The sequence below is a fragment of the Dermacentor silvarum genome, chromosome 1, assembly GCF_013339745.2.
Source record: "Dermacentor silvarum isolate Dsil-2018 chromosome 1, BIME_Dsil_1.4, whole genome shotgun sequence".
Classification (NCBI taxonomy): domain Eukaryota; kingdom Metazoa; phylum Arthropoda; class Arachnida; order Ixodida; family Ixodidae; genus Dermacentor; species Dermacentor silvarum.
In genome coordinates, this window is record NC_051154.1 from 26,145,806 (window position 1) to 26,394,112 (window position 248,307).

Here is a 248,307-nt window from a genome sequence, read left to right on the forward strand (position 1 = left end):
CCGTACATCACGAAGTGCCGGTGACACGTTCGGACAGTTGCAGCAGCGGTCCGCGAACTTGGCCACACAGATTCATTCTATTCCTTAACATATTTTTGCAGCCAACTACTGCACACGTCTTCAATCCACATGATTCAATCTAACGTGATTGTATCACAGTGTGTTAGCGAAAACTCAGTTGCATTTCCGACAGCTGATCGCACAAAAGCATGGTAGATCGCACAGAAGCAAGGTTTCGTATTCGTGCGCGGTCGCTGAGGAGAGGTACAGCGCGCCACCGTGAGCGCCATCTCGTTTCTCTAAAACAAACTGCTCCGCGATAAGGGTCAATAGCTGTCCACTAGTGTGCTATCGCAATCGATGCTTCGCCTTTCGGGCGAAAGTGCGATATTTTTTTCTTGCATGATAGAAAGTCTGCACTTTTACTACACCGCGTACTGCCTGAGAGCCGCTAGATGAACAGAAAATGCAGACATGAGAACGACGCCACGTAGATCGTGCCTCCATAGTTTGCACATCACGCCATATCCGCCGCCTGCCCCGATCGTCCGCCATCGCTAGGCACCTCGCTACTAGCCGCTGGCCCGCTGCCTTTGTGTTCGGCGTTCGCTTCTACTTGTCAGCGCCGCATGTTTGCTGTCGTGAAAGCCATGCGATGGCAAAAATCAGGAGCCCTGAATTTTGCCCTTCCTACATGGACGAGCTTGTAGGGCCGACGCGGACTCGCTACAAAGAAAAGGTCGGAATGTGCGACGGCGTGGACCCATACTAGCTGCTCGTTGGCGTGGATACCTGTTCAGACTTCGAGGTGCTCCCGGCCATGACGTACGTGGATATTATTAATTATCTTGTCCCGTCCACGAGCTACGTCACGCTAAATGAAATAAAGGCTTACAAATCGCTGAAGGCGCACAATTACTTCACGAGCGGTTGGGTGAGGAAGGTTGCAGCGAAGCGCCTGTCGTCGGGTTTAACCATCGTCTTTCTCGAGGTGAGTCAATGAAAACATATGTTCCTTGGCGTGCGGCAGAGAAAACTATCTCAGTATTTTTTGTGCTGCTCCATTCAGGAACAGCTTTCTTGTCACATAGGTTCACCTATATGCACTTTTCCTCAAGCTTCAAAACGTGTGTTCGCTTCTTTCTGCGAGGTTTGGTTTACAGTTCGGTGCATGTCCGTGCATGTGAATTTTGTTGCGTTAAATAGAAGTAGCCCATTATATTGAAAGCATGCAGACAGTCAAATATTGCTTAGCATATCGCTAAGCGAAGCACACGTACCAAGAAATGACGATGCAACGCATTTTGCAGGCCGTTAAAAAACAAAATTGGGGTTTCCCGCGCTAAAATCACGATCTAATTATGAAACACGTGGCAGTGGAGGCAGGCGCGGATCCAGGGGGGATGTCCGGATGTCCTGACCCCCCTCAGATTTCTGCATTGCCCCCTCGCTGACAGAGGGATGGCCCTGTCGCAAAAAAATATGGCCACCAGCATTTTTCAAAAGTATTTTTCGCGAGTACCAGTGATATCAGCCATGTAGAAGTAAAGCTAGCTCGCTCACAAAAACTTAGTTGTATTCCGTTGGGGTGTGGTGTCGCGAAGTTGCCGTAGTTATTTTTTCTCATGAACACCTTGGACATCCTGGCGCCGGCGATGCCTTACTCGTCCCGTCGGTGGCGTCGAATGAACGAGGGGACGTCCCTTTTGCCAAGCACGCCGATGTCCGCGCGAGTGCCTTCGCGCCTGATCAACTTAGTTGCCTCTTGGGGTGTCATCGGTTGCCTCATTGGCTGTCATCGGTTCCGCGACCAACCTGCTTAATGAAAGAGATCATTTGCTGAAGTGTTCATATACAGGGTTTGTCCGAAAATCAATGTCAGTGATTATATTGAGAAGCGACTATACGTCGCAGTGCGCTAAGACCCGTTTGGATTCGTGGAGGGGGAAGTTAGCTTACGCACGCGCTGTCGCTCAGTCGTCTGCGACCATCTGGAGAGTAAGGACAAGGTTTTTCGTCAACTCATTTTCATTTACGGTGCAAGTCGTAATGCAGTGCTCGTTGGAACAAAGGGTTGCCATCGAGTTTTGTGTGAAACTCGGCAAGTCTGCAGTGGAAACTTTTCCTATGATAAAAACAGCTTTTGGTGATAATTGTTTGTCGGATCATCAGGTTTACCGGGGGCACAAGGTATTTTAGAAGGTTGTGAAGAGGTCAGCGATGAAGCCCGCGCTGTACTGCCGTCAACGACCATCACCGACGAAAATGTGACGCGCGCGAGAAATCTTTTGTACTCAGACCCTCGTTTGAGTGTCCGTTTAGTGGCACAGAGAGTAAACATTCCAAAAAGTACCGTTCACGAGATTTTGACGAATAATTTTCAGATGCGAAAAGTGTGCGCGAAGATCTTGCGCAAAATGTTAATGGACGACCTACAATCGAGCCGAGTTGAAACGTGCCAGGAGGTTTGGGACTTGTGCGAAAGTGACCCCCACGTTTTGGACAATGTCATCACAGGTGACCAGACTTGGGTGTTTGAATACGACCCCGAAACAAAAAGGCAAAGTGCCAAGTGGCACAGCTCGGCGTCCCCTCGCCCCAAGAAGGCCAGAATTAGCAAGCCAAAGGTCAAGACCATGCTGATTGTGTTCTTTGACATCAGTAGCCTTGTCCACCATGAGTTTGTACCCCATGGCACAACCGTGAATGCCAAATTCTACGTGAAAGTGCTCAAGCGACTCAAACGAAGGATTCATCGCACCCGGCCTGATATCGGGGGCGATTTGAAACTTCACCATGACAACGCACCATGCAGCCTGCACCGCCTTCCTCGTGACCCACTTCCTGGCCGATTGAAAGATGCCTACGGTTCCCCAGCCGCCCTACAGTCCTGACGTGACTCTCTCAGGCTTCTTTTTCTGCACTTGAAAATTGCCATGAAAGGACATCATTTCGCGACAGTTGGCAAAGTCTAAGAGGCTTGCAACAAGGCTCTAAAGTACATTCCTAAGGAGGCCACCGTGACGCCTTCGATGGTTGGAAATCTCGCTAGAAGCAATGTAACGACGCAGGAGGAGCCTATTTTGAAACATTTTATTGTGTTGTACCGATCTCATCAATAATTTCTTTTTGATCAACTCACTGACATTACTTTTCGGACAAACCCTGTATAAATAATAACAACTAACAGCTAAACTAAGAACTACGCATGGGTAACTTTTTTTAACTGTAGCACTCATTGTGATCACAGTTACACGTTGACAATATCCAGTACGAGCACCGTTCGTACGCTACAAGTTTTTCATTGTAACTTCGCAGTTTTGTTGCCGTACATTAAGCATAGTAGGGTCAAAGCCGCTGGATCCGTTTATCTGAGTGGGCGTTCTCGTGGAGCAGGGCGAAGTCTCGAGCAGCGGCTGCGAAGTGGGGGAGCGTGACGTCAGCGGCCAACGCCAGCGCGTGGGCCAAGGATGGCGTCGAGTGGTTAGAGAAACGGAAGCAGATGCGCGCATTGTGTAAAAGGATGGCGTCGCGTGGGAAACAAAACATGAAGACGCTGGCTCGCGCTCTCGGCTACTACACCACATCGTTCTTCTTGTAGGTGGCGTCGTGAGTCTTCTACGCGGTGATTCGCATATCGTAAACAACCAGCGTAGTGGTTGCCGCATTGGAGCTCCAAAGCAAACTAAGGTGTCTCAGCCGAACACACAGAATCTCCTTAAGGAAAACAAGGTGTCCCAACAGAACTCCAAAGACGGACCCATGCTTGCGCATTTATAACGAACCTGCAGCAGATCATCCCAAATTTTATTTTAAGAAACGATACAGGCTAGATATACCGGGTGTTCAAGATTAAGCATTATGATTTTCTTAAAATTAGGCACTGGGAGGCACGTGAAGACCACCTGCGCAAATAAGTTATGTGGCCAGGGGGACACAAAGTGAGATGATAATTATCGCTGTCAGCAGCCGAATTGACTAAAATTTAATAATTAACTTTGTATTGACTGCATTAAGAAACACGACTGCCTCTAAGTTTTCAATACAAACATACCCACTTACTGCAGTTGACAAAAAATAATTGTTGAAATTGATTTAATTAGGCTGCTCACAGCGTTTATCATCATCTCACTTTGTGCCCTCCTGTCTACATAACTTATGTGCAAAGGTGGTCTTCGCGTGCCTCCCAGTGCCTAATTTTAAGAAAAGCATAAAGCTTAGTTTTGAACACCCTGTATTATCAGGCACAGCCGCCAAGCACATGACTGTATTGGGTAACGTCGTTTTCCTATAAGCTGGGAGAAACCGATATCTGGCTTCGCTACAGGTCTTCTTCCTCTTTCTGGGGTTTTACGTGCCAAAACCCGTTCTGATTATGAGGCACGCCGTAGTGGAAGGCTCCGGATTAATTTTGACCACGTGGGGTTCTTTAACGTGCACTACAGCGCAAGCACATGGGCGTCTTTACATTCCGCCTCCATCGAAATGCGGCCGCCGCGGCCGGGATTCGATCCCGCGATCTCGTGCTCAGCAGCGCAAAGCCTGAGCTGACTGAACCACCACGGTGGGCTACAGATGTTGCTCTAGAGGTATAAAACGCAGGTTTATCGTGAGCAGAAACGGTGAATTTCGGTAAATATCAAAGGCTAATACCATCATCATCATCACTCATCATCATCACTGAGTAGCAGGGCTGTCCATTGCCCTTGATCTTTTATTTGGCGGCCCTCGAATGGTTCTACCTGGAGACATGCCCACAAGATGTGTCGCAGGTCCGCTCTATCATTATATATTTTACATAATTCTGTATAATTTCCGGGATAAAACCGGCTGCCGGACACTGGGCTTGGATACATGTTGGTCTGGAGGAGCCTCCACACAACTGCCTGTTTCTTAGTTAATTTAGGGTGAGCCGGGGGATACCGGGCCCGGCCCAGCCGATAGTGATCGGTAATTTCTTTATATGTGACCATTCGATCTCCTCTGGACCCTGGCGGGGCTGGCTCACTTGCTCGGCGAGTAAGTCCTCGAGCTACTGTGTGAGCCGCCTCATTATCAGGAAGCGAGCAGTGCGCGGGTGCCCAAATTACATGGATCGTCCCGCGCCGTCGCTGGTCACTATGATTTTAAAATTTTGAGCGCCTCCATGGAGATGCGGCCCCTGGCGAAGTTGAAGACATCGATCTTTGAGTCACTGATAATGAATTTTGATTTTGTCGATGCAATCGCCAATGCGATCGCTGCCTCCTCTGCTGTTTCAGGGTTGTCTGTGGTGACGGTCCCGCTGACGAGGGGCTCCCCTTCCGTGTCTACCACCACCACAGACATACCCACCTGATTCCTATATTCTGCGGCGTCCACATAGACCACGTCCTCCACGGCCCGATACTTGTGCTCAACATAACGAGCCCTAGCCTCCCGGCGCTCTCTGTGATACTCCGGGTTCATGTTTTTTTGGTATTGGGGGGATACGGAGATGCTTCCTTACTTGCTTAGGGATGTCTTTTTTAGTTCCGTGCTGTCTTCATAGTGTATGTGTAGTTTGCTAAGTATGTGTCGTCCCGTTGTACTTAGTGTCAGCCTGTTATATTGAGATATTGTGTGCGCCTCTATTAATTCGTCTAAAGTGTTATGTATACCTAGCTCTAACAGTTTATCAGTTGGTGTAGTGAGGGGCACGCCGATCGCTTGCTTGTATGCCCTCCTACTGAGGGTTTCAAGCCTCTTCTTTTCTGCGGCTCCAAATGTTAGGTAAGGTGCCACATAGACGATACGGCTAATGACGAAGGCCTGCACCAGGCGAACCAGGTTGGCCTCCCTCATGCCATACCGTCTATTGGCTATTCTCTTAATTAATCGTATTGTTTGGTGTGTGCTGATCTCTAGAGTTTTGAGGGTCTCCGTATTCCTCCCCTCCGCATGCACCCGGAGTCTGAGTACTTTGAGTTGCTCCACTACGGGTATAGGGCCTAGAGCACTGCACGGGCCGATTTTTGCGGCCCGTCCGCGCCCGATCAAAACCTTTATGGCGAGACCCGGGCCCGGCCCGGGCCTGGAAATAATCTACGTTACCCGCCCGGCCCAGCCCGCCACCCCTTTACCTTAGGCCCGAGCCCGGCCCGAGACCGAAAAAAATATGTTTTTCAGAGTTGAGACGCCCGAGAATAACTCGCTCCACGTTACATGCACACCACCAGAAAGCCCGAGCCCGGCCCGGGCAGGGCCCGGGTCACAAAGCACACGCCGTGCCCGAGCCCGGCCCGAGCCCGAGCTCATACAGTGCTCTAATCGGGCCCCCGTTCGCCGTGAGTGTTATGTTGGGTTGTCCTCCGTACTGTTTTTTTGTGGTGGGGTACACCAGCAGTAGCTCAGACTTCTGCGGCGAGTAGTTAAGTCCCTTCTCTGTAGCATAGCTCTCGACTGCCCTCACTGCGTGTTGTAATGTGTCCTCAATCTCCGCCTCACTGCCGCCCGTCACCCAAAGAGTGACGTCGTCGGCATAGAGAGCGTGACTGAGGCCCCTGATCTTACTTAGAATTTTTGGCAAGCCGATCATTGCTAAGTTAAACACAAAAGGGGACAAGACCGAGTACTGTGGTGTACCCCTACTTCCCAACTCTATATTTTCTGATCGAAGATCCCCGAGGGTGATTTTGGCAGTGCGCTTAGAGAGAAAGTCCCGAATGTAGGTGTAGGCCTTGTGGCCCACCCCCAAATCCCGGAGATTCTCTAGAATCGCACTGTGTTTTATGTTATCAAAGGCTTTCGTGAGGTCCAAGCCCAAGATGGCTTTAAGTCCTGTACCCCGGCCCCTAGCGTCGAGGATCTGATGCTTAATTTGGAGCAGGACGTCCTGCGTTGAGAGGTGCGGTATGAACCCAATCATAGAGAGAGGGTACCCGCGGTCTTCCATGTAATTTTGGAGACGCGTAAGGATTACGTGCTCCATCAGCTTCTCGACACACGATGTTAAATAGGCCGGAGATTTTCAATTTGGAGTTTCTTGCCAGGTTTCGGGATCATCACCACGTGTGCAGTTTTCCACTGCTGCGGTATTGATCCCTCTGCCCAGCACTTATTCATATATTTAGTGATGATCGTGATCGATTCATCATTCAAATTTCGTAGAATTTTGTTCGTGATACCACCTGGCCCTGGCGCCGATTTCGTGCGTAACTGCATAATTTCCGCCCTCACTTCAGCCTCTGTAATGTCCTCATCTAAAGAGGGGTTCGCCTTACCTATGTAGTCTTTCTGGGTCTCTTTCTGTGTATTGCCAATATATCGATTTTTAATTTCATTTAATATTTCCCCGGTGGTCCCTGGGTACCCATGTATGATTTTGGTAAGGTTTTGTCTCTGCACTGTGTGAGTGTTGTCCGGGTCTAAGAGACATCGAAGGAGATTCCACGTCTTACTCAGCCCCAGCTGGCCCTCCATGCTGCTGCAAGTGGATTCCCACTGTTGCCGGGATAATCGATTGGTGTGGTCCTCGATGTCCCTATCGGGCCTCGCAATTCGCCGTCTCCAATTGCGGTTATGCCGTGGCTTCTTCCACCGTTCCTGTAGGCTGCTGCGCGCTTCCCACAGATGGAGGAGTTTGCTGTCAGCTGCCTCTAGACCGGCTTCCTCGGGGATCTCCTTAGTGGCTTCCCTGACGGCGCTATGTAATTTTGAGGTCCACTCATCAATGTCGATGATGGTGAACTCTGTGTCAGTGTCATCGTGTTGTATCTGCCTGAAAGTGTCCCATTCTACCATGGCAAGCTTTAGCCCCTGCTTTTTAGTTGGCCCTGTGTGTAGTGTTGTGGATATGATAAAATGATCACTGCTCAAATTTTCTTATGTGTTAACCCACTGGGGTTCGTGTGTATTCTTTGTGAATGTGAGGTCGGGTGTTGTGTCCACGCACACGCTGTTACCCGTGCGCGTGGGCTGTTGGGGGTCGGTCATTAAAGTGAGACCCATCTGCTGCGCATCCGCCCACAGACTTCGCCCCTTAAAGGTGTCTTTACGATAACCCCATGTCGGATGCGGAGCATTGAAATCGCCAGCAACGATGGTGGTGTTATGCTTCGTTATGTCTAATGTTTTGCGCAACAGGGGCCCGAACCGTTGTCGCTCTCTCGGCGAACTGTATATGTTTAGGACAAAGAGGCTGCGCTCACTTTTCTTGGTTGGTATAATTTCAATGAGGACGTGTTCCGTGTTAGACGCCGCGACATCATGTACAACAACGGTTAAGTTGCGCTTCACCAGGGTCATAACACGAGAGTCGGCGCCACTAGAGGCAAATTATTTATACCCCATTCATTTTGCCGGTCCGCCGGTCTCTTGCAAGGCAATGACGTCGGGTGAGTCTTCTTTTTCAGAATTCTGCCAATATTCGAGGAACTGCTGCAGATTCCCCCGTTTCCGGCGAAACCCACTTCGGATCAACAACGCGTCAGCGCGCGCAGCCTGCACCAGCACGCTTCCGCAGGCGCGCAGGTGCCTAAAGATGACGGACAGGCTGGCGGACCCGTGCGGAAGTGACGCACGTGCAAACTATGGGACCATGATCCCGGACGTCCGTCCGGCGAGGTAGTGGGGGCGAGCTCCACCACGGGAAAAGCTGGCGCCACCGTGGACATGACGTGGTATGTGGGATCACGTGGACACTGCGGCCGCGTCGTCTGCTTCGGAGGCGCCGAAGAGAGCTGAAAACGAAAGTTTTGTCCCACCTGCGCTAGGGTTCTGATTAAGTGGGGATCTTTTTTCACTTCGGGTGTCTGCTTGACAACACTTCGAAGCACTATAATAGACAGTGGCTGCCTTTGAAGGCGTCCGACATGGTAGGTTATTGCTCGGTACCGCAGTGCCATACGCGTACACAACGGAGCCTGGTGTCAGCCTTCACACGCACCCGCAGGCCAAGAAGCTGCGTGTAGCTTGAAATGCGAAACTTAGAACCGGCAAGCAGTCATCGGCTACAACTCGGGTGTGTAGCAAGCACTTCTGCGAGGAAGATTTCTGCTACGGCTTTGGGGCTGCGATGTTCGGCGAGTAGCAGAAAGCGTGCACTGAGAAACTCGCCCGCGCGCGCTGCCCGGTTAATGTCATGAAGATTTGGTCTATGAACTTGTTTATGCTAGATACTGGCAAGTTCACCAGAATGGAAAGGGAACGCTAAGCACATTCAAAAAAGGCATGGCATATGCTCATGTTTGTGTTAGCACCAAACAATGAATGTACTGGATTAACAAAATGCAGAAGCGGGAAATTCCTTGCCGAGAAGAACGATAAACATATAGTGCGACGCAACTTGATAAATCGTCCAAGAATTTGGAACAAATGAAAAAAAAATCGAATCGTCGCGATGGCATATCACGAGTCGCCGTATAGCATCGAAGTCCTTAGTAATAACGAAATTATTTTTGAACAGCTGTGATAGCACACAAGCAATCATTGTGGCGTGGACGCTGTCAAATGTTCATCATATGTTGCGGCCTAAAGCTCACGGCACGGTGCGAAAACACGCTCGCAACGAAAGCGAAACATTGTGCGCGGACATGCATGCAGACGCGCAGTCGGTTGCTGCGAACCCGTGCGATCGCGGCATTGAGGCTTCATTCTGTTATGCTCCATTTGGTTATACAAACAGCACACTATAAAGACAGATTTCACGTAGTCTGCTCTCAGCGAGTGCCCACCTTTCACGCAAGAAGTTGGTTCGGGGGACTATGTCACGGCGACCGCGCGCAATGGGCGTTCACTGTACGTATTCGGTAAAGAGATAGCGCCTGCAAACTATTCTGCGCTTTCTGTTTGCCCAAGATTAATATTTGGACAGTAAGAAACGTCCCTCGTTTGGAGAGTACTTACAGAAATGGCCAGGACGACTTGTGCATGGTTTTTTTATTGCGCATCGACAGCCAAACCTACGACGACCGCACCGCGTTATCCCTCATACTGCGCATGCGAGGCGCTTCCGACAGATGGCGACTCCGTAAGTCCTCGCCCCCAATAGTTTGGGAAACAGGCGCATGGGCAAAAAAAAAAAAAAAAAAAAAATTAATTACGGGGTTTTGCGTGCCAAAACCATGATCTGATTATGAAACCGTAGTGGGGGACTCCGGATATTTGGACCACCTGGGGTTCTTTAACGTGCACCTAAATCTAAGTACACGGGTGTTTTCGAAATGCGAAATGCGGCCGCCGTGGCCGGGATTCGATCCCGCGACCTCGTGCTCAGCAGCCCAACACCATAGCCACTGAGAAACCACGGCGGGTGCACATGGGCGACGAATGTGGACGTAACAATGCAACGTGGGCTTTCAATGTAGCGAAACAAGTTTTAGAGCGCAGCTCTAGGGCGCCCGTTTCTGCGGCGAGCGTCGGTCGTCGGCGTAACCGAGCGAACGATGAAAGCGACGGCGATAGCGAAGAGAGCGCGAGGAGGAAGGCGGAGAAGGAGGGTGCAGCGTAACCACGAGGCCGAAAGCAGAGGAGGAGGGTATGGGGAAAGCATGAGATGAAGAGACGTAGTGCCGCGCATGACGGGCTCTGCGGCGACGATGACTAAGAGATGGCACCAGAGTGGCGCGCGTCGTCTGTTCACCCATGACGCCAACGATACCATATATGGAAACAAAGCGCTGCATGGGCGGAGGTCCGTTTACGGCGGCTGCTGTGAATCGCACCCACGCGCTGCCTCTCGCGATCTCCCGATTAGCAAGGCAGTCGCGCCACTCTTCGCTCCGTTTGCACCGTGCCGCACGAGACAGATTGTCCGCACCAGCCAATATATCGCGAAATGAAAACACGTATAGAGCTGCGCTCAAATTTCGGATTAGGGAGTATTGTAATCGCCGGTGAATTTTTTAGACCGCAGCGCGCCCGTTCCTGCGGCGAGCGTCGGCGTAATCAAGCGAACGAGCACAACAGCAAAGGATCAAAGATCAACAGGGAACGAACGGCGGCGACAGCGAAGAGAGCGCGAACAGGAGGGTATGGCGAAAGTGTGAGAAGAAAAGCGTAGTGCCGCGCAAGGCGTATTTTGCGACGATCGCTACGAGATGGCGCCAGAGTACCGGAGCAACGGGGAACGCAGTGGTACACTGTAGCAGTGGGGAATAAAAGGCGGCGATACCGAAGAGAGCGCGAATAGGAGGGTATGGCGAAAGCGTGAGAAAAGCGTAGTGCCGCGCAAGAGGTGTTCTGCGACGATCGCTACGAGATGGCGCCAGAGCACCGCGCTTCGTTTGTTCACTTTATCTTTCTTCGGTCACCGGCTAACAAATGCTAAATTAGCCCAGGCGTTGCGCTGCTGAGCACGAGATCGAAACCCGGCCGCATTTCGATGGAGACGAAATGCAAAAACGCCCGTGTGCTTGCGTTGTAGTGCACATTAAAGAACCCCCAGGTGGTCAAAATATACAGGAGCCCTCCACTACGGCGTGCCTCATAATCAGAACTGGTTTTGGCACGTAAATCCCCAGAAAGAAGACAAATGTTAAACGTTATCCTTCGATGCACGACGTGCCTGTATGTATCAGAAGTTTCTCGAATGTTGTTGATAGTTCTATCCGTTGGCTGTTGTCACCAAAGATTGTATGCGCGAAGCGAATTTTGTGGTACTTTCTGGAAGCCACGCGGATCCCAGCGATTACATATTCTTGGTTTAAGTGCGAAAGAACACGGACGAACACAGAAGACAGGACAAGTGCTAACTCTCAACTAAATCTTTACTGGAAAGAACATATGCGACTACACTGCTGGAACCTTCGACGAGTAGTGTATAAAAGCTGACACGCTTGACCCGCAGATCAGATTTCCGACGATCACCGACTCTGCTCGCTGCTATCGTTGTGCTTGAGTGGTACTTGTTTTGCTGGGGACAATTTCGCCCAATAAAGAGTTATATTTGTAACTCAGTTTCGACACTGTGTCGTTCTTCACTGTCACTACCATGTTACAATATAATCATAATACAAAATAGTGTCAGCCAGTTCTTTCTGAACGAGTGATGCAACCGGTGCAAGTCCTTGGTCTGCCGCAACTGCTAAATGAGCTGCCCAAGCAGAGGCTCAGCACTGCCGCCGAGAAGACCCTGTCGTTCAGAGTAAAATTATTTGCCACAATATATCGCGAATTCAAAACACCTAAACAGCTGCGCTCAAAATTCGCATTACGGAGTATCGTAGTCATCGGTGAATTTGTTTTAAGGCTTGAAACCGTTAAGGCTGATTCACACTACGCCGACACGATTTTGGTCTGCTGACTGATGACCGCAGTTTACAGGACGGAAAACGCTGTCGCCAACAGTCGGCAGACCAAAATCGATGCCGTGTCGGCCTAGTGTGAATGAGCCTTTACGCAGTCGTCTTCAGTCTCATCCTCAGCTAGCTCCACCCATTCATCTTATTGTGAAGAAAGACTTTACCCACCACTGCCACTTGGAATTCTAACTCATGCGGCAACAATGTTCTGTGCATCGCCAAGTTATCATAGAGCTGCGGTATATCTGCCACTGCGCAAGTCAGCTGCTGTCGTATTGATTTTAGAGCAGGAGGAATTGTCGGTTGATTTTGGTGAAATTTTTCTACGTATATCAGAGATCGAGTGGCGGCTGTGGATGGCAAAGATTGGCTACGAAAAGACCCACAAAAGGGGTGAAACGGGAGAGGTGGATTAGAAAACAACCCAAGAGTTAAGTGCATAAACGACACCGTGTGAGGGGTAGAGATTAATTCGGAAGATAGAACGCTCGGAAAGGGTTTCGAGAGTGGGTTGTTTAATGTTCACCTCGCACTCCACCGCTTATAGTGCAGTCTGTCGGAGTAAAAAGTGCCCGTGATTTAGGCACTGTTGAATTGCACGGAGTCTCTAGCCAGGCTTTTGCTTCGGACGAAGGAAAATTGTCTAGTACTGTGCCCCAGATCAATGACGTTCTATCACTTCGATGACTGTTTCTCTTACAATAACCAACGACAGCTCAAGCTGGCTGTACAATACAAGTTACGCTCAGCAGGCAATATTGGCCAGAAGGTGAAGGTTCCAGAACTGTTACAAAGCTTTTGGTGGTGACGAATCTATTGATCGTTACGCGCTTGCTTGCGCTCTGGCCTGCAGACGATGGTTTTACCTTTTGGGTTGTATGCTTACTATTGCAAAGAACTGCATTTCAAAGCGATGAAGGCTTCTGGGCGACTCGAGAACAATCACCTATTAACGCTGACCCATTCAAAAGCCAGTTCAGGCCAGCTATTAACACCGCGATTCACGAGGTGCTGTCGTTTAAGCGCGTTCTGTCCAGGCTGGGAAATGAGACACGACACACCAGACGGGCAAGGTACGGTGACCAGCCACTGTGTATTTGACCACATACTGGATATGTGAAACATGAAGCATACAGCATAAGAATCCCCCCCCCCCCCCCCTCCCTCCCCACAAGTTTGCTGCTGTCAAGAAACAAAACAGCCAGATGGTAAACAGATGGTAAACGAGCAACATGACTTAAAACGACAAGTTCTCTCACGGGGTATACATAGTATAATATATACTTCATCGCACACGCACACACAGCACTGTGCTGAGAGGAGTGCCACGACCCTTAAATAGTGGGGCAAGCACGCCGTTATCACAACGTAATATCTTTTCAGACCAATGAGCAGATTCATTACACTCCAACCAATACGCAATGAGCAAATGTGCACTGGGAATGAAAGGTGCCACACACAACGAGCGCAGCTCTTCAGGTTGCCTTGAACCCTGGGTGACCAGAGGACTTGCTGCCACTTCGAGAATTCGTGTCACTGCACTAGCCACACCAGTGAGAGAAAATGAAAGACAAGTCTGCGTACACTGCGTATTTACGGTTCCCTATAAAAGGCGATACGTGTGGCATCCTACAGATTGCAGTTCTAACCTCCCGCCGGCGTGAAATAGCTCTAACTCGCCACGTCTTGCCTCGTTCAAAATCTCGTTCAAGCAGAACGCAATTTGTACTCAATTTTGAGACACTGGCTGGCATGTTATATATACGACGTATGTGCTCCATGTCTCCATTTCACGTGTACCTCATTAGTGAAGACCTAACGTAAAAGTAGTTTTGAGAAAGATGGCAGCGACGGTAAAAAATAAAAATAAATAAGAGCCCAATCTTGTGAGGTTTTACTTCTGCTGCTCTCTCGCACAACTGTCGAATGCCATAGCATTGACACACAAGAAGCCAGACTAAGCGCTCGGTCCTGCAGAATGCCTTGCATATCGGTCACCAGAAGACAAAAGAAAGCGTCATCAAATTGCATGGAAAACTGAAGTAATAAGTGCGAACCTTTCATAAATGAGTAATCTTAAAAACGGCAGGCTTCTAAATTTACGTCCAGTGCATTATTTAAGCTAAATTATCCACGTGACGGTAACAAAGAAATAAGCCAGTAATCTAGGACAAAACAGAACACACATGACAAATCACGTTAGCCATGGTTACCATTGCACACAGTCATGTCCTCTGGTGAACGCTAGGGAGGGTGTAAACATCAGTTACAATGTAGTAAAATAGCATGTTGCATCACCCCAGTGCACCATCTTTTCTCGATTCAGAGGGTTACAAAGTGAGAGGCTGGAGATATGGCAAGTTTCTGTAACTTTAGGGCAGATAAAATATTACATGCCACATGGTGATCTGCAGCTCGGGCCTGGCGCGCCACAGGTCAAGGCAACATGAAGTGCATTGAAGTACGGCAACCGTAAAACGAGCGGACTACATATCGCCGCAATGAACACAACAAATTTGTTTGCCCAGGGGTGCCTCCCAAGCATGGAAATCCATGTCGGCCCCACAGACTGTTTGACAGCCTTGCCCACGGGACCGAAGCATTCACTTTTTGAGCATTTCTTTTTTTTCTTCTCCCAGAACGACCATATTCCTTTTGTGAGCGGCTTAAAAGGTCGCCGCAAGTACACTGGCTTAACGCTTCAGGGCACAACAAGCACTACAAGCCCGCGGACATCAAGAGGGCTCAACGAGGACACCGCAACTCGTTACAAGCGCTCTACATCCTAAGCACAAGAATACAGGTTTTAGGCGCTCGCACGAAACGGTATCTCAATAACAGCAGTGTGTAGGAAACTCAATGGACAACACTTTTCATACATGTCTGTTTACAGCAGGGTAGGCTAAGGTGTAGGCTACAAATCCTTGACGTATAGTCGCATGGCAAACGAGACGGATTTCTCGTACACCATGGTCTCCCAGCAACCAGAGGTATTTTAGGCCACCCTAGAGTGTCACGGACAGATTTATCTAGCCCAGCCAGGCATGCTCATGTATGAGCAAATGTACAAGGTCGACCACATATCATACTAGAACACGAGATTTGTCATCAACGGCACTAAGGAGAAATTAAATGGCAGCCAGCTGCAAAATGTCTCACTACAGCTATGCGATGAACTGCACCACCAAAGGGCCCGTGTTCTAGAAAAATATGGTCAACATTATACATGGCAAACACCCAGCTTTTCTCGAACGAACACCCATCCACAAAGCCACACCAGGTGCAAATGTGTGACAGCGCATAATGCCTTGGAAATCCAGCACAAAAGGTAATTGAATCTCACGTAAACGTTGCGCCCTATTTGATACTTGGTCACATTTGCCACAAATGTCCTGCATCCTGCGGAGGAGGACAATTAGAACTGCTTGTGCCACAGATTTGACAAGAAGCCGGAGTTTTACAGGGTCTAGAATACAACCCCAGAATTTGCATTTCCAGTTACAACAGATTGGAATAATGGTACTGGTACAGACTCGGCGCCAGAGCCCATGTGCAGAGAAGTGAATGCGGCTGGCGACTGCACAGAGTCTTTCAATGGTCTTTAAGTTTGCACCAGTGGCAGCTGCAGCTTCCCATTCTGCCTGCCTCTTGATCCATACAGCTGTTCTGCGCCTATACTGCCAGTGCCTTCGTGCCACAACAGGTCCCATGCTATCCTGAAAATTGGTTGCCGTGCCCATGTGACGGGGTGTCAACCAGGAAGAGAGAGAGAAAAAAAAAGGCTATTTGAATTCTGAAACGAAGGAGGTTACCATAGAAGCTGTGAGCTTTGTTAATTTCTTTGATGTCAATGCGGCCATTGCTCCTGATGGAGGCATGCAGAGTTGTCAAACTGGTAATTGAAAGTGAAGTTTAGCCACGAGAAGCTCACACATGTAGGAAATATTTATAAAATCGGTATGACGCATCCGAGCATTGATGCATGAGCAAAGGGAGCATATATGCTGGAATATTCTGCCTGAAGCAATGCCAATCCAAGCAAGTGTGTGTCGACACGGCTCAAAAGATGCTGATTTCTCTGCAACAGAATGGTGGTGTTGTCACCGCATAATGTGTTTCGCTCTAGCGGTGACAAATAGCGCCACCATTCCAATGCAGTGACATCATAAACTGCCCGTGTGAAACCACAGGCTCGATATTGAGAATTAATCTCAAGATGACCGCCAAGATAACTCCCAACTTTGCTGCCGAGGTGAAAGTACAACAGAATTCACTTCCCATGAAGGGGGTGAATGGATTAGAAATGGCTACCCATTCAACCTGAAGCAGGTAGGCCAGATGCCGTCATGTCAGGCAATGATGTCATTTCCGTTGTATTTGTGCAATGGAGGTCTGCAGGAGACTAACAAAAACCAGGACTAGATACAAAGCGGATGTCGCACAGCACAGGTGCCCACAATGCGTCTAATGCGGCACGAAGGCAGTGACAATAGCCAATGGAAGCGGTCTGTCCAAGGCAGGCATAAAAATGAACATGGAGGAAAACGACAGGCAGAGCTGTGTGTAGAAATCGGCTGGTTCTTTATGAATGAGCTCTTGTGAGTGCGTCACGTTACACTGGACGGTCGGCGAAATGCATATGCAGGACAACTTTCACCAACAGCACCTCAATATAAAAGTAAACAAGAAAAAAAAAAGCATTACAAATATGGCCTTAGTAAAAAGAAATGAAATTAATATTTAATATGTTCATTAAAAGGGCCACTTGGGCCTGTTTCAGGAGGGTGCAATAGAAATGGCACTCTACATGTCCCGGTAGATAGCTAGATTATCCTACACTCCTTTCAGACTCAGATATGCGAAATATTGTCATATGCATCTGTTCTGGGACGGACTGGTAGCAGTGCTTGGCGGCATCAGTGCAGACATTTCATAATGAACAGCTTGTATGCGGAAGCTGACCATTGAGTGCATTGCATTCAGGAACAAAAACTACCATAACAGCCATGTTCTTTTTCCCAAAGTGTTTGAACGCACCTGCCATATGGTTGAAATTGTTATAGAGGTGCACACAAATGCACTTCAAATTGCTGGAAATAATGCGGCATTAAGGACTCGGAATGAGGACAAGACGGGACATTTCTGAGCAAGCTTTTGCGAATGTGTTTTTGTTTGTAAACATAGTAACTTGGCACGAGGCCATTTTTAACTATGTATTTACAGAAGCAGGTTTACTGCTGTGCCTCCAATCATAATAATTGATAATAAAATTATATTCACTGAAACTTGTTCCAACCTGCAATCTGCTGTTCGCACTCAATGGTCAATTCCATTATGAACTTTCGCAAGTTGTGCTCTATGGCAGGTGTTAAAAAGATTAATGCATTACTGCAACAAGTTTTATGTTCATGAAAAAATAGCACCATTTGCCACACTTTGGAAGTGATAGAGCATTATCACCGGATATGCCCCTTACGAATTTTTGATTTGAGCTGAATACATGCAGAGTCACAATCGCCAAATAATTTTTTTTTCTTTCAGTTAAACTTAGAGTCGTATGCCTAAATTAAGCTAGCCAAACAAGACAGAAGTTCACAGAAAAATGAGACGAAGTGATAACAGTGGTTGAACAAGGGACGTCACTGGAGCCAACACTTAGATGAAGGGACTTGTCAAGATGTTGCCTCCAGCGATGTCCCTTGTTCAACCACTGCTTCTGGGGTTTTACATGCAAAACCATGATTTGATTATTAGGCACGCTGTAGTGAGGGATTCCGGATTAATTTTGACCACCAGGGGATCATTAACTCGCCCCCAATGACAACCACTGTTAAGTAAGCTAGAAGAGATTTACACTCCTTACAGAACCACATATCCAATTGCAGAATCCAGACATGACAAACCAAATTCAAGAAAAATGGTAAAATAATTCGACATTCAATAATGTGAAGACACTGACTCAAGGCTGATTTGAAACCTCCTCCACTCAACTCTCACAAGTGAAGAGGCTAGAACTGGTAGACCAAGATGGCATGGGTGTCGCTTTTGTGCACGAAGATGTTGCAACAGGCAATACTTTTAATTCTTGTGCTAAAACCAACTTCTTGTGATTATAGGAGGCTGTTTGCTGTACCAAATATAAGGCTTGTGCATTTCAATTTGGTGCACAATGCACTTGTTCGCACTCCCTTGCTTGTGATTGTGTCTGCTTTTGCACATCTTCTATTCTTTCAGAAATCTTGCATGCACATACTAGCCCAAAAACAACTCCACTTTCTCACTACTGCTCCGCTGCTTGACAAACAATGCAATGTATCTGGGTTTGACAAAACAGGTTCGGATGTGCACCATATTAATGCTATGTTATGCATCCTGCAATTCTAAGCCCCTCCTCCATTTCTTGACAACAGTACTCCAAGAAAAAAAGTACATTACTGAATGTAAAAACAACCTTGTTCTAATTAGTTCGAGAGCAAGATTTGGAGACGAGAGTGCTTAAATTCTAGCTAACCCATTTCTTTTCTCTAGCAGCAGCTTACACGTCCACTGCACTCCAGCATTGCGAAAGAGTGCCGTTTCATGCTGCAAAACCTTTGAATGTCTGGTTTTTTCTAGTCCAGCTTGTAACTATGAATGGCATACTCCCCAAGCGAGCAATTGAATGGGTGTTCGATCGAGAGCGACGCCACTAGCAAATACACTCACGTTGCTTTGCTCAAGAAGCGACAAGTAGGCCCCTAGGCTCCATAGACTGAATATATCAGATGAAAAATGGCAATGAGCAGAATTTGCAATGCGCATACACACGCATGTGCAAAGAAAACCCAAAAAATTGCACGGACGGCACAGAGACATTGGAAAAAGAAACCCAGCCCCATATAAACAATTCGATCGATTTGCTCTCCAAGGGCAGATTGGCAAGCGAGCTTCTATGGTGGGGACGGTCGTGCACTCATATAGAAAATCACTCGGGCTGATGACGCCAACAGGGTGTGTACTGCTACTCCTACAAACCAACTGCATATATGCTTCACTGACCAGATAAACTTAAATATGGTGGAGCTTCATTAAGAAAAACTAATGCAAGGAACAAGGAGAGAGCACTCTGGTGTTGAAGACTCTCAATGCACCAACTTGGTTGTTTGCTTGTTGCTGCAAGCCCTGTATATCAAACTGCCATTTCAAAGAAAAAAAAAAAGAATAAGGTAACCTGAGCACACAAAGCAAGAGATTCGAGCAAAAAAAGATGCAAGAGAACTGCCAGTTGCATCAAGAATGATCATCAAATACTGAATTAAGAAATTGTGCGACCAAACTGATATAAGATTTAGTGCATCATTCCTCAGAACAAGATGTTCTTAACACAGCAACGAAACTTAAATGCAATATCAACAGGTTACCCTTCCCACATTCAAGTGCACTGTGTGGGTTAAGTTTCTGCTATGTCCTTGCAGTGGATGTTTGAACTGCAATAAAAACTCTGCAGAATAATGCAAACTGTATGTCTAGTGGCTGCCACACTGCTGTATGGTTTTTTTTACTTTGTTCAAATTTCTTATCTCCCTATGCTATTAATTACATAATCATGTGGGGCTGCTTATATACTCTTCTACTTCACATACTTTGTAACTTCAAAAAATGAGACATCACATAGCTAACCACTGGCACTGACATTGCTACTAAATGTGCCTCTGAACTCGTGGTTATCCATATGAGAGTGAAATGTTAGCAAGTTTCAGCCATTATTGCAGGTTTCTTTGCTCATCTGACCATTTTTGAGTACAGCAAGAATTTGAGCAAGCACCGCCCTCACCAGTGACAGATATCTGATATAACATAATATCATTATTATATATTTAAAATTTCCATGCTATTATCAGGACTGAGAGTGGACCCGAGCAATGGTTCCTCTATAATTTGCCCCTGATTTTCTTCATGTCAAAAGGGGTGCTTCCTCTGAAATTCATGGTATTCCAATCTTCCATTCAGAAAATCATCAGAAAAAGCTGCAGAAACAGCCTCAAATCCAGACTTAAGCACCAAAGACTTAGATGTGAGGGGAAAACACACAAAAAAAAACTTAAGACATGCGGTTTGCACCAACACCCTACACAGAATCGCCTGCATGTCAGAAAAGACAGCAGAAGGCTTTTTTTTTTTCTTTTTCCTTGTGCTCAGTCCTGACTGAAACAGCAATGGTTCATAAACTTCTGGCTCACTCATGAGAACAAGCATAGAGTAAGTGGGACGCACACAAAGCTGGTAACTGTCACACATTTGTTGCCCTGCAGTTAGCCGCAACTGATGTCTTCTGCATGAAGCAAACACACATCGAATCACCCCAGACATCCCACAACATTAAGAGAAGTAAGGGGTGGTTTGTCAGCTTGTGCTAACAACACAAACACATGCTCACACATCAAAACACACTCAAAACACAATCACACAAATGCACACACATTGGCGAGCCTCGGCAGTCCTTAAATAAGTTACCTCTTTAAAAATGTTTTCAGTGGGCAATCAACAAGACCACGATGACACTCATAAAAACTGTTTCGAGTTCAGTGGACGAGCTGTCTCTGCTTCTCTGTTTGCCCCGTCTGGTTGGCAGGAATGAAAAAAGCGCTCCAGGGATAAACCTGTCAACGTTTCAACAAAGTGACCCAAGGGCGTGACTATTGTGGTGCCGACGCCCAGGTGGTGGAGACTGGGTGGCTATGGGGACGTCCTATCACAGCTAACATCGCAGTTTGGCCGCTGCCTTGATCACAGACATGGGGAGATTGTAAGTCTCTGGACTAAGTTTGCAACCAGGAACTGTAAATATAGAGGCCTCTGTGGGAAGAAGAATGGGAGGGGGGGAAAATGCTGTGTTAGTAACAAAGCAGCCTCTTTCCACATAAGACTACACACTGCAAAAGACATTGCAAGGACCTCTTACAAAAAAGTACTCCACATAGTGTTCAAACAAACGTTTTGAAAAGCTGTGATGCTTGTGGTGGGTGTCACTGCAAGATCATAGCTTACTAGTTGAAATTATTAAAAACTTTCTAACTCTTAGTACACTTACATCAAGAACATCATTTGAGCCAATGAAGGCCCATAAGGGTTTCAAAGCACCATCTTAAGCCGATGCTGGAGGCCAGCACCTAGCTAAAACCAGAAAAAATTTCCAGTTCCTAAAAGAAATTTTTGTTAAACTTTCTTGAGCAGTATGTGACTAGAGACAAGACGTGTTCATAGCTTTCGAGTTGAAAGTACAGTCCCACTAAAGCGAATGAAATCACCCCTGATACCAACTTCCAAAGAAAGTTTTGTCTGTTTTGGCAACACGTAAAGTGATGGTCACTGTTAATTAAGATTTGGGATGGCACCAGAGCAGAGCATAATTGAATCGAGATGCTGTAGAGACAGCTTCCATCTATTCCCACTGGGTTTTCTGTACTTTCCTACCCTCCAGACCTCACACAATTGAACTTCTATATTCCTCAAGGCAAAAATAATTTGGTGGACACTTTTACAATGCTTCATGCAACATCTCAGCACCCAAGACGTGATGATCCAACTCCACGAACTGGTCGTCAAGCAGGCAACGTGGCACGCGCGGCGCGGGATACTCGCCCTCGATCTGAAAGGAGCGTTTGACAACGTGTCCCACGCGAGCGTGTTGCAAAATCTGAACAAGACCAGGTGTGGCCAAAAGACATTCGGCTACATAAAAGATTTTTTTGTAAAACCGAACGGCGAGCATCAGGATAGGCGAGGAGAAGTTGGATCCTGTCGAGCTCGGCGATAGGGGCACCCCTGAGGGATCGGTCTTGTCGCCCCTGCTCTTCAATCTGGCCCTCCTGCCCCTGCCCGATCTACTCAAGCAAATCAAAGGCGTGGACCACGCGTTCTACGCCGACGACATTACGGTGTGGACGGCCCGAGCCGGGTTCGATGCCTGGATGGAGGAAGCCTTGCAGCGGGCGCAACAACCGTGCACGAATACGTCAAGTCGGGCGGACTGAGCTGCGCTCCCCAGAAATCGGAGCTGCTCATGATCCAACCAGGAAAACCAAAGGAGCTTCCGCCGAACATGATCATCACCATCGACGGAATGGCCATCAAGCCAACACAGCAGATTGGGATTTTTGGCCTACTGCTTCAGAGCGACGGGAAGGCACACGCCGCCATCACAAAGATCAAAACTACAACCGAACAGGTACTTAGTATGCTTCGGAGGGTGTCTAACAGAAACCGAGGCCTTAAAGAGGACGATGCCATGCGCTTGGTACGCGCGTTCGTCGTGCCACGGGTTACCTACTCCGCCCCGTATCTCCAGCTGACGAAGGCGAATAGGGACACTCTAAACACGATGCTTCGTAAGGCAACGAAGCAAGCACTGGGCATGCCCATATACTCGTCCACACAAAGACTGCTAGACATGGGCGCCCACAACACGATGGAGCTCATCGAAGCCCAACTGTCTAATCAGAGAATCCAGCTCAGTCACACGGAACACGGACGAGCCGTCCTACGCAAGATAGGATGGCAGATCGAGCCAGTACCCATCAAGGCGGCCCTTCCGGAAGACTGGAAGATGACCATTCAGACCAAACCTCTTCCTCGGAACACGACGCCAGGCAAGGACGACGAGAGGCGCACCGCGCGGGCCAAAGCCATGGCCCGGAAGCTGGAAGAGAACCCCAGGGTCCTCTACGCGGACGCCTCGCTCCGAAAACACAGTGACCGAGCAGCAGTGGTGGTTACGTCAAAAGACAGGCTAATCGTCAGCGCGTCCCTGAAGACAACAGACCCCGCAGTTGCCGAAGAAGTGGCCATGGCCCTCGCACTCGCACAGCCGAGCGTGGACACAGTGCTCACCGACTCAAAGACAGCCTACAGAAGCTTCCGCAGGGGGGTAATCTCTTCCGCGGCCCGAGCCATTCTATTCAAGTGCAAGCCTCCAGGAAGATCCATAGAGCTTATGTGGGTCCCGGCTCACTCGCAGGTAGCATGCAACATCATCGCCGACTACCATGCCCGAGAAATGTCAATCCGGGCAGAGCACGAGCCGGAAGAGCTACCGCACCCGGTCACCAGCTTTTGGGACATTACCCGGATGTACCGAGAGGAAAGGTGTAAACTGCCAGAACCGCACCCCAAACTCACCAGGCAACAACAGACCATCCTGCGTCGAGCGCAGGCGGGGATCGCTTGCGCATCCCGTACTGATGAACCGCATGTACCCCGCGGAACATGATACGTTCTGTCCTTTTTGCAAAAGGAAAAAGGGCACCCTGCCTCACATCTTGGCCGAGTGCACAGAACTCAAGACCCCCCCCTCCTCCCCTTCCCGCCAACACCCCGATCCCCAACCCCTTGAGCGATGGGAGACCTTGTCATCCAGCCCCGCCCTACCGATTCAGCTCGCACTGACGGACAGGGGCCAGGAGCTGCTGGAAATATATGGGTCCCGTAACTAGGAAACCACCCCGTCTGGTGCCTGTGGGCACCACCAATATATTTTGGGCCCAATAAAAGTTTATTCATCATCATTTACAATGCTTATGATATCAGTGACATTATAACCTTTCTTTGGGACATTAGGATTATTTTTTTTATAGGCATTCAATCATTGAAGCATCATAGGCTGTGCTAAGTTTGAGGGTTTCACTGAACTCTCTGGTTCCTTGAGGTGCTTTTTGTGTTCATCACAGTGTTTGTTTTGTGTTTTGTGCATGCCCCTCTCCCACATTTCCCCTTCCTCGTTCATATCTACTTTGTTCCACAAAGTGACTACATTGCAATTGGTTACAAGCATTTTTGCTACTGTAGCCAATTTGTATTGATTGAACATTTACTAAGAGATTACCCAGATGCACAGGATATTCTTTAGCACTGTCAAAACAGCTGGTGGGGCTCCCAGAGGCAAACAAGTTTGGGAGTTCTTGTGTTACATAAGTAGAAGAGATTATGTCAAAAATAACATGGGCACATTTACTGCCGCCACTTGCTTCTGAATCAGACCAAGAACTCAACTCTTGGGACAGCCCTCGTAATGCTTTGCAGCATGTGCATTTACACCATCTACTATACTGACCCTCTTTATACAGTCTAAGCACAAACATTATGCACCAAAATAAGCCTGCAATATGTGACAGCAAGACATAGTACTTACGGTCAGGGAGATCGTACACCTTGGGGGGCATGTCTGCAAAATAGCTGTGCCGCATAGCATCCACAGCTGAGATCCTGTTCTGTGGCTGAAGCTGAAATCACAGGAAAATATTAATAATGACAGGTGTGATTAAACACTGAGAAAGGCACTAGCACAGCAGCACTGATCTGTAGCAATCCTCTAGTCTGTGACTTCGAGTGCTTAGTATAGGCAAACCTCAATTATAATATCCTGTGCCTCGTGTGTACACAAGCTATGGCAAGAGAACTCATGCTTTCTATGTGCCGGATAATTTGAATAATTTGAAGGATAGCGAGATCTCCAGGATCCTTTATACAAATAAAATCATTCCCAAGGTCATGGTGATGTGAAATGCCCAGATTTGTTTTAAACTTTTTCTTAAGAAATTTCTAAGCATGTACACAGATGACAGAGCGCTTTCATATGCTATGTACAGTTTTTCCAATAGTTACTAATCGGAAACTTGTGACTACACTGATTGTGAAGTCATCTTTGCTGTCAATGTCTTTCTTTGCAATCTACCTTGTACACATGTTTATTTATTTTTACATACTCCAGCCCTATTTAAAACTATGGCAGGATATACATGCACATATGCGTGCACATATGTGCATGCATATCGAATATCACAGTAACCAATCTCTTATTATGTTCCAATATTATCTTATTTCTATTATTATTTTTTGGTATTTATCCATTGTGTACAAGCATTCGTACTACCTACTGACTGCCCAGCTTTGTACACAAGCAATGTTGCTATGTGGGCTGGATATGTAACTGATGTGCATTGCATGTAATAAAGTATTATTATTATTAAGTTATACATCCAGTTGAAAAACTTCACGAACTTACAATTTCATCAAAGCAAAATTTCTGCAACCTGGTAGAATTCTACAGGCTCACAGAACAATTTCGGCAGCTAGAGCCTCATTTGCATCTATGCTAAAGTGCTACAACAAACTCGGGAAACAATTATGCAATTAAGCTCGCCAGCTTGGCATTTTGCATGTTATTAGTGTAGTGAGCAATAGTGGACAGGTATACATATGCAGGAGAGAGCAAAGCTACATGCAACTATAGCGCTCAAACCTGATTCAGGATGATGCAGCGCGCATCATCTCTTTTCAGAATCAGAATCATTTTTATTATGCATAGGATATGTTATATGTACATGGTACACAACGTTTTAGCAAAATCTAGCATCTATTACACTCAGGTAGAAACACGTGAGGTTACAATCTACAGTGCAGTGACTCCAAGCAGCATGAAGAAAAGGAACAGGCTCTTTCTTCACAATATGTATCAAATTTGTTGGCAGATAGGGAGTTCAATAATGACACATAACACTCCAATACATCTACACAAGGACTTGAAGGGGATATATTTCTACTGTTCGATACATATAAGGCTTATGAATTCAAAATATTCTGGTTCAAAGTAAGCAGGCTTGACTGCCTATTGTTTTCTGATGTAAATAGACAAACAGACAATGAGAAGAAAGTGATAGACAACTACAAAGCTGGTTCCCTCATTCTGAAGTGGCAACATTTCAACTTCTGTTTCCCCTAATTACACCAAAAGATCCAGCTTTATAAAAGCAAATCGCTGAAAGAAAATGAGTAGTACCTGGAGGAATCTGTTGGCAATTTCGTCAGCCTGCGGTATCTCCGATAGTTTAGGGAAGGCTTGTTTTAGGGGCTGGCCTGGGTACATGCCAAATTTATCTGGAACAGAAAGGGCAATCGCAAAACTGTGTTCCAGTGAATACAACAGGCAAGAAAGCAGAACTTACGAAGTTTGTAGTTCTTATAACGAGAAACACCTTCCCACGTTTCCTCAGTAGGAGTCCCCAGGATCTGGAATTTAGGAGCCCCAAATTGTCATTATAACATTAGACACACTGCGACACCAATGACAAAAAGAGCAATGGTGTATTGCTTAGAATAGAAATATTTTGCACGTAGTTAAACCCCTTTTCAGCCACCATATCACTTTGTGCAAGCACTACAGAATTATAATGGATGCTAACTAAAAAAAGTGCACGGAAAACAAGGAAATGAATAACGGCATAAAAGAATGCAGCTACTGACAATGCTGTCAGTAAAAAAAAAAAAAGTAAAATTCAAAGCATATGTACACTTACTAGATACTAGTGCAAAATTATACAATGCGAAAAGAAAGACAGGACCCCGTCCGCCGTCCCACGCAGTCTGCGTCCTGTCTTTTTTACGCATTGTGTAATTTTGTGTAAATGGGAGCAGCTGGAGAGATAAAATGAACTGCTAATGACCAAGAATATAAGTCTGTTAGGAACACCATTCACCTATAACATTCTCATTTGGTATAAAGTGCTTAATGCAAGTCTCCTGCAATGCGAGTCCTACATGGCAACCCATCAACAGCTTAACATGAAGTACACTTGAAGTGAATGAAGACGGCAGACATTAACATTAGCTTATCTGCATAAATCTATGCATATTGTTAAACAACAGCAGCAACAACAGAGCTTTGTTCATCTGAGGAAAACAGTGTATTTGGATATTAAGATAATTTTATGCATTGTTCTAGAAGTGCAGTAAAGCCAGTCAAAGAATACAAAAATGCCCGGAGCTGTTCATATTCCATTAAAATAATGTATGCAAGAGCATACATGACTTCAACACTATGCTTAATTCAAGGAATGCATAGACATCAAGGTGCGCCAAAATTTACTGAAACTTCTCTGTATAAACATAAGGTGCATTAAGCACACGGCTAAAACCTTACCCTCCAGATTTTATCCAGCTGATCAGTTGTGTCCTTGACACCAGGGAATGCGGCTGCACCGGTGATCATCTCAATGAATATGCAGCCCACTCCCCTGCACAATGAAAAAAGAAAATTGGAGCTAGTTTTAGCAAATCCACACATTTTCAAAAATGACGTTCACAATCCCGAGTAAAATCTTCAAAACCATGGGCTTGAGAAAAAAAAATTTCTCCCAGCCCTACACATACAGCCTGAAATTGAGTGGTCAATGTAGTGGCCAGTCTTGATACTAGTAGGCTACACAACTGTGGCAGATTTTTTTTTTTTTTTTTTTTGCAGTGCTGCGATCTCAAAAAGCTTTTGCTTGTGATGGTTGCCCTGGATGTTTCAGTTTAGTACCATACAATACTTTTCAAACAGTGTGCTCTACACAGGCAAATCTGATTCAGCTGAGTCAGCTTTGGTATGCAGGGGTACTTTTTTTGTTCTGTTTACTACAACAACCACATTAATCTCTCAAAGCACTGACATTTTGGGCCTAGGTTTTAAAGGCGTAGATTGCCTCATGAAAAATAATTTTAGAACGCTACCTCCAGAGTAATTCATATTTGAAAATGACATATCATTAAGCAAAAATAAAATGTCACATGCATGCTTTTGGTACACTGTGAATGTGGCACCACACACTGCTCTATTAAACAACACAACATTAATTGGCTTAGCGGCAGTGGCTCTTATGGTAACTGCTGCTGTAGAGCAATGGTGCTAGTCAAAATAGCATTGGCTCTAACAACATAGTTATCGCTGCACTGCTGGAATTTACTCCTGCATTGCTTCTATTGCTCACTGAACAATTAAGCTATAAGCTGATGTATCACAATGCAGGATGCACATTATATTTCCTGAAATCAATAGACAACATGCTCCTACCAAAATTGGCGTATTTGTTACTGCACATTTCTCGCTGAAAAAAAATTGTACACCTCAGCTGGAACGACTGCATTTTAAATAACTCTGTTATTGTGGCTTCAACACATGCTGGCACCATTTCACCTTATGAAGATATAGGCATGGCTGACTGTTGAAGCAGATGCAATTCAGTTCACCAGCAAACTTACTTGATAGCAGCACACCGCACAGTCTCTAAACTTATCTTCTAATGTGTGTGCTTTTAGGGTACGTGGTAATGTAGCACTACACAACATCTACCCCCCCCCCCCCCCCCCCAAACTTTCTTTTTCTGTCTTTCTTTTCCTGACCTCTTTCCTCACACAGTAGCATGTAGGAGGCTGCATAAATGCCAGCAGAATTCTCCGCATTTTATTACAGAGCTTTCTCTTTCTCTACACTATAGCTGGAAGGCAGCAGATGTGCATCCACTTTTCATTAAGACATATGTTCTAAGGGGAGACTATACTAACACTTACCTACAAGTAATCTTAAATGCAACCAAACATTTTTGAAATGCTGCAGCTTAACAAAACCCCACGCCTTGAATTGACAAGAAAGTTCCACAGCGAAGAGATCCATAAACTACAGAGTCATGAAAACTGGCTGTGGCTACTGTTGAATACTAAGTCTGGTAATTATATAGGACTACACCTCGAGCTGACCAAGGAGTTAGCAAGCATTACAATGCCAAAAGAGAGAAAAAAAGAACAAAGACAACTTTCAATTGAAAACAATGAAAGAACAACTAACTGAACTTTGATATAAGCACACTGCACAATAGCAATCAGCGACTTCAAACATGGTTTATTAAAAAGTAGTCACACACCACATGTCCAGTGATGTTGAGTAGTCTGTTGATCCAAGCAACACATCAGGTGGCCGGTACCACAAAGTGACCACTTCATGTGAGTAAGTACGACTAGGCACAGACTTGGCTCTGGCAAGACCTGCAGTAAAGTATGCATTCTTTGTTACCAGTTTTATAGAGTTGGAAGGAGCTAAGGAGCGAGGAGGATTTCAGGTTATCAGACATTCCACAATTTATTTTCTTCACCAAGGAACTCGCTAAGTGCATCGGATTGAGTTTTATTTTCTTACTAGGTCAACTTGTTGCAAAATACCTGGGTTCTAAAATCAAAGCTCCTCTTTTCTTAGGCTAAGCAGTGAGCCTATGCCACCTACCAAAATCTGCAAGTTTCAGCTCTCCCTGTTCACTGATGAGAAGGTTCTGAGGTTTCAGATCTCTGGAAACAAGATGAACAGACAACAGAATAAGAGACAAGATAATAACTACATGTATAATATCTTTCAGAACTGCATGGCAGCAGTAAGCAATGTTTCTATCTCCAGGGCTTTGGAATGACATTACTAACAGGTGGTTCAGGTTGGCCAAACATGGGATGTATTGAATTCATGGGTGATAACAATAAAACAATATGCGAAGTGTACAATGTTATAAATGTGCATTCTCAGAAAGTAAATATCCTTAGGAATCAGCATTTATACGTTTACTACTATAAAAATTTGGACCATCATGTGGTACGTTTCAAAAATGTGATGTGCAACAGCAAGGTGTATCGAATGAAGCTGAAGTGACCACACTGCAAAAGACTAGAACAGCCCTACTTTATCCTGGAGAAAAATTTGTTTCCAAGACAGTTGAAGAAAGTGCAAAGGAAGGCACAATTGTGAGGCTGCTCTTAACACATGCTTTCTGGAGCACTGATAGTCATGCTCATGACAAGTGCCTCAATGAAATCACAGGCAGTGCTTGTCTTGTGGTGCCTATTTCGGCACATATCAAATCTCTCTTGTCAAACAATTCCGGCACCATTGTGCTGCCCTTACTGAAAATATACTGACAATGCTCTTTACCATTCTGTCGCTCCCCGTGCCCAAAATGACCAGAACAGCGATTGTGCCAAGTAACTGAAGCTGCACAACATAGATGACAGGCTTGCCTGAACTCTTACATCCAACTGACAAATTAACAAATATGCGTGTTACAGTGCCATGTGTTCTAAGAAAATTGAAGCACATCCGCAAACAAAGAACTGCAGAAGAGAACAGTTTTCATATAAATAAATACAATATTCATAAAAATTTTTATTGTGCACTAGTTTCTAAATTAAAACTCATTATAAATGAAAATTTTAAAACACGTGTGTACGTAAGCTCTTTCACATTCAGAAAAGCTCAATGCTAAAAGACTTTTGATACTTCTAACAAAAAGAGTCCTTTTATGATTGAACATAAACAAGTAGAAAGCTGTGTATACCTGTGAAGAATGACTCGTTCATGACAGTAGGACAGACCACGCAAGAGCTGGAATAGGAAAAGCTGAAAGAAAATGTCATTATCTGTGAGAAACAGCTAGGCGGAAACACAGCAACATGCCCTTTGCAAAGCTACCGATAGCTTCGGGCACAGAAGAAACTTTCCACAGCCACCATTAAGAAGGAAATTAAGCAACAGTTAGGTGCAGCTTGGCATCTTATAGTTGCCAGTCATGAGAGTGACCACCACGCATGTGATCACTTTTAGCAGCAGCAACAAGCTACTGCTTATTGTATGCCCAGATGACGGGCTGCAAAACTAATTTAGCCCATGAACCAAGTGCCGCATCACCTTGTATTTTCAGGTTGCGAGCCCTGCAACAGGTCCACGGCAAATCTATGCATTATACAGGTGAGAAATACAGATGTCTTTAGTGTATTTATTCCCCCCCCCCCCCTTTGTTGTGTTTGCATGTGTGTCTGGGGGGTAGGGGCAGAGAGTTTTCAGAGTAACTGTAGCCACTCATTGTGGCAATAAGCCAAGTTCTTCTCTCTCAGACAGTGAATGATCACTTATTTCCATGCACAGGCCTGTTGCCCAATCAGTCATGCAGCACCCTCAAATTCTTGCTCTGTCCAGTTGTCAGCTCTTTGCCACTGCGTTGATGTCTATGCCAGCCCAATCACGAGTGGTCTGTTCATTACATGCCTGGAAGGACTTCCTCATTCCCAGATCACTGACCGACATCTAGATACATACAGCATGAGCAGCTATACACGAACCTTCCTTCAAAGGCCGCGGAATGTTGGGAAAGGAAGCTGACTTGGAGATATTCTATGTATAGGGCTCTTTATTTTCAGGTTTCATATGATTACTTCTGGAGGCAAGGAGGAAAGGTCATATTTGTTGAGTCAAGAATCCCCAAGGGGTGTTTTTGGCCTTTATTTTTGTGCCACTCCTGAATCTGGTTTGTTATAAAAATGACAAAAGTGATTCTTCTTTTGATGGACACATAGAAAACAATTTTATCTCCACTAAGAAAGCATTTTCCAATTTGCATCTTTTTCTCTCCAGTTTATTTGTCACAAACTGTAGCCAGTGTTATATATACCAGCTGTCCTAACTAAATGGCATCATTGATTAAATGACAGAGGGTTTTACGTGAACAGAACCTACCATAGGCTGATGGACGTTGTTCACGCTAATGATGAGTATTTTTTATCATGGAAAAATTAATTAGTTAATTTGCTTACTTTTAATTAACATAATTGATAAGGTTTCAATGCAATAGTTGTGCAGGATGCTGACAAATCATTGATAGCAGTGTTTAAAGCAACCTACGTCTCTCGTGGTCTTTTCCTGACGTAAAAAGAAAGCCTGCAACATTAAAAAAATGTAAAGTGTGACAATGCTTCTGTGCACCAGCGATATACCAGGTGTTATTTTTTACACAACAGAATTTTCAAAAATCGCCTGTGGCGGGCAGCACAATTCTAATCCTTGAGCTGCATTTCTGTAAGAGACGGGTGTTAGCTGCATGAGAAATCAAAATGCATAACAGGTTAATTACTAAAGTTAAGTTTTTAACGAATTACTTTATGGCCCATATTAAAATTTCGAAACTGCAGCTGGGGAGTTTGCAAGGCATATACACTTGGAATAAATTCCGAGGATGTTACGGACTTACGATATGTGCTGTCAAAGATGCTTTAAAAATGCACTGTGGTAATAAGGTAATTTTGTGGTGAGAGTTGCCACTTTACAACAAGGTTATATAAAAGACAGTATAAAGACATTCTTTAAAGACTTCATTATACTCTATAAAAATGTCTTTATGGGCGGAAAGTGGGTTTAATCCTATTTTTACACAACCAGGTAAAAGTTGAAGTCGGGTTGACCAGAAAATGAAGGGCCTTAACTATATTACAATATAGAACAACTATTAAGGGAGTACTACCTTGACGTTCTTGGGGTTGAGCCCACCGGGGTGCTTCTCAAGGTACTGGCTAAGGTCTGTGTGCTAAAGGAAAAAGGAGTGACAAGAAAAGCTAAAGTTAGTAATGTTAAAGAGTACACATAACTACAGTTGACTGAAAAGAAATAAAACTGCCACACTTACCACATATTCAAATACAAATGTGAGTGTGTCTTTAGTGTGAATGATGTCATGAAGTGTCACTATATTAGCATGCTTTAGACCCCGCAACAATGATGCTGAAAAGAAAACATTCATTGGCATAAGGAAAGGAGTAAACAGACAATTCAATCTGCATGGACCTACAGGCCATTGATCTGGTACAAGCGGCTGCTACAATTGGACAAAATGTTAAGTAAAAAAAAAAAAGTCTCACCTTCTCTGATTGCTGTGAAAGGTGTGCCTTCTTCAGGCTGCAGCCTGATTTCCTTCAGTGCGACTACTTTGCCCATGAGACTGAAAGCAAAAACAAATTCTAAAATTTATGTATGAAAAATAATGAATATGGCTCATGAAATCAAATACCAAAAGCATTTTTCTGTATAAAAGTAGTGAAAACTATTTTTAAATATTTTTGTTCCTTACCTACATTGCATCTGCAGCTTTAGGTAAATGTATTGGCACAATGTAATGCTATTGTTGTGGTTATGCTCCTACATTATTAGGAGCATAACCATGACAATTGTGAAGACAGGTAGAAGCTCTAACCATATAGACTATAGTATTAAGTTTTGGTACACAGGTTTTGCCAACATGAAAATGCTTGGCTGTTAATAGTATAAACATTATCCGACTGTTTTGCATGTTGGTGCCATGCTAACACAGTGGACTTCTTACGTCTGTGCAACTACACATTGTTTTGAAAGCACCAGAACATAGCTAACTGGCTATCTGTTCAACATCCTTTAATCTTTCAGTATTTTTACCATACTACTGTCACTTTAAAAGTTGCCTTTTTCAGCTTCACAGGGAATTCCTTGATGCAGTGCATTTAAGTTACAATGTACCCAATGAGTTCTCTTGAAATCTGAAAGGTGGTGGTAGATTAATGGAAAGAAAAAGTTGCCATCAATGAATTGTAACGTGGCTAGTGCTCTGCAGTAATCTGTTGTTGCTGCTTTTAGTGTATGCAATCTACAATATTCAAAAACATTCAAATAATACTTATGCAGCGATGCCATTTAGAATCCATGTTCAGAAACTAGCACACTACATGCAAAGTAAAAGAAAACATCTTACAAAAACTTTTTTGTCATGCACTGTGCAGTAATATTTAAGGCAATACTGAAGCAACTGAAGTAGTATGCCTGTGTTGGAGAGGGTACTTACTTGCTGTAACCCCTGTACACGGTAGCATAAGAACCTTCTCCTAGTTGTTCTAGTCGTACATAGGCTTCGATCCTACCAAAGGTCATGTTTCCCTATGTATTGGAATGACATGGATAATAAGGCAAGTGCACTCATGAGGAAGTCCCACATATGACAATTTGTGCATCACATGCAGTATGGGAGCTTATACTATCATCAGTAAAGATAAACGAATTGCAAAAAAAAAAAAAGCACCAAGCATAGTTTTTACAATTAATCCTCACTGTATTTTACTAGAGTATAACAATATTTTCTGACAATAGACTATGATATTATGATATATAACATCAATTTTGATAACACAGCCTGCAGTCGAACTTCCATACTTCATACAGTTGCATCACAAAGCTAACACAGAGCTAAACAGAGGCTGTAGTGGAGGGCTGCTTGAGATTGTACAGAAGGCCTCCTCAACCACCAGTGAATGCAATTAAGCAACAAAATACTGTTCATTTATTATTATTCATGTTGAGTAGCTAAAACTAAAATACTAACAGTTTATGACTTCAGGTGAAGTTGATCAGTACTACTACTACTACTTGTAGTTAATGGCTTGTACATGTATATTTGCTTTTGTTGAAGCCCCTCAAACACACTAAATCACTGCTGTTAATAAGTAGTCAGCTTTACATAAATATGACAGCAGCACATAATATTCCCTAATGTACCATTTTAAGAGAACACTCAAGCTGAAGCCCCATACCAAATCTCATAGTCAAATACAAATGAGACAGCAATGTTTGAAATAGGCAAGTGATGAGCCAGTTCAAACAAAATTTGTTGCATTGAATAGAAAAATCATATTGACTTTTAGTTTGCCCCCTAATATTTCTCAAATTAAAATTCACTATACTGAAAAACTTTAAGCTAATTGAAGCCGCAAGTTTACAACACTATCTAGAGAACAAAAACAAATACTATCACTTTCACAAGGTATCAGCCACACATGACACAGAATGTAGACAGACAAAATAAACATGTTATATTGGTCTTCTTATAAGACTATGCCTTTTATACAATCTGTGGAAAAGTCCTATTGACAAGATGGTAGCATATTCTAGAGCCACATGTCAATTTTGACTGCTTTAGCCACTATATCCGGTACAGATTCAGAACTGCGCTATATTTTGTTGCGAAGTTACACAGCTGTAAACTGGACACTTCAATATATTTAAATTTTGTATATTTGTTGGACATTTTGGAAATAATTTGGGTGTCTAAATCAAAACTATGATTCCATCAGAGAATATATTTTGACTTTATCCTTTAAGCACAACAAGTTCTTTCAAATCACATCAGCAGTTACTTAAGGAGAGCATTTGTACATTTGAAGTGCACTTGAATGTGAAAATAAGAGACTTAAGCATGAACTAATGCTTCATCTTAATATGATGTGCCACCACTGCTTAAACGTGGCATATCAAGTTTCACGAGGTAGGTTTGACATCTCATGTCACACATGTCAAACACCAGCGGTTCCTGCCAAACGAGCATTGGACTTGGCACACACCAGCCATTTGAATTTCGCTCCCCCTCCTTTGATGCAATGTGCTAGCTACTAAATGAGCACTTAATCTGTCACTGTATGGTACATTAGTGCAATGCATATTTTGAGGACAGGATTCCCATGTACATAATTCAAATGAATGATGTGCTAGAAATGTGATGCTGTGCATTACTGTCCCAATTATGGTACAGCGAGAGATGTGACATGAGTAACAACACATATTTGTTGAGCATAAGTGCATTTTTAAGTGATTGACAAACACACATCTGATGATGCTGAACTTATCATGGGCTGTAGTAACATCCTGCTTACTCTTGGCGTCTAGATTCAAGGTGTCCATAGTGACAATAAACAGTGCGGAAAAAAAAAAAAAAAAAAAACGGGACGAAACGAAACCAGATAAGACAATTTTTGTCTTATTTTTTTTCCCATGCTGTTTACTGTCAATATGAATCACCAACTAGCTATAGGCAGTAAGTGTCCATAGTATTCAACGAAGTGTCCATAGTATTCAAGCAGTGCTTTACAACATAGCTACCCCATTCATCAGATTGCACTCTTGAATCCCTGCGGTAGTTTCATCAAAATGGAGCCGGGATATTTGCCATTTTATTTAGTGGTTAACTCAACACTGGTAAACATGCATTTTGACTCAAAGGCATTCTTTTACTCTGCCAAATGAACGGCAGCACCGCCTCCGACTGAAGATGTTACTGCACTTCAATAACCTCCTCACCAATTTCTGAGCTGAAATTTCATGGCCAGTCACTGTCATTGCCGATTCAAAGGCAATAGAAAGGAGAGGATTTTCTCAGAAAATCATTATTAGAGGAATTTCCAGAGTGTTACTGAAATGCAATACCTACATTAGTCCAGGGGAGGCATTGCACTATACTCACACAGCTGAAAGGTGGAAAGTGTATGAGCTTTGTGCTGTCTGCTATCACCACATTTTGAAGAGAATTTACTGCCACCATCATTAAACTTGTATGCCAGTAATATTGTAAATATTGATTAATTAAGCCCTGTGCTGCTATTTGCCAGCCTCATGGTTAGCAACAGAGCTAGAAAGACATTGATCCAAGGTTTGATCCCTAGGCCAGAAAAAAAATTTCTTCAAGTGAAACTGCCTTTCTAAGAAACGTTTTCGAGTTTCCAATGTACCTTCATGCTACTATCAGATAAATGACAAAATTACCTTTGATGTTCTACCTACATAAAGGCTGTGGCCCAGCTTTTTTTCAATGATTGACAAAGCTTCTTGCTTAGACTCCTATTCTTTCACAAGATTCAGAGAATGTGTACCGGAAGCACTGTACAAAATTTCTACTATTTACTACTGTTAAAAAATAATTGGAGTGCAGAGCACGTTCTTGATATTGGCATGTTAATTCACTAAAAGACTCGGAAAAGAGGTAGCTGGTGATCACTAACCTCGAACGTCATGGAAGGGCACCGGGGTGTTTTGGATCCCTTCTCTTGAGAGAAGAAAATTTCAGATTTGGGCCGTGCAGGTTTTCGGGCAGCTGCCATGTGCTGGTACTCCATGGAGGTGCACTCGTCGAAGCTGCTGCTGTGTGGTGCCGGCCGGGGCCAGTGGCCTCCGCCTTTGCCTGACAAAGATACAACAGTGCTCATCATTGATGTAAGAGTGACAGTAGCTGCAACAGGTTGTCTTTGTTTCTTTTGCATTGGCTGCATTCTGTACGGTTAGCAGAAGCATTTGATGATAGAGCATGAACTAAAATCAGGCAGAGGATTATTGCTAGCATGAGCATGTCATCACCCACTACTGATGAAAATTGACATTTTGCTACTGAGCATCAGGAGATTTCTAGAACAGCACAAGCATTATGTTGCCACTTATTTTTGTCAAGCAAGCTGAACTGGTGCTCCATCCAAATACTGTAAACCATGGCACTTAATGTGCAAACACTGTCAAAAGCCAGTGCTACCCATGCACAAGAAGCAGAAATTTGATTATATACAATGAGTGGAATTAACCCTATGAAACTAGCTTCTTGCATCTGGCAGATATATAGTAAAATTTCTTCCATGCGAGTTGCGGGCAACAATAGAAAAATGACAAAACTAAGTAGCAAATGGTTTACGCAATTAGGCTGCATTTTAAAAGAAATTGTGACCTAAAATGGCAAAAGCTAATATGGCATGTGCATGGCATATCAAAGGCTATGACTGCTATGGTGCAGTTATGAATCTGTGACAAGTGTCACCCCCCAAGAAAGCCCCCCAAGAAAGGAAGAATGTGTGAAATCATATACAACAACTAAACTCACAACCATGCAAACGGCACTTCTATACTGTTTGCCATGTTCCAATACAAGACAAAAAAATGCAATCAACAGTGCCTGAGCATGTCACACCTGCCTTGTCACTCAACAACCCTTCTAGAGGGTGTGATAGAGACCAATTTCCGCCACATACCTTCTGTTCGAGCAGCCATTTTGCAGACTTTGTTGAGGTAGCTGTGCGAAGAAGAGGTTCGAGGTGGTGGCAAGGGTGCCGGAGGCTCAGAGTGAAGCTTGTCCTCACACACAGGGCTCAAGTTGCCATTGGGCTCTCGCCCGGCTACATTGCTGTTAGGTGTTGAGCTGCGTGCATTGTCCAGAGCCCCATCCTCCACACTCTCACTCTTCTCGAAGCCGTTCATTGTCACTCGTGTCACAGCCACATTCTGCAATAAAACACGTTTGACAAAATATAAGCCCCTAGAAGCTAACTAAAACAAAAGCACAAGGCATGCCTTTCCAAAGACAGAAAGTGCCACAGAAGAGGAAAAGTTTTCAGCTCTCTTTCTCAGCACAAGTGGATGACAAGAAATTATTCATAATGAATGCATGGTCAGTTTATTTTCCAGAAAATTAGAACAGAAAAGATGGATTGTCAGAAACAAAATCATGAGTAAAATTCTGCAGAAGTTGCCTATTTAAAAAATCATCACCCACAAATGTTGGCAAAGCACTGAACGTTGCAGATAATGAATTTTGTACAGATATAAAAACATGAACTGACTGATATCAGCACAGCTATGACTTGAATCAAGAATGAAACTAAGGGTGCAGAAATATTGAATGTTTCAACAAATGCAAGTTGAATATTTGTCATTCAGTACGTATTAAAATCTGAAATCTTCATACCAAGCATTTCTTTAAAATTCACATTCTGTTGAGCATGAACATTTATGGAACAAAGAGCTCTGCAAATAAGGGCTTTCTGCTGGTCTCTTCAAGTGCCTGTCAACCTGCTCAGTGCTCAGCTACTTGCACTGTCTCTTCTAAGTAAAAGTATTTTATCCCGTGGAAAATTTCTTTAGTGCACAATGACAAGTGAGTAAAAATGAAAAGAAACTGTCCTATTTGATTAACAACTTGCTGTCTCTTAAATGAGGATACTTAATTTTTGAGCCAGTGGCGAGTTTTCTTCACTTATGCAATGTTCATTTCTGCTGCTTTCCCAAAACTAAAAAAAGGACGATCACAAGTGTTACCTGCAGTGTTAAGTTACATTAAGTTCCTTGCTTGCATGATGTTTGTATTCATCTTAAATCACATATCAATACTAACAACCATATTCCCTACACACATCTACTCCCATTCAATTTCTTTGCTGCATTATTGCTATTCGGATGATGAAATTGTGGTGACCGTTTGCTTTTTCTTGCTTAATAACATGCCCAGTTTGAGTGAACATTGGCATTTCTGCTGCTTTCCCAAAACTAAAAAAAGGACGATCACAAGTGTTACCTGCAGTGTGAAGTTATATTAAGTTCCTTGCATGATGTTTGTATTCATCTTAAATCACATATCAATACTAACAACCATATTCCCTACACACATCTACTCCCATTCAATTTCTTTGCTGCATTATTGCTATTCGGATGATGAAATTGTGGTGACCGTTTGCTTTTTCTTGCTTAATAACATGCCCAGTTTGAGTGAACATTGGCATTTCTGCTGCTTTCCCAAAACTAAAAAAAGGACGATCACAAGTGTTACCTGCAGTGTGAAGTTATATTAAGTTCCTTGCATGATGTTTGTATTCATCTTAAATCACATATCAATACTAACAACCATATTCCCTACACACATCTACTCCCATTCAATTTCTTTGCTGCATTATTGCTATTCGGATGATGAAATTGTGGTGACCGTTTGCTTTTTCTTGCTTAATAACATGCCCAGTTTGAGTGAACATTGGCATTTCTGCTGCTTTCCCACAACTAAAAAAAGGACGATCACAAGTGTTACCTGCAGTGTTAAGTTATATATTAAGTTCCTTGCTTGCATGATGTTTGTATTCATCTTAAATCACATATCAAAACTAACAACCATATTCCCTACACACATCTACTCCCATTCAATTTCTTTGCTGCATTATTGCTATTCGGATGATGAAATTGTGGTGACCGTTTGCTTTTTCTTGCTTAATAACATGCCCAGTTTTGAGTGAACATCGGCTTCCACCCACTTGTACGCGCAATTACCTCTTTTTAAGGTTATATGTCTGCTTTGTTCACCCTTTGCACAGTTTTGTTAGTCTTTTTCTATGTTTTCAGAAATAAAAGGGTATTCTGTATTCAAAGGCAGTTCTCTTAGCATGGTCATACTTTATTCAGAGATTTCACAACTCGTGCACGCCTAGTTTTACATTACTTCATTATTATTTATGCTTTTTCACCCTGACAACCCCAATTAAAACCAGAAATAAAATTTTTTATTTTTTTTTATTGCAGCTTGCATACATGTCCAGCAATTGTAACACCTGTGTTATCTGTACTTTCCAAGCCTAAATTTAAAATGTTTTCACAAGACAAAGTTATAGTATTACTCTCATGGACCAGTAGTTGTCCCTACTATGTTTCTAGTTCTCTTAAATATATGTAAGCAAATGTGCAAATAAAAATGCAACTTCAAAATGCAGCTAAGACGTTTTGTAAGCAATAAGTATGTAATAGGTAATAAAGATGAATGCAATAGAAGAAAGTCAAATACAGGTGGGTGGTTAGAGAACAGCAAGGTCTTACTTTCAAGCAGAAAAATGCTGCTAATAAGCAAGAGATCTAAGCAAGTGGTGTGCAGCAGCTCATATGAATGAATATAGGGCATGTTTATGGACATACAGATCACCAAAATGATACCCTACTTTGTATTCAATGCTGGTATGTGCCATGAATGTGTGTGTACCACTTGGTAGTGCAATTCCAATAACATATTTGACTCAATCACTGCCAAGACACTAATCTTTGCATGGCATAGAACATGAATTTATATCAAATTAATAAGCAGAGGCTTGAGAAGGAAAATAAAGTATGCTTAGCAAGGCATGCACACAAGGTGAGCTGTAGAGCTCACTACATGGAAGTGTTGGAGCTACATATTTCCATAAGATAATATTACTGGTCGAAAACCAGGAGTGTATCACATAATGCATCACATAAGCGTACATATGCTGGCATTTAACTCTGGTTGGATTATGTTCTCAGTGGATTCAAGCGACAACGCACGTTGGTTATTTTTAAAATGCTACGTTGCCTTCCCTCGCACCGCTGCATTTTTCACCAAACATGCAAACGTTTTTTTCTTTTGTGCGACGAAGCGCGAAATCTCAAAGACAATGAATGAGCGAGTCTGTGCACTTCCGAAAACAACTACGTCGACCCCACTTGCTCCTCCGCTAGTGAATCCTAAACGAGCGTCCTCCCCACGTCGCATGCCGCCATGCTATTCCTGTAACTTCACCACAGCGCCTAGGCTACGAGGGCCGAATCGTTCGTGCGTGCCTCGGAACGCGCTTGTTAGCGTCGACAAGAAAGAGAAAAGCGCGCAGAAGCGGCAGCAGCGTCTCCGCTGGCGCAGGGCGAAACGCGGAGCTCGCGAGAATCAAGCACGCAGATCGATAGCGTGTCGTCGTGCGCGCGCGCCACCGAGTACAACAGGCATGCACTGCTGTGACGACGCGCAGCGTCGCCGTGACAAACGGGACTCGCGCTCTCTTGATCGGCCCCGTGACCGCGGGTTAGCATGGGTGCTCGGCTTCAAGGAAGCATGCATTCCGCACACGAGGGAGACGGCAGTAGATTAAGACAGAAGTCACGGCAGGTTTCCTAGGCCCGGCAGCCTCCGAGGACCGGCCACGCCGAAGCCCCCTCAGGGGGTCACTGAGACCTTGGCACAGGTGTGCCCTCAAAGATTTTCAAGTGCGTTAGCACTGCAAGCGCCACAGAACATTACGTGCCAGAACCACGATCGGATGATGAGGCAAGCCGTAGTGGAGGACTCCGGATCAATTTTTGACCTCCTGGGGTTCTTTAACGTGCGCCTAAATCTAAGCACACGGGCGTCTTTGCATTTTACCTCCATCGAAATGCGGCCGCCGCGACCTCCGGCTGAGCAGCGCAACACCTGCGGCGAGTAGCTCAGGACAAGTACCGGTACATGTTATGAGCTGAGCATGGTGAGCGCGCTTGAACGCTGTGTACGTACAGTCACGAGTGTGGAAAATCCGGTGGCGGCGCCGTAGCAGGCGTTGGCGTCCCGTGAGCGAAAATTGCCGTATATATTCTATACAGCACTAAAGTTCTATCACTTAAGTTGCTCATACCTTGTCTTACATTCTTTACAAAGTTATTCCTCGGAATTCTGAGAATGACAGCCATCAGACACATGTCCTGAAACAAAACACCGACAGCGCATGCCTTTTATGTTTAAATCTTCTCAGACTGAAATGTAAACATCTTCTCAGACTGAAATATTAAAAGTGCGAAACAATAACAGAAGATCGGCCCACGCAAGAGACCGCGTTTCTACCAGAAAGCTCGCTTTCGTGCATAGCATTCGCCGCGAGCGTTTACCGGTAAACATTACCATTAGATAAGCTGCATTTGCCAGGAAGCGTGAGAAGCAGTCATGAAGGGATCATTGAATGCTATCGCGTTCCACTGCGAAGCTTAACCGTCCTCCAATTTTTATACCTAATGACGCCAAGAAACCGAGCCTGATGCCACCAACGCTTAAGCTTAAGCGTCCTCCAATTTTTTGAAGTGGTACAGCTGCGTCTGCGTGTTCGACCAATCCATGAGGCATTTAACATTTTTTTTTTTTTTGTCCTGATGTTATGGCTCCCTGCTCCCAAAGACACGTCACCCCTCGGCAACCGTATACATGATGCCGCATTCACGAGCTCGCATGCCAACTCAGTTTAGAAGGGAATCGAACAGCGCAACACGCGGGACGTAGTGAAGACGACAGACACAGCGCTGACTAACAACCAGTATTTCATCATCAGCCTATATTTTTATGTCCACTGCGGGACGAAGGCCTCTCCCTGCGATCTCCAATTGCCCCTGTCTTGCGCTAGCTGATTCCAACTTGCGCCTGCAAATTTCCTAGCTTCATAACCCCATCTAGTTTTTCTGCCGTCCTCGACTGCGCTTCCCTTCTCTTGGTACCCATTCTGTAACTCGCGCAGAGTTTACAAAAACACCAATTCATAACCAGCCACTGTTGTCTGCAGGCGTTCACGCATTCGATTTCGATAAGTAGCATACTTCACTACAAGGCAGAGATATAGAAGGCACGCTAACACAAGAATCACCGTGATGGTACGTGTGAAAAGCTTCGCTAATCTCACGGGCACGCGTGCTAAGAACGTGCAGTTTTCAAGAATTTGTTCACAACCGCATTTTTACAATGTTCTACCATTAAGCCTTTAAGCGAGTACGCATGCTACCGTAGACGACCATTAATAGATCGGCTTGTTTGGCCGATGTAACAGCTCCCGCATGAGAACGTTATCTTACAGCACGTGTAGCACCTAACGTTATCCAATTACAATTACAAAACCTACGGTGTTATTTAGATAGCAGTCCAGAGCTAAAGCTTCCTCTTAAACCATAGAATGCCGTAACTCTTACGCGCGCACTCTACAAGCAGAGCCGCTATACCTGATCATCTTACTACTCGATCGCGACAAAGGCAACAACTAACCTAAACGTGCGAGCGCGGAGAAAAGGCCTACCGGCCTACCGCTCGCTTCCGACCGCTTCCGACGCTGGCTACACGCTGGTTGGTGCGCTTTACACTTTCGCGAGTGCACGCTTAGTTGTATGCAGTTATACAAAATAGCAGTGGAATATTTACTTTTGACCATTTTTCAGTCCTCGAACTTCCAGACTACCGGGCACAATGATAGTCGCCGCTAACTTCAACCACCGCGTATGAAGGAGAAAAAAAAAAAAAAACTTGCTACAGCCACATCGTAGCATGACTAAATTGAGCTATAGCCAGACAGAAGACGCGCTTGCCTGTAACGGAAACCGAAACTACGCCAAGTGCCCTTATTAGACAGTTTTAGCTTAGCGTTAGCGTAATAGCGGGGTTACGGGAAATAGCATTACCGTTCCGCAAACGAACTTTGCAGAAGACAGTTTTAGTTTAGCGTGGTTACCGGAATAGCGGGCGTACCGGAATAGCGGGATCGAAGTGCGCATGCGCAGAACGCTAACCGACCCATACCGTTTATGGTGCGCACGCTATTTCTCAGAGTTAACGTTACCGTGTTAGCGTGGTGTACGTAGTGTACATAAAACATGGCGGCGGTCCCGGTCGCCCGCTTCCAGCGTTGTTTTTAGAGAATTCACTTCGTTCGTAGCAAATGACTGCGTAAACGGCTTTTGCTTAGTCTCATGCCGCTTCGCCGAGAGAGTGTGATGGCTAATCTTGAGAAATTTTTGAGATCGCTTCTCGTTTCGAACGCGCCTAAGCCTAACGAGAGAAATTGTTCTGAGATGCGAGCGCCATCTGTCGCTAAAGTCGGGAGATAGGCGCGACGACGGCATATGGCCTCTGAGATGGGAGGATTTCGGAGGCTATGGTAGACAGCTTGTACTGCTTGTCTGTTTCGTTGCAGATCGACGGACATGTGAAGTAAAAATACAACGTGCTCCTGGGTTCCATTGCGCTGCCTATCGCACTTTCCGGACGCACACACACATAGAATTAGGTACCCTGTGTATGCGAAATTCAAAGCGTAATGGAATAGCGTCCCGCACGTAAACTACGCTATCACGCTATACTAAAACTCTCTTTCTGCAAAGTTCGTTTGCGGAACGGTAACGCTATTTCCCGTAACCCCGCTATTACGCTAACGCTAAACTAAAGCGGTCTATTAGAGAGGTTTAGAATAGGGGCCCCAAAAGTTTGGGGCCCCAAAGAGCTTTGCGGGTGTTAGCGTTGGGGCATCCAAGAGCGATGAGTTTTAGAATAGGGCTTTGCGTTTGCGAATACCGTCTTGCGCTTGCAGCGCCACTACGGTGTCAAAGAAAAAGCTATTATAAATATTACAATAAACTATACTAATTTAAGGTAGGAAGAGTAATTTTGACTTTCGTGGTTTTGCGTTTAATTGCAATTAAGGTGTTATTCTATTAGCAGCAAGCGATTTATTGCGCCTAATTTTGAGTAACCAACTTGACGTGCCTTCACCAGCCAAGCTAATCCACGTTAGGCCTACGAGCCATGAAATCGACAATCGAATTCAGAATCAGCGGCGTCTAATGAATCAATCTTCATTACACACGTTAGTTGAGAGAAAGCGATAACCGCAGTCACTTCTCCTAGCTTACTAACTTCACGCGTTACCACGAATCAAGCCGAGTTTGGTACTCGGAGAGCCGCCGCTTCGATGGGTGCCGCCATGTTTGTTGACGCAAAACTTTTGGGGCTGCTTTTGGGGCTCCCGCTAAATCGGCGAAATAGCGTGCCCAACGCAAAACCCAAACGCAGTTAGCGTCTCGCGCATGCGCAGTGGTGTCGACGCTATTTCTTTGGGGCCCCAAAACGTTTGGGGCCCCTATTAACACTCTCTATAACTCTATAACTATAACTCTCTGTTAACAGCGGACAGTGGCGTAGCCAAGGGGGGGGGGGGGTTGGGGGGGTTCAAACCCCCCCCGAAATTTTTTGCACCCCCCCCCCCCCCCACTAACCCACCCTTTGCTATCGTCGCTTTGCGCTGACATATTTCAAGAAACCGGTGCTACTTTCACACTTTCATTCCTGGGCGCTTCCGTTTGGGTTGGTAATTTACAGCTAATCTTGTCTGCATATGGAAAAAAACTGTCACGGTGTTTGTCAAGGCCTTGACACTCTGTGAGGTTTTGGGCGCGAATGTGGCGGCCGCATTCTGAAACAACAAATGCGCAACAAATGAAGCAACAAGTGCGGCAGCCACATTTTAGATGAAGGCGAAAATGCTCGAGGCCCGTTTACTTAGATTTAGGTGCACGTTAAAGTCCCCAGGTGGTCAAAATTTCTGGTATACATTTCCGCCGCTTCCCTTCAGGTGCCGGTTAGGCCGCGTTCGCGTAGGAACTTGGTCTCGAAGCTGGCGGAAGCGGCAAAATCTTGCAAAAATCCGCCCGCCTAGGCGGCAAAACAGGCAGAAAAACAGGCGGCGAGCTAAATTGGTCTCGGACCGATTTTTTCGCCATGGCGAAGCGGAAACGTGGCGGAAAGTCGTTCTGCTCAACCGGAAGCTACACTAGCATGTAAACTTCCGGTCGTAACATTGAACATGGCACCAAAAGTGTAGGCTGCAATGCTGATCGACGCGATCAAGAACCACCCCTTGCTCTATACGACAAGAGAAGTACTAAAACGTACTGTCAGCAATACTCGCGATAGTATTCAACGTCGCGCGACCGGAGGCGCGGCAACGAAGCCAACAGTCGCGTGACCCAACTTCTCGCGCTTTTGCAAAGCCAGGCGAACCCACCACCGCCGTTTCCGAGGTTTTCTTGTCTTCCGTTTATTCATTGTCCATTTCTAGAAAACAAGTAGGTAGAAGTACAAAAGCCATTTCTTCTTCCACTTCCATGACAGACAATAGTTAGGCAGATTCCTCGTTGGCGCTCCATAATTCTCCTCGCACGTGCACGGTATGTTGCAGAAGTCGCGGGGTGCTTTTCTCGTCGCGACGATAGATTGGGAGCGTAGGTCTCACGTAGGACGCGCAGGCTTCGGCGAGCCTCAACACAAAGGGCCAGCCCGGGTTTTAGCTTTGGTGTTCCCGTTGCCACTTTCGTGTCCTGGAGCCGCCGAAGATAATACGAAATGTTGAAATGTTATTACAACTTGTAAATAAAAGCTATTAAAGAAATATAATCACGCCTAGGCAGCAACCTGTGACACAGCGCTACCGCGCCCGTGTGAGGAGAATTACAGAACGCCAACGAGGAATTTACCGAAGGTCGCAGATGACACGCGAAATTGCGCAAGATGATCACTTTTGATGACGGGTGGGTCAGTGAATGAACATACCGCTCGAAATAATGCGATAATGAGCGCCACCACGCCGACAAACGTACGCAGACTAGATGGATGTGGACGAAAGCGGCAGCGGCGGCCGCGGTGGTAGCAAAACAAATGTGAACTTGGACATGCGCGGAAAAGATTTTCCGGCCGCTTTGGCCTTTCCGGTCGCTTTGGCCTCCCCACCCGCTTGCCGCTTCCCAAGTGTGAACGAAGCCATAGTCTGCAGCGCAAAACGTCTCGTTTGCGATTGCGCCCCTACGGAAGGCTGGTAGTTACTGTTGTGTTGCTGAATCCCAAACCAGCAATTACGAAAGGCTGGTAGTTGCTGTTGTGTTGTGGAATCCCAAACCAGCAATGTACACACCAAAGGGTTGATGCCAACAGTGAAATTCCACCGACTCGCAACAGAATGCACGAAACAGACAGCCGACAAGCATGGATTACATGTGCGCAGTACAGCGTAAGTAAACTCTTGCTGCAGGCGCTGACAGTTCTCGTCGGAGTTGACGCGTCCTGAGAAATTGATTATGTGCACTATGCACTGAACAAGACCGGAGTTCATTCCTGCATCACTAGTACACCAATCAGTCGAGATTCTGTGAGGTACAAGGCCGCTTCCTGTTTGCACCGGCCTAAGTGAAGCAGAAACGACTCGCACGCACTACTTAAAATGCGTACACATGCCATAACTATTCAGTGCGGTGAAATATTCTGTACAATTCTGAATCTGTTGACGCAAAGGCAAATGACGGCTGCACGCTCGCACACAGCGGAAGACACAGCGGCCCATGCACTTGCCGCAGGAAATGCAAGGCGACGAAAGCTTCGTAAAAAAATCATTACTCGTTTTTGCGCGTATTTCAGTTTTCTAGCGCAAAGACGCAGCGAACAAGCTATTGCTATGGGAGTAGGTATATATAGCCTGCATGGTCACGCGTGCATTTTCACGTGTATAGCCGTCCTTGACTTGTGAAACGCACTTCGCCCCGACGAGGACGACGCCATCTACGCTTAACGGAGATTAACAATTAATGTTGTCTTCTCCGATCGGGCGGGTCGTCTCAATGATGCGTTTTCGAAGACTGGTCCATTCAGTGGCGCGATGAGAGACAGTTGCTCCAAACGCCCACTGTACCTGTCGTACTTACTGTATTTTACTGAGCTTACATTACTTTTTACTTAATTTCTTCACAAGCACACACTAGAGCACTGCACGGGCCGATTTTTTCAGCCCGGGCCCGGCCCGGGCCCGTTGTTACGTTGGGTGGCCCGCCCGAGCCCGATCAAAACTTTTATGGCGAGACCGGGGCCCGGCCCGGGCCCGTAAATAATCTACGTTACCCGCCCGGCCCGGCCCGCCACCCCTTTACCTTAGGCCCAGCCCGAGCCCGACTCTAAACCGGCCCGAACCTGGCCCGAGACCGAAAAATAATGTTTTTCAGAGTTGAGTCGCCCGAGAATAACTCACTGCACGTTACATGCACACCACCAGAAAGCCCGAGCCCGGCCCGGGCCCGGGTCAAAAAGCACACGCCGTGCCCGAGCCCAGCCCGAGCCCGTGAAAAAACAGTTCTACCCGGCTCGGCCCGGCCCACGGGCCCGGGCTTTCGGGTAAGCCCGAGCCCGTGCAGTGCTCTAGCACACACACACGCGAGGGGGGAGGGGGGGTCCCATGTCTTTGATATACATACATAGAGGGTGCTTAAACTACCGAAATTTAGTATAGATCACGGCACGTAGAGGAAAGCAGGCGCTTCCCCCCCCCCCCCCCCGGTCGGGCCGATGAACCCCCCCGAAAAAAATTTCTGGCTACGCCCCTGACAGCGGAGCTGTTAGTCGACCCTTCGTCGTCCGTGTAGTCCGTCACGTGAAAGTAGAGGATGAGAGCCACACAGAGAGAAGGCGCGGCCCCCTCCCCACCCTCTCCACGGAGTTTTCCGGTCCGGCGGGAGCGTGCGGCCGCAGTAAAGCACGGTTACGCACCAGGCTGCGCAACTGGCTATGCAAGAAGAGTCCAGGGGCCGTATTCTGAAACGTTCGCCTAGGCGAAATTTCGCCTAGGCGAAATCAGCATGCGCGCTGATTGGCTGGTTGAGCAAATTGAATGACGTCGGGCTCAACCACCCAATCAGCTCATCCAATTTTGCTAAAACAGCCAATCGGCGCACGCCTGAAAGCGGAAAAAGAAATTTCGCCTAGGCGAACGTTTCAGAATACGGCCCCAGGTGCGCAAGTTATCGCTTTTTAAGGCTCCGAAAGATGAACACCAAAGGCTTCCTCATATTGGCAAAGCCTTTAGCGCAATTCACAAAAACAGGGACGTGACAGAGACAAAGGATAGCGCTGTCCTGTGTCTCTGTCACGTCCCTGCCTTTTTTTAATTGCGCTAAGGCTTTGCCAATATGACGAAACCGTACCAACTAGCCCAAGAATCAGCCTTGTTGAACCAAAAGCTTGTTTGGCAGCAAAATCTCCACAGGCTTGACAAGCCGCTAGACCCTGATTGAGCTGTAATTGTGAACTACACTTCGAGCCGCATTTTATCTTGACGCATTATGTCCACATGAACAATGAAACTGAAGTTACAATTCCGACGCTTGCTCCTAACGCTTGATCCACTTTTATATTAAAGGGTAAACAAGTCTCACTCGCCGTGGTTCCTTAGTGGTTACGGGGTTGGGCTGTTGAGCACGAGCTCGCGGGATCGAATCCCTCACTCGCCGTGGTTCCTTAGTGGTTACGGGGTTGGGCTGCTGAGCACGAGGTCGCGGGATCGAATCCCGGCCACGGCGACCGCATTTCGATGGGGGCGAAATGCAGAAAACACCCGTGTACTTGGATTTAGGTGCACGTTTAAGAACCCCAGGTGGTCCAAATTAATCTGGATTCGTATCCCACTACGGCGTGTCTCATAATCAGATGGTCGTTTTGGCACGTATAGCCCCATATACTATTACTAGTAAACAAGTCTCGTGATGCAGCGCGGAGAAAGTCGCACGAACACTTGAAGCTTAGTCGCGTATGAGGGTAATTATACCAAGCCGTTGGACAGTGGTCGACTGAAAAGCGAGTATATTGTGTAAATAAAAGTGCATTGGTGTGCTATATCACAACTTTGTTGCTTATTAATTGTTCATAACTCTACCAGCAAATACACACGCAAAGTGCCTCGAGCGGCCAGTCGCGTGGCAATTTTGCGTGTGTTCGCGGGCTTCTATCACCCTCGAAAAAACACATTCATGTAGCACGTATTGAGTAAAAGAAACCTGTCTCGGGAGTTTTTCATGTTGCTCTTCAATTTTCTCATTGGCACTTTTCATATCTCATTGTAATATTTGAGAAGTTGAACAATTAAGACTAATTATGTAAGTAGGTGGAATGCAAAAAAAATAATCTGGGTATCTCCAGGCGACGGCAAACATTACATTGGTTCTGTCCCGCTACGTGGCATCTGCATATATTTAAATCTTGGTGCATCATAGTTCGGACACCCTGCATATTGCAGTCGGCTATCCAGCTCAGCCGCTCTAGAAAATAGCGTTAAGCGTTCGCAAAGACTCATTTTACGCTTTAAGTAAGTAAGTAAGTATTTTATTTACAGTAAGCAATATACAAAGCTCACTGCAGGGGCAGGGGCTAAAGGCATTCAAGCCTGTCTTGCACGTTAGTATATATAAAACAGTGTCGATAATAATCCAGAGAAACTGCAACGAATACCACTGCGAAATGCGAAGTATTGCGGCTGTGTCTCTATATACCAGACGATTCCACAACCACAACACGTACAGGCAAGTGACAGTATTTGAATTTTTCCATATGCATAACGAAGCTGCAAAGAATAAAAACCAGAAGCAAAAACATTTGTCCCTCGCTAGTCGTGCATTACTTCGTGGCGGTGAACTTCAACCGCCGAAAACGCCGGACGAAGTGGTTGTCCTAACAGCGCGACGGCCCGAAAGCTGACGCGCTTTCAAGTGCGGCCGACTACAGCGCCGCCGCATCTTTCTCCCCCTCGAGGCCCTCTCCAGCGGAGGCGGTCGCGCCACTAGAAGACATTCTAGTTCACTATACCAGTACCCCGTCAACACGCTCCCCCGTCGCATGCTTTCACTCGCCGGCGATTTTATCGCTCGTGGACTTCATACGGAACCTCACGGCAAAGCACCAAGAAACAGTCTACCATAACGAAGACAACCACAGCTCCGCTGTTTTGACAGATTTCACTTCGTGGAACTGGCTTTAGTTTTTTTGAAGTAAAATTTCCTGTATGGCGCCCTGCGGCGCCGGGTTTTATTTTTGGCTCAATTGGCGGGCGATGGAACAGGATGGCGCAGGAATTCCACCCCTGCGCATGTACACAGGCAATAAATGATTGCCGTGCTAGAACGAGGACTGTTTCGATAATTTTTATAATTTCTTATATCATTTTGCCGTCTGATGTTTGATAATAGCGGTTGCGCCCTCGAAGTCAGCAGTTCGATCGGAAAAACGGCTTGCTGCAGCCTTTGCACTTGGTATAGGAAACTACTTGTCACCTAATGATGGCATGACTAGGTTTAATTAACCCTGTCATGCCATCATTTAACCCTGTCATGCCATCATCAGGTGACAAGTAGTGTAACCCTGCCGCCCTAAGGCAGGACGGGGCGATGCTTCGTTTTACTAGTTAAGACCATGCCACGGTTGCGCAAGCCTTTCCCGTGGTGGCCCATCTCCCAGAGAAGAGAAAATGCTCTCTTAACGAAGTGGCACGCAACACTTCAGCGGCACTTGGCCGTCGACCAAGCATCGGCTGATCCTGCAAGAATTAACTGGGGGTCCAATTCATTTACTTTCATCGCCCGAAGGCTTTTACAGAAAGGAGTGCTTTTAAACATAAAACAAAACATGTAAAGGAACTGTGTGGGTTACAAACTGTGCTACGCACTGCTGTTTTGAAGTTTTAGGTGTCCGGAATGGTTGCGATGACAAGGGATTCCATTCACTTTCACGCGCAAAGTGAGCCCTGTACACTAGAGGCGACAGTGTACCGCAACGCGGAAGGATTTTCTCGCCTTTATGGAAAACCAGTCGGCCCCTAAAGAGGATAAAAACCTTTGGTTCAATGTTTCAGCCGAAGCTACACCGCACGAGGGACAAAAAGTAGCTTATGCTTTATCCCGCAAAACACATTTGCCCCGCTGCAAGACACTGTAGTTAAACCATATAGTAGATAGAGAAAGAATGGCTCCGCAAATGCGCGCACACGTGTCCACTTCGTCTTGGAGTCGGTGCGCGCCAGACAGTGGAAAAGGCGACGGTCAGTCACGCGCTTCTTGCACGCAGCTTGACAGCCGGCCGGCCTCTCATGCAGGTCCGCTCATTTACCATAATCCACGAAATGCGATTGATCGGCGCACACCAAGCTGCTCAGACGCGTCCGACTGCGAGACGGTTCAGCGTGCTTTCCGTGTCCCATGCGGTTACGCTGGAAGACAGCGGCCAGGCCGAATGTCAACCGCTGGAACGATATAACGCACGAAGCTTTGCGGCCTCACAACATGACAGCCATGACAAAACCGCTCTCGGTGAATTTGCTGTAGGATCCCGCTTTCCAATAATGTTCTCAATTTCAAGCAGCACGCTAATCTAGTTCACTGTATATGCTGTCCCACTAGAGACGGAAATTTTCGGAAATATTGAAGGCAAAAAAAAAAAAGAAAAAAGCCAAATTTTTGATCCACAAACATCGGATATTGTTGGGAAGATGCCCTGACACATAATGAAAGGAACCACAGGCAACGGTTCCTGCAAGTAGATGTCACCACTCGTACGGCAAACGCCAACATTATAAATGTGTTTATATCAGCATTTTCATTCGCTCATTCACTTAGTGGCTTTTTGAATTCCCATCTGCCGACCACAAAAGGTGCTCTTGTACTCTTTCGGAGGGAGGGGCAGGCGCACTCGCAACACAGATTTTCGGGGCAGTCTGTGCGGACGATTGCTGTGCCGACGATATCAAGAAGATTCGCCATGGTGAGACCGAGGTGGACTGGCACAGCAAAGTTCTACTAAATGGTGGCAAAGGACCATATTCCATTCTGCCACTCGCTAGCGGTTGCACGCTGTAAGATTTCGAAAGAAGCATTATTCTTCAAAATCTAGCGCGTGCAATTATGTGCAACAAGGGAGCCCCCCGCCACCGGAAAACGACAGCATGAAGACCTCCAGAGAAAGTGACAGTCAAGGGCAGGAAGAAGTTACCTGTGGGGACTTTCGTTGATACATTAAGACCAATGCAAAGTTAAGCTCGATGAGGCTTTCACACAAGCGATGTTGGCAGTACGCCACGCACTGGCACGCAGTACGCCTTTGTCTCTTAACAGGAACAACCAACTAACGAAGATTTTTTTTTTTTTTCCCTACTCAGCTCGCCTTTGTGCCACACGGTAATTTAGAATGGAACTGTAGGATGACACGCTTGTTTCGACACTTAAATAGGCGTAATTATTGGACAATGCTGCACATTTTTGACAGTCTTCCAGTTCACATGTGCTTTCGAACTCGGTGAAATCAAAAGCTAATAATGTTCTAAGGGCCGGCCAGAACGTCCATATATATATAGACGAGGCAGGACGTCTGACTAGGCTTCCGAAGCCAGTTATTGCTGAGTCTCGGTGAATGAGCGCATTCTGGGACTGTTCTTCCTGCCGATTTTCATCTACAGAAGGTCAGATCATACGTCTTCCACGACAATTGATTGGTGTCGAGCTTGACGTACAGAGGAAGGTACTTACAAATATTGCCCACCACTTGACATCAAAAGTAATAAACCAAACGATTGTTAGCATAAATGCTTATACCCATAAAGTGACATTAACGCCCCTTGCAGGCGATTTACCTCAATCAGCCTTATTATTATACTATGCTTCTTTTTCCGTGCTTTTTATGCCCTGAATTTTTTTAAATATAGTTTTCAAAAATAAAAACTGTTATCGTCCGAGCCCTGGCATCTCTATTGCTTGCACCAAGGCAAACGCGCAACCAACGCTTCGCAAAGAGCCACCCGATCGCTCCCTTTTGTACGCACAGGCCAGTTCCTTTGTAAAACAGCAAAAAAATATGTTGTGAATGCGGGGCTTCGCATGGAAGACGAGGATCGGCAGGAAGCCGACACCGTTCGGCACACGACGAGCCACGCTGGCGCTCGTAAAGAAACGGAGGCCGTACGTCGACGTGGCTCACTCCTTGGCCATCTCCCACGCATCGTATATACACGCTCGTGTTCATAAAGGTATGGCTTCTCACGAAAACCATCACACTCTCTCCCCCTACATTTTGTTCGGCACTCGTAATAACGCGCCGCTTCGTCGCAGACGACGAGTGAAAGAAATGGGGCGCAAGGGAAGCCCCAGCCGATCAATGGGAGAGCACGCGCAAGAAATTCTAAGAAGAAGAAAAAAGTTTTCTCCCGCCTGAGAAGCTGCTCGCTTCGAAAACAAGTGAGAAGAAGCCCGAACGGCAAGGTCCGTAAACAACCTTCGGGGCGGGCAACCCACGTGACGAAATGACTGTGCGTGGAAGTGAAACCAAACGCGGTGTAGACGCATTCGCTGCCGAAGGCGACGGCACCGATTCTATTCCGGCCACGGTGCAAGAATTTTCTTGCACCGCGATTCCGGCTAACAGTCGACGCAAAATAAATTTGTTGTGCTTTTCAACGTGAACTTTATAGATACCGTGTTTACCATAACGTTAGCCAAGCTGTTCAAAGAGAAAAAAAAAAAAATAGATTTAGAAAACGCCAGTGCAAGATACAATTATACCGAAGGTCTTAAAATCGTATCTTGCACAGTGTTTCTTAAACGTTTTCTCTTTAAACAGTTTGGCTGATGTTAGCTGGGACACCATATATACATAACGCGCACGCTCTATGATTGCACACGGCCCAAAAGTAGCAGCCCGTCGCTCCCCAGAATTTTCTAGTAAATGGTTGTTTATTAAAATAAATAGAATAAAATAAAGGAAGGGAACTACACTGCTGACCGCACTGTAACTGTCTGAAGCAGTCTGCTGTCCAGTGGATTCTGGTGTCAAGCAGGAAGCGGAAGCCACTGGAGCCCTGGACTGAGGGTACCACCCACGCACCTGCTCATTCTGCACTCCTTCACTTCAATAAAGTTTTCAATATAAATGACACCCGAACGGAGGTCAGAAGAGGAGAGCAAAGGGACAGGGAGAAGAGACAATAAAGAAGGAAGCGGTTTACATAACTACAACAGAGTGACTATATAGGTAAAGGTTTAACAGATGCTATTCCCAAACGGGGGGTAGGCGCGGCGGAAAGTCCGAGTGACGGCACGGTATACGCGCGCGAGGACTGTATAACAGCCAGACCAGACGCCTTCTCCTGGATTCCGTTGGAACGTTTTCACGCATTTACACTACGCATGAATCGATGCGATGCAACGCAATACCGAGTCAAGGTATTCGTACGCGCACTCCCTACTCTTCCCTGCTCCCTAGTCGCACTCTTCCATGACATATATGTTCGCTCGTGCACTTCGACACACTGAAGCATTTTCCGCCATGGAAGACGCGTGCTGCGTGACGGTAAAGAACGAGCATGCGTTGGTATGACGTGGCGATAAATGATGATTGACAGCCAAGCCAGTATTGAGAGTGTGAAGTGAGGAAAAGAAAGTTTCCGACGATCCCCACATCAGCCACGCCACGAACTGATTGACAATCATGTAACTAAAAAGGGGCACACCAACGTTCTTCTCCAGCTATCAAGAAAACAACGCGCCCATATACACAGGAATTCGCAGCATGTTCAGATTTATTCGAAAAATATACATAATAAATACATATACAGAGGGGAGGTAATTCATAGCAGGCCGTTGCATTTGATGCTTCCTCTCCGCTAATACACGCGGCGCACTGCGACCTACAGAATCCCAGTGACGACACAAACAGTTTACGAGTTTCACCGCGCGCGACCAATCGAGGAAAGAGTGGCAGAGAGCGCGAAATATTAATAAGCCGCGCGCGAGTCTAACCAGAGATATTATCAAATAATGTGAATTCCGTTCGTCGAAACTGTATACTGTTATCGGTTATCTCGGATCTGACCAAGCACTCGTGTGCACATGCTCTGTGACGTCACTGAGGAAAAGGGATAAAAAGCGGCTGTCTAATAAACACGGGGCTTTTTGGGTACGTGGCTACATCGGAGTGGCGTCAGTCTTTCGCCCGCATCAACGCTACGGCAGCGGACGCGACATGGTGTCAGAAGTCACCCCTTGATGTGCTTCCCCCTAGAATACAAAGATTCCGATTGAGGCTCATGCGATATCGCTTTTCAGTCTCCTATGTCCCTGGAAAGCAGATTGGCACCGCCGACGCCCTTTCTCGTGCACCTTGCACGGAAGCGGATTTAGAGATGGGGGAGCTAGATTGCAATGAAGTATCGAGCCATGCACAAGGCTGTATCAGCGAACTGAAATTTTCAGCCCATTGGAACAAAATCAAGTTCGCGCAAGAAAAAGACCAAACCTGCCAACAGCTTCGGTTGTATTGTAGGCAGGGCTGGCCACGTCGTGCCCTTACTGGTCGGAGAGAGCAAACCTTACAATATGTGACCGCGTGCTTCTGCATGGGTCTCGTCTCGTGGTGCCTCAGAATCTAAGAAGTGAAATACTTTGTTCATTGCATGTTGGTCACCAGGGCATTGTGAAATGTCGTGCAAGGGCCCGCGAATCGGTGTGGTGGCCCGGTCTCAGCGCCGAGCTAGGAGCTCTGGTAAACAGTTGTCGAGACTGCACGAGACTGCGCGTTCAAAAAGCCGAGCCCATGATGCCGTCAGAGTCTCCCAGCTTGCCTTGGCTGAAGGTAGGAGCTGACCTTTTCCATTTGCACGGGAGATCCTACCTTGTAGTCGTAGACTATTTTTCGCGCTATCCAGAGCTTGCCCTTTTATCTTCCACGAGCTCAGCGGCGGTGATTGCGCAAATCATGAGTATATTTGCTAGGCACGGGATTCCAGAACTTGTCGTAACGGACAACGGTCCTCAATTCGCTTCTGAAGAATTTGCATTGTTTGCGACAAGTTATGACTTCCATCACGTGACGTCCAGCCCCAGGTACCCGCATTCAAATGGAGCGGCCGAACGTACAGTGCAGACAGTGAAACGGATGTTGGAAAAATCTGTTGACCCTTACCTGGCCCTCCTAGCTTATAGGGACTCCCCAGGTCCGTTGGGTACAAGCCCAGCCCAGCTATTGATGGGCAGACGGTTGCGCTCTACGCTTCCCGTGCACCCGAAAAAGCTAGTACCGTCAATGACGAGTGGTCTCAGGAGCCTCCGACACAAAGACAAGAAAGTGCGGAATAAGCAAAAACTCGACTACGACCGTCGCCATGCGGTAACGCAGCTACCGCTACTCGCCCCAGGAAACCGGGTATGGATAAAAGACAGCAAAATTCCAGCGAAAGTGTTGAGTCCAGCCATGCGGCCTCGGTCTTATCGGGTGCGGACAGACGACGGGGTTGAACTAGAGAGAAACAGACGCGCGTTGGTCCGGCACAGTGAGCGAACCGGCGCGCATGACCCATCCTATGACTTCCCTGCGACTCCAGACGCTGCAGGCCAATCCGAGGAACACCAGGCCTCGGTAGAGCCTTCTGCGCTTAATCTAACGCCGGCTGCTGCCTCATATGAGGACGAGAGACCCGGTGGTTATATGACACGTTACGGTCGAGAAATAAGGCCGCCGCAGCGATATGGCTACAGTTGAAACCTGCATACTGCAGTTCGGTGCTCATGCGATTCATACTGATTTTATTTGTATGATTCATACTGTTTGGTTGTTTTGTGATTCATTTGTTTTCTATGTGTTGTCAAAAAAAAAAAAAAAAGGAAGATGTAGTGTTATCGGTTATCTGACCAAGCACTCGTGTGCACATGCTCTGTGATGTCACTGAGGAAAAGGGATAAAAAGCGGCTGTCTAATAAACACGGGGCTTTTTGGGTACGTGGCTACATCGGAGTGGCGTCAGTCTTTCGCCCGCATCAACGCTACGGCAGCGGACGCGACAGAAACCAACAAACGCTTCGTCTCACGAGTTGGTTAGTGCTATAGGCTAGAGTTTGTGACTGTTCGTTCTGAAATGAGCCATTTGAGAACAACCTGGCCGTTTCGAGACACGCTGTTTAACCAAGCTGAAAGCAGTCTTTTCACTTGAGGGCCAGTGGAACTTTATAGTTTCATCGGAACTCGGTTTTCCTCCGTGAGAACGACCACCAAATTTTGATGATTTCCACATACTTCTATACATCAAATATTTGCAACAGGCGTAATTTATGCATGATGTGCGGCTAGGCGAGCAAATTTATTTTCAAGGAAAATTCCTGCTTCCTTTGAAGCGGTATTGGTTGTTCGTGAAAAACAATACTTTCCCACAGAACATGAGATTACACGAAGCTCGCGGCCTCTCGGTGCACTGGTCATTGATGTCCCGAACTCATGGGCTCGTTGCTCCAGAATGCGGGTCACAGGACAGGCAACCCGAAAACTCAAAAGAAATGAGCCCTTCTCACAGAAAACAATCAGTACTACAGTAAGACATTACAAGCTAAAGGTCACATGAGTTATTTTCTATTGCTGGCAGGTCACAAGAGCTAGAGAAACCGCTACGGCTTCGAAGATCTGAAATGATACTATATAGTTATCAAACTGGGTAATTTGATGGCAAGCTTGATCAAGGTAATAAAAAGGAAATAAAAATAATATTCCCCAGCCCGCAAGTACCAAGAGGACAGTGAGAGACACTGTATTATCCATACGAATATATGTCCTCCTGTAATAGAGGCTATAAAGCCATCAAACGCCAACACGACTAATAAGAGCCGAGAACTATACTATATAACTTGGACGAAATAATACACGAGCGCGCAATAGAATACAGTAATCCGACGATTTCCTACAAACAACTCGTGAGAAAAACTGGAGACCGCACCGTCGATGCCACATAATTGAGTACGTCCGTTCAATCAAATCTTGCAATGAGACATCTGGGTTGAAGCACGCAGGCCGAAGCGACTGGCGCTGCGGTTTCGGATTAAGATGTAGACGCAGATCTAAGCGGCCGCTACCGGAATGGCCTCCGGGTCTCGACCGTGCCCTAGTTGCCCTCTCCGCCACGTGCGCAGAGCGACAGGCAAAACGACAATGCGGGCGGGACGCGGCGGCGCCGCCTGTCAAGCGTCTCGGGCGACCGCGCCTTGTCTCGATGGCCGTAGCGAAGACGTGACACCCTCGACGCCATACAAGAGAGCCCGCATTGTGCCCCAAATCACTTCGAGTCGCGGCTTTCCAGAGGCAAGGAAGCAGGTATAAAAGAATCGCGCGAACGATATCCACCGAGCGCGCGCTTTGTTCGAAGGAGTAGCAGCAGACTTGGGTCACGCAAAGCGCATCTTTATCGGGGAACAAAACAATCTCATCTGCCTTTTGTGCTGCCCCAGAAGGATGCCGTAGTCAGCCGCGTCGTAGATGCGATTGCCCTGCCCTGGCAGCTTCGCAGCGACCTTGTCACTCAGCGCGTGCAGGCACGATTCTGCAAGAGGACGGCCCGATGTGGGGCCTTTCACGTGCTCGCAATATCGGTCATGGCTCTCAATGTACTGCTGCGCCGGAGCCGAAGCTACGTTTATGCGACCACGGAACGCGCGAAAGCATGGGTCCCTATTTCGGCAACCACCGAGTAAATGTTTTACGAATGCTATATGCGCCAGGATGAGCAGTGAAATCGTGCATGAGATAGATAAAGACGCGGAAGAATAACTGCCGACAAAAATATTAAAAAACAAACAGAAAAGAGCAATACATAAAAGCCCTTTATCGTCCCGTTCGCACACGAAAACGAGGAACATAACACAACCGATGTTTATTCTTTATTTGACACAATATTTATTAATGACGTCGGCGCGTAATTAACATCGATACCATTACAATTTTTCAGAACACGCACAAAGATAATTTTCGTTGATCTTGATAGCTGTTTATCTGTGTTTATGTCATCTTCTCGATCCAGTTTAGATAAACGGTACTTCAATAAAGCGAACAATAAAATATGGTGAATTTCAACTTTAAAAAACACTGATTTTTCGCGAATTTCACTAGTTTTCTTCTTTTCTCTCCAAAAACATAACCCAGCAAGCAGACGTTCATGACTTGTCTGTTTTGATTTTTTTGTGATGACTGAATAGGGTCCCGCTTTTATATTGTAATTTGTTCGATCAGCTATAAGTTGCAACAACGTAGAGGCTTCGGCTAGTCAGTGTCGGCTGTCGAGCTATAAGTTGACTTGCGGGTATTCCGTAATCTTCACCGTTTGAGCAGTGGTTATACCCTAGGTTCATGTACTTGTTCGTCATTCATGGGGGTGCACATGTGGCGTTCATGTGACATGCCCACAACCAACCAAACATTTCCAGAAAATTGAACGGGAGCTCTATTACACCGTCACGAAGCGTTTTGAAACTTTCTGCTGCTGCCGATAGAACTATAATAAAAGTTGGGACGCCTGGAGCTTCCTCCGTTCAAAGTTAAAAAAAAAAGTCCTATAATAATGTGTTATTTGATAAGTGATTCAGGATGTATGACTAAATCTTGACGACTGGTCGAATTTAAGCACAACAGTGAACTGATTTTTTTGGTACGTTCTATTATAGTATACTATGCTAAGCTTTCGCAGGGAGAATAGCGCTAAAAAATCGATAATATACGTGGGCCAGTGTATAGGTAAACGTCGTGCAACGGCAGAACAAAATTTTCATGACTTGCGTGATCAGAACTAGCCGTCACATCGATCGTCGCGGCGTCGACTACCGGTACAACGCTGCAGTTTTTAATGCATGACACTGGTTCTCAGAGATCTGAACGATTAGCTGCACTCGATGAACAATCAAGACTCGCAGCTACCACTTGGCGAAAGTTGTTGCTCTTTTCATTTTCACGCTTTATCGCCCCTCCAAATTCAGACACGAGAACCCTTTCCACTGTAAAGTGCACGTCGTACACGCTCTTGCGGGACACATGTACCGAAACTCAAATAGATTTTGCATACTATGCAGGTGTAAGAGTACGTGAACAAAACTGCCGGCAACGTGAGAACAGGTCTAACTCAGGCGAGACATCACTCGGAGTGGGTAAAGAGGGCACAATGAAGATGGAGGGGCTAGGAGCACACAACTTTCTCGGCGCGTGCACGGAGACGCACCAGGAGAAGGGCCATCGTTGGAGAGCAAAAGGCACCCCAACCCATGTCGAATTTCGCGTGCTGCGATCGATGCAAGAACACTCGCGTTCGGAATTGATGATCTTGCTCCGGAGGGGGACCAGCCTCGGACGGAGCAGTTTCTCCTGATAAGGTCCTGACATGCCGATCGACCGCAATCGTTACGGACCGCGTGACGCTCTCCCGAGCCGCCCCGAGAGGGACGATCGTTGTCGCGGGCCCTCGCGTTGACGCTGCGGTGCCATTCTGCGAGGCGCACACTGGCGGGGACGGAGCCAACGTGGCACGGTTATACCAGGACTGCCGCGGCAGCCGGCGTTGCTTATGGATGAAGTTGCACGCGCGCCCGCTTGCGCGACCACCACGACTCAATAATTCAGCCGCGGTGGCGCACATTACGGTCAGCCTCGGACCGCGCGACAGCAAGACGAGACGGGTTCCCGAGAGGCGCACGCGCGCATACCAGGAGCGCGAGCGGGCGCTGAATAATGGAAGGCATCCGGGATGGACGACACTCTCGAGGCGCGGCCACACGTCCTGATCTGCTGCCGGGAACTCGAGCGAGAACACCACGCGCCAGGCCCGAAGTGCCGCGGCATCCGAAGTGCACAACAGTGCATGCTCTCGCGTTCCTATACACACGTACGGCGGCTCGTAGCTGCACCAATGAGCAGGCGACAAAAAGGGCGTCTCGGCGAAGGCGGACCGCGAACGACCGTTCGTTGCGATTACTGTTCACAATGCTCCTGTTCCCCGCTGCGCTAAGCTAATACGATTGGGTCTAGTCCCTGCAGTACACATGCGTCAGCAAATAATTTTGCCTGTAATTATTGCTGCGTGTTTTCGGCCTCTTCTGCATAGGCTCAAGCACACACTGATCACGCTTGCGCATAACGCACACATCACGCAACACCGATAGTGAAAAGAGATATGGAGACGCATTGGCGGTGTCGAGGTTGACGTTCGCGCTTACGCGCACCTGTTCCATGGGAAAACAGTGACGCTGGGAGAGGAACCCATGAACCAGCGTCCGAGTGCACTTCGCCTCATCCAAGTGTCGCTTCCGCTGGCACCGATGGCGAAGACGAACCACGTAACGCAGTATAAGGTCTCAGAAACTTGCGAAATAGAATACAGTTACACAGTAAAAAGCCTTCTAGAAGGCCCTTCCGACAAAAGAGGACGTTAATGGAGGCTTTACTACTATCCGCGAATGCTCCAAGAACTTATTTTGCGAATGCGTTGTTATCAGTCCAGAGCTCATAACACATTTCGTTACGGATGGTTCATTCTCAAACGGAAGAACACACAGTAGTGCTTAGTATTCCGCCGTAGGTTACATCTGCGATGGGACATGCATGTCCGTAGACGATCTCTGTATAGACGTTTATCTAATGCGTCACATGAGCACTCGCTCAAAAGGACACTTTATATATATATATATATATATATATATATATATATATATATATATATATATATATATATGGCGCCCCTGTAAATGACTCGTGTGCTCCATAGGTGTGCATGGGTAGGTGCAAGATTAATAATAGAATGAATGTAGGGAAAATGGCCAAGTTATTTTAGTTCTTCAGCTTCTCAAGATTATTCTCGCTCACTATACATACCGATAAGGCCAGTACACAAACACGCAAGAAAGTGGACGGCGGGACAGCCGTCACCGCAGCCAGGGTTATGCGTAAGTCGTGGCTTGGGCTCCCAACGGCGCCAGCGTTTTCTCGCAGTTTCTTTCCATTTATTAGCTTATCACACGTTTAACCCTCCTTCCACGATTCTCCCGAGTCTAACGAAGAAACGGCTCATTGTCCCTATGCTTTCCTTGGCTTCACTGCGTGATTTCATAGACGACGTATGTTCATTTAGGTTAAGCCACAATGAAACACTGAGCGTCACACACAGTTGCAGTCGCCGCTGCGCACTAGACCGCACTTTCGCCAGGGCTTGCGTATATGCCAGGCGCGGCAGCCCAACGGCGGGCGCAGCGGATGAGGGAGGAGCGGTCATCCTCCATCCGGCACGACAGACGCGCCGATGATGGGCCGCACGCGCCGGCGATCGCGAAGGCTGCTCACCCTACACAATCGCCAGCGCTCACTAATGGGGCGCTTTTATGGCGTGCACGTGCCGCGTTGACCACTGTCGTCGTCAACCTCGCGTGCACTTTCAGTGAAGTGGTGCCTTTTCCGCAAAGAACCACACGGAAGAAGAAGCAAAAAGCAAATAAATAAACTAATTACGCAAAGGGGACGTGAGGCAGTTTGAAGTGTGCGTTGAGAATGCACAAATTATCGCATGCCTCGCGGCGAAAATTAGACCACCTGCGTCGTATACCACGAGTGACGCGAGTGTATAAGCAAGTATGACAGCCCGACTGTCATGCCCGGTCAGCATTTCAAGCAGCATTCCCCCACAGAAAGTCGCCGTGGCTGCATCAGTTTCTCGCCAGTAGCCGCATGCAGCATGCAGCTAGTGAAAACACGGTACGGAGACGTGGCAGGACACGGGATGGCGGGAGAATAACCAAAAAGTCGCAGTTCCGCCCGGAAGGCGAAGCATCGATTGCGATAGCTAACTTGCAGGCAACTATACGAAGGATAGTAGTTTTATCGGCCGTATAAACATGTAAACATAGGCAGACTAACTAAATTAACAAGCATGGTGTCACGTGCAACATGAACGCATCTCGCTCGATGACCGCGGAAACTCCCTGTCAAAACGCTGTAGTGAGTAAGCGCGGCAGCAGCAGCGAGCGAATTGACCTTCCCGCCGCTCGCATCAACGCGAACTAAGCCGCGAAAACACAGCGCAGGGAGGACGGACTCTGCCCTTGACGCAGATGGCTTTCTAGATACAGCCGCCCGGGCGGGAGCGCGCGGCTGTATCTAGAAAGCCAAATGTCGGTACAATACCTACACAAAAGGTTCTGCCTCGTGCGTTATGACTCGACTGGCATCTCAGCTTTCATGTACTGTTTTTTTTTTTTTTACTGCCGCACTTTGCATTTGTTGTGCGTCAAAGTAACTGAGTCGATTTTCAACAAATAGAAGCAAGCGTTACAAAACATCACAGCAGCGAGCGTTACTATAGAGAGCTCATATATATGTTTCCCATCATTTCGGCCATAAAGAGATAATGAACACCCACTAAAAGGCCCACGTATTAAAGCACAGCCTTCCTAACGGTCTCTGAAGAAATTAAAACTTAAAAAGGAAATAGTTTTCATAGCCGGATACAAGACAGTAATCAGGCTGTGAAAAGCATGTCTTTTTGTTTTTACTTCTGCAAAAATTTCGAGTTGATTACGTTGTACCTATTCCTCAAGAACACGAAAGCCTAAGCGCAATTAAAACTTGTTTTATTTTCTTTTTAAACGTCGAAAACTGAGATAGCCGAGAGGCACATCCGATGCATGGAATAAGCACCGTCGCATACTACGCCCCAGTTTCAACTCAAAGTTTCAATTTTATGCAGTTGAAGTGGCAGGCAACGACAAAGAAAAACACGAACGTGCTTTCCCTGAGTCCCAACGATCATCGTCATAAAATTATGTGCGAGAGTAAATCCAGGAGTGTGGCGTATATTGCCTGCACGACAGGCTGCAAATAAAACGGTTAACTAAAGCTGCTGCTTTCTTGTTTTTCCTAAGAAATAAATCTCATGTTATTTCTTTTTGCAAAGAGCGCACACTGGGGAGTTTTAGAGATAGGTGACCCAAAGTTAGGGGACGCACTATCGGCCAGCCGTACAGAAGAACGAAAAGAGTACGAAAGGATGCGAAAAGAGCGTACCAAAGAGTTCGGGCTTTTGGTACGCAAAGCCGCTTGAGCACGCTATTTCTAAATAAAGCTCCCTATTGGCGTATGGCAGCATAGTCAAAATTAGTACAGCCTGGTTACCGACAGAGCCGTTAGATTCGACGGTCAAAAGAAACGAAAAAATCGATAGTGTAGGTATTTGCCGAGAGTGAACGATTCTACTATCTTTGCGATAAAGGAGAAAGAGGTTAGAGGTGAGGCAACTGTATACGGCACTCATGATTGACAACGCAAACAGGAATAGACGATGAGGAAAGGAGATAGGACTAGCGCTTATCTCCTTTGGCCTGTTGCTCTTTACGCCAATTCCCTGCCCTGCAACTGTACCGAGAGAATAATAAAAAAAAAAAAAACGCCGACAACGCGTTTCATTGACAATTAAGCGCCATCAAATACCGCGAATCGTAACAATCGGGCGGCACACCGTCCGCGCACTCCACGAGAAGTGCCCCATTGTTCGCGGACAAAACAAAATCGCTCTCTGCCGATAGCAGCACTGCTGGCTTATCAGGCGCCCAACCACAACATAGGAAACAGCACGGTCAGCGCTAGCGACGTGGAAAGTCGCGGGAACAGCCAGCACGTGATGCGCATGTAGAGCTACAAGCTGACTGAGCTGGATCGGTATTATCGATGCCCGCGCACTTGGAAGACTGCAGCACCAGGAGCGGTTCTGCCCTCGCCCAACGCCAAGGCTGGCACCAAGGGAAGCTGCTTTCTCGCTGCACTCATGGAGTGTCCCGTGGGCGTTGCGCGCAATTTGCGAGGCGGAAAGGCAAATCCGAATGGAGGGACGCGTCCTCTGTGTTCGCTGCTCTCGCGGCCTACAATCCGAGAGCGGAGGCTCGCTTTTCGGCCGTGTTTCGATCGAGGCCAAAACACAAAAATGACACTGCTCCTAAAGCCTCGCATCAAGGTCGGTCCGAGAGAAGCCGCCTGGCAGATTAATAAGCGCCGGCTCGGTTTCTTCCAGAACGCACTCAAACAAAACAACCAGTGCGATTTGAAATGTCGCTTTTTACGACACACGCGCACAGCTTTCCCATCGGAAGTCACGCCCTTAATTTAAAAGTTAGGAAGTTGATTGATTAATCTTCTGTAATTAGCCGTGTAATTAGTACACAAACGTGATCCTCGAACGAATATTCACGAGGGATCACTTTCTGAGGTACAATCACAATTTCGCGTGACTCGATCGGCACCCGACGTGTCGACGTGAACGACTGAAAGCGTTCCTCACTGCAGCCACCCGTAGACGACGCCGGGTCAGGCGCCGAGTGAAGAGAAATCTCGCATAAGTGATTGTATCTCCGAAAATGATCGTTCGAGAATATAGCCACAGGGTAAGACTACCGCCTCTTCGACCTCCGCTGAAATGCGAAGGATATCAAACTGATTCCGTAGAAGGCAAGCTGACATGCCCCAACGTGCCTGCACAGAGCGCGACGAACACCAAGAGGGATTTAGAAACAGCGTACCTTAGAAATAGCCTACCCAAGCGACTTGGCGTACCCAAAAATTGCGTCAGCAGCACTGCAAACGCGCAGAACCAAAACTCCGCTTGTGTTCTGGTTCCGCGTTCTTGCTGCACGTTCAGCCAACAGTGTCAGTGTCACCAAACTCTGGGTCCCCCATTTCTAAGAACTCCCTAATGACGCATAAATGCAATACACTTGAAAATACGGCGCGCGTTATGGAAACCAGACAACAGAACTGCCACAGTGTGACAATCAGGACTATACTCGTACAACGGCCACATGCCGAAATCCCCACCTTCCCAATGGAAGGTACAGCATCTCGTGAAAGCACGTTGTAATTGTCCGATACATAATTTCACTCCAGGGACAGCTCGCCCGAATCATTAAGCACGCGCGTAAATGGGTTTATAAATAATCAGCAGGCAAGTGACAGTAAGTTATGGTGTAGAAAGCAGCAAAATGATGCGAAGTAACAACAAGATTCCCGTCTTGTCGTTACTTCACATTACAAGTCATTTTACACCACAAACTATCAACAAACTATAGCCCAGCAACAAGTAATCATATACGACAAGTCGCCGCACAGAAAGCTGTCGAGTGGCAAAGCACACTTGCGCGAAACTTTCTTACGTCTTCGGACACCTTAAGGTCAGTTGCGTGCAGCTTTTCTAACCATGTTTGAGTTCACCTTTACGCGAAAAATGCTTCCTACAAGACTCCAAGGCTGTCAAACAAGCTCCTGGACAGTATTCGCATTAATTGTGCTCACGTTCACCCCGAGAGAATTACTCGCCATGCATTGCGAAAAAGGGGGAAAAAAAAACTGATTTGGAAAACTTACAGGAGCCGTATTTTCGGACGATTTATTTAATTTGTTCAATTATATTCGCCTTCCGTCATTGACCCGGGTACCTCACCGCTCCGCCGTTATCGGCCACTCGGCGCTATATGCGCGACAAGAAATGAAGGTCAGAAAATACCGCGCCTATAACTTAACCTATCGCAAAAGACTGAAATAGGCTGGTGAGGTCAGGCGCTTGGCGACGGAGCTCGTGGCAACAACCACGCCGCGTATTATGACGCGGTGTGTGCGCCGTCGATAATGGCGGCGCGGAGTATACGGGCCAAAGACGAAGAGCGAAATGAACGGAAATGAAATGAAAGGTGAGAAGATACGGCCATGTGGTACGGCTCGGATGCTCCACTCCACTCACAAAACAGACAACTTCAGGAAATAAAGTCACGACTGACAGAGCAAGCAAACTTTATCACAGGCGGCATACCGAGACAGGGCATCAACATAAAAAGCAAACGGCAGAGAATATCGGTGCGTCATTCTCGTACACTTAAAGCATGCAGGGCCGGTATTTTGTAGCGATGCCTTTAATGTAATAATGCCTTTTCGCGTTTATCGCGCTTTGTCAGTGGTCAGAGCGACGGTCCGCTCACGATATCAACGTTGATAACGCGAGCGGACCGTCGCTCCGACCACTGACAAAGCGCGATAAGCGCGAAAAGGCATTATGACATTAAAGGCATCGCTACAAAATACCGGCCCTGGGGCGGGATAACGTAACGATTCTGTTCCAATGATATTTCCTTTCGCATTTCGTTAGCGGTCCAAGCGATGCTCCACCCACGTTATCACCGGAACCGGCCGGTCGTGAACGGTGGACGATAAGAGAGGAATAGAATCGAACGAAAGGAATCCTTACTTTATATACCGGCCTTGTACACAAACAGGCAAGCCCCACTGACGGCTAAGCTATGGAGAGAGAGAGAGAGAGAGAGAGGTGGGGGGGAGAGAAACACGCCACAAAAAAAAAAAAAAAAATAGTTAACCGAGATCGTGCATGAGTGCTATGGCAACACGTGAGCCCGCGCTACGCCACAACTTCGCCACGACGAGCCCCGGCAGTACGGAGCGCGCCAGTAGCCGCCGATGGCAGACTCGCTCTGTTGACAACAGCCACGCGCGCGCCCCGATAGGTGATCGAAGCGCGCGGGTGGAACAGACTGGCCGGCAGTTTCCGCGTCTTCTACGCAGCGCACAAGGCCCTGAACCTTGCCCTGGCTGATTGGGCGTGCGCGCCGAGAACAATTAAGAGAGGGGCGGTGGAAACTCGGGGAGGCCGCAATCGCCCGCACAACGCCCAGAACCCGGATCAATTCGAGACGGAACTACGCACAGGGAGCATTCTACACACGTGGCTAACCTCAATGTGATGTACGCGCAACACCAACTGAACGCGACTGTACATACACTCTCCGACAGGGGCGCATCCACGGGAGGGGGGTGCTCATCACAAGAAATATAAAACCAGGGCGCCTGTGCATACGCCAGTGCTCTCCATGGCGGCAGACCTAGAGGTAACAAGATTCTGCGACTTACGGAAAAGCAATACAAGGTCAAAGGTTGTGTTAGTATTGGGGTTCAGCGGGAGCGAAACAGGTTGACAGCGTCAAAGTGCAGCATTGTTTCAATCAGATAACAATAACATTAGCGCGCTCGAATTGAACGCAGGCAACACAGAAAAGGCGCCGTGTTTGAGGTGCATCTGCATTCAAATCAGACACAATGTGCCATCGGTGTCTGAAACACTAGACATCTTGCACAATTCACAGCTGCAGTTTACGAAGAGTAATTATGTGCGACAGTCTGAAGGCGCAAGACGTTTGGTAGTTTGGTGAGCAACGAAATTAAATTTCAATTACAAACTGCGCGGGTCAGCCACGGTGTACCATTAGAAAAGCGGTTGACTACTGAAAGCCCGAAAGTTAAAAAAAAATAAATAACAACAACAATATGAATAATAAAAAATCGAAACTTGCGCACGCAGGAAACATGCACGGCGGAGGTCGCGGACACGCGAGTATATATCCATTCGTACATTTTCTTTCTTCTTTTTTTCCCCTGTATATTGCTTCAAAGACTCCTCCCTATTATATAATGTGCGAGAACTCATGCTGCCGCTATGGGCTACAAAACAAGCGCGCACTGGCCACGTTGAACTAAAATAAAGCTTTCATTCGCTGCAGCATCCGACAATACTATGTTTCTTCGGGGCCTAAGAGGCCGCGCTTAATGTCGGCGTGAAAACTGCGTAAAATCAGCTAATCATTACGTTCACGGCGTTGGAGGTACAATAAAGCAGACATGTAATGACTAACACGTGTTTCTAAAGTATCACAGTAAATGCATTACAGAAGTTCAGATAGACTGCAACACTATGCGAAAGACTCGGTCTCTAATGACGCGATTGAGCGGCTGTACCTTAATGAATATGGAAGTCGACCAGGTCGGTGAAAAGACCTAACTAAGCAAGTAAAAAAGTTCACACACAAAGCAGGTCATGGTGGCGTTTCGGGAAGCGAATCTCAATGTATTCGTTATTTTACTCGTTTCCAATGGTCAGTGATTCTAACGCGATCGAATCATCAAGCGAAAAACGCAGCAGTATTGATCGCCGCAAGATCCACCAAGGTCAATTTTGTCGCGGACAAAACACTGGGGTCTTATCAGGCACACTACAAATTCCACTCGGTGAAACGGGGAAAACCTTTTCCACAATGATTAGCACTATTTTAGTGAACACGACATATCGAACACTCAATACAAAACACCGAAAAAGAACGAGAAAAAAAAACTATGTATGCACGTCAATTTGTTCTCTAAATGGAACTGCCGTAGTAGGCAAGTCAGTACAAGATGGGAAACATTTGCCACGACGACACGCTGAAAATATGACACCGGCATAAGACTCCACACCCATTGCCCCCGCTATTTATCCTTCGACAGAAATGTTTTAAAACCTACGTCAACATAACAAGCAAACTGTCGTAAATCACGATACTCCCAGTCCACAACAACCATCGATAACAAGGTCATAAGGCACGAAGAGTTAAGGTGTCTCGGACAACCTTCTTCCACGTCTGCCGGAAAGTGGGGCGGAAAAGGGGCTCAAGGGCCGCCAGGCCACGGCGCTTTGCAAATCACGCAACTGTATTTGCGCAGCCGAATCGCAGCGCACCATGTTACTGGTTCACAACACTCGGAGCATAGCGCTGTCTCGGGCGTAGTCTAAAACAGAACTATAGAGACCCGTTTTAGTGTAGTATGTACAACGAACGCAGCCGCATGCTGCCACGTACGTCGACTAAGAAGAGCAGAGATGGCAGGTCTTCGTCATAAAACGGAGGATATCAAGTTCAAGTGCACTTTGAAAGAAGCTTCAAGATGCTTTGTTTCTCCATAAGAGCAGCGTCCTGCGCGGAAAATGACTCGCTGTATATGCGTGAGCCCAAGTTTTCATAAGACGCGCATTACGTCCACCGAGATCCGACGACGGGCTAGGCGTACGTAGTCTCCACGGTCACTGCAGCTGCCAAGAAGAGCGTGTACAGGGCAAGCAAGGAAGCCCCATGAATGCGACTCGACTGGTACCGGCAGAACAGCGTGGCGTACAGCGACAGCAACAGCGAAGCAACAAGGCCTCCATAGAGGGTTGACACGAGCGGCGTGAGCTCCAGCGGAAGCCGGGCGCCGAAGCCCACTGGCGCCAGTTTGACCGTGTACGGAAGACCGACGCCCATGAGCAGGTTGAGAAGCGGCCCGCCAAAGCACGCAGCCATGGCCATGCTCGGATATCCCTGACGCGCCACGGCAACGTTGGTCACAAAGTCTCCGAGACTATTGCCCCACGCGAGCACAGTAAGTCCTAAGATGGCGTCACTGATGCCCGCTACCAGGCCCAAGGTGCGCAAGAGGTCCAGCAGTTCGTTGGCCACGCCGTAGATCCACAGCACGGACAGAATAAAACCCGCGTAGCCGAAAGCAAAATGGTAGCGCGGTGCGCTCTCGAAGCTAGAGCTGAACCACACAAGCAGCGCAGCGATGCCGCCAATGAGGAGGGCCAGCGCCCAGCAAGGAAGTTTGCCGGCGATGTAGTCGTCGGCGCGGCCGAGAACGACTACCACGAAGAAAGGCGCAGTCACGCAATGTAAGGCGTTAAGCGGACGACACCAGTTGTTCTTGGCGTTCTCGTAGTCCACAACAGGCACTGTCAGCACGAGAACGAACCGCACAGGAAACGTGACGACGTCGTATATCTTTCCAGCGTTACCGCGTTCGGCCCACTCCTCAGGGTCCCAAGGCACCAGCTGGGACAGGAACTCGGCCCAAGGTCCCGGGTCCTGGACGACCACGGAGGGGGTCCGGGTAGTGCCCAGGAGCGGCGTCTTCTCGCTCACCACGATGGGCTCGAGTGGCGGTTGCGAGCATTGGGATATACGGCGCTCCATCGATGCCTCGTGCGAGGCCTGCATGAAGGCCGCGATGGCGTGCTCGTGGTGCCGGTGGAGGCTGCCAGTGGAACTTCGCCGCCGCCGTGCCACGCCGGTGCTGCTGTTGCTCGCCACGCTACTGACTGAAGACCTCCGTTCCTGTACCCAGTCGGGCGTCGCCGGCGGTACGAGGAGGTGACTATGGACCGGAGGCTCTGCGGGCACATCCACCACCACCTTGACGGGGCTGTCCGGAAGTGCGGGAAGTTCCTCTGGGTGCGCCTGCTTCCAGAAGTGGCCGACAAGCACGACCACAATGTAGACGCAGTACAGGCCAAGGTAGCCGACGGCATGACCCAGCGTCACGCCACCGGCGTGGAAGAGATAGAAGGTCCAAAAGGATGCGGCCAAGTAGAAGACTGTGTCGCGCAGAAACGAGTCCGGTTCCAGCTCGAAGCGGCACAGCAAGAATACGGTGCCAGCCACCACGGCGGTGACGAACGTGCCGGCGCCGAGCAACTCCCCGATGACGAGCGCGGGTCGCGACTGCTCGATGCCGGCGAGCGAGGAGATTATGTCGGGCGCGCCGTTGCCGAAGGCGAGCAGCGTGACGCCGGCCACACTCTCCGAGAGGCGTAGTGTGCGCGACATGACCACGAGCGCTGGGCACAGGAAGTCGTCAGCAGTCATGCCCAGCACGAGGAAAAGCAGAGCGATCCCGAGCACCTCGGCGCCGATCGGAAGGTAGGGCGCTAGTGGACCGCAGTAGGCGAACGTGGTGTACTCGAGCCACGACTCGTCCACATGACAGTCGGCAGTGTCCCGAACGAAAGCGCACTGCAGCGCCGTGGTGTTGAGATCGTGGACCCTCTCGCAGGCGACCATGGCTTCGGCTCGCCGTGTGCTATGGCGCGTTCGAGCAGAGGGCGTCTGCCGCCGCAGCCGTCGGCGCGAGCCTGCTTTATCGGAGGGACCGCTGCGGCCGATTACCCGGGAGACCGGCCGTCAGCTCGCGTGAACGAAGGAAAACGCGCGCGCGCACTGGTTCCGCCACAGCTGGCCGCCGGGCGCGCACGCCGCCTGGAGAATCGAGGGGGCGAAGCGGAATCCCGCCACGGCTGAAACCTCTGGCAGCACGGTTCTTGTTGCGCTGCCACGAGACAGGCGACCCCTTCCTGAGGCCACGGCCCAATGCTGCTACGAGACCTCGAAGCAGCCCTCCAGAAGATACGGTGATATCGCACAACACCGGGAACAACAGTTGAGAAGGAAGCGCTAGATAACTGCACACTCGAAGAGATACTGCTGCCAGCGGACGTATACACACACACATAGACACACACAATACACACACAATACACACACACGCCAAATGGACGCCACTAAACGAGTACGATAACTGGGGTATATACAGGACCAATGCGTAAACATGCGGAAGGAAACTTTTGTAGGCTGACATCAGAAAGGGCGGAAATTAGTAATGTATAGTTACTCTATAAACTAAAGGTGCTGACTCAGCCACACAGATAGAATAACGCAGATATAGGGAAAGTATGCATGAAGCATGGACCAAGCAGAAAGCTGAAAATGCGGATGACTTCTTTTAACGATGTATCACGGGTACATAGTATAGCACTTCTAAACGCTAAACACTCATGCGGCACTGAGAACCTCGAATGATTAAGGATATACACCCATACGAATGCCTGAAAAGCAGAATTTGTACACAGATACTCTGCTTTTCACGACTCGCGTGATAAAAATTTAAAAAAAATTAAAAGCTAAAGAAAGGAAAATAGTACATGTGCCTCGCGTTCGCGATGGATGGACGGACGAGAGCGCCGGCAGCAGGCAAATAACAAATACGAAAGAAGGATCCACAGACGCCCTTTCCTGACCACCATCAATATTTCATACGGAGTTGTACAAGCCTGTCCTCGTTTTCTGCTCTATCATATCAACCAATGAACTAGCACCAATAGGCCCAATTTTCTGTTGTTAACCTACGCAGCTGTAAAACCTTAGTTAAAGGACATTTGTCCCAACGAGCGTGAGAAAGTACTATATGACTTGGCAGCATGTACGGTCTCGATTTGTATCGCCAGCGCTGCGAACCTTTGGGGAGTGAGGACAAAGGTCCTGCCAACTTTCTACTAACTCTTGATGCAGTGGGAGCACTTGCAGCGCAGTCGGACATTGTCTCACACTGAATCCCGTATATACGTTTACGACCAAGGCTGTGTGATTCCGACTTGAACAAATGTTTCACGACAGCGTGAAAGTTACGTGAAGAGAAACGAAAAAAAAAAAAAAAAACCCTATAGGGTGGCACGAGACGACACTCAGGCAGCAGAGTACCGGATACGCCTCCGTCCAGGCCTCCCCCGCATCGCACCTACCATGTAAAGCGATCGCACATGTGCAACACAGACTGGCAAAAAAAAAAAAAAAAAATAAAAATCTAGCTGTTCCAACGGAAGTAAGCCCAGCTTACTGTGATGCGCGTCAGAAAGAGCAGCAAAATATGGAACATAAACGAAGCGCTCAGTCAACACCCAACAAAACGCCGTGAAATAGAGTAGCATTTACACAGGATGTAACATGTTGTGCACACCGCAGCGCCTACTAGCTACGCAGAACTGGTATTCTTGATCGATCGTTTCCGTAAGAGCTATAGCACGCTATACAAAATGAACGGTGGTGGGCACGATAGACATGTGGGTATTAAAAAAAAAAAAGTCACTTCGCCATCACGCGGTTAAAAAATAAAAACGCGATGCGCGGCTGGACAAAGGTCTACCTTTGTTGCATTGGTTCTCGTTCTTGTTACACGACATGCAGTGCCTGGATTACACCGACATATGTCTCCGAATTGAAAAAAAAAAAAAAAAATCATCGATATTCAAGCAGAGTCGCGCAAAAGTTATTTCTCCCATGAGGGCAGCGTTCCAATGGTGCCCGACATCACAGTCCGGCCCACTGAACAATAAAACACGTCCAGGCATACGACGAATGAGCGTTTAGTTGCTTTCATGCTTGTTTTATCACTTCTTGTCGCGACGCCTCAAACAGAGAAGAGAGACAGACAGAGAGATGAAGGCAGCACAGCCCGCCTGCCTAAGCGAAGGAAAGAATGTACGGCACGGCTGCGGCTAAGCTTAAACGAAAGATGCGGTCCGAGGAGCCGCATATACCGCCAGTTCCTGCATACCACTGCCTGAATGGCCTTCGTTGTATTCCAAGGTTGAGGAGCTTATTTCCGCTCGGGAGAGATGCGAAAAAAAAAAAAATGACAGTCCCCAAAAGCGCAATAGCACGAGAAGAATGAAGACGACGCATTAAATGGAGGACTTCCATTGGGAACGGAAGTTCGCGCCAGCTAGCTGTGACTGCTAAAAAGGATGCTCCTCGCCATCAAAAAGCCATTCGACGACAATGAATTCGTCTGACTTAAAGCGCACGCACGCACGCACACAAAGTTAGACACCCTCTGTCACACACAAAAGCAACGTCCTATAGTTGTTGCCTCCCACGCAGTAGCACCCGAGTTAACACACTCACTCTGTACAGAACACACACACGCACCATAAGAAAAATTTCCAATCAATTTGGGCGCAGAGTTTTTGAGCGAAAGTTGATATTTCGCCGAGAAAGCTCATATAGCGGCGACAAAGCGCGCGCTAGAACTAAACAACAACCGATCCCGTAATATGAGACTTCTCAAGGTCCAGAAACGCAGTGACAGGTTTGTCTGTGCGTGGCATGTATTCTATACAGGAGACTCGCATCAAGTGCGCTGCAGGAATATTACCGCCGACGTGTGTCGACAAGACTCGGTGACACAACAGCTAATGAACAAAGTTGCTTGAAGGCACGTCTGTGTTGCGGGAGAGCGTACTTTACCGAGCTGCGCTGCTCGAAAGTCATGCGGTTAAACAGAATGCCATGGTAACTTCGCCACACCGCATATTAAAAAACGACAGCACGGGTAACTTGCTTTCTCGCTCCTAATCAATGTCACTTGCCCACTACAGTAGAAAACAATGAAGTAAGAGGTAAAAAACGTAATGAATTATTAAAAAAAAAACAGAAGGAAACCAATATCTCGAGAAGCGCCGCTACCATTTCTGTATACGCTTTTTGCCGCCGTGGGTCCTTATCACCTTTCTTTGTTATCTAGAAGTATACCCTTTGCGCAACAGGTCCCATAAGAACGCAATCTTTTTTCTCTCTCTCCTGAGGCAGGGTGATTATTATTAGTATTAATACGAAGCATTCTTGGTCTCATACCAAGCACTTTGCGCAAGGTAGGCTCCTGTCTTGCACCCTCTTCGGGCTCCTAAAAAACTAGATCCTTTTCGACGGTGGAATCGCACCTCGGTCTCCTAGAACAGCCCGATGCTCTAACCATTATGCCCTAACAGTTTTTTTTTTCTTTATTGCCTTGTTGTCGTTTGCATCAACACAAGATACAGCACACAAATATTCGGCCATTTATACAGGTTAATAAAAGGACTAAAATACGTTCAAAAGAACCAAATCGACTACATAACTGACCCACCCAGATGCTTCGCCGGAAGAGCGCGCGGTAAAGTTCTCTCGCATTTGCGCATTTTCGATAAAGCTCATTCGAACGGATCGCACATCTGTATCTGCGTGCCGTGCCTGCATCAGTGTTTTCCACAAATTGTGAGCATTCTGTGATACGCTTGAGAGGGGAGGCCTGCGCCTGAATTCACGTCGAAACCCTCGTGAGCCCAGTACACAATCATAACTAGGGCACTCCACCCGCATTTTCAAAAGGCAGGAAACGAATTCCATAGGAATCAATGGGCATGGGTCGGCTGGATAAGCGCATAATCACTCACCAATATATGCTTGCAGGCTATGTACTCACTCGCATTCATAGTCTCACACTTTGCGGTGCACCCACTCGTATACTCGCGTCCACCCAAACCCACTGGCAATCACTCCTGTTCATACTCACACACTGTCACGGTGCACTCGCTCACTAACGCTCTATCTCACGCCTGTGAACCGAGTGGGTGTGGAGCGAGAGTCGGCGTACTCGTGAGTATGCCCACCTGTATCAATGGGTGACTCTGTAAGATGTTCCAGTGGAATATCGGGTCTCAATGTCTATAAATACTCCTTAGGCTCCAGTCGCACGCATACTTAGCTCTTTTTGATATACGGCCACGTCGCATAGCACGCGGGAAAGCCCGTCAGCGCGAAAGCGTGCCAGTTTCTTTCATTCTTTGTGGCAACCAGCGCTTTTACAAGCTGTGTTAGACTGAACCACCTTCGGGAGCGGTCCACATTTACCAGTCTTTTTCATGTAGGGCTACATAGACGCTGCGCGACATTGTGCAACCTTCGCGATCGGCCCAGGTCGTAACGGAACGGCTGTAACGTTTGTCTGTCGGAGGACAAAAAAGTTGTCGCCATGCCATCGACGTCGTCTTGCTACAGACGTCACACACACGCTCGCGTCACACACACAGTAGCTCGGCTTACATAAACAAGTTAAATTAAAATTCTGTCAATTTACGAGCCAAAACCACGACATGATTATGAGGCACGCCGTAGTGGGGGACTCCGGATTAATTTGAACCACGTGTGTTAACGTGCACCCAATGTACGGTACACGGGCGTTACTGCATTTCAGCCTCCACAGAAATGCGGCCGCCGCGGTAGGGATTTGATCCCTCGGCTTAGGGCTTAGCAGCGACAGCCAAAGCCACCACGGCTGGTTTACACAAACACGTTAATTGGTCCATCTCGTAACGCTTTGCCGAACCCAACGATGTCGGAAAGCCAGCTACGAGCAAAATGCTTCGCATAGCATCAATTCCCATAGCGCGTGGGGTTTGCATTGTTTCCCCCATATTAGCTGGTGGCTGATATTACATTCAACGCCATATACGTAAATTTGGTCCAGGGAACAACTCATAACAGCTAGAAATATTAACATAAAAAGAAAAACGATGCGATGTACATGCAGTCACTGGCGTTTATACCTATAAGTAAAGGAATATTTGCGAAGAGAGAAGAAACAGCAAAAGAAATGTTAGAACGGTATACTCTGGGCAGTTGGCGAATGATCTGCCCAGAACTCTCGCGTCCGTTAGAGCTGCCGTTTGCTAGTGCCACAAAGGGACAGTTGCGGAATACGCAGTCCCGCGCCATACGGATCGTATATATATATATATATATATATATATATATATATATATATATATATATATACTGAAGACTCCGTGCACGGTGCACACAACCACTTGGCGGAACAGCGCGAGGACGCGCTGGGACACTCGGCTGTTTCGCGGGTCGGCGTTGACACGAAAGACGCGCTCCGCAGGAGGCCACGCGAGCATTCCACGGAGAAGAGTCACCCAGCACGCCACCGAGTTCCTGGGCGCCTGGGATTTTTTATTCTCTCAAGAGCGGCCAAAGAAGGCCTCGCTAGCCCTGGAACGAGCGGGCCTCGGCCTCGTCGACGCCGTTCCGCGCGGCGACAAAAATACCAAAGAGCAGCGGGAGGAGGACGCGATGCGACGAAAAAACGGGGCCTTTGCCACGTGGCTTATTTCAGGACGCGACGACGAGTCGTCGGCGCACGCTGCGCCAGGGAAGAACGCGCCGTTTCGTCAAGGGTCGCGCGAGCAATCGGCGTCGACGCACGAGACGAGGACCGCGAGGTCGCCCGCCGCCGGCTCGTGCGCCCCGACGGAGATCGCTGCGCGGCGAATCGAAAAGGAAAGATAAAAAGCGATGCTGATGGCGCACACAAGCTGAGTTGGTGGCAAAGCAAAGGTTGGCGCGTTGGCACAACTTGAAAAAATGCTCGAGAACTCGCCACGAAGACTGTTCATCGTTACTCAAAACTTATGTTTGTACCAAGACACCGTGTAATGGAAGCGATGCTGCGGAATTAAAACTGGTTTTCTGCGAGACAAGATGCGAGAAAATCGATTGCCGACCTGTCACTGTCAGTTTCTTAAGTACAGTCGTCATCAATATGAAAGGGAACATTTTTTTTTTTTTTTTTTTACGAACAAGGATAATTCAGGATGCATACGTTCCAATCTCGGAACTTGATATATTACAACAACCTTCCCTGCTGAACCTTTAGTATCATTACGGGCGTTTAAAAAAATTAGATATTGATGACTATATGTGCATCCCAAACAACTTTCTGGCGCGTGTGGACAGAGTTGAATCGGAGTATAAATAGCGAACGGTTCCCATGCATGCACCCCTCGCTCCCAGTCAATGGTTGCTACGCCGACAAGAAGACATTTAAATACAAGGGTTCCGCATGAATGGGGGGGTGGGGGGGGGGGGGGGGTACTCCAATCAAAATGTGCGCACCTTTTACCCGCGGCACCATAATGCGACATATTTACCTTGAATGGTGGTCCGATTTCGAGGGCGCCGAGAAATTTACGTATGCACTAGGCGTTAAAGAGGCGTAAGCACGAGCAAAGACAGCCAATCACCCAGCGATCGAGACATACCAGATGACATGGCCGGGCCCAAGGTCTTGCACGACGCGGACACCGAACCTCCAACCCATTTCCATTACGAGCTTTGGTCGAGCAGCGGGCGTCGTCCCTGGGCTTGACCAGCGCATGAACACAAGCACCTGCCGCCTGATGAGCAGGCGCGAAGCGGCCGCACGCACACCACGCAGAAAAACGCCCAACTAAGAGCCCCCCCTCGTCGTCTCCAGCATTATCCGTGCCCATCCATCAAAGAACGGGTAATGCTCCACACAACGGCTCATTCACGCGTGCAAGGAAAATGCGGTCGCCCCTTCCCCGCACACACTCACGCACACCCTCCGAAAGTATACCCGCTGCCAAGGGCAGTGCGGCCTGCGCTGCCAGCGCATTGTCGCAACCAGGACGGCGGCCAGCCGTTTAGAGGCACAGTCCAGTGAAGAGCAGTCACCGACCGCTGCACATACCACATTTTTACGAAATATTGCAGAAGAGCGAATCACCCGAGGTGAGCAGAATAACCTGCCTGCTCCTTTGCACTTTCTCTGCAGTCGAAGTTTCGCGACATCATCTCTGAGCACTCACACACTACGTACAAGGACTGAATTACCCGCGTCAACCTGCGGGTTCGGCTCTCACCGACGGCAAGTTGTCCATTCTTCCACTTTCAATGGCACCTTCACTGGTTAAGAATATTAAGCTTACAGCTAAATTTATTAGTCAATAAAAAGCATTTACCGCGCCTACGCGCTTCTTGCCTTCATCAGAATCATATCAACACCCTCGGATTCTTCTCGCTCACCGCGTCTCGCTTGCGACAGCTTGCGCTAACACATGCACTCTACTGCGCTTGCACAAAATTACGGCAGTACCACAGTCGGTGGTATTTCTCTATCTCTCACGAAAACCGCAACGAGAGGGGAGAGAGAGAGAGAGTCCGAGCAGAAAACCACACGTTTGTGGTGTTCCCGTATCGTTGCTGAAATGCCGAAAAAGTTTTGTCGTGCACTTTTGTCGTTTGCACATTTTGTCGTGCACAAAAAACAACTGTCAGCCCTTCCACTGAGGTGGAGATGGAAGACCAGCGAAGCTGTACTACGGTGGGAATTATGTATTTCCAATTATGGCTATTAAGATGTGATTGTCTAATTGGTTATTTGAATTATTAAAGAATGAGAAATATATAAGATCCGGTGGTTTTCATGGTTTTCATTTATTTAGCGACCCCAGGGACCATGGCCTTATGGTCGCTACGGTACACCGCCATATGGTGTACGGCAAAGTTGGCACGTTCTGCATAAACACGTCACCAACGCCGCGCGCGTTCGATGCGAACGCGGGCAAAACGCCGTCGCCGTCGACAACAGTTCTGCGCGTTGTTTGTGTGACCGCACATAACCGCTGTCAAAACGCTGGCTTGAGCAAGCAAGCGCGCGAGCAGCAGCGAGCGAAGGTTCATGCGGTCTATCGCTTCAACGGAAAGTGAGCGGCGAAAGCACAGCGCATACAAAGGTAGGAGCCGTGTTGCAGAACGCTTTCACGATACGGTGCGCACGACCGCCCGGCGCCGCGCAAAGTACAAGTTGCTAGCAGAGCAGAAGCCGCAACCCCTCCCTCCCACGCTGCCTTCCCGCTGTCCTCCTTTGGCGTGGGAGATTGAGTCGCCAGTTCCCCTTGCACCCGGTCGCAAGATAAGCATTTGGTACCGCAGCTAAACGTCGCCTCCCCTCCCGTCCCCCCACGGCCTTTCGCGCGACGGAAGAAGTGGCGTTTGCTCTCCGCTGTGCAATTCGCTCCCCGTGAAAGCGCGCGTCCCTCGCGCGCTTTCACTCGCACATAGAGCATACGGCCAATAAGTTTTTTTCTCCATCCGGACGCGACCATCGAAGAATCAGCCCTTAACAGCCTCGCTGTAATAATTCTAATGGGGACAAGTGGGGCCATAATTTGTAAGTGTTCCATTCCTACGGTTCTTTTGTTATCGTTTACGCTGAATGGGCAATCCCAGCGATAACAGGGACACGGCTACGTGCGAGTCAATGACAAATGGAGAAAAGGATGTAAAATGTAAAGTATCATTGCAAAATACGGCCCCCGATCCTCGAACATGTCACATAATTCAAGAGGGTCTAATAAGAAAACCCGTAGCCAATGCTCTACTTCAATCGTCGCTGACGTTGCTCAGCTCCCGTTTGCTGGAGTGCTTTGAGGCCGCTTCAACCTTAACGGTGCAACTCTGAAGACGCGGATGGTTAGCGAAGGAAAGCAAATTACCTAGACGTGCACCGGCGTTGTCTTTAAAAGATAGCTCTTACCGCGTGAGCAATTTACCAGCCTCGCACCGTTAAAAAAAAAAAAAAAACGATACGATGAATACGAGAAGGTAGGTGGGTACACGCGCCAAACAAAAAAGCGCAGTTTCCCTTGGTCTATTCCGCTCTTGGTGCCTTCTGGCACCGTTCAACCCTAGCCACGCCACATTTCCATGCGGCATTACCCTATGGTGCATTACCCTACGGTAAGTCTGCGGACGATTACCGTGTTATTCGTACGGATGTGACGGAAACACGACACGGCTATAGGACATCACGGTGAGAACATCAGCCGCGTTGCGCGCGCCCAGATGAGTGTGCGCACTCGTGCAGCTCGCTCACCTCGTTCTCCGTGTCGTAGTCGGGCAGGATCACCTCCTTGGACAGCGCTGCAACAAAACGGAGCCACTGGTGAGACACACCGCGGGGCAGAGGCCGCGAAGCTCGCTCGCTATGCGCGCCGCACACAGGAGCACCTCGCGCACACCAGCGGCAGAAGCCACTACCTGCAGGCACCTCCACAGTCGTGACAGGGGAGGGGGGGGGGCACAAAAATGGCGGAACGACGTCAAGAGAAACCGGGGCTTCCTCTACCAGGCCCTGCATCGGCTGTGCTTCCGCCCAGACGCATCCGCTCCTCGCGCAAAACGCGTAGCGGTAGCGAAGAGGACGCACTTTATTTTATTTATTTGATTTTTCCCCCCTCTCGTGCGGGGCACCAAAAGACTGCACACAGCTACAACGTGCGGTATATGAGCTGGCTCTGAACAGCACACGCAAGCCGGCAGTCACATAGCCTTCACTGAAGTAAAATTAACCGGAAAACGGTATAGTTCATTAAATTCTGGGGCTTTACGTGCCAAAACCGCGATATGATTATGAGGCACGCCGTAGTGGGGGACTCCGGATTAATTTTGACCACCTGGGGCTCTAACGTACACCCAATGCACGGTACACGGGCGTTCTTGCATTTTGCCCCCATAGAAAAGCAGCCGCCGCGGCCTGGATTTGATCCCGCGACCTCGGGCTTAAGCAGCGCAACACCAAAGCCACTACGCCACCACGGCGGGTGGAAAACAGTATAGTTGACGCGGAAAGTTAATCTTCTTGAACTACTATATTGACGCGACAAAAAAAAAAAAAAAATCAAAGAGAGACAACAGAATGCGACAGTCTGAGAGGCTTACACCTACGGCAGGAACCAATTGAAAACATGCATGCACGCGAAAAAGCACTGTCCCTACGTCTATATAGATAGATTTGGCAATCAGAAATACATAAAAAAGCACTAAAATCTACTTGCATCGAGTATACTAATAAACGTGGTGTGAAACAACGCAATGAAACGAAGAGCAGCTGCGTCTTGAAACAAACAAGCACTTCCACTCATGGCGTCTGGCATAGCCTCTTGTCAGAAGTGAACCAGCCAGACACGTTAGGTTCACAGAAAACGCTGCCGCGAAGCCTCGCACACACGCCAATTTGCGTGAGATAATGGTATGCAGAAATGAAAAAAAAAAAAAGAATACGTACGAGGAACGACGTCAGACCTCCACGTCACATGTCAGACAAGATATACCTAAGGTATGTATTATTTTAGAATAAGAAGTTTTTGTACTGCTATATTTATTACCGAATGAACTAACTAATGAATGAATTGTCCACATTCATTCATTTGGTGAATAATTGTTGGGAAATGACCTCGATGTGCTGAATGCGCTCGGTGTGCACGGGGAGCGCCAACGGCCCGGACAAACAACCATTTGTAAGTAAAGCTAAACTCTCGCTTCCCAAGCAGTTGCCTCAAAGTGCGACGCCAAATGGAGCACTACCACGACATCTCGCACGTCATTACTTCTGGAATAAGTTTGTGCTGTAGAATAAAGTAACCTAGAGAACTGAACCGTTAACGGCTGAGAAGAATAGACAGCACAAGCGCTTACGAAAAAAAAAAAATGCATTGAACAAACTATGTAAAGAGCAAGCCTAGGTCTGCAGAGGTTTGGTGTGTGTATCGGGTCTAGAGATCGCGAGTTTTCTGTGCGATATTTAGTTGAGTAAATTTAATTCGGTTCCAATAAAATAACCTGAACGACGTGCACAGACGCATATTCCGAAGCATAGATGATTACCTTGTTTTCATCGATAAAATACACATGGAAGATGCCTTCTCGACATTTTAAGAGTTTTTAGGGAAGGGGGTTCGGGCCTTTCTTTTACTTTTGAGCTCCCTAAAAATAACCGCCTGCAATTTTAGGACTTGGAATTAACGCTCTCGACTGGCCACACGCGTTGCATGTTCTGCCCCAGATTACTCAAACCCACTCTTGAATTACGGATCAGCACATTCAAAAACAGTAAAAAAATGGGATAGCATTGTCTTGTGTCCGGTCTGCTCTTACAAAATCTTGTTAGGATCTTCTTCCCAGAAGCTTTATCCTTGAATTAGGCTCCTGGTTTTCCGTGGCATATATCCTGAGCGCTGAATGCTTCTGAAGCAAATGCCAAAAGTTGGGTTTGTGTCACAACGAAAGGATCAAACTAGAAAAAGAACCATCGCCGTCATCCCATACGTTCAGGCGCGTAGCCAGGGGGGGGGCTGATGGGGCTTCAGCCCCCCCCGAAATTTTTTCGTGCTGTCATGCACCGCCGACCAAAACAACCACCGGCGCCGGAAATTATTGTGGATTTTGTCTACAATGTCTTTTTGACACTCGAAAGGACATTTCGGCGCGAAAATTGCGAACTCGGGCTGGATTTCGTGCAAACGCCCATACAACTAGAGTCACATAACGTAAGGAGCCTCAGCCGAGCACAAAGTTTCAAGGGATTTTCGATAGCGAGCGGGCGCGTCGCGGCATCTCGCAGCGGCACCGGAATCTACGGAGCGCATGGATTTCAATTCCGAAACTTCATGAGTATAAAGTTCTGATACATTTTTGACGCGAAAGTGCACTGACATTTCCAAAGGCGTGCTTCTGATTTTTAATTCTGGAACTTTCTGGGTTTAATGTTTTTATAAACTTGGGCCAACATGCACGCACTCGAACGCGCGTGTCTAAGCCGTTCCAGAAATGGAAGCACGTGCTCGCAATCTTCCACGCAGAGGAAAATATTAAATATCACCGCGACTGTCAGCTGGCATCTGATAATTTTCTCCAAACATTTTCAGAAAGCGCGTCCAATGTGATCGATAAGCTGGACCAGGGCGGGCAAAGTAAAATAAGAGAAAACAGAAGAAACTCAACGGCCTATTTAATTTGAGACAGTTCTTTTTTGCGGGCGGCAAGGTCTTGCTCTCCGTGGCGATAGGGACACTGGTCCTATGGATTTAAGTAAAGCCCCCGCTGAAATTACTGGTATTTCCAGAACGCTTCTTCGCATGCAAGCTGATTGTGGAGATACACATCTGAAGAACCATTTGTAAGGTTGCCCCAGTAATGCCTCGTATTTAAACCAGATGTACCAATCCAAATTATAGAAATTTGTGGTGAAATTACCAAAGAAAGCCTAGATGCAAAAGTGAACGCTGCAGGCTGCTTCTCCGTACTTGCTGACGAAACGACGGATATTGCTGGAATCGAACAGCTTACTGTTTGTGCAAGGTACGTAAACAAGGATGTCAACGATATCGAATGAAGAAAGGAAGGAAAATAAGAGGTGAAAGGCAAAGAGGTTAATCAGGTTAAGTGTCCGATTGGCTACTTTGCACAGGGGGATGGGGTAAGGGCAGAAAATATTAGAAAACAAAAGAAGATTAAAAAGAAAACTAAAAGAAACGTATCAGTCCGCACATTCTATAGTTTGTCACTAAGTCCTGTTTCTTTTAAAAAGCGTAATAGCGCTTTTAAAGCAGTTCGTTCCGACGTCGGCTGGGACCAGGGACCAAGAATTGTGGCTTCCGTAAGAGGACGGCTGTCTACCTTGTCGAGCGTGGTGCTGAGGAAACGATATCGAAGTGTTTTTAGGTTTCAGCACAGGAATAGATGCCCTCTCTCATGGAGACTGCAGGGTATATGTACATGTGTACAAACTAGAGCACTGCACGGGCTCGGGCTTACCCGAAAGCCCGGGCCGGGCCGGGTAGAGCAGTTTTTTCACGGGCTCGGGCCGGGTAAGGGCCGGGCTCGGGCCGGGCTCGGGAACGGCGTGTGCTTTTTGACCCGGGCCCGGGCCGGGCTTTCTCGTGGTGTGCATGTAACGTGCAGCGAGTTATTCTCGGGCGTCTGAACTCTGACAAACATGTATTTTTCGGTATCGGGCCGGGTTCGGGCCTGAGGTAAAGGGGTGGCGGGCCGGGCCAGGCGGGTAACGTAGATTATTTCCGGGCCCGGGCCGGGCCCGGGTCTCGCCATGAAAGTTTTGTTCGGGCTCGGGCGGGCAGCCCAACGTAAAAACGGGCCCGGGCCGGGTCCGGGCTGAAAAAATCGGCCCGTGCAGTGCTCTAGTACAAACTGCTGCATATTCTAGTCGCCCTTCCAGTGCCACTGCCAGCGCAGAGAGATTTTCAAACATGAGATTACTAAAAAAACAACTTGCGCTTTACAATGAGGAACGCATGGTTATGCTGGCGCTTCTATACGCCGACAGAGACGTCGCCATCAACGTGTCGGAAGTTACTGAACGCTTCACTAAACCTCCCCGCCGAGTAAAGTTTATCGTTTAGATAGCGAAGCCGCAAAAATCAATGCCTGTAAAAATATGTGTTCCTTCACGTTCCTATATAAGCTCGTAATTATGAAAACGTATGACTGTTCATTAGCTTTTAAAACCACAGAAATTTTCACCGTTTGTTGTAACAGTTAGCATGATAATCAAAATTATCCTGGGAATACAAAAACTACGGGGACATCAATAACCAATTTTGACAAACCTTGCTCATTGAAAGCCCGGCACACGCGGCGTTTCCCCAAAACGCACTCGGATGTTGGGTAAATCAACTTGCCACATCATCTGTGGCTTTCGTTTGCCTTTTCTTTCCTTTTTAGCTACATGGATTTACTTCTTTTTTTAAACGAAGCAATAGCCTTGTTTGACTTGGGGTGCAGAATAATTGTTGCCGCTGTGCAGGCAGTTAAAATACGCATTTTCATATTGATTTCTGCATTCTTTTTCTCTTATTCTAGCCACATGGTGCTGTCGCGATCGCAGCATGGCCCAAATGCATATCACAATTTCTGAGATCATAGTTTTGTTCTTGTCTGGATCAGAATCAGAATCAGAGTTTGATTATTAAAGGTTGGGATCGTCTGTCTTTATACTCGTATGCGTGAAGTTTACTGTCTGTGACTGCGCAACATGTTTATTTGTCTTGTTTGACGCATTATATACAATACGTTTCCTTAGATACGTAGATTTATTGCAGACTTATACGTACATTTAAATATCTTGTTGCGAGGTTTTGTGTATACAAGCAGTGAACTTGGTTTCACGCGACACTTTCTTGCCATTTGTATATTCCATTCTATCTTCGCATTTCTAATGTATATTTTGCGGAACTTCTGCTTTTTATATGTACTCGTTGTTGCAACTATAATTTCGGTGCAATTACAATATACGTGGGGTAACATCTGCTGCTGCGCAATCCGTTGCAACGAAGGACAGCGTCATTGAGGTTTTTCCCTGACCGTTGCATATGTACAAAAATGTAAACGAGGTTGTTAAATGACAAAGATTCATCAAAATATTTGTCAACTTGTTCATTTTATGGCCTTTACGTTTTTCATACCAGCTGCATGCACTGCTTTGCTGGTTTCGAACTGATATAGTTCTAAAGTTCACGTGATATTTTCTTTGCTTATTAGATAGACCAGAAAAAAAAAAAAAAAAAAAAACGCGGAAGCACTGATATCAGCTATTACTGCCACAATTTTTGGGACATACGAAGCTATTCTTTTACGAAACAAACACATAATTTACTTGTCTTGACTGTGCGTAGCGTTAAATAACTCGTTTTCAGCGCCTAATATACAATGGCATTGGCAATGGCAATGCAGTTATTATTGATGTATTTGATGCCTCGACAACTTTTATAAGGAGGAGGCCGCGTTGCAACTTGAGCCCCCCCCCGAAAAAAATTTCTGGCTACGCCACTGCATACGTTGACAAATGTCCCATGGTTTATTTAAATAATGTAGGTTCTCGTTTCGGCGTATAAGTGGTCTACAGTGCACCCAACAAACTTGGTTAACAAACTTGGTGCACAGTGCAAGTCCTGTACTTGTTTGGCTTTGTTCAACAAGACAAATGTTTTGTATAGACACAAGGATCCTTTTGCAAGCGAAATAATGGAAACGGTTTTCAATCAGAAAGCTGGTGAAGCTTGCATTAAGTGTGCCTCCCGGGGTGATACATTTTCTAGAAGCGTGATGACCCCTGCCTTGAGTGACCTGGTTTTCAGTTGCATCATTTTGGCGCCTGCTCCGTCATGTTGTGTTTCTCTTTGATTTCGGTCTCTTTCTTAATTTTCGCCCGTGAAACGTGGCTTTCGCTCAGCTGTGGCGACTGCGCAGTTGGTACCGCTTGCTTCTAAATACTTGTTTGTTCGAATAAACATTACGTGCGAATAGGCGCTTGTGGTGTCTATTCTGAGTGCTTGTCTTTTCGCGCTACCTTCATTTTACCATCAATGTCAACCTTGCTGGAGTACTGAACAAGATGTGGTTCTTTCAGACTTCGTGCACTTTAACACAAAGACTGAACACGCCGAGCAAAATATGCACCCCGGAAATCAAGGATTTGTTCGTTAGACAGTGGCAGTTTTTCCCTGAACACAGAAAATATGCCTGTTTCCTGAGGTAACTACTATTTCAGAATCGCATAGTATATAGCACAATCGAAAGCTGGGCGGGTTGGCAGAGAATCATGACGTGAAGGCCCAGAAGACACGGGAAGAAGAGAACAAATGACTGCGCACTCCCAACTCAACTAACTTTATTGAAAAAAGCGGAACGTATATGCAAGGTGACATCAACAACCGAACTTTGCAGGAAGAAAGTTTGGAAGAAAGAACCAGAAACAGGGGGAATTAATGTAGACTAATCCAGACAGCCCATATGGCCTCCTCGACTTTAAAGAGATACGGACACAAAAGTTGGCGGTGGTTTTTTGCGTTGGAACAAAAGTTGAACTGTCGAAAATGACGAATACAACAAGCTGCTTTGAAAACAAGAACGCGAAACATTTTTTTATTTTTTTGCGATTTTCTGTTGCGCCTTGCCTCCAAGCGTCCGCCGGCAGCCGCTGAAATTTTGACGTCATAACACCCACGCGTGGCCAAGGTCGGCCACAGCCATCGCAGTCTTTCGGGGGTGTCGGTCCCTTGCAGCGTTTATCCCTGTCGGCGATCTTCGCACATGGTCCGTCTGAAACATCCCCGTCGGCGCTCCACGCAGGTGGTGTGCCTTACATGTGTCTACCCGCGTTCGTCGCGGCGGAAGGAAATGCCCAGACATTGCTGTGCCCAAGACTGTTATAACAACGTCATCGGTCGTGACACGCGGTCGCACACGTTTCCTAGAGATGAGAAGGTGCGTAAACTTTGGAGACGTGCCTGTCAGCCATCACGGCCAGCCTGGAGACCTCTAAAAAATGACTATTTGCGCGGACCACTTCGTCGACGATGATTATGTGACCAGCCCGGTTGGGCTGAAACACTTCGGCAACGCCTAAAGCCTAACGCTGTGCCCTCGGTCTTCTCACGAAAACGCAAGGCAGAAAGTATCAGCCGCGCATTTGAAAAGCGGAGGCGACAAGAGGTCGGTACTGTTGTCGCTCACTTGCAGCCTTCTTGTGCAGTTGCTCACGCCGACGGCATAAACTACTATTCAATCATCCACGCAGTGTTGAAGTACCCCGCAGCTGCCTCGCCTGCGTGCACTCTTGAAAAACAAGTGTAGAGTGGAAATGACAAATAATTCTTGCACAACTGTCTGGCGCAGAGCGAAATCGCGCGACGGTTCGCGAAAACCTGACCGTGGCACGTCCACGGCCGCATGCTCTTCTTCGTCGCTTGACGCGGAAGGCTCGTAACCGTAAGCGGTTATATTTCTTGCCAAGTTGGAATGGTCCTCGTCTTCAGACGTGTACTTATCGCTGGTAGAGGCACCAGAACTCGAATCCATACTCGCAATGGCGGCGTCGGCGTGCTTCGAATGACCGCGGCCGGACGGCTGGCTATCCGACGAGGGTGTCGTGACGTCACGCCTTCCAACTTGCGCTGGTCGGGCGGCGTGGCGCGCGCTCACGAAAACGCCAAAAATAAAGCCATCGGATGAAAATTCAGCTAAGTGACCACTTCTTTTCGGTGTAATCGCACACTGATTCAGTTTCAGCATTTTCGTAAAATTTTCTGATTTTGTGTCCGTATCCCTTTAAGATTTCTCAAGATTCATCTACGACGTAGCGTCACCGCGCACCCTCTGTCAATGCAAGGAGTCGTTATGAAAATATGAACCAAACAGCCGCATGAACAGCAAAACGAAGAGTTACAAGATCACGCAAGCGAAAATCCAACGACAAGTGAAAGGCACGAGAGAGACATATCTAGAGCGCACGTCGCCCGTTGAAAGAAGCTAAGAGGTGGCGATATTGCGGCCACACAGGAATGTTCCCGCCAATAGATTGACCATGAAACACTTCACTGAAATCTTCCGGAGCAACCCGCTGGCCGGGAAGTGCCTGCGACGCGTTCACACATGTGGATGCACCGCACAAACCGACATGACTGTACACTGGTAGGGAGGACAGTGTTCATCGACGATCGTGTCCAGAAAAGACGGGTACGCAATGTATCCTATACTCGTCCGCGTGCAAAAGAAATTGACTACAATAAGTCGTATGGTCCCCATCTTAAATCCGACTACACTCTGCGGCAAAACGCGCTCCGTTCGAACCGCGGAAGCTTTCACAGGAAAGGGGCTAACACATCGTAGGAACTTTAGCGCACGACCCATTCAGTCAACAACACTCTGCATCCAAGACACCCTAAATGCCAAGGCCAATGCGCACGGGCCCTGGTGCATCACCCAGCAGTTGTGTTGTGCACTAGTGGAGCGCGGGACCAAATTACTCCAGTGAACGAGTTGCTAGAAAACAAGGGTAGAATGTATCCGCCGTAAACAGTATACGTTAAAAGTGAGTGCAGTCACGGCCTAAGCCAATCACGAATCGGGGAAATCCTAATAATCGGCATCACATCCCTCGGCCGTGAGAAGATTTCGGAGGTGAAGACTCCACCACTGCCTCCATGCACATTGTTACGTGGAAAGGCGGGCGCGACCGGAAAGTTTGACCCCACGCTGATAGGGAGGAGGGCACGCATACATAGAGCGAGACGTCCAAAGGTGCGCCTCAAGAGTGCCTGTAAAGCGAAGCCGGACAAGCAGAGAGGGACCGACCTGTGGCCGCCGAGCGTCGTGGCGTTGCTGCGGTCAGAAGGTGGCAATGTGTGGCCAGGTGCGCGCGCGCGAGCAGCGCTGCTGCACAAGGCGGGGGAGAGGAGAGCCCTCGAGAGCCGCCACTCCAATCTGGCAAATGCGCCGGACAGAGTGGCGCCACGGCCAGACGGCGCCGACCGCGGATCGATGGGACTCACCTGGCCACGCACGCCACTGCCGCACACACGTGTACGCCACAGTCGCCGGCTGGCCGGCACATGGGCCAGAGACCAGCCAGGACTGCCCGTTCGAGCGGTTCGGAACTGTTCGGCGTCAGCAAAGTTCTCGACGCGTTAAATGGCCGTCTGCTATGTTCTCTGGGCAGAGATATATATGCGAATAATTTCAATGGCACCTTTACTGCTCCCCATTCGAATGCTCCTGCTCCGAATTTACTCTCAGGACGCTCGCCGGGGGACGACAGCGCCAGACGCCAGGAAAGTAGACAGTCGGCAGTGCTTCCACGATCACCCCTCGCAGGCTCTGCACCGACGTTCCTCGACCACCCTGAACGGAAGGTGCACCGTTTTCTGCACTCAGCCGCGCCTAACGCTAACACACGTCCCTAGTGCAAGTGACGTTCAAAAGTACTGGAACTCTTAAGCGAATGATAACATCCAAGTTCACTGCATTTCCTAGTTCGCCGTCGACGTAAATGAGCGAATGCACGACAACCAAATGGAAAAAGCATGACCCAGCTGCGTTTATACTGTTTTCATGGCTCTCACGGTAGCGAAAGGTCATCGCTGAAGACACCGACTAAACACAATGAAGGAAGAAAGAAAGAAAAGTGACAACGACGAAGAGTAGAACACTGGAAGTTATCATGAACCACAATTCACGCAGATATTCATTTCAATGATTTAGCTTCTCCTCTCAAGTGGTAACATCACCGCCTCTATAGACATAGTACACACACATGACCAGCAAAAAGCAGGAAAAGGTGTCTTGCAGAATAGATTGCGGCCTACATTCTGCGTATAACGACATGTCGGTTGAAGGTAACATTTATTTGACATAGCTGCATGCACACAATCAGCGAAGGCAGAGTGTACGTTCACGCACTTAGTTCACCAAGCAGGGCGACTCTATCGACACATGTTCCAGCACAATTCCAGGTAGCAAGTCATATTGTAACATTTCGTTGAAGCGAGATATGTAAGAAGCGATCAGCTGGGCGAACAGTAGGTTAAAACGTACTAAGGCATCAGATACCGCAAGAATCTGCATGGCCTCCAAAATGGCACTTGAGACTCCCAAGGTTGAACGTCGGCCGCAAAAAGAGGGTTCCACTCATACACAGTCCAAAAGGCGCTTCGGCTCACAGTCGAAGCAAAAAAGGTGTGCAGAAACCATCGACGATGATTTCAATGCAAGCTGTATTAGAAAAGAAGCTGGCCATATGGTCCTTTTTTTATGAATTTACCAGACCCGACGACATACGAACCCTCGACTAATTAATGTAAGCTGAAAGCTATGTGCATTTATTAAAGGAATGAAGGAGTACATTTTTAAGGATGTTTAGCTATAGCGTTTGTTTCATTGCGCAATTCCGTAGAGAAGAGAGTCGTTAATTAACCAGCACGCCTGATTAAAGTTTGCACCTTTTTTAGCTTATCTTACAATAATCGTCAACTACCTTGCACGCGTCTCCCGCTGCGGGCCCGGTATACTACCAGGGCACGCACGGCATGCGCGTTCTCAACGTGACAAAGCATTCTTGACAGGAAAGTGGCGAGAGCAGGCGCTTTCAAGAAAGAAATGCAAGCAAGGCAGACGACGATTATTGTTCGGGGGCAAGATACGCCCCAAAGCGCGTAAGCTTTTTGTAGAATGTATAAGCCGATTCGTCACAAAGAAAGGATCAAACTATAGGAAAAGAAACATCGCCGTCATCCCATACATCGTGGTTGTGGTTATCTATTCAGTGTCGCATGGTTTAAAAAATGTAGGCTCTCGTTTCGGCATACAAGTGGTCCTCAGTGCACAAAAAAAAAGAGAAGAAAAAGTCGCCTTCAACGCCGGCGTTGAAGGCGACTGCCATCGTCTCCCACAGACGCGACAAAGGAAGAGGGCGGCGGTAGAAGAGCAGCAGCCTACCAAAGCCCCCGCTCCACCACAGCATGCAACTTCAGATGCCCAACAACTCTCGCCCGAAAGCCCGAGCGCCTCAAAGAGCTAGAATAGTCTTCGTTCGGCGACGAATACGTTCCGCAACTAGCGCGTGCTTCCCGCGCAACTCGGTTGCGCGAGAGCCCGCGCCCTTTGCATCAGCGCCTTTGTGCCGGCGGCGAGAATCCGACCACGCGAGCCAGATAAAAGACATTCGCCTTGCGAGACGCGGTTATAAGCTTTCGAACGTTCAGCGCGACCGTAGCGGTGAGCACGCCGGGAATGCTCCGTCGCTGCTGCCGCGGCCCCGTCACGCGAACGAAACTACAAGCACACTGAGCACACAGTGGCGGTGACGTGGCGGCTGAAAGGGCGCGCAACACCGCGTCGATCGAAGGGGCCGGTGGCGTAAGCCCGTGGCTGCCATTTAAACTCATCGGGCGGCGACAGTGCCCCCAAACAAACAAGTGGGCAGCCACGTTCGATCGGCCTCGCAAGTGGCGGCGGCCGTCGCCAGAGCCGGTGAGGCGCCGTGCGACGGCGAAGAGGCAGCGAGTACGCCGGTGGCGTCAACCTCAGGCCGGCGGAAGCTATACGTGCGTATATATACTCTGACTGCGAACTGGAATGATTGTCGTTGCGGCGTGGACAGTTGGCACGTTGTCGGACGTAGGCCCGATGTGTCGTCGGAGTTGTTCGCATTGTCGGACTTCTTGTGGAACGAGGAAAGACGAGTCAACGAGATGGCAAAAATCACACCCACAAGAAAGGCTGCCTAGGTCCGATCGTCTCCTGGAAACACCAAGAGGACGCCATAGCCAAGATACCTTAGAAGGGTAAACTCTTATGCGAAGAGATCGGAATCACGGAAGGGAACGAAACACCAAACGCGGGCTGCAACCATAAGTGCAGGAGCGCACAACTCCTGCTATAGAAGTTCTCACAGATTACACACACGAAGGCAACGGAGATCGGTTTTCGGACTGGCAGCCGCGTGTGGCAGGCAGTTCAACCAGCGCACAGTCCCGTGGCGAACATGGTGCCGGTCATTGACCTTTTCCTGAAAACGTGCGCACTGCATGCTCAGTAAGTGGGGCCACATTGTTCGCCTGTCTGCACCCCGTGGAGCCAGCAGGAGAAACATTTTAATAATCAAATTTCCCGTGCTTACGCAAGAAGCGACGCAGCAGATCAATGTGTGCGACTAATCAGTGAACCATGTAGAGACACGGCGAAAAATATCCGTTGATTTTGGAACAGAACCAGCCAACTACGGAACTTTGGAAGATCTTCGTACGATTCAACACGATTACACAGACCAAGCCCACAGATCAATGTAAAAATGATAACAAGAGACGCTGGCTGGAGGTATCCTGAATTTATGGACTTGGCAGGCGGCGCTGGCAACAATGACCCGGCCAAAATTCAGCTTCGGCTGCCCGAATCTATCGACCTGCGTTCGTCACAATTAATTCCGTCCGACGCAGTTCTAGTGGCATGCCCGGATGCTTTACCCCTAAACTGCAATGGTTAACAGCTTCCGTTGTGGCATTCGCGAGGCTACTAATAGCGTTTTGGCCACTTGTAAGCGTCGCGTCGTACTATAGTGCAAGATAGCAGAAGCCAATTGACATGGAAACCAATTGCCAGAAAAAAAGTCACTTCAGAGCTCATTGAGTAGTGCGCAGTGCTGATATCAATGAAACCCGGTGCTTTCCAACAGAACCCCGGCACCAAACCAGCTACGAAGGCGGTGTTATATATCTATAACCTCCTCCAGCGACTCGACTTCATGATTCCCCACCTGGTCTTTTAACGATTTTAAATAAATTCGTTTCAATCTTGTTTATTTTCAAGGTGAAAGAAAATATGGCCCCCAGGGATCACGATCTGAAGTGTTGTCCACTCGGAGATGAAAGTCGCAAAGGTACAAAAAAAAAAAAAAAAAAACGCAAGCACGCTAAACGTGTACGGCTGAGGAGCTCACGCTGACGCAGTCATTCCGTGGTGTTTAGAGGGCAGACTTTAGTCAGGCGCGCACCTATAGTGACCAAAGATGGTCTACCGGAACGAACCAACAACGCACGCCAAGTGTCCGACAGAAGCAACGGAAATGGGCGCGACGCGACGAACAAGGACCAGCCACTATCCACTCGGGAACACGGCCTCAAAAGTTGAGTGTGCCCCACACTATGGCAGCGCCTACGAAGACCGCGGCGAATGGGCATCGGGAGCTTTGGCGCCGCGGAGGGCGCGGCTGAAACGACAGAGGTCGTGGCTCGCCTTCCGGACCACGAGTCCATATATCGATTCCCAAGACGGGTAAGTGGCAGCGAAACGACGTGGCATCTGCGCGATGCGAGCACGCGAGGGCAACCAACAAGAACTGGATCGAGTTGGTGAGCCCCCTGCTCGCTCTCCAGGGAGAGGCGCGTCGTCGGCGCCGATCCGATTACCACGCTGGCCACACGAAAGCCCGCGCAACGGTCACGTTTCGGACGCAGCCGAGCGAGAAGGCGACGACCACACCAGCCACGAGTGACAGGGGAGCCTTCATGCAGGGCTTTGGGAACGCCACTACGCGGCATCTGCGCGGGTAGAACTTCATCCAAGCAAGATAGAAATGTTACGTCAGAAACAGAGAGACAGGGCGAGAAAGAACTCGATGCGTGTGTTCGTATGCGATTTCGAACGCATAAACATAAAAACATGTATTGCGATCGATAAAAGAACAGCCTAAGACATCCTGTCGAAGACGACTCGGCGTGTGAAGCGGTGTGGTGTAACTATGCGTACGATGGTATATTTAAGCGTGCACAATGTGGCACATGGCGCGGTCACGTTCCATGAATGGGTTCTACAGGCGGTGACAACATAAGAACGGTGCGGCAAATACCCCGCTCTACAAATCAAAGAGGGTTTGTATAGATGCACCAGCCAATTACTTTCGCTCATTACTGTAACGTCAATGCGAAGGAAAACTTTTCCCGATATCAGCGTCTCTGGGGGACTATACGTTTTGGGGCGCGGGGACACAGAGGGCCGGTGCAGTGCTGCTATCTGGGCGGAGCTGGTACTGAATTCTTAGCTTTATCGAATGTACTGCGTCCAATGGAACCTGATTTCATAAAACCAGACAAATTAAGGGGATGGTAATGCTGCCCCTGTCCATACAGAAACAACGAAGCACAGGAATGTAAAGTATTAAAAGCAGTGGACGACAATATTTTCAGAGGAGTTTCCCGTTAGAACTTTACAATGATAGAGATATTACTGCAAAATAAGAGTTCGACCAGAAGTCGCACACAAGCTTACTCAGAAAACGCTAGATAGAAGAGAACAGCGCTCGTCCTTGTCCTCCGAAATAATATTGACCACAGCAACGCGCTCAGTGCACGAGTTCCGTCCCATCGCAGTGCGGCTGCCAAACCAGCGACCTTGCACTCAGCATCACCGTCATAACCACCGCATCAGGACCGGTAATTTTCATAAATTTGGTTAGCTATGCATGACTGACGGTTATCTGCATGTATTTAAGGACGTACTGCAAGGAGAATTAACGCAGAACGTCCCAAGATCCATGGCTTCGAGAGTCTTTACACTACTGTCAACTTCAGTAGCATAGTTTTTTTTTTTTTTTCTGTTCTGCTACTAACACTCACAAAATACGAATTTAAATGTTACTTTTGGGCGCATAGCCTTTACTGGCCAATCGACAAAGTCCTGTCGGGGACATCTCAAAGAGAAACGGAGCGAGACAACCAAAGGACACCGAGAGTTCCCGAAAATTCGATCCGCGCATCTTTCTACTGTTCCATGTGGGAAGCCTCTACAGAGCATGCCTTACTAAAGGTCGCTAATAGGGGTCGACGCGCCTCCACACACACGCCGGAAGAAACGTCTCGCGCGGACACTGAGCAATATGCTGCCACGTACACAAAGAGCGAACCCACTGCACTTTTTCCCAAACGAACGCTCGAATTAAGCACTTAAAACTGAAGCACTAAAACTTCGATATCATTGAGCAACTTGAGATGTAGAAAGAGATGATCGCCTATTGTGCAGCATAGAAAGGTAAGGTGCAAACGCGGGCCGATTACAGCGTAGATTCTTCGGAGGGCACAAGGAAGTGCGCATTGCTGAGAGGGCACACAGCGGAGGTCAGCGCTGGTGCTGTGTGCTCTCTCACGGCCCCAGGCTTTCCGCCATAAATTTAGGGGCGAAACGGGTCACACATTCCCTGAAAATTAATGCGGGTCGCTTGATCGAACTTGCATGCTGAAAATGTATACTGCGAGCACGCGGACAAGCAAACAACGCAGGAGAGAACGCTGTGCTACTGGTAACATGCTTGCCAAAATGCAACCTCATCCGTGGACAGGAAGGGCGCTCTTGCTCTTCTTACCCGGTGTTACATCTCAAGTGGTCAACGAGGAACGTTCTTGTTCAGTAGACCACAAAAACAAGGAAGCGCTTATACAGCGCTGCAACCTTGCTACAGTTGCCGCCACAAATAAATGAGCAAGATTTCGAAGGTTGAGCCACTGGCAAAGCTTCGTGTCCCAAAGCAACGCCCTGGCTATGAGAGAACGCGTAGTGGAGAGTTCCGCATTGATTACCGCTCTTTGGGACTCGTTGACAAAATTTTAAAATTAAACTATAGGGTTTTACGTGCCAAAACCACGATCTGATTATGAGGCACGCCGTAGTGGGGGACTCCGGAAATTTGGACCACCTGGGGTTCTTTAACGTGCACCTAAATCTAAGTACACGGGTGTTTTCGCATTTCGCCCCCATCGAAATGCGGCCGCCGTGGCCGGGATTCGATCCCGCGACCTCGTGCTCAGCAACCCAACACCATAGCCACTGAGCAACCACGGCGGGTGGGACTCGTTGACGTCGATCTACATTAGGATGTTGAAGAGTGAGGCGCAGGCATAGTGGTAGAAGAACATGCGTTGGAGCATGGCGCCAAGAACCGCGCAATACCTCCGTCATTTTCGCATTAGACTAAATATGTATAGACCCTTTTCGCGGAGCAGTTTGCTCTAAAGAAACGAGATGGCGTTTTCGGCGGCGCGCCGCACGTAGCCCCTGAGCCAAAGCGCACGTATACGAAACCATTACCGCTCCTGCCCTGCTTCTGTGCGATCATCTGTCAGAAATGCAACTGGGTTTCACTAACGTACTCAGCCCCATTCATTCTGCAAAATGTGGAGCGGTGGAGTGAAGACGTGCGCAGTATAGTTGGCTGCAAAAATAGTGACTGGCATATTAAGGAATCAAATGAATCTGCCCGTCCAAGTTCAAGGCATGCTGCTACATAAGGACTGCCCTTCGCGATGCACGGCTGTCCTCGAGGATAAAAAAAAAAGTTCCCTCATCCGTCAGCGTTGTATCCCTAACCTCCAAATAAATGACTTCAACCACAGAACGTCGGCAAGAGTAAGTACCGTTCTTTACACAGTGCTAACGGGAGTAGCGCCGCTTCCTGGCATAGTAAGTTTCTCGCATCATTATCTACACACATACACTCCAACTCACACGCAAACTTGCGCCCGCTCTATCGCCAACGTATCAAGTTAACTGTCGCACACTTGAATCAATGCGCCGAAGCGTGAGTCGACGGCGACTGCACCGACAGCACACGCATGTTCGGAGCTGTAGGTTTGCCTCAAGTTATTACAAAGCATAGAACATCTACGTTACAAGCTTTGTGCTCAGCAAGTACAAATTTTTCGCGACTGAGCACACCCGCGAGCGATTAGGCAGAAAATAAACAATCGGATAGTGACCGCATCTTTACCGAGTCAGAAACGTGACAAGCCGCTGCTTGAATGTGTTAGCCAAATAAAGAACGATGATGATGAATAAACTTCATTGTACGAAGACTGGTTTGGTTAATCACGGGTGGAGCCCTCTTGTAGAGCCCCACTGGCCGCGGCGGCTCACCGGGCCCGGTCCAGGGTCGCCAGTTGGCTTCCCAGTGCCAGCTCGGAAAGCCGTGCCTCACAAGACCACGTTGTGAGTGTCTGTGATGAGCTCACCAGCCTGGATACAGCCTGGGCTGGGCGCTCCGTACACTGGTAAGTAATGTGTGTCAGTGTGGCGGTGTGGTCGTTCCACCAGGGGCATACACTGGTTGTGTATACCTCTGGAAACTTCGCGTGCAATCTTGATATGTGCGGGCATGTGTTGGTTTGAAGGCGGCGCCAGTCCCTGGCTTGTTGGCTGCTAAACTTGGGATGTGGAGGAGCGCACTTCCGTCTGGTCAGGCGTTGGTCCTCCAAAACCTGCCTGCTGGTGGTGGGATCTTAATGGTGGTTTGTGAGGGGCCTCGAAGAGTGTTCTGCGGCTCGGCCAGCAAGTCCGCGAGCTACGCAGTCGGCCTCCTCGTTGCCTTCCAGGCCTGTGTGCCCTGGGCACCAGACGACCCCGTGGTCTTCAGAAAAAAACACAAATATCCTGATTTAATTCATAAGCGGAAACTTTGGACAGCTTGGAATAAATTTTTAGCCCCACTTTTAGTACAAGCCCGTATGGAGCTCCTGCGTTTCCCAGGGGGCGCTGCGAAAATGGTGCTAAAAAGCGCCCTCAATCCGAAACTGGGTAGTACCAAGCTCGGTCGTCTGCTTCGGAAAGCACGTTTACAATATGGACCCGCCACTTTCGGTTGTGTTGTACCACGGCTTGCAGCGAATATCGAGCGCCGAAGATTTTTTCAGGGGTGGCACGCTGCGTAAAGGCAAGAAATTATGCAACACCGTATATGTGTACGCCGTTCAAGAAATAAGCGGCGAAGTTTTAGCGCGGTGTCAATCGCAAGTGAAGCGAGTCGCGTGCGAAGTTGAACTTCAGGTAAGGTTTGCACGCTGCTATATTCAGGCGCACAAACGCGATGAAATGCTTGCCTATAAATGAAGTCACATCAGCGATAAGCAGACATCACGTGTACGGAATAGCTCGAGCGCACGACGGTACGCGCCCGCCGCGACGGCAGCGGTCTTTCAGCATGCCGCAATGTACGAACTGCTCGAGCGCACGATCGTATACGCGCCGCGACGGCAGCGGTCTTTCAGCATGCCGCGAAACGGCGGGACTCCTGCAATCTTTGTTGATTGCATGCCGCTAGACAAGTAGTTATGCCTGCGCTGTAGTAGCGGCCGTCTGTCCCTTTAGCAACTGATAAATAACTGATGCAATGCATATGAGCTCGCAGTAACGTACGTACGTGCGAATCGCGCGCTGCAGCGCGAGCTCGTGCGCTGCTCGCTTGATGTAGCTCTTAATGACAGCGCTCGAACATCGATGTGCAGTAACAAATACTGCCTTGGTGCGCTACGTTAACGTATTGGCTTGAGGTCAAAGATGATCACATTTAACTCTCGAACCTGTGTTGTTCGTAGTGGGGATATAGTGAAGTTATCCAGCGCGCCCGACGCTCCGCTGCGTGAGGCCTTGAAGGAAAACGGTAGAATCTGATGTTGGGATTCAGGCCTTCTTGTTCATGGCAGCCCACGACGCAGCAGTAACGACGGTGACGCTTTTTCGAGGCTGAGCTAGGTCTCTCCGGATAGGTGTCGCCGATGTCTTCTGCTTCCAGCATTAGACAGTTTTAGTTTAGCGTGGTTACCGGAATAGCGGGCGTACCGGAATAGCGGGATCGAAGTGCGCATGCGCAGAACGCTAACCGACCCATACCGTTTACCGTGCGCACGCTATTTCTCAGAGTTAACGTTACCGTGTTAGCGTGGTGTACGTAGTGTACGTAAAACATGGCGGCGGTCCCGGTCGCCCGCTTCGAACTGAATTTGGCGTTGTTTTTGTAGAATTCACTTCGTAGCAAATGACTGCGTAAACGGCTTTTGCTTAGTCTCATGCCGCTTCGCCGAGAGAGTGTTATGGCTAATCTTGAGGAATTTTCGAGATCGCTTCTCGTTTCGAACGCGCCTAAGCCTAACGAGAGAATTTTTTTTCTGAGATGCGAGCGCCATCTGTCGCTAAAGTCGGAAGATAGGCGCGACGACGGCATATGGCCTCTGAGATGGGAGGATGTCGGAGGCTATGGTAGACAGCTTGTACTGCTTGTCTGTTTCGTTGCAGATAGACGGACATGTGAAGTAAAAATACAACGCGCTCCTGGCTTCCATTGCGCTGCCTATCGTACTTTCCGGACGCACACACACATAGAATTAGGTGCCCTGTGTATGCGAAATTCAAAGCGTAACTGGAATAGCGTCCCGCACGGAAACTACGCTATCACGCTATACTAAAACTCTCTTTCTGCAAAGTTCGTTTGCGGAACGGTAACGCTATTTCCCGTAACCCCGCTATTACGCTAACGCTAAACTAAAACTGTCTATTACGTCCCACGGCACACGTAGAGGCCGTTTTCGTTAAACTATAGGCTGCGGCCAGCTCGCAACGTGGTCGGAGTGGTCTGTGAGAAGTGATGAGCCTTTTCGCACTCGAAACAGGGCAGAAAAAAGTGCGAATCGACGCAAAACTCGGGCTCGAAACGTGCTTCGCCACAGCCACGGCTCAGTACTACCCAAGCTGGTACTACCCAGATGACGTTTTTCGCCGCCACCAGGCGCCGCTACTATACCTCAAACTCCAGCTCAAGACGCCCATACGCTGCTCGCGCCGTTGGGACAAAGCGTAATGAGCTCCGAAAGCGCTTACATGTCTTCTGAAGCTGTGGCCAAAGCTTCGTGTCTTCCACCCAGTCACGGTCTTCGATATCCGCCGAAACACAGGTATGCAGAGCCGCAGCGGCGTCACGCACAGCCATTGTAAACAAGGAGGAAACGGAGGCAGTTGAGGCAAGCGATGGACGCGTCACCACGTGATCAAACATGTCAGCGCCCACGGGATCGCCGTGAAACGGGTCAATAAGTCGGTGCTTCTCATCTATGTGAAACAAAATATCTTTATTGCAGCACTTGTCTACGTAACGCATCACGTTCCTTTAAAATCCTTTAAAAAATCCTAGAGTTGTTCATAAAGAAACTAGTTTCTCCTACAGCAATACACAACAATAATTTCATCAAAAATAGCTTAGCCCTTCTATAGTAATTCATATTTAATTGTAGCATTGAACACATACGAGGTGGTATCAAAAAGTTTTAAAAAATGCATTATTTATGTTCATTCAAACACTGTCATCTTCGAAATAGCGTCTTTGTGCAGCAATACAGCGCTTTCAAGGTTCCTGCCACTTTCGAAATAACTACTGGAAGTATTCTTTCCTGTACGAGTAAAGCACCTTCTGCGATTCGGTATTGAATTCAGCAATCGTGTCAAAACGACGACCTTTGAGCTGGGTTTGTAATTTTGGGAAGAGAGCGAAATAAAAGCGCGAGCCAAATCTGACGAGTATAGGGTGAATGTGGAAGAGAAACCATATATTGTCTCCGGCGAGAAACTCGCGTTTTGCTCTCTGACAGGATGCATCCATCCAGCCCAGATCCATCCTGCAGCATCCATTTAGCCCGAAATGGTCCCAGATCGGGCCGTTTTCGCGGAACGTCCTTTCTCAGAAGCCCTACAATTTGGCAGTAAGGCTCACTGTTCAGTCTGGCTACTCGGGACGAATGACTCATGAACAATACCGGGAATGTCGAATAAGACGATGAACATGCACTCTGTTGAGCCCAGCCTTTTTTTTTTTTTTTCCGGTAGTGGAGACGACGTCTCAAGGTCGTACCCATACACCTCAGTTTCGACCCTAGTGATGATCCTCGGCGTGAAAGACAGGTCATTCGTCAGGTTTCAGTCGCACTTATTCCGCTCTCTTCCCAAATTCGCCGCTCAAAGGTCGCCGCTTACCGAATTGCTGAAATCAAGAACGAACGGCAAAAGGTGCTTGACTCGTACAGGAAATACTTCCAGTAAATATTTGGAAAGTGACAGGAACGTTGAAAGCTCTGTATTGCTGCGCAAGGGGACTACTTCAAAGGTGGCAGTGTACCATATGCACATAAATAAATTAATTTCTTCAAAACGGAGCCAGTCTCAAAACTTTTTGATACCACCTCGCACTGCCATTCAACCTTCACCTCAGTTAAATTGCGGGGTTACAAAGCTGCACAGTGGCATATAAGGGATGCTGTAGCACTCCGGTTTAATTTTAACCACCTGTGGTTTCTTACCGCGCACCCAAAGCACGGTAAATTCAATGCGCCTCCTGTTAGCTGAGACATGTTCTACGACTGACGATGCTCATACCTCAGCAAGGCGTTCTAAGCTGAATTTGAAGCTCAATACAAATGAGAAAAGCGGAATCCGATAAGATTTTGAATCATTCCTTCTACCTAATGCTTGCATCGTATTTTGGAAGTCACCCGCCGGGGTTGCTCAGTCAGCTAAGGCGTTGTGCTGCTGAGCACGAGGTCGCGAGATCGAATCGCGGCCGCGGCGGCCGCATTTCGATGGAGGCGAAATGCGAAAACGCCCGTGTGCTTGCGTTGTAGTGCACGTTAAAGAACCCCAGGTGGTCAAAATTTATCCGGAGCCTTCCACTACGGCGTGCCTGATAATCAGAACTGGTTTTGGCACGTAAAACCCCAGAAAGAAGAAAGAAGTATATCGGAAGTCAGTAAAAAGCAGTAGTTCCTTCGAGACGGGTAATAAGAGAACTCCTTTAATGCTAATCCGGCGCCAAACATACCATGTGCATAGATTTCAAAAATTATATTCCGTGGTTTTACGGGCCAAAACAACGATTCGATGAAAACCTAACAAAAACGCAACGTGGCTAACTTAAGGTGCACAACGTTTTCTGGGGCTCAAGTTTCAGGCAGGCGAACCTTCCACTAACTTTCCAGGCAGACTGCTCAGCCGCCATCTTGATCGAACAGAAAAGTGGCCTGCAACGTTTAAAAAAAAATTAAATTATAGGGTTTTACGTGCCAAAACCAGTTCTGATTATGAGGCACGCCGTAGTGGGGGACTCCGGAAATTTGGACCACCTGGGGTTCTTTAACGTGCACCTAAATCTAAGTACACGGGTGTTTTCGCATTTCGCCCCCATCGATATGCGGCCGCCGTGGCCGGGATTCGATCCCGCGACCTCGTGCTCAGCAGCCCAACACCATAGCCACTGAGCAACCACGGCGGGTCTGCAACGTTTTTGAATTCGACGCCGTCCTCATGAAGCTGTATTCCTTGCCGACTTTCGTCAGAATAGGAACGAGATTTTAATTTGACGCTGTAAGCTTTGCTGTATATTTAGCCGTCTATATGGCGAGCACAGCAACACATCCAATGACATGATCGAGCGTCTGCCAAGATACCACGTACGGCGTTGCCTGTTCTGTCAATCGCGTTATCCATTGAATAGCACGCTTTTATTGTATGCGTCTAGATGTGGCGACGGAGTAAAATATCCATCTAGATATAATTTTTTCTCTTAATTTTCTCTTTTCGTTATGTGCGCTATGCTGCATATATTACACAGCCCGAATGTGGAGCACGAGAACTATTTCTCTCAGCGTTCAAATCGCTAGAAGGTGGGGAACCCGAAAGCACTTCGTGGATTATAAGATAAAAAGCATTCAAGAATTTAATAAACTTGGACATACACTGTTAAACGGGATTCGATCCCGAGGTCCCGGGATCAAATCCCGGCCGCGGCGGCCGCATTTCGATGGAGGCGAAAGGCAAAAACGCCCGTGTGCTTGCGTTGTAGTGCACGTTAAAGAACCCCAGGTGGTCAAAATTAATCCGGAGCCCTCCACTACGGCGTGCCTCATAATCAGAACTGGTTTTGGCACGTAAAACTCCAGAAAGAAGGGAACTATCTTGGCCGCTCTAGTTCCAAGCATTGAACCATCAAAACAACGGCAGGCCGTCATTTTGTAAGGCGTACACCACGACGTACTACACACGGCAGCCAATCGAAGCGCGTTATTGTCACGAGCAATTTTTTTTTTTTTTTTTATGCGGTATTCGTGCCTCTCTCCTTGTTCACGGCGATAGAAGCGTCTTGACGGAATGACACCGACGGCTTGTTAAAAATTATAAAAAAACATGACCTTTAAAGTGACCGCTGGTTACAGTGTGCACTGTCGAAACTGAGGCCACGCTGGCATGGTGTCACTTGGGCCGCTACCTTTTCTCCACGACAGAAACCTCCCAGTGCACCAACTGACATTTCTGCGTCTGTGCTAGGATGAGATGGTGCGCAGCAGTAGTACAGCACACCATCAGGTCCCGTTTCGGTACGCTACGAGGCATTGGTGCTTTCGCTCAAGCGCACTGTATACGACCGGATTCCCGGCGCGCTCGGGTGGCATTCGCAGCTGCGGTTCGCGCTATCTGCATGTGCACAGCAAGGTTTCAAACCGGTTCTGCGCATCCGCGGCAGTGTAGAGCTAGTATCGAGACTGTCAGAACCAGATTTATAGCCACGGCCACGGATGACCGGTCCCGGCACCAGGCACGATATAAAGCGTCCGCATCACTGCGCATGTATCATGACGCCCAGCAGCACGGGGCTCCGAACAGCAAAATCTAATAACTACATTGCCAACGAAGCTCTGACCCTACATTACGGTCCGTCCAGAAAGCACGAGTCGGACGTGCCGGCGCTACAGCGAACGTATTTCGATGTTAAGCATAAGCACATCGAACAAGCCCCGCGCGACGCATGGTTGCCACGTGTAGACATGTTCGCTTCGGCAAGGTTAGGTTGAACACCGGTGAATGGTTATGCGTCGGCTCTGAGGCGCTTCCTGAACGGTACCATACAAGCCAGTCGGTGAAAAGGAGGCACGGATGTAATGGACACGCTGACGCACAAAAGATATCGACTGCCAAGAGCCATGGATACGGCACGCAAACAAAAGACGCAATCCGACCGTGGGAGAAAACGGGGACCTGCATACGAAAAATAAATCAATAACTGAAACGGCCTTGCAGCAGGAGGAAACAAACGAATTCTAATCAAGAGTCCGCGCGCGCATCAGTGCGATCAACGGTGCCCCGTTCATCAGATAAGACACAAACCCTGAGTCACGCGTGTACTATACATGGCTGTCACAGTCGCCACTGCGACGTTTGGATCCATGTGGTGTTTTCATGAACGACTCGCATAAATAGAGGTGAGGCGAGGGTCGTGTGTTACACCTCCTGGCGAACCGACTTCGCTGCGGAGCAAGCCGTTCACATGGCGTCAACATATACCGGTTTGGAGCCAGCAAGGTTTTACCTGCCCGAACTGTACGCTTGACAACTTATAATTATTTTTTCTTTCTCGCCCGTGCGTTCACAAGAGCATAGAAACAGAGAACCAGGGATCAAGGGGCACACTTTATTATTTCTACTGTACATTGCGCGTGCGCGTGCATGCGTGCCTGCGACCTACCGTGGCGGGTAAAAATGTTCACGGACAGAGTAAACCAAGAGTTCTCAGGGAGTGACACAAACGTTGTCCTTTGCATCCTGTACACATGGGTTGCAGAAGGAAATGTTCCTTGCCAAAATAAAGCTAGTGAAGAGCTTAGAAGCATCTAAAATTCGTGACGAGCGTTCTATCACACAATGTCAATACGTCATAGCATACAACCACACCCAGCAACTGGGCACCCAACAATCGGGGCAACACATCGAAGGTCAATGAGCGAAGCTAGATAGAACGCATTACGCGACAGTTCTAAGGCGAGCGATAGCGTCTCGACATGGCGAATAGGCTCGCTTAAGTCTTCTAAAAGCACGAGATTCTTGCGAAATACCTTTGGAGAGCCTGACCACATAAAGTCAACAGACAATGAAGCCAAGGAAAGCATCGGGGAAATTAGGTGTGGTTGAAATTGGAATGTAGAAAATCATGAAGAAAAGGGAGATTAAAGTGGACTAAAATATAACTTGTCACCGGCGGGAGCCGAACCCGCAACCTCCGCATTACGCGTGCGTTGCACTAACAATTGTGCTACGGCGGCGGCCATCAATCCGTCCACTAACTTGGGTATTTATGTTTACTAATGTTTACTTGCTCTAGGCCTAGGAGTGTTAGCCAGCGCCACTCAGAACCATGGTGGGCGGACTACGGATATTATTCAGAAACGCCTGCAGGATAACTGTACGTTAGACGAACTTATCTGTCGATGACATAGTTCTGCTTAGGTTCTGCTTGAAGTAAACATATTTCACGTTTGTCCGAACCATATATCACCAGGTAGAAGGCGTCCCGATGGGCAGTCCTGTTTCTGTAATTGTGTTGCAAGCTGCGCCATGCAGCGCGCAGTGACGGCCGTAAGTCCGAGACGCGCGAAAAGAAATTATCATCATCATGAGTAATAAAATGAAAAGATCGCGCGCACTTCCGGAAAATGCTGGGCTACGATCGCCCAGCTTCGCTGTTTCAAGCGTTGCACGGCCGAGTGCAAGGTTAAGCGTTTTTTTTTTTTTTTTTTTTTTTTTCTGATGAGTAAAGCCAGTGATAAAAAAAAACGTGTAAGTATGAGTTGCCCTGGCTTTTGGAAAAAGTTTTTCAAAGGAAACGGTAGAATCACATTTAGTAATAACTAATTAGTACGGTAATTAATTAGTAATTGCTTTACTGGACTGTCCACAACTGAAAACTTCCACCAGCAAAACAAAACGCTAACATTGGGTTTCCAGCGCTTAAAATCAGAGTTTTTAGGCATAAAATTCACCGTATCAAAAAGACACGTTCGGCTTGTGTCATTGACACACGCAAGCCTGTTTCGATAGCTGTAAACATGTCTACAGCGACTGTACTCGCAGAGTCCTTTGTTTTTGACAGCATGTGACGAGAACTGGCCGTCCCATAATTCTTGCCCACAGGGACCGCTCACTATCAGGAAACGCACAATGTTACCAAAAGGTCACATGCCCGCACGATGCAGACCTCCTAAGGGCTAAGGGAAACCTGATGAAGAGCCACGACTCGATCCTAACTTGGACTGCAGCTGGAGGCCACGCCAGCGCGTGCCGAAATGAGAAAGCAAGTTGCGCTCATGCATTTCGCTTTCCCCACCACGCCGCCCGAGCGGACCTGGCAAAAAAAAAGATAATAATAATAATAATAATAATAATAATAATAATAACTGCACCTCTTGCCCAGAACCACATGCGCATTACCGGGAAGGCCGGAATTGGGACGCAGGAGCGACGTAAAGGGGATATTTCGGCAGTGCCAACGTGCACGCAAAATTGCACAGCACTTACAAATCTCTCTGCAGCGAAATACATTACAAGATTTTGTAGACTGACGTCTCACGGAGAAGAAATGACGACTCAGCAGTCCGACGGTGAAATAAGGGCTACAAACAATGGCAGGAACGAAATTAGGCGTCGTTCATTACACTGTCGTCGGCGAATGCAGCCATGACTTTATGTGGTGGGTTTCCGTATTTTTCACAAAACTGTGCCAGTGGTCAACAGCCTCCGTCTGAGGCGTCGCATCGGCAGGCGCGCGAAGATCAAGCACGAAGCGATGCCGAGGGGAATGTATAGGCTTCACGAAGCCGTCCAAAGAAATGGGTGCATCGGTACTGCGAACAGCACGACTATAACGAAGACGGCGACTAATGACGGCATTGTTATGAATGCGATGGCTTGAGATTCCAGTAGCTATATGCGATTTAGCTGGCAACAAGGTTAAGTGTCGAAGCCACGAAGGCAGCCGCAGTTTGTGTCAAAGAGGAGAGTAGGGGGTGGAAGGGGGGGGGGGGGGTTAAAGGGGGGCGAACACAAGCGCCCGTCTCCGTGTTCGTGCGTTTATGACGCGCTGTTTTCCCACTCCTCGAGGAGGAACAAAAGTTTATTTCGGGGGCACTCGAACACCGACAGAAAACAAATGAGGACGCAGCGTGCGCCAAACTCAGAAACGAAAAAGAAAAGAGAAAAAGGCACCAGCCTTTTCCGTCACTCACAAAGTCGTCCGAAGCTGCAGCTGAGTCGCCGCCGAAGCCGCTGGATCCGACTGAGCCCAGAACTCCGGTCCTTGAGAGCGCCGCCGTCTGCGACAGAAGAAGAGATACGCACGGCGTTGAACGAGGGCGGCGCGCCATCAAACCAACGAAGTACGCGCGCGCGCGTCGGGGAACGAGGGTGCACACACACACACACACGCTCGCCTTCAGCAGCATGCAAACGCCACACTGCATAATGCAGAGGCGACGTTTCGCCACTTACGGACTAAATCTGCTCTTCGCCAAAGACGCGTGCGCGCGCGCATACAAACCCAGAGAGATCTCGCAGGGAAGCGCGCGCGAACGCGTATACCCCACAGTGGTGCACGTGCCCAAAACTCAGCGAAGTTCCGCGCAGCGCTGTGGCGAGGCCGTGCACTGCGCACGACAGAGCGGAGAGAGCTCGGAAAGCGTATCACTCCGCTGGCTGCGCATTCCAATATACGCTCAGCCTCAGCAGCGAAATCAAGTGCGACTGAGGTCTGTCAACCTGTCAGGCACAGTGCACAGATAGAGTAACAATGTGGAATAATACGATAAATAACAGTGGAAAGGAGAGAACGCGCCGAACAGCAGCAGCGGACATGCTAAATTTTAATAAAAGGATAAACAGAATAGGAAAAAAAAAGTGGCACCCAAACAAGCGCACGTTTGCTGCTGTCGCTGTCAAACTGTCGCGGGACAATGCTACAGGTGTCACCCCGGCTTTGAGCTCCAGTTTCCGTACTGCGCGGCCATCAGTAACAGTAGCGGCGCGCTGTTTTCGCTTCGAAAGTTAAAAGAATTTACAGGGCACAGCCAAGCTCACAACTGTTCTGCGTTCGTGTAAATATTAAGGTAAGAGCGTATCAGTAGGTGCTTTTATAATGATATTCAAAAAAAGGCGCACACATATTGCCAAACGTATTCAAACGTGCACAAAATGAATTTTTTCACTACACCAAAAACACGCTGTACATCTTCAAAGGCACTAACTACCGCACATGTTTAAACTGGAAGTTGAGTCAAGCCAGACGCACTACTTTTTGAGGTTTCGAGCTCGCCATACACAACCCTTGCTCACAATGGGAGCGGCTCCACGGAGTAAACTTGTTCAACTTATGAACGTATCTTTAAATTTTCTGTGGAATATTTGATTACGATTTTTTTTTTTTATGTACCGCAATGTCTCTCCAGCCGTTACTTGATATTACACGAAACGTTCGTGCATTCAGCACCCAGTACTTAGTTATAAGAAGCAATTGAAACTAAGTTAGCCCAAGCCTTCCCTCATCCGCACCTCGGCGCACTCAAATTGGCTTATCCGAGAATCGAATAGCCGGATTCCAGTAAAGAGGTGTATCAACGCTATAGGACTTCTCTTCACCACACAGCTCTCCTCGGAGACCCGGATCAAGCAGAGTAGGCAAGAAACGATGTATCCAAGGCACCTACGGCGCAGCGCTGTCCCGAAACTACACAGAGAGAAAGAGGCGGCACGCGCACGAGCACGCGTAACCCGATTAGGCGCGCGTCACACGGGCAACGCCGCACGCGCAACCTAATTATTCAATGAACTAAGTGCGGCGCCGCACCTCTTCGCAGTAATGGCGGCTGCCGTCGCTCGAGAGACGGCTGCGCAAAGGCAGAAAAGCAAAATCAACAGGGCGCATTGTGGTGCGCAAGGCACGAGCTCGTTTCGACATTACCTCGCCTTAGACAATCGGGCCACTGCGAGAAATGGGCGCGCACCCGGAACTGAACTCACTGTGGAAGCGCGACGAACTCGAAAGAACAGTGAAACGCAAGTCAAGGGTAAAGTGGGAGTCCATTCCGTTTTATTACTTTCCTTTTTTTTGTACGGGCCCTGCATTAATTACTGATGCCGAATACGCACACACAAAGCGAAAAGAACGAGCGCGGACTCCAAAGGAGGAGTCAGTCTTGGCAGACTTAACTCTATAGGTGCGTGGAAGGTTGCCTATCCTACTTTCTATAGTCCGTTCGAATTAAAAGTACGCAGGAACGCAGTCCAGTCAAGGGTCGACATAAGCAAGTTCGTATTTCCCGTACTTGTACTCTCATTTTCTACTGCCCTTGCAAAAGTCGTCCAGTGACCCCCGACGGTTCAAAACACAGCTGCGGTATCAAGGTCATAAAAACAGAGAGAGAGAAGGAGGGGGGCAGTGGCAGACGGCCGAGGATGAGCACGAATACCGATCACGTGTGTGGCGTTGTACCGCGTGATTGCTGTTTAATGTATTCTTACTTATCGCTGCTAGCCACATTTCATTGCTCTATTGTTTCAATATGTATCGTTTCGAACTCATGTACCGCGTCCAATTGCAGCGCTGCTTATCGCCGCTGGTCTGTTTTGAAAACACACTAAGAAAACACCTGTCGTGCTGTGTACTCTCGGAAAGGTCGAAAAGGACGAGAAGCGCAAGGCCAGGGGCACGGGAACTATATTACCGCCTGCGAAAACGGTATACGCTTTCAGTCACCCCGCCGCAACAACGCCAGGCAGCGCGACCGTGAAGGCCCCAGAGAGAGAGATAAATGAGATGAGAAAGGCAGGGAGGTTAACCGGAAGGTAAACATCCAGTTTGCTACCCTACACTGGGGAAGGGGAGACAGAAAGATAAAAAAATGCACACACCTAGAGAGGGAGATGAAAAAAAAGAAAACACACACACACACACACACACACACACACACACACACACACACACACACACACACACAGCACACAGGAACTCAGGAGCGTCACAGTCGTTCAAACAGGTCGCTTGACCGGAGGAAATTCAGTAGCGCCCTCGTCGCCTTCTGCTGTGAAGACCGTATCAGTCGGCATTCTAAAATCGTCTGCTCAGAAAGCGGCCGGTCGTCGAGGCGTGCCAACTCCGTTACGAGCGACTGTCTCTGGGAGCTGTAGCGGGGACAATGACACAGGATATGTTGGAGTGTTTCCTCGCTGCCGCAAGTATCACAGGCAGCACTGTCGGCCATTCCGATGCTACAAGCAAAAGCATTCGTAAAGGATACTCCAAGCCACAGTCGGCAGAGAGCAGTTGTCTCGATTCGAGGAAGTCCAGATGGAATGCGTAGTCGGAGGGATGGGTCCAGGCGGTGCAGTCGAGTATGTTGGAAACCAGGTGTGTTCCACATGGCTCGTGTGAAATCACGCGCGATTAAGCGAAGTTTTGTTACTGCATCGGCTCTTGATAGCGGGATGGGTTCCTTCACAGCATTTTCGTGAGCCCTCCTCGCAGCTTCATCGGCCTGTTCGTTGCCCATGATGCCTGCAGTGGCCTGGGAGCCACTGAAAAGTGATGTCATGTCCTTTCTCTGCCAGTTGGTGACAAAGGTGCCTTATTTCCAGCACAAGTTGGTCTTGTGTCCACGACGTAGAGCGGATAGCAGACAATGCAGGGCGGCCTTTGAATCTGTAAATATGCTCCATCTTCGTGGTAAGTCTTCGTGAATCATGTGAAGTGCGCAGCGAAGTGCAGCAAGCTCCGCCGCAGTCGACGTTGTCCGGTGAGAAGTTTGAAACTGAAGGGTCACAGCTTTTGCGGGGAAGATCACAGCCCCTGTAGATCCGTCAAGAGTTGTCGAGCCATCAGTGTAAATGTGAAAATGGTCCTTGTATGTCTCGTGCAGCATGAAGAGAGATAGCTGCTTGAGAGCTGGGGACGAGAGTCCTGCTTTCGTTCGAATCCCTGGTACCGAGAGTCGAACTTGTGGACGAGCCAAACACCAAGGAGGTGATAGCAGTCTCTCGGCAGGCGTATAATCTCGAGGGAGGCAGTCACGGTACGCCGATATCGCCTGGCAAAAGGAGGCATTGGGTCGGTCATTCGGCAGAGTGGCGAGGTGATGGAAAGGGGAGCGGGCAATGTGCCTGATGTGTGCTCTGAGCACTTCCAATGTCATATGAGTTGTCACTGGGTAATCTTGAGCTATTGCAATTGTTTCCGCTGTCGATGTGCATCGTGGCAATCCAAGACAAACCCTTAGTGCCTGCGCCTGAGCACTTTCGATTGTGCGGATGTTGCTTCTGCAGGTATTGCTCAGTACAGGTAAGCTGTATCTCAGATATCCGAGAAACAGTGCCCTGTATAGAAGGCCCCAAGTATGCGTATAAATCAGGAGAAAGTGTTACGTCGCGCCATATTTCAGTACATGTGTGAAACACAAATTCTCTCACTCGGTAATGGATGAAGAAATGATCTCAATGAAATGTGTTGCATTAAGACGAAAATGTTAAGTTACAGTGACTGTTGAAAAATTTTACATAGATAGTTCGAAGATACGGCGTCAGATCATTATTGAGACTTGATTCTTCCAAAAAACATTGCCACGAATTAAATACAAAATGTACGACGACCGTCGCACATTTTTCGAGTGATAGAGCTTCTCTCTCAACTATTTGTGGGGTCTTTTTAAGCATGAGCAGTTATCTTCAATCGTTTATATATGTGTTTTCGTATTTTGTCCAACTCCCAGCAGTCATCACTCTGCACGTACGTCATAAGCGTTATTTGTTGCATGGAGATTCGTATATTGAAATACGGTAGTGTTCCGTATATCCTCCTAAGACCCCTTGTACAATACATTGCACGTCGCCTTCAACAATTTTGAGAAATTCACTCGGAAGTGACTACGCAAAATATTTATTCTGGGTATGAAGTGCGGTGCATGTGTACCTGTAAAGAAGTAGTTTACTCATATTCTTGTCGTCCGCTTTCGAGAAATTTCACACGGAATTGATCTATACATCTGTGTCGTCCCTGACGGCCGAAAGCAAGCTTTAGGCGTGCTTCGAAATCACTGAGATTGCGTGAAAATACCGGACGCGGCAGCAATATGGCAATGTACAGACGTGAGCAGCCTTGTCTAGAACGCGGGAACGGCGGCTTCCGGGGCTCTCCGGAGCCAGCCAGCGACGTCTAACGGTAGTTGCTGGGCCCAAACGTACGCAGCAGCTATAGCGTTAGACGTCGCTGGCGGGCTCCGGAGAGCCCCGGAAGCCGCCGTTACCGCGTTCTAGACAAGGCTGCTCACGTCTCTACTACATGTAGTTCCATCTTCACCTCTGCGTTTAAGCAATGAAATGCAGTTTTTACCATAGCGAAGATGGGGAGACGGTGGAGACACGGAGACGCAGCTTTTGGCATCTAACCGTAGTATTTAAAACTTTAAAATTGTTTTTTCAAGTTCATCACATAAGGTACACAATAAAAACCACCTTGAAGAGCGATTATCTCCCATACTTATGTTCAGGTCTCAGGAAGATATCGCGCAAATTGCAAGCAAAGCGCTATTGTATTAAATATCGAGAAAAAAAAAACGCTAATGCATTCAGGCCATCCCTTGGCGTCATGTTCGTGTAATGGCGGTATAAGAAAAAAAAAAAAAGGTACTTGTCACAGGGTGCATATTTATCCCTTCAAAACAATGGTGTACGATATACGCGTATATATCAGTTAATAAGTTTTTAACAAATTTAAGCATATATATTACAAAGAATTATAATTATTTGCTAACCTTAGGTGAAAAAAAATCACAATTCGTTTCGGTAAACAATAAGCGAAAGAATATCTCCCGCTCCTTCGCCGCAGATTGACCCATAAATCGGCCCTTGGGAATCGGAATAATTTCGCCCACCTGGGGATTTTTAACGTGCCCCCGAAGCATGCACACGAGCGTTGTTGGGCTCCCATCGCAAGCAGCAGCCGCTGCCGGGAGTCAATCGATTGATTCTGCGGGAGGACTGGTTGTTGGGCTAGTTGCTGTTTGCTTAGCGACAAAGACACGCAGACACAAACGCACGTCAGAGGCGTCACGTCGCGAGCGCGCCTGTGACGTGTCTGCTTTTTTGTGACTGTGCCTTCGCGCTACAATATGTCGTTAACATAGATTGATTCGCGCAAATGGGCTCATAGGCGCCGTGCAGCGAATTAAGGCTCAAAACGAATTTTACCCCAAATCAAACAAACTACACCAGCATTTTCCCAATAGAAACACGGTGGCCATGGCCAGGAATTGAAATCGCGCCCTCGCGGTCAACAGAGAGAACACCGCTGCCACCGCGGCGGGTATTTGAATCTGAAGCAAGTACAAGCTGCAATTCAACCAGTGAAAGGACGCGACTACACAAAGACAGCAGCTAAGACAGCTTCCGGAACAATAAAACCAAACCCGCAGAATACCGAATTATCTACAAATCATTTAATGTACAAAAAAATTCGTAAAGCTGCAAGCGCTAATTTAAATATACATTAAAGAGGAAAACTAAGCTGGGTGGTAAGCTGGATTGGTACCATCACGCTCAGCAAATGAGCTACAACGCGAAAGCGAGAGACAAAGCGGTCGCGCGTTGTAGCTCATACTAAGTGATATAGCACACTACACTTGGCAATTTGGAAAAGATGTAACAACGAAAAGCGTGCTTGAAATGCCCGCGCTAGCTCCACGGTGACGTCATGAAATTTGAACAGCATCTCTAGGGGCAAGTTTATCAGTAAACAAATGTCGTATATTTGGAAGACCTAACCTATTGAAATTTGAGAACTTTTTCACAACAAAAATGGCCCAAACCTGCGAAAATCCTCTAAAACTGACATCATACTAATGAACCGGCGCTGATGTTCGGACGCGAAATTCATGAAGCGAAACTGTTTCATCATTTTCACCGCTAATAACCAACCTTTGCCGGCCAATTGAATGCAAATCGAGTCAATTGGAAAATATATACATATATGATTCACCAGACCAAACTTTAGTGTGCAGCGTGCTGCATTTGTAGGCTAGCTGGCAAGACACGCACCGAAAACAGGGCTTCCTCACTCAACCCGTCTTCACCGCGGATGTTTTTGACATTAACAGACGATCCAGGGAAGGTAAGCAGCATCACAGAACGCACGAAAACAGGACTAACCAAAAAGCGTCCTTAGTTTCCGCACGTTTTCGTCGCCCCGTCGATGGGGCTCACTGTTATACCGAGCAGCATCACAGAACGCACGAAAACAGGACTAACCAAAATGCGTCCTTAGTTTCCGCACGTTTTCGTCGCCCCGTCGATGGGGCTCACTGTTATACCGAGCAGCATCACAGAACGCACGAAAACAGGACTAACCAAAATGCGTCCTTAGTTTCCGCACGTTTTCGTCGCCCCGTCGATGGGGCTCACTGTTATACCGAGCTCAGGAGAGTGACAGCCAATGATGATGATGATGATGATTTAATGTCATTCCCTTTGAAACGGGGCAGTAATAAATAGTCACCTAGCCTGCCTGATTTAATCAGGTATGCTATACATGTTTTATCTAGCATTTTTGTATACATCTCATTAATCATTTTCTAATCCTCATTAATCCTTTCACGCAGTTTTAAAAACGCCTAAATTCCCCCTCAAAATCTACCTTGTACCGCTACCTATGACTGCAGGAGATCAGGCCGTATCAATCTCTTCCCTGCTTTTTTCCCGCGAATACCCTAAACGTCTCTTGCTTATCTCGACTGCTGATCGGTTGATGCTTCCGTCCACTTTAGAGCCAAGCGATTGTGGAAAGCAGTACTTTACCTGCGGTTATCACTGGGTGAATCCCTTGGCATTCCATTAGGATGAGCTGAGTGGTGGTCTCCGGATCTTTGAACTATATTACCGCCACGGTGAGCAGCGTGGTGTCCCGGTAAATAAGAAGGCCCAGCTTCGGTTCGTGCTGACCGGGCGTACGAGAACCGAGCCGCATCACTTATGCATTTCCCTTATATGCGGAGGCGGCAACCCGAACCTGCTCTGACGCACTGCTTCCTCTTGCGCGCGTCCACATGAATGGTCCGCGTCGCCTGAGGCAAAAGCCAGATGAGACGGCTACTGCACAGGAAGTGCGGTAAAGAAACGCAGCATTTCCGATGCCGCACCGGGAACTGCGTTCGAAATTCGAGATGGGTGCTCCGTTCCTTTCCTGTCGCCCACGGCGGTATTGTGCGTTGCCCCGGTACACTTGCACTCGGATAAAGAGAGAGAGAGAGATCTCCCCACCAACTTCCCGTGAATTCTCCCCCGCGGCGGACCCATACGATGTCTGGTTTGGCTCTCCATTGACTTCATACGCGCCAGAGAAGCACTCTCTTCTTTCCAGCATGCACCAGCACGCCTTGGGCGCCAGCGGGACGCCAGGCCTGTCTCTGACAGCGCGCCGACCAGCTCCGACAGCCACGAGCTCGGAGTTTCAGCCGGTGGGAACCGCAAACCCTGTTCGCATCCGAGCCACGCGACGCGCACGGCGTTCCGCCCCTTTCCATTGACATACGTCTCCGCATGCCTAAACAATTACAGGAATATTACAACAATCACAACTACGATTACTACACGACTATGACAGCTGACGAGCAGTCTCGGAGTGCCTACATATCACTTCAAGCAAACTGACCAAGGTTGTCTACAGCTGCCCATACATTTCACAGCTTCAGGGGTGGGTCACGCGCCAGCATGCAGGCGGGCTGAAAAAAAAGAAAAGCTGTAAGAGACCCACCCAGTGTGAAAAAACATAGCTGCCCAATTCAGACTTTTTTGAGTCCTTCGTAAGCAGACGGCGTCCGCATACGGGTCTCGAAAAAGATCCGAGGACAGGTTCTCGAATTACTATACTAAATATTCTTCTGTGCCATAAAAGACTCAAACGAACTACAAATTAGGTTCCCACTGAAAAAGAAGAGAGACAGAGAGCTATTGCTGTCTGTTTCACAGCGGCAAAAGGATAAGTTAGCGTATACTCCTCGTGAGGACTACGAGCGGTAGATGGCATAACTAACGGACGAGAAAATTAAACCGCAGGACCGACACTTGGTTTTACGGACCAAAACCACGATATGATTAGAGGCACGCCGTAGTGAGGAACTGCGTTTTTTTTTAACTTCGCCCCCATCGAAATGGATCTCATTCGCGACGTTGAGCTTAGCAGCGCTACGCCATAGCCATTAAGCTACCTCGGCGGGTCCGCATGACGGAAACTGAGGTGAGACACGCAGTTTCACGGACTGCGTGTGGCCTCGAATTTACGCAGGTCCGCTCTGGAAGCACGACTGTCGTTCCAGGGTTCCTCCTGGCAGCTTTCTGACCCCGCATACTGTGGGTACGTCATTAGTCGTGGCCGCTGTATTAAAAATCTTCAGTGAAAACGTATCAGGAAGTGTCACCAACGCATTCGGCCCACCTTCCTCCAGTGGTGAACCACGTTGGTGCTCTGTTTCTCCATGCAAAACACGCAAAGCCGAAGCACCAGTAAGAAGGTGTTTCCCTTTACCAGATTTCTTTGCCGCATAATTTCAGACAGGCTCGCCGCAGATAGTCACGGCTGTCTGCACAAAGAACAAACAAACGGCCACGCCGCCGACCAACAAATGGGAGCTCACGCAGACTAAGTGAATTCCGATCCCCAGCGTCAAGCCATTGCGCGGATTATTCTTTTCCCGGGAACGCGGAGTCACAGTTCGGAAACACGCGTTCGATACGCGAGTAGTGCTGTCGGCCCCCGATATGGAGTATGCCACACACTCGTCGTAGAGTGAGCAGGAGGAGAACTTAGCTGGGCACGCGCAGAAGAGCAGCTTGCCCGCTTAGTGGCCGTGAGACCCGTCTCTCTCTCTCTCTCACAGACGCACAAGGGGTCCAACCCAAGGGTGCGGGCTCCGGACACGGGGGCTTATCGCGACCGGCCAGGCAGCCGCCGTTAACGCCATCGATCATGGGATCGAAGACGAATCGGTCGATAGCCCGCCGCCCTGCGCACACACACACACAACAGCGGGTGTGCCGAGGCATTAAGCATGCGGAGCTCGGCAGGGATGGACAAACATTACCGCCGTTAACGCCATCGATCATGGGATCGAATACGAATCGGTCGATAGCCCGCCGCCCTGCGCACACACACACACACAACAGCGGGTGTGCCGAGGCATTAAGCATGCGGAGCTCGGCAGGGATGGACAAACATTACCGCGAGCGGAGAGAAACTGGACGGCACCAATCAATCAGAGCGCGTCGGATACGACAGCTTTTTGAGGCAAGGAACGCAGCATGGGCCACAAAATAAACACGCCCGATAGCCGCCTTTCCCGCGCACGGAAGGAAGGAAAGAGTGGAGAAGGAAAGGCAGGGAGGTTAACCAGTTTAGCACAACCGATTTGCTACCCTACACATGGGAGCGGGATGGAGGGGGGGATGAAAGATGGGGAGGAGAGAGAGCACATCGCACAGCGCACACATCGTCAGTTACAGTCTGTCACTCTTGCGTGGTAAGTGACGTCACTGTCACAGCCGCTTGTCCAAGCGTGACTGCCGGCGTTCGGCACGCTTTGGCATGGCCAGCGCGGCAACAGCGCATGTCCTATTTTACGCCGGAGCCGCCAGACCAAACTGCATCGCGCGCTACCTTGAATGACCGGTAGCATGCTGGCCTACAGGTCCGAAGCACTGAAGAGATGGCGTCAAGTTTGCGCCTTTGCCAAGCAAAAAAGCGCAAGCTCGCTGCGCACTTGTGCGCATGCGCTGAGGCAACAGCTGATCGCCGCGCTGTTGCGGGCCACGTTCAGCGCCGAACTATACAGGGTGCAAATTTTCGGCGATCCTGGCACGTTGGAAACGCCGGATTATATCCGCACATTAGGCGCTCGCACGCACCAGCGCGCCAAGCGTTTCGGAGGCCGCGCGCAGCCTTCGCGGCGAATGCGCAAGATGGCGTCGAGCGTTCTTAGAGAAGCGCGAACGAGGAGTCGCGCTGCAGTAGACGCCTCACAACTCGCTTCGACAGTCGCAATACGTTCTGCCGCTATATCGATTCAATGCCAAACGCATTACCGTGACCAGTCATCGTGAGATGGGTTCTGCCGAATTTCTTGTCATAGTAGAGCGGTGCATACCCAGTGACATATCATTAGTGGCCCAAGTTGACGTCAGAAAGGTTCATTGAAGAGCGGCACGTACCCAGTGACCCAAGTTGGTCCGACGGCTGGTTTCGAACCCGGTTCCCTCAGCACAGCAGCCCGATGTTCTAGCCATTAGACCATGGCAACTTACCAGAGCAGACGATTGTCTGCTCCAGACCACGGCCAGTTGCACTTCGCTCCTTGAATAGGCAGGACGTGTGTCAAGTGAGTTCCTGAACAACAATTTGCAATGTGGTGAACGCGCTTTAAATCATGGATCTGGGACCTCGCACGGGTGCGACGTAATGGCAACGCACTTATCTCGCATTTACTGCTAAATCGACACTGAATTTTTTAAAGCGAAAGCTTTAATAACCTAGTCGAGCTGAGTTTCGCCGTCACCAGCAATTTGACCTTCATTTGACCGCAGCTGCGCCGTAGCCTTGGCAACGCATCACTTGACTCGCCGCGCCGAGCTCCGCCGGCGTCTGACCCCGCGGATAGGGCCCGGCGAGCTGCTTCACTGGAGAGGGTCCGGAATGCCAAGCGCGCGAAGCTAGCTTCGAAGACTGAGGAAGAGAAAACGCTTGGACTTGTCGGCTTATCATTTATACCTGGCTTAACGATGAGTGTATACCTAAGTATAATAATTAAAGCTAAATCAAAGGTTAACTAAATGTAACAAAGCTTTCGCTTTGCATATCCAGGGTTAGCTGAGCTAAGCCGCAGCCATTTTTATAGAAGAGGTCGGGGAAAACGATTATATACCCAGATGGTCGCAAAACAAGACTGCGTGAAGTAGCCCAAGAATGCTAATCGCAATAAAACAATCTGGGAACACAAAAGCCGCACCCAACGGATTCAAAAGTGTAGCATGAACGAAGTTCTACCCGGGTTCGTACAGAACATTTCACTCAAAATTCAAGGACTGAGAAATAAACCTTATTCGCACACGCGCACTAAATAGTGAAATCACCTTAGCTGCAATTTCTTGCAGCTAAGCAGCTGCTGAGTTGGACCCACGCTTCAAGCTCTTCAGGTCACTTTTCTAAGTTGACTTTCCCATCGTAATGATGTCAATCGCCTTCTGGCACGATGGTCAGTAGTTTGCGATATCAGCCAGATACACATCATGCTAATCCCAAATGGCTGAAACTCATTCCGCCAGGCGATTTCTAGAGCCTAGGGCTAGAAAATGGAGCCACGATGGCTGCGGCGTGAATTAACCAGCAAAACAACAAAGTGGTGGCACAGCTTGGTCGCTTGATCTGGCTTTGTCTAGCGCCACGATGGCAACGGCGATTTAACAAGAGTGTGGTTGGTGGCCGTGGACACGTCACATTGCAATTGTTAAGCGACACTCTCAGAATAAAATACTAGGATTGCATCCCGGTAGACAGTGTCCATGGCGTAGCCTTTGGGGGATGCGGGGTGTCTTTGAATGTTCAAAGTAGCTCCCAACTCCAGTTTTCAAGGAAACTTTCAAAGAAGTTTTAGGGCCCTTGCATCTTTTTTTCTAAATTCAAGGGCTTTCAGGGATTTCAAGGACGTGTACGAATCGTGCTAGACACACTTGCCCTTCTGGACTCGGCCATTAAGAGAGCTTGTAGCGTCCAGATTCTCCGCGGACCGGCAGCGCGCGCGCAGGTAAAAGACGAATGGTGGCGCGCCACAAGCGCGAGCGCCGCAGATAAACGAGCCTCGGGGAACAAATGCCGGGTCAGCGCCGCGCGAGAGCCGCTCGGCGCACCGGGCATTCATCACGGGCGTCGCACACTCCGAGCGTCCGGCAGGATTGGAAGAGAAATAACGGCGGCTCGACTACGACCGCGCATCGTTCTTCGGCGGCCTCCAAACCGACAGCCGAAATAAAGGCGTGAGCGATGAAGGCCAGACTGCCCGCCGCCATATCCGCCCGAAATGCGACTAAAAATTGTCGATTCCACTGCGCACCGTGAAGCGCTAGCACGCCATAGGCAGTGCGACACGGAGCGTCGTGCGCACACACGAAAAAGTCAGTGCGAGCACCATCTTGACTATTGCAGAGGCCGCATTCTCTAACGATTCCTTTCAAATTTTTTTTTTTCTTTTTTGGTCCTTCGTTATTGTCTCGGACGCTGCAGCGCCGCCGTTATTGCTCGGATCAACCACTATAGTAGTTCGGCGCGACGCATGATAACAGAATGCAAGTTGAAATAAAACGTTAGAAAGTATCAGCCCTATAAGTATTGTTTTTTCGACAGGCATTTGCGAAAGACAAAGGATTCGAACACAACCTAACCAGAGCGGAAAAGTTCGGTTCCTCAAAATGAAAGGCACAACGATATTATCTAAAAAACGAAGTAAGAAACAAAAAGCAAAAATGTTCCGCCCAAACCAATCTGACGATGAATGTCGTCAAGCAATATAGCGACACACCGTATATTGCTGAAGGCATCTTTCCAACGCGCACCCTTTGAAACGCACCGTGTTCCGGTAGGGTATCAAGAATAACGTCGATGCATTCGCGTTCTGACTGTCTCTTCTGTTGGAGGACGGCTTCGTGGTTTGTTGCGATGCGTTGTCGCTTCTGCTCTAGTATGTTCGTGCTGCATAAAAGTGTTTTTTCCGAGCGTGAAAGAAGCCCGCGAATACACGCGAAGTGCCTCGAGCGGCCAGTCGCGCGGCAATTCTGCGTGTATTCGCGGGCTCCTTTCACGCTCGGAAAAAAACACCTTTATACAGCACGTATTGAGCAACAGAAAGCTGTATCGGCAGTTTTTCATGTTGCCCTACAATTCTCTCATTGACACTGATAATTAGGACAGTACTTCTCGATTTAAATAATTAATTACAATTACCTAATTAAATCTCAGTAACGAAAAAATTAGTGGCGGCTACTCCACTGTACAGGAAACAGTACGCACTAAGTTTGCTTCGCGTAACGCCGTTTTCCTCCTTTTTTTTAATCGTTCTGCGTGATAGCTTGGTACACCCTGTATGTATGTATATGTATGTATGTATGTATGTCACTTCACACACACACACACACACACACACACACACACACACACACACACACACACACACACTGAATAAAATGGACTACAAATTTAAGGCTACTGAAACAGTTAAAAAGGATCCATCGAACAATAAATAACAAGGCTGCCATGCCAACCAACCCAAAGCTGACTTCGTACAGTGTCGACGCGTTTGGCAGCAAAAACACCTTGCAGGAAAGCAAGAAAAATCGCGGTAGGCATTCTAGCACCCCTATCTCCAGCTAGGCTACAGCTGTCATGGATAATTTTGAAGACCACGCCACGGGCCCCTTCTCTCTCCACCTCCAAACCCGTGAGCTGACATGCAACAGAAAAATCAGATACTCCTTCACGCCAGCATTACTTGCACAAACTGCGTTCCCACTGAAAACCTGCGGAAAATAGATTCTCAGGCCGACCGCACACGAATTCACGCGCGTGTGTTGACGGTCATTCCAATTGTTCGTTACGCAGAGATCACCTCAAAAATAGCAGGAAAGACAGGAAGGCCAGAAGAGGTCGGTAAAGACGCCGCACAAGTGGTGACGTTGAATCCCACGTTTTAAACCGAATTCGACGGAATCGTCCATGTTCTGTCTCCCTACAGCACATAGGGCGGCAAACTCATGAGTCGACTAACTCGGGCCGACCCGTGACGAGTGAGCCGGCTGAGTAGAATTTTGGCGAGCCTGAATGGCTCCGTTTATTTTGTCGACCTATGTCCTACAGTCGCTGTACAAGCCCTCTGAGCCAGGTTACGTACGAATTATCGGATCTCTTCACGTAGAGGAGATGAAAGCGCGCAATCAGAGAGGCTGAAGAAATCGCCCAAGGTGAGGAGAAAACCCGAAATAAAACAGCCAAACAAACGAGAAGTGTCGAGAAATTCTATTTATTCAACAAATTCATCAAGCTTTTTCCTTACGCGGCACAGAACTTACGCTGTAAAGTTAACTGCATACAATATTCCTGCGCCCGCCGGGAAACTGTCGCGACAACCTGTTTTCCCAGATTGTATATATACCCAATAGACGATGACGCAAATTATTCGGGAGAGCGGTGGGAGTCGTGTGCATCCGCTGCTTTGAACTGAGCGTTTTAGCACGGCGTTACCAATGTACCGTTGCCACTGCTGCCGGGTGCCATTTGCGCATGAGCGGCGTGTTAAAAATAACGGAGCGCAGCGGCCATCTGGTTGATGCGATGACGGTGCAGCGGTTACTCACTATGGCTCGAGTGCACTTGGTTGCAGTGAAATTGTGTGTCAGACCACCGATTGTTACCACCTCAGCATCTACACCAGTTCTGTGCATGCTAATCCAGCGCCACGCGTGCATGCGACAGGGAAGGCGCACATCGGCTGGCAAAGCATGGCAGGTGATAACACGGTTCCGTTAAGCTGGGGCCGCGCAAATGGAGCCACCGACTTCGGGCCACGCCAAACATGACCCACGAGGAGTTTTTCACACCTAAGCTCGAAAAGAATGCTGGCAACGACACGACAGCATTCGAACAACAAGGCGTCCAGTCCAACAAGCTGCACATTCGGCCACAAATTCTTCACGAAAGAAGCAGAAGAAAGAAAATGCTAACGCCCTAGCATACAGTATAGAATTAAAAGTCACTATCTGACATTTCGAGCTTGACAACTGCGGTATAGAACTCAATTCTGCTCTCTGCGAGTCAATTCGCAGGTTGTTTCTTCATTTCAAAAATTATTCCGTGTTTTGAGCGACGACCACAAACCGCTTACGTTGGGACTCGAACGCTGAAAAATCCGACGGTATTTGTAACGCCCGGACGTTTATCTTTTTCTCTCTCCCAGTGTGCGTGCGAAGAAACTTGTATTCATCAACCCGTTAAGAAATACTTGCCGCAGTGGGCCGCCGACCAAGTTGATACCCGCGTCGACCGCTCTGCCGACCGACAGTGCCGCAGCCAAGCCCAACATCCGTTGCGACGGTTAAATCACACTGTTGGATTTCTCTACAGGCGTGATGCTTTCCATAATCGACAGCGCGTCCACTTGTTACCAAGATAGATATCGACAAAATAAGCATGGCCCTCGCGCAAAAAAAAGAAGAAAAAAGAAAAAAAAAAAAAAACGCCGAGCAATCATCCGGTGACCTCGAAGGCAGACGATTCCACGCAAGACGACGCAGCCACGTGGTGCAAGAGCAGCGTCGGAGGCTTTTCACGCGCGCGAAGGGAAATGGGGCTGCATTCGGATTCCCCGCCTGATGCCACCGCGCTTGACGACAGCCCAGTCAGCGAGGGCAGATCGATAGCGAGAGACCCCCCCCCTCGACGGGACGGGCGCCTTGCCGTCGCCGCGCATCTTCTGCGACCTCCTCGCCGGCAGGGAGAATTTTCCGCGCGAGCTTTGACGTAACCCGGCGAATGTAGAAGAAAATGTTTATTGGCCGCAGAACGACCACCAACGCAATGTGCGCGCATTCACCTTTGATATTTTTCCAACGTGTTTCAGTGACGCTTATTCGAGATATGTGTATCACTGAGATAACGCTCTCCTACCTGCCAACCTGTGAACGTAAATATGTGTAAAAATCCCACAGACACGACCTCGGAGGAAAAGGGGAGGGCATTACGATTTCTTGAAGACAACGTTTTCTTTGGCGACTTCACAAGGGCTTGGCGCCGTACGTGGGACCTGGGTATCTAACTGGCCTCTTGTTCAAAATACGGCCCTTACGCGTCTCCAAAGCGTCGTAGCGAGACGCAAAAGGAATCGAAATGTAGGACTCAACGAGACAAGAAGCGCCAATTAGCCGTAAAGTAAGTCAATTAACCGTACGGGCATAATTAGCGCCAATATAGTCGAAAATTAACCACACTGCACCATGGACTAATATCTCCGGGATGGGCCACCGGTGGACGTATTCTCGGACGATCGCCTTCGGCGATGTCGCTTTCAGTGCGCGCTTACTGGCTCGTTGAGCAAAACCGGATGAACTGATTGGGCTGTTGAGTACTGCGCCACGCGAAGGCGATATATAACATCGCCGAAAGTGATCGTCCGAGAATACGTTCCCTGGTGGTCTCCTCAAATTGGTCTATTAATAGCCGAGATAGAAATATTTCAGTGCCGCGAAACCCACGACTTCAGGAGGCGAGCGTCACCGCCAACAGTCTCTCCACTTTATTTATTTTGAGTATTGCTGCTCTCAACCGAGAGCATAGCACGAGGGCAATACAAAAATGAAATACAAAAAAATAGGAAAGGGCTACAAATAGGGAAATACAAGTATAATGAATGTAGAACAAAGAGGAAGTGGTTAGAGCTTAAAAAAAAATATAGACAATGCATTTTTCAAACATTTGTGTACAGCACACTAGTGTATCTGGCAGAGATTCGTGTGCATTCAGAAATTAAACACAGCGATCTCTCATTGCATATAATATTTTAAAAGGGGAAAAATGAGGGAAAGAACTGTGCAAAAAATAATAGCAGTTCCCCGAGTAAGCAACCAACAATGATTCACGAGAGGGGGGGGGGGGGGGGGGGGGCAGAAAACACGTGGTTAGGACAACTCTATTCCTTTAGTACCTGCAATTGCACTAGTGAATTCAAAAATTGATATGGTATTTGTGATACATGGGTGCAGTTGATTCCATTCTCGTATTGCTAGTGGAAAAAAAATGTTTATAAGAGTTTCATTGTTGTAGGAATATTCAGTTAATTTATTAGGATGGTTTTGACGTGTAGTTCGAGACTTGGAAAACGAGATGCATTTCGACGTGTCTATTTTAGGGTTGTTATGAAGAAGCTGGAACCAAAACTTTAGGCGCGCTTCTTTCGCTCTACCTGATAGCGTTTTCAGATTAGATGCAGCTAGAAGAGTGGGCGAGTCAGTGCGCCTGCACTTATTATGCATAAATCTTACGACTTTCCTTTGCGCTGCTTCGAAATGCAGATAAATCCTCAGGGAATACTTTTAAGCATTTATTCTGAAGATAACAAGAGCGGCGGATGACAATTACGCCGTGAGCACGGTGTAAGATATATACTCTTTAGGTGAGGACACTCGCCAGACTCGATCAACCAGATAAAGTAGCAAAGGCGCGCGCCGATCGGCCTGGTGACGGCAGCGGATACCTATCGGCAGTACGACGCAACTTCAACACAGAAAGCTTTTTATTGGTTTAATCGCCCGTTGTTATAGCAACCGGCGGTTCGCGGGAAATCCGAAATGATTGAGTGACGCACGAAAGTAGGTCACCGGGGAGAGGGCATGCCCGCGTTCCTTGTCGGCGCACGCTCTCGCCTGCGTTCTAACTGAAGTTGCGTCGTTCCGCCGATAGGTATCCGCTGCCGTCACCGCCCCGATAGACGCGCGCTTTTGCTACTTTATCTGGTCGATCGCGTCTAGCAAGCAAGCCGAGAAGTGTCCCCACCCAAAGAGTATATATCTTACACCGTGGCCGTGAGTCGGCGTAGAAGTGCTTGCGTACCTGCCAACTCTCCCGATTTGTCCGGCAGACCCCCGAATTCCGACCAATCCCCCCGATTGTACGGACAGAGCCATAAATATTCCCAAAATTGCCCCAACCCCACTACGACAAAGAAAAAAAAATAACCAAAGAAATCGCGTCATGCAGCACAGCGCCATCGTAATTGCCATCATGCGCGAGATAGCTCGCCGAAGTCATATTTATAGCCAAGCCATTTGTGTGTGTGTGTGTGTGGGGGGGGGGGGGGGGGGGGGCACCGTAGGCCAATTCCACTCCTTCAGAGCGAGACATGCGTTGAGGAGCGCAGGAGTGCGCGTGAGGCACAGAACTAATATGCGTTGCATAGTAAAAGTTTCCTTTACGTCAGCTTCGCCGCGATACAGCAATGTTGTGCGGTGAAGCATATTAAGAGTGGAAGGGGCCACTGTCACAAGACATAGTACGTGCTCCTGAGTTATACACGCACCGTTTCCGGTCACAGTATGAGCGCCGATATGTCTAATAACTATAGATACACTGGCAGTCATTCGGAGCTGTTTCCGACGTTGCTGTGGCCCAGAAAGTAAATAGCGAATTTTCTTTTCTTTTCCAGGTAGTGCCACCATCGGCCAGTCTGGCGTTAAGTTGCGTGCTACATAGCCTCCAAGACCGGCTAGCCAACGCGCGCCGCCCGATCTCGGATATATCATTAATTCACCGAATAAATTATTAACAGCTGAACGACTACAGAACTTAGCGTTTCTGCTCGGTGTTCCCATTTAACGAGGTAAGCGCACTTCAACATCGTCTAAGCTGCTTAGGTCAGTTGTGAACAACGCTCCGTGACACGTCTACGAAGCGGCATCAATTATATTTCGTAATTCGGCTTTAGAATGACGCGAGATGTCCTGTATGGGGTGAAACGGTGCTCAAAAGAAAAACAGGAAGAAAACGATAGCTGACTGAATCCGCCTCGCGTTTCTTTCGCACGCCTGTACACAGTCAAGTAAACTTGGCTGGAAGTGTTTCACTGCAACAGCTGCCCAACGGAGTGTCTGTCTACTAAATACATTTGAGAGACGTGACAAAAACACCATTCGTTCTTCATCAGCACCAACACCAGCGGTCAGGAAATTCTGCAATATTGCCCTACACGTAGGAAAGGAGGTCAAGCTGCCGAAGTAGAGTGAGAGGACGAGCGAGCGCGACAAAATGCCGCTACATTCGACCCCTGGTTACAAGGCTCGCGGCAGCGTGATACGCATCCGCGGCGTTTGCATTGTGCACGGCGTGCGCCCCTGCATTTCCGCTCGCGCGGGGCTCATTGTGGCAGCGACGCGCATCCGCCCTTTTCCACAGAATCGCGATAGGAACAGGTGCGCGAATACGCACGGCCCGTGGCGTACGCGCGCAAGGGCCCGAGCAGAACGAGCGCAGATCGCGCGGTGAAGTTCGGCGGCATACGCAACTTTCCGATATTTGTTTCTGCAGGCGAAGAAACACGGCCCTTTAAACTGCTCAGAGAAAAACTTCGCAGATGCATGCCAATCCGAGCAACTCGTACACCAAAGACGGCGAAGCATTATAAGGGAGTTCTCACAGCCTTCAACAAATGTCCGGTTCTGCCACTGCCCGAAATCTATACACAAGACTTCGCAAACCACTACAACCGGTGCGATTCTTTCGCTGTAGCGGAGTCTTTTCGAACGCTTCACTATACCCGAACTTAGCACTTCTATACTTCGTTATATCCGACGCATACTCGTGTAAGCTGTGCCAGAGCTCTATACCGACGCCGGCTACGCGTTCTCACCGACTGCCTTGGTCATACGGCCGCTTCGGGGCTCTTAACGCAGGCTGTTTTCTGGCCGAAGTTTGATACCCACCACACCGCCGCACGAGAACCGTTGCAGGAACTCCGCTTAACAACTTCGTAGTACAGAAGTGAAAAGGAAGCTGGCGCTGAAACTCTTGTTCATACTGCAAGCGCCATAACTGCCACAGAAAACCTGCGCTGCTCATGATGACCACCGTGCCACACACGATTTCATTTTCGGTACATGGGAGCCGCCATCATGGGCCCCCTGTAACACGAGCATACTCTCAACTTGCGGCGGAGCGCCGTCAAATTAACACGCTCGGTGAAACCACCCTCGCGTCTGTACAACTATTTTCATGTATACCAATCAACCGTAATATTGTGCGTTGCAGTATAACGGTTGGTTCACCCGTATTAACAGCCCGTAACGGCGGCACGCAACGTCTCCTTTCGAGACTGCAGAAGCAGTACTTCGCAAAACGAGGCACGAGTGTCCAGCTTCTGCCAATCGCAAAATCCTTGTGAAAAGTTTCAAAGTGTGTCGCCGAGCTCAGGAGTGCGCAAGGAGCGCCGTCCAACTAGAGGATTTGGAGCAACTGATGATATTATACAGGGTGTCCCAGCTAAAAGTAGCCAATGTTTTAAAAACGACGGAATGTGCCAGGAGGCTCAAACCAACTCAGTGGTGTTGAGGATTGCGTGTCCTAGTCCGAGGTATTTTTTTTTCGTGTTGCAAAGTCAATTAATTCGTATGATCTAATTGCCGAACTTTTTTAAATACTGGCTTAACCAAGAAAGTGCCAATACGAAAGTTGTAGATCACATTTAAAAATGGCCGACTGAAGTGCTTGCAACTAAGTACCACTGATGGAGCTTCTTGTAGTTGCCTTAAAGAAAGACCGCGAAATACGAAAAATACGTGATCGCGCCACTATTTCAGCGCCCCCAGACAACCGATCAGTAAAGGATATTGTTTGCATTTTTTTTTTTTTTTTTTTACAGACTCACTCGCGTGCCCCGTCGTGATCGGGCGCACAGAGCACAAGGTAAATACATCTGGTAGCGAAGCTTCCATAGAAGCCCATACGTTCAAAACATGGTTGCTTACCGGCGGTCATGGAGGAAGGAAACAAAACAGGAGAGGCCCTGACGTCACTTTTTTGAAGCCGGAAGTGCAGCCATGTTGGTGTGCGACCTCTCTTTGCGCATCCAATCAGGGGTTCTGCAGCTCGCCGGAGCTGATGGGCGCGAACTTTGAACTTGCATGCATTGTTACGAGCCGTCGGAAGTGTGTGCTGCTGACGCGCGTCAAAACAAAGCCTACAAAACTTCTGTAGCAGTTTTAGTGAAGCAGACGCGCTCCTGTGTTTTTCCGTGGCACGTTGAAAAAGACAACGAAGACTCGCGCCGTGACTGCTTGAGTGTATTTATTGCTGGCCGACACTCATACTCACAGACCCAAAACACAACTTTCAAGCTTACACACCAAACTCCAAAGTCAGCTTTTCTCGCGAACAAAAGGTGCTGCGGGAAAGACACCGGCGGAAAAATCTTATCTCACTTTTCAGAGACCGAGAGCCACAGCGAAGCTTCAGGAGCGCGGTTGTCATGGCAACGTTGACATTTGGGGTACCCGTCTCAGTGTTCCTTTGCGAAAAACAGCATGTGACTTCCGCCACACCTTCTCCAATACGCTCGTGCTCGCCAGGGCCTCTCCTGGGGTTTCCTTCCTCCATGCCGGCGGTTCATGGGGCTTAGCGCTATCTGTGTGAGGAGGGAACACTTCCGGCGGAAAAAAAAATAATTTGACGTCATATCCGTCAAAAACAGAAGTGAGGTCATTTTGTTCTCATAGGCGCGAAATTTGTTTTCGGAGGCCTGCTATTAGAGCTGTATATTCAATTGCCCCGCCATTCGACTTCATGGGCGTTCCGAGTTTTCAGCGCGAAAAGCGACGCTGGAAAAGATCAGCCGTACGGGTGTCGAAATCGCATCGCTGCACAGAACATACTTTCTTTAGAGGTCGACGAACGCTTTGGGCGTAGATTGCGTAGGGTGCTCGTCCTTTCGTCGGACGCCAAGCCCGTCGGCCAGCGCTGTTGCACGAAAACAACTTAGTAAACAATTATCTGGCGCTCGCAACTGACTACTTTTGACTGCACAGGTTAAGAAACAATAAAACTACCCGCGTCACCCAATTCAGGCAAACGTCGACAAGCAAAGCAACACAGCATGTGAGGGGGGCGTATTCTAACAGGTGAACTTTACGAGCGCGCCTTTCCACGCACTCCAAGAGTTGCATGGCATTGCAAGTGATAGCGGCGTCAACGCCCACCGCTATCGATGGGCGCTCTCACGGTGGGCCCTGAAAAAAGGTACTTATTGATAATGATCTAGTAAAATACAGTTGTATCTTTTCTCGCCATGCGTATATAAAATGAATTAGGAATTTTATTTTCGTTGAATAAATGTAACTGCGTCTCGCTTTAATTTAGAAAAGCTTTTTTCTTTCCCAGTGTTTATTCCCTCCAAACATAGTCGCGCTTCAATCGCTGCTCCCATAACCGCCCTTGCTGATGTCAGTGACAATTGGTTCTGAACCGCTTTTCGCCCGAAGCTTCGCGACCTACGTGGATCGACCTTGCAGAGAAAGCGGCGGTGATGAAGATGTGTCGCACTTCGACGTGACGTGGCATAAACATATTCGCTCGATTTGTGGATGAAAGCCGAACACACAAGGCATGAAAAAAAAAAAAAAAAAAAAAAGCTCGGGCTTGAGGAAATGTTGACCGCAGAACTGTTTAATCAAGAAGGAAAATGCAATTGTCATGCTCTTCTTATCGTTCGCGATCATATACTAGTGAGAGCTGTTGGCGTGTACCTTGCGGCCACCTGAAACGCCAAGCCCGTCCCGGAACCGCTGTACAGATATGCGGATTTCGTTTCTTGATCGATCGTGTGGGAACGCTGAAATAGTGGCGCAATCACGTGGTTGTTTTTGTATTTCGGGGGCTTTCTTTAAAGGCAATTACAAGAAGTTCCATCATTTAAATGGTACTTAGTTGCAAACACTTCAGTCGGCCATTTTTAAATATGATCTACAACTTTCGCATTGGCACTTTCTTGCTGAAGCCAATATTTAAAAAAGTGGTTCAAAACCTCGAGTGCTCGCCAGCTAAATATGAGCTGTTACTTCTATCCGCAAATAAACGCCATACGCCCAACATTCAGATTAATATTAATGGGAAGCAAGTTTACGTCGTCGACAAAATCCGTGTACTTGGCATGCACATTCAATCTAACCGACTCAATACTTATACACTTCAAACGGTTACTGCCAGCGTAGACCACACCACACGGCTTATAGGAAGGGTGTCTAATAAGCATGGAGGTCTCCGTGAAGCAGAACTGCTAAGACTGGTACAGGCGTTTTCAGTTAGTAAAATCACATTCTCACTTCCCTATCTACACTTGACTAGGTCCGAGAAAGATAAAGTTAACGCACTGATACGCAGACTCTACAAATTTGCCCTTGCAGTGCCAAGTAGAGCCTCCACTGAGAGACTTTTGGCTACAGATACTTTGAATACATTTAGTGAGCTCGCAGAAGCCCACCTGACAGCTCAATACCAGCGCTTATCGAACACCCACACTGGTAGGCACATCCTAAACTCCGTAAATATTACCCCAGCACCCATGACGAATGATAAATTTAATATTCCCCACCCGATTCATGAGCACTTTCATATACCTCCTCTCCCTAAGAATATGCACCCAAGAATATGCACCCTGTTCATCACGAACATAGAAGGCAACAACGAGCTAAAGCCCTGCAGAAAAAGTTATCTAACTACAAAGACGTGGTCTAAGTCGATGCCGCAGAGTATCCGTGTGGGCACAAATTTGCCATATCAGACTCCACTGGCAGTGTTGCGACGGCAGCATCCATTCTAGCCTCTTCTTCGGAGGAGGCGGCGGTGGCACTCGCCGCAACAATATCCAATTACTCTGTCATAGTGACTCAAAAACTGCCATGTACAACTTTGGAGCGGGTAGGGTTTGCAGGACAGCCCTAGCCATCCTATCCCATAATCCGCCATGCCAACTTCTGAGTTTAATCTGGACACCTGCTCACGCAGGCCTAATCGGCAATGAAACGGCCCACGCAAGTGCTAGAGCTTTCACGAACCGAGCTCAGGCTAGGCTAGGGGACGGTTCAGACGCCAACAATCTACCTCGAGCATTCACCTCCAAAGACAAGTTACTTTCATACCACAACATTTGCGGGCATTACCACCTAGGTCGCCGAACCCTCCCACCTTTAATGTGTCGGTCGTCAAGCATACACGAGGTGCTATGGCGCAGACTGCAGACTCGCACTTTTCTATCCCCTGCCTTACGTCACAAGATTTACCCTGGAATATACCCTACCTCAGCCTGCAAGTTTTGTCCCGTTAGCAGAGCGGACCTAAACCACATTATGTGGCAATGCAAGAACCACTCCCCACCCCCTCACCTTTGTAGAGTTTTAAGTAGTCGGGAGCTGTGGGAGGCTGCCATGCGCAGCCATAACCCCGAACTTCAGGAACCTATCCTGAGGTGGGCTGAGGTGGTATATAGGCGGCCTACCGCGAGTAGGACAACCTCTCTCGCCTTCTCGCAGCCCCTTTCCCTTTAACATGGGATAAAGTTGTTTCTCTCTCTCTCTCTCTCTGGGCAATTAGTTCGTACTAATTAATTGACTTTCTAACACGAACAAAAAAAATACCTCGGACTAGGACACGCGATCCTCAACATACCACTGAGTTGGTTTGAGCCTCCTAGCAAACTGCGTCGTTTTTGAAACATTGGCTACTTTTAGCTGGGACACCATATATATATATATATATATATATATATATATATATATATATACAAACTCCACAGCGCAACCCAACGACAGTTCCGATCACACGTGCAGTGACTTCAAACTTTCTTTCAATGACTAAGAAGACTTTAATTAAAGTAAAACTCAAATCCTCGAATGAACAGGCCACGAACACATCTCCATCATAGCCCAACGGCTGGCGTCGGTAACATGGCCACGTAAATGGCCTAACAATCCGGTGACTGCGAGATCGCTGTGAACTTATCGCGATGCTAATGTTGCGGCAGATGGGAGTATTCACGAGCTGGTGAGTTTTGATCACGAGATGATCAGGCGCCCGGCCGCTCGGAGCGACCTCTTCCTTTCCGGCTGACCGCCGGCTGTAGAGCAGGGATCGGCCCGTCGAGGAACCTGCTTGCCGAGGGAGCCGAGACCGCGCAGCGGCGATAGTCGCTGGAGCACACTCTCGATCAAGCTCCGCAGAGGCGGGCGAATCACTGCCGGGAGTTCCTCTCACGAAGGCCAGTGGGCTAAACAAGCTGCGACTGCCGACGGAAGAAATGGCGGTTTCGCTGGCGATGTTCCAGCCTGCTGCCACTCGCATAGCCGAGCTACTACGATACGTTAGCGCGCCTCGCTGTTGAGCAGGCTCGCCAGGTGACTTGATCTTCTCGCTGTGTTCACTCGTAAGTCACGGTAGTCAACTCGGCATGATGATCCTGAATGAAACAAAGGGAGACTGCTTATAAAACTCCCGCAGAGCGCGCCCACTGCGCGACCACGCGGCGAAGGGCGCAAATCGGTGAGATGAGACCGCGCGGGACACGGAGGCGAGCGAAGCATGCAAAACCCCCCAGTGTGAACGAGTGGGGTGGCGGCGCGCGACGGCCATAGATAAGCTGTACCGGGTCATCGCAGTGGAAGCGCTAGATACACGATCACTGATGTGCTGCACATTTGACGCTCCGGAAGTTACAGCTGGGCGGAAGAATCCCAGTGCTTAGATTGGCTCACTCGTGGTTACGTGAACATCAGTCTGCGGCGGTTTTTTCCTTTTTTCTTAATGCGTTAGCATTAGGCATGGAGGAAAGAAACAAAACAAGAGAGGGCCTGCCGTCACGTTTTTGAAGCCGGAAGTGCAGCCATGTTGGTGTGCCACCTTCCTTTGCGCCTCCAATCAGGGGTTCTGCAGCTCGCCGGAGCAGATGAGCGCGAACTTTGAACTTGCATTGTTACGAGCCGCCGGAAGTGTGCGCTACCGAGGCGCGTCAAAACAAAGCCTACGAAACTTCTGTAGCAGTTTTATTGAAGCAGACGCGCTCCTGTGCTTTTCCGTGGCATGTTGGGGAAGACGACTAAAGGCCCAACCACAAGGAACGGATTTCCGACGGATTTTCGGCGTCGGCGCCGGCCGGCGGCACGCGACGGCGGCCGGCGGCGTGGAGAACAATGCGCCGCCGGTCGGCGCCGCAAGACCGAGCAGGCCAGACTGCAGCGCTGACGGCGGAAGTGGCGGTAGACGCAGGAGACAAACAAAATATAGCCTCCGAGATGGTGCACCGTGCCATGTGAGTGAGCTCGGAGTCCATTTACAAAGCGAGCTTCCGGCGTTGTCGTCCGCGAGTGCCTGTGCCTCGACTGCGTCCCAAACAGCCGTTCGCTCGCGCGTGCTCCGGCCATTGCAAGTTCGCGGGTCGCCGTTTGACGGTGGTTTCGCTCGCGAGCGGCGAGATTTCCTTGCCGTAGACAGGATGGGACCGGGACCCATTTGTGCTGCAGTTGTACAGCGAAGTGGCCAATCAGTGACCGAGGGGTGGTCACCCTGGCACCGACGGCAGCCTCACCGCCGCTGATCGTTCGGCGGCGCCGATATCGTCGCTAGGCCTTCTCCGGCTCACTCGAAAGCTTAAGCTGACGGCGCTTCGGAATGAATCACCGACGCTCACCAGCCGCGATATTTTCTCACCGTTGTTGTCGCTCTTCGCTATAATTATACACAAAGAAGAAAATGCGCTGATATTAGCGGCGCCGTCGGCTGTGATGCGGGCACAACCGAGCCGGTCGTCTGCCGCCGGTAGCCGTGCACTGCAGCTGAGCTCGACAAGTATCGGAGCTCTCGTTCGTGTTTAACGTTCGACAGCGGATATAGTTTTTCATACAATGTAGAATTTACATGTCACGTTATCTAGCGTGAAGTATTTTTGCTAGGAACAGAAGCTGCTGGTGATGCTATCCATGCTATGCGACTGGTGCTACGTTTTTCAGCACAGACAACCAGCGTATATGTTTGCACTAGAGCTACGGACAATTTTTATGAAGTTTTAAAAGTACAAGAAGTCCTTGCTTAGCAAAAACAATTGTTCTGTTAGCGCAACATTTTGCAAAACTGACCGGCTAAATTCGGGGCCGAGGATCTGGCCACATTGCGCCACGCTTGAAATACGTCGACGCCGAGAGTCTCTTGTGGTTGAGAGCCGTCAATGAGCGTCCACGCCGCGTGCCGCCGGCCGGCGCCGACGCCGAAAATCCGTCGGAAATCCGTTCCTTGTGGTTGGGCCTTAAGACCCGCGCCGTGACTGCCTGAGTGCATCTGTTGCTGGCTAACACTCACACAGCCAAAACACTACTTTCAAGCTTACACACCGCACTCCAAAGTCAGCTTTTCTCGCGAACAAAAGGTGCTGCGAGAAAGACCACCGGCGGAAAGATCTCACTTTCCAGGCACCGAGAGCAGCAGCGAAAGCTTCGAGTGCGGTTGCTATGGCAACGTTGACATTTGGGGTACCCGTCCAGTGTTCCTTTGCGGAAAACAGCACGTGACTTCCGCCACACCTTCTCCAATACGTCCGTGCTGGCCGGGGCCTCTCCTGGGGTTTCCTTCCTCCGTGGCATTAGGAGTGTTACAGTGAAAACGTGACATGTGGGAAGCATGTCACGCGTGCGTGTATATACAGGGTGTCCCAGCTATCACGCAGCACGATTTAAAAAAAAAAAACAAGAGGAACGGCGTTACGCGAAGCAACCCTAGTGCGTATTGTTTCCAGTACAGTGGAGTAGCCGCCAGTAATTTTTTCGTTAATTAAATTTAATTAGGTAATTGTAATTAATTATTTATCTCGAGAAGTACTACCCTAACTATAAAAGTGTCAATGAGAAAGTTGTAGAGCAACATGAAAAACTTCCGATACAGCTTTCTGTTGCTCAATACGTGCTACATAAAGGTGTTTTTCCGAGTGTGAAAGAAGCCCGCGAATACACGCAGAATTGCCGCGCGACTGGCCGCTCGAGGCACTTTGCCTGTATTCGCAGGCTTCTTTCACGCTCGGAAAAACACTTTTATGTAGCACGTATTGAGCAACAGAAAGCTGTATCGGAAGTTTTTCATGTTGCTCTACAACTTTCTCATTGACACTTTTATAGTTAGGGCAGTACTTCTCAAGATAAATAATTAATTACAATTACCTAATTAAATTTAATTAACGAAAAAATTACTGGCGGCTACTCCACTGTACTGGAAACAATACGCACTAGGTTTGCTTCGCGTAACGCCGTTCCTCTTTTTTTTTTTTTTTAATCGTGCTGCGTGATAGCTGGGACACCCTGTATATAATGTGCTCGAATGATAGGACGCACGAAACGAATACATTTTATTTTTGTCCGACGTTCCGGCCGGAGTCCGGCCTTCATCAGTGAATTTATCATTTATAGAACTCAATAAGAACTACGAGTAATTTCTCCTACGCTGTCATTGTTGGCTTCTTATGACTGACAAGAAACGGGCTCCTCAGTTCTCGTATATGTTGCGACTGCCGGTGGTCTGCTCCTCGCTCTTGAACAAAACTTCGCAATGTGGTTGAAATCGCGTATCCAGGATCTCACATTACGGGTGCGACGTAATGCGTTTCTCGCAGCGCAGCACTGCCAATGCGATCCGTGCGGAAGGCAGTCCTAGTTCGGCCACCGAACAGATTGCGCGGAGCGTTGATCCATGCACTTCGCTTTGTCGCCTTTTTGCAGTCAAACGCACTTCACGTCTCTGCACCAGACTCGATCCGCGCGCGAGCCGTGCGTGCACCGCCGATAGTGGACAGCGCGCCAACGGCGGGAATGAGCCTCTAGTAAAGCTGCTATCGCAATTATGCGAAGAGGCCGAACAGAAGATGGCCATCAATAATAATATAAAAGCTCTTCTACAGCCAGCTTCGTTTCCAAGAGGTTACTGTGTCGTGACGTCATGACACTCGATCGGTCGCCTCGTATGTAATGCTCGTTGTGAGGGCCGATGTAGCAATACAGCGGACGACCCAGCGAGACGGAAGCGAGTGTCGAAACGACGCCAGGTCCTTCTCCCACGTGACCACATACTGTGTCGTGACGTCACGAAACAGCAGAAACAAAACCGAAACTGGCCGCAGAAAATTTATATTCAATTAGTTACGTCACTCCGAGGCTTGTCACTATTTCGTCTAGTGTTTACGAAGTGTAGGACCTTCCCGTAAGACAAAAAAATGAATAGTCTAAAATATCATGTCCTTACGACTGAAGAGCTTAGAACTGATGTGTCGCGCGACAACCAGCAAGAGGAGGTTCGTTCTTGCTTTTTTTTATGTTATAGCCAAAAATCCTTGGCAGAATATTTCTATTTTCATTCTAACGTTTTTGCCACCTGTCATTTTTATCTGCGCGATTTATCAAACCGCGCATGCTCAGCTAGTGACTAAACTGTACCGAATAACGAAAGACCGGGAGCCGTCTTCCCGCACCAGCTCGACTTGACGTCATGGGTATTGACGGCGTCCGCTCGGTTAACGAAAAGAGTTTCGTCGAAATAATATCAGTGTAGGTGTTTCTCTTTAGTTGCCGTCCTTTGAAGGCACACACGCTGTCCGTTTTCCCGCCAGCTCTGTCGTTCTTTCCTTGCAGAACCTATTCTGATGTTCCCGAGTTGTTTCGCCACGTTACCTATAATAAACGAAATGAAAGGCATGCTTTGCGTCACCGAGCAGGAACCGATGAAAGCTCACCAGCCAAGGGATGCGCCCGTGTTACCTTCGAATTGATTATGCTATTAACAGTAAAATACTGCATGGCCAATAAGTAGAGGGTATGCGAATAGCAATTTTTGAAGCCGAATACGAATCGAATAGTACCAATCGAATAGACTATCGAATACTTTTTGAATAATTAGCAGCCATTTTCACAATTGATGTAAACCCGTATTCACAGTATTCATAAATTTATCAACTTTCTGTCATTCACGGCGCATTAGCAAGCGCTGTTTATCAGCATTAGCAGTTTGTTATACAGGACTTTTCGGAGAGCGCGAATGATCCCTGTAACGTAGCCTGTTGCACCACGTAACCGGTTGCACTGCGGAAGTTCTAAAATTTTATGCGTATGCCCGTATGCGAACACTTTCATGCACGCGGGCATGAAAGTTATCGTACTTTATTTTTAATTTTATGTTTGACTGCGCACAGTTGACATTTTAATATATTCGAAAAATATTCGTACGTACGAAACGTGACTAATCGATGCGGTCGGGCACTATTCGATTTGTTACTTGAAAGTTTCAAATATTCGCACACTCCCACCAATAAGCACAAATTTCCCGCTAGCCTCAAACAAAAGCCGAAAGCACACACACACACACACACACACACACACACACACACACACAAAATGCTGCTTCACACGATCACAGTAAAATTAAATGGTAGCGAAGAAACAAGTGCAAAAATTTTCATGAGACCAAAACTAGCAAGGCTACGAGTGGGGCCAGTCGGTGAAACATCACGACTAAACGGCCTGCATAATTAAGGCGTAAGAAAGGACAGGTTAGGGGCGACACAAGATGACAGACAAGGTGAAGAGCGAACTTACAACTGCCTTATTTTTCGTAACGGCATGTGCCTTGTGTACACATGTATCTAAATCAAGATAAAACATAGGAAAACCGAACAGAAACGAAAATAATTGAAAAACTTAAACGAAGAGCTAAAAAAAGTTGCAGTGGCTTAGCTCGGCTATGCCAGGATATACGTAGCGTTAGCAAAGGTTCAGCTGATTATCCTTAGCTTATTCTTAAGATTATTCTTATGAGTCAAGCTTCTCCGTTCTTCTGCGCTGTTGAGCAGCATTTGCGCTCTCCTTCTCCATGGCTATACCACACTGGCAAACGCCAGTCAGAAGCGCAGCGGCTCCAGCGCAGTGTCAGACGGCGACTGCACAGCGAGCGCGCGCCGGCGCCAGTGCGTCTACCACGGCTATACGACGTCACTCCTCTGGAATGCGCAGACCGGCGCCGGTGATCCGCGCGCGGCGGCGGCGGAGTGCGCGAGAGGTGCCGGCTTCGGTGGCTCCGGTGCGCATGCCGTGTGACATCACTGACCCTTGCGCATGCGCAGCACGGCTCTTGATGTGCCGCGCGAAACGGGCTTGGCTAGGCCAGTGTAGCTAACGCTACAAAATGTATTTGCAAAAAGTAAATGCCGGGCTGAACAGCAACCGTTGTGGGGTGAGGCACAAAATCAAGTTTGTAGAATGTTGCAACACTGACGTTTACATCAAGCCCCTATCCTGTCGCGGCAGTTACACAGGCAGAACGGGAAGTTGTATTAACGCGAGGCTTAGGGGACATATTTATGCAAACACCCCGGAAATTTAGCTGCGCACTATGCGGTTTGCACATGTGAACCGCTTTTTCCCGATACAAAGGTTATCACGCAATCGACTGATCAGCGGAGAGAAAAATGAGGCGTTTCAATTGCTGTCTAAAAAACGAATAGCGTTTTTGAACGCGGCGCATTATATATATATATATAGTAACCGTAAACGACTTAAGCGCACATGTTCAGGGGGAAAGTAAGCTGAGCGGTTTTAATCTGTTTCTTTTCTTTTGTGTCCGGTACCCCGTGTCATATCTTGTTTTATATCTAAGTACTATCGACCAAAAAGTTTACGGACCAAGGTATCTGACAAAAAGCTGAATATCTCCGCAGCCTCAAAACGCAGTCTGGTACTTTTAAAGGCTGCTCGGATATGTAGCGTTTTCCGAGATCCCGTGCTTCGTTATCTTTTCTTTTCTTTTTTTTTTGGTCCATAGTACATATAGGGCGCATATGCCGCTACGAAAAATAAGCCAGTCGTGAGCTCGCGCTTCATTTTGTCCGTCTTCTTGAGTCGCCCCTAATCTGTCCTTTGTCCAGCCATGAAGACGGCGAGTGCTCTTTGAAGCGCGTCGTCGGTACTCGTTGCGTGGCCCGACGTGGCAGAAGACCGGCCGAGTCGGAGCATGAGGGCCACAACTTCACGATGTTCTGCTCCCACGTGACCACCTGGAGTCATGATCGGCGTCACGACGCATGAAACCGAAACCGGCTCTAGACAAGCCATTATAGCAAATAATTTAGGGCGCTCTTAGGCGCAGTCCCCGATGGTCGTGTCAGCGTGTAGAAAAAAAAAAAAACTCATTGGCTCGAGCCTTTTTTTTTTTTCGCACTTTTAATATTTCAGTCTGAGAAGATTTAACATAAAAGGCATGCGCTGCCGGTGTTTTGTTTCATGACATTTGTTTATGGGCTATCATTCTCAAAATTCTGAGGAGCTGTATAAATTTGGACATGTAGCAGCACCAGCAACGCGCAGAACTGTTGTCGACGGCGGCGGCGTTTTCCCCGCGTTCTCACCGAACGCGCGCGGCGTTGGTGACGTGTTTACGAAGAACGTGCCAACCTTTGCCGTACACCCTATGGCGGTGTACCGTAACGACCATGAGGCCATGGTCCCTGTGGTCAGTAAATAAATGAAAACCACCGGATCGTATATATTTCTCAGTTTTTAATAGTTCAAATAACCAATTACAACATCACATCTTAATAGCCATAATTGGAAATACATAATCCCCACCATAGTACAGCTTCGCTGGTCTTCCATCTCCACCTCAGTGAAAGGGCTGACAGTTTTTTTTTTTTTTTAATTTTCTTCCAAAGTTTCGATGTCTAGGACTTTCATTTAACGCAAAAAAAAAAAAATCTACCGGTCTAAATAAGTGGTTAACCCCTTCAGGTGCCGATTCTGTTCATTGAAAATTTAGTTTCACCACATCTGTTGCATGTTCAGAATCATGGAGAACGTACGGACGGTCCCAGTGGAAAAAGATTAGCGCAAGTGACTGGTCGCAGGAGCGGCAAAATCACGATGCGCTTTCTGACGGCCACCCGTGCTTTGGAAAATGGAATGTGCCGCTCCGGCCACCAGGAGGGGCCGGAGGAGGGGCCCTGACGTCGCTCTTTGTGAAGCCAAGTGACGCCGGAAGTTTCTGATGACACCGGAAGATTCTCCTTTCTTGTTTACATTTCTCGCGAAACTACGCCGCGCTGCGCGCAACCGGGCTGCTTGGGCGCACGTGCTCTGCAGCGATCCTAAACCGGAAGATGTAATCGCGATGTGTCATCGCATTACCGTTGTCGACGCCATGTTGAAAGAAGTTCATAATGAACTTCGCAAATTCGACCGTGCGCTCGAATTTCAAATAGTTTTGTGCAGTACTAATTTTATTTAGTTTCAAAACTATTAATTTGACCCGTGTGCTTCCGTGAATGGCGCGCCGTTGCATGAATGCAGCGCTTTGAGCGCTAATGTTAATGCCAACGTGCGCATCTAGGTCATGAAACACTACAGGTGGGTAAGCAGGCATTGAGAATGCCGATGTGGAGGGCAGCAAAACGAAGCACATATTCCGCGCTAAACTCCACCGGCACACCTGTGCAGGTGTGTATGACCCTCGAAAGCGCTCTCCTCAGACTAGCTCGTGCTGTCGCGAGTACTGCGAGAAACGAGCAGCAGTCGAGCAACATGTGTTTCAATACGTACAAGAGCAAATTGTTACTTGACACAAAGTTCTAAAGCCAGGATTATGCATTCTTGCATAACGTTCTACGTTATCATCGTTATTTATTATCACCCGCTGTCAAAAGCAGGAATACTGCGCGACTGTCACTGACCTGCAAGGCGTTCATTGTACAGATTCTGAAACACAGTGGTTTCGGTCTATACAATGGCACGTTAGAATGATTCCGCCGAAGAGGGCAAAATTTCCCGCAGATATTCCTTATAGTCTGTGGCCAATGCCGTGGCGCGGTACATTGCGTACAGCGTTGCATGCGCATTCGTCATCTCACGCGTTTGAGTTCATTCAGTCCCACCTGGCCACAGCAACATCCGGGAGAGCACGGTCCAGATAAAACAGCGGAACAAAACACAGAGACTAACGCAAACCTGCCCGCACGACGCCTTTGCCACGGTACGAAACCTACGGCGCAACACGTGTGAGCGCCACACCATATAGCAAAGCCGCCATTGTGTCACGAAAACATGGCCGCTACAGCGCAAAAATCGTGAAAAAATAAAGAAAAATACCATGACTACGTCACTTCCTCCACACTTTTCTCCTAGAGCGCGCGGAGGGGGTAGGGCCTCTCCTCAGTTTTTTTCCTTCCTCCATGCTTGCGCTAATCTTTTTCCGCTGGGACTGTACAGCTGCACAACAGATTTAGAATTTTAGATTCTGCAGCGAGTTTTGTAGAAAATGGACTCCATGGAAGAACTCTACTCGAACGTCAGATATGAGCAAATCAACTATTTCATATCCAGCATACTTGGAAAGCACCTACACGGGCATATGAAAAATAAGTCGGACGTGAAGCATTGAAAAAAAAAAAAAAAGAAAAAAAAAAACTCAAAGTGAATACCCAATGTGACGTCATACAGCTGCATACTGGCACCGGGAGTAAACAGGCAGCCGTCTACCTTCCAACTCGTTTTACTAAACACTTTACGCATATTATTCAACTTTGCAGCACAGGTGCAATTAGAAGTGTTTCACGATGTACGCGGCATGGTTTTAAGTATTTTCATCCGTGCTTTTCTCTTAGCACTACCCTGGCGTCCACAACTCTACACGCAAGATAGTGCACACAGCGCCTGTAAGGGGCGGGGGTAGGTTAAGACCATAAACCTTTTAAGATATTTCTGTAAATATATTTTAAAATGGCTATTAATTACACAAGCAACAAAACCAATATTGTTCTTAGAGCCGCAGCTGCTTCGTAAACTGCGATGTCATATTCAATAACGAAAGCTCACGCGGAAGTTGCAAACGTCCATGGAATCAATTGCCTTCCTCGACGTTCTCATACGACACGCTTCCAGGGAGGACTTGCAACTACTGCGTACAGGAAACCAACTCACACTGGCAAATACATGAGGTTCGAGTGCTTCGATCCCGCGCGTTCCACATCTGCGCCGATTCTGGACAGCGTGAGCCATGCCACAGTACGGCTACATTTAGCAGCTGCTGAAATAGCAAGAACTGCGCTCTTATACTGCTAACCGTGAAATGGTACAGGAAAAATAGAAGCAGAAGAGCGCACCGGTCTCCTACGCACGAGGTGTAGGCGAGGCACTTACAAGGATCTTTGGCACGTAAGTATACGGTGTCAATATCGCGCAACGTGCCAACAAGAAAGTTAACAGCTGTACGTGCGAAAAACCCTTCGGAAGCGACAAAGTATCAATGTGTAATCTTCACGATAGATTTCACACAACGTACCGTGCAAGAATTATGACGCGTGCTACATTGGCGAGACTGAAACCTCTAAAACAAGGATTCAGTAGCATCAGGAGTTCAGAATTACATATCCGCTAACCATATCATCGGCGGGGATTCTGCTGGTGTAATCCCCGACAGAGTAGCGCCTGTCTTCACGTCTGCTCATATCCCAATCAACAACACACGCGTTAAAACCGACGCGGGGTTATCCTTTGCGAGATACACACCCGCACTCGGCGCCGCCCGGACCCTCTCGCGTCGCTCTTCATCGTGAACATTCTCCTTTGCTTATTTGAACTTTAGGGGAGTGCCCGTTTTATTTTCGATAATGCACCACCCTCGCCTGACGAGTTTTCGTCGAACACTACACAAGGAGCGGAATATGAGGCCGCCGCCGCCGGTAATCGAACCCGAGACCTCGTGCTCAGCAGCGCAAAGCCACTGAGCCGCGTTTCGGGGCGATGTTACATCCCACAGCCACACCTGCACTATGAGGGACACAGTATAGTGTGGGGGCTCCAGGTTGTTTTGAACACACAGGGTTTATCCTCAGCCCACATCAGAATGCATTATACATATATACAGTATAATGTATATACGTAGAATTAGTCACCAACTCGCCCAACTTTTCACATTACACAATGTGGCCACCGTAACCTGGAATCAAACCTGCGACCTTGTGTTAAACAACGTCAAAGCCATTGAGCCACCTCACCAGGTCTGACCATGTTTGAACAAGTTGCATTTAATGACAATAAAAAAAAAAGCACTCATTGTTGAAATGCTCATGGTTCTCACTCATTTTCTTTTTAAAATAAAGTTTCTTTCCTTCCTTCCATATTTGTCAAAAGAAAAAAAAAACCTTTATGACGAAACTGGTGCTATTAAAGTGTCCCGCAATCATTGGCCATCCACAAACTTACTACGGGTTGTGCAGGGAAAACTACCTAACAGGTCCGCCGCGGTGGCTTAGCGGCTATGGTGTTGCGAAGCACGAGGTAGCGGGATCAAATGCCGGCGCCGCATTTCGATGGGGGCGAAATGCAAAAACATCCGTGTCCCGTGCATGGGAGGCACGTTAAAGTTCCCTGGTGATCAAAATTAATCCGTAGTCGCCCACTAGGCCATGCCTAATAATCAAATAGTGGTTTTAGCAGGTAAAACCCCAGACTTCATTCATACGCTCTAACATATCGGTGCCCCTTTCAAATACGAACACGCCGTTTTCTTTTCCTCAGTTCCGGATAAATCTTGAAGTAGACGTCAGAAGAACAGTACGCCTAATGTTGCGAAAGGTAACTTTCTTTTATTACGGTGCAAATGCCCAAGACAAAACCAACAAATATGTACAGGTGACCCAGAAAGAAAACCGAGTGCGCGAGCGCTGGCCTATCAGCATCTCTCGTCGGGGAAACAGCAAACAATAAAATAATAAAAAGAGGTGCTAGGGCCTTCACATTTTAATATAACACCACTTATATTAACCCTGTAAAAACGACTTCCCAGCAATGTATTTCTGGTTAAAAGTGAAGCCGACTTTAAGGGGATCGGTGTAAGCTTGGTCTTTGTAAGCTGGCTTTCCCACGTTTTGTGTTGCAGTGAAGCGCTTCCACAGAAAGAAAAATGCGATGCGAACGGGGCCCGATAACGATATCGCGTTCCACTCTTAAAGGCGAAGCTTAAGCGTCCTCAAATTTTTGTTCACTGATAAATCAACCTTTTCGTCAAGATGGAAGCAGCAGCCGTGAACTGCAGGTATTTATGAACGGAACTGATTAGGGCACCAACTCAGCGCAAGCAAGAACGTTTATTTGTCAATGCTGAAGAAATGTCAGCTATCAGCTTTATTTTTTTTTTTTTAATTTGGCAGTCAGTAACGTTAGGCTATAGCCCAAGTCTGGGGCGTCGTTTTTCAAGGCACGAATGTTAGGCCTTATTGTGCGAATGTTAGTATTTTGGGCGTTTACGGCTTCGTTTCTTCACGGCTTTACAACATCGCTTTTTACTTCCAAATCAGATACCAGCCCGGATTCATGAGTTATCTGCAGCGGACGCAGCTCGGTGAGCGTGTGGGTTGCCATGAGCGTCAATGGTCTCGGACCACTCGTCGGACTGCCATCCTACTTCACCGCAGCTTCGTCAATGGTCTCGGACCACTCGTCGGACTGCCATCCTACTTCACCGCAGCTTCGTATAGTGGCGTGATTGAGCAGCACATGATTCCATATGTGCTAGACGGGCCATTTAAGGTTGGTTGCTTTTATTTGCAACATGATTACAGCCCTATCCACACTCAAGGGTCGTCAAGGCGATGCTTGAGGAACGCGCGATGTCGGTGTTAGAATGGACTCCAAAGGACGCTGAAAGTTTTGGGAGCCATGAAAGCAAACCTACCACGAATGTATATGAACACGGCAACGACCTTTGGCAAGTCGTTAAAGTTGAATGGGACGACCTGCGCCAGATATCTGGTTACGTAGACATGTTTCAATCTCTTCATCGACGCATAGCGAGTGTCATAACTCTGAATGGAGCAACGACACACTACTGACTCGAGCTCCTTCGCGTAAACAGATATTTTCTGCCATTATAATTATTTTACTTTAGTCATCTGGAAGATATATCACAATTTCAGCACAATTTTGTTTTGTACTTTCGGATTAAAGCATGGTAATTGATCTCACGTGATGGGTGTCTATCGCGCTTTGAAATCACCGAACCGCGGCACGTCACCACCACGTCAATCGTAGCGATCCCAATGAAAAACATCGGGCAGTGACCAGTGTTGCCACTTTAGAGGTTTTCCTGCTAAATTTGTCTGCTTTCTGCGATACCTAGCGGGACCATTTGTTCGCTTGCGGGCGGCGGGTTTTTTTAGCGCTTTTCAAGTAATAATGACCTCTTTTTTGGAGGTCACCTGTACATATTTGTTGGTTTTGTCTTGGGCATTTGCACCGTAATAAAAGAAAGTTACCTTTCGCAATATTAGGCATACTGTTCTGACGTCTACTTCAAGATTTATCCGGAACTGAGGAAAAGAAAACGGCGTGTTCGTACTTGAAAGGGGCACCGATATGTTAGAGCGTATGAATGAAGTCTGGGGTTTTACCTGCTAAAACCACTATTTGATTATTAGGCATGGCCTAGTGGGCGACTACGGATTAATTTTGATCACCAGGGATTATTTCCAGTAATTCGTGCTTCGCGTCTCGTAAACATGTAGCTTTTCCATGCCCCACTTCCCTTAGGATCATGATCCGCAAACAATGCGTTTCGCATAAGTATATAATAAACCGCGTACAAGCGCTCTTGCGCGACAGCGACAAGCAACACGATGGCTGTCGCGTTCGATCGTCGCCTATAAGTCGTACCCGCGCGAGTGACGACTTTGAGCCGACGTCTCCCCGGTGTCGCCGGTATAAGGGCAGTAAATGCGCGCCGAAACTGGCGTGACGCGTGCTTTATTCATTTAAGTTGATGTGTTTTACTGTAAAGAGCAGCATAAATATTCATAAACGCATCAACATTTAGTCGTTTGCATGTTCCATGCGACAATCGGTAGCACTTGACCGATGTATGTACACATCCCGTTCCGGCTTCGCGCTATTGGCTAGTCGCTCATAGCACTTCCGGGCGACGAATTCTAGATTTCCAGAACCGAGCAATCGAGCGACCTGCTCACGCGACGGCCCCTCTCGTCGCTCATCGCCCTTGCGCACAAAATCGCTTCTGATGCGGTTCGGGCTTACATTTCATCCCTCCATGCCTTCTATGAACTATATAGCTCTTACAGTTTCGGCAGTTCGAAGCAGTTTCACTCTTCGCCATTTTCGCAGACGTGCTTTAGGGGATATTGCATCGTGAGATGGCTCCGGTGAAATACATTCAAAAATTCAGTTGGCTAATTTCGCTTTATCAGTACTTGCACTGCCGTGGTCTAGCGCGGTTTTAGAGCGTGTCTTCAGCCAGCTAAATGCGATTAAATTTAAGTTAAACAGAATATCCACAGAGATGACAAATACCATCCTTACTGTGCGGGCTGGTCTCCCAAGAAATTATAAATGCTGCTGCAGTTTTACACGCTGCCCGAGAACGTTGTTCGCACGACGTGAAATCGAGGTTCCAGCCCCTGGTGCGGAGGAAGTCCTACACTTTTTCACATCACCTGGGGCTGCTCAAGACAGCCCGCACACCTGAAAGACACAGATTTGGCAGCACAACACACGTTGGAGTAGTGGGACTGTCCAGCTCTGACCTGGCCGACCAGCAATCGCTGATCGACCAGGTTGGCCAGTGGGGCTCTCGACTGGGGCTCCGTCATGCGAATAACTTATTTTTTATCATTGAATAAAAGTTTCTTCTCTCTCTCTCTCTAGCAAGATCGCCACGATGGAGCTCTACGGAGTCAGCGATCACACCGATCCTAGACCCAGCGAACACACAAAGATGACGAAACTTGACATCTTTCTGCAATTTTAATCACTATCCGGTAGTTCAACCTGATTAGCGGCCAGTGATTGTAGTAGTTCACATAAGCACATTTCTTTAGTTTTGTTTCGCAATATGTATCCGCACCTCATATAGTCTCACAAAGAAGGGCTTATCAATATTGTTACGAGGCGGCAGACAAAAGGAAAACGTATTTACAACATATTTACAAGGCGATCATGCGCTCCAGATCAAAAAGCATCTTAAAAAAAATTAAATTATGGGGTTTTACGTGCCAAAACCAGTTCTGATTATGAGGCACGCCGTAGTGGGGGACTCCGCAAATTTGGACCACCTGGGGTTCTTTAACGTGCACCTAAAAAGCATCTTCTTCGTCGACACTCCTCTAGAAGAATAGTACCGTGAAAATACTGATAATTAAATTTTTAAACAAAATTGCCTTTACCGCCTAGCGTAACTTTTATCACTGTGTTTTATGCAGATGCAATGCTGGTGATAAAGATTTATTAAAATTGGGATGGCTCATCGGCCTGTTAATTAAGGGCGATGGCGTTGGAAAATGGTGACGGGGACGCAATAAAACATGTTTTGAACGCGATTCTGATTGTCTGCATTTAGCGGGCATTTAGGACGGGATTTAGTTTTTTTTTTTTTTTTTTTTTTTTTTTGTGGGGGGGGGGGGGGTCAACTGTGTGTGTGTGTGTGTGTGCGTGTGTTGTGGGCAACAATGGCAGTGACAGGCGCGCCGCACGTGTATCAAGCAAACGCTTTTGGCAAGAGCTGCTTGCTGCTGACAAACAGTTGTGGCAAGCTCAGAAACCTCCACTACCATCGAACGCTGGAAGAAGCGCTCCTTCGCCGGAGCCGCCGGTGAGGCAGTGGTCAGAAGCGTATCGCATGACCACGGAAAATTACGTTTGCGCATGCTATGTAGTAGTACGCACTGCTGCCGCTAGTGCATGGAGATGTAATTCGACCACCACTCGCACGCCCCGGTTAATTTCTGGGGCACCTACACTCCACCTCGCACTGCCAAATGTTACCCCATTGCAAAATCATGTAAGGCAGCCGTCAACAGTTTTTAAGGTGCAACAATCTATGGGCAGCATAATTATCACTCCTGCCACCATCCGATGCAATTTCGTTGCCTAATACTCAGCGAGACCAACAATTGCTATTTAAACACGAAAGTTTCTATCCGAACCAGAGTAATGGGACGTCAACCAGAACTTTTTTGTTCCACTGGTCTTAGCGTGGCTACAAATATCTAACCACAAACACAAAAAAAGAAAAGAAAAAGACGTGACACGCAGTGCGCTAAACCACACAATTACAATAATTGTTACAGTGCATTATTGTCATAACACATTTTTATAAAGTAAACCACACGCTATATCTCAGGCTTGAAGTATTTTCAAGCGTCAGATAGAGCATACAGAAGGGATTAGAAATTACAGATCTTTTTTTTTTTTTCGGGTTCATTGGCATCTTTCTGCATTAATCAATGTTTTACTTTAAGGTGTTATTGTATTTTAATCTTTTTGTATGCATTTACTGTACTGCCCCCCTTACACAATGTCCCACGAGGGTTCTGTGAGGTACTTATAAAATTTCCAAGCCACCTGTTTACGCAAGAAAGCCAAAAAGGTACCCCAAAATCCCGCTACTTCCTTTAGCACTTTTTTCTTTTGTAGCTCCTAAGTGCGCGCGCGTGTCGTTACAACACATATATTAATAAGCTAATAAGCATATATTAATTTGCGGTTCTGTCGTGCGCATAAGCCACAGCTGACAAAACCATGGGGCTACCGTCTACGCATGAGACTGGCGTAAACGAGGGTGAAATTATCGTTGCTGGAAGACGATTAAAATCACGGCACTTCCGTGACGAAATGTGCATTAAGCTCATAATGAGGGTATACAGCGGCCATAGTCACAAATGATGTTACCACTGGTTGCTTTCGAAGCAAAACATGGCACAGCTGTTCAGGTGCGCGAACGGAAAATTTACTCGTAGCACACAGGTGACCGAAGTTATTGGTGCACCATCATCGCGACCGTACGTACTCTACATTCCATACATCCCGTGTGCCTTGCCGATATGCCAAGACCTTTGCTGAAAGGTCAAACACGACACGTCGCTGTCAACTTAACACCGACAGCGTTCTCTGCTTTCAACTTCGCGAACATCGAACGCAGTTTACCAATTACAGTGAAACGAAAGCCAGTCCAAGAGCAGAAAAGGAGTTGTGCATTAGATTGCCATGAATCCCGTCACGATTAAATACACATGCACGCACACGCTTCCGGCACCAAAACTTTCGTTGACACCGCCGATCAGTCTCCCGGGTTGTTTGCCAACAGATATACGGACTAGCTGCTCTAGGCCTAATGCCAATACAGATAAAATGTGATAATAGCGAACACTCGAGAGATATAAGGTCACATAAGTGTTCACCTTCTTTCGTTGAGGGCTTCCAGTTCTTACTGCTCACGGAGAGAGACATTATGATGCAGGGACACGCCTTCCTGCATGGATTCAAGGGGCGACCAACAAACTACCGCGTCCGCGACCACAGCATGTTGACGGGAAGTCCGTCGAGTGGCTTGCTAGCCTCGTTGACCCGCTAGAGAAAACCGCCGGCACTACCGGGCGGCTGCTACGGAACGGCCGAGAGTGCGCTGTCGTCGCACGTCGCTGTTGTCGCTGCCAGTGACGGCAGCGAGAGCACCATTGACAGCGGCATCATCGAGTATTTGCGGATTCGCGGCGTCAGTCGGCTGCTCACCGCGAAAATAACGCTTGCAGTTAAAAAATGGCCAAAGGAAGGAGCGAAAACCAACGTTCGTGATCTGTACCAGGGACACAATCATCCTACTTAAGCACTCACCATGGGCGGCGGCGATCTGGTAAGCTACAGATGATTGCGCCCCTTTGGTAGCACTGTTTCAAACGCTGTTTATTTCTCTCCGCGATTTGACCCTCAAGTCGCCTGAAATTTTTACTGATATTTGTTTCAGAACTTGAAAAAGTCGTGGCATCCATCGACGCTACGCAATATCGAAAGAGTATGGAAGGCGGAACAGATGCGCGATCAGGAGAAGGCGAAGATCGAGCAATTGCAGAAAGAGCTTCAAGAAGAACGCAACAAGCAGGAAATGCGCCAGTATGCCGAGAATAAAGGTGTTGTAAAGTACGTATTACACTGCCCGTCATATTAGTAGCTTCTTTTTGGAACTCTTGGAGTTGTCTCCACGTCAGTCCCTTTTTTATTTTTTTTTTTTTCTTCATTGCACCTCAGAAAAAAGCAGGAGCGACTCGACTGGATGTACCAGGGAGTTGCTGGTCTGGTGGACAGGGAACAGTATCTGCTTGGTCGCAAGGTTGACAAGAACTTTGAAATCTTGAAAAAAGAGGAGGACGGTGTGGTGGACAAGAACGAAGGTAAACAAATCGTTTTTGCGTTCCTGGTTTGTTTCTTAATCTGCCTGTTTTTTGCAGATGAGGAGCCCGGTGCTATTTTCACCATGGCGCCTACTAATGCTACTGTGGACCTGGAAAACAAAATACGAGAGGACCCATTATTTGCCATCAAGTGCGCTAATTTCAGCGTATAATTTATTTGTTCCAAATGAGAGTTGTATATTTCTTCCAGTTTTTTTTTTTTTTTTTTTTGCTGACAAATTTTGGTGTCGGTTCTCAATCGCTCATGCCATAGCGTGCAATGTGTTACAACCTAAATGTTGTGCCAGAACTAGCTTGGCTTTCAGTCATAAATAACCAGTAAACTTTCCTGTGCCATATTATGTCTAATACGTCATAGCATTAAATGAAAGAAAATGTCACCACAGATGTTACGAAACATGGAGAGTACCGTACTTACTCGAAAATATGTCAAACACGAATGTAGGTTGACCCCTGTATATTGAACTCGCCTGAAAATTAAAAAAAAAAATTTAATTCGAATAAAAGTCGACTCATATCTTTTTAGAAGAACAACAAACTTTGAACATGACACACCCTTATGTACCGTAAGCTCAACTACTAAATCTCACTAGTCTATGCCACAAGCTACATCTTCACGAGAACCTGCCAAAGAAGTCATCCTTGTCAGATGCTCCTCGGGCATCCTCGGCACCCCAAACAGCATCGTCCTCTGCCGTCGAGTGACTTGCATATGCAGCATTTTTTAAAGTCAGTCTGGATAATCTCCAGAGTGGCCTTATGGTGGGTGCAACAGGGGAACCCTGTTAGTTTAGTACTTTTGCTAGCTTTATTCACGATTATAGGTCGAGATTGTTTGGTCATGAATATAAGTTGATAGCTCATTTTGGGCAACGTTCTTGGAAAAGTAAATGTCAACCTATATTCGAGTAAATACGGTAAGCTCGGGTCTTTAAAGGTGTAAAATAAGTCGCTACCATCTCATTATGTTTTCATTTAAGAAGTTTTGTTTTGTAATGTCTACTGACTATGCTATGAATGTTTAAAATTTTTCTTTGTACAGAAAATTAGCAAGCAGTACAGGGTGCAATATGGTATGCAAAAATGTATCAAAACTAGGTTGCTCACTGCTGTCATTGAGTCCTGTTTATGGCACACAAGTCTGGTACAGGCAGCTTTTAGTGTGCTTCTGTGTGTTCCAGTTTTTGTGGTTGCCTGTGTTTTTTCCGCTGTAGCTGCATCAAGCTATCTACTGTTATCACTACCTGTGCAGTAGCTCAAAGGCTGTGCCGATGTGCTGCTGAGCACTTGACGGCAAGTTTGCTTCACAGCCATAGTAGCTCTATTTCAATGTGGTGGAATGCAAAAATGCCCAGTGCCCTCCACACCTTTGCTGTGTCATATTATAGCCCAGGTTTAGCTTTGAAATGTAAGCCCTATGACTCAGATGAAATATTCATTGCATTTATAAATTTGAAGTCCAGCCTAAACAGAAAAGTCTATTTAGTTAAACATGTTGTTTGGCAAGTTGGTGCATTGTACAGGCAAGGGCATGGAGGATGGGACAGGTAGCACCTGTCCTGTCCTTCACGTTCGTCTTTTAATGCACATTGGCTGTGCCTTGTGCATTGTAATGGAGCCAGCTGATATTTGTAAAATGGTTGAGAAAAGTCTTGCAGATGACTCTCCATGGCCTTTGCAGCGTCTTCTTCGCTTTGTTAAACAGCGCATGCCTGAGAAATGAGCTGTAGGCATGGTTTAATAATACTGGAGCCTCGCAAAGTGAAAATATGTATCCACTTGAGCTAGCGAAGCTGAGGTTTGTGCCATTCGTAGCATCCCCGTTTACTCGGAAATTCATTGTGTATTAGTAGGTAAGATATCGTAGCATAATTACAGAGCATGCATTATTTATTTATTTTCCTTTCTTTTCCTCACGTAAGTACAATTAACCATAAATGACATTTGTTCACTGGAATGCTTTCATGTGTTTATGCAAGTGCTTTGAAGCAGTACTCGGAGGCAGTCTGTTTCCGCAGCTGCAAAGGAAGTTTCGCTTTCCAGTTGTTTCATTAGAATGTTTCCGTATGGTGCTAGTACTACCGAAAACAGATGGTAACTACATGAGTGCTAGTTTTACTACACCATACATGCACAGATGACACTTGGCAAGGCTGATAATGGTAATGTTGCAGTAATGCTGTGCTGAAAATTTTTGTTCCGACTTTCTATTTTATGGTGTGCTCCGTTAGCCACAGCCACCCACAGAACTTTGATCAGTCTTCGTGGCCTAGTGCTTCCATTCATGGGTAAACAGGTGGTACTGAGCTGGCCTTGCAGTATACCACATGACCACCGGTCTCAAGCCCACAGCTTTTCTTGGTGAAGTGATGTTGAAGCACAGTTGTTTACAATAACATCAGTCTGTACAATTTATTACACTGGGCTTGCATACCACTGTCACACTGCAAGGGCAATACATAATACAGATACACTAATGGGTAGTTTCGAAAAGCATTGTAAAAGATCATTTTCTTTCAGGAAACAAGAAATGAAGACTAAGAAAACCTTGCTGAGCAATCCTGTGAAGATGAAGCATCTCAAAGAAATGGTAGGTTTTCATTCAAAAACCTCAACAAAAATAAGGCAACAGGAAATAGTTACACCAAATTTTATTGCTACTGTTGTATATGAAAGGGTAAAGTCAAAAAGGTGATGTTTGAAAAGATTATTGTTCCAAATTCGCCAAAACTTGGTACAAGAGTTCAAAATTAAGCATGAACTATTAGGTTGAGATGGGTGGGTATCAAATTTCTAGTTTGAATCAGTCAAATCGAATACTGTTAACTGTTAAAAATGTTTTAATGAATAGGTTCTTTTCCAATAGCATGTTTATTGCACTTCATGGCCTATGCATTAGAGAAGGGAGTGGTTGGAATGAGTGCATCGAAAGAAAGATTTTAAAAATGACCGATCCCACACAAGATGGGAATCTATTTAGTCGCACAACACGTAGTGAAATGTTTAATGTTTTCGCTTTGTGTTGTGTATTACCCACCTGGTTGCTCATGTCGACGTGTGTGTTCTTGCGGCACTTCATAACTTGAAATGCCACGAACACAGCACCAGACTTTCATTTTAAACAACATTCTTGCTCCTTGAAAAGTTTCCTGATGGTATTTGTTCAGAGAGAGAAGAACTTTATTGAAAGTGAAACCTCAGTTTGAGTCTGTGGAGAAAAGATACACCTAATCAGCCAGGCGTAAAAGACCGAGATGTCCAAACAGTGCATTCATAATGTCTGGGGAGGAGTCTGCTAGCCACTGATCACAGATTTGTATGTAGTGTATATGTGACAGACTCCTCTGCACGGCTGTGCTACCTACTCCATTAAACCACGTAGGTGTTCTGTGATAAAACCAAATTATAGGTTGTCAGTTCATCATCATCAGCCTATATTTTATGTCCACTGCAGGACGAAGGCCTCTCCCTGCGATCTCCAATTACCCCTGTCTTGCGCTAGCGTATCCCAACTTGCCGCTTGCAAATTTCCTAACTTCATCATCCCATCTGGTTTTCTGCCGACCTTGACTGTGCTTCCCTTCTCTTGGTATCCATTCTGTAACCCTAATGGTCCACTGGTTATCCATCCTACACATTACATGGCCTGTCCAACTCCATTTCTTCCGCTTAATGTCAACTAGCTATGTCAGCTATTCCCGTTTGTTCTCTGATCCACACCGCTCTCTTCCTGTCTCTTAACGTTAGTCCTAAGATTTTTCGTTCCATCGCTCTTTGTGCGGTCCTTAACTTGTTCTCGAGCTTCTTTGTTAACCTCCCAAGTTTCTGCCCCATATGTTAGCACCGGTAGAATGCAATGATTGTACACTTTTCAACGACAGTGGTAAGCTCCCAGTCAGAATTTGGCAATGCCTGTCATATGCACTCCAACCCAATTTTATTCTTCTGTAAATTTATTTCTCGTGATCAGGATACCCTGTGAGTAATTGACCTAGATAAATGTACTCCTTTACAGACTCTAGAGGCTGACTGGCGATCCTAAATTCTTGTTCCCTTGCCAGGCTATTGAACATTATCTTTGTCTTCTGCATGTTCATCTTCAACCCAATTCTTAACGCTTTCTCGATTAAGGTCCTCAATCATGTGCTGTACTTCATCTCCATTGCTGCTGAATGGAGACTGTGAACTTTCTTTACACATGGGAAAAAGCTTCTAATACTTATAAAATATGACACTGACATACATCAATCTGTGACCACATGGTCGAGCTCCAGTACTAGTACTAAAGTTTCACAGTAGAGCATCATACATGCAGTATTCCTGGACTTTCTGTGCCCATTTAGAATTGTAATTGCTATTCCAACTGGTGGACATGCTATTAACTTCAACCAATATAAAGGCACTGACAACTACTCAAAACGCGTCACAAAATTTTAGCGGAAATGAAGAGACCATGATTTATAGTGACAGAATTACACATGCTGTTCGCAGTTTAAGTCGGCACGGGAAGTCACGAAAAATGGTGTGGCGATGCTTCACAGTGAAACTTCGGTACTAGGGCTAGATTCCCACCATGTCTCCAGATTACTGTACCAAGTTGGATGTTATTAAGTGCATAATATTTTTTAAAATATTTTATAAGCGTCTGCACTTCATTCTATGGTCCATTACAGTCTATGTAAAGTTCATGCGTATAAGTTGCGCTGCCTACGCGGCTAAGGATAGAACAGCTGAACTCTGGCACCCTTCATTGCATGGCGACACCACATTACGCTATTCTGCCTGTTCTTCCCTATTGTTACTCACCTGTACACGTACAAATACGCACAGCAGCAGTTAGTCCCCTTTATCAGCCAAAAGTGTGTCATTGCTTTAAACAACCATGTGCAGCCTTTGTCAAAGGTATACAGGCTATTTTGTGCCTTCACCATACATGTCATTCGGCTGTGTGGTGTGGTACCTGCTGCCACTCTAGGCCTCTGGATGGTGAGCGACAGTTCATTACATTCCCCAGGGCATTGGAATTCATGGCATGTCACAGGAGTTGCCCTGAACAGCCTAGCAGTTGCTGACAATGTAGCCTGTCTACTTTTGACAAAGGTCGGACATTTACTGCCTCATCACTGCATTCATGCACTACAGTCAAAATCATTTCAGGGTTTACCTTTACCTGCAACTGTTATCAGCGTGTGAACAACAGCCCGTGTATACACTTGTGTCAAAAGCCACAATCAATCTCCACATTATATCCATTATATCCTGCCCTTAACAATGAATGCAAGGTTCAAGATTTTTTTATGTATCTTTCGCATACTAAATAGCCCTTTACTCAGCTTTCTTACTAGATGACTGCCTTGTTCTATTAAGCAATAGACATACACAAACTTTTAGTGAAATGTAACATTATAACATAGCCTTGAACTTTCAGCCAACTTTAACAAACTTACCCGGATCATAACACAAATAAGCCAGCCCATAGCGCATTGAAGCTACTATGGCTGCTGTACCAATAAAACCAAATTTACTCAATACTGCCACAATCCACACCAATACTGATGAAGGGTTTATTTATTATTTAAAAAAAAAAAAGTGTTGCAGGCCCCACTTAGGTGCATGTTATCACTGAAGGGTCTTATCCTTGCAGATTGAACAGTCTATAAAGAGTTCAAAAAAAGCCCACAAGAAGAAGAAAAAGAAAGAGCACAAGAAGCATAAGAGGAGGTCACCCAGTGTGTCCAGCAGTAGTGACAGCACCACTGATGAACATGCCCAGCGTCCCAGACACTCCAAAATGGACGAGAAGAGAGACCCCACAATTACCACTTCTGGTCATAGAGGCGACAAAGAGCACAGTATTTCCAGACACCGCTCAGATGGAGCATCAAGGTCAAGAAGAAATTTATCACCCCATGCTCGTTCACATACTGAGAAGAGCTATACTGGGAGGGACACCCACCTACGAGGCCAATATGAGAAGAGTAACAGCAGCCGAAAAGAAAGCCCACGCCATCAACCTAATGTACCCATGGAAAAGAAATCCAGGAGGCGGCACGACTCAACATCGTCAGACTCCCAAGACCATCACGAGGTTGTGACACAGCTTAAACGACTCGTCAAGAGCAGCTCCCGATCACACAGCAAAAGGAAGAGACACGATTCGAGTAGCTCCGACAGCAGCGCAAAAGACCACAAAAACTGTGAAAGCAGTCAGCGCCCCACCAGTCCAGTCTCAGAGAGTGGCAACCACCAGCATGATAAAAAGGCAAAGTTTGGTCTCATTGTGAGTGAACCCACTTTACTAATGATTGCGTGGTAATGTAGTATGGAACACTGGTTTGTTACCCAGAACAGATAGGTCTGTAGCTTTATTTCTTCAGTAGGCTGGGCACGAAAAACAGCAGCCCAGGATCTGTGCAAGAAAGCTTAACATAGGAAGTTGGGAATCCTATTTGTTCTTTAAATTTAGAGCAACAGTTGCCAAATCATTTAAGAAAATGGTTGTCAGAATGCAATTAGAAATTCTGGCAGAACTGATCTCATGAAGACTGTATGTTATGTGATTAGCATTGAAGCAATGTAGTTGCACACTGTATTGCCACCGCTGAAACGCGTCATGTATGAGGTGTCTATGCAGCTGGGCTCCTAGTCACCTAGCCTGCTTGAGCTAATCAGGTAATCTCTACCCGATTGCTGTAGACACGTTGCACCATATAGCGCCGCCGCAAAGTCTGTACATGGCGCCTGTCCGATTATATGTATCCAGACAAGATTGTCTCAAGATATATGATGTGGGTTCGATTCCGCACAGAACCAAATAAACTTTAAAGGATACCCAGTGAACCAAGTTGCCGTCAAAGAGATTCATTGAAGAGCGATACATATCCAGTGACCCAAGTTCTGACAGTTTTGAACCCTTTTCCCTCAGCACAACAGCCCAATGTACTACCCAGTGGGCTAGTGACCCAAGTTGTTGGGAAACCTGTTAAATAGGCAGCAGTCCCCTGATAGTGCATGAAGTTCCCAAAGAATGCTAATTGCATTTGTAGAGCGAGACATATCGCCATTGTCGTCATATAAGTGGCATGGTGAATTTGTCCTCTAAATACTTGCTTGCTTTATTCTTTGGCTTTAGGTTCGAGGCAACCAGAGTCACAAAAGAGAGCAGCAATTACCAGCTATGAAAGTACAGCCAAAGGAGCATAAGCTGAACAAAACAGCACCCCAGGCTACGCAGAGGCGCAGGTTTGTTAACTTTTCTTTCTATACCTAAAGATAATTCAAAACATCTGCATTTGATACTGGCCACTCCTACAGGCATACTGCTACTTTCCACAGACTTCATTATCCTAGCTTGCTAGCCCAGTTCATTTATTCGAATATAAGGCAAGGTTTTTTTCCAGAATTCTTAGCTGCGAAGTCAGCCCCCGCCTTTTACGCGAATTTTGCTTTTAGGTGTGGCTTCACGGCAGTGTGCGCCTTAATGCCATGAAGCCACACTATAAGGAGAAATTAGCACTGCCGTGAAGCCACCCCTAAAGACAAAATTCGCATATAACCTGCACTCCGCGTGTTGTAGCTCCCTTCCACCCCTATTTCAAGGTCGCCATTTTGCAGTTTGGCTGTGTTAGTAATTCAGTATTTCAGGCGATCCGCGCCAAGTCTCGATAATCCGTCGGCTACTCTGCATCGCCTTATATTGGTGTTTAACTCCAAGTTTTTTTTCTTGGGTCCCCCAGTTGCACCCTTGCCTTACAATCAAATAAATACGGTATATCCAGAATTACAATAGCAACAAGGGCGCACATGCTATGTGTCATCTTGAAATGATGCACGATTACGAGACAGATATTCTCGAGCAATCACTTTTGCAAGATCTAGACGTGACAAAGTCTAAGGTCGATATGTCTGGTGCCCAGTCATGTGAAATGTTGTGAAAGTGATCGCTTGAGAATACTACCCCTGGTGACCCCTGCATACCTTAGGCCATATTGTTTTCGTGAAGGCTGCAGAAATGCACGCATAGAAACAAGCTGTGTTGAGACAAACTTTTCTGTTCACGATGTTCATTGACATTATTAAAATAAGTACAATGGCCTAATTGGTGTGCAGAAGGCAATCCTAATGAATATCTGTCAAACACGATTCATGGATTAAGTGTGGGAAACAGAGCAGGGTCACACGTTTGCTTTTTCTTTTTTTTCTCCCTTCTGATGATTGAAACAGACCATTGAGTGAAGAAGAGAAAGCTGCAGCTCGCAGAGAGATGATGGAGAATGCCCAGTGGCATGACGAACAGCGCAAGACTATCGTCAATCAATATCGCAAGAGTGAAGCTGCCGAGGAAAAGAACCACCACAAGAACATAGGCGAAGGATTCATCCGGTAAGGATAATGCACACAGTCTCGTATTAAATGTTAGGCTTGGTCACATGAGTTACATTATTCTGTGTAGGACCTTTGAACATATTGTCATTTTGCTCAAATGCAGTGCACTGCAAATGCTGGCTGCTGTTGGTCTATTGAAGAAAAAAAAAAAAAAAAAACGAGACATCAATGTTGCTTTTATGTACATGATTTAATGGTACTAATTTTTCCTTGAAATTGGGGACCATGATAATGGACAGCACCTCGTAGTAAATGTTAGGCTTGGTCACGAGTTGCACTATGCTGTGTAGGGCATTTCGTCATTTTGCTCAAATGCAGTGCACTGCAAATACCAACTGCTGTTGGTCTATTGAAGAAAAAAAAACACAAGACATCAATGTTGTTTTTATGTACATAATTTAATGCTAAATTGTCCTTGAAATTGGGGACCATCTAGTAGTCTATAATCCTAAGTGCTGCACTGTGTATTCACAAGCTTAAATTTCAGTTCACTTTGTTGTTGCCCTGTTTTTAGGCCCATGCTGGCAAAGGCTGCAGACTCTGGGAGTGTGGAGAACCGCATCAAGCAAAAAATGTACACTGTGCAGCGATCCAGCAGTGCCATGGACGTCCATTTTGCTAGAAAATAAATTGCCCTGCACTAACAACGATATAAGGCCATTTCATGACATTCATGTAAACATTCCTACTTTCCAAACAAGCCACGCATTTAAACATATTCAAAACAAATGCAATGTACAGGACAGACTTCGAGCCTGCCTTCAACATAGGTCGCCACTGTCTGCTGCTATTCACCTCCATCACAACAATGCTGTCCGAAGATCATGAAAACTGCTGCAGTGCAGTTTTCACCCTGCAAGAAACAAAAAATGCAACAATTAAACTTCTCAACCAACAAAGCATGAATTTGTGTAACACCACCAGCAAAAGCACAGATGAAATCAGCTGAACCCACAACATCACTGTAGCCAAATCTGCAGAGCACCACACTGGTATGTACAAAGGTTGTGAGCTCAGCAGCAAGGTGCCCTATTATTACACTTGCTGTTCCTTTCCCTGAATTAAACATACAAATACAACCAAATATTGCCCTCACTTTAACTATTTCCCTACTGTGGAGAAAATGGCACTTTTTTGCAGGCTACAATACATTTCTTCTTTTTCTGAATTAACTATTGCACTCAATATTTGATGCAATACATTAAAGCAAAGCAGAATGAATCCGTTTTTCAGGCACACAACTTTTATTAACGAGATTTTATGTAAAAAAATATACATTGCCAAACGCAACATTGTGAACTAAACCTCAACAAAACTTCTGCCTGTATCTAAAAATTTTTTAAATGCTAAGAATTTTTGTTTTGCTATCTGAGAGCCACTATCTGCAAAGAAATCAAAATTTTTTCTTGAAATTACTTGCATTACAAAATTTTAACTGAAAGCCCTACAGTTGTATATGCCATACACCAAAGCATTTCCTCGATGTGAAACATAAGGGAACGTTGCAAGACTCACAGTAAACTCTAGTTTACTGCTGCCATTTTGCTGTCGTAACATTTCTTGCAGTTTTGGCATGTTTCCATGTTAGCTAGCTAGTGCTGAATGGCTTCACTTGGTGGAGAAGCACGAACTAGTGGTGCATGCTCATGTTCCGGGTTGATATTCGTTGTCATTGCTCTTGGAATCAGACAAAAAGGCAGCATCTTCCGACTCGCTGTTGCTTGAGCCGTCGATAAAATCAGCCGCAGAAGCAGCGGAATAGCAAGATTTCTGATGCTTTGGAGCGCGCATGCCACTTCTGGAGGCGGCTGTTTTCACTTTCAACTCCAACGAGCGCACGTCTTCGGAGCTGGTACAAAAATTGCCACTAAGCAGGATAAAAACGAATTCTGTAAGAAACAAAACTATTTCTCCTATTATACGTCAGATGGTGCAGTGTGTCTGTGAGCGTGGAAGGTCTCGAAAACGGCATTTGGAACTACCTGTTGTATTTTTTTTTCAACTGCACCTGCACACTCCAGAAGCCTATCCTAGAGAAAGCGAAACGGACCCCTAGTGGGGACGGAATGGAGAGCGGTGACTGCACCACATTGATGGAGGCAACCTTTCTCCTCGTTGACTGATGAAGAGCAGCGCAGGCAGCATAGCTCCTGTTTACATCTTGGAGGTGGGGTGAGTTTCCACGGCAAGAGGGGTAGGGATCGTGCGTGCGAGTGTGAGAGAGATACAAAAGAGACGCTCTGTAGAGACCTTACAGATCGGACGTTGCATCTTACGCTGCTATGTTTTCCTTTGTTCTCCTGTACAGTAAAACCTTGTTAATTTAGATTTCACAGGACCGAAGAAAATGTCCAAGTTAACCGAATGTCGAATTATCGAGGGTATTCAGAAAACAATAAGCAAATGCTTACTACGTCAACACACTTTTATCTAGTGAATGAATGAGCAAAGCCTGTTGCTATTTTGCACAAAAGCAATGCGGACACCTCAATTCTCGTCATCTCGTGACTCGTTGGCTCTCGCAGAGGCGATGGAGGCCTCCGGACTTCCTTCGCAGCACGGCCACTGCACGCCTTCATTTACGACACGTTTTGCACTACCGATCCGGATTATTTTTTCGCCAGTGAGCTGATCGCCAACAGATCGTCCGTCCATCACAATGTAGCCAATGCTCTTCATCCTCGACGGCAACCGCTACGGAGGAAACCGCGGCTGCTGACTTAGGTTAAAGAACCCCAGGTGGTCCAAATTAATCTGGAGTCCTCCTACTATGGTGTGCCTCATAATCAAATGGTGGCTTTGGCACGTCAAACTCCATAATTAAACTTTTTTATCGACGTGATTGTGAACGGCGACTATGCGGTGCTGAAGGCATGCGATCGACGCACGCACCGAGTAAAAACAAAACTACCATTCACTCCAACAACTGCGGACGAAACCGCGGTCGCTATTCTCGAGATCATGGTTGGCCACTATGGAGTTTTTTTTAGGCAAACGGCCTACGCACGTACTGAGTCAAAACGAAACTAGTGTTTGCTGCAGCCGCTACCGACGCAATCATGGATGGCGACTACGTAGTTATGAAAGCGCAGCCAACGTCCTGTTATGAGCGGCGGTAAACACAAGAATAAAGGCTTTACAGGCACAAAGCGTTCTGGCGTTGCTAGCATTCATGTACGATTTCTGCTGATGACTATGGCGATGCGGACTCCGCCGCTTCGTTTCGGTTGGATGCTAACGCCGTTTTTGCTCTTTTGTGTTGCACATTTCTGGCGCTTGTCACTCGCCGAGCTCCGAAAGTTGTCCGAATTAACCGATGTGTGGCCAAATATGTCCAGAATTAACGACAGTTCCATTGCATTGAATAATGCATACGCCTGCCGGGACCAGAGGACGAATCTAAATTATCCGATTGTCCGAATTATTGAGGGTCGAATTAACGAGGTTTCAATGTATTGTTAACCAAAATATGTTCTCTTTAATTGTTTTCCCTTGAAACTGAGTTATGCTGTCAATCCTTCACACCATCGTTAGCGAGCTTTCCTTATGTTCAGCATCATTTTGCTTTATACATGGTAGTTTGCACAAATATGTTGCATATAATTGGGAACTGCCTATCAAAACTAGCACCAGTAGGTCAAACATTTAAATTTCACCTCAAATCTGAGTGTAAAAAAGATATGGTATCCAAATCTTGGCATTACCCAAGCAGTAATGGCAACTTTGAGAGGGAGTTTTCTTGCTTAAGTTAACTGTACATCTGGCCATAATTCAAGTGAAGTTTTCACGCTCCAATAAGGTTTAGTCACGTTTACACTCAACCTAGCGAGTGCGGTGCCTGCAGGTACTCATAGCACACATGCATATCATGTCTGTAGAATTGCAATAGTATGTATCATTTTTCTAAGCCGAGTTAGTTGCCTCAAAATTATTATTTAAGCCCGGAAAGCTTAATGCAAAATGAAAGCAACTACAGCACAGAAACAGACAAGGGACAAATGACGGAAGCAGACACAGGCCCTACTAAAGGTTTATTTTTAGTTTTACCTATACAAATACATATACACAAATATGTGAGCACATAATTGCCAATCGCAAGCACGTGGTCAACGTGCTTGCGTGGTCAATGTCCCCCTGGTGCCTTGCACGCGACAGAAGACGGTGCACTTTCTCTGCGCTTTCTGCCCTTGCGTGCGCAAGATTGAGGCGCAATTGTCGGTTCCCCTCGCATGCTTTCGCATGCACACACAGCATGCAGTGCGCGGCGACGGTGTTATTGCCCTTGGACTTTATACAGAACATCACAGCAATGCCGACGACAACAGCAGAGTGTGCCTGGAGTAACCATATAATTGCTATCACAATAAAACTTGCGGCAAACCGAGCACAGGGCTTTGTGCGGATCATTTTCCACAGCCTTCATCCAACTTGCAAAGTCTGAGATATTTGGGTTCATCCATTCCTTGATGAGCCCTTAACAGCCAACATTTTCGCAAGGCACAAAAAGCAGCACATCAGAGCGAAAACGCACCCATGCAATGGCACAGATCCCTCAGAGTAATGGAAACAAGAACTAATCTGAAAGACCATGCTTTTTCTGTGCTGCGGGCAATAAAAATAAATTAACGTCATGCCCCTCAATTTCTTGTTCTCTTTCTTTCTATTTATAATTGGGATTCATTGTCGCAATAATAAGAACATTATCTCTGAATTTTCTCAGTTGTTTCACGAATTCCCCGACGATTCCCCCAAACTTTTTTGCTTTTTCCAGTTTTCCCTATCCCACCTTTAGCATGGAATGTTCCAAGTCTGTTCCACACATACTGCTAAAGGCTTGTGGCATCCTGCTAAGAACAGATGGTGATTGGACAAAAGCAGATAAAAAGCTTAAATGACATACTTGTCAAAGAGGGTTGTGTCACTAGTGATCAGAAGAGACTGCAGCAGCTTTTGGACCCCCAACTCGCGCAGCTTGGACTGCCTTTCCCGAGCACCTGCAACAACAGCAACAACAAAGACTGTTACAAAAGATATAATACCATTTGACAGATTTAACAATATTAAAAAATATTTCACAATTTAATATTTTTTTAATTGTGCCCTAAAAGCACACAGTGGAATTTAATTTGGTAAACTTGCATATGCTTGTATAAAACGTTCACTACAACAGCACCATACTGCTGAACACAAATTTACATACATAGTTAATTTTAATACAAAAGGGATTTTCTCACTGCCCATTTATATAAAGCTGTGCTCAAACACTGACAAGCAGAGGCCTCTAACAAAACCAATTCGCCACTTGGAGTTGGTCACATATTTCAAATGTGCACTCAAGCCCATCTAGTGCTTGCTCATTTTCGTATTACACATTCCCTGCATCAGCTTGAGCAAAACCATGCTACAAAGTAGGATTCTACAAATCACTCTAGGCCATATCGCCAAGGAATATTTGGGCTCGATTGATAATTTTCATCAATGGGTCACAGAGATCGAGTGGTTTGTACATATTGTATACTGGTCCCCGCTTCCCTTGTCTTGAACAGTTAACATCAAGCACATCAGCTGAACTGTATTATATAAATGAAACCGTTCTTCACATCCTTTGGCAACCAACACCATGACAGGTCATCCTAACAGACTAAAAAGCAATTCCACAGAGCATGTGCAATACGAACAGGGTCATAACCAAGATCCAGCAACCAGAGACATTGGTTACATTCATCATCATATGGCCACTGTCGCTAGCCATGCTATCATATTCAGTGGACTCTGTGGGGAGCACGCGCGCCCATCTTCTGCCGCCCATGCTCATCGTCGCATGTGCACGTAGCGTGCGCAGCGGGAGCCGAGTGGACACGAGAGAGAGGCACTTTGCCTCTCTCTCGTGCGCCTCATTCTCTCTCGCGCGGGAAGAGGGAAGGTATCCGATGGGCGAGGAGGACATTCCCCTCGTGAAAAGGTTAAAAGGTATAAAAGAGCGCGACCGAGAGACCCTCGGGCCTCTCTGACCTCACTACACCTGAGCTGCCCCCTCGGATATACCCGCTGCAACCCGTGAGTGACCTCGCTTGCGTGACTTCCACATGCAACGAGGCAAGCCTATTTATTTTTTATTACAGAGTGGACTTCCCTCTGCAAGTGTGTCCTATTGCTCGCAGCAATAAATGCTGTTGAATTGACTCGCTCATTGCCTTATTCGCCCGAACCCTACGTAGCTGCGATTGCACGCACTACGAGTTGAGGATAGTACCCCCACAACTCCTGGACACTGTGGGCATATGCGGAAATGAAAAAGCAGATGTAGATGCCAGCAGAGACCTACAGTGAAGAAATATCTGGTGAATATATTTTACAACATCCGACATATCAACAACAGCAAAGAAATATGCCCATGCAGAAAGGAATTGCCCATAGAGTCTGTCGCTTCAACATCACTTCCTCCACTAAATTGACCCCATCTTAGAATCAAGACTTCCACATCAGCTTTAGACAACGTAGCATCGACTTCATCTGAATGCCGCATTGACGAATAGCTACCTGTGCCGCTCTTGGAACCCCTATTTGATAACTGCTGCACTTTCATCATTTGAGCAGAGCTTGATGTCACATCTTTGAGCCCAGTACGGCACAGAATGTTTGTATTAAAGCTGCATATTGATTAAACATACATCATTGCCCTGGTACCACTACGTTTGCGACAGCTTGCTTGATCTTGTTCCGAATTTTCCTACACACATGACATTAAATGTATAATTGACATATCTATCTCTTGAAAACAATCAATAGTAATTAAGTGTAATAAAACTATGATATCAAATTTCCTTAAAACTGTACTGGAAGTCACTGACTGTGCTAGGAGTCTGGCATTATAAAGTAAGAATCTAGCTTATAAATCAAGTACAGTAGACTTCCGTTAATTTGACTCCGGTTAGTTCAATCCAAGCCCAAAGGCCCCCACTAGCATCCACACATTTCTATGGGACCAAACTTTCATTATTTGAATCCTGAAATTAGTCTTTGCCAGATAATTTGAACTTGGCTATTCATAACGCATATGCCCAATCCCAATGGTGACCATAGTGGTGACTCCAATAGCGGCAAACTCCGTATCGGCTGTGCTTAGGCTAAGTACGGTGAATACATTGAACACACATCATCTCCCCTCAAAAATGCCTATTTACAGCCTGCTCCAGGAAGATTTAAATGCCAAAACGGTAGCTCACAATGAATTATTACAATATTTACTTCATTCTAACATGCACCTTTTTTTTTCCCCAAAAAATTAGCCCGAGCGATCCGACACGAAACCAAAACCGTGTCCGCGGCGTTCGCAACAGCCTACCATCAATGTGAGCCAAACCAACGTCATCGCCATTGCTATCACAAGGTGCCGACCATGGATGGGATCAGAACGAGTAAATGAGTTATAAGCAAGACGATGGTGATGTGCCATTTTCAGTCCGATTACGAAAGCACATTCAAACAATAAGCTATTTTAGATGTTAAGCTAGCGGCAACATCAACATCTCACGTCACATGTTCTTGGCATTCCGAAGACACGCATGCGTCGCAGGACAAGCTAGTTGAGTGATTAGTCTAGGCTTATATAAGCCATCATCCCATTTGCAATTGTTGCAGAGTCGTTTGATATAATACCGAATTTTAAACGTGCTATGGATCATATGGAGGAAGATGTTGTGCTTAGTCATCATCATCATCTGCTTATATTTATGTCCACTGCAGGACGAAGGCCTCTCCCTGCGTTCTCTTATTACCCCTGTCTTGCACTAGCCAACTTGCACCTGCAAACTTGCGCCTGGTTCGTCATAGGCAGCGTTAAAAGGGCTGTCATAGAGTGATGGACAATAAGTGAATTAAGTTCCATTCTGTGAATGGTAAAGTTCACTAATTCTGCCTTTCTTTTTGCCAGAATAGGAGACATGCTACGTTTTTCTTGCTAAAACAAATAGTGTATGCATTTGATTAGTACTTTGTTTAAAAAGCAATAATGTTAGTTATGTTCGTTTTCTACTTTGAACTCATAAAAACAGGGTGCACGTTCAATTCGGAAATGTGCTTCAATCGGAACAAATACTGCCAAATCAATGAGCGAGGTCCTTTGACATTTTTTCTGCTTTTTGTTTAATACAACCCACCAGAAAATTCAACTAATTTTGTTGGTCCCATCAGCGTCAAATCAACAGAAGTCGACTCTACCTACGACTGGTAGTGTCATTCACTAAAGACCTGGTAGCATCATATTACAGCTGCACTATCCCTGTACAGCCTGACTTAGTAACTGCAGAAATTGCTCAGAGAATCACAATGAAATTAGAATCACAATGCAATTCCAGTCAAAATGAAGCATTCTGGATCTTTTCTATTCAAATTCTGAAGTGGAAAGAGATTGCACCAAGCAAAACGTACCTTCTTCTTCACTCCATACCAGGTTCGATATGCAGAATGTAGCTGCTATTTGCAGCTTCACATTGGAGTGCGCCTGCAAGTAAAGGGGCGAATTTACAGATTTTCCTCCTAAGGCAGTTCATGCTGAAAGTTGCTTCAGGAAAAGCCAAAGTTCTGGATAACCCCTGATACTACGTCTGAGCTAATTACAATTCACCATTCTGGCACCTTCAGTGTACATAGAGCTGAATAGTCACTTTGGCAGAGAATTAAACCCACAACAGTAGCAGCTTGCATCTACTAAAGGACTACTTTCAGAGAGAAAAGCAGGTGATGGTAAAGTAAAACCTGATTTCAACTGAGTCACGTTTGCAAGCCAATAAGTTTTTGATAAAAATTGGGTTACCACAGCCTAGTGAAAATATTTTTGTGTCCTAAAACAGCCCTGTTGGCTTATTTAATAAATAGGAGTGGGCAAAGATTTAAAATTTCGAATACAAATCAAATAGTGTTGGCTACTCAATTCATATTTTATTCAAGAATTCACTATCTGAATTTGAGAATATTCATTTCCGTCCGAACATAAGTGATAACAGCAACGCTTATTGGAGTCTACATGAGGAAGACAGAAGCAAATGGTGACTGTTGCCAATGATTCTGCTGCAGGAGAGCTGCAGAGGGGCACCAGTTTGTCAGCAAACACATGGAGTGAATAACCTCACAGTACAATATTTACAGTCATTCAAATAAAGATGTCTTGGGCAGCTTGCAAACTTTTTACTATTTAGGAAAAGTAATTAATTATTTGATCAATCTCGGCATGCTTCATTATTGTCGTCGTCATGGTTGGCCAGATACAATCACCCTTCAGTTGGTTATCATTTGCAAGCTCTTCAGTAGACCGAAAGTCCAGTTATGAATAGCATTTCATCTATCGAATAATGTTAACCAAATAATAATATTGTTAAATATTATTAATAATTATAATTAATAATGTTACCAAATGTTCTCCACGCTACCCTTATACAATGGAACACCATTTATATGTTCCTCATCATGGCATTTTCCCAGCTACAACATTACGTCTTTACAGTTCCAACCTAAAACCCATTGAATCTTATTGTATTATGTTCCCGTTTGATATGTCACCATTCTGTAATGTCCCTGCATCTTACATTGCATTTGAACACGGCGGCCATGTAAGTTTAGCAGTGCAGAGGCAAATTCGCTCTCGCATGTTGCTACGAAGACCAATAAATGTAAACTCATGATTAAGCCTGTCACAGCCAACCTGTCAAGCCACCGACCCAAAATGCCAGAAGTATGTCAGTCCCAATAACTGTGTCTTGTCGCAGTTGAGCTTTTTGCCTGTTCCCTAAAGTCAGCTTCGCTGCAATACAGCATGTGATGAGGTGAAAATATGCACAAAATATTGCGATGAAGCATATTAAGAGTGGAAGGGGCCACTGTCACAGAACATACTATGTGTCCCTTAATTATACACGTGTGCACACGCAGTCTCCGGTCACAGTACTAGCGGCAAGGCGTCTAATAAGTATACTGGCTGGCATTCAGAACCGTTTCTGACGTTGCTGCGGCGATTGGTTGCCTTCTTCACTGTTATGTTTCCCAGTTGTTACATTTTTCTCACCCGCAGTTTCTTGAAAAATGTATCAACAGGGTTCTACTGTATTTCACTTTGTTTAAGAATATTTGTTATTCGATTTGACATTCAAAGTTTCTTTTCTCTAATACTTGTACTTGATGCAATTAGGGAATTCCGCTATAAACTACTATAAGTTCTAGGGGTGTGCAAATACTAATTTTTAAGACCAAATCGAATAGTAATTGAATAATGCAAGAAGAAATCAAATGGAATAGTTTTCAAAATAATGAGGAGCTGTTTTCACTATTAATATTCAAATAAGTTCACATCCTTGTATAAGTACAACTTTGGCAAGCTTCTGTTAAATTGCACATTATGAAGCATTGTTTATTAGAAGCTCCCACGAATGGTGAATTAGGAACAAATGCACAAATACCATATTTTTGCAGATATAACCCCCAACAAGAATGCAAAACATTTAACAGTAAAGTCAAGGCGCAGGTTATGTGTGAATTTCACCGTGAGCTGTGGCTTCACGGCAGCATAAAAAATATTTGTATTATCTATGAATAGCAAATCTTCTATTCAATATTCAAAAGTTTCCAATACAGACAATGTGCGATTTTTTGGACTTCCTAGGGGCTGCGAAAAAGTCTGAAAAATTGGGCAGTCCGAAAAGATGAATGAATGCCTTTTACTGCCCCCAAGGGTTCAAAACGCCAAAAGCACATCCGAAATAGCTCTAAAGGCCTGCCAGTACACTTATTAGGGGTATCGTTGCTCGTACTGTGATAGGAGACAGCGGGTGCCCGCGGATATAATCAAGGAAAACATGTCCCGTGACAAGTGCCCTTTCCAACTCGTGGTATACTTCACCGCAATACTTTGCACATGCTTCGCCGCGTAACATTCCTGTAATGAGGCGAAGCTGACTTTCAGAAACTGGCATTAGGCAACGTGCTGTGCTTTCCGAGCTTCGAAGCTATTGGCGACAATTACAAAGGCTGTTAACAGCGGCAAATTGTTTCAATGAAAAACATGGCACCGAATAGCAAGAAGCTTGGTAGCAAACGTCGAAGTAGCTAGGCCTAGTGTTGCCGCGGTGGTGGCTACGGCTACCAGCGGATCTGCGTGCGAGAGTGCCGGTTCAAGGCGGCGAGAAAATCAAAATGGAGACGGTGGTGGCTTGAATTAATGCCGTTTCGGACCTGCGGTCATGACAAAATGTCCGGATAATGAGACTGCGAAGGTTTTTCGCATCCAAAATTTCAGACGTTCTTATACATCAAAATGGAGACGGTGGTGGCTTGAATTAATGCCGTTTCGGACCTGCGGTCATGACAAAATGTCCGGATAATGGACATTTTGGGGTGCCGCGAAGGCATCCGAATTATCGGTCGATTGTATTTGCACATGCTTAATAAGTTCTGAATAATTGACATGGATGAACAAGGGAAGCCCCACTCTGGAGCCAACATTTCCACAAGTGGGCTTGTCTTCATTGGGGCAGCCAGACGAACATTTTGACAACTCCCCCTATCAAAATGTTGGCTACATGTCCATGAGGCTTGCTTTGTTCAATTACTGTTGAACAATGCAAGTTTCCATCCTAGTTTGGTGACATTGTCTAGTGTGAAGTTCTGAATAAGTATCTTTAAAGATGATTTCTATAAAAATCCAGGCCATAATTGCACACTTCAAATATCTTGGACTCAATCTGTGCCACTGCACAAGCTAGAGAAGTGTAACCAAAGCAGCACCACTACACCGTTGTATGCGCCATGTACTATCGACCAAAAAAGTTTACGAACCACGGGATCTCAGAAAACGCTAAATACCCGAGAAGCCTTTAAAAGTAGCCAGTAAAACCGTACATAACAATGCTGTTCACATATACCAGTAGAGGCCGGAAATGGGAATACCAGGCTGCGTTTTGAGGCTGCGGAGATATTCAGCTTTTTGTAAGATCCCTTGGTCCGTAAACGTTTTTGGTCGATAGTACACGCATTACGTGTCCAAATGAGCACATGAATTAAGCGGCATCAGGATGCATGCAAAGCACACCCTTCAAGCAAACTTAATTTTAACACAGAAAGATCTCAATTATTTGTTCCTGCTAAACTTTAAAAGCAGCCTTCAACACACACCATAAGAAAGCCTCATTTTACACATAGCCTAGCCACACTGTAATGCATGTCAAACAGGCTGTCACAGAAAGCACTCCTCAGAAAATCTTTTTCCACTCACTGACAAACAGCAAATGTGGGAAAACACTCCAGGACTGCATGAAAATGTTCCCAAACTAACGCAAGCACATGTGAATTGATGTGCTCTGCATTTTGTGAACTAGTTCACTGCAGTTCAGTGAAAGTTCTGTGCTCATGCTGAAAGAGCCTGGCACCTCCTGCACGAGGCCTACACTGCCTCCCCCACATGTACAGGGAATGCTGCAAACTCATTCAGCACGAAGCCTGCACCAGGTGAAACAAATAGCGACATGCAGACAATGCCATGTTTCACTGGTGAATTTAATAACAAGGTGCAGCACCTGCTAAACTAGTTCAAGAAGCGCAGGCAGATCAAATGAACCTGTAGTAAACAAGACATGGCCGTGTCTCACGTACATAATCACCTACCAAACATCACTTAGATTGAAGTGGTGCTAGCTCAAAGAACCTAATGCCTTTCATTTGTACCCCATGAGCACTAGTGAAATGCAGCGCGAGTGCCAACTAGGTGTCAGGCATGCAAAGAGCCGAGCAATGGATACTGCTCACCGCTTCTGTTTGGGTCACTTTCACAGAAGCAGCTAGAGTTCCTGAACAATAATTGAAGATTTCATGAAATCAAAACTGCAGTACAAAAGTGCTTCACTAGACTGAGAGAAATCAATTATAATACATTGTCTTCTTTGACAGCATTCTGTGGCAAATAAACTTTATATTGAAAACTTCCTTACATTAAAGCTCACTTTAGTGGATGTCCAACTGCAATTTGTTCAGCAAGAGGCCCAGGGGAGCACTATCAGTGCGTCCCCTGCAAGGGGGTTATGTAAACAACTGTGATGGTGACTAAGAAAGGCTGAAAAGCTCAAAAACACCAATTACTATAGCCTGACACTACTGCCGCCGTTAGGTATGTCAAGGGATAACTAACTACGGGGTAACAGACCTTGGGAAAAAAAGCAATGACACATGGCATGTACAACATTACACTATCAATTTACCCTGCCCCCAGTGTGCTCACTTAAATTTCCAGTGCAAGGAACCTTTTTGATTTCATGTCAATGATAGTGGTGCTACAACATGAAAATGATTTGACATGCTTTGCTCACAATGTAGGTGGTGAGCTTCTTCAGGACGTCTTCGTTGGCCATTATGAAAGCTTTCGCTGTGTCCCCGTCTGCAATGTTGGCCAGGATGCACAATGCCTGCTCCTTAACATCAGCACTGTGATCCCCTTCAAGAATGAGGATCACTGCCTGCATTATCTGTGTCCCATGGCTGTCCATGATGTGGTCAATGTGCTGCAGATGAAAAGAAAAATTGCACACCTTGTCTTCAAACACATTAAACTTTTTTTTTTTTGCAATTTTTTGACCATGTCAGGCTAATGATAATTTCATGTTCCCAAAACCCTCCTGGCACATGTCTAATAGTAGAATTTCTCTGAAAATTCGAAAATAATTTGAAATAAGCAAAACTGCACAAAAAATCATCACACTCAGCTGATTCGTGACAGCACCGCACCAGTGGCACAATGTCTTCAACTCACAGTGTCAACTCCAACAATTTTTCGAAGCTGTCAAATAGTGACAGCTGTGACTTCAACGAATTCAATAGCCATAAATTGCCATTCGCATTTGACCTGCTGCCACAAGAGCCAGTTGCTGAGAACGCCAGTTGCCCAGCACAGCAAATCACACTGCAACATGAACACCAAGGGTAGCCCTAATCACTGATTTGATGAGTGCTGCTTGCATTTTAGATGTTTTACCCCTTCTCAAGAAATCGTTTCGCATACTCGCTATCGGATGCCTACGAGCACTGTTTTCTGCATTTGTATGTCAATTTATACAGTGCACAATTTCTCGGGAAGGGCGACGGTGACAGTACAAAGCGCTGACCGGGGGTGTATTTGTTTACATCAGCAGGCACAGCAACCGAACGTCGTCTCCTTGAAATAATGAAACCTCGTTGTAACGAAATGGGATATAATGAAGTAAGTTAAATTCCCCTAGAAATCCCCATAGAGATTCATAGTACAGTGCATGCAATACACTCGAACCTCCTTATAACGAAGTTGAAGGGGGAGCCGAAATTACTGTGTTACATCCATTACTTTGCTATATCCATTATTGCCATTTACTGCAATATATGTCCAACGGGGTGCACAATTGTAAACATGGAAATAAGATGGCTTTGTGGTCCGCAAAACCGCTACACGGCCATGTATGCGATGAAATTTGAATATAACAACAAAACAATTTTCTGCGAATGCAACATGCGACTTCTTAGCACCTGACACGACAGTCTTACGATAGCTGCATTCTGTTCTGTTCCATTGTGATGGTCTTTTTCTTTTGCTTTACACTTGGCTCGTCGCAGTCGAGCAGCATGTCTCACACAACACAGCACTCCGCTGTGTGATCGAGGAGGCAAACGAGCTTCGCCGCGCTGGCTTGGCCCGGCCAGCTCGTGGCCTCCGAGATTGCACCGATGCCGATGCAACCTCGGAGGCGATGCCCAGCTGCGAGCCAACATGGCGCGCCGCAGGGAGAGGAAAAAGTAAATGCACTAATCCATTGGTTCTCAGCCATGGATATGTCAGGGACCCATTGTGGACCAACCGGTGGAAGTGTTGGGGGACCCCTTGCAGTGACGGGGTGGGGGGGAGTTAATGGTTTATTTCCTTTTCGACGAACAAATTTGGCAACGAACATTGTGACATCCTTAATTTTATTTATTATCCAGTGCGATGCAGATTGCTGCCACAGTTCTGGAAGCAGGTCCCGCAATTGGGAATGAGTCAAGGCTAAATCGGCCTCCAAATAACTAAATATCAAAATTTTCAAATACGAATACTTAAGCTTCGAATATTGAATCAAATATCGAATAATGATATGCATTGCATTTATGCACAAGTTGGGTTAATTTGATATGTTGGAACATTGCAATTACATTGTCAATGTTACAAAACTAGACTAGTAAGCCATTATACTAAAACATTGTGCATTTGGTTCATGTCAACTTGGAAAACTGGGTAATTCCCACTAGCTGTCTTCACGTTCTGTGCCTTTTTATACCGCATCAAATGCACCTAAACTCGGAGGCATTCGACCCTGCGCCAGTCATCACTCATTGCACTTACTGTCAAGCAATAAACTGAAAAAAAAAGGAAGAAAAAAAAAGTGCCCACTTGCTGTCCGCAAACCCGTGCCTCTTGCTACTAAGAGGGTGGCTTTCCCGCACAGTTTAGAAGTTTAGTGGCTAAGAGTGCTTTAAAGGCGAAATATCGCCAGCAGGACGAAATTATCACAAAATTCAGCACAATAGTGCCCCAATATTATTAGATTAGATATAAACAAATGCTAAGAACAGTGTTTGCTCCCGCACAGCCAGTAATACATTCGATTTGATTCGTGCATTCGTATCCAACAGAATATTCGAACATTTTCTATGTCTATTTTTCTAATCGAATTCAAATATTAAATACTATATATATATATATATATATATATATATATATATATATATATATATAAAAAGTTGACAAGCACAACTTCGCGGTCATCTTTGGTTTATTTACCCAACAGTTTAGGTCGGTGGACCGACCTTTTTCAAGGAATGCAGGAAATTCTCGCAACAGTCTCTCTAAGACTATTTTATGGAAGCGTTTAGGTGCCACCATCTTGGGCTGTTAAGGCTGCTGTTTTCTACCTTTAACAACGAAATGCACATTACTACAGTTGATTTGCAAGCATGGAAATAGTTTTACAAATGCGTTCACTGTTTCATGACCATGTTACGTTGTTTACTTCTCATAAAACTAAGAAATTGTTTCTGTAACAGCCCAAGATGGCGGCGCTCATGAATCGAATATAAAATCGTCTTATGGTAGAGAAAGAACATACAAAAAAAAGAGAGAAGAGAAAGGGAGAAAGAAAGACAAAAAGAGGAAAAAAAATGGAAAAAGAAAACGTGAGAGAGAGAGCCAAGGGCCAAAGAACTTGGTGACAGGGTTAATCACGGCGCATTCCCGTCACCATTGACAACAACAGCAACTTCTCATGCAAAACAATCATTGACTTGTCAAAGCTGTTGTTACTGTCCTCTGCCATTCATTCCCAGCATACTTTGCGTATACCACTATTTACGTCATAACATTATGTGACCAGTAACTGAAGGGAAGGCAACATAGGGGGTGCAAGGCAATTAATGAAACTCATTTATAAAAAATATGCGTAACCCTCAAGCCTCTGTTTTTATATACTGTTCCATATGACGTGATGCCACTCATGGGTATTGCATGCGCGGTGAAGTTATGTTGACAGGGTTGGTAGAACGACAGTCAAACTTTCTGCGTTGATAGCTCTCTCGCACCGTTCACACACGCGTGAGTGCTCACTATGGTGATCGAGAGCAGCAAGGCCTGAAATATGTAAGTAGAGCACATTGTGAACGTCCCGCTGTTGTTGGTTCCAACAAGCCCACTGAAGATTCGGTCGCAGGGCGTTCTTCTAGCTGTACGCTACGATGACGTGATGCCGCTCACGGGTATCGCATGCATGGTGAAGTTCATGTTGACAGGGTTGGTAGAACGACGGTCAAACTTGCTTGTCGATGCTGCGTTGATTAGCTCTCTTGCACCGTTCACAAAGGAGTGCGTGCTCACTCCGGTGACCGAGAGCAGCAAAGCCTGAAATATGTAAGTAGAGCACATTGTGAACGTCCCGCTGTTGTTGGTTCCAACAAGCCCACTGAAGATTCGGTCGCAGGGCGTTCTTCTAGCTGTACGCTACGATGACGTGATGCCGCTCACGGGTATCGCATGCATGGTGAAGTTCATGTTGACAGGGTTGGTAGAACGACGGTCAAACTTGCTTGTCGATGCTGCGTTGATTAGCTCTCTTGCACCGTTCACAAAGGAGTGCGTGCTCACTCCGGTGACCGAGCAGCAAAGCCTGAAATATGTAAGCAGAGCGCATTGTGAACGTCCCACTGTTGTTGGTTCGATCAAGCCCACTGGATCCCACCAATCCCACACTGCTCTCCATCGTATGTGATTGTATTCATGTCAGCACATTATTACTGTGTGAGGGTGTTGAAGAAAATCCTGGTCCTAGAAATGCTGAGATGCTCAAAAAGCTGTTAACAAGTCAAGAGGCTATCCATAGCGACTTGAAGGAAGTGAAATTGAAACTTACTGAAACTGAAAAGATTCTGAGCAAATTCGGTGCGCGTTTAGAGAAAGTCAAGAATAAACCGAAGGAAGTGAGCAAAAAAGCTGGTACCATTGATAGTCTAAACGATCATGTCATGAGACTTCAAAACACTATCATGCAGCAAAAAAGTAAGCTTACTGCACTGGAGGACCGAAATCGTCAAAATAAGTTGGTTGTCTTTGGAATTACGGAGGGGCCAAATGAATCTGAAGAGGTAGTTCGGCACAAAGTTATAAACGAAGTTTTCTGTGATAAACTTGGAATAAATTGCGAATCGGTAGCGAGAATTCACCAGCTTGGGAAATCCTCGTCAAACTGCCCGGTTATTTTTTATTTTCAGGACTATCTTGAGAAACAGAAGGTGCTCGGCAGATCTGGAAAGTTAAAAGGGACGAACATTTCAAAATGATTACTCTTTGAAAACCCTAAGAAAAAGAAAACAGCTATGGCAAACTATGAAACATGATAAAACGGAAGAAAGTGTCACTCGTAAATGATAAACTTCGCGTTGGAAAAACGCTTTACATATGGGATGATGCATCTTCCACACGTGTTCCAGTTCTAGCTGCTGACAGCAAGGCATCATCCGAATCATAGCGATCACAGATATCTGACAAATTTTTGCGTATCCTGTCTTTGATCGCCAGGAGTATTGTCAACAAAATAGATGAACTTGAAATTTTGTTACTTACAGCCCTCACTTAGTGGTTTTGACTGAGACCTGGTTAAATGAAAACATTTGTGTAATGAAATTATTCCGCCTGGTTTTAGCATATATCGATGCGATAGTGGTTCACATGGCGGGGGAATAACAGTGATTGCCAAGTCTGGTGTAGATGTTCATGTTAAGCAACAGATCGAAGAGCATGAGAGCTTGTTTCTAAACATCACAACAAATGAGTTGTCGTTTGTACTCTGTGCGATTTACAGAGCACCTGATGCTGATGTGTCTTTTCTTCCTAGATTGTGTGATCAATTGGTTAAGTTTTGCAAACGAAATATCATAATAACAGGAGACTTCAACTTTCCATCTATTAACTGGAAACATTTGGCGTATGGTGAATGCTCTATTACGGATGCTATTCTTGATATAAAACTTGCTTTGAATGTTGAACAAATTGTATGTGATTTTACGAGAGAGCAAGCACTTCTGGACCTTATTTTTTTTTTTTTTTTGTTAGTAAATCTTTTTCAAAATGTACTACTGCTGTTGCGCCGAGTACTTCAGACCATAAATTATTGTTTTTCACCTGGTCGTGTCCCAGGGATGCAAGATTAATGCGACAAAATCATAGAGATTTTCAACGAAGCAATGATACCTCAATTATTGGTTATTTAGAGAAAACATCAGTTATTTGTGCTCATTCTAAGAATGTTCACAACCTATGGTGTCATCTTAAAATACTACACAATAGAAAAATGACAAAACGCCGTCTAGGGCTGCACGGGCCCCACCAGCTTAATGTGCATTAGTGTCTCGTGCTACGACGATTCTCGCTGAGTGGGCACGTCACAACTTCCTACCAAAATGCCCCGCCCTAAGAAGCTGTTGACACAGGCTGTATTCGAGGAGCACAAACATAAGATTGCCAAAGCCGCAAAAACGAAAACGCGCATCTCGAGTTGCTCAGGCCCGACCAGCTAGGCACCTGTCGGCATTTCGTGCTGCAACAATTTGCACACCGTTCTGCATTACACAGATGTCAACCATAGTTAAGTCTGGCAAATTTTTAGTGATATCGGTTCACACATTTTCCAGGTTAGTATGTTTTTTTTTTTTTTTTCTCCCGTTCTTTCCCAAAACGTATGGATGAGGTTCCACTGTAAATTACATGCGTTTTCGTCTCCTGTGTCAGACTGGAAGCCGAAGGTTGGAAAAAGTATGCTACATGGCAGAAGGGTAATGAAAACAAGGTCAAATACTCTGATAGATCAAACAACCACAATAATGTCACTGGCAATCAGAATCACTGTTGGCAAATAATTTGCACACCAGGCAGTAGACCATTTTTTCCCCTGTAACATACGTCATGTGGAAGTGCACATTTTCATAATGCTGCAAACAGGCCACAGGCTTCAACATGAATAAGTCCGATTAGATGAGCACTTCAGTAATACTCAATTATGGCCCCAGAATGTGACCTTAAGGCTTCCCTGCTCCCTGGCACTATGGTTACCTTTTGACACTCCGATTTCGAGAACACTAACAAGTGAGAATGGTGGGGGGGGGGGGGGGGGGGGGGAAACTACCTATATGTTTCTTACACAATGATTGCTCCATACTCAATACCACAAAGGTATTAATAATAATCTATAATTCTTAATAACCTTAATAACCGTTCTTATAACCTTAATAACCTATGTACAGTCTATATTATTGCCTTGAAGTGACAGTTATAAGGCAACCTGCCATGATCACTCAGTGACTATGGCATACTGCTGCCGAGCATGAGGTAGAATGTTTGATACCCACCTACCAAGGCTGCACTCCGATGGCGTTGGAACGCCAAAATACTCATGCACTGAAATTTCTGTGCAAATTACTGAGGCTCAGTAATCCAGAACACTCCAATACACTGTCTCTCAAAACCACTGCTTTGCTTTGAGAGGTTAAAGGAACACTAAAGTCAACCTTATAGTTAAGATTAACTTCATGGCACAGAATTAAGCCATCATCTAAGGTCCACATCATACACCATAGAGAATGCACTGAAAGAAGCCGAGGCCGCAACTTATTTCTGCATTCTATTTCAAGGCAAGGTCTTCCTAGCTCACTTCACACGGGTTTGGTGTATCGGGAATCTGGGTATTTTCTAACCTTTTCCAGAATGAAAAACAGCCCTTTCACGGCTCCACAGCATCATAGCGAGTTGCAATGGTTATCAAAATAGAGGTCTCAACGAGACGGGAAGCAAGAATTAGTCACAGAGTCGGTAACATTAATGGTATTGGCGTAATTAGTGCCAATATCATACAAAATGAACCATATTGCCCCATAAATTGCACTACCTCCGAGATCGGCCCATCTGGACTCTTGGTCAAAATAAAGAAAGGATCAACCAAGAGTCGACGCTAAAGAAGACAATGTTGATGTAATTGCGCGTGGAAAACAATGTAAATAAGATAAAATTAGTAAATAATGAACATGAAATAGAAACAGAATAAGGAGATATAATCAACATTTAATCATTGAATCATTTGAACCACCATGTACATTGAACTTATCTTCTTTAGCATCGACACTTGGTTGACGCTTTCTTTTTTTAACCAAAATGGAACGAAACAAACAGTAAACGAAAAATATGGTGGTATCAATCAATCACATGCGTATTAACTTGCGGCTTGCAGCAGTTCACGCCAGCACCGGCGGAGTCATCAGCTGCTTCCTCCCTATCTGCATTTTAAAAATAAATTTGACCTCTGGACTCTTAACAGAATGTTGCATTAGCGATCAGTACAATGTTGCCTAGAACTTTAGATGCAAAACTGAAGTTCACAGTAGCGTCCCTTTAAACTCCTGAATCAATAAAATCACACGTTATGAGAGATTCTCCTGCAAAATTTTTTCAGAAGGGCTCTGACAACCCTGCTACAAGAAATTGAAGCAATAAAGTTCTGCACTGTGCTCTTCCTTAAGCCCTTCACCCAGCACTTACTCGCTGAAACGTGCCTCATCTAAGCAAGTCTGCACTCCCAGCTGCAATGGTGCAACATGCTGCATTGCAAATAAATACCAACTCCTAAATAAATTTTTATGTCCAATGGCACAGCACTTTCACAGCATATACTTCAGAGTGATGCAACAAGTCACTGGGCAACAATTGGAGAAGTGGGGCTCACAGCTGCTGGTGGAGGAAAAAGTGTGGGCTTTCGCTTGAATTAGTGATCATAAGTAGATGCTCCATTTACTACACATGTTCAATCCTGTTAGAGTGACCTGAATTTGAAGGAAACATTTTTCCATTCCCCAATATACCGAATGAAAGGACTTCCCATACACAAAGCAACACCTCCAAGTTTTTGAAAATTACAAAACTGACATGTGTAGTTAATTGGTTCTCTCTATTAGTATAATATAATGAAAAGCAAGGTTGAGAAACAGACCTGCTTGATGGAGAGCAAGTTGCGCAGCAGGCCGAGTGTCTTCATTAGCACACTGACATCAGGGTCTGAGAGGAGCCTGAAGACCTGGTCAGTGCCCAGTGTCGACAGGATCTGGGACTTGATCTTCTGGTCAGCTTGGAAGGCCATGTTCATGAGAGCCCACACGCCATTGAGTCGCAGTGCCGGCTCATCTCGCCGTGTCAGGCCGCACAGCAGCTCCACTGCACCACACTCCAGGATGGGCTGCAGGTGGGCACAGTGCTGGGCCCAGTCAGTCCCCTCAGGGCACGCACACAAGCGCCACACAGCAATGCGGGTGGCAGCAGTGCAAGCAGAGGGGGCAGCAGCAGAGGATTTGGGGAGGTAGCACCCGCAGGAACAAAATTTTTGTGCTCGACCCTTAATAGGTAGCTTTCAACCAAATACAGTCGAACCTCATTACAGTGAACAGTACAAACGTTGCAAATTACTTTTATTTACAGCTCATATTTGATATACAAAGTCACATCAGAAACTCTTTGCAAACTGCCGCAATTCAATCGGCAACTAGTAATACAGAAATAGAGTGAACCATGCGAGTGAAAAGGCAACGGAACTAGGTGATACAACAGGCATTGCTATAGCCCCAATTTGTTACTTGCCTGTCAAATTACATGTGAGACACAGTTACAGGCAACGCAATGCATGGTTGGCACAATAAGCTTGGTGTTGTGCTTTGGCATGTTGTTAGTAAACACCTATTTTAACAATTTCTCACTGCTTCCACCTGAATTTGACAACAGTAGGAGAGCAAGCTTTACCAGCAGTTGCACCACATCCACTTCTGCAACTATACTATAGGTAAACCAAATCAGTTGGTATAAGTAACTGAGTGGTACACGTACATTAACATCTCGCCTTGGCCTAGCCGTTCCTGAGTGCACTTGAGTTGTACTAGTGAATCATAAAGCACCAAACAAACTGTCCAGCACATTGAACAATGCCAGCCAATATGCTGTGAAAAAGCCTGCGTGCTTGGCTGCAGCACTTGGGAACTCAATGTTTATCAATTGTGTCTGAGAAGATTCGGCGTGCAAAAATTAACATGATACAACTTCCAAGAGCATATGCCTATAAAATTGACTTTATTCAAGTTCACTGTAACAAGGTTTGACTGTTATCACTCTAAGAATGCTCAATTACTAAGCACATGAGAAATTGTCGTCTATTATTGTGACCAGTTCATTTTATTCAAGCACCAACTTAATTGTGTCCCAAGACATGTTACTTTTATCCTAACTGGTGACAGCATAGTATCATGAACCAATGATGCTCAGGGGTACACCAGGCACGACGTAAGTAGTGACCCAACATATTAGCCTTGGCCCCAGAAAGCTGACTATGTTTACACTTATTAGACGGTTTAAAGGGGTTTATTTGTTAAAAATATGCAGAGAGTATGGTGACGATGAAAAGGTTATACTGATGAAAACAAATGTGACTTTATAACATATAGTATATTCTTGTGTAAGGGCCACACTTCTCATCAAAAGCTTAGGCCAGAATGTTTTGGGTGCAGCCAATATACAAAAGAAAGTAAACAAATTTGTATCTACCTTGCAAAACCAACAGGCTTGGCGCGTGTGTAACGACCTTAGGAAGCTTTTATTTTAGCTTTGTTTGCTATCTCATCAGTGGTCTTTGGCACATGCAACTGCAGAGCTGGAGAAGCAGGAGTCTGGCTCACTACAAGCGCGCTGTTACAAAATGAAGGCGCCCTCGGACATAGTCTCCGACGTCGCACTTCACATAAGGTTGAGCAATGAAGAAACTGCCGGAGTGTTACAGTCCATAGCGCCCACGTACGTTCCAGCTGGCATGGCAACAACGAAAGCTTAGTGCACAAACATGTACAGTATGTACGAAGAGTGGACCCCATTGTCAACACTATAAGTTGCACACCTATCTGGCACAAACGCATACACACAGTGAAAGAGGACAAGCCGCAGGGTGCAAGATACAAATTTTGCTGGTGCTTAGTCGACTGTAGAAACAACCGATGAGGAGGCCGATATGCTTCTATGTTCCACACCTATAGTAACAAGTAGTTAAAAGGTCAAACCGTACTTGAATGCGATATCAGATGTGACGCCGCGCGTAAGATGGCATGGAGAAAAAGAAATTGAGTTTTCACATGAAACATGAACAGAACGTTTGAGTCAAAACAACTGCATACTTTTCGAGTGGTGCAGGAGCGACAGCATATGCACAAAGCATGGACAGCCTCGCATCAGAGTAGCGCACACATGCAGCAGCACAGAGCTGTCTGCAAAACGTGGCATGGTTGGCACGAAATTGGTGGCGTCAGGAAACTAATTTTGCGATGACACCAACAAGCAAGACAATTAGCTTCCCGCAAAAAAATATCAAACTGCGACAGGACTCCGACTGCGATTATAACCAAAGAGGAGGCCAAAATGCATCTGTGTATTGCGTCGTTACTGGACGAAGATACTGCTGCACGGCCGCGGCTGCAGGTGCACACGTAGGAAAAGGCAGGTGTAGACTAGACATGAATAACTTTTTCCGGAAATATTTAGGCCCAAATTTAGGGCTGCAGCCCTTACACTGGTGCCCTTACGCAAGAATATACAGTATATGAGGAACGTAACTCTCTAATCAGCACAAGAATGTGAAGTATGATATGCAACTGCCGTATTTATTCAATTATAAGGTGGTCACGATTATAAGGTGAGGGGCCAGTTGGAGGACATAAGAAAAAAACTTGAGTATGCACACTAAGGCGATACAGAGTAGCTGACGGATTATTTAGACTCGGCAAGGATTACCTCAAATACTGAATTACTAACACAGCCAAAAGGCAAAATGGTGACCATGAAATATGAGGGAAGGGAGCTCTAACCAGTGGAGTGCGGGTTATATGTGAATTTTTGCCTTTAGGTGTTGCTTCAAGGCAGTGCAAATACCGCCTTATAGTGTGGCTTCACGGCATTGCAGCACACGCTGCTGTAAAGCCACACTTCAAGGCGAAAGTCGTGCTGCCGTGAAGCTGCACTATACGGCGAAATTCGCACTGCCGTGAAGCTGCACTATACGGCGAAATTCGCGCTGCCGTGAAGCCACACCTAAAGGTAAAATTCGCGTATAAGGCGGGAGGTGACTTTGAGGCTAAAGATTATGGGAAAAAGCCTCGCCTTATATTCGAATAAATACGGTATGCTCCATAGTGAACCACAACCAGAAGTAGTAACCCATACCACAAGACCTCGCATCAACACACACACCGTAATCATAGAGTCTACTCTGACTTTCATTAAATTAGTACTATTTATTTGCTACCATTAAGGCTTATTATCTTATTTATTTTGTCAAGTACAGATAAATTTGATGAAAAATGGCACTACTCCAACTCCAAAAATACTGGGCACTGGGCTACATGCAGCCCACAGGGCTCGTACAAAATGTCCAACGTAAAATTCAAGGACAATTCAAGGATGTGCAGGTTTCTGAAGGCCAAAATTCAAACTATCTAGTCTGCAATTCTTTACAGCCAAGCAGCCATTCAATTCCACACTTACTTCAAGCTCTTCATGTGGCTTTTTTTGAGTTTCTCATTGTAACAATGTCAATCACTCTGCAGCACATCACACACACTTCGCTCAAGGGTAATTAGTGTCCGGCTTCACCCTAAGATACTCGCCACATTAAAGCCAGATGGCTGAAACTTATTTTTCTCCAGGCATTTAGAGTTTGAGCCTCAAAAACAGAGCCATGAGGGCTGCAATGTAAACCAACTAGCAAAACAACAAAAATAGTGGTACGGCTTGGTCATTTGAACTGTCATTTCATCTAGCACTACGACGGAAATTGCGATTTAAACCAGCCTGATGTCAGTGGCTGTGGACTTGCCAGAATGCAATCACTTAGCGAAACTCTCAAAAGCAAATACTGCATATAAAACTGTTTCCCGATAGAAAGTGTCCACGGCATAGAGCCGATGCAGAGAAATCCATTTATTTTCAAGGAGTTTTACTCTTGAAAATACCAAGGATGAGTCTGTCCACGTGTTTGGGCGCTCTTTCGAAGTGCAAGTAACGAGCCAGGCTCGTACAATCCATTTGGACATACTGGCGAGTTCCCTTGTTAGCCCCCATAAGCTGGCCTACAGACTCCATTCACCTGGCAGAGATTTTAAAAATGCCGGCTGTCTGTCAGGTGTTGCTGCGCCCACTGTGAGTGTGAATTTTTCATTTGATTGAGTCGTCAAGCTTCTAACATGACTTGCTTCTGCATAAAATATTGACAGGGGTAGCAGTCTTGTCAGCGCTATAGACACATCTAGTGATTAAGTCGTCACTACGACAATTGTTTTGATACGGCGATACAGTGGATGAAGTTAGATGGACAAAACCTTCCACCGGCGCCTCAGTAAAATTAAAATTAAATTATGGGGTTTTACGTGCCTAAACCACGATCTGATTATGAGGCACGCCGTAGTGGGGGACTCTGGAAATTCGGACCATCTGGGGTCTTTAACGTGCACCTAAATCTAAGTACACAGGTGTTTTCGCATTTTGCCCCCATCAAAATGCGGCCGCCGTGGCCGGGATTCGATCCCGCGACCTTGTGCTCAGCAGCCCAGCACCATAGCCACTGAGCAACCACGGCGGGTCACCAGCGCCTCCTTGTTTTACATTTAAGTATTTGCAGACACTATATTTTCTGCAATTAAAAAAAAATTTTTTTCTGAACACTTTTTTACATTTTTTGCCAGCACTTAAAGGGTAAGGGCCTTTGAATCTCTTTTTCCGAGTTCAAGGATTTTCAAGGATTTCAAGGAGGTGTACAAACCCTGAGCCCAGCACCCATTTTTTTAATAGTCCCCAACCTCTCAAAAAGAGTGTGTACTTTCACTAACACTGGTACCAATTTTGTTGACCGGTCAAAATAACCTCAGCTGGCATTATCAAGACATCCCACTCCCCTAGCGCTAAGTGAGTGACCACCACAGTATTGTGGTTAAATGTCTAAAACTAAAGTAGTCATTTGCCATTTTCACGATGGCAGGTAACGTCAAACATGTGGAAATAAATAGACAAACAGAAGCAGTTGCAGGTGCTCCTCATATTTCACAGAAGGGTATTTCAAGGCCCCTTAAAAAGCCGCAAAGCAGTAAGCAAGCAAGCCCAAGCCTACCTCCTTGCTTGGTGAGAATTCAAGCAGCAGGTTGCACAGAGTGGATGAAGCCACAAGGAGGATGTCATCGGGAGCATTATGAAGGAGGCGCATGAGTGGCCGCCACACGGCATGATCCTGAAAGGTGGTGCGCAGCTGCTGCACAGAGCGCGACAGCGAGTGCAGACAGCGTACTGCCGCCAACCGCACACGTGGGTTTGTGTCCGACAGGCTCGACACCACATGCTCCATCAGCGAGTCAGTCTCGATGATCTGGCCAAAACAGAGACACCATGGGCTCTTTACCAAATAGGACAGCTACACAATAAATTTGGACAACATAAACAGTGACTTAGTGTGCTGTTAGCTAAGATAACTTACATAGAGCTAAAGTGTCCCAAAAAAGATTTTGAAAATTGCACTAAGCAAGGTTGTGTCTGCTAGCCAGGGCACAAAGGATACAGCCGAATCTCGATAATTAGAACTCGAAGAGGCCCAAAAATTTGTTCGAATTAAAAGAAGTTCGAATTAATGGAAGGACGTATTTTTGAAGTATTCGAGCACCATAGCAAGATGAACGAACAGTGCGAGTCACGAAATTTTGCGGCACGCAAGCGCATAGCGAGTTGCGCCCACTGCCGGCCAACGCTCGGTTCCCGATAACAGCAGAAAACGAAACTTCAGGGAGCGGAAGGCGCCGCCATGGCGACGGGCGCGCGCGCGCGGAGACCGTCGAAGGTGAGGGAGGAGGGCGGCAGGAAAGCGGATTTGGCCTCGGCAACTCCACCGCTTCGGTGGCAGTGGCTTCGGTGGCTCCCCTTGCCCACTCTCTCAACTCCCTCGCAGCTCCCTCACCTTCGACTGTCTCCATGCGCGTCCGCCGCCGGTACAGACGGCTCGGTGCAGATTAGCCCACTCCTTGAAGTTTCGTTTTCTACCGTTATCGGGAAGCGAGCGTTTGCCAGCATGGGTGCCGACGGCGCCGGTGCAGCCGGCCCGGTGCCAGCTTAGGCCGCTTCCTGAAGTTTTGTTTTCCGCTGTTACCGGAAAGCGAGCGTTTGCCAGCGTGGGCAGTTCTTTGGCCGGACTGGGCCTCCACCGCTGCATGAAGGGGTCTCTCCTAGGCTCTTGCTCTATGGCGGTGTCGGAGCAATGCCGGTCAGAGGCGCCGACGCGCTATTTGGCAGGCTGCTGAGAGCATTGTCGGTCCGCGGTATGTTCAAATTAACCGTCGCAAATGCTTTCGCGTTCGAATTACCGAGCGTTTTCGCCCATTCAAATATACATAACTTTGGCAGGGACCAGAGCGTCAGTTCGAATAAACCGGCAGTGCGAATTAAGCGTGTTCGAATTAACGAGATTCGACTGTAGTAGCAAATTCTTTGGCGCCAAGTGACAGTTTGCAAGTTGCACTTCATAAGCTGACACCCAGACAACAGAGTGTAGAAAATTCATGCCAAGGACACACCCTGTTTTGCCACTGCCGCACAGTTTTTACATTACCACAGTGTATTATTAATTTAATTCTGAAGACAACGTAAATGAGTGAACCAACCGAAGCTGCAGTGATCGTTCACAGTGCATATGCCACTCTGGCATCCTCTACAATACTCTTTATCATGAGCACCACTATATCACAAAAGGACCTATGTCAATCACTTGTCCCAAAGCATCAAATCCCCCAAAACTAAAAAAGGATTGCACACTTGCCTTCTTGCGAATGTCTTCGTCGTTTGCACCCAGGGCAGCAAAAGCTTTGAAAGCAGCTTGTCTCAGCTCCTGCATAACCTTGACTTCCTGTTCAAGCTGCAATAAGAGCAGCATAGGTATCACACAGCTAATTAACCTTGACCAGGGGCCATATTTTGTAACAATAATTCTTATTGTGGTTCCATTCTCTTCCTATTATCTGTTATGCTGACTTGCCGACCCTGGCAATATTGATGGCACAATAGCTTGCGAGCCAATGATGAAGAGTGAAAATAACGGCTTAAGAACAGCATCGTTACAAAATCTGGGCCCAGGACTGCATAAAATCAAGGCAAACACTTTAGCAAACAAATATTCACACTTGTTTTGACATCAAAAGAGACAGTAAAGAACACCAAATGAGTTTATACTGGTGGAATATAATTTCAGGACTGCGCAGAGGCCAGCAGTGATATCATGGATTTTGAAGTACAGTCAACTTCCGTTAATTTGATTCCAGTTCATTAAATTTTTCAGTTAATTCGATCTCAACTTCAAATACAACTTCGTTACAGTCAAACCTCGTTAATACATACCCGCTTAATGTGTAATTGTGGTTTAAACGTAGTCACGAAGATTCCCCCACCCAGCCCCCATTGAGCCCCATGTACTGGCTGACCGCTTAAGCCGTAGTCGCTCATCGCACACCAAACGGTTAGTGCGTACTATTTTTCTTTCTTGTTCTACACGCACAGGCACAAAATCGGCAAAATCTCATGTGCGCAGAAGTTCGATTCTCAAGTTGCGACGCCCGGACGACAGTCGCCAGCGATAGGGAACCTAAAACATGGCCACCACGACACATTTCCTGATCATACAGCTGTTGCCGATTGCCGCGAATAAAAGCATGGCCTTCGAGATTAGCTTTCGGTAAAGCGTAGAAGTCACCCGCAGGAGGTGCTAATTCGCTCTCGCCGTCGAATTCAAGTAGTAATCGCGCAGAAGCACATTTTATTGCGAAGCGCATTTTTGCCATCACCGTGGACATCGCTTTGAGGTTCCGTATATAGTCCAAACACGGCAACATCGTCGCCGTGCGCCGTACGCTGCGTGCGCGAGTGAAAGCTTGCGAGAGTCAGCCGACTCAATCTCGCACGTGCAGGGAAGAAAGGGGCGGAAGCGCGCTTCTGTCGCGTGCGAGAAAGGGAGGAGTTTACTTCGGTGGCGGCCGCCGTATCTTGAAAGCGATCTGCGACGTGGAAAAAGTGCACGCCTGTGTGGGCCTAATCTTCAAAGCGATGTTCTGCCGGTAGCTTCAGATGCGCTGTGCTTTCAACGTCTAGTTCGCGTTGAAGTGAGATACGGTAAGCTCGCTGCTGCTGCCGCGCCTCCTCACTCCAGCGTTTTGAGAGCAAGTTTCCACAGTCATCGAGCGAGACGTGTTCATGTTTACCTGTGCGGGCATTACACCGTGCTTGTTAATTTAGTTAGTAGGCGGGGCCTCATGGACAAACTGGCTCGCGGCCTTATCGAGCTCGAAGAACCGATTTTTTGCTACCTATTCGCAAATAAAGCCTGTCTTAGTGCGTGTGTTTGAGAGCATCGTGACGTAGTTCTTTTCCGGCCAGTAAGTAGCCGCTAAACTGGTTTTGGCGGTTAATTCGTACATCGTTTAGCGCGTACCTAAATGTCGTTCCCGGTCGACTACGTACGTATCAACGGGGTTTGACTGTATACCGAGGTTTAACTGTATCACGTTTTTTTCTCATGGTCCCACAGAAAACATATGGAAGGGTTCAACTACATTGTTTTCTAAGAGAACCAAAGACCAAACAAACTAAATGCAAAACAATACTTTGCAATCCGCCACGTCACACTAATGTACCGGCCAGTTCCAGCGTGAAATTCAGAAACAAAACTTTGACGCTCATTTTCTTATTAATAATCAACCTATTACCGTATATGAAGCACCTAGCTATACGAAAAAGCCAATTTTACAGTTTTGAAAGAGCATATTAGAAACAGTCATTTCCCGGTACCAGCATTCGTGACCGTGAACACAAAAAAATTACCCAACAGAGTCACATTTCTTTTTTACCTGTTAACATGTTCCCAGAATACACAATCTTTTGGCACCGACGTTCTGTAATCAATACATCGTGATCGTATGATACATTGCGATCGTATGATAGGTTTTCCGGCTGTTAGATCTCGCGTAAACAAGAAAAGGTGCTAAGTGCACACAATTGAGAGCAGTAGGCACCTGCCACGGAAGCTTCCCTGCACATGAAACGGGAAATTGAAAGCATGCACTCAGTTTCCTCTACCAGTACCACCAAATCTCCTTGCAGGTCCGTGCCACGCCACATTCACAGCTTTCGCCGCTAACCCTATTGCAATAATCATCTTCAACTGTTTCACAGCAGGTGCGACATAGTACCGTTGGAAGCGTATTGCACACTTTTATAGGCGATAACCCAAACATGCCAACATTCCCTGCTGCAGGCAACTCGAAGTAAGCATCATGTTTCCCTCTGGCAGCATCGTATTGAGCCGTCGCCCCCCCCCCCCCAGCTTGTTTCAGTTTCCCGTAGCAATAGGAAAACGACAATATGCATCTCTGGTTGATCGGGCCCCACCAGCTCAAGGCACATCGGCGTCTCATATCATAGCAATTCTCACCGAGTGGGCACATCAGAACTTCCCGCCGAAATTCTCCAACCGAGAAGCTGCTGACTCAGGCCAAATACAAGGGGCGCCAACATAAGATTGCCAAAGCCGCAAAAACAACATGCATGCCGAGCCGCTCGGACCCCCAACAGCATGGGCGTCTCGTGCTGCAACAATTTGCGCCAAGCTTCGCTACGTATACTACAGTAGAGTTGATAAAATTTTCTAGTGACTTCAGAACATACGTCTTCTGGGTTGGTACATTTTTTCTCCTGTTTTTTTTTTTTTTTTTCCCCAAAATGTATGAATGAGGTACTAATGTATATGACGTATTTTTCTAGTGTGCATTTAGTTTCCATCACACTACCAAGTTGCCAAGATCACAAGCACTACCTTTTTCATAGTGACTGCTGGCACAGGCCCTTTGTACAAGACAACAGCAGAAGGTGGCTGGTACTTGAGCAGCTCAGCCAGCGTGGGGATGAGATGGTCACTGATGCTGGCAATCCGCTGTAACTCAGTATCAACTTCAGCCAGGTAAGCAAGTGTCTCAGCTCCATGCGCCCTTTCCTCAGGAGTACGTTCCTTCTTGCACATGCGCACCAGTGTAGGCAAAGCCTGCGCAGATGCACCACAGTCAAGATGGTACACTTGCACAACTGAAGGAGAGTGCTAAAGGAGTGCACATAATGCTCCACGAGCAGTGGTGCAATCTGGAAAAACTTAAAACTGACGCAATAGTTTGCTTTCAAGCATTTGCTGCAATTGTAGTTTTACAGTGTTACAGTGCAGTCCACTTATAATGATACCACATGTAACGATATATCGGTTACAACGATGAGTCAGCTTAAGAGTATCAACTTATGTATTAGGGCTATGAGAAAACAAACATATTGCCACAAGCAGAAATAGTGAAGCGAAGGTGTATTTACAGGTATTTACAAAATTGTAGCAACGCTGGATACACAAGATGGCTGCTCGAACCAGTCGCGCGCTCTCTTAGCTAAATTGTCTTCGTTGTTCATGGATACACCATGCCCCACTGCTCCGTTACACCACGCCCCAGTCAGAAAGCCGCTGTCTCGGCGGGAGTGTTTATGGTGGCGAAGTCGCGGGGAAATAGGGTTTCAGCCTAAAGTGGACGACATCAGTAGGAACAGGGGCAGACGATGTGAACGATAGTGCAGCACTTTGTAGTTGACGCCGCCGAGCTGGCGAAGGATCTTGTAAGGCCCGGTGTAGTGCGGGAGAAGTTTCTCGAACAATCCGATGCGGCGGCTTGGTGTCCATAGAAGAACTAGGGACCCTGGGGAGAAATGAACGTCCCGGTGGCAGCTGTCGTACCTCATCTTCTGTGCAACCTGCAAGGCGATGAGCCGTGAGCGGACAATCTGGCTCACTGTGTGAGGCCAGGCGAAGATGTCGCGGGCATACTGAGTTGGAATGTTGGTCACGGGTGCAAGAAGTGTGTCGAAGGGTGAAGTTGGGTGGCGGCCCAACAGCAGATAAAATGGTGAAAAGCCGGCGGTCTCGTGGCGGGACAAATTATAGGCAAATGTTATGTAGGGCAACGAGTCGTCCCAGTCCCTGTGGTCCGGAGAAACGTACATGGATAGCATCTCCGTCAACATCCGGTTGAGCCGCTCAATTCATTCATTGGTTTGGGGGTGAAATGCAGTGGTTAGTTTGTGCACGGCAGAAAAGGAACGAAGATCTTCCGACAACGCGGGACAGAAATGTGCGGCCGCGATCAGTGAGCAGCTGCCTCGGGGCACCGTGAAGTAGTATGACGTAGTAGTTGTAGTTGTAGTAGTTGTAGTAGTTGCACCGTGAAGTAGTATGACGTAGTAGTGAAGTAGTTTGGCCACTGCCCAAACCAACGCCAGGCACTCGCGTTCCGCGATAGAAAACTTCCGATCTGTGGTCGAGAGAAGGCGGCTTGCGTATGCAACGACGCACTGTGCACTGTTCTGCTGCTGAACGAGAACAGCTCCTATGCCATGGCCGCCGGCGTCTGTGTGAATTTCAGTAGCAGCGGATGGGTCGTAGTGAGCCAGCAATGGTGGAGCCATTAGCAAGTGGACGAGGGCGGCGAAGGCTTCGGCTCGCGCAGGTCCCCATGAGAAGGAAGCATCTTTCTTGAGAAGGTCAGTGAGCGGGCGAGTGGTGTCGGCAAAATGCTTGATAAAGCGACGGAAATATGAGCATAGGCCAACAAAGCTTCTGACATCTGCTGTGGATGACAGTACGCGAAAGTTGTGGATGGCGGGAATCTTGTCGGGGTCGGGCTGAATTCCTGCGGCACTGACAAGGTGGCCGAGAACAGTAATCTGGCAACGTCCAAAGAGGCACTTCGACGAGTTGAGTTGCAGGTCGGCACGTCGGAAAACACCAAGAATGGCCGACAGACGCGTAAGGTGACTCGCAAATGTGGGCGAAAAAACTATCACGTCGTCTTAATAACATAGACAAGTGGACCATTTATAGCAGCGAAGTAAAGAGTCCATCATTCGCTCGAAGGTTGTTGGGGCATTGCAAAGGCCGAACCGCTTAACCTTGAATTGATAAAGCCCATCCGGCGTTAGAAAAGCGGTCTTTTCGCGGTCCATGTCATCTACAGCGTTCTGCCAATACCCAGAGCGAAGGTCTATGGACGAGAAGTACTGAGCTCCATGCAGGCAGTCCAAGGCGTCATCAATACATGGCAGCGGGTAGACGTCTTTGCGCGTGATCTTATTCAGATGTCAGTAATCGACGCAAAAGCGCCAGCTGCTATCCTTCTTCTTAACAAGGACAACTGGGGAAGCCCACGGACTAGACAAATGTTTGAGGACGCCTTTATTCAGCATTTTGTCCACCTCGTGCTGTATAACTTTACGTTCAGCATGTGAAACACGGTACAGCCGTCGGCGTATGAGATGGGAGTCTCCGGTATGTATAGGGTGAGTGACCACTGACATCTGGCCTAAAGGACGACTATCAAAATCAAAAATGTTGCAATAAGCCTCCAAGACGCAGCGCGTATCTCAGTAGCCTGCGTAGGGAGAAGGTCAGTTGCGATCATCTTGCGTACTTCATTCACTGCAGGGTTGGACTGATCGAACTCGCCTACGGAGGATGGTGGACCTTCTGTGTCCATTACGGAGATCTCGCAATCACTAATAGGCAAGATATCGGCCAGTGACATGCCTCTCGGGAGCACCTGCGTGCAGTAGTTAAAGTTGAGGAGAGGGAGTGTGGTCCGGTTGTTTGCAACAGTGAGTAGGGTGTGCGGCACAGCGACGTTCCTTTCAAGCATTACGTGAGCACGTGGACTCACCACACAGACGCTGTCAAAAACAGGTGGAAATGAGGTCAGACTAACGAACTGGGTGGCTTGTGGTGGTAGGCGGATGTCCTCGAGGGAACATAAGCGTGGTTGGGTCTCTTGTGGGATATCGCAGCTCTGGGGCAGTTGAAGCTGAATCACACCGCACGCGCAGTCAAAGAGGGCAGCATGAAATGATAAGAAGTCCAATCTTAGTATAATATCGTGAGGGCACCGTTCCAAAACAGCAATCAAAGCAGTGGTAAGGTGCCCTGAGATGCTGACGCGAGCAGTGCACATTCCGAGCACGGTGGGCGTTCCTCCATCGGCGACGCGCAGGGTTCGTGATGCGGCAGGTGTGAGGACTTTGTTCAGACGGCGGCGCAATCGGGCACTCATCACAGAAAGTTGCGCACCAGTGTCGATCAACGCCAAAATGTTTATGCCATCGACTAGAACATCAATCAGGTTTTGTCGGATCGGTAAAGTCAGCAGAGGAATTGTTGGTCGAGTCGGCAGTGCAGCATCACCTCCGGGAGCTGCAGCAATTAGTTTTCCGGGGAAGAGCGTCAGAGGTTCATGGGAGATGGCGGGCAACGAGCCTGAGGCGATAGGGATGACGGTCGACAAACTGATGGCAAACGGGACTGGTGACAGCAGAATGACGAACTGCACAACTGTTCCATGTAACGGTAGCGTTGGCGTTAGGCGGTTCCTGGTCAAATGGAGGCTGGAAATGGCATGGGCTCAGTCCGGAACGGTAATAGCCATAGGGTGGTCGTGGAAGTGAGGATCCAAATCAGCTGCGGCAATGGCAGTCAATGTGACCGATTCGACGGCAGGCAAAGCAGATCAGTCGATCATCTGCAGTTCACCACTCGGCCGGGTTTCGATAGCCTGGAGCGATCCACTGGCTAGGCGAAGGAGCAGGTCCATCCGAGAGTCGTGAGGGTGCAATAGAGCAAACAGAATGAACTCCGAGATGTTCGAGTTCTTCGTGGACTATTGCTTGGACAAGTGGTACCATGGGCAAGCTGTTGGGATCACTGAGGTGTGGAAAAGGAGTGGCAGGTGACATTGCTTCAATTTCATGCTGCACAATTTGTGTCCCGTCTTCCGAAGTCAATGGTCACTGCATTCTGCTGTCCTCGCATGAGGAAGTAGCAGCTGTGTTTGGTAAGCGGGCGAACGACGTTGGAAAAGTTGTAATGCGGCGGCTCTTTGCCAGCTCAAAGCGTTGGCACTCCTTGATAATATCGCCGACTGTTGCACAATTCCTACACATTAGCAGATTGAAAGCATCGTCAGCGATGCCATTCAAAATGTGCCCGACCTTGTCTGACTCACACGTCACTGTCAGCCTTGTGGCACAGAGCTAGCACGTCCTGGATATAAGCAACGTACGATTTCGTAGAAGTTTGTGCAAGAGTCCACTAGGTCTTTCTTCGCGGCATTCTTCCGCCCAAGTGGACGGCCAAACAAGTCCTTCAGCTTCTGCTTGCACGTTTCCCAGTCTGTAAGCTCATCTTCGTGGTTGTCAAACCACACCCTCGCCGTGCCTTGCAAGTAGAACATCAAGTTTGCCAGCATGACAGTTGCATCCCACTTGTGGGCACTCACACACTCATACATGATGATCCAATCTTCCATGTCGACGTTATTGGTTCCGTGGAACGTTCCTGGATCTTTCAGATACGCCACGACAATGGTTGGGGTTGTTGCCGCTGGCGCAGGTACCGCGTCCTCCGTCATCATGTTAATACCAAGGGGACGATCGTTGCGGAGCTCCGTGGTCCCCCCTCTTGGGAATACCACGCACCTCCACCAAAATGCCACGGGGCAGAAATAGTGAAGTGAAGGTGTATTTACAGGTATTTACAAAATTGCAGCAACGCTGGATACACAAGACGGCTGCTCAAACCAGCCGCACGCTCTCTTAGCTAAATCCTCTTCGTTGTTCATGGACACACCATGCCCCACTGCTCCGTAACAATATATAACGACATGTTTTGACTGCATGTCAGATACAACAATCAAAATTTTGCCTTTTGGACAGCATTTTCCATGCAAACTGAGCTCAACAATTGCGTTGCTAAGTTCCACGTAAGGCTCATTCATATCGGCGACTGACAGTGGTTGCCGGTGTGCACTAGTCACGAATGGTCACAAATAGTGGCTTTTCTCAAAAAGTGACCATTTTGGACAAGTCAATTGCTGATCGATTTTTCATTCGCGCGACTGCAGTCATAAAACTGCTCAGCCATTCAGATGCGGAGGAACAGGATGTCTGTATTACTGATACTTATTTTACGTGGCGATGCAATTGTGAGCAGATGGCGACTGGCCAGTCGCACTCGCCGGTGTGAGCATCGGTCACCTTCAGTCACTTTTTGGTTGCCAGTCGCAAATGGTCATGTGACTTCCTTAAAGGGATACTGAACAAAACTTTTGCCACTGAGATTTTTAGCCTAAATGAAAGCTTGGGTGCTGAAATTGGCTGGCACAATTTTATTCTCAGGCAGAAACTAGAGGAAATATTTTTTGTTGCATTTTTCGCAGAATACCGCGTCTAGCGGCCGCACCATGAACCAGAGGAAGTGACCGTTTCTGTGACATTATCTGTACCAGACACGCCCGCATCTATCCAGCAGCATTGAGGGTGCCGACCGGCAGCGAACGACATCTCAATTGCGCGGTTGCTCACGGCCGCATACTTCTTTTCGCAATGCCCAAGTCTTCTATATCGCCGTTTGTGATGTGTGCCGATTTTGAATGTGATCAGTGAAGCACCTGGCACAACGCAGGAGAATGCCTCTATGCTACTGCGTGCAAAGGTGTGAGAAAAGTATCGTCGGGCGAGACAAGCCGTGTCATACCTTTCCGGCAGAGCCAAAGCTTCGAAGGATACGGATTCGCGCTGCGTGCCTATGACAGCCAACATGGGTACCGTCAAACCGCGAGTTTCTGTGCTCCGAACACTTCGAGAAAAGTGACTATCAGACGAGCCCTGCTTTGATGCAGAGCTGCGGCATGTCAGCGAAAGGGCGCTGTGGCATCGTAGTAGCAGGGTTCTTCAATACTTTTCATCTGGTCATGAAACTTCGCGTAACGCTATGGGAGATGCTTCATATAGTGCCCACAGTAGAGGCACCACAGCGCTGGTGCAAGTAGAAAGTGGACTGGAGCAGACGCCGAACGGACGCCTCAGGCATTCTATGCGTACGCTCATTACTGCACAAGGGTCGACCGCCTGTATCGGTGTGTGTTTATTGTCGGCACAACGTGCAAATTGCCGCCCAGTTTCTGTACAGTGTTCAGAAGCTTAAACGCTAACAATTTCGAAACAACTTCAACGCCTTGTTACAACAACGTCTGCTGCTGCTGCAAGCGGGTACACATGACGTCACGGCGGTTGGCGCGCAGCCCCGCACTTGCCGGCGTGCCGCCACCGTGCGCTCACAATATACCAAACATACAGCCATCCGTTAAAAAATATGTGAAATAAACGCTGCGTATCGGAACAGTCGCATCTTCCGAGATGAATTTTGATGCTTTCCTCATCTTTTCATATTTTTGTTCAGTACAGTAAAAGCTCGTTAATTCAACCCTCGTTAATTCGGAAAATCGGTTAATTCGGACACGTCCTTTGGTCCCGGCAGGCGTTTGCATTATTTACTGCAATGAAACTCTCGTTAATTCGGACGTATTTGGCCGCATATCGGTTAATTCGGACAACTCTCGGTGCTCGGCGAGCGCGGAGCGCCGCAAATGTGCTACGCAAACGAGCCATAACTAGAGTGAACTCTACCATAACGGCGTTAGCGTCCACCGAAACAAAGCGACACGAGTTCGCATCGCCATAGCCATCAGTGGAAATTGCACAGGAATGACAGCAACGCAGAACTCTTCGTGTCTATTTGAGCCTTTAAAGCTTTTATTCTTGCGTTTGCCGGCGCGCATAGCACCGCGTTGGCCGTGTGCCTTCAAAACTGCGTAGTCGCCATCCGTGATCGCGTTGATAGCGGCCGCGGTTTCATCCGCAGCGGTTGTGGCAAAAAGTAGTTTCGTTTTCACTCAGTGTCCGTGCCGACAGGGAACGGAATACGAAATCCTTGAAAAGAAAAGAAATATGAGCCATTCCACGCCGCCGCGCGTTGTTTTCCATCCTTCTCCGCATCGCCAGCCTCGCGCGCCTGTGTCCCGCCGTTGCCCTTCCGCCCCTCCAAACACGAATGGTCCGCGCCCATAGCTCTGTAAGCCACGCCACCCTCCGAAACATGAATGGACTGAGCCAAAACAACGTTATCGTCCACCGAAACGAAGCGACGGAGTTCGCACCGCTGTAGTCATCACTAAAAATCGTACTGGAATGACAACAACGCCAGAAGGCTTCGTGCCTATTTGTGCCTTTAAAGCTTGCGTTTACCGCCGCACATTGCACCGCGTTGGCCGCGTGCCTTCATGACTGCGTAGTCACCATCCATGATCGTCACGATAGCGGCCGCGGTTGCGGCAAACAGTAGTTTCGTTTTGACTCGGTGCAAAGCTGTCGATGATGAAGAGAGAGATATTGCGGTTGTGAAGAGGAAGAGGCGCACCGTCTACATCGCGATGGGCGGCGACCCGGCGACATTGGCGAAAAAATAAACGGGATGTGCGCGCGCTAGTGAAAAGCGCGTCTCAGATGAAGACGCGCGCCACGGCTGCGATGTGAAGGAAGTCGCGAGACCTTCGCCGCTGCGAGCTCTAATCAGTCGCGAGATGACGAGAATTGCAGTTTCCGCATTGCGTTTATGCAAAATAGAGACAGAATTTGCTGATTCATACTGCAAATAAGTGCGTGTTGACGTAGTAAGCATTTGTTTATTGTTTTTTTTTTAATACCCTCGATAATTCGACATTCGGTTAATTCGGACATTTTTTTCGGTCCCGTGAAATCCGAATTAACGAGCTTTTACTGCATCCCTTTAAGTCACAGGTGTGTATGAACCTTTGAACGAAAGATGCCTATTCTTATTATAAGTGTTTATGCAAAGCCCATCTGTATTCATGAATAAACAATGCATATTTACCTACGAAAAAATATTTGTCACTTTATGGTCACTAAAACAATGGCGGCAATTTTTTTTCGAAATAGGTCAGTCTGAAGATTTTAAATCTGCAATAAAAAAATCTGATCCTGGGGGGGTCACATTTGGCAAATAAATTGACCCTCAAAGGGTTCACAACCAATTAGGCACTAAGGTAAAAACGCATACCTTGAACACAATCCGAGGATCTTCGGAGTGTACTGCCCCTGCTCTGCTCAGAAAGGTCATACTGAGGAGCAAGAAAGAAAAAATAACTTTTAGCACAGTGCATATGCATCTCGATGTGGCATGTTTCAACGAAAATAACGAAAAAGTCAACTAACCATTTTGCTGCTGCAAGCTGCATTTCTGTGGGCTTGTCTCTGGCCATCAGGGTCACCAAGATATCAGGAACAGTCCTGCCACCATAGCTTGCTGCAAAAACATGCACAGGCATGTAATATGTAGTCACTAGTACTTTACATACACGCAGGCATACGTTTTTGAGCCAGAACCAGAATAAAAAAGATAGGCATAGCACATGCACTGCGGTGAAGCTTATTATACAAAGCACACAGTTGGGAAAGTAGCAGCGCATCACAGCATCCCACTCAAACATTTTTTCAAACAGACGTGCAAAAAACAAATGTAATCAAACTAACAGTGGGATAGCTTAACTGCAATTTTTATTTGTCCGGGTCGGTAAACTCTGGCTGCATAATGACTAGGGGTCATATTTTGTAACCATTCATTTTCCATTCTTTTCACCCTTCCATCATTGGCTCAGATGAGATTGCCCAGATCAACCACTCAGCACGACAGATGATAAGAAGAAGGTAAATTATAGGGATTGTTTCACGATGCAACCACAGAAATAATTGGAAGAGAGCAAGAAACATCTCTACAGGCATCTTTCATTGCTGTCTTGTGATATGGGAATAATATTATTATTTATTAGATACAAAATCAAAGTACAAAAGCAAGCCTGCCGAAGCCAAATGAGAGCTTGAATGACAAAGTTAGTTATGCAAGGTTTTATGGCGCAAAAGCAACTAAGGCTATGATGTGCCATGCACAGGATGAAAATATATAATTTGATAGAAGTGCTTCAAGCAACGAAAATTTACTTTAAAGTTTGTTTAAGAACCCTGTTTCATCTAAAAACTTAAAAACATCGTCTAGAGATACAAGTGCGTTTTCAGCCAGGATCAGGTATGGATGAAGTGGTGTTAGTGTTTTGTAAAGTACACAAAAATATTTCCATCTTTTTTCTTCCAACGGTGGACATGTTATTAAAATGTGATTCACAGTTAAGAGATTCTTGGCATTGATTCACAAACCGCTTGTTGTTCATTTTTCAATAAAATGTTGTGTGTGAGATGTGTGTGTCCGATGCGAACGCGACATAGAATAACTTCTATGAAACGTTCCTAGTGATTTGATGTCTTCCACTCCTGTAGCATGGGTTTTACTATTTGTAGCTTGTTGTTTACTTGGCAGCCCCACTCCTGTTGCCACTTTGAGGTGGCTGCAGCACGGACCACCCGGACACAGTCCTTGAATGGAAGATTTATTTGTGTAATTTTTTCACGTGCTGTGATTACTGCGCATATGTCCGCCTTTTCATTTCCCGAGATTCCCACGTGGCTTGGAACCCAACAGAGACGAATTACTTTACCATGCTCTTCACTTTTGCCGAGCATTCTCAGGATGCAGCCGAGAAAAGGTTCACACACTGATTTTCTATGGAGGGCTTGAATGACAAAGACACACCCGCAAGATGAGAATAGGATAAAGGGCCTTGAGGCACTTTCCAAGAAACACATGCCTGGCATTGAATGGTACCCCTTCACACATATCCAACAAAAGCTTTCCGAGTGTGCCTTGTATAATCTGAATAATCAGCAATCAATTATTGAACTCACCATGATTTGTGACTTTCCCCTCCTTTTTGTAGTCACTACTGCACTAGAAACTATGCCATTGTGCTAGTACAAAGTAATACCGGTAATGCTCCACCCACCACCGCACCGAGATTTGCTATCAGTGCCGTGGTATCATTCACGGCTACTAGAAGGCACCACTGTCTTACCTGCAATTAGATCTCTTGATTATGCCTCATCAGGCTTTACTGCTGTTTATTTTTGGCTCATATTGAATTAAAGTAAATGGCTACTGTCACTAAACATGACGAGCACATCATATTTCTAACAAAGCTTTGTCTTACTCAACCACAAGTAAAAGCAACCCAGTGAAGCATGTAAAAAAATTTCCTGCTAATACAGTTGAACCCGTTTATAATGAATTCGATAGTTCCATGAAAAGTGGTAGTTGTATCAGTAGTTCGTTATATCTGAACTCTCCAATTCAAAACCTGTAAATATTTGAACGACACTGAAGCTGGAATCAGCATTTATGATTCGACACCACTTTAGTGCGAAAATCTCATTTTTAGTAGCTTTTTTTCTTGCACTTTCCTGCATCTAGCTGCAAGTTTCCCTTCAAATTATTATCTAAAGAAGGAAATGTGGTGTTGTAGCTCTTTCGAAATGACGCCTAACCAGTTCCGATCACTTGCCATTTATAACTACAAGCGCAGCCACCGCCATATTTTTCTTCAAGAGCTTGCAATATATTTTCTTATGAGCGGGACACGAGTGGATTCTGCATATGATAGCAAAGCGTTCTAGTTGGCTAGAAACGGAAACTATCGCGGCATGCCAGCATTTTACAAAGCTCCTGCCGTTACAGTTGCAGCATTAGCCATGTGAGCACTGAGATCTGCGAACACATGTTTTCTATGTCGCTTCAGCCAAACAAAATAGTACTAGGTTACAAAGGTGAAACGCCATCGCAAACCATTGTCGGATACAACGTAAACGAAGCATCGACGAACCATGACCTCAAGATAACGGCGTAGTAAGCGCCAACTCTGCAATTTGCCATGGCAGCAGCGCGTCGTGCCACGTTCACGCCAACTCGAGCCACATCAATACCGACAGCAAAGCGTAATGCACGAGGTGCCGCATGGAAAACTACACAAGAATGAGAGTGCCACAGTCATGATGGCCTCCAAGACTGCACGCAGTGCCACACGAGGAACTAGGCAAAAACTAGAGTGCCTCCGTCATGGCCTCCGAGATTGCACTGGCATGCGCGCCAGTGCTATCTCGGAAGTCACAGCCGCTGATGCTGTACTGCCTAGCCCTTAAGCATGCTGGAGACATGCCTTGGAAGCATGGTTACCCTAGCTTGGTTAAAAGCGAGCGACTTTCCTCATGGCTTCTGAAATCGGCATGCGGTGCTTGTATCTTCATCACGGTTGAACTGGAGCATGGGGGTACTGCCACGCGCACAGTAACACTTTCGTGCTTCAGAAATTCGTGTGCACTCTCCTTTTACCGCGACTGAGTTTGAAGTGTTCGTTGTAACAGCACGTTGCTTTTGAAAATGTCGCTATACAGTGTAGACCGCTTATAACGTAAGTCTCCGGAGTCGCGAATATCTGCATTATAAGCGGTACCGCACTATAACCAAAACAACGATTTTCAAGCCCTGCACGTATGCAAAACATGTAGACCAAGCATGTAGATACACTTTGTACTATCGCGTGCACATCGCGATGTAGCCGGTACTCTTCAAGCTCGACAGCTTTGCACCGAGTCAAAACGAAACAAATGTTTGCCGCAACCTCTGCGGAAAAAAACGTGACCGCTATCGACGCGATTATGAACGGCGACAAATTGGGGTGCTGAAGGCATGCGCCCAACACACGCACCGAGTCTGGACAATCGAATTAACTACCATTCGCTGCGACAACTGCAGTCGAAACCACAGTCGCTATCTATACAATTATCGATGGCAACTATGCAGTTTTTTTAGGCACGCGGCCAACGCGCGTACCAAGTAAAAACGAAACTACTGTTCGCCACAACCGCTTCGGAGAAAACCGCGGCCGCTATCGACGCGATCGTGGATGACGACTACGCAGTTACGAAAGCTCGCGGCCAACGCGGTGTTATGCGCGGCGGTAAACGCAAGAATACAGGCTTTAAATGCAAATAGGCTCGAAGCGTTCCTGCGATGCTGTCATTCACGTACGATTTCAACTCATGGCTGTGGCAATGCGGACTCCGCCGCTTCGTTTCGGTTGGACGCTAGCGACGTTCTTGCTCTTTTGCGTCACACATTTGCGGCGCTCCTCGCTCACCGAGCTCCAAAAAGTAGTCCGAATGAACCCATGTGCGGCCAATTAAGTCCGAATTAACGAGAGTTTGATTGCACTGAATAATGCATACGCCGGCCAGCAGCACGCACCTTGTTGAAAAGTGTGCTTGCTGCCGCCCTTGTCGGCGAGATTTTCTCGCGAAAGCTGCATTATAACCGGTATTTCGTCTCACGCGGCTGCACTGTAAGTGGTATGCGTATACATGGATCTTCTAAAGAAGGGTAAACGGGAGTCGTAAAAGGCCGCGTTGTAGCCAGTTCTGCATTATAAACGGTTACGTTATAAGTGGTCTATACTGTATGTGGACACAGTTTCAATAGGCAGGGTAGGAAAATAGTAAATGCAAAAAAATGTGGTCATTATAACTGATAAATTGTTATACCTGGGGTCGTTATAAGTGGGTTCGACTGAATAGTTATTAGGAAAGAAAGGAAAAGGCCATGGATATCAAAACTGTCAAGTGAATTAGTAAATATATGAACTCTCGCACAACCATTGAGGCAAAGCCACTATCTAGGGAATGAGCATGGCTAGGCATAGATAGACATTACTGGACGAGGACGACTACACAATAGAGGACATGCAACTCACTTACATACAACAAGCGCTTGAGACACTTTAGGGTTCTGGTAGCACATGTGTGTCAAACAGCGAAGACTTGGGAGTTGCACCTAAAGAAGAGAAAAAGCATGAAACAGCATGCAATCAAAAAGACATAACCCACTTCCGTCCACATCACAAAATGTAAGTACCTTGTACACTGGAGAACAAAGCAATGCTGTTAAGGCGGGGACCGCACCATGTGCACAGAGGTAGTTCTGATGGTCCGGCGTCTGTAAGTAAACAATGCATGCCAGTGTTTACAGTGTCCTAAGTTTGTGGGCGTAAAATAATATGAAAAAACACTTTAACAACATTGAAAATTGCTATGAAAGAATAGCTAATATGCTCAATCTAGACGGGCAGCTCAACTTGAGATGCCACTGCATATTTCATCGCTTGCACCTAAGCTGCAATAAAAGCCACTTTTTATGTGGCGCATGTAGCAGAAAAGCTGTTGTCAACACGATATATACACACATATAAGGAATATGCACTCAAATACAGTCGAACCACATTATAACAAAGTCGCAGCTACCACTACAATTACATCATTATATCCACTATTCGTTTAAATGTACACACTAATTTAGCGGGGAAAAAAATCTAAGATTGCGCAAACATCAGAGAAGTGCAAGCATGACGCCATGTGTCGGCATTGCAAACCACTCAGCAAGGACAGTATTCTCGATCATTCACTTCCAGAGATAAAATTGCTTTTGCAGCATTTTGCGTGACTAACAACTGGCTTGTCAATGTCAAGAGGCGACAGCATTCTCCTGGCACTATTCTAAGCACGTTGTCCAACATAACTGGCAAGCCACCACATCACCTTTATGGCTGAGATCGGCCACACAGCACCGAGTGGCCAATCCCAGCAACGATGGCTGTGCAGACCCCAGCAAAACTCATGCCCGCCCACCGACCAATCAAATGCATGCAGCACGACACGTGAATGCTACCAAACCTGCAAACATCAATTTATTTGAAAAAAGGATATAATTGTCGTCTGGCGGCTTCCCACGAAGTCGTGAACTATAAAATTTTCTTACAGTCTATACATGCAACCACCTTCACCACTTCAGCCTTTCTCGCCATGGGGAGCAGCTTCTCAAGGTAATTCCGTATTTTCCTAGTCATGTTGATGTAAACCCCTTGAATAAGGTTAAAGGTAGCAACATTCTTTTTTTGTTTGCCGCCAGAGTGCACGAACCAGGGCAGGCGAGAAAGTCTGAGGCTTATCCATGCCTCCCTGTTGCTGGAGCTTATTCCAGTGGTTGCGCTCGCCGCCATTTCCGTGAGAACAAGTGCCCGAGCATCCCCGTGGTGTCGGCCGTGCCTTTCGTTTCCTTGGTTTTATGTTTTGGCTTGCACCAGTGTCATGACAGTTGCTCTTGATCACGGATCCTGCAATCACGGTGCTGCACAGCGCTATCGCTGCGATAAAAAAGAGCAAACTGCGACCGGCAAGGCTAGGCGCATGCAGCAAGAGAGCAGGAGAAGGAGTGCCTAGAAGAGGAGGAATGTGGTGCCTTTCATTTATTCCGAGGGCTTATCTTGACAGCCTCCACAGCACTTATCGATGGTTCTTTGATGCTTCTTTGATGACGAAAGCACTGTTTTGACCAATTACACGATGGCAAGCAAACGGTTTGCTTTCCAAACCGGTATAAGATAGCACACCTGTCGGCGATACGATCACTATTGCAAGATTTCCCATGACTTGGCACCGGAAGCATCGCTGTCTATGGTGATAGTGCGTCTTGTACAGTTCCAAGCACTCTATCTTGGCACTGTGCCAGGGAAGCTGTTGTTTGTAGACGCCAACATGTTCAGTTCTAAGTCACGCGAAAGTGCTCGTATCCTTAAAGGTAACTGACCAAAAATATCAAAAATTAAAAATTAAATTATGGGGTTTTACAAGCCAAATCCACGATCTGATTATGAGGCACGCCGTAGTGGGGGACTGCGGAAATTTAGACCACCTGGGGTTCTTTAACGTGCACCTAAATCTAAGTACACGGGTGTTTTCGCATTTCGCCCCCATCGAAATGCGGCCGCCGTGGCCGGGATTCGATCCCGCGACCTCGTGCTCAGCAGCCCAACACCATAGCCACTGAGCAACCACGGCGGGTACCAAAAATATCGCTCCGGAATGCCTGTCACCCGAGAAACATGTTTTGAACTGTGGGTGAGCAAATACTCGCTTCTCCATATCCAATATTGCATTGGATCGTCTACTTTCAGATTCATTATACAGTCGAATCCCCCTACAAAAAATGCCGCTACAACGAAATTTCCACCAAAACGAAGATTTTCCGATGCCCCGTCAGCTGCCCATAGAAAGTAATACCAAAAATAGTCCCTTAATAACGAAGGCGTTCTATTCGGTATTTCCGGTTCAACGAACTTTTCGAAAACGAAACTGGGATTGAACTGAAATTGGAACTGCCGAGTAGTCAATTAGAAGGCCTTTCCAAAGCTGTACACTATGTACACTTATGTACACTAAATCATATGTACACTTGAATGAGGTTTTCGCGAACGAAATCAAATTCAAAGTGCCGATTTAAGCCACTGCAATCCATAGCCACGCGTGGTGATAACGCGCCCGCGCGAGACTGCCACTGCAGGGGATCACCGCAATCGCTGCCGTTGTCTGTGGTCGGTGTCCGGTCGAAATGGCTACGCCAACGAAGAAGCGTAAATTTCTCTCTCTCGAAGAGAGCGCACATATGATCGCCGACGCAGAAAATGGAAAGAAAAAATCTCGCAGTTTCGCCCGAAAGGCGACGCATCGAATGTGATAGCAAATTAGTAGACTGCTATACGAAGCAAGCAAGGATTGCAGTTTTATCGGCCGTATAAAGTTGCAAACATTCGCTTACTAAATAAATTAACAAGCACGGCGTCACGCGCGCACAAGCAAACATGAACACACCTCGCTCGTTGACCGCGGAAACGAACTGTCAAAACGCTGGAGACGAAGCGCACCTTCGTGCTAGCATGCCTCTTGCTTCAACGCGGCGAAAACACGGCGCGCGGTGGACTTTCTCCGTCGCAGATTGCTTTCAAGATAGGGCCAAGGCGATCGTATCGCCGAAGTGGATCGTCGTAGATTACGTCCTGCTTCGGTCCACTTAAACCGTTTCGCATTGCATTGCTGGCGAAAATCCTCTCCTTCTGTTTGCGCCAGTCCCGCTCGCAAGTTTCGGATTCTCCAAACGCCCGTGAAGCGGCCCGATTTCCGTCCGCCTCCGCACACACGATCATTTTCCTTTTAAATGCGGCACCATGATGAACTCGGTACTTCATGCTGATAGAGCTGACGTAGAGAATGTGAAGACAGACGGTAGACTTTTGCCTAAGCACGTGTACTGCAGCACACGGAGGAAGCTACGGCATGCTACGGTAGCTAGGCTCGACGCCAGCCACGGTGTAAAAAAGGAAGGTGATCCGACGGCGGCGCGAGGCGCGGCCACTTAGTGCGGTTTAGGGACAGTGAAGGCAAAATAGACTTTAAGCGGGTAGAAATAACCAAACAGAGGTTATCTGATTGGTGGATAAAATTAAGGCAGGGGTGAAATTTCACCCACCACAAAGTACAAATTATGTTAATAGTCATGGCTAGGTGGCGTATGCCACCTCCCGATTTAAAGGGTTCAGCCTCATCCATCCATCCATCCATCCATAGTGTGACTCTACGCACGTCTCTGCCGCAAGGGGCAGCACCTGTTCTGGGGGCCACTTTTTCGCTCGCTTTGCTGTCGCTTTTATAGGCACGCGCGGCAGAAGCCGGTGTCCGGTACCACCGAACCGTCGACGTACACCAGGAGGTGGTCTCCGAGGGTCTGGACGAGACCCTCGGAGACCACCTCCTGGTGTACGTCGACGGTTCGGTGGTACCGGACACCGGCTCTGCCACGGCGGCCTGCACGGCTCCAGCCCTGCAGAAGAGCAGGCAGTGTCGACTGCCCAGACACGCCAGCTCGACTGCAGCGGAGGTGGCAGGCCTCCACCTGGCCGTCGACCTACTCTCCGAGGAGCTTCCTGGGGTACCAGCGGCCATCCTCTGCGACTCCAAGGCAGCCCTCCTCGGCCTGCAGAGGCCAGAAAGCGCCAGCCTTGGAGTCGCACTGCTGTCTACCCGGCTGACAGCGCTGCAGGACGCAGGCCACCCGGTGTCCCTGCACTGGATCCCCGCCCACGTAGGGATCCCGGGCAACGAGGCAGCCGACACCCTGGCGAAGGACGCCCACCACACCACTGTGCCCCTCAGTCGGGCCGTGACGGAGGGCGACTTCACTGGACTGAGGCTGCGGCGACACCTGGCGACCCACCACCCAGACAAACGGGTGGCACTGGGATGCCCCCCACGACCACTCCCCCAGCGAGGCCTGGCTCGCAGGGAGACCTCGCTCCTTCTCCGGCTCCGCATCGGCTGCAGCTGGACGGCAGCACGCAGCTACCGACTGGGACGAGCGACGTCCCCGGCCTGCAGCTCCTGCGGGGAGCCGGAGACGATCGAACATCTCCTGCTGGCCTGCCCGGCGTACCTCCAGCAGCGGGGCCCACTCCTGCAGGAGTTCCGCCGCCTGGGCCTCCCCTCTGGCAAGGAGGAAGATCTCCTCTTCCCCGGCCGACACCACCTTTCTGCACTTCGAGGCGTCGTGGAGTTCCTTGACTCGTCAGGGCTCTCCGCACGCCTCTAAGGACATTTCTACAAGCGGGAAGGCCTCACGGCCTCCCACCCCACCCCGGGCCTGACTGGCCTGGCACAACACCCCTGCAGACTCTGCAGCACACCAAGGCCTTCCATCTCGGCCTGATACGTGCCGCCTATGCCTGCCGGTTTTGCTTCGCCCAGCCATGGCGACTCCACTCTATCCCTTCTTTCGCTCCCACTTACCCCTCCCCGTTGGCGCTGAGCCGTGCTCCCTCAAGGGCTGCAGAAGATAGCGTCAACCTTTCCCTTTCCCTCAAGAACCACTTATCGATCGATCGCGGCGCAGAAGTGCTTTATTTCGATGAATATATGTTGTTCGCCTGCTTAAAACGACTCTACTTGGTTGGAGGAACGTCCCTTTATATTTCTGCCGACATCGCGATTGACTCCGACGCGGCGAGCAGCGGTAAGCGCAGCGCGCCGTCTGCTCGAGCAGACGACGCGTCTCTCTCGTGTTCGAAATGACGGTATTTTGACTGTAAGTGGCATGAAACCTTCTACCTGCTCAGGATTTGGCATCTAAATAACGAAAAATTGCATATCTTTGGGTATGGGTGTTTAAATGCTGACGGAGGTCGTAAATTATCCACTGTTGTGCCGCTTCTCCAAGGCCTCCTGAACACGTGCTGCCCCAACGGCGGCGCTCACTTCCGGTCACACAAAGTGGCCGCTCTCTCGCCCCAGCGCGGGTACATTCTAGCCACTGTAGCGCGGGCGCGCCGTCGGAACACCTATCTTCGAGCACACATACACCGTGCTCGACCATGGTGCTCGACGCGCGTGCGAGGCGGCCATTTTGAAATGCCGACGAAGATTTTAAAGGGACACCGGAAGAGAAACCGGAAATTCTGCTTTAATGGTAGATTATCCTACCACGATCGCAGACATACCATTCTTACTGCGAACAGAGGTTTAATAAGCGAGAAAATATAGAAAAACTGAAGGATAGGTGCTGACGCCCCTTTTAAGCCCGGACCACACGTCCGCTTGCGGACGCGCGCAAGCTCGCGTCTGCGCGCCCACGCATGCACAGACGGTGTAGCACGGCTCGTACGCGTCGAAACGCGGCGCTATCTCGGTGATCAGCTCCTCTCTGATATTGCGCGCTTGAGCTGCCTTGCGCCGACGCGCCTGGCTACGCAGCTACGGTGCGGTACATTCAACTCTCAGTTAAGCAGATTTATAACATGCAAGAAAGTGCTTCTTCGCTTTTTGTGCTGATCTAACAGTTCTAAAAATCTAACAATTACGTTTATAAATATCGAAGCATTTTGAAACACTGTCAACAACGAAGTACTAAGTGGCGTCTGCCAAGGTGTAAACGAGTGAGGCCAGTGAGCGCGCGCTGCCGCGCGTATTTGTGGATGCAAACTGCCATTCCCCGCTAGGCGCGGCAGCCGCTAGGCGCGTAGACGCGAGCTTGCGCGCGTCCGCAAGCGTACGTGTGGTCTGGGCTTAAGAATTTCCCGCACTACACGTTCGTGACGTCGGAGATCACAAACGCAGCCCAGCCGCGATTGGTCGAGAGCGATTTATCGCTGTTAATAAAACGCAAAATGAAATACACTTTAATCGTACAAAAACAGCATTTGCAAACTTTTTAAGCCGTTTCAAGCGAGGACGTACAAGTTTAGCGCACAATTAAATAAGGAATAAGAAAAAATGAAGTGGCGCTACATGCGGTCGTGATAGTTTCGTAGTTTCGTTACGCCCCATGCATCATCGCGCGCGCCTGTTCCGCTCTACAGTTCAGTGTTTGGTTGCGTGTTGCGTGGCTCGAAAAACGTTGACTTCGCGGGAAACAGCCAGAAAATGCCTCGTGTGTGTAGTGTTAAGAGTTGAATCAACGGCGCAAGGCGCTTGCTCAAGGGCAGCGGCAGTGTTAACCCGACTGTGTCCTTTCATGTGGTGCGGCGCGCTGAGCCCCGGCGTTCGCAATGGCTCAGTGACCTGCCGATGATAAAACGGCAAAAGAGCCAGAGAAACCGATGGTGTGCATTTCTCGCCCTAGGATTATGTATACAATCCTGCCCTCGGAAAGTATCTTGGCGTGCCCCAGAGGCCAGTCTTCTCGAGAAGCTGTCCCATCAATGTCGCCTTTATCAAATCCCCTACTGATGCCCCTGCAGCAGCAAACTGGCAGCTCGGTGAGTGCTGAATGTCATTAAAAAAAGACAAGACACGAAGAAACCATACCGAGTACGCAGGCAACTTTCTACACTTGTTCTGTCGGGAACATCGTCGCCTGGCGGACCGGCCGCCTCGCTTTCCGTCGACGAAAACGAGTCTTGGCTGTCCGTTGGCGCGGCCGGCTGCTCACCGCCAGCGTACACGGAAACACCTACCGCGCGAGCACGGAGGATCATTTCCGTGCTCCGTTTCACTGAAGTCGCTCAAATGCAGTCCTGCTTCCCTGGCGAGCTCTTCGTTGCACGGTTCAGCGTCAGCAACGGTATCCATAGCGGCCACAGAACACCTTAGCAAAAGAACGCAAACGCAGCGGCCATGCAGCTTTGATGGGGCGAACGCCTCGGCCGTTTACGCAAGCGGGACGTATCATGGCGCCCTCTGATTCGCTGAGAGCCATGGAGGAAGGAAAAAAACTAGGAGGGAGCGTCACGTGACAATCTTGAAGCCTAGTCATAAAAAATTTAGAGGAATGGGATGATGGGAAATAGGCCCTCACGTGATAGGCAAGCGGTAGATTTTACTCGGCTCGCTTCGGTGGCTTCGGTTTCGTCTGCTGCGGGGGTTTCGGAATATGCGCACATACTCGGTGTGGCAAACGCGCGCCGAGGTTAGTGAAGGAATTCGAGTGTGTGAAGCAGTTGAGCCTCGCCGCTTAATTAGCAGTCAGGCGCCAAGGCTGTTGCGAACGAAGGCGTCGGTTAACCGGCATTGCGCCGAACAACCCGGGAGGACCACCTCAAGGACGACTGGTTGCGTTTCGGTGTAGTTTCAGGGAAACGAGGGAACCTTTCGCCCTGCAAACGTGTGAAGTGTGAAGGCAACCAAGCCGCCCTTCCGACGACGATTCGTTGCGTTTGACGACGTCTTCTGGGAACCAATGATGCCTTTCGCCCCCGCAAAATGTGCACGCGATTAAGCGAGCGTACAGAGGGTCCGAAGCGACTGTCCCTACGGGAAAAAAATGCGTCCCGTCTTGTGCCCAAGGATGGACTGGCGAGCCGGAGACTCCGAACATATTTAGGGCCGTGCCGGCCCGTAGCGCAGTCAACACTGTTGCTCGCCTCTCAGCAGACCGGCGAGAACTCCCGTCAGCAGTAGGCGCACCTGCGTGATGAAGTGTTTTGTGCCAGGATGCCCTAATCGAACAGAAAATCGGCGCGATGGCCTGTCCTTCCATAGGTCAGCACAATGAACGTTTCTTTTATTTATGAAAATGGAACTGCAATATTCGCGATCGTTAGTGACTACGTGCTCGTGTGAATTATAACTGCCGAAATAGTGGTGCAATACTATTAAAGCCATTTTTTTTCCAACTTTGTCATAATTCCCACTAAGTGCTAAACATTTATTTCTCTTTAAAGTACTTTTATCGGATAGCGTACACTCCTAAAAAGGTACGATGTGAAACTATTTATTGTCGGAGAATTACATTTCCTGCTATAAAAATTATTATTGACTGAATTTTGTATGTATTTCTTGTGGCTGAAAACAATCAAAATTGCAATAAAACTAATTAATTGAAGAAACCACGAAAGATTAGTCTTCACATAACATACCAAGTTTTGCAATAGTCGCCAAGAACAATAATTTTGTAGAGAATATTCTGCTCGTAGTAACTCGGCTTGTGAGTGCAAAGTTCAAACATCGTGTTGCAAAGTTCAATCACTCCCCATGTTGAGGCTAATATCATTTTCTTTTTTTTTTAGAAGATATGATGTTGGTTGACATATTTTAAACAACAGGTAAATGACAGTTGAGATGAAATAACACAGTTTTACTTTAAATTACAGGAGTGAACATCATTTTCATTCATTTATTAGTAGTACCCTGAAGGCCTGGAGGCATTACAGAGGGGGCATTACATTACATTATGTATGTGTTACAGCTATATCTTTGATATTTTTGGGTGAAACATGCACTGCAAAGTTACTACAGCTCCATTTCCCCCGAGATTCAATTAGCTGTATGTGTATTTTACAAGCACACTTAGATCAAAGATAGTTTTCTACACAAGGGGATGCGGTGTGTAGGGAAAGCATGCACAGATCATGGGAGGTCTTTTGCATGACTCTGCAAAGGTTGTGTAAATGCATTCCACAGCAAATGTTATTGTTGGACCTTAAAAATATCTGGTGGGTTATTCTTTAACTGCAGACGCTTGCAAAGGACGATGCCACAGCAATGAGTCAACCTTAAAGTGAAGCAGCTACATCCACGGGAACATAACAGCATCAAGTTGAGCCATGTAAGTTGATGCACAGCTGTATGCAGCCAGAATGCATGTTTCCAGTTTGATCATACCTTTTTCATGACTGTGGTAGATGTCCCCCACCATTCCTGAAGTGAAATATGCTTTTCTTATATTCAGGCAGGTCTCTCTCAAGCCACAGTGGATATGGACATCTCTGAGGGCTTGTCTGATTGATGTGCTAGCAGAGGGTACTGCTACATCTGCTAGCGCGTCCTTGACTGATTCAGACATCGCTGATGAGCCTTCCGAAATCCAACATGTCGTGGCATGTTTTATTGTCGTAATGATCACAGAGCTTGCTTAAGACAATTTCTCACATGTGTGCCTTGGTTCATTCATGTTCTGATCTGCTTTTAAAAAATCTTGTGTTTCCCTTTAATATATATTTTGGATTTCACCTTTAAAGTAATTATTTAAGTTTCAAAAATGCATATGAGAATGTCATACAGCTTTTTGTAAGATGTTTTCGACAGATTTAAAAGATCTATTAGTAATGCTCAGAATGAAGAGAAAGATAGAACTGTTCAACCTATCATTGGCTACATTACAGCCCTTTTTTGACACAGGTGACAAGCATACTGCGTTCAAATTTCATTGTTAACACTGGCAAAAGCAAGTGCTAATGAATGAAAGCCATATATGCTACATCATAAACTCATTTTAGTTAATCTAGGATAAGTACTTCGTTCTGCGTACGTGCTTTGTGTCATGTTGGTCACCCATGCACCTGCTACAGCGCGTGATATTTTGCAGCCACAGCCAGCAGAAGACGCACCTGAAAAGGCCTTTCTGAGGCATGAAGTATGGCGTTACACAATTACAAACTGCGACCAAGAAGAAGATGAAGACTCTACGGCAATCCCATCAACAGCTTTTTCAAAAGGTTGCTCATCTCGAAAATGTCATAGAAGATTTATCTGACAATCGCATTCTAGGAAATGAGGATGTCGCCGTATTGCAGAGTCTTCATGGGGCAAAAAAAGACTTGCTCATGCGTCAACTGCCACATAAGTCTGGTGCCAGCAATGTCACCCGCTTACTCGCCAGAGCTCAGGCCATTTGCACTGACTTTGCATTTTTATTCCCGTAGAGCATACAGATATGTACGAGCTGTTTTCAACACATGCCTCCCGCATCCAAAGACACTGTGTAAATGATATCAATCCATTGATAGGGCTGCTGACTTTTCAAAAGAGGCAATGACTGCATTGGCTATCAAGGTAAAGCACGGCTCTCCACATTATGCAATCTGGTTGTGGATGAGATGGCCATTCAAAGAAGTAGTGTGGGAAGGGAAAAGCTCCCATGGATATGTTGACATGGGCATTGATGTCAATGATGACAGCTTTCCAGTTGCCTAAGATGCATTTGTTTTAATGCTTGTTGCAATCAATGGCAGATGGAAGCTGCCGATTTGCTACTTTCTAGTGCATGGCCTTGGTGGTGAGCAGAGGTGCAATTTGTTGCTGCAAGCTGCTAGATTCACTCACGAAAAAGGTGCACACATTGTGAGTTTGACCTGCGATGGCGCTGCAGCAAATTTGTCATTGCTGCACAGCCTTGGCTGCAAGATGGACCTGACTGAGCTGGATGCTTCTTTTCCACATCCAGTGACAAAAAAGCTTTTCTTTGCCATGTTGGATCCCTGTCACATGTTGAAGCTACTGCGGCACACCCTGTTTGATAAAAAGGCTATTGTGATACGAACAAACAGTTCATATTGTTGAAACACATTGATGAGCTGCATGAAATCCAGTACACAGAGGGCCTACATTTGGCAAACAAACTTAGACAAGCACATATTACCTGGAAAAGCCAGCCCATGAAAGTCTCATTGTTGGCTCAAACGTTTAGTCAATCGGTAGCAGATGTTCTTGGTGACTGCAGAGCTCAAAAAAATTCAAAATTTTCAAATTCCTTGCCAACAGAAGAGTTTATCAGGCATGTCAACAATGCATTTGACATTTTAAATTCAAGACATCCAAGGCAAGAAGAATAAAAAGGACCGCTGTGTCCTGAAAATGCGGCTCCTGTCACTGCATATGTCAAAGAACTTATGGCCTAATTTTGCTCGCTTAGGGAGTCTGCAGCTGGTAAACTAATGACAGGGACCAACCAAGACACAGGCTTCATTTGCTTTGTGGTGTGCTTAGACAACCGTCCATACAACCACTTGATTACAGAAAATGGCCTATTGGCATATCTTCCGACTTCCAAGCTCAGTCAGGACCACCTTGAGTTACTTTTTTGCTGCAATAAAATCATTTGGGGGCTGCAATGACAACCCAACAGCAAAGCAGTTTGCAGCAGCATTGAAGCGTCTGATAGTTCGTAATGAGGTCAAGGACATTGATGGCGGAAATTGCTTTCTATTGGAACACATCGAAATTCTCTTTGTACGCTCCTCTGAAAAAACCATACTCCATCGATGTAATTAACCTCACTACCCCTCAGAGAAGCCCTGCAGCCAGTGAACCACTCACAGAAGCAATTTTACAGGATCATGGTTACTCTGCTGACCCAGGCAGGGTGTCTGAGCTTGGGTGCCTGCGGCTCGCAGTACTGGAAGAATTGCTACACAAGTTTTCTCGTGGGTGAATTATGTTCATGATGGCCCACACAATTAATTCCTTTATCCATCAACTTCAGCTGTCCCACCAGGTTTTGTGTTAAGGCATTTATTTGTTTCTTGAGTGACTTTGTAAAGTGCATATATTGTTCAAGAGCGTTGTATGCAGATGTCAAACTTTTATAGAGGGAAAATGTGATACCTTATTGTAAATTCTGCAAGTACATGTTTGTTGTCTTGCTGAATGCTGTAGCTTGAATCGCCTGCATGCAAATTATGCTTAAACAATTGTTCTGTTCAGCCCAAGCTAAACAGTGTGGACAATGACGGTAGGTTAGCTGGCCTACCTTTCACTAGAGCAAACTGTGTGATGACATGGACATGCTGTGAATGCTCTCAATGGATTATGTGTGAGCTAGGTATATGCTTGAGGATGACAATGTTTTTTTTAATGTTTATCCTGTATGTCTTTTACCTGACTTTTGTGGAAATTTGCCACTGCCACCTGGAATACCGTTGGTGTTACTATTTAAATAATTTAATGTGCTCACTCTGTTCACTTGCTTTACAATAGCCTTTTATGATGCCAGATTCACTGTAACCACAAACATTTGGTGTATACCACTCAATGAGTGTTTTAAATACCGTGAAATATTCATTCATTTGAGGTTCACAACATAATAGAGCCATCGCGTCCTAATTGCGGTGTGTTGGCTCAGCTTCGACGGTGCTAACTTATTTGTACGTATGTGATACAACATAAGCTTTGTTGTACATTTTACTTGCAGCAAAATGCATTGTATTTTAATGTTGACATACTTACTTTGTGGGTCTGACCTCACATCAATTGTTTCAACTTTGACTTTGTGAACTACCACTCTTTTTTTAATTTCTGCTTATGTATTGCTGACTTTTCTGACAAGCACAATCACCGAAGCATTTCGATATTTGTGAGGACAGTGCAGATATAAATATTATACAATTATAGCCCTGTATTGCATACAAGGCATTGTATACTTACAATGCCTTGTATATAGGCGTTGCATACAAGGCATTGTAAGCAAAACTGCAGCTACATTCAAGGACAGCTGATCCCATTGACCAGTTTTATTAAAGGTATCAATACTATGTGTGATATAGTTTACTTTGTATAACATTATTATACAAATGCCCTGTGGCATACAAGTATGCTAATACTGATACCGAAGAGCAGTGGCACAATAAGTTTTCCTACTTGCTGTTTATAATTTTCTTTTGTGTATTATCTTTGCAATGTACTTCATTTAAATTATAAATGTGGCTTCCTTCTGTATTTGTGTGAAATCTTCTGGCTTCTATAGGTGCAATAAACACTGAATAAAGAATGAAACAATTACTGTTGTCATAAAAATGTGCTTTCCATAGTACAAGTACACCAGCAACACAATGAATCCACAAGTGCAAATGAATGCTGCCATTTTTCCCTTGCCGCTATGTATTCAGTTTTCATGCCGTTTGACACTAGCAGAGGAAGAAGGGTCCTCCTGGCAGTGTTTGATTCTAGGACATAATTATGCTGTGGGGCTATACTCGCATTCGGAAACAGCTGAATAAACTCTAGATAATGCACAAATCCCGTCCATTTGCTTTATTATATAACGAAAATTGATCCCCGAGGCGCGTCTCAACAGCGTCGTCGCACCACAGAATCTTGCAAAATAGTACACGTAAAATCTGAATAAACGGCGATTACTTCGGCGTTTAGAATGCAGGCTAATGCTATTTATTTCTCTCAAAATGAAACACGCCCACCAGAGCATTTTATTAAGCGAAAATGCGACAAAAAAGTGTCCTTCAAAACATCTCGTTTCTTCCTAGGTGCAAGACAGCGTGACAAAAATTATTTATCTCAAATAAAACACGCACACCAGCCTTTTATTAATTAAGCGAAAATGCGACAAAAAAAAAAGAAAGAAAGAAAGAGTGTCCCTCAAGACATCTCGTTTCTTTCTAGGTGCAAGACAGCGGGACGAAAAATTAGCAAGATAATACGCACCACAGCTTAAGGTGCACAACGGCTGATTTGACGAAACTTGAGTACGTGGGAAAAATAGACCACACTCGGGCGTCTGGACGGGTTTCGAGCCGCGAGCGCTGGCAACTCCACTAACCGCGGTGGTAAGCGCAAGTGACGCCTTGAAAAGTTTCTGTCTTCATGAGTCAGACGCCCCAGTCTTGCTCCACGTTTCAAGGCATCGCATTTGAAGCGAAGAACGACGCGCGCAGTAGCAGAAAACCACCACCCGCATACGGGCCTCCAAGCCAGTGACGGCAGGCGCCACTAAAAGTTACCACGTACCAAACAATCACGAATGTTCCGGCAACCTTGTGGGCCTTTTCCGCCCCATAAGGCACCGCGCACGGGGCCCCTGAGAGAGGGAGGGGTGGCTTCAGAGGAGGTTGGCTTGCCGAGGCTAGCGGAATCACGTGACGCTCCCTCCTAGTATTTTTTACCTCCATGCTGAGAGCAATGAAATCTGTGATGACACTGCTTCAGCGCCGAATGTGGGGTGAGAGAAATTGAGAAAGAGATATTTGGTCTTTGTTTACGAATTTCTCCGCTAATAACTCATATTTTTGCACCGAACAAAAACTGCATGCATTCCTGAAGGTCCCTCTTTTATTCCAGCTGAACTTCCTGCTTGTCTTCGAGTAAATACGATATTCCTTAGGAAGCGGCAGCACTATAATGGCATCGCCCGTTTGGTGCCATTATGATAACGCCACACCGCGCGCCGATGCATAGCCTCATGGCCGATGCTGCACAGTACCGATACTACCGATACGACGCAACGTTTATAGAACTTCTTTCAGGTTCTATACATAGCTTGCACTGACGTCAGTGAAAGGAATTCTGGGATATGCGTCCGCCATGCATATGAACCGCTCACTCTCCCACAGTCGTTGCAAGCCCCGCAAGACGTGTTGTCACCATGGTCATGTGCATGGTATTTGGTTGTTCCAACCGCAGTGACACCCGCGGGAGAAAAAAAACCGACCAACAGCAACTTCTTTTCTTTAACGAAGATCGTGGAGAACCAGTGCGAGCGCACGAAAGCGTTGAGCACGAAGTGGCGCAGCCTATGGCTGGCGCGCATTAAACGTGCCAACTTAGACACCGAGAACCGCAACCTGCGAGTTTGCGGCGCACACTTCATTGCAGGTAAATAATTCCTTTCGACTTTGACAGCGTGATAAAGCCCAAACCGCATGAAAGCGATTTTGTGCGCGACGGCGACGAGCGACGGCTCGCAACATCGGGGAGACGTCGCTCAAAGTCGTCGCTCGCATGCCAGCTAAACTGTTCGACAAGACGGACCCTGACTGGGCTCCGTCGCTTCTCCTCGGCTACAGCGCCATGAGCACGGATCCCTCACGACACCAACGCCTCGAAAAACGACGCGCCGAAAAGCGGCAAGCGGATGCCGAAAAGCGGGAAGCAGAACTGCAGGAACGGCGTGCCGAGGCCGATGCGGCAGCGACAGGGATCCAGCCGTGTGCCGATCGGCCCCTCTCACCGCACCCCACTGGAGAAACCGACGCTGACGAAAGTGATACAGGTAAGTCAACACCTTTGCTTTGGCAAGTGAAGTTCGAGGCCCTTCCCGGCGTCTAGACGAATGCTTTGCAAGCGCGTTGTGAGGCGTTTCTGTGGATAGCCAAAATGATCGCGTCACTTTTAAATATGCGACACTTTTTCATTACAGGTGTTGCGAGGACATTCAGCTGCTTGAGCAACAGTGCATCTCACTGAATGAGCGCCTCTATGCTGCCCGTATCGAGAAAGAGGAGCTTGAGATCTCAGAAAATTCACTAAGGAGTTCTGAAAGGAAAGTCATGTTCTACACGGGGATGGCCAACTTCACTGTTCTCTCAGCCGTCTTTAAGCTTGTGGAGAGTGCTGTATCCCACAGCATCAACAACACTGTCAAAATTCCAGGAATTCATCCTCTTTATGATGAAAATCAAGGTGAACCTTCACAACACTGACCTTGCATTTCGTTTCAACATTTCCGAAGCAACAGTATCGCGGATTTTTGACAAGTGGCTGCATGGTGCATATTGTCGGCTTAAATCCCAGATAACCTGGCCAGGGCGTGAGGCACTGCAGCGTACTATGCCACAAACTTTCTTTGATTCGTTTGGGCCGAAAGTCTCCGCAATTATCGACTGCTTCGAAATAAAGATCGAAAGGCCGTCGTCTCTACTTTCTAGAAGTGAAACATGGTCAACGTATAAAGGAAGCAACACTACGAAGTTTGTCATTGCAATTGCACCACAGGGTGTAGTAACATACATTTCAGAAGGTTGGGGAGGCCGTGTTAGCGACAAGCACATTACAGAGAATTGTGGCTTATTGGACAATTTGGTTCCTGGTGATGTTGTCCTCGTAGATAGGGGGTTCAATATAGAGGACAGTGTTGGCTTTTATTGTGCACGTCTCCATGTCCCAGCATACACAAAAGGGAAAAAGCAGCCGTCTCCCGAAGACGTGGAAAGAACAAGGAAGCTTGCAAATGTTAGGATTCACGTGGAGCGTGTTATCGGCCTGATCAGAAATAAGTTTGTATTTTTGAAGTCTACCGTGCCTATTAACTATGTTTCTCGTCGTGAAGGGGATGAACTGACTCCACTTGACAAGATTGTGACAGTGTGTTGTGCACTCTGCAACTTGTGTCTCTCAATAGTTGCAACAGTAAAGAACCATAGCGATGAAAATGTAGCAACACCTGAGGACGACTGACACCGAGTACCATCTGCTACAGGTAGCATTGGGGTGTATCCAGTGTAATCAAGGTTGGACACAATGTGTGATACTTGTTTTCAGTGTGTCGTAGCATATGCATACCTGACATTCTAGATACGAAGTGGCCCAACTACAGAAAGCATCTCAGCAATCAGTACGTTTAATACAAAATGGCAAGCTTTATTAATGAAGGAAGTTATGGATGTTGACTGGCACTTATGCATGTAGCGAGGAGGAGACTAATGGTTTTAGTACATTGCGCTCCTCTGAATACTTTGTAGGAGGGGAAATTTGCATTGACATGCTTGAGACTGAGTAGTTGTAAGTGTGCAATTGACTTTAGGTAACATTTGTGTTTTGCTGAACCTCTAATTCTGTGAACTTGTTGATTTAGTTTTATGGGAGCATTTGTATTCATTTACTCAAACCTCAAGAGCAGAGAGCTCTTTTTCAATAAGAGATATGAAAACTTCTCTTTAGTTATTTGAATTCCCACGACACTGATGCAACTTCTGTGAAGTTGGCATTTTGTGTCACTCCTGTATAAACTGTACGGCTTGAAAGAAGCGTTGGGTTGAGTGCGCTCTTGTGGGGAATACTGGAGGCTTTGAATTTCGAACCAAACCCTGAAGACGTGGCAGCCTTAGCATATAAAAAGGACCTAAAGGTCATAAAAATAAACACTCGCAAAGCTATCCACCAACTGTCAATGCCAAGGTATTTAGCATTCATGGTACAGCAGCTCTTCATGCTTTGAGAATAACTAAGCATGCAACTTCTTAATAATGTTTTAGTTATTGCATAAAACCATTTTTGTTTGTGCACAGGCCCTTTCAGACACATTCTAGCTCGTATTGGAGCAACCAAAGGTACGAATGCCATTTGGTCTGGCTAGCTTGTGGCTGTCAAGTGCAGGCTGCATGCGTGCTGATGCACTCAATGTAGGAGCATTGCAGAGACACGCCCTAGACATATGGTGCCCAACTGCACTTTGGCGTTAGTTGGAGAATGGTCATAATGCACCAGAAATGAAGCAGGCAATGGTGCATGCTTTCAAAACACTTTATTTTGGTCTCTGTCTCGGTTAGTACCCTCGCACAGATTCTCATCAGCCGTCACTCTCCCCTTGATTGCTAGTTGCATTGTTGGACACTACAGGCAACAGTGCAGGTGAGAAAGGAAAAGTGTGAGCACTTGTTGCAGGAACCATTCTCCTTGTCACCTTTGCATTCAGGACAAAACCAATGCTTTGTTTTTGGTGCTTTCTTCAAAGCAACACACGAAAAATGAAACCATTTATACTGACAGGAGCTGCTGTCACAGGCGATTATTTTTCCAGTCTCTGGCCCTCGGCAGAAGCAGTAGGCATCCTCACTGCCCGCTTCATCTGGACATTTGAGCTGTCTAGTAAAATAGTGGTTAAACAGCTCGGGAAGGATAGCTTTTACAAAGAACTCTTTTGCAGTAGCCATGATGCTGGTGCAAAACTTGTCACCTTTCAAGATTTTCTCTACATAGAGAAGGTTAGGAGCCCAAACAACGAAGTAGCAGTACTCCACTTGGCACACTACCATTTGAGTTTGAATCTGATAATAATATGTGTGCTGCCTTCGCAGCTGCATGACGCCATTGGTGGTGCAGAGGCTCGAGTTAGGAGCAGAGAGCTCTGTCAGTTCTTTTGCATTCCGTAGCAAGTATGGGCATTTAAATTCAACTACACCCTTGCCACAGCAACTGCAGGAAACGAGAGCATCTGGTGTGGCGCCAATAAAAGGATATTCAGTGCTCAAGTGCAGACCAGACTTCACGCACTGGAAGCCTTCGTGCTTGTCTCGCTGGCTAGCTTGAAATGCTTTAAAGGCATCTTGCTCATGTGTCAGACCCCATGTCACTGCAGGTGTTTTCACCGAGCGTTTTTCAGGGTAGCATATTCCCTTCAAAAGTGATATGCTGGGCTTCAGAACACTTGTGCAGCATACATTCTTCATCACAGAAGCAGTCACACGACCAGCTCGGTGTAAAAACCAATCTCTTGACCTACTTTGGTCTTTTGTGCCTGCTTCTACAGACTTGACAGTCTTCTCATTGACGGTGAACGTTGACATAAAAGTGTCAGCTTTTGCAACAAGAGTGTCCAGCTCATCTGCTGCATATAGATCCGAGTAGAGGTCTCTGAGGTGAGCAACTGTGCTTTGAACAGGTTCTTGAAAGCTTTCACAGTGGTCAGGCAGCAGGGAAAATATAGCTGGTACAACGCCGGTACTGTCGAATGCTGCATAAAGCTCCTCGAGCTCAGTCGGTGATGGTGGTGAAATGCCCTTTCGTTGCTTCAGCAGTTTAGTTTCTTTTGATTCACTGCTTGTTGCATCAAGGCGACGCTTCTTTTCCTTCGAGGAACTGAAGTCTATGTCTTTTAGTCTTTTATACTCCACCCTCTCAACATAAGGCATTCTCTTTCTGGTTGACTGGTTCAGCCGGGCACCTGTTTCAATGGCGAACAGGCAGGCACCAACATGTGAGCATGTCTCCCCAGTCCCTGCCATGCAAGTGCAGTGTCCAGTCACTACGGTGCCGCTCTGTTTGTACAGCACCCACACTTTAAGAGGGCACTCCCCCAACCTTTGAGAGTGGTTCACCTGCAAAATAAGCATAAAAAAGAATTAAACATTTGAATCACTACTCATAAAAAAGTTTTCACTACTACCTCATATACTAGTGCTTGGTTTCCATGTTATTTCAACCGAAGTGTGTTTATTTTCTCGTGCAGTATGTACTTTTCTCAGAAACAGCAGTCCTTTTTCACAGCACACCTAAATCACCTCGCTGTTCTGCAAACTGTGTTTTAGAAACCAGAAAGCTTTAAAAAAAAACATGTGAAGGTAGTAGCACACCAACAACTTGAAACTAATCGTGTGATAGCGTATCTGGTGTTTAACAAGCAACAAATGGGCCAATTGACTGGTGCCACAGTGGAAGGCTCGATACCACCACGGGTTCAACGTGCATTGATATCGCGCGGGCCACGGGCGCTTTTCAAAGTTTCGTCTCCAAGATTGATCACGTGCTCTCGGGTTATGCAGCCGAGCATCATAACCAGCGAGACACCGCGGCGGATGCTTTAAAACTATGTACAACCAGTTGTGAGGCCTTGAAAGTTAAAAAAAAAAAAAAAACGTCTGCGCTTACCTCTTCAAGTAGGAGCACCTTGTCTTCTCCGAGCCTCCTCGCCGACAAACTCTTTACCCAACCACTAGTGAAATAATTGTGCGACTCCAGCGATTTGTAGGCTTTTATCTGGTCCAGGGTCACAAAGCTGGTGGAGAATACCAAGTAGTTGACGATGTCGCCGTGAGCGTCACTTGGCACCAGGCTGGCGTCGGCACTTGTGTCCATTCCCAGGTGCAGTGTGTAGGGATCGACGTTCTCGCACAGTTGAATCTTTTCTTTGTAGCGTACACGCGCAGATCCAATCAACTGTGCGAAGTAGTCCTTGCAAAAGGGCCGTGCAGTTGGAAATGCTGGCATGTCCAAAGAATATTCGAATTGAAGCCTGTCACGACACAGAAAACTATTCGACGGATTCTCGCAACGCGCGCGCGTCACGCTAGCGACAAGCGGTTCGTGAACATGGCGGCTGCCACAGCGAGCCTGCGGTTGTGACGTCACGTGCAAGCTATGTATACACATTGGATACGACGCACGTCAAAATGGCGACGTCCCTCGCATACTTCAGTTGGCTACTGGCGCGGCTAGCAGCGGCTGCGATACTGACTTTTCTAGATGGCGCTAACTATGCACCATATTTATCAGTTTCAGTTAAAAACTGGTGCGTTTTTTTTTAATCCTCGAATCTAAGCCGACCTTTGAGTTTCGTATGATTATTTTTTTTTTAAATGTATCGGCCTAGATTCGAATAAATATCGTAAGCCAAAAAATATCGTAAGCCAATAGCAGAACTTTTCATTAACTTTGAAGAATTTGTTCCTCAGTAAATAGCTCTTCACACCTGAATGTACATACAGCACAAAGCGAAACCTTAAAAGAAGCGAGAAAAAGCACAGACAGCACTGACTTCCAACTTATTTGATCATTCGCAGAAGGAACACTTCACTTGTATAGGAATGTGCAATGAAAACACCAAAATGAAATGTACAGCAGCAATGTTGTCCCCTGTTTCTTCTATCACATCAAAGGCACCTGTGATGTTCAAATAATCTAACTTTTTATCCGATATTGCAAATGCCCTCAAAGGACAATTGCAATATCGGTGAGGCACACTTACACGTTGCCACATTGCACGATATAAGTATCCTGAATTGGTTGCTAGTGTAACGTTCTGTGACAACTTGAAAGCAGAGCCTCAATTCAGATATCCCATGAACATTTAGCCGACCATCATAATTTGTCCTGTGCCTAGCTATCTTTGCCTTCTTTTCTTTGGAAATTTAGCTTGAGCTTAATCATTGCAGTTCTAGCAGTGTTCCAAGTTTTGTCTCTTCCATTTCAACAGAAAATTAAGATATTACAACGCCCAAAAAAACAAGTTTCACAACAATGAACTGTTCAAGTCACTGGCGTCTCGAGTAGCAGAAGTCGTGCGAAAAAAGTGCTGACAGTAAGCTGGTTAACGGAATGATGAAAAGGCATTTGAGATGTTCACATGCAAGGGTTAGTTTCTTCAATAAGGTTGCAGCATTTCCCTGTCCCACATCAGCCTACCTTGCACACAGCTGTTAGGATGGTGGCAATGCACTCCTGGTTGGACGCATGAGTCTGCGTAGCCATGAGGATCAAGTGTCGAACTGCCCACGGCTCCTCGTACATGCATTCAACAGGCGTCAACTCGGAACGGAACAGCGTGCGCAGACAGCGCAAGCATGCCTCCACATACCGCTGGTCCTGGTGCACCAGCCCTGCAGGTGAGTCCGTAAATAACAGAATCCATAATGGCCAAAGCCCTTTCTTACTCTTAATACAGTCTTGAGGCAAGCAGCGCAAAAAATAAGACTTGATACAGAGGTTAGGAAAATGAACACAGGGCAGTGTCCCTTACATTTCTATCAAGCTTTATTTTTTTCCGCTGTTCGCTTCAAGAATGGAATACCAACTCGCCCAGCAAACCATCCTTAATATATGTGGCACTAAGGTCAGTGTAACCGCACCCATATGACATTAAATCTTCAGCTTTGTAGCTGGAGAACAGTAAGTTTTGTAACTTGCGGACTGAAGTTCACGTGCCCTAGCCTAAGCGGCCCACTGTCCTTCCGGGGCACAATCTTTTCAAGACAAACACTCGCACCAGAGTTGAGAAGTGGTGCCCTCCATTCCATTCCCACTCCAGTCTGCTGGAGAATGAAGATCCCCATAATTCCACTCATTTTATCTCATCTGAATGGTGAGAGTAGGACCATTCCCACTCCTGGAGTGGCTGAGCTGGTCCATACCATTCCTCCTATTCTAATAAAATGAAACGCTTTCTCTATTATAACTGTATACTAATTGAACTTGCATGCCTAACAACAAACAAACAACAAAACACGTGTTTTTGGAATGCTAGCAACATAACATACGAATACTATTTTTTCACACAAGGACAAACACGCTCTGTGGCCTCTTATCTCTTGAGAGCACTGTTGCCTGTAATGTCTCCAATTACTAATAATTCAAGTAAAATACAAGATAATCTTACACCATGTCTCGAGTAGTGGGTGAGCGTAATTATTTGAGGAAAAAGCAAGCCAAGCAGAAGTAAGATGGTGGTTTTCAAGAACAATGCTGTTGTCGTAAATGGGTTCAGAGCCGACAAAATCGCTAGTCTGCTACATTTTCTTGGTTCACATTTACTAGCATATTAATGGGCTCCATATTCCAGCACACCTCTCTGACCACCTGTTACAGTGGGCGAAAAAACATGGGGCGCATTCCAAATCACCGTGGACTCGCGCAGCATGCAACCGTTTGCGACCTGGCCCTTTTTGGCCGGCATCACTTTGTCATAGGTCACGCATGCTCTTGCTAAATCGAAACACTTCCAACACAGTGACGTCGGTGTCGATCACACTAGCGATGGGTCTTGATCGCGAGAACAAGCATTTAGGCACTCTTTGGAAGCAAATTAATATATATTTTAACCCTTTGCTGTGACCAACACTTCATGATGAGTGTCCTTGGATACAGAGGAAGCCTACAGCAGGCTTTTCATAGCCTCAAAAGTTGGTGTCTCATTCCCTTGGAAACGGGATGGTGACAAACAGTCACCTAGGCTGCTTGAATTAATCAGGTATGCCATACATGTTTTCATTATAGCAATATTTACACATCTCCATAATTTTCTTTTTCTTCCTCAAGACTTCTCTATCTACTTTGTACGAATGCAACTGCTACATGGCATGCCACCTGGTGTAATAATATGTAACTGCAATTGCAAAGGGCGCACATATAGACGCTACGCGGCGCGCATCTCATTTCGCAAGACAAGTGGCACAATACGATACTAATGATGATGATTATTTATTGGCATCCCCTTTGAAATAAAACCTTACATATATATCGTGAATATATATTGTCACCTGTAGTAGTGGCGACAGTGCAAGATCAGAGGCACAAGAAGAAAGAAGTGTGCATCCAACCGCCCCTTCTCGACAGTTAGCTCTCGCCGCCGTTTTCTCCAGGAGCCACCTGCTCTCAATAAACGTCGTCAGCCCCCTTTGAAGACACGTGGCAAAGTAGTGGAGGTGCTGGGTCTATGTACCCTTTATTTAATTACCTTGAAATGCATTGGTCATTCTTCGCGCCACACAGTTAATAAACCTGGTTTATTTCACTCTAATATTGTTTTCTTCGATCATTGTCCCTGATCAATATTCAACCGACAAGAAGCACATGCGAAGTGACACAATATCAATAAAAGTTTCTTACGTAGCTTCATGTTGCAGATATGAGGCTTATTACCAGTTACTTTTAGAAGACAGTGTTAAAAACAGCTGTTCACCTGGCTAAAACTACATTTGGTACCGGCTGTCAAGAGTCATGGGCGCACCAAAGCAACTAAAACATTTAAAAATGTACTGCACAGACAATCTGCGAGAAAAACTGGGCGCTCGCTAGCAGACGACGCACTTGACAACGACAGCAAAATTGAAGACGTCGTGTTGTATAATCTATGCCTCAAATATACTTGTTTGGCAAAATGGTATAAACATAAATTTGCAGTTGAAATAAAGCACTATTTTAAGAGCGCACAATGCATAATTTGCCTCGGCGCCCACAGCAAAAGTATGTTGAATATGCCGCGGAACGCGTCTCCACCCCAATCCAGTTCACTCGCAGCGCCCTCGCACTATTTTTCCACACGCGGCATCTCAGCGGGAGAGCCCACTCGACCATTGTCTAGAACACTCTAACCCAACCTCCAAAAACGGGCAGCCTAAGCTTTCGCACTTGAATCTCCGAGGCCGTAACTTACCACCATGCGCATTTCTCCCGTTTGTAGATAGGGTAGGTGCCGATAGCGTTACCAATGACTTATACGTCGGAGGAATAAACAAATTTATGCGCGGAGCACCACAAATCCGTGCCGCGAAAGAGCAAAAACAGCGCTAGCGTCCAAAAACGAAGCGGCGCACTCCGCATCACCATGGTCCTCAGCGGCAATCGTACACGCAAGGAGGTATTAAAAAAAAATTCTGGAGTGGCGACGCCCGCTATTGTTTACCAGCAGGGGTGAAGCCAGCACTTGCCCTGACTTCACCTCTGAAAGAGTGCCGCGCAGGCTGCAGTTCGCGTACACCTTAAGTGCTTTTGTTGTGCGAATATACGCTAGGGTAATTGTAAAATAAAAGGTCGCTGTTTCTAGCTAAAATATTCTATTTGGCTGAGTGTTGATATCAAGAACTCTAAAAAAATGTGACACCGCATTCAAGTTTCCTCCTGAAACCAGTGAAACAAAGGCATATATTCAATAGGATCTTTACAGCAAAATTAGCCATCTTAAACATGAAGGAGGCGAAAAGAAGGTGTTTCCTACATTCCACTGCAGGCCGAAGGTTTCTCCCTGTGATCTCCAATTACCCCTGTCTTGCGCTAGCTGATTCCAGCTTGCGCCTGCAAATTACTTACTTCATCACCCCACTTAGTTTTCTGCCGTCCTCGACTGTGCTTCCCTTTTCTTGGTATCCATTCTGCAACTCTAATAGTCCACCGGTAATCCATTCTATGCATTACATGGCCTACCCAGCTTTATTTCTTCCATTTAATGTCAACTAGAATATCGATTATCCCCGTTTGTTCTCTGATCCACACCGCTCTCTTCCTGTCTCTTAACGTTAGGTCTAACATTTTTCGTTCCATCCCTCTTTGTGCAGTCCTTAACTCGTTCTTGAGCTTCTTTGTTAACCTCCAAGTTTCTGCCCCATATGTTAGTACCGGTAGAATGCAATAATTGTATTTAGGACATTTTAATTCCAAGAGAGGGGGCACCAAGTTCCTTGGCACTTCACGGAGCTTAGCAGGGTTCCCTGGAACAAACATGCATGAGAATCCCTGGCCTATCTGAATGAGCCCATAACAGCTTACACTGTAAAACAAATATGTAAGATGGGTGGCGACACCACACCAGCTCAACGTGACATCACAGATTTTCAGAGTGTCTGCTCGAGCCTAGTTAATTTTTTTTATTCGTAAAGAGAGACCACATTGTTTCCTAAAGGAGATAAACGCTAAACTTAGCAAGTTTCTAGAACTTTTACTGTGCCACAATGACCCAAATACTAAAAGTATGAGCAAACTAACTTAGCTGAGAACCATTGTACTTTTCATAATGCCACACCGACGTACTGATGCTGGGGTTTCACCACGAAATTCAAAAAAAGAAAAATTACCCTTAATTTTCTCTTCTAGCAGTGAACCTCCTTTCCATAAAATTAGCAAACATACAATTTGGAAAGAATACTTTATCGGTCTAAGCTAATTTAGTGTCTCTTTAGTGTCCCTTTAACACAAGGCTGCTAGAACATTGAAAGCCAAGACAAATTTTCAAGATAAACAAATTCATCGATTATCTCTTAAAATTCAGCCTTGAATTAAGATCCCTGTTTGTCTTGTTGCCTGCTTACCCTATTACTGCACTAAAATAGCAAGTGATCTGCACCAGGGCAGGCTATTTGGAATGTCGATGGTATAATACCATAGAACTTAACTGTAACTTAATTTGCTGTACACCCAAGCAGTTTTTCTTACCACCAAAACATGTTGCTAGGGGTGAGCAGCGCAACCCGGACAAGGGACAAAAGCAGTAGACGATACAAGCGTGCTCGTATCGTCTACTTCCTGTGTCCCTCGTCCGGGTTGTGCTGCTCACCCCTAGCAACATGTTCAGTTACCAACTCGCCAAGCTTGCTGTGTTAATTCACCAAAACAGGTTAACTTGCTATTCCTCATTAATGTCCCTTATACAATTCACCTCTTAGTATTATGTCACACTTCTAAACTTGTTAGACCTGCCTATATTTATGCTCATCCATTGTCTCTGTCAGCAGGCCTTCAAGTGAAGACCGCACTGGTAAATCAAGAGAATCAGGTGTTATATGTTGCCACCCTCAGAAAAACATTCTCAAGCACCATGCTAAACTGTCAGGAAACATCTTGATGGCAGTTTCACAAGTCAATCCAAGGAGGGTTTTATCAAGTTTTATAAAAGAAAACCTGTAGCTTGAATAAAGAAAATATGTTGACATCACACCAACATTTTTAAAATCAGGAACAACATGCCACATTGAACCATACTGTTAGTACAATGTTTGACTAAAAGTATGGTGCACTGAGGTACGTACTATATATACTTGAGCACACATTTGTCCTTACAGCTATTACTACTATTTGTAACAGTCAATATAAATGGTCTATATCCATTCACTTGTATCCATCTTTTGCAGACAATCCCAAGTGTGACTAAATGCAAATTTGTTTTGACAGCTACTATGCTACGAGAAACGAGACATTTCACAGCCTATAGATGGCTGTGAAGGTTCTGCCATAGTTCTGGCACATACGCCAGCAACATTCGGCTGTGTCTCTAAGTCGCTGAAGCAGGTTACCCATGACAGTGAATATGATACAGTGACATCATCCTAGCCGCCACGTTGGAGAATCAGCACAATGAGATGCTGTGTTTATGACATCATGTGCAAGCTATCGTACTGCAAGGATTCAAGCGTACTCATTTGTATTCTTAAGAGTGCATTTTTTTGTGTGTGCAGACAGATTGCCAAAAGGTCACCTACTAGCTAAGCAGCTTGAGACAGTATTTTGCTACTAATGCACATGCAATTTCTGCTTCCATACATTTTTATGAACACAGAAAGCAATAGGTTGAGCTTTCTGTAAGCCAGAACGCCTACTTTTGCAGAGGCGCAGCATGTGTGCTAAGTGCGTATTTTTCCTGCCAGCATAAACACCTTTTATGCGGTATCAACACAAAGCAGCAGCATTCACAAGCCAGGCCCTTGCACGCAGCAGAGACAAGCAAAAAGCCAAGCTTAAAATGAGTACTGCTCACCGCATGGAAGCAGTTGTGTATGCTTTTGGAAGCCTGCACACACGGAAAGAAAGTTGGCTCATGAGCAAAGCCAGAGCTGTATTCGTTACAGTCCAGAATCTCCAACTGCCTGGTTACACTCACCTTGAAGCAATACTGGTAGCACTCCTGCATCAAGAAGTGCCTTGACATTCTCTTCTGTGCCCTTTGCCAGGCTGTTTAGGATCACTGCTGTTTCACACAAAAGCTGTGGATGAGACTCCTCACGCAAGATCTGCAACAACCTGCATTCAGCCAATATGCCCAATTCAATTCTACGTCAACCTTTCAAAATCTAGTCTCTATCCCTACATTCAGGACAGCAATGCTACCAAATTATACACCAACAATGTGGAGACGGTTTTATTTGGAACTTATGCATGAGAATTCCAGTGTCATTATTAGCGCAAATGATGCTTGGCTGCTATGGCGTGTTCCAATAACATGCACAAAAAACAATAATGAAAGCTTTCTACACGGGCATTACTTTTTCACACAAACTACAGAACGGGTTGGAGGCCAAAACTAAATGAAAAGTTATGCCAATCTGTCTGCAGATTTTTCATATTGCCATGCTTAGACTTTTTGTACACGATTTTGTAAGCAACTTGTGATCCCGTGAAACTTATCCACAGATGAGTTGAACGCATAAAAAATGTTAATGAAATGTGGATTTTACCTTGGAACAAGGCCCATTCGTATGACCGTGGCTTTTTGGTTGTTGCTTCCGATCACCGAGTTTTTCAACTGACTGAAACGCAAGGAGGAGGATGTCATATAAAACCATGGCACAATACAGGCACTGTAAAGATGAACTTACATAATTCCTTCCAAGCATTTTTCAGGATCGTGAAAAAACAGAAGATCGATGTACGATCTATTGCACTCGACGACCTGTCAAAAGAAGTCATGGTCATTTTGACGTGTTTTTCCTGAGTGCGCGGTTGTCCTCGAACGCTGAACAATCTCATGAGCTGCGCGTTTCCAGTCACACCTTCCACTATGATGCCGTTGACGGCAGTTCAAACAACGGCAAGGCTTTTTTTTTTTTTTTTTCGTTACGGGGTGCTTTTTCATCGCGACGATAGTAAATTTTGTCACAAGTACTGCGGCAAACGGAGGTCTTAGGAGGGCGCCTGAAATTATAATAGAGCAGGCGGCGCAGGATCTTCAGGGCGCGCGCAGGCGTCGGCGAGCCCCAACCCATGGACAAGTCCAGTTTGGTGTCCCCGTCGCCGCGTTTGTTCCCTGGAGGCGCCGTCAATAGTACGAAATAATGACATGTTGTTGCAACTAGTAATTAATAAACAAAAAAAAAACCTTAGAGAAATACATTCACGCCCAGCCATCAACTTGTGATGCTAAGTTGAGCGCTACCGCGCGCCGCGACTTCTGCAACACCAGTCAGAACCTTGCCTAAACAACTCTTCTAAACGTCAATACATCGTATCTCAGTGAATTGAATCAAATTTCACTGCAACACATAGCCACATATACATGAGCCTCCGGCACACCCCGCCTCTCTGGCAGAGTGCGAGGATCGACGTTAAGAATGCAGGGCAAGAACTACAGCGACAATTGCATATGCATTGGACTGCTTCATGCCGTCTTCATTAGTTCCTTCGTCTGGTGAACTTTAGCACAACTTAAAAAGAACGAATAGGCCTACAGCACTGAACGTCAGACTCCTACGACACAGGCTCACACGCGCTCTACAAGGATCGTCTCACCATATAAGACTGATGAATGGTCACCATGCTGAAACCTCCGACGGTTTCCCGAAGCTGGTTACAGTAACAAAAACGCGATTTCTATTCAATCGCTCCGCTGTTTTCCACAGCTTGCACTTGCGACATTGAAAATACCAGCATTGGACAATTTAAGAGGACCGCAGCGCTCTCAGTAATACCAGTGCCAAAGCTACTAGCCTACTAGCACTCTCCCCACTCTTTTTAGTTTGTTGATTTTCCTTTATGACTCCTTTTACTTTTTAGTGCACCTTTTATTATTGTACTTCTTTTTCTCGAGGGCTTTCTTGCGTTGCTGCTTGATGCTACTGATAATAAAAATTTTTTGCAACAATTTCTTTGCCGCTATCGCAGACGCACTTCGCGTTTATGCTTTCTATGCTTTTAACACAGAATAGGTGGTGTTCCAATCACATGCGTCTTCCCACAGGCCGGCTGGATCCGGAATACACTAAATGCTCTGACGTCATTCCAAAATTTTCTTCCCTAAGTTGTCCCCAGAATTCTGTGTTTTCCCTCTGTGCGTTCCCTATGACGCTGCGAAGTACCTGGCGCGTCACGTTAACATGGCCGCCGTGCTTGATGACGACTGCTACGGTGCATCAACGGCAGCCACCCTATCTACGGTGGCTAAGATCGGGAAGATCAGACCATCGTTGCGTGTTTGGGAGTAAGCACTTTACTCAACGCAAGAACATCTGAGATCACCTCAAGAAACATGTCGAGGGCCCGGGCGACAAATGCGACCCTTCGTTGGAAAGTGTTTTGAGACCGAAAGAATCGCATCGTGACGACGCACAAGTTCCTGAGTACGTGAATTTGTCGTTAGAAAACGCTAAAGGTAAAAACTATGTTGTATAACGTGGTGCGTTAGTTTATTTCCGGATTTTCTACGAGGAGAATGCACAAGCATAGGGTTTCGGCCGATGACTGTATGCAAGAAAGACGTCATTAATTCAGTGTGTAAAACCGTCGATCGTCTGTAATTTCAATTAATGTGTGGTGGGAGTTTTTAACGTCTGACTGCACCGGACTTTCTCTTTGTAGCAAACCGAAATAAACTAGTACTCGTGTTTAGTTTAAACGTAATCTTCACGCGGCGCCATCTATAACACGAAAACTAGCATATATCAGACATTTGTTCGTCCACAACTCGAATATGCATCCTCTATATGTTCACCTCACCAATCATATCTAATCGACTTACTAGAATCTGTGCAAAACCGCACTACACGTTTCATCACCCGTGACTATAACCGCTACTCCAGTGTGACTAACATGAAGGCTTCGTTATCATTACCATCCCTGGAATTACGCAGGAAGATAGCCATTCTATGTTTATTCCATAAAGTAATCTACAGCGCGCACGTACTTTCCCACTATCAAAACCTCATCGCATATCTCGCAGGCTTCATAATCAGCATAGTTTTGTTCGTCTTTTTGGCCGCACTCAAGCCTTTAACGCATCTGCGCTAGCACGTGCCATTATTTAATGGAATGACCTCCCTGATGATGTAGTGTGTATTCATGATCACGCGGCATTTAGAAATAAAATACTAACCATGCATGACTGCAGTTTGTTAACCATTTGATATCTTGCAATCATGTTTATACATTATATAATGACAGCATGTTGGCCCGTTCAAATATGTATAATACATACTAAGTGTCTTATTATTAGTGTTACACCTATGTAATCTCTCACATTTTTCCATTGTATAACACTTGGTTTTTGAATTCCTTTTGTTTTGTGTTCTTGTAAAAATTTATTGTATAGTCCCCTTCACATAATACTCCTATGTGGAGTCTGTGAGGTATTTGTAAATAAATAAATAAGTTGAATCTTGCTGTTGCATTGAGTGAGGAAAATGTTGAGTGCAAAATCTAATTCCCATTGATAAAATCCGAACACGGCATGCCTTAGTTTGTGTACTACAAGTTCCCAGTGCAGTGAAACCATGTTTTTTGTTAAACCAACTGTTAGCATGTCTTGAGATAAGTCACTTGCTTAGGATACCTAATTTGTATTTATAACACAACCAGTCTAGGGGATATCTGCAGGAATAGTATAGATGTAGTACATTGGAATCGGGCGAAAATTTGTACAATATAGTACAGTATTAGGTTGAGTAAAAAGATGTTACAGTACAAATAATTATCAACCAGATAATGGTTACACTGAGTTGTAACACAGACGTTGCCCTTATATGGGCAAGATCTCATGAGCGTGATCTCAACGCAAAATTCCTTGACTGAAATCACTACATAGCATACGCTCTTTAATTGTACATGCTTACACCCTCACAATCAAAAACTGTTTTGCTGTTAGTGGCCACCATGCAGAAAGGAGTCCTGATACTCAAATATCTAGTAGTGCATAGAATGGAAGACCAATGCAGTAATGCTAAATCTCGTTTACAAACTACTTACAAGAGGGGAACAGAGAGAGAGAGGTCAGGGCTCACATGCAGAATCCGTTCTCTGCTCCTCACAAGCTGTTGTGCTCCCCACTGAATTTTGTTGAGTTAACATCGTAACTGGCTTAAATCCTTCATGCAGATGCAGTACAAATCACGGGGACAAAATTCCGTATTTTAATGCAGCCAGTGAGCTCTTTCTCAACGGAGAAGCCCTCGTTGAAAACGTTTTCCTGATATACCTCTGTTAATCATGTCAGACGGGTTTGATTCTTTTGAGCAACTTGTGGGGACCCTTTTGGACCCCCTTCTCCAGTTCACGCGCGACATGGGCCATTCGCCCGTGCGATCGCTTGGGGCACGCCATTCCAGGCTTGTGGATAGCGTACATTCCCCGCGGCCGCTGGCGCCGGCACGACGCGGAGCCTGCTGCTTGCGCGCGAGGCTCACGTTTCGCCGTGCGGGCCCCTCTCGCCCCCACTTCGGCATCTCTCTCCTTCAACATCCCAGGTACGCGGGCGCCTTCGCCCGACAGAGTTGGTTCTTTATTCTATGGATTGACTTTCGGTGCTCTTGGCTGTCGGACGTGCGGACCCACGGCCACTTGGTCTCGCGCCCCTCTGAGCAAAGTGGCCCCCTTTGTGTGGCAAACCTAGCTCGGAAGAGCCTGTGTGGCGGAGCAGACTTCCCGGCAGCTCTCACCCGTAGTCTGCGACTGCCACCCTAGTGCCGTAACCCTTGTCTTGTACACGCATTTTGTACCTAACAGGGAATAAACCACCATTCGTTTATACCACGGCTGGAGTAGTCTCCATATATACGCCTTGCCGGTGAGTCAGCGGACCCGCCGCGGCGTCCCTTTAGTTGCGCGCGCTGCGGAGTGGGGACGAGCTACGTGTCTCCTTAGACCTTAGCTAGCCGGTTCCGGGCACATTAGCCCGAACCCCACTTATCTGGCGCCCAACGTGGAGCCCGAATCCACGTCCCTATCGATACTAAGGCACGGACAATATGCTATAAGCTTTAGGGATGCTCTTCGTGGCAACCCGGCCCCATGCTGTCAGAGTCCCCCTAGGCCTGCCCTGCCGAGCAACTTCAAGGTGCATATTTCGACGTACAGCGGTTACTCAGACCGCATGAGCGCTACGGGATACCTCAATCAATCAATCAAAGTTTATTTCACCAGAAAATTCTGGATGGTCTTCAGGGCTAAAAGCTGCTCTAGGCAGCTTGACTGAGTCCCTGAAGACCCTTACATCGGCAGCATACAACGTTCACAGCACATATATGCATATAGGATCACAATTGTAACATACCTACAAACGTACAGTATACAAAGTTTACGTAAGGATCACTTGAAGTTAACATACACAGTTAAAGTAGGATTTGCATCAAATGTTTAATACAGGATAAACATAATCGCATAAGAACTTTTGACTGCAAAAAAAAATATCAAAATAAAATCCTGTTAATTTAACAGGTTTCACAAAAAAAAAAATAGCACTGATAACCGACATCGCGCAACGATGACAAGACCAAAACAAAAATGCAATAAGTACAGGATAGGCAAAAAACCACGCAAACAAGACACATGCACGCCATTCCAAAGATTATTATGTGACAGCTGTTCACAACATTGATGCGAAGAACTGACATAGCTGCCGGTGTGTAGCAGTAGTTAGTTCAGAAATTCATTTAAAATGGATGGTAAATTGAAGTGGAGTGCCTGTAAGCTGTAGGTTGTCCGGTAACGAGGAACAGACCATGTTAAAGTATGTCGCGTACGCCTATTAGGGTCATTAAGTGTTAGGTTTGATATAGTTACAAGGAATGCTTTATAAATGTTGGAAAAGAGGAAGGATCGCAAAATCCGAAATTTGTATAAGTGTTGTACCCGAATGATACCGTATTCTTGAAACACTGTTTTAGTTGAAGCTAGGTAGGAAATGTTTGCAACATGGCGAAGAATCTTTTTTTTTTTTTTTTTTTTTTTTTGCAAGAGCAAGATTTTATTCAAGTTCTGTTTAGTTGTGGTAGCCCAGACTAAGCTACAGTAGTTAATGTAGGATGCGAATAGTGCGTAATACACTTGAAGTTTTACCTTCGAGGGGAGTAAGCGTTGACATCGTGATAATGCTCCAGTAGTTGACAGTTTCCTACATAGCTCTTCTACATGCGAGTTCCAACTAAGGTGAGCAGAAAACGTAACGCCGAGTATCTTGTGTTCGTTTACTACAGCGATGTTCTGACCTTCATATACAATAGGGCTTAACTGTGGAACTACTTTACTCCTTGCACGAAATATAATAATTTTAGTTTTTATAGGAATAATCTTTATTTCGTTATAAGGCTTGACCACGTGGATAGCTTTGAAAGTGTGCTATTACATTGAAATATCAGATCATTTATGTTTGGCCCAGAAAATAGTATGCTACTGTCGTCAGCATATATGACAAATTTTGCTGATTTTTCAATATTTACGAGGTCATTGATGTACACATTGAACAAGAGGGGACCCAGAATACTCCCTTGTGGCACACCCCTTGAAATAGGAAGAAAAGGCGAATCGAAACCGTGCAAACATACGTCCTGCTGGCGGTTTTATTGCGATAGCAATTATATGGACACTCCAAAGCAGATTTCTGCCGTCGGCGTCGCCGTTGCCGTCGCCGTCGCCGTGAGGTTCCGTATGACGTCAATGGAGATGAAATCGTCGCCGCGCGCCGCCGAACGCTGTATGTGCGAGTGAAAGGGCGCGAGGGACGCGCGCTTTCACGGGGAGTGAACGCACGGCGGAGAACAAACGCGCGTTCTGTGCCGTGCTCCCTTAAGGGCTGCAGAAGTAGGCGTCTCTTTCCTCCTTTACAATCACCATATATGTAGAGCAAACGCGCCTTCTTCTGACGCACGAAAGGCCGCGGGGGGGGGGGGGGGGGGGGGCAGGGAAGGGAGGCGACGTTTAGCTGCGGCACCAAGTGCCTCTTTATATCAGAGGCTCCGGCAACAGTCACCAACGCCGCACGCATTTTGTGCGAACGCGGGCAAAACGCCGACGGCGTCGACAACAGTGCTGTGTGTTGCCGGTGCTGCTGCATGTCCAAGTTTGTACAGTGGATAAAACTACTATCCTTACTCCGTATAGCTCTCTACTAAGTTGCTATCGCAATTGATGCTTCGCCTTTCGGGTGAAACTGCGACAACTTTTTTTTAAAGTAAGATTTCAACAAATTCAAGGGTTTCCCGCGAATTCCACATGCGAACAACTTGTCCGCAAGATCTCATGAGTGAGAGAATCGAACGCCTTGGAAAAGTCAATAAACAGGCCTAACGTGTAAAATCTGTTTTCTATGCTGTACACTATAATTTCTTTCATTGTTAGTAGAGCTGTTTCTGTCGACCTTCCCTTTCGAAAGCCGAATTGCGCATCTGATGTGTTTGTTAGAAAAGAAACCGGTTATACGCGTACAAATGATTTTTTCTAAGCCTTTGGAAAAAACTGGGAGAACGGATATTGGCCTAGAGTTTTTCATGGACTGATGATCACCGCCTTTGTGTATTACAGATACCCTTGCTATCTTCATTTCTTCGGGGAAGGCGGCAGAAGTTAGGGCAAGGTTGAAGATATGCTTTAGCACAGAAGAGATACATGCAATGACGTATTTTACTGGCTTTATCTGCAGGTCATTTATATCTAAGGCCCTGCTGTTTTTGAGGTTCATGAAGGTTTTGAAGATTTCAGCTTCATCGGTTGGAGCTAAAAACAAGCTGTCACTGATGTTGTAATTCAAAAATTCCGTATGTGACATGTTAGTAGGTCTCTTGTTATAATCAGGCAAGCCAGCATTCACAAAGTATGCATTAAAGTGTTCAGCTAGATTCGTGCCGGTGACACGCTGATCATTGGCTGTAATACTTTCTGGAGTGATATGCCTCTTGTCGCGACCCAAGACCGAGTTCATCACCTTCCAAACAGCCTCTGGGCGTTTCTTAGCGATATCAGAGAAAAGGGAATGATAATAAGTAACTTTAGCACGCTTTAGCTCACTGTTTAGCTTATTTCGTAGTGCCTTGAATTCTTTAAGCTGTGACGGGCAACGTGTGCGTAGAAATAGATGATACAGTTTATTTTTATTTTTTATCATTACTAGGTGGTCGCGTGTAAGCCATGGCTTCCTTATCTTTTTAGATTGTTTAACAGTTTTAAACGGAAAATGCTTAGCGTACACGTGAAGAAAGGTTTCAAGAAATCTGCAATAGGCTTCATTTACATCTCTTGTACGCGTAACATGTGACCAATCACACTTAGTTATTTCAAGTTTGAACGACTGCAAGGCTTTTTAAGATAAGTGCTGAACAACGAGAGGCTCAACTTCGCGTTTTTTGTCACTCATAATACTATCAAATACAGCAAATATGGGGCAGTGGTCGCTTAGACCTGATGCTAACGTTCCAGCATGTAGTACTCTGGTTTCGACGTTCGTAATTATTAAGTCGAGAGTTGACGCGGTAGCAAGTGTCACGCGTGTCGCAGTACCAATTAAATTAGTGAAACCAGTAGAGCTAAGAATATTTTGAAGGCGGCCGTTTAGCGTGTGTTCTCGGAGATATTTATATTGAAGTCACCGCCGCAAATAAGGTTAAAACTGTTTACCGAGATGTAATCTAGGAAGCTTTCAAGGCAAGTAAAAAATATATGAGTATTGCCACGTGGTGGACGGTATACGACAGTTATGAACTCTGTGTTGTCCCGCAGTGTTAGTATTTCGTAGTCATCAATAACCCCGCAAAACTCTGGTACTAAGACATACGTTGGTCCTTTTCTGACATAGATATAGCGACGCCGCCACCTCGCTGTTGATGCCTATTTAGAAAGAAATTATTATAACCGGGTAAATTAAGCATAGCGCATCCATCACTATACCATGTTTCTGTGATTAGTACAGTGGAAAATTGGAAGCTAAAAGCAGTTACAAAATCACATACTTCTTCATGCTTGGAAGAAGCTGAGCATGCATTCATGTGCAGAACAGAGCGAAGATTTGCGTTAGCTGTGGTAATGTGCCGTGGCAAGACAAATTCGTGATAATCCATTTTTTTTTTTTAGGTTTTCTGTTTCTGAGTAGGAATCAACGTATGTAACCCGTATAATCTAGCGTATTTTGTCAAGGTCAGCCTCGTCTTTGATCTGAATCATGACTGCGTCATCAGATTGCCTTGCAAATATCCTGCCACCGAATGTCCACACAGACTTCCACTTGTGTTCATGTTTACGTCTTATAGCCATGCCCAGAAGCCGCTTAAGAGTAGGGCACAAATGCTCATTAACGAAAACGGCATTCGAGTTGTTAAGCCCTATCTGCAAGTTAGTGAGCTTTGTCTTGTTGGCCTTTCTCAGCGTTATATCACGTTTCGCGCGTGATTTAAACTGGACAATAATGTTTGTCTTATCAGGATTTCTTGTCGGCACACGATGGCAGGATTCGATATCGGAAAGTGCTATTGGCTCACCAATAGCAGTACCAATCTGTGACACAATGTCGATGACCTGTTCGTTTTCGCGTTTTTCGACACCTTGAATTTCAACATTGCAGTTTCTGGAGTACTGTTCCTGATTCGTGACACGCATTTCAAGCTCACAAGCACGCTTTTCAAGGGTTGTACACCTGGCTTGCAAAGCTTCGTTTTCGATTTTCAACTTAGCATTTTTGGCAATTTCTGCTTCGAGACTCTTCTTTAATTCCGCCACAACACCGTGTGAGAATTCAAGGCTTTCGGTCATGTTTCTTTGCTCAGTACGGAGCTCACGAATTTCAATTCGCAAGTCTCTCTCCAATGTTTCTCTCGACGTTTGAAGTTCATCTCTGAGTTTATTAATTTCTGCCTTAAAATCTTCTTTTACCTTGGCCATTTCCTTGGCCATTTTACTCACACAACGCTATGGCAGCAAGCCGAAGAGTCTAAAAGAAGTATGTTTACAAAAACAGACAAACAACAAACTATGGCAGTGGCAACAACGGATACGTCTAAGAACCGGAAGATACTGTAAGTTTGCCGATCGAGCACTAACCTGCACCAAGAACCAGCAGCGATTAGGCGAGATGCAGTGCCGTCGTCACCACTGCCAAATGTGGCTGTTAGCAGCTCTGGCAAGTCCTTATATGCGCTTTCTCCAAGTTGATAAACGCCGCCGCCAGTTGTCGCAGGCTCCGCGCACTGCTGACTGTTCAACTTCCGCCCGGATGTTATCTACACACGTCGCGGGAGGGCAGCAAGCAGTGATGTGCAGATGGTGATGCGCAGAAACGGAAAGACGTAGTGCAGCTGAACGATCGGAGACCTGCACCAAGAACCAGCAGCGATTAGGCGAGATGCAGTGCCGTCGTCACCACTGCCAAATGTGGCTGTTAGCAGCTCTGGCAAGTCCTTATATGCGTTTTCTCCAAGTTGATAAACGCCGCCGCCAGTTGTCGCAGGCTCCGCGCACTGCTGACTGTTCAACTTCCGCCCGGATGTTATCTACACACGTCGCGGGAGGGCAGCAAGCAGTGATGTGCAGATGGTGATGCGCAGAAACGGAAGGACGTAGTGCAGCTGAACGATCGGAGACCTGCACCAAGAACCAGCAGCGATTAGGCGAGATGCAGTGCCGTCGTCACCACTGCCAAATGTGGCTGTTAGCAGCTCTTGCAAGTCCTTATATGCGCTTTCTCCAAGTTGATAAACGCCGCCGCCAGTTGTCGCAGGCTCCGCGCACTGCTGACTGTTCAACTTCCGCCCGGATGTTATCTACACACGTCGCGGGAGGGCAGCAAGCAGTGATGCGCAGATGGTGATGCGCAGAAACGGAAGGACGTAGTGCAGCTGAACGATCGGAGATCCTGCACCAAGAACCAGCAGCGATTAGGCGAGATGCAGTGCCGTCGTCACCACTGCCAAATGTGGCAGTCTCTCAAATGTGGGAGTCTCTAAGCCAATATCAGAAAGCGATGAGGCTGGAAGATAGCGTGATTATAGGCACCATATTGCCTGTCTAGCCACCTGCAGGGATCAAAGACCAATGCAAAGAATACACCTGCACAGGTAAGCTGGGCGGGAGTCGCGTCTTCCACGACCAAATTCATCGCGCAAAGTGAGGAATACAAGCGAGCCATCTCAGAGGGCAGACAACTTAAGGCAACCTTACACGGTAAAACGCAAGAGGTAGAAACACTCAAGCGACAGGTGGCTATGCTCAGGGCGCAAATGGATACACTTAAATCCAAACCACCAACTCCGCCACCGCAACAGCATGCACAACCACCACCACCACTCGCGACACAAACAAAACAGCCAACACAACAACCACTGTCACAGCGGCCACCAGTACAAACACAATCCTCGCCACAAGAAGCGACAACACAAGTGACACTACAGCAAGTCGAACACATGTTTGCATTAAAGCAGCAACAAATCCAACAACAATTTCAGCAATTGAGAGAGAGAGAGGTTTATTGAAGAAAGGCAGAGAGGTCGGCTTGAGCGTTAGTTTGCTCTGGCCTGCTACTCTACACTGGGGAAGGGGGGAGGGGATAAAAAGAGCGATGAATGATGATGATAAGATTAGGAGGTGCGTATGTACGTGTCCATCCCGTTGAGGTCATACTATAGCCGTGCATGGAGTCCAGTGGCTTAAAGGAAGGCTATAGTCGCTTCGATGACCACAGCTGCGCTGTTGGCGTCAGGCCAAGGACCTAAGACAATCTCGTCAGACATTGGTCTTTTAGTCACTCGCTGAATAGTTGAAATGAGGCTCTGCCGTTCTCGCGCGTACGCTGGGCATGAGCAAAATATGTGCTCAAGTGTTTCTGGCACTGGGCAGTGATCGCAGTTGGGACCAGTGTCATTGCAGCCGATGATATGTGTATAACGCCTCGTGAGTGCAACACCAAGACGAATCCGGTGTAGCAGACTTGTTATGCTCCTCTTCAGTTTATGAGGCATGCGGAACTTCATTTCTGGGTCCCATTTGTGCAGTCTCTTGTGTCGTCGATCAGGATTGGTCCAGTACTCAAGTGTAGCGTTCCGCATAACGCACCGAAGCAGGGCATTCGTGTCTGTTCGTGAGAACGCGATGCTTACTTCTGGCGCATTATTTACAGCTATTTTAGCTTCAGCGTCTGCTTGTTCATTTCCTATCACGCCACAGTGTGCAGGTATCCACTGAAAGATGACGTGGTGGCCGCATTTGGTCGCAATGTCGAGAAGCTCTGCGATTTCTAGAACTAAAATATAATAAGGGCCTTGTCTCATAACGCACTCAATGGCTTGAAGAGCGGGTTTGGCGTCGCAAAATAAAGTCCATATGCGAGGAGGCTCTCTTGCAAGGAATCGTATTGCCTCGCAGATAGCAACAAGTTCTGCAGCAGTTGAAGTGGACTTGTGGTCTAATTTAAACCGTCGAGCGATGGACATTTGCGGGATGACAAAGGCTGCGGCGGAGGCACATGGGGTAACAGAGCCATCGGTATACACGTGAGAAGTACCACTGTATGCTGTGAAAATGTGCGATAGGGTAAGTTGCTTAAGGCCAATGGATGAAACACAGGACTTCTTCGTAATCCCAGGGATTTGAAGTTTAACAAGCGGTGTAGGTAGGACCCACGGAGGTGCACTAGGAATGCATGGGGAAGAGAATATAAACGGCAGAATGTTCTCATGACGTAATATAGTTCTTGAAAAACTGCAGTTTGGGTGTGTGGCAGGGAGTGCTGATAGGGGATGTTGCCTATGTCGGGTCAACAAGCGTAGGTGCACTCGAAGAGGTTCTCAGAGCATATATACGTTGATGGGACAAGCCCGAGCTTCCGCAATGGTTCCATTCGTTGAGGTGCAGCGTGGTAGGCCCAAGCACGTGCGCAAACCTTGAGCTTGTATGCTCTCTAACGTCCGCACACAGCTGGGTCTCATGTTCGAGAGCACCGGCATGCTGTATCTTATATGTTTCAGCAATTGAGCAACTACAAGCGCAAATGCAGCAGATGTTCACGGAATTCCAAGAACTAAAACGATATGTAGACGATTCCGTTCACAAGTTCCAACGACCGCGCAAACGACGACACAGCCTCGCCTCGGACAAGCTGAGCGCAAAGATCATGGTCACCACAGACACTGAGGATACCACAACCTCCGAAGTTCCTCATCATGGCTAACAACACAACTAGGCAGCAAGAGAATCTCACTATTATGGCAGTGGAACTGCCGATCACTACACAACACGCGACACTAACACAGTACATCAAGACGGCGCTAGTTCCTCCCGACCTCATCTGCTTGCAAGAGGTGGGGAAGCGACCGAGACCCAAAGAGGGTTACTGCCTGTCCAGGGACCCGGATCACCCAATGGTGGCAACGCTGGCTCGAAAATACCTTGCGATCACCAGTGCCGCGGCACCGGGAGTAGAAATACAGCACCAAATTTTAACAATCTGGCCAGTGAAGAAGGGACGACCACAGTGCGTCTTGGCTATAACGTATATATACAGTTCACCCAGAGACCAAAAAGCTGACTTCTCACCATTACTTTAACACGTGTCCACCCTACTCGTAAGACGTGATAGGCTAATCCTCCTCGGAAATCTCAACGCCTGGCATTCGGAGTGGGGATACAAGAGAGACACGGCGAAGGGCTCCAACTTTATCAGAACGACACAGAAGCACGAACGCTTGCTGATCACGGTGCCAGGCGTCCCCACCGGAGTAGGCAACAGCGTGGCTCGCGATACTACGCCTGACCTAACTTTTGTCAATGACGAAAGAAGAGTCACCTGGAGCAACCTGGACGAGACGCTAGGCAGTGACCATTATATTATAAATGTAACGTGCAACACGGCAAAAGTACGCCAATCCCTGGGGACGGCCAAACTCACTGACTGGAAAAAGTACAGAGATAAACAAGACAGCCCATTCAACGCCAACCTCTGCGCTTTTCTTAAAGAAATCTACAATGCCACCGCCAAAGAGTATAAGACCACACCGGAAACGCCGGCGGTGGACAACCACCTGGCACACCTCTGGGAGGCCCGCAGAAGTATATCAAAGCGTTGGAAGCGACAAAGACACAACCGCAAACTCCGACGCCGGATAGACCAACTGGCATAAGAAGCCAACGCCTACGCCATAGAGCTCAACAACAACTGGCAAAGTTTTTGCGACTCCATACAAGGCACTTTGAACACAAAGAAAACCTGGGCTATCCTCCGTTGCATGCTGGACCCATCCAGCACACGTACGCAAGCGAATAACGTCATGAGGAAACTCGTCGGAGAATACCCAGGCACAGAAGACGAGCTCATCCAACTACTAAAGAACACTTACACCGGAGAAGCACAGACGACTTCACCTAGCCCCAGAAACTATCACGGCCAAGAAAACAGAGATCTGGACGCCCCCATCACCTTCGCAGAACTCTACACCGCTACTCAGAACAACACAGCACCGGGCCCCGATCGAATTACGAATGCGATGCTGAGAAACCTGAGCGACTCGGCGATCCAACAGCTAACCGATTTCTTTAACGACACGGTATGGAAACCGCATGACCGACTACCCTCGGAATGGAAAACGGCAAACGTTATTCTAATACCGAAGCCGGGAAAACCGCGCGAAGTAGGCCAACTACGACCCATCTCGCTCACCTCCTGTCTGGGCAAGCTTTTTGAGCGAGTCGTCCTCACCAGACTCGAGAGACACACAGAGCAAAACGATCTGCTTCCGGCCACAATGCTTGGCTTCAGGAGAGGGGTATCGGCCCAACACGTCTTCCTACTGCTGAAAGACGAATTAAGTCCTGAACCCCCCATCGTGAAGTCCAGATAGGATCTTGCTCGCACTCGACATTCAAAAAGCATTTGACACTATCTCGCACTCCACGATTCTTGACGGACTCGATGACGTAGGATGTGGTGATATAATGCACTACGTGCAAGACTTCTTGAGCAACCGCACCGCCCATATTGGGATAGGTACGACACGCTCACTCCCATATGACCTACCGGGACGAGGCACCCCCGTTCATATTCAACATCGGCCTACTCAAACTGGCACTACAACTGGAGGAGCACAGATATCTCGGGTGCGCCATATACGTGGATGATATTACGCTATGGGCCACTCGAGGCTCGTACGGCGACCGGCAAGAAAAGAGCCATTGACACGGTCCAGACATTCACGAAACAAGCAGGTATGAAATGCGCCCCAGCCAAGTCGGCATACCTACACATTAGACCCAAGCATACACAAGCGAACAAAGCACCGACCCTACAACTCGTTCTCGATGGTGTTGATTCAAATCGCCTGTAAGGCGGCACTCAGCCTTCCGGCGAGCACAAGCACGGAGCGCCTCCGGGAGCTAGGTCTGACCAACACATATGAAGTGCTCGCCGCAGCCACGATCATCGCCCAGTGAGAGCGCCTTAACGCGACGCCCCAGGGACGTTGTCTATTAGGACGCCTGCACTACCCCCTGGCGCCGCAATTCTGCGGGGACGAGACTCAACCAGATACCACTCGCTCTGCGAACACGGCTACATTTGTATCCCATCCCACACAACATGCACCCGACATACCACACAAGACGAAGACGAGCCAGGGCGACAGCCCTGCTACAGAGGCAGGGCCACCCAGATACGTATTTCGCGGACGCAAGTCTCTACCCCCGCACAACAACACGAACCACCGCTTTCGTGGCGGTCGCGACAAATAGGGCACGCACGGTCGCGGCTGCGTCCTTGCGCACCTCGTCCAGCGCAACGGCGGAGGCCGCGGCCATCGCTCTAGCCGTACGAGCCGCCGAAGGAAACGGTCAATCGGCACACGTGCCAACGGACTCTCAGGACGCGTGCCGACTATACATGCGGGCAGTTTTGCCGGCCAGCGTCGTGCGCATCCTTGGACCACAGGGCACAGGGCACACCCATTTAATTTAGGA

At 46.9% G+C, this 248,307-nt stretch overlaps 4 protein-coding genes across 8 annotated transcripts; 1 reads left to right on the top strand and 3 right to left on the bottom strand.

Annotated features, from left to right (window-relative positions):
• Positions 1 to 12,898: 12,898 nt before the first annotated feature.
• LOC119458381 (cyclin-dependent kinase 14) lies at positions 12,899 to 151,562 on the bottom strand. The gene is made up of 17 exons (XM_037720219.2): positions 151,389 to 151,562; positions 108,759 to 108,845; positions 81,650 to 81,696; positions 37,719 to 37,968; positions 36,708 to 36,886; positions 33,728 to 33,819; positions 32,775 to 32,854; positions 32,543 to 32,637; positions 32,381 to 32,443; positions 30,425 to 30,486; positions 29,329 to 29,390; positions 28,973 to 29,093; positions 27,214 to 27,307; positions 26,240 to 26,303; positions 26,074 to 26,171; positions 24,427 to 24,517; positions 12,899 to 21,095 (listed from the first exon to the last, which is right to left on the bottom strand). The coding sequence occupies exons 1-17, from the start codon at positions 151,435 to 151,437 to the stop codon at positions 20,998 to 21,000; spliced, it is 1,632 nt and encodes a 543-aa protein (XP_037576147.1). The 5' UTR covers positions 151,438 to 151,562; the 3' UTR covers positions 12,899 to 20,997.
• On the bottom strand, positions 67,680 to 72,969 carry LOC119458372 (mitochondrial sodium/calcium exchanger protein). The gene has a single exon (XM_037720206.2). It carries the CDS (start codon positions 72,373 to 72,375, stop codon positions 70,558 to 70,560), a length of 1,818 nt encoding a protein of 605 aa, XP_037576134.1. The 5' UTR covers positions 72,376 to 72,969; the 3' UTR covers positions 67,680 to 70,557.
• LOC119458399 (pre-mRNA-splicing factor CWC25 homolog) lies at positions 151,549 to 161,428 on the top strand. The gene is made up of 9 exons (XM_037720240.2): positions 151,549 to 151,840; positions 151,952 to 152,124; positions 152,233 to 152,375; positions 152,433 to 152,526; positions 154,917 to 154,986; positions 158,041 to 158,676; positions 159,529 to 159,638; positions 160,620 to 160,778; positions 161,296 to 161,428. The coding sequence occupies exons 1-9, from the start codon at positions 151,823 to 151,825 to the stop codon at positions 161,408 to 161,410; spliced, it is 1,518 nt and encodes a 505-aa protein (XP_037576168.1). The 5' UTR covers positions 151,549 to 151,822; the 3' UTR covers positions 161,411 to 161,428.
• LOC119458334 (armadillo repeat-containing protein 8-like) lies at positions 161,161 to 243,216 on the bottom strand. Of its 5 annotated transcripts, none has more exons than XM_049665633.1 (18): positions 242,950 to 243,216; positions 232,998 to 233,071; positions 232,857 to 232,928; positions 232,283 to 232,422; positions 232,160 to 232,192; positions 226,324 to 226,517; positions 205,235 to 205,315; positions 205,078 to 205,153; positions 200,599 to 200,689; positions 200,444 to 200,504; positions 192,272 to 192,496; positions 189,230 to 189,325; positions 187,541 to 187,792; positions 182,345 to 182,605; positions 174,131 to 174,322; positions 169,212 to 169,284; positions 165,682 to 165,775; positions 161,161 to 161,634 (listed from the first exon to the last, which is right to left on the bottom strand). In XM_049665633.1, the coding sequence occupies exons 3-18, from the start codon at positions 232,871 to 232,873 to the stop codon at positions 161,604 to 161,606; spliced, it is 1,917 nt and encodes a 638-aa protein (XP_049521590.1). In that variant the 5' UTR covers positions 232,874 to 232,928; positions 232,998 to 233,071; positions 242,950 to 243,216; the 3' UTR covers positions 161,161 to 161,603. The 5 variants fall into 5 exon arrangements, with proteins under 5 accessions (XP_049521590.1, XP_049521592.1, XP_037576105.1 ...); XM_049665635.1 differs by lacking the exon at positions 242,950 to 243,216 and adding an exon at positions 242,410 to 242,609; XM_037720177.2 differs by lacking the exon at positions 242,950 to 243,216 and adding an exon at positions 233,908 to 234,210.
• Positions 243,217 to 248,307: the final 5,091 nt, after the last annotated feature.

What these genes read in the sequence shown, in the direction of transcription:
- LOC119458399 (XM_037720240.2), top strand. An exon ending in GAGAATAAAGGTGTTGTAAA is followed by an intron (nt 152,125 to 152,232) that starts GTACGTATTACA and finishes ATTGCACCTCAG; the next exon opens with AAAAAAGCAGGAGCGACTCG. An exon ending in CAGGCTACGCAGAGGCGCAG is followed by an intron (nt 159,639 to 160,619) that starts GTTTGTTAACTT and finishes TGATTGAAACAG; the next exon opens with ACCATTGAGTGAAGAAGAGA.
- LOC119458372 (XM_037720206.2), bottom strand. Translation starts at nt 72,375, where the DNA reads ATGGTCGCCTGCGAGAGGGTCCACGATCTCAACACCACGGCGCTGCAG.
- LOC119458381 (XM_037720219.2), bottom strand. Translation starts at nt 151,437, where the DNA reads ATGTCTCTCTCCGTGAGCAGTAAGAACTGGAAGCCCTCAACGAAAGAA. An exon ending in CTGCAGCTTCGGACGACTTT is followed by an intron (nt 81,697 to 108,758) that starts GTGAGTGACGGA and finishes GTTTTGTTGCAG; the next exon opens with CGCTGTCCAAGGAGGTGATC. An exon ending in TTATAAGAACTACAAACTTC is followed by an intron (nt 26,172 to 26,239) that starts GTAAGTTCTGCT and finishes TTTCTGTTCCAG; the next exon opens with ATAAATTTGGCATGTACCCA.
- LOC119458334 (XM_037720177.2), bottom strand. Translation starts at nt 233,934, where the DNA reads ATGGTGACCATTCATCAGTCTTATATG. An exon ending in AGAAGCTCACCACCTACATT is followed by an intron (nt 169,285 to 174,130) that starts GTGAGCAAAGCA and finishes CTTTACTTGCAG; the next exon opens with GCGCACTCCAATGTGAAGCT. An exon ending in GACACAACCCTCTTTGACAA is followed by an intron (nt 161,635 to 165,681) that starts GTATGTCATTTA and finishes TGTTTCTTGCAG; the next exon opens with GGTGAAAACTGCACTGCAGC.